Source organism: Coccinella septempunctata, chromosome 1 (assembly GCF_907165205.1).
Source record: "Coccinella septempunctata chromosome 1, icCocSept1.1, whole genome shotgun sequence".
NCBI classification, from domain to species: Eukaryota; Metazoa; Arthropoda; class Insecta; order Coleoptera; family Coccinellidae; genus Coccinella; species Coccinella septempunctata.
In genome coordinates this window covers 54,935,833-55,152,965 of record NC_058189.1, presented here as the reverse complement: position 1 = coordinate 55,152,965, position 217,133 = coordinate 54,935,833, and the positions used below count along the sequence as shown (strand labels likewise).

Below are 217,133 nucleotides of genomic sequence, written 5' to 3'. Positions count from 1 at the left end.
ATGTAAATGATACAAATATATGTTTTTCAACTGAAGCATGAATGTTTACCATTCATGAAATTTTTCAGAATTTTATTAGGTACCTGAGTATATAGGTTTCGAGGGTTAGTACTAGATTTCTGAAGGAATCATATTATGTGAAGGTTAGTCAAATTATAGTCCTCGTGAGCCTCCATGAAGCTCCGAACAAGTCTACAGAGTGAGTCATCGAGTCGTACAAACATAAACAGTAATTTCTCGAGCTCGAAAGAAACATTTTTTTTCCATACCATTTTTTTCGATTCGGCCCTGATAAAAAAATATAGCCATTTGAAATTTTCATAATGAGCTATGCCACCTTTGGAAAAACAAAATTCTCTTCAGAATAACAAGCTAAATCTATGACACTACACATCTGTGGATCTTTTGAACAGAGTTGTATTCAGCCAATTTTTGAAATTCCACAGATACACTTTGATTCTTGAACATCAAATTACTCGAAAACAGCGCATTATACGAGAAAAAATAAAGAATACTTTTTATTTTACAAAACGTTCAAATCAGATCAGATAGCATCCAACTTAGTTGGATGTGGGTGATACCGTGGGTGATACCTTGTGTTCGAAAACGAATCATCAAATGAATGAAGAACTTTATCCCGAAATTCATTCTATTCGATAAAACCATTTGTGAGATATAACCAAAACTAACACTTTTTTATGTTTTTTCAACAGCGTGTATCTTTTAAACCGAGCTGATTCGGAAAAAATGATTAAGGAAAAAAGTATTTCTTTTGACCTCAAGAACCAACAGTTAAAATATTTGTACGAGTCAAAGTCTCACTCTCTATATTTGGGTTCAGCTATATTTTAGATCACGCAAAATCCTATTCACATGTGAGAATATATAAACATCTAGTTTCCAGGATTGTATGAGTATGCAATAAAACACTTACCGATAGTAGCAAAATGATTTTTTTATAAACCCATAGATCACAGCAACAATAACTTAATGAATAAACTGTTTTACACTTTTGAATTCATTTCCAGTCATACCAAATAAATTATTCTGGTTTGGAAAAAAAAATCATTGTGAAACATTAAAATGGAAAATTGATAACTTGAATTGTTTTTCACTTTATACCAGAAAAAAAACATGGATGTTGCGCTACATCGATGCTTTCTGGGCGGAGTTTTAATACATCTATGTTTTTTTTTTATTAATCGATACAACGATATATTATTTCACGATGTTTGCATCTCTAGATCGATATGAGCTTTGAACACTCTCTAGTTTTTGGAATTCCCCTGTTGATATTCTTCTATTAAGAAGTCATTCATGAATTCTGTGCTTATTATACTTTCACTTGAAAAATGCAAGTCCGCAAGTGAATTGAAATGTATAAAATACATGTTAATTCAGAATGGAAGGCACATACTACGATTATGGTCAATTGTTCAACCTATCAAGTACGTTGTTATTTTTTCCAGTCATAGATTAAGAAGTTTCAAAACAAAAAGAAGACGTTGTTCACAGAGATCAACAGATTCCAAATATAACACGCAAAATATTTTGGATGTAGGTACATCATCAGTAATATCTGAATTCAAGAAACTCGATCTAATGACACGTAAAGATGGAAATTCGATCTGAAAAAAATTGGTTTAATGAATATAAGCCATCCATTTGGATAGATCCATAATACTAGCTCAGAAAAATGGAAATATTAGTGATTTTAGTTTCTTTAACGCAGATTTCGAAGTCTTTTTTCCACCAAAAAAAGGATATGTGAGAGATATCAGTCTTGTAGATACTTCAATATGAATGGGATGGAAACATCAGCAGAGTCGACTCAAACTTATGATTTTTTTGTTAAAATTTCAGGAAGTGTTATAGTTTCTTGCCACAGCCAGTATTTACAGTATAATTTCTAGGGTCTCCATCAATTTTTCAGTACTAGTTTTCAAAAGACAATTTTCTCGACCTATAACAATACTGATATCTCAACCTCGATAAAACAATGAGTTTGAGGATAGATTAATACGATACTAGCAAGGGAATTAGTTTTTTATCTACGCCACTAGATGCTCAATGCTCTATCAAAACCATATCTTGATATTATTCCTGATTCAGCAGTATGAATTTTAATAGTATAGGTACTTCCATATCTAACTAACAGAGAAAATGAGCAAGATCTGCAGCTTTCTGACGGGTAGAAAATCACAAGATTCCATTTCCGAAGACAATCTAGTGTAACAGAATATTCTTGCAATAGTTTTTCTAAAAGTCAAAGTCTTGGGATTTTACATGAATATTATAATTTTCAGTACGTACTATTTCATTCACCATGAATATTATTTCTGGAAATTACAGTTCTACCAGGAAAGATATAATATTGTTTAAAAAAAGGGTTCCTAATTTTTCAGATTTTCAGATTAACACTAGAAACTCATCTGCTAGGAAAAAATGGAAAAGAGAATCAGGAGCATTGCAGTTTGATTTTTCAAATGAAAACTAATGGAATAGTTCCACGACTTTCATTAATTTTTTCTGAGAATATTTATTCATTATTCTGTCAAAACTTTCACACCATTCAGTTCATGTATATAACCAATGAAGTATAAATTTGTTAAAGTGAAAAATCAATATACTACTCTGTACCTACTCGTAAATCTGCTCATCCACAATTTCCTTCTGTAGAAAGGTTATGATATTATATTCTGAAACAACACAAAGAGTGGAGGATTGAATGAGCTATACACAGAATGAGTAAAAAGTAGGAGGCATAAACATTTAGGGCTGCCATTAAAAAACTTCCCCTCTCGTAGAGGGTGCAGGACAACACCATTTTTCTACAAAGTAGTGAATTCCGAAGATATGAATTTTGTTCCTTACTTTTCACTCATTCTGTATTTACATTTTAGTGTGAAAATTATCAGCAATATATTTGGACAATCCACTATTCAGAATTTCCGAAATTTTTGGAGAAAGCTATAAGAGCGAATACATTATTGTATAAATAAAAATTAAGGAACATTATTATATTAGTGGGTCATTAATTCATTATAACAAGAGCCTGTTTGGGTTAAGCTAGATTTGATTTTAAGTGGGAAAATGAGCTGGGGCACTCCTCTGTTCCACTGAGATCAAAAGACCACGATCATGAGGTAATATTGTCGCACAAAATATAAAAAAAAATCTAGAGAGAGAATATGCAATGAGACTTATAGGTATTGGAGGCACATTTGAATTATTTCATGAGTTTAGCATCACGTATAAAGTACCTAATAGTAATAAATCTCGATTCAATTATTTAATACTCAATGGTTTCAGTGAATTCCATTCGAGAAATGTTTTGCTAAGAATAAACACAAATTTCATGCTATACTTCCAGTTTTCAAAAATTGATTTCATCAAACGTTTCTCGAGTTTCAATTTTTGCCACACTTATTATTATCGATGAAGCCAAGTTGAAAAAGCAGCTGAGAGCTGTATATTAAGAAACCTTCTGTACTGCATTCGAACAGTTTTATGATCCATTCTATGCAATATTCAAATGAACTTTTTGTTCCACATGGATTAACAGCATTCAAAAACGACAGTAACAATGAAGTTTTCAATTGATTAAATTAATTGGAAAACAGTGTGCTTTACCCAAGATAACGAAAAAAATATGCTTTGTTTTTGCTATCAAATGCGGGGGGCCATGCACTCCCTCCTTTGAGAAATTGGGAGAAATATTTTTTTGAATATCGAAAAATGTTTTTAATTCCCATTCCAAATAGAAACAAGTTTTAAAGAAGTTTGCTTCCAAACATAAGCTCGTATAACAATTATAAAGATATACCTATTTTTTTATATCAAAACCTTACAGAATTTCATAATAAAATTATGCCCACACTCCAAAATCCCTACTGGTACCGGTACTTCACCGAACTCGATGAAATTTCGAGATTTATTACCAAAAAAGTTGCTCTTAAGGAGAATATATCACATTTAGATCTACGATGATTTTTCTGAGATGTGGGTCAAAAGTTGACCTCTCCAAAAAGATGGGGTGAGTTAAGAATTCGTCAAGATCGAACGGTTATCACGAAATTTCAAGTTTTGTTGACTATAGAAGTATTGCTCTTTTGGAATATTTATCACATTCAAATTCACTATGATTTTTCTGGGAGATACAAGCCTTCGAAAAATCCCCAAAATATGGAGTCAGTTGAAAAATCGTCAAGAATGAACAGTTACACCGAGTTCGATTAAATTTCGAGATCTTTTACTAAAAGAGTGGCTCTTTTAGAATATGTAGATCTAGGATGATATCTCGGAAATCGAGATTAGTAGAGATAGAGAATTGGTATTTTGGGGTTGTAAACTGAAGCAATTAGTGTAGCTCTTTTTGATATTATATTACCCAATGAGTTTTTTTTTGTCGATCATGTGGCATCAAATTCAAAGTTATCAATGGGACAATATGTACCTATATTTTGGCAATCCTATGTTCCTTCCGAGAAAATGATTCAAACAAACTATCACAATTTTATGGTCTAATACGATTCATTTGGGAAGTATATAGGTGCTCTATATAAATGCTCTTCAGATTTTTTTACAAAATTTTTTCTGAATCCATCGATCTTGATTGTTGTCTTCCACGACATACATTTTTCAATCACATAATACAATTGAATATTTATGAGGAAGAACCAATTTGGCAATATATTTTTCTTAGATCAGATATAAATTGATATAATTTATAGACGAGTGACATCTATCCTGCTAACATTGTACCAGCGAATGGAAAACTGCCTCGAATGAGAAGTTCTATACGAATCATACCATTGTATAAAGACAACCTTGCCTTTATACAATGTCTATTTTATAGAATGCAATCGTTTCCTCAGTGAACATCTAGATGTCATGGAAATTTTCGTAATTTTTTTCTTCGAGTTAAGAAAACTGATGTATAAAACACAGTAGGTAAGTATATTTCAGACTTGTAAGAGTTATCCGAAATAAGGTCAAAAATAATTGGATATTTTCAAGATTTTCGTGAAACTAAGAAACATAGAACAGTGCGAATCGAGAATAATTTGAAATGATTATCATTGAAAATTAATCCTCTAATACTGGAAATTCATACGTATGAGAGTCTACAGAAAAAATTATTTCTTTGATTTCAGAAAACGAAGCAAGAAATTTTCTTAGACAGCTCTCTTTGACTACACCTCCTAAAACTTTACTTAGTTGCGTAGGCACAAGATGATGAAGTTAGCCAGGGAATTCCTAATGCAAGTATTTTCCCATGTGATCAAGAAGAAACGGCAAATACTGAAAATAGTTTCATTCTTTCGTAAGTCTTCTAAAAATCCAAAATTAGACAATTCTTAATGGAAATTGAAAGGAAAGTGTCATCGTAGGCTGAAAAAAACTTGCAGATTTGTCAATAATCTGTATTATAATATGTATAAATGAAAATCAGTTAATGACTAGACTCGTTATTATAACCCAGCTTTTTATTTTTATCATTTTGAGTGTTTTAGTGGATGTACTCATAAATACCTACTACAAAATATGATATTTTATATGTTTCATTCATGTGTCACCCTGTATTTTTCAATTTATCACAGATATGTAGAGTTTAATCTACCCCACATCTTTTATATAAAAAATTTTTTGATAACCTCTGTATACTTTGAAATACGAGTAGTCTACAGTTCTGGTAATTTTTTCTAACCTATGCAACAATCAACAATCTTCAACTCACTACAGAGATTTGAGGAAGGTATTGTATTGTGAGAACACGCATAAAGTTATATAAGAGGATATATTCAAAAATTCTTAGCCTACTATAGAACCATATAGAACAAAATTTCAATGTCAAAATATTTTATTATTTCAGACAGATTTTTGGACACGAAACGAGAACCAGAGTGACCCATTTTTGCTTTGTTTCTGGATCGTAGAAATGTACCCAAGTCTCATTCACAGTAACAATTCGATTTAAGAAGTCTACATCGTTTTCAAATCGAGCACAGATCGAACGCGATGCTTCTACCCTTGCACGCTTTTGGTCAACATTCAAACATTTGGGGATCCATTTCGCAGCAATTTTTCTCATGTCCAAATTGACGTGAACTATATGATGAAGGCGTTCGTATGAAATATTCAGTGCTTCAGATATCCGTTTTAGCCCAATTCGACGGTCTGATAAAATCATGTCATGAACCGCATCGATATTTTCGGGGACTGACACAAAAACTGGCCTTCCCGATCGGTCATCATCTTCAATGGAAAATTGGAAGAGAAACAAACACTTCTTGGTTGGATCATTCCAAAAAGTTCCTTCAAAACTTTTATATGCGATATCTAAGAACTATTCAGATCTTATCAAGAATATGCTATACCTCTTAACTTACAGGGCATTGCCACCTTAGAAAGCACCTCCAAGACGTTGAGTGCATATTCTATGGGAGCTGTAGACTAAGCAATGGTGAGAACAGCTATATTGGAGGGCACAATAGACCTCAAGGTCGCAGTGCAATGGAACCCACCTCAAATCTACAATCTCTGCATGCGATATAACGAAGAAAAATTTAAATTAAGCAAATTTTGCATATTTCAGGAAAGACACCATATTCATATCAACGTTCTTGACACAATTTTCATCATCCTTATGTATAAAAGCGTCTCAACCATCCGACCAGATAGAAATACTTTCTCCCATCTTTTCAACAGGAGAATTTTCATTAATGTATTTTCCCAAGTGAAACTCTTGAATTCCCTTCATGAAAAGGTTGGAAGTTGGACGGGAATTTTTATTGAGTAATTTGGAGAGACAGCAGAAGTTGAGGTTGAGTGCCCTCAGACACCTCCCCTCGATGGCGAATGAACTCAAAATACGTAGGTACTTCAACTTAATAAACTCCTGGAATTATTTTCTATTATCAACGGAGTTGCTTTATCTCTCTACGGTGTGTTCGCTCGATATTTCTTGGACGATGCCCCTGAAATATATCGCGAGTCTACGCCGAAATTAAATTTCTGCACGTTTCTGGTGAAACACCGAGACCTTATTGGAATTGTTCAAAAGATATTACGGAACATGCTGTGGGTGGAGGAATGATGTAACGATTGAAATTCCCTGGGTTATTTTCATTTTAATCTTGTTATATTAGCTGTGATGAATTGGGTCAGGAAATACTTCCTAAGTCTTCGCGAACGAGACACTCACGTCGATTGAAATAGATGGTTGTTCGTAGGAAGATAACTAATTTTTCCCATCGGAAATGTGGGGAGAATAGGGAAACAGTTCCGAGGAGGTTGAACGTTTTTTATGAAAAAGCATAGAGTGTATTTACTTTCATTCATCATAATTAAGTATGAAAACGTTCAAGAAGTATTTGATCATCGAGGAATCTCTTGAAATAGAAACTAATCATAATTTTTCACCCCTAACTTTCTATATTTGATAGGGAAGAAAAACCTTGAGACGTTAATGATAGTATGACTGTACTTATACAGGAATTTTTGTATTCTTCTATTCCTCCCAATATATTTGATTTTTTGCTTATAAATCATGGTTATATGAGCTTTTTTGAAATTTCAAAGTTGCAAGAATATTGAGGCTGAATTACACTGTTCAAAAATTGATCGAAAGTAAACTGCTTTTGACACTTGAACCAAATTTTCAGTATTGATGTACAAATCGTGTAGAGAGGGGTATATTTGAGTATAAGACACACACAAAATATGGTCTTCATGACACTTTATGGTTCAATTAGATGTATCCTTTTTTGTGGTCCATATCTGTGAAAATGGGCTATTGCAACTCATCTAGTTTAGTGTAGTATCAGTTGTTGGGGATCGTTACGAGTTTAACATGCGTTTAGAAGCCTTCCAAAATGAACAATTAGTGTGAACGAAAAACGAAATTCATTCTCAACCTGATAGTTTTTAGTCAAACGGAATTGCATAGCTTCAATTTGGGGGCAAGAAGATCCACCACGATTGAGTGGGTAGCAGTTAGCAGCGGATTGAAAGATAGAAGAACAAGCATAGATGGAAGTCTAGCTGTTCTCGGATAAGTCCAGATTTTGTCTGTATGAGTCTAAAGGGCGAATGCTGGTGTGGCAAGAACACGGTCAACGGTATAATGAATATGTTTCATGACGCCAACAAGTCTTTTTGGTGGTATTTGTTTTAATGAGCGCTCAGATCTTTTTATTCTCCTGAACGTAACCATGACATCTGTAAGGTATCGTGATCTGATTGTAGAACATTTTAATGTTTCCTTGCGACCGCATAGAAATGCAAGGCATTAAATGAATATATCTGGTCTGCAATGTCACAGTAGTTAGACCGCTTACCTGTCCCACCGTAGACAATCCAAAAGCTCGCCAATGATTTAACGCATATTTTGCAGAACATTACCCAAAGCTTCATTGATAACCCCACTGACATAATGTCGAATGGAGTTGACCACTACGAAGAGCCCTCGTAGGATAATGAATTGAGTTAAACCTCGTTTTCTGTCAGATGGCCCTAGTATGTAAGTATTCCTTCTCCGTACCGACCACTAAAATCCGTAAATTGGATCCATTTCCGTCGAGGTTGGAGTTGTGTTGCTGTAATGAGACCAAATCAGACCTAAACCATGGTCAGCATATAATATTTCAAGACGGTCGACGATCATTACATTTGTTGATTTTATATCAGCTGCTGTTTTGTATCTGAATTTATTTCGCCTCTAAAGTAATTTTATTGAATGGCCTCCTTCCTGTGTCTAACTACGTAGCGGTCTAACTCATGTTGAAGAGGTGGCAACACCTGTTTAAAACAAATTCCACACTGGCAACCCTAAGCCATATATTTCATAGAACAAAATTAGCTTTCAATAAAAATAATTTTGATAGGCAACCGGAAAAAAATATACAGGGTGAGTCTTTGACTTGTACGAATATTTTAAGAGTAGATTCTTCAGGTCAAAAAAAAACAATTTTTCCACTACCATTTTTTCCGAATCGTCTCGGTTTAATAGATACAGGTTGTTGAAAAACCATAAAGGATTTCTCGAATAGATTAACTTGAATCTTGAATGATAAAATTATAGAATATTCTAATGGAAAATAGGACCTGATTGTAACGATAAACAACAAATTTTTCAGTATGTGTTCTGTACTGAGAATAATTCTTGATTCATGTGTCATGCATATGCAGGGTGAGTCTTTGATCTCTGTTATTTTAACAGCAGATTCTTGAGGTAAAAAAACACTCACTTCCTTTACCATTTTTTCCGAATCGGCACGGTTTAAAAAATACAGTTTGTTGAAAAACCATAAAGGAAATTTTATTTTTAGTTCTATCTCATAAACGGTCTTATTGAAGGGAATGAATCTCGGAAAATAGTTTTTCATTTATTTGAGTAATCTTTTTCAAACACAAGATATCACCCACGTTTTTCTCATTATGACCATTACCTACAATAGAATACCAAAAATTCAGAGAATCCGTCGTTTAGAGTAATTTGATGTTCAGAAATGAAAAATATCTGTGATATCCGGAAAATTGGTTACTTTGGCTGAATGCTTGTTATTCTGAAGGGAATTTTGTTTCTCCAGGCGTGACATAGCTCGTTATGAAAACTTAAAATAGCTATACCTTTTTATCAGGGCCTAATCGGAAAAAATGGTATATGAAAAACTCCACTGTTGAAATATTTGTACGAGTCAAAGACTCACCCTGTATATTCTTTCATTCCTAATTAAATGCAAAACACTAGTTTCAATCGAGTAATAAGAGAATATCGTAGAAATTTTGCAGACGGATTTTAGACTACTGGGTATGAGCTTGTGTATGAAATCAACAGAAAATAGCAATTGCATATCATTAAAACTTATTATTACTTTTGGGGATGATTCTGTAGACACTCTATAAATCTTCTGTATTTTTCCAACCCCATTTCGGGTCAAGGTCGTTTTTCATCTTCTGTCTTAATCTGACGGAGAATAATAAATATTAATCTTCCATCTCAACTCTCGAAGAAAGTTAAATTGCTACGATTTTTACGACAGAAAAGATGCGGATGTTCTTGAGAAGAAGATTTTACGCATCAAGAAAGATTGTTGGTGACCGGTTGACTGATTCATATTCAGAACAGATAAACTCATATCGCATTCTTGGCAGAAAGAGCTTTTCTTTGAATATCTTTCTCAGCAATCCATTATGAAGGCTATTTGAATAGGAGGACAAGATTGGGATTGTACGCCATTTCAACTGCCATAATGATCATGTCATAGCTGATCCAAGTTGAAGCAAAGATTATGGAGTTATTGAGATAACTCTAATAATATTTGATGTTGGAGTAAATTAACAATGTAAACCTGCAACTCTCAAAATATCCTTTAAACAAATATAATTCTGATTGGGGTATCACGATGATTTCAAAAATGACTTCCCAGAAGTTTTTCAAATTGTTCCAGCTGAAAATATTGATTGGATTCCCAATATTTTTCGTCTGAGCCTCGAAGGTTCAGAGCTTTCCAACTTCATTGGGGCTGCTCTCAATGGGATAGGAGAGAAAATCTTCATCACGACCCTTCTTTGACCTACATCACGTGTACGGTCCCCACAACTGGCTCATCTTTCGTCTTCAGTTCCTGATAATCGACCTATTGCCTTCCTGTTATCTCCCATCTCATCTCAACAGGAACGGAACAGTGGGACGTTACAGGAAACAGAAAGAAAAACAGAACAATCGTCGATCTACTAGTGAACGATGAAAACAGAAGGCAAGGTATAATCGGAGCAGTGAAATGGAATGCTGCTGTCGTAGGAGGAGGCTGCTTGTGCGCGCGCGTTCCCAAAGGGAGTCGGCAGGATGTAGCTTGCTTTGTCGTGCGAATCGAGTAAAGGGGAACCTGGAGTCCAGGGGTGTCAGCAGGAGTTCTTCGATCCTGCTGGGAATGGCCGGATTCACCTAGGTGCATCATCAGAGAGTGATGTGAGAGGTCATTATCTTTCGGTCAGAAACTCGTACCTACATTTAATTTTCCTTCCATTCAAAAGGAAAGTTTATTGCTATTGATAGCAGCAATAAGAGACGAATGGCCTGCAGGGCTACTTTTGAGGAATTTTCGAAAATGTGTGGTTCTAATTCTTCTCTTAAAGTTATTGAATTGAATGAGCAGCGTGGGTGGTCAAAAGGTCACTTCCATAAGGAGCAGCACAGAGTTATTCAAGGCCAACTACAATAATTTATATGTATTGTATGACTTGTAATCAAGGATCAGATGCTCTTTTCCATTCTAGATAATGTTTCTGTGCATCTCCAAGTTTTAGTTTGGATTTTTCTAAGTTATTGCAAGTAGATCCTTCTGATTTAAAGTTGGTTCTTCCCATAATGTGTATTGTTAAAATTTATAATTGAAAATATGTATTTGATAGCGAACTCTAAATTATCTGGAAGTGGATAATCATTCCATATAGTTTTTCATGCGAAAACGTTTCACATTTTCATCTCTATTACCTATTTCGGTTGAACGTTTCAGCAATCATAAAGGACTATTTTTAATTCATAATTTCAAAGATGCAGACTGAGACATCATCTTGATCGAGCAATTTACTTTCCGACTCTTACTTTGATGAAGTTACCAGATCTCATTATGTGAGCAGTATCCATAATATTGTATCCCACTCGACTTGTTTCTGAATGTTTTTCATTTGTTTTTCCGGATTCAGAAGGAAGCCTTTACTGGTGAGCCATAAAACTGCTCTCCTTAAGGCTTCCTAGTTCATGTGCAATTCTTCTGGTATGGCATCTAACAATGACGATAATAATAATCCGAAATGGGTACGAGAATAGACATGACGATGTACAATTATACTTCAGGAACTCACAATAGATTTCCTACTACCAGTCGAATGAAGTTTTTATAATAACACTCCACCTTCTGTTTTAGGAAATTATGGCTACATGCTCTGTTTTTAAAGATCGAAGAATTACACACAATAGGCCTCAGACCGAGCTTGATCCTTGAGAATGTCTTCTTCAGATGAGTTTGAAAGCATCCAGGCTGGCTGAAATCCTTTTTTCAAAGTAGGGTACAAATGAAGTTCGATGGATATTCAAATAAACAATCAGCTGATTGAATCTCAACAAATAAGTTCAGTAAAATTCAGCAGCATCCGATAGTGAGTTCCACAAGGATCTCTTGAATAGAATAACTCGAATCTTGAATGATAAAATTATAGAATCTTATAATGAAAAGTAGGACCTGACTTGTGGCTTAACGCAACAACAAATATTTTAATATGTGTTCTGTACTGTGAATGAATTTTGACTCTTGTGTTATGCATAATATACAGGGTGAGTCTTTGAATAGTACAATTATTCTTACAGTAGATTCTTTGGGTCAGAAAAAATATTTTTCTCCTTCACCATTTTTTCGGAATCGCTTCGGTTTAAAAGACACAGGCTGTTGAAAGCCATAAAAAATTTATTTTTAGTTCTATTTCACAAACGGTTTAATCAAATGAAATGAATTTCGGAATGTAGTTTTTCATTTATTTGATTAATCTTCGTCGAACTCAAAATATCACTTACGTCTTCCAGTTTTCTCAATATGACCATTACGTAACATAAAAATTCCAAAAATTCAAAGAAATCAATTTTTGAAATTATGTTGGACGCTATCTGATGAATATTTGAACGTTTTGTAAAACAAAAGTATTCTTATATTTTCTCTTATAATGCTCCGTTATCGAGTAATTTGATGTTCAAAAATGAAATATTTATGTGAAATTCGAAAAATTGGGTACTTTGACCGAATGCAACTCTTTTTAAAAGATGGACAGTTGTGTAGTGTCACAGATTTATCTAGTTATTCTGAAGGTAATTTTGTTTTTCCAGGTGTGGCATAGCTCATTATGAAAACTTAAATCTGATCTGATCTTTTTATCAGGGCCGAATCGGAAAGAATATTTTAGAGAAAACGTGTTTCTCCCGACCTCAAGAATCTACTGTTAAAATATTTGTACGAATCGAAGACTTACCCTGTATATTCCGCTGGAACCAATAGCTATTCCTTATGCCGTGTCCGGACCAATGTTCGAATAGCAACTTTATAGAATGTGTTGGGATTCAGTTTTAAGTTGGATTAGCTTCAGAGATACTTTAGATACCAAGAAATGACGACTGGCATTCCAAACTGGTCGACACCAAAACAAACATCCCTTTGACGCATCGTGCTCGACAGAACTCACGCTAACGTTACCGAACCGTTGGAAATCGTTCACATGGATTTAGCAATGCCGTACAGATCTAATCCAACTTATCCGAATCTGTGTTCACATGTTCGTTCGTCGAAATTCGAACATCGAAGGGTAAGGATTCACACAGGAAGAGGAATGCTATATAGTACTACAACCTGCGAAGATTTTGAACAGTGATCTTCTTGTGACCCGAAGTTTCGAATAACTGCAACACCTGGAGTTGTATTCTTCCCATGCTTATATACCTTACTTAGCAAGATTTGGCTATTATTAATTTGAGTACTGAAGGCATTTCTAACGACGAGGGTGATCCTCCACCAAGATCAGCAGAAGATTTTTGACGCAGAGATGATATTCCTCCCAATGCAATTGAAAAACAAGTTATGTACCTATGATTATTTATTTTTTTTCTTCAGTCATCATCAAGTCTTGAAATAAGTTTGGATGAAGGCTTTATTATTCGCCTTTTTTCTCGTTTTCTGCTCTGTTTCTTTGTTTCAGATATTATTTCGAAATGGAAAGAGGATAAACAAATTTTTATGTCAATGGAAAGGAAGCCCTTCAGTATTTAAAGCTTATTCTGTAAACAAATTTGTCATCACTACACTTCTCACGGGGAGACAGGGTGTTTTTACTGAGGTTTTTCCCTAAGCTCTTGTATCATACTCTAAATTGTATGGTACCCCGTTACACTAACCTTTGCTAAAACTCACACATATGCTATATTGTTTGATAATTAAAAATGTATTGATGACATTCAAATGAATATATATATATATAACTTACTGTATGTGGGTCTCTAGAAAAACCATATGAGAGATGTTTTGAACATCAGTGAAATCTAAAGAAGAGCAACTGCCACCTTAATATCGGATGTGTGGAAATCCTGTGTGAAAATAATGAATAAAATAGGACTCTTCTCGTCTTGATGCACTGGGCTGGTCCTGCAGGTACAAAGAGTTTCAGAATACGATTTGACTTTCCTGTCTGCACTGAACTACGAGGATATATTGAAAAATTCTTACAGCGGGTTTCATAAAACTCTTACTGCCCGATCAACGATTTGACAGTCACTGGATTTCAAAAACGAAATCACTAAAACTTTTTCATTCCTACATATATTGAACAAGAAGCAATTTAGAATCATTGAATAGATGTATATAGATCATAATTTGATTCGAGAATTGAATTCCGATTTCTTATGGCTGAATTATTGATTGAAAACAAATTGACGTTTATCTGTCAATCAAGCGTTGATTCCCCAATCGAGCTTTATGAAACCGGGGGATAGCCTACTATAGAACCAAACAAAATTTTAATGTCAAAATATTTTATGATTCAACATTTTCTCCTCTTAATTGGATACATTTATTACAGCCAACCTGCAACGTCTCTAGACCTTTAAAAAAAATGTTTCTTCTTGCTCTGCAAACCAGACTTTCACAGCTTCTATAACCTCCTCTTTGGAAGAAAACTTACGACCTTTTAAACTTTTTTCAGTTGAGGAAAGAGATGATAGTCGGATGGAGCCAAATCTGGTGAATAAGGGGGGTGTTCTAGTAATTCAAAACCTATGTCACGAATTTTTCGCATGGCAACAAGAGATTTGTGTGCAGGGGCGTTGTCCTGCAAAAACTAAACACCTTTGGATAGCTTTCCACGTCTTTTCTCTTTAATTTTTTTCCGTAGAGTGGACAGTAATGTCGAATAGTAATCTCCGGTTATTGTTCTACCCTTATCCAAGAAATCACTCATGATTACTCCATGGCAATCCCAAAAACCTGAAGCAAGAACTTTTCCAGCAGATTTTTGGCCACGAAACTTCTTAGTTCTTAGAGAACCAGAGTGTCGCCATCCCATCGATTGTTGCTTTGTTTCTGGATCGTAGAAATGTAAGAAGTCTACATCGTTTTCAAATCGAGCATAGATCGAACACGATGCCTCTACCCTTGCACTCTTTTGGTCGACATTCAAACATTTGGGGATCCATCCATTTTGCAGCAATTTTTCTCATGTCCAAATTGACGTGAACTATATGATGAACGCATTCTTATGAAATATTCAGTGCTTCAGATATCCGTTTCAGCCCAATTCGACGGTCTGATAAAATCATGTCATGAACTGCATCGATATTTTCGAGGACTGACTCAGAAAGTGGCCTTCCCGATCGGTCATCATCTTCAATGGAGAATTTACCTCTTTTGAAGCTTGTAGTCCAATTTTTCACGGTCGCATACGAAGGACATTGATCACCAAGGGAATTGAGAATATCTTTGTAAATCTGCTTATCCTTAACCCTTTTAAATACAGATACTTGATGATGGCTCGATACTCCAATTTCCCGATTTTCACAATTTCGGTGGACATCTTCTTTCTTTTAATTTATTGCGTAACTCTGGTTTACTTTTTTGACCTCAAACTTCACACTGACACTTCTAATGAGTTATTGTTCGTTGCTATGTTAACGCAATATTTTTTTATGCATGGAACTGGTCTAGGCTAACTAGATATCAAAACATCCTCGTACTTTGCTAAATCAATCAGTTGACCATGAGGGGAAGTATTAGTAAATTGATGTTATATAGGCGCTCGGGCAATTCGTAGAGTGTGTGCCACCTTTCCAGCTCAGATGGTGCCGAACAGCGGAGCCGAACGCGAATCGACCCACAAACTGTTGCACCTAAAATACGGCCTTCAATACACAACCAGCTCATACCCATACCTGAATATTGACATTTGACCGTGCGGCCGGTCGTTGTTTCAGTGTTCTGTGGCGCTCCGGAGAGTTCGCATCGCGTTCGTTTGATGACGTCACCGATTTAAAGACCGCACGATTTCATTTCTGCTTTACTGAAATAACAGAAAAGCCAGGATGGCGGAGGAGGATAGTCAGATGGAGGACGTGGATACCAACTCGAAATTCGGGTTTAGGCTGAGGGGCAGAAAGGGTGCTCTGAAAAAGAAGAATGTGTACAATATCAAGGATCACAGGTTCATACCTAGGTTTTTCAAACAGCCTACCTTCTGTTCTCACTGTAAGGACTTTATATGGTGAGTATATAGCGTTCGTGATGCTTTTTCATTCAGAAATTTCCTGAGAACGCATGGGGAATAGACAAAAATCGAGCCGAAATCCTCGATGTTCTCACAGGATTCATCTTATCAAGAAACGAAACTTCCTGAATGAAACCATGACTATTCTTAAGCACATATCCTAGAAAAAACAAAATTCCACAGATTTCTTCGAGAATTTTGGTTATTGTGCACAATTCTGATCATCTTGAATAACATCAAATGAGAAAATCTGTTATCCTTACATTGCTGAAGGATAAATGGAATAGAAGTAATGAAAGTAGTCAAAATCTCTTCTATTTAGAAGAAAATGAAGTGAATGACAACTTCACGAAAACTGTTTCAACTTTCAACACCATTACTAGAACAATTAATTGAATAAGAAGAATGGAAAGCAAACTTTATGTTGTTGAACCAAATATACAAGGACTACTCTCCAGCTTGTTGGAGATCCCAATGCAATCATTTTAATTGATATCAATTAAAATAGATTGAAACAAGACTAATCGGAATGTTATCCAACGAACTTAAAACATTAAAAACACTTATGGTGGATCTGAAATGAATGGTGAATAATGATTGTATTCGTAATATATAATACATTCGATGATGTTGGCTTCATCATAATCGTGCCTCATTCAAAGTTTTGAGTAGAAAAATAAATTTGAAAAAAATCATCTGCACATGTGAATTCGAGAGATAGTTATTTTGCAAAGAAAACTCCTCGGAAAACTCAATTTTAGACAGAAAAATGGGGTCACATAATGATATTGACATATTTTTTCCTAATATATCCTAAACTATTTTTCATTTGGTTTCTTCATTCCTAAAATTTTCAACTTCTAGACTGAAATATCTTTCAGTTTTTCAGAAACATATAGGTAAACCATTTTTGCAATAGGGCAATGAGAAATTTTTCGTGAGAGAAAGCATAATTTTTGCTTCACGTAATTTTGGGAAAAAGTTCTTCATGTATGATAATGAGTTTAATCAATTAAAATATCACCCTTGTGAAGCTAGCAGCACAACTTCAGAATTTTGATTTTCTATGCGATCAGATTCTTTATAAACAATCATATTGCGGTTTGACTTTGCTGGCAGTATTTTTTTTAATATTTATGTAAAGAAGATCGGCAGTGCGATCAAATTAGCACTTAAAATTATGACGGGATTAAGATTCGTGATGAGCTTTTAATTTCTGCTAGTCGAACATTCAGCTATTCTCCAAGAATTAGAAGTAAAATATTTTTTTATAGATTAATAAATTAGAAAAAAGATTATTGCCAGAAAAGTAACTCAAATTTCAAGGCAGTTCTACGCTAGGCCACCTTCGACATGGATAACATTTCGAAGATACCTGCGTCGTCAGTCAATGTGACACCGAGTGTGACACACTGTATCTTATGTGATCTATGCATTCTCAAAGAACTTCAAATTGATCTGACATTCCAAAACCATGTTGCTTCGCATGGATTTGAATCAAACACACACGAAATCACAGCAAAGGATCAATCAAATCGAAAAGAAAAAAATAACAAATAATTGTAGAAGATTTTCCCGTATACATTGACCATGGTGACAATTGACACTAAGAGTGCCCTTTTCAAAAGTGTGAGGAATAAAACTGTAGAAAATAGATGATAACTTGACAATTAATGTTCTTCAAGCTAGATCCAGGGCTGATTAAAATCAAGTAATTAATCTTCCAGTAGATATTAGATATTTCAATATCTGCGTCATTCCTCAGATACAACGTACTTTCATATCACAAGAATCATTCAATCTGTCGAAGTACAAATGCCACGAAATGAATATTCACTGCCCAGTTCAGTATTTAAAAAAATTGAAACTTTTATCACATATCACTTTCTCGACCACTTGAATTAACGCAATTGTTAAGATCTGATTCAAGATCTAAGTATGACCTTGCATTGATTGAAAAAATCCAGTCCAATTACAAGATCAGCGTAGCAGTTAGGAAAAAGACCTCGGCTTGAGTTGAAGTGAGACCAATTTGACAAGAATGGAAAAGATAATTGAGGAATAACAAGTCGTCGAAGGTAGTGGTCAAATAGATGAACATATGTACATCGATCAATAGGAGATTGTGGAACTAAAGTATATTTTTCATATTATGTGATGCTGCACAACAGTCAAATCCTGTATCTTTGTCGTTACCGTTCGCCATTTATTTTATTGATATTCAATAGAATTGTTGATTTATTTGGATGACAATATCGTCACCTTACATCATTCTTGCCTCAGTTACATTAGAAAACATTCCAAGCTTACTCAGTTGAACAATATTGTTCTTTCTGTGTTTCCGATATTTCCATGGAGTTGAAATTAAAAAAAAAAAATAGTCACAAAGCCAATAGACGTTGGAGGTTGAAAATATAAATCAAAATCATAGCACACAGTAATGGTTGAAATCATTTTAATAATCTTTGGTACACGTTTTTCTTAGGGTGTAATAAGAAAATAAACTATCTTTGATCACACGTAATTCTGATGGAATGATCGACTTCTCCTTGCTGCTTCTTTATCCAAACACAATTGAGTCAATTTCGGATGCTAAGCAATATGCTCTGATTTTGAATATTTCTTGTTTTCTAGGTTATATTATATACCTATTCCAGTTCTGTGATAAAAACTACAGAAATTATCAAAGTTTTTTTGTGTCTAGATATTAAGCTCCGTCATGAATTTAAAGGACTAGTGGGACGTCAGTAACATCGACATACGAGTCGACATAAAAACATGGACTGAGCAATGCTAGCATGAAATTTTCTTTTTTCTTTCTATAAAATTATAGAAAGAGAGAAATGATGGTCGGGCCAATACCTGTCTCTTTTCTGTTGACATAGACGTGAGTGTGGACAATCAAAATTCTAGAAAAAGATAACTAGAAGGACCGATGTTCAGTTTCTCTCTGTCACTTTTTTGACCACACTTAGAAAGGGAAGGCACAGTCCATTTCTCTATGTCTATGGTCAATAATTCTTGAATAGACTATAGTCCATTCAAGGATGTTTGACATCCCAGTAGGCGTCCAGACCTCGGTCCAGACCGAGGTCCAGATGTAGCTTAATATCTGGTCACAAAAGATCCAATTTCTGTATTTTTAATCACTGAACTGAAATATATAAATATAATCTAGAAAAGTCTTTGAAAAGATTAAATACTCACATTCAGAGCATATTGATCAGGATTCAAAATAGATACAATTATGTTTGCAATTTCTACGATTAAATTAAGAACATAAAGAACAGTCCGAAATTCAAATTATCGTCGGTAAGTGCATAGATTCACATATTATAATAGGTCTATAGATCACTGTTTATTCACAATACCATCCTCAATTCCGCAACACAAAATATTAACTTATGAGTTATCACCAACTTAAATTCGATTTTCTATAGTCACTCGAGATGTCAGTCTTTCTTGAATGGACTGTATATGTGATAATTTCAGGAAAGTTAGAAAAAATAAAACTCAACAATCAAAAGTAAAAAACTATTATGTTCATATCCTACCATATAAAAGATGTCAATCGATAATGATCAAAACATTCCATTATTTATTGTTTTTATTTTACTATAACACTTATCTATCTTAGCTCAGCTGCTGAGTTCAACAAATTCAGCTCTTTATCCATACGGAGAAATAATCACCACCTAGATAAGTAGGATGTTTATCGCTATTGACTAATGGATTTCGTATGTCACTTCACCTCTGCTGAAAACATTGCCCTTCAGGTTCGCTTATTTCCGCCAGTGTCATTCGTATTGAAAGGTGAATTAACCCTGCGGCAGGGAGGATGCTTCCAGTGGTTTCACACTCGATAAGATTTTACAGATCTTATCATCTGACAGAGTCAGACTTCTTATATTTCTGTAAATCTCGTCAATCCAAGTTCACTTTATCAATGCCAAAATTATCGTTGGCGGATTTTAATTTTCGATTTCGGGGTATCATGAATATTTAGAATATGCACAGTAGAATGAAAGTAGATTAAATTGAAAGTCGCTGTTTCCACATTAATGAAGAAAAGTTTTTTGCAATTTACGCGAAGTAATTCATTTTCTGGAATAAAATCGTATTGATAATATGTATTACGAGTTTATACATAAATTCAATTCAAAAATTTTGGGCCTCAAAGACCAGCCAGTTTCTTTAAAAATATGTATGTCGGAGGTCTCAACGAGACATTTGTACACATGTAAAAAAAAATTGGAATCGATTCATGAAAAATTTTTTCCACAGAAATTCTTCAAAAATTGTGTTCATTCAGAAAATGAAATTCAATTCGGCAACTGAAAAAAAAAACACGAACATTGCAGGTTTTCCGCCATTACGTATGTTTTTTTTCGGAGTTCTTCACCTTTTCTGAATTGAGCACCCAAAAATACTGAGAAATGACCAGAAACTGTCGCTCTTATAGTTTATGACTGAGCACACTCATTAGAATATTGCGCAAAAATGATGTTGAGCACACTGTATCTCGCTTATGCTTCGAAAACGGGGTATATTTCTAAAGGCAAAAATGATTCTCGCAGTGTCATCTATATGACTATACAAGGTGAGTCTATTCTCTATCTATTTTAACAGTAGATTCTTGAGGTCAGTAGAAACACGTTTTTTTTTATATCTTTTTTCGATTCTGCCCGGATAAAAAGATATAGCCATTTTAAGTTTTCATAATGAACTGTGCCACCCCTGGAAAAAAATTACCTTCAGAATAACTAGCTAAATTTGTGCCACTACACATCTGTGGATCTTTCAAGAAGAAATGCATTCGGTCAAAGTACCCAATTTTTCGAATTTCACAGAATTTTTTTATTTTTGAACATCAAATTACTTGAAAAAGGCACATTATACGAGAAAATATAAAGAATACTTTTATTTCACGAACCGTTCAAATATTCATTAGATAGCGTCCAACTCAGTTTCAAGAGTTGGGTTCTTTGAATTTTTGGTATTTTTATGGAACGTAATGGTGATAATGAGAAAATTGGAAGACGTTGGTTATATTTTGTGTTCGAAAAAGATATGAATGAATGAAAAACTATATTCCGAAATTCATCTCATTCGATTATACTATTTCTAAGAACTAAAAATAACATTTTTTCATGGTTTTACAACAGCCTGTATCTTTTATACCGAGCCGATTCGGAGAAAATGGTAGGCGAAAAAAGTGTTTCTTTTGACCTCAAAAATCCACTGTTGAAATATTTGTACGAGTCAAAGACTCCCCCTGTTGTCCAGTTTATGAAGTGGACACTCAGGTGGACATTTTAGTGAAATATTTTTGATGAATTATTTAGGCTTATTCTCATAGTACATATATATATATAGTATAGAATATCTTCTTATATTCTTGCTGAATAAGGTAGGTACTTGATCTATACGAGAGAAAATATACATATACCGTTTCATCCAAACAAAAAAGATTCATAATTTCGGTAATTAACGATTCAACCATTTCAAATGATTGACGTGCGTATACGGAGAATCAAGCGACCATTTTTTCATATACCGTAAAAAGTTTTGCGAAAGGATTTCCTTCTCAAACGTAGGTATAATTAAAAAGAGATAACTTCCATATAAATCATAACAAGCTACGAATCCTTGGACGTATTAACAATGTTTAAAAATAGAAAATAGAAATGATAGTGGTTTCTGGTCAGTACACGGTTTACGATAAAACCGAGTGCGAAGCCGCTCTCAATTGGGTACGAAGTGTGAATTTGAATGATTCACTCATTTCCTCGGTTGCTCAAATTATACGCCGCCTTGAGAAGTTTACTGCTTAAAATTCAGTCATGCAATATTTCCTCTACCCGAAGTTCCGCTTCTGCTTATTTTACAATATAATATGTAAAAATATGGAGGCTAGGAGACAGATTGATTTTTCCTTGATGAAATTTCGTTTTATTGGATATTCAGGAAGAATTTTCTGAAAAGTTTCCGATAGAATTTTAATGAAAGAATGATTAAACCAAATTGTATAATTGCATTTTATTCACTAAAATTTTGAGCAGAATAGGGTAGGAATTGTATTTATTGACATATATTCTTCAGATTTATATGTAAATGTTTTGAAATATACTAACTGACAAAGAAACTCCAACACCCAGAAGAAGCTGATTAAATTTTAATTTTTTTTTGGTCAAACATAGATAGTATAGCAAGGAGTAAATGCGTCTTGTCATTGATGCAAGAAGATCGTCTTTTTCATCTTGAGGGATACTATCACAAGCTACCTGTACTTCATGTCTCAGAGCTGCCAAAGTCCGTGGGGCTGGGGTAAATTTCCAAGCCTTCTACCTATGATGTCCCAAACTTCAAAAAAGTTTAAACTAACTTTGTCAACTTGAGGTCGAGTATTATCTTGCTGAAAAATTGGATTCTCGCTTCATTTGTGCCCCTTCGAAGTCCGGTGCCTACTGTTCTTCGATTTTGGGCATTATCGAACCACGCTTGACAACATCTCATAACAGTAATTGGACTTCTGTTCGTACGGTTAGCGAAACGACAACCCCCCTTCCGTAGACCAATAATTCTACCCCTTTCAAATTCACTTAGCTGGCGATAAATTCCGCGTACATGGGCTCTAGGCATTTCAGCAACAATAAAACAATCTAAACATCGACTTTGGATCTCCTCGAACAGCTGGTTTGTTGTAAAATTTAAAAAATTTGCAAAAAACGACTACAATATTCAAGTAACAAAAAATGTTTATATGAAAAAACCTTCACGATATTTTTCTCCAAATTTTAATCATTCACTCCTTGCTATACTATATATGTTCTACCAAAAAAAATTAAAAATTTAAACAGCTTTTTCTGGGTGTTGCAGTTTTTTTTTCAGTTAGTATAATTTATTATTTCAATCCTTTTATCGAGAAATTCTCCTAAAAGTTGTAGAAATTTTACATCAAATTTTGATTATAAATCAAGATAACATGTTTGCTAATTCATTTTAATTTTGCAGGGGATTCGGCAAACAGGGTTTTCAATGTCAAGGTGAGTAAAAACTTCATTATGTGAAAATATTCTAATTCTACTTCTTCCTTCTTCATTCCGAACCAATTTATACTTCCATCATTTTATCTGGCGGGCTGCTCCATTGAAGTACTGCATTAGCAGATCTAAAAAAATACTCTTCGAATCACATATTTTGTCAGTTCATCAATTTCCAAATTCTACTTATTATGTCTTTGATTGACAAATATTAATCAATATTAAACAATATCTGTTGGGTATAGTTTGAGGATACCAAGATCAGCCATTTCCTTATGTTTCTTTGATTATTTGGACTCACTTAGGGTAGTTTTCAATGACCTGGGTTAAATTTTTCTTCTAATATTGTAAAAGAAAATTCTTATTAAAATTTATAATCTTTGGAGATTTTTCTTGAGAGAAAAGAAGTTCATTTGCCAAACACTTCATATTCCTATTCTCCAAATTCAGAAGAACTTATCGACAACTTGATGAAGTTGGTATCTTGAAAGACAAACCTATATTTCAACATGAAAAATTGGAAAACGATTAACTTTAGGAATAGGTATGTATCAAGCAAACTTTTTTTCAAGGGAATACTGTAGAGCGTACCATTTTGAGAAGTATTATCCAAAAAAACTGGTAACAAAAGAGTAGGTCCAGGAAAGGGTAACTAGCCCTTCAAGAATCACCCTAAGTGAGACTGAAGAACGTGTCTTGGTATAATTAAATAATGCCATTGAGTATTAATACTCAATGATGATACCCAATCTTTGAACGTATTATGGTACCTACTTATATCGGAAATAATGTAGAAAACACTTATTATCGTTAGGAACTTGCGAAGGGTGGTAGCAACTTTAATGAGAGATAGCGGACATAAGATACTCGTAATTTCCCTTTTTTGAGATGGTTGGCAACATACACAAAATTGGATCTTTAACACTGTTGAAATTCATTATGCTATTTTGAAAGTAGTTAATGAAATCATTGGTCTGGTTTGAGAGTTCGAAAAAGAAGAAGCAGGAATGTATTCTTCACACCTTTGCAACAGATTAATTCTACAAAGAATAATACAAATTCTACATATCATTGTATATACATATATGGTTATCTCCACTCGAAGTTATTGATAAAAATTGTCTGTTCTCACTAAATGCATCGAGCATTCAAACATTGTTCAAATATTCCTCATTAATGAATTAGTTCTATTAGATCGTTTTAGAACATTTTCGGATCAAAATTCGCAAATAACGGACATTAATATCTAAGTATCGTGCAAGCAAATTCCGAAAGAGATCTAATGTGTAGGTATAAATTTTTTGTGATCACTGCTGAAATGTGTTACGTGTTACCTAAATATTTATTCATCTGTGCTAATGCCTATAAATTTAAAGTTTATCTAGCAATTCCCGTAAAATCAGCCAACAAACAAATTATGTGTTCACAAGGAATAATTATATCATATGAATAAACATACGGAATGCCGCGAATCCAGTTACCAATGTAGCGCTAGTCGACTGCATTAATCGTTTGAATAGGTATCTAAACGAATTCAAATTTCCGCTTTCGATAAAAATAAAATGGAATTATTTATTTCAAATTCTTATCCAAACATATGCTCATCTCATCATCAAAACAAATCCTTCGCCAAACGATGTTGAAAAATCCAAGAAGTCTAGTACTTAACACAATTTTATTCCATCTAAAATGGAGAATTCAAAGAATTGTCGTTCCATTAATGCGAGCTATAGTTATGAATCAGCGCAGGAATTTCCAGAGAGGCTGTAATATTCAAGCACAAACTGTAGACCGGTTTCGGGATCAATGTCCCTCATCAGAACAGTGCAGTGTTACTCATGAGTGATGAGGGATATTTTTCAATCCTCATCAGCAAGACTGAACGAACCCTCACATACTCTGTAGAATCCTCGGTAGAATCCTACAAATACAAGCTTACGCCTATAACCATGACTACAGGCGCTCATTGACTCATTTCACCGATATACTGCATCAATCCCTAAAATCAGTTAATGCCTGGGAACAACTACCGTTAAACAGATCACAGTGGAGGGCTTTGGTCCACAGTTATAATGGAGACTCGAGAAGAATACAGCTGCGGCCAGATCTGTTTAGTGACTATCCATGCCCGGAGTTTAGAAGGATCTGTAGGTCACGGTTGGATCTCTTCAGTCACAGGAGGGCACACAGTCCCAAGTAGCCCTAAAAAATTATAAGTTTGATCGCACCGATAGTTTTGTTTTTGAGTTCTTTTGGAGATTTATTCTCGTTAACGGGATACAGCAATGATGATGACAATCCTACACCATTCCATGGCTCCCAGACATACCACTAACCAGTTATTCCACGCATCTTTGTTAGGACATCCACTCTGTAAACACCATTCACTTATCGAGCCTCCAATGATACCGTTTCGCGATAGAATCGTCCAAAAAGACGTTACTGCAGTCCATTAGTAGCGCAAATAGCCCAGGATATACGTTTAAGCACTCAGCAAATCCCGGATCCCAAATCCTGTTCAGCTCGCGGTCATGTCCCTCGGGATGACACCAAGATTAAGCGGAACTCATGAAGTTCGTTGGGAAGTATTGTTTGTTTTATCGATCAGGTAGTATAACTGGAATCAGCGCCATATTCAAGAAATTACCTCCAACAAATCCCTACTCTCCACCTGATGCTGGTTTTCCTGCCTGAATTTGTATTATCCCCTGGATGGAAATGCATAAAACGGGAATATAAAGCTGGAAACGCAGTACGCTTTTGTCGATTGTACATGGACTGAATACGTAATAGCGCATTTTGCATGCGCCAGTTTGCCAGTTTCCATTTTTCCTAGCCGAAAAAAGGAGGAAAATGAAAACTAGAATTTGATGTCGCATGTTGCTAGGATACAGAGAGATTCTTTCTTAACATCACCTTTTTACAGAGAACTACCAAAGATGAAATCCGAATATTATATGTGTTTATCCGCAATGCCGCAAATCTAAAGGTTTTGACCTCGGTTTTGACAAAATGCCCTATTGAATGGATGAAGATTAGATATGTACTTGAATCTCATTCTTGTTCATGGCGGATATGATCGAGTCATGAATACATCAATTAGACTCAGAGTGAATCATATGGAGGGTGTTTTTTTTTTATATCTGATTATCAAAACAGAGGCTCCGAAACGGTGTTAATTATACAGGGTGAGTCTTAGACTCGTACAAATAAATTAACAGTAGATTCTTGAGGTCAAAAGAAACACTTTTTTCTTTTCCATTATTTTCCGAATCGGCTCATCTTAAGAGATACCGGCTGTTAAAAAACCATAAAAAATTTCATTCTTAGTTCTATCTCACAAACGGTTTCATCGAATGAAATGAATTTCGGAATATAGTTTTTCATTTATTTGATGAATCTTTTTCGAACACAAGATATCACTCACGTCTTCCATTATGACCATTGCGTACCATATAAATACCAAAAATTCAAAGAACCCAACTTTTGAAAATAAGTGGGACGCTATCTATCTAATTAATATTTGATTGTTTTGTAAAATCATTCATCATATTTTCTCGTATAATGCGCCGTTTGCTAGTAATTTGATGTTCGAAAATTAAAACTACTGAGTTTTAAAACAGTTTAAAGAACCACAGATGTGTGGAGTGGACGGTTAAAGATTAAGCTAGTTATTCTGAAAGTGAATTTGTTTTTGCAGGGGTAGCACAGCTCATAATTAAAACTTGAAATGGCTATAAATTTTTATCAGAGCCGAATCGGAAAAAATGGTATACCTACCATTTTTCTTTTTCCATTTCTTCTTTTTCCATTTTCTTTTGACCTCAAGAATTTAGGGTTGAAATATTTGTACAAGTCAAAGGCTCGCCCTATATAAGTATTTTTTAGCACATTATTCATATCATAGCTTTAAATATTATTTTAGTCAGTCGATTATTTCGAGAATTATTGGGATTATTTTGTATCTTGATGAGAGGTATTTCGTTTTTCAGATAGCACTACACCATACAAAAAATTTGCGCCATTCGAAATGATTGTTGAATTCCCAACCATTTTTATATTATCTCCACGAAACTGAAAATTCACTTTTTTTTTCATGTAGAGAGTGATGTGTTGTTACCTGGACGTAAAAGAATAATCTGGATTCTTTTGAGTGTCTCCAAGAAGGTATGCAAAATATCAAATTATAGTGGTTTGAATATTTTATGATTTTCAAGTAACACCCCGTATCTCAGAATTAGTGGGCGTAAGAGACTCACATTTCTGACTCATCATAATGTCTTCTATAACCCTGTGCCTGATGGGTCATTTGTCAGAAATTATACTGCAAGTCAGTTATAATATCAAATTTATAAGCTGAGGTCATTATAGACCTTCGCTATAAATCGAGCAACAAATTACCTTCTGTTTAACCTGTATACCTATTGATGGTTTCAAGGTTTTGATAAAAAAAACTGACAATAATAGGGTCTTCAGTATGAGCAAATTAATTTGTATCCTTTTTGGTAAGACAAAGCACATTTGTTACATTCAACTTTCTGACTGCTACTTTTCATTCAGAAAATTACTCGTTGAGAATTTTCTACTCATTCGGCATGAAAAACTCTAATTAGAGTAACTTCAGTTTCGGTAAGCTCTCATAATTATTCTTAGCTTAGTGTTTGATGTCATGAGTGCTTCACTAGCTCACAATTAATTAGGGAAATTATTCATATCTTATAATGACCCTCATCCGGGTTCACGTTTGAAGCTTGGTAGAATTAAAGGGGGCTTCTATGTTCAGATAAAATATGCTGAAATATATTTATTCCACTTGTCTTTGCCGAATACTGGAAGGCACTCTCTGCATTATTTGAATTAGTTATGAGAACTTTCCTCTGCCGACCTTCAAATTTTCAACGTATATATATTTCTTGGACTTTTCCTCTTGAATCTTCCATTACCAAAGATGAACAATATGTCTCTTGAATTTTTTTTTTCATATCAATCTGTTCCATATTTATAGGTAATTCCGAAGATGAAAGCTAAAATTTTTTATTTGACTTTGGAATTGACACCTATTATACTGGGTGATTCACGACCAATCTGTCAAAGAGCAATAGAGGACCCATGAGTGGGCACTCTAAACATCTTTTGGACTAGGTGTTTCCTGAAAATAATATAAAATTCAAACCCCTGCTTTGATGATATTTTGCAAACTTTTTTCGTTCGAGGCACTCAAAAGAATTTAAAAGCGAAAATGAATAAAAAGCAGGGCCATACTAGATCAATAGTTTTCTACTTCCAAATACCAGAACATCATTATGTACAGGGTGGGCAAAATTGGTGATATCTGTACTACAACTTTTTAACCCAACCAGATAGAGGAAAATGAATGGCACATTACTGTCGTCTTTTTTTGAGAAACTTATAATGCCATCAACTGCATTCCACTATCTTCTTTTGTTTTCGAGTTATAGCCCATAATAGAAATTTGAGCGATTTCAACTTTGGTCATCTCCGTTTCTGTTTGTGCCAGGATGTTGAAATAAAAACATTATTGAGACACTTTTTTGATAGAAATCCAGTGGTGTAGGTACTATGATTTTTTCTAACAGGTTTGTTTGGTGAGCTATAACATGAAGTTGTGTTTTTTCGTATGAAAACAGTAGCTTAAAATGACTTAGAAAAAATCGTCATTTTTTTCCGTATTAGTTTATCGAAAAATGACGACCGTAATGTGCCATGCATTTTCCTCTATCTCGTTGCCCACCCTGTACATGAAAAAACTATTTTATTCCCAGCTTCTGAGGCATGTTATGAGTATTATTTTAGTATCCGGGCGTAAAAAATTGATGAAATATTAGGGCCCTGTCGATTTCTCTTGAGTGATCCAAAAATTAACTTGTAGAATATTATTAAAATCGATTAAACAGTTCAGAACTCGGTTCAGAAATTATAGGAGGTTTGAATATTTCTAGAAATATTCTATGAATGTGGCCGTTCCTGATTGCTTATATAGATCGCCTTAACCGATGGATCATTGATCAATGACATTGATCAAAAATCATCCTGTATATAGGAAAAGCCTGAAAGTTGTATAAGCGGACCTGAATTTTGCTTTTCGTTTCTTTTTTAGATTATGAAAAATTTTTTCTTTTTTGATTTTATTCGAATCAAGTCAAAGTCAGAGTAGGTCGGAAAAAGCAACGAAGAATGAAATCTGTCTATGCTGATTCGTTCTCTATTACACTCATTACGTAATTAACATGAAATTCAACTGTGTTGAATCTTCATAAATATGAATATGTGAAAGCGTTCAATGAAATAATAAAGCGTGTCTCACATTATCAGGTTATGATTTGCAAATAGCATTAAAGATTTCTAAGCATATGAGTATATGAAACCCGAATTGAATTCTTTTAAACTCAAAATTTTCTCTAAATATGTCAGTGCAATCTTTCATTTTCCTGAACTCGTTTTCAATGAATAGTCTGCGGCCTGAAAATTATTTGAATTATTTGTTTCGGCAGAAACATCCCACGAAAATTAAAATTTGTTTTCGTTAAAAATATGTTCCTCATAACTGAACGCGACCCGAATATTATTCTTAAATTATTTTCACGTGTTCTAATAAATATTCGGCTGATATTCATCGGGGAAATGCTCACCTATCATGATCGAGAAAACATGGACACTAAAATAGAACGCGGACTATTTATTGAACGATCAATTAAAATAAACAAAACAGCTGCTTATATAGTTTACGACTTTCTTTGTGTTTTTTCAAAAGTTAAATCGATTTTCTCTTTTGATCAACATTTTAATGTCACTTGAAATATATGTCAACAGCTGTTAAATTTTCAATGATGTCTTTACCATAAGGTAAACACAAATGCTCATAAAATTTCAATTCTCAATCTGCATATATACAGTGTGTTTCAGCCGAATGAAATAAATTCTATATTCCAATGATGGTGCATATTCATATAATCTTTTTTGGATATAAAGTTTCGTTATGGAGAATTTACAGGAAATAATGATGCTGACAGATCCTCAAATACACTGCGCAAAAAAATTAACGCACATTCTGAAAATCTCAATTTTAATGAAAGTTAACTCTACATTGACTTTATAACTTATTTTTTATGTACTCTCGGGAAGGTTTTGAACGAAACAAGACACATTAAATGGAAGAAAAATTTAGGATTTCACCGAATCTTATGTGAAAGAAGAGAAATGAACAATTTTCAAAATACTGAAATGCTGATAAGTGATCTAATACTTGGTATTTCCACCCCTTGCGTTAATTACAGCTCGGCAACGACGGTTCATACTCAAAATGAGTGATTCTGATCTAATCCTTCCCAGATTTCTCCGAGTTGGATTCCTAAGTCATTAAGAGTAGCTGGATGATTTTCTGAACTTTTCAGCCTTCTATTGAGGTTGTCCCAAACCTGCTCAATCGGATTGAGATCTGGACTTCTTGCTGGCCATTCCATTCGAGAGACTTCAACCTCTGTCTGGCATAATCGTCCATAAAAATGAAATTTTCACCAATGTATGGGACAAATGGCACTACATGCTCTTCAAGAATGTTCCTTATATACTTATCAGCATTTATAGCTCCATTATCAACGACCACTAGGTATGTGCGAGCAGTCAAAGATATTCCACCTCATACCATAATCGATCCTTCCCCGAAACCAGTAGTATTCAGGAAATTGCACTGAGCATATCTTTCATGTGGATGTCTGTATACAAGGGAACGTCGATCACAATGGTAGAGGCAGAATCTAGACTCATCTGTGAAGAGAACTCTTTTCCAATCGGCCTCTTCCCAATGGATAAGCTCTCTCGCAAAATCCAAACGCGCCCTTCGATGGGCCGGGGTAAGAGCTGGGTCTCTTGCCGCTACACGAGGCCTTAAATCATATTCTCTGAGGCGATTTCTTATTGTATGAGTGCTAATTTGCTCATGAGTTTGCTCAAGCTGAATTTGAAGGAGGCGAGCGGTTGCAAACCGTTGTCTCAACGAAGAAACTCTCAAGTAACGTTCTTGAATGGCAGTTGTTACCCGTGGTCTACCCTGTCCTGGTCTTCGGACATTAATACCTGTCTCCCCGAATCGCTGCAACATTCTGGACACACTTGTATGGGAAACTCCAAACCTTTCTGCAATTCTTGTGTATGTCCACCCTTCTTCTCGCAAAACTACCGCTTGGGCACATTCCTCTTGGGTCAAATTGCGTGTTTCGCATTGCATAGCGATCGAGTGTAGAAAATCAAACGAAAGAAAAACTATTGATCACTAGAACTGATCGAGAACAACTGATTTTAGAATGGAGCCAATACATTCAAAATCTGATAGTATCATCTTTTTTATTCCTGCTGGGAAAAAACATCTGTATTGAAGAAAACCGTTGAAAGTGGATAACATAGGCATGCATAATTGTGATAAAAATGATTATCATTGAGAACACTTTCAGTTGTAGAATAAATTTGAGATTTCCATAATGTGCGTTAATTTTTTTGCGCAGTGTATTTGGTTGAAATAGTTTTGATCGCTTTGTCCGAAGGTTTCTGACCAAAATATCCTAGACAGATTTGATAATGTTCTGAATGAAATCATTATTTTATGTAAATTCTAGGAATTTTGACCATGTTGAAAGCCATTTTATCATCACTTCACATAAGTGCACTCGGTTGATTTCCTCAAAATATTCTGCATGTTTTAGGCCACGCTTGACCTTGAAAAAAGTAACAGACCTTTTAAGCTCCTTGTTCTTTTGCACCTCTTATTGGTAAATGGATAAATTTGACGTCATTGAACTGATGAACCTGAAAATTTGAAAACTAGACTTTTAAGCAACCACATTTCAATGTCAGATAATACTTCTTGCGAATATATCATCGCCTAATAGATTGTCACTGCGGAAACTGAAAAGATTAAACATATCTGTCGTAGAATAAATACACTGCGCAAAAAAATTAACGCACATTATGGAAATCTCAAATTTATTCTACAACTGAAGGTTTTCTCAATGATAATTATTTTATCAGAATTATGCATGCATAAAAAAACTGTAAACAGTTATTATAAATAACTCACAGTTTTTTCTAGAGTTTAAACAATCATTGTAATATTTGAATAAACTCATTTCTATTCTATTCTATTCTATTCTATATGTTATCCACTTTCAAAGGTTTTCTTCAATACAGATGTTTTTCAGCAGGAATAAAAAAAGATGATTTTATCAGATTTTGAGTGTATTGGCTCCATTCTAAAATCAGTTGTTCTCGATCAATTCTGGTGATCAATAGTTTTTCTTTCGTTTGATTTTCTACACTCGATCGCTATGCAACGCGAAACACGCAATTTGACCCAAGAGGAATGTGCCCAAGCGGTAGTTTTGCGAGAAGAAGGGTGGACATACACAAGAATTGCAGAAAAGTTTGGAGTTTCCCATACAAGTGTGTCCAGAATGTTGCAGCGATTCAGGGAGACAGGTATGAATGTCCGAAGACCAGGACAGGGTAGACCACGGGTAACAACTGCCATTCAAGAACGTTACTTGAGAGTTTCTTCGTTGAGACAACGGTTTGCAACCGCTCGCCTCCTTCAAATTCAGCTTGAGCAAACTCATGAGGTGCAAATTAGCACTCAGACAATAAGAAATCGCCTCAGAGAATATGATTTAAGGCCTCGTGTCGCGGCAAGAGGCCCAGCTCTTACCCCAGCCCATCGAAAGGCGCGTTTGGATTTTGCGAGAGAGCATATCCATTGGGAAAGAGTTCTCTTCACAGATGAGTCTAGATTCTGCCTCTACCATTGTTATCGACGTTCCCTTGTATACAGACGTCCACATGAAAGATATCCTCAGTGCAATTTCCTGAATACTACTGGTTTTGGGGGAGAATCGATTATGGTATTGGGTGAAATATCTTTGACTGCTCGCACAGACCTAGTGGTCATTGATAATGGAGCTATGAATGCTGATGAGTATATAAGGAACATTCTTGAAGAGCATGTAGTGCCATTTGCCCCATACATTGGTGAAAATTTCATTTTTATGGACGATAATGCCAGACCCCATCGTGCGCTCATCGTTCAGGAGTACCTTGAAGAGGTTGAAGTCTCTCGAATGGAATGGCCAGCAAGAAGTCCAGATCTCAATCCGATTGAGCAGGTTTGGGACAGCCTCAATAGAAGGCTGAGAAGTTCAAAAAATCATCCAGCTACTCTTAATGACTTAGGAATCCAACTCGGAGAAATCTGGGAAGGATTAGATCAGAACATTTTAAGATCACTCATTTTGAGTATGAACCGTCGTTGCCGAGCAGTAATTAACGCAAGGGGTGGAAATACCAAGTATTAAATCACTTGTCAGCATTTCAGTATTTTAAAAATTGTTCATTTCTCTTCTTTCACATAAGATTCGGTGAAATCCTGAATTTTTCTTCCATTTAATGTGTCTTGTTTCGTTCAAAACCTTCCCGAGAGAACATAAAAAATAAATTATAAAGTCAATGTAGAGTTAACTTTCATTAAAATTGAGATTTTCAGAATGTGCGTTAATTTTTTTGCGCAGTGTATAAAAAATCCACCAAAATGCTTTTTTAATGTTCTGTCCAGTTTTTTAATCAGTTCCCCGAGCTCATACTGCCATTTTATAAGCATTAACAAGCGCGTGAATATGGAACTCACTTAATTCAGAACTTGTATATTGTCCTGCTCAACAACAAAAACAGACGTCAATGTCAACCAATTAAAACCTACGATACGACACCGAACACGATACGATACGTCTATTATTTTGTGATATAAATGAACCTAGAGCGTTCCATATAGAACAGTAATGCGATGCACAATTTCCATACAAAATATTCCTATTACTTCGCTTCAACCCAATTTTGGTGAAATGTCCCTGGTAATGCCATTAAGGCTTTTGTTCTGCTGATGGAATAGAGTGTCTTCCAGATACAGCGCCCCATTTATCAAATAAATTTACCACATAAGTTTCCGAGATTTTCTAGAAATCTTATTAGAAGCTATAATTGGGGTTATAACAGTGGCGCAGCCAAGATTTTGTTTTTGGGGGCGATAGTGTTATTTTGCGGTAGCTTCAATGTTTGTACTAGGAAAGGATTTGAATTTTTGGGAAAGATACCAACAATTCGAATTATTGGGGGGCTGCAGTCCCAAAGCCCCCCTCCTGGGTGCGCCAGTGGATTATAATCGTTTCAGAAATACAAATAATTCGGTAATTCATTTCTGGAATCGATTTTAAATTGAATAGTAGATATTACTTGGGGAAATTAGTGCACTAATCAAAAAACATCATCAACATTGCTCCCTTCAGACACCCATATTTTTGCTGTTCGACTGTAGGTCACCCAAATGTGAATTTTCCAATTCGTGACTTCGATAATAAATTGTACATCCTTTCAAACCAACTGAGTCGTATCTGATCAAGGATAATAATCGACTCCATTAAATCATAATCACAAATACATAAACCGATTCGAATCGATGATTTATCGCATCCTGTTCCGTGAAATTCCATAATTCTAATCGAAAATATACATCAATGAGCAGAATTCAAAAGCATAGGTAGGAAAATGGAGGAGAATTTCGAGGTAACCATCATTTGAATAGGTTATCATTTCAATATTAATTGGTGAATAATATCATTCCGAATTCGAATGCATCGAAATATTTCAGTTCAGGGATCAAAATTTGAAAGTCCAACAAGAACTTGTGAATAATATTATGCCGCAAATATCATAAAATACATTTATGTTTTCACATGAAAATCCCAAGAATAATTCTTCGAAACTGACTTCTTTCTTAGCTGTAGGCTTCATACCTTGAACAAAATTATGCCTGAAATTCTGGATATTTTTCGAAAATATATTTAATCTTCGTTTTCAAGATATATCATCCAATTATTTGTTTCAATCTTTTATTAACATCTTAGGTTACTGTGATTTATATTTGTTTCTATGTAAAGTAGAATAATCATATTTATAGGTGTAATGTCACAACTATAATCAGAGAAATAAGTAGATTAGAAGTTATAGTCCATTCAAGAATGATTGACATCTTGGGTGGCTATGGAAAATCGAATTTAAGTTTGTAACAGCTCATAAGTTGAGATTTTGTTTTGCGAAAACAGGTTGGTATTATGAATAAACAGTGATCTATAGTCCTATCCTGTGGGAATCTATGCACTGACCGACGATAATTTGAATTTTGTATTGCTATTTATGTTCTTAATTTACGGTGGTATTCTGCTTTCATCTGTAAGCCAATCTGTAACTTTTCATAAGCTTACTGGAAAATTATGCATTTCTGGACGTTCTTGGTGATCTGTAGCTTACAGGAATCCGTATCTATTCACGATAAGTAGTTCAAAACTAACACTGTGAAGAAGATAGTTACAGGAACATTTCCAGAATTGCATTATTTACGAATCTGTCAACAGGACACAGACAGATCGATCGTACGCTACAGATTTGTTTCAATTTTGAATGCTGAAGAATATGCTCTGAATTCGAATATTTCTTTTTTCCAAATAGGTACTTGTTATATTTGTATATTCCTGTTTTGTGAGTGAAACTACAGAAATTATTGGGGATATTTTGTGATTAGATATTAAGCTGCGTCTGGACTCTCAAGACCTACTGGGATATCAATCATTCTTGAATGGACTATAAGTTAGTCTAGACTAAAACAAATTTCATGGTTGATAAGAAAAAAATTTGCTTCTACTGTATGTGTTATAAAGTGTTCCCTTAAGATGCTGTAAAATCGCAGGAAATAATACTTTGTCCGGCGGCCAGATCTGGTTGGTGACTATCCATGCCCGGAGTGTGGTAGGATATGTAGGTCACGGTTGGGTCTCTACAGTCACAGGAGATCACACAGTCGTAATTAGTCCTGAAAAATTATAAGTCTGTTCGCACCTTTTTTTTCCTTTCTTTTTGTTTTTTCCCTTTTTTCGTCTTTTTGTAGATTTATTCCCGACAACGGGATACAGCAATACAGCAATGAATTGTCCAAAAACATTGTTATTACTTTAAAAAGCACGGGCTCAAATATAACAAAAATGTTTTAAAATGTATCATTGTTTTCTACTTTTTGAGACCGTTTTTCTTGAAAACGATTAGGTTTAGAACATCAGACAGTGCTTCGTTTTTGACAAGCACACAACGTTTCAGATAATGAGGCTTTCAGCTGCAAAGTTGCTCTTATCTGAAATTTTTGTTTTATCCATTCAAATTCTGTATTTTGCGTTTTTTTTCAAATAAATGAATAAAGAAAAGAGGTCTGTCTCTTGTGGATTATTGGGAAAATGTATCTTCTATAATCATGGATTATATTGATATGAAACAGATTTTATGAATTGTACTCTACGTACGACATAAATTCAGAAAATCCTAAATAACTCACGAATTATTCATTTTGAGAGCATTGACATATTAGAACACTATCATTATTTTTCTTCGCAGACACCCACGCAATCATCAAAATTAGGATTCTAATTTGAAAAACTAAAGTTATGGGTAAATCTTGATCCCAATTTTTGACACAACATTCGTAATACCATATGTCAAGTTTTTCACAATTCAGGAAATGTATAATATTAACACATTATTGCTTGCACATAATACTGAAAATGGATATCTCCCTATTATTGAATGAAAACAATGGTTTCAACAGAAATGTATTCAGCACCGAATACTCATTGATACCAGAAACGAAAAGATGTAAAAAAATGTTTTTTACTAATTTATTTTCACTCCTTGTAATACCGCTGCTCAGGCTCAAAAATATTTTAGCTCAGTTGAGAAATTCGAACAATATCATAATCCCAATTTTCATATTTCAAATAATATGTCCAGATCTCCAGAAACATCTAATAGGCACTCGAACTTGTGACTCCCTGTATTTTGTATGAAATATCTCCTACGAGCTATTCAATCCACCATATTACTATGCTATTTCACATAGACCCTATCCAAAACATCTTGTACATTATTAAGATCTACCCTGCAATCTCAAAGTTTGAAGTAACACGTTCCCACCAAGTTACCAGAAGTTTGATAGTTGCATAATTCCCATTTCACGCCAGTTCTGCCAAAGTAGACATACAACAATCCCGGGGATATTCGCCTAGTTCTTGGGGAAAAAAACGAAGAGGGGTGAATTTTGTCTAATAATCCCGAAAACTTCAGAACTCCCCGTTTTAAGAGCGCAGTTATCAAATTTCCATGCAAACGATTCCGTTGTGGTTGACCTGGAAATTGCTGGGAGTTTTGCGTTCATTTCTCGCATTACGTATGGGGAATGGGGTGTGAAAGAATGGCATGAGAGTTTGGACGATCTGCTAGGATTCTTATAGCAGGGACCTCTTCAGTTCTCAGCGGAATTATTCTCTGTAAAATCGATGGAATGTTTCCAGGGTCTCTTAATAGCAGGCTTGTGCTCTACTCTTTGTCGAAAGGGATCCGGAATGTTGCTGAGCATACAATTATGTGTTCTTCATTTAATTACACTTTAAAATTTGAAAGAATTGAATTTAGCAGATAGCTGATTCCTAGAGGCAAAAAAGCGTAAAGTTTCTATCAGTTTTTCAAAACATTGAATAAAAGATACCTTGGCAAATGATCAAAATGTTTTTTTCTCACCTTATATCTGAAGTACGTCAGTTTACTGCCTGATGAAAGAGCCTAATGTTAAATCCGGAATGTTACGATTCAAGTCATTCCAATATTAGTCAATAGTGTACAGGGTAGGCAAACTTCGTTTTTTTTTTAGCACTACAGCTTCTAAACCAGAGGAGCTCTGATACCCCTTTCTTGTTCTCGTTTTCTGAGAAACTAACAAGAGTAGTAGTCATTTTTGGCCACTTTCTATCGTTTTCGAATTATAAGCAAAAATTGGAAAAATGGCGATATCAAAACAGATTTATATCTCCGGTAATACTGATGATGGAGCTCCGAAATTTAAACATTATACAGGCACTATTTTACGTAGAATCCAGTGGCGTGCTCGCCTTTTCAGCAGGATTTTTAATCACGAATCTATGACCCACAGTTATGTTTTTTTAAATGGGAACACCAGATTTCTGTACAATTTTTTGAAAGCTTAATTTTTACTGATTTCAAAAATATATAAAATCATATGATTTGTATCGATATAAATATGTAATAGAAAATGGTCAAAAACCTTTTTTCTTGATATTTCTATGGTTTAAACTTTTGATGAGCATAGAAAAATATAGCATCGTATGATTTTACCACTGTCTCCTTCTATTAGTCCATTCATTTTTATAAAAATTTATGAAATTTATCAAGATTCAAATCTTGTGAAAATTTGTAAAAAGCATAGAAAGAATGACATTGCCGGAAGGAAACTGCTCTTGTTATAAGAAGCTCTATTTTTCTGCGCTCGTCAAAAGTTGAAGCCATAGAAATATTAAGAAAAACGGTTTCTGACCATTTTCTATTATTTATATTGATACGAACCATATGATGTTATATATTTTTGAAATCAGTAAAAATTAAGCTCTCAAAAAATTGCACAAAAATATAGCGTTTCCATTTAAAAAAACCACTTTGTGTCAGAGTTTCGTAATTAAAAATCCTTCTAAAAAGACGAGCACGCCACTGGATTCTACGTAAAAAAGTACCTGCATAATGTTTTAATTTCAGAGCTCCATCATCATTATTAGCGGAGATATAAATTTATTTCGATGTCGCCATTTTTCAAATTTTTGCTTATTACACGAAAACAAAAGAAGGTGGCCAAAAATTACGACTACTCTTGTTAGTTTCTCAGAAAAAGAGAACGAGAATGGGGTATGAGATTTTGTCTATCTTCTTTGGTTTAAAAGCTGTAGTGCTGTACAACTAGACACAAAAACATTGTATAAGGTCCTTGGCTTATACAATAGCAGAAGCATTTATTACCAACAATTCTTATTATTATTTCAGTTGTTTCAGATATTGGGTAAGAAAACCACAAAATGTTTCAGGAAACAAACATTTTCAACCTTGTACAATTCCACAAGGAAGTGTGTTTCCTATTGAGGAAATCGATTGTGATAGATTGATTCAAAAATGAACTTCTTTAGGGCTTGACTGTTACCCATCAAATCTTTGACCTTTTTACATTAATTTGAAGAGGGCATATTCCTTAGAAAAGTGAAATGAACTTATGAATTCGTAATGACACAGCTTCAGGCTAATAAATGTTTTCAATAAATAGTACGTCTCCTATGAATTCCTGTGAAGACTTCACTAGGAATACAATTATTATTTGTTTATTTGTAGAATTGTACAAAAAAAAAAACTCAAGAAATAAAAGAGGCACAACTGTCACGAAAATATAAAATAGGAATTGTGAAAAAACAGGTTGATTAAATTCTCAAGATTATTTTGTGAGGTGGTTTGTAATAATTGAATTAAATCAATACTCACCATAAAGTTTCCAATAGAAGAAGAGGTCGAAAAATACCTTAATCTGAATACCATTAAAAATTCCACATACTTAACCTCCCGTTTCATTATTTCTGGAGGAGTCAAGTTGATTCCATGAATAAAGAAACACTATCCTGACAATGGCATAACAGGAATATTCATGTTGCGGAGAACAAATATTTTTTTCTTGTTTTGAGCTTAAGGAATTTGGAATAATTCCATTTTATATTTTTAACAAATCGAGTGAAAGTAAACGTTTGCCAGAAACAAAGAAATTCCTGTCTCATCTCACTGTCGAAGTATCAAATTTCGTCTCTAAAAAGAGGTCTTTTTGAAGAGAAAATTCAACAACACAGATTGAATATATTCTGGCTGAACCTGCGGTATTGGTGTCAACACCAACGATTCAATGTGATGGCAGTACACACCTGTAATGGTCAGCAACGCGGTTAAAATATCATTAGGGTAGATTTGTTCATGGCATATGTAAAACATGCAGCGTTCCATAATATGTATTTCTCTGGAATGATTAATGTCGAAATATTCATCAAAATATGAATGGAATATCACAATAATCCGAAATATTCAAATTTTCGAATAATATGCTGGATTATATAATCTAGTTTGTCTGTACAAATTGATTCAGTAAAGGTGAAACTAATGACTGTTTCATTATTGTTCAAATGTAGTATCTGCACTAGGTAGCAGCTTCTCAATGTCAAAGTGCCTCTAGGTACAAATTGTTTCGGGAAGACCTATTCCACCATCTCATTCCTGAAAAAATATTTCATAGTTAGGGTCCTTTTAATCAATAATCCCATCGTTGAAGAAGAAATAATATCAGTTCTTTTATATCATAATATATCTTTTTATGGATTATGAACTAACTATTTTTACACATTCATATTTTTTTTCAGTGTGCAGTTTTGTTGTACATAAACGTTGCCATGAGTACGTTACCTTCAAGTGTCCAGGAGTGGACAAAGGGGCAGATTCCGATGTAAGTATTCAATTACTCCATTCTGTCTTTCTCGCAGATACGCCACTGAAATGATGAGTTATCTACATGTACACTCGAGTGTACACCTATCCATAAAATGATTGTTTATTATAGACAATTCTTTCACATATTTTTCATTGATTATGTTTCTTTACATCAGGTCTGTGAACAAATGCGAAGGACTCGATCTCCCTTCCTTTGGAAGGCGATGACGAGTTGACAGTTTTTAATTTTTTTTACGGGTTCTAAAAAACGCTGAGTCATAAAACTATACATAATATGAAGCACTAAGTAGATGTTACTCACATAATTTTTTAGATCTTATTACTTTATTATTTGGGGTTGAAAATAACCATTCCTTATGATTTTCCTTCAAAAATTATTTTTGTGGAATAGATTTTCGAAAAATTAAATTCTCTTATGATTTCCCTTTCAATTCTGGAGATGAAAAGTCGATATTTTTCTCGGAATAAATAAAAACTAACCAACAGTTCTGATCACTCTTCATTCCATTTCATCGTACAAGTGTTCCATAGAATGACTACCTCCCGCTAAAATAAATACATGCATCAACTCTCTGCCCCATAGACCTTCGTATAATGCTTGTAAGTTTTTATTTATTCCCAGAAAAGTATCGACTGTATCGAAATTTTGCAAGAGACTTTTTTTCTCCAGAATTGAATGGGAAACTATAAGAGTATGTTATTTTTCGAAAATCTATCCCACGAAATCAATTTTTAAAGAAAAATCATAAGGGGTTGTTATTTTCAACGCCTAATTATAAAGTTATGAGATCTATAAAAATTATGTGAGTAACATCTACTTAGTGCTTCATATTATGTATAGTTTTATGACGCAGTGTTTTTTAGAACCCGTACAAAAAAATTGAAAACTATCATCTCGTCATCGCCTTCCAAAGGCTGTATCTTGGAAGGGAGGTCGATTTCGAAAAAAATTATAGGAACTATCTCTGCTTATTTTCATCGAGGAATCATCTCCTAAAGTCCTTCGCATTTGTTCACAGACACTCTGTATATTTCTCAACCTATAGGATCTTATTTAACGATGCATCGAAAAAGTAAATGAATAATGAAAATAAATTGGAAATACGATAATGACCATAGATGATTTCCTGCGCATTGATTTTCAGAGTATCAGGACTGAGATGAAGATGGTTGAAGTTATAAAAGACTAATCGACTATAATCTTAATATAATTCAATCCGAATGCAGACAGTTGGTTCGTGATCAAAATTTTAGAGAAAGCCCAGAAGGTATATCCATCGTCATCATATTCACGTGTATGGAGATAAGAGTTACAATCTCAGCAAAATTAAATATGTATTTAGAGAATCGGAATCTATATCCGCAAGTTCGTAATGGAAAACTATCCCACTCTAATGAGGTCTTACCAGATCGAAACGCGTCTGTGAGTAATTCTCCGAACTAAATCGAACTTTATTCTTATAAAGGTGTCTGTGGTATGTGATTTAAAGGAACTTACTGCCTATTCACCATTTATGCGTAATAATTTTGAAATGAGGAGGCCATTCGTCAAAATTGTAATTGCAGTCTGGAATCTGGAATAAATTCTGATTACTCCCATAGTTCAGTAATCCAGAGGGAATAGATGAGCAATGAAGAGAGATAACAGTAACGTTATCGTTTTTGTAATAAAACAGGTTTCAAATAGCATGTGTTTATATGAACACATCGTAATAAGAATTTTGCTGGAAATTCTCGATATACTACTTAGTGAATAGGCAGAAGTTTTTCAAGTTATATTAGTCCGGGAGGTGGTGTCACTTTTTTATCAGTGATTTATCTGCAACTCAAATGTGATTAATTAGAGAGTTGCACTATTACTGTACTCGAAATCGGAAGTCAGTCAGCGCGACCGTGGTGGGCGTGGGCGTGGGAGGCGTTGAAACTCGCAGGAAAAATCTCAAAAAAAAGTGATCGATCTGCACGTGAAACTTTGTAATAAGGTAAATTATTCATGATTATGAGTGAAAATGGGCGTCAGTCAGTTTCCCGATGGTGGAAACATCGTCAGTCAGGCGGTTGAAGATGGTCGGAAAAATCTGAAAATTGACAAGTGACCGATCTTCACTTGAAATTTTGAAAAATGATTATTTTAATCAAATTGAACGTAAAAATGGCCGTCAGTACGTTAATAGTGGTGGATTCTGCGTCAGTCAGGCTTCCAAAGTCAAGGGCAGTGACCAGCTTCCTTTGGCGCGCTGCACCTTATGCAGTTCAACTGACGCATATTCCACCGGCATCGTGCTGGCTGACGATTATTCATCGAGTGTACATAACAATTACTTGTTTATACAGGGTGTTTCATCATAAACTGGACAAACATATATAGTGGGTAAATGACACCGGGAGAATCACTTTTGCCTTATGACATATACCCCGTTTTCGACACATAAGCGAGAAAAAAGGTGTTCAACGTCGTATTTGAGCAATATTCTATTGAGTGTGCTCAGTTATGTATAAACCTCAAAGTAACGGTTTCTGGTCACATCGGAGTATTTTTGAGTGCTCAATTCATTAAAGATGAAGAACTCCGAAAAAAAATTTCAAAATGGCGGAAAACCTTCGATGTCCGTGATTTTTTTTGTTTCCAAATTGAATTTCATTTTCTGAATGAACACAATTTTCGAACAATTTCCTTGTAGTTTCCTACAATCAGGAAACATTTCAACAATTTCGAGTTTTCATTTCTCCGAAAAGCGTCATAAGGCTTATATTCAAACTTCGGCAACGTGATTCATGTCGTCCGATTTTCAGTTAGTTTCGTATTCTTCCCTTCCCTTGTAAATTCATCCTTAATTGTCTTGTTCATATCCACCTGAACATCGGAAAATACAGGAAATGCTCTGATTTTCATGGGTACGAAACATGACAATGACACAATGATTCCATAGCCTTCCCCAGGCATCATACAGTTGAATATGACCTCCTCACCGAGTTATATAGGCATCAAATTATATAACCATTTGCCCAGTCGCTTGAAATCAATGAGTGGAAAATCTTTCAAGAAAGAAGTTAAGTTCCTTTTAACTAACAGGTGTTACTACAGTATGGAGGAGTTCCCTGAGGACTCCATTTGTTGAATTTGCTATTTTTTTTTCTCTTGTATTTGTTACAATATAAAACTTGTCCTATACATTTCTTAAGTGTCCAAAAGAATCAATGAAGTTTATTTATTTATATGATGAAACACCCTGTATAAACAAGTAATTGTTATGTACACTCGATAAATAATCGTCAGCCGGCACGATGCCGGTGGAATATGCGTTATTCGAACTGCAAAAGGTGCAGCGCGCCAAAGGAAGCTGGTCACTGCCCTTGACTTTGGAAGCCTGACTGACGCAGAATCCACCACTATAAACGTGACTGACGTCCATTTTTACGTTCAACTTGATTAAAATAATCATATTTCAAGTGAGGATCGGTCACTTGTCAATTTTCAGATTTTTCCGACCATCTTCAACCGCCTGACTGACGATCTTTCCACCAACGGGAAAGTGACTGACGCCCATTTTCACTCATAATCATAAATAATTTACCTTATTACAAAGTTTCACGTGCAGATCAATCACTTTTTTTTGAGATTTTTCCGGCGAGTTTCACCGCCTCCCACGCCCACGCCCACCGCTATTGGACTGACTGACGCGCGGACCTCATATGTACAAGTGAAGAACTACTCATCCTAAAAAATTCGTGTGAAGATCGATCACTAGTTCAAAAGTGACGCCACCTCCCGGACTATATTGTCTGAATATCGACGCCGATGTCAATTTCAGTATAGTGTTTTCACAAAGTATATTTAAATCTTTATTTGAGTATAACTATGGCATGTAAGTATATGTCTACTTACAACAAAAATGTCCAATGCCTTTTCAAGGGGTCAAAACGAGTACTCTAAGAACAGGATGAAGGGATCATAAGCGTTTCATTCATTGTTCATTATGCCAAAGTCTTCACCAATTCATTATAGGGTAGCGCTGATAATGATTGCTCCTCATTAGAATTATGTATATTTTTCCTGCATCAATATTAAAAGCTGCTGAATGAAAGTTTGAATAGGAAGTTCACTTAAAGAATTCCACGATACCCTTCAATTTCTATATCATATAAGTACGGACGAAAAAAACCGGACAAACGAAATGTTTACAGATTTTTTGTTTCCTCGAGAATAACTTTTCAAGATGTGCATCGATTCTGATCATTTTGTTGTCTATTTCATCTAGTTTATCATCTGATGTCGAATCTGCAAGAATTTCAATTGAATTTGATGGTATACAGGGTAGAACTGAAAGTTGCAATTTTCTCTGAATTCCTGACCACCCTGTGGAGGTAATTAGTGACGCAATGATGAAGTTTTAAATGGGTTTTTGAAGCCTGTCCTTCTCTTAACATTTTCCTGTTCAATTCACGTCAATAGCTCTTTTTTCAAAGGGAAATATATAATTTATAACATTAACGATAACACATTAAGAATATACAGATAAAATTATGAAAAATAAACACATTCTTATATTCTAATATTGATCATTCCTCCACGTGCTCTTATAACTGCTTCCATGTGGCGAGGTAAGCTTCCAATACAATTGGCCTGTTTAGTTGTGGAAAGTTTTCCGATTCTTCAAGAAGACCTGGAATGGTTTCCGGTTGACGATGGCACATGCTCAATTGGGTGTAGATCGGGGCTACGTGGAGGCCAGTCGAATCGATATATGTAAATGTATACTCCATTCACTTTTATTTTAGCACTCGGTTGGCCATGGGAATTTGACACATTTAACGCTGTATAGTACGAAAATGTGGCCTTAGGAGGCTTGTCAAAACAATTTTTGGTTTTGAATTAACGCTTTGTTGTCCGTTCTACGTAAAAGTATCTGTAATTACCTGCATATTTTATCACAATGTCGAATCACTTCGGAAATATGAATATGTGACGGACATAATTGACGTTTATATATACAAAATGATTGAAGGTATGCCTTCAAAATCTATACAGGGTGATTCATAACTATTGGGACATAGGCTAAGAGCAGATTGTTTGGACCAAAATATGGCGATAGGACCAAATATACCTCAATAAAATATTGATGTGGAAAAAGATGGAGAGCGTTAAAGTTGAATTTTTTATAAGGGGACAGAATAATATTTTCTTCAAAGTTCGAAAGTCCTTTATTAAAAGAGTTAGAAAAGGCATAGAAGTCGGAGAAGGCCACGTAGAACATTTAATTTAAGTTTATTCTTTTTAGGTTACATTGTTTTTAATTATGCTTTATCGTCGAAATACCTAAATAAAATAAATAAATCGTTATTTCAAATCCCCTTCCGATCCTCTGAACTGTTCAATTGTGTTTTTCTTAAAAACGGCAATATTTTATTGAGGTATATTTGGTCCTATCGCCATATTTTGCTCCAAACAATCTGCCCTTAGCCTGTCCCAATAGTTATGAATCACCCTGTATAGTTATTTGCATTGGAAAATACAAGAGATCAATTCTTAAATATATTTATTTTTGCTATGGAAGAAAATTGTTTTACTAACACATAATATGCAGAAACTTGAGGAAAGTTAATGTTGATTATCTTCTTTGGCTGAAAGTTGAGTGGGTTACATCAGTTGTTGAATCCAAAAAAGTCATCCCAAAGATGAAATGCATATGATGCAGTGGTTGGAAATGGGTATCTCTCGAAGAAATTAACGGATAATTACAAGAATGTTAAATTCTTCGACAAAAATCATCTCGCATCAATGAAAGTCAAAAGCATAAAAATAAGTTTATAGGCAAAAGGAACTTCATTACCTTTAAACAAAAATTTCACATGAATTAACAGTTAACAGAACAAGCGGCTCGTAATTATGGATGTTTATTCTTAATACTTTGATATAATAATAATTATATATTTATTGATCCTTTAAGACATTTATAGTGTATAGGACAAGTCAAATGAAAAATAGAAAAATTAATTTTCTGGAACTAATTCTACGATGGCATTCATCGTACCTAGTAACTTTTCGCATTCGTGCACCTTAAAATAAAATTCTCAAATGCACTTTTTTGGGTCTCCCAATAGAAGGAAATTCTTTGTCATCCTCTTCGTTCACGATCTTTCTGATTGTGGAAACATTCAGTTGAAATATAAGTCGTTTAGATTAAGATGAAACATATAAATTCACTACATTGAATACGTTTGCTACCGTCTGATATATATTGTATATATCAGAATATCAGGGTTACCTTCTATATGAATGAGCGGACCTTAATTCTAAATAGCACCTGAAAGCCTGTCTTCTCTCTTTTTCAATCACTTTCAGCATTTTTGTAATATTAATTGATATTAGTTGTGGCAACGGCGTTATGACATTAACGACATTTCATGAGTGCCAACCTTACTCCGTTCTAGTTACAAAAACTTGAGAAAATTATTTCATGACCAACCGAGTGCTAAAATAAAAGTGAATGGAGTATATTATGTACACATGAAACACAATAACTGATATACGATTTTGCCTTATGAACGCAGATATTACCAATCCCACAACCAATCTATCCGAGTTATGAACTCGAAAATCAATTACGGTTGGAAATTTCTAATAACTACGATTAACGCATTCGATTCGGCTCCCCATCGATACGGTGACCAAGGTAACGTTACCGATTGGATAATGTTTTTCCCAATAAAAAATATTTCAGGTCCGAATGAGATGGATTTGCAATAAAACGATATTTGTGAAATGAGGATTTAGAACAGATGTGTGCTCAACCCCTAAGCTACATATTAAAAAATGACAGGTACAAAAAGTATGATTAATCAAAAGAAACCTTATTAGATTTCATGATTTCATTAATAAATCGCTTGAACAGAAAGTGCAGTTGAAGCTGACTGAAAAAGATGAAGAAAATATTACTGCTCAAAAAAATTAGATTACTTCATAGACTAATAAAGTCTTCCTTTATTAGTATATGGATTACTTCCTCAATATTTTGAGTCAAGGTCATGGTTTTTGGATAACTAAAAGAAAATTGTGTTTTCGTGATTTACCATACAAAATCCCAATTGCTTCTCCCCCCTTGATTTTACGTAGTGTTTAATACCTGAATGAGGGAAATGTTTGTTGATAAGGTATTTTCGTACATTTTTTGTCAGTTTGACGGTTTCCAATGAAAAAACAGCTAATGAATCGAGAATTATCAAGCCTGCTGAAGTTGGAAGTCAGGATTAAATGTGGTGTGAAGCCCACAATTTTCTGAAAAGTGTAACTTCTTTGAACAAGCGGTAAAAAGAAACCATAGTCCCTGCCTGCGTGCCTTTGCCAAGTTTTCCTAATTTCATCAGGGAACATGAAAGACCTATTCCTGTGAATTCGTTCAGCAATTATAATTTCCATCACGATTTCCATTTACCCTCTGTCCGTGTTAGAAAATTAATATTCGGGATTCCTTGGAAGCCGTTTTATTTCACAGTTATTGCCCCAGACAACGCTCAAAGTTTGTCCGTTTCTTACCAACATCGATCATAATAGGAATTGGAAATTTCCAGCTTTCGATCGTTTGAATATCAACAGCATGAATTCTCTTTTCAACCGACTTTTTTATCCATTTCCCAGCGAGAAACGTCAGAAAAACTTTTTTTATCTGGAATGATGGAAATTGGTTTATGTAACCGTCAAATACAACATTTATTTGACTCAATGGAACAATAGAGCTGAATTCTTACTAGGGAGCATTTTGTGAGAACAACTTTGGGTCATTTTCAGTTCTGTTCAACTTCTACTTCCTTTTGGTTTTTTTAATACTAATTCTTATTCCTTCGATATTTTCACCCACTTTTAACCACAAATTCTGAGGGTGCCGTGTCTCATCCTAAATTTTTTGTCCTGAATCGAAAGCCGGGAATTCACAGACTGCGCAGATTATTGACAGGAGTAAATCAATCGCCGAATTAGAACAGCCCAGGCTTGTTGGTCGGTAAACATACAGGATTCATGCGACAAAATTCAGGAAAGTATGCTTTTTTGAATAGGCCTACAGCACACGTCTTGTCGCTGTGTCTGTCCTAGTAGGTATGAAGGAAATTTCATTATGTGGGTATACGATATTGAAGCCTTGCAGAATAAACCCTTTTCCTTATAGATATTTAGAGATCCTTTAGGATTCCTTACACCCTACTATGAATCTACTGCAATATAGTTCCATTATCTACTTCCATAAACAGAATAAGATTCCCTCAAATAGTTAAATATTGCAGTTGTAATGAATTAATCGATGATGATAAGATATTTTGATATAACACCTCCCGCATTCAAGATATGATTCAAAAATTGATCCTTTGAAACTCAAAACTATTAACATTATTATAATACGAAACTTGAATGAATATTTTTCCGTTTCTAAATCTGTTGCTTTTTATAATTAATTTTTCTGTTTTATTATATCGCATGAATCAAGTTTCAAATTTCAAACCTGTACCATAAATGTTTTTAAAGTTTCATAAAAATTTCCATGCTCTTTTACCTAGGGGGTTGGGGGATGAAAGTTTCCCAGAATTTTTCCTTTATTTGTGTACCGAAACTAGCTAACATACCAAGTTCAAGCTTTCTAGGACTTCAGTAAGTTTCATTTCATTGCTGTATCCCTTTACCGAGGATAAATCTACAAAAACACTCAAAAGCAGAACTATCAGTGCGATCAAACTTATAATTTCTTAGGGCTACTTGCGAGTGTGCCCTCCTGTGACTGAAGAGATCCAATCGTGACCTACTGATCCTTCCACACTCCGGGCATGGATAGTCACCAATCAGATCTGGCCGCCTCTGTATTCTTTTCGAGTCTCCATTATAACTATGGACCAAAAACCTCCACTGTGATCTGTCTTACGCTAATTGTTCCCAGTTATGAATGACATTTACTGATTTCAGGGATTGATGCAGTATATCCTTAAACCGCTTATACTGACCTCCTGGTTTCCGAGCTCCCTCTGTGAATTCGCCATACAGAGGGAGTCTCGTGTCTTGCATCCTCAGAATGTGGCTGCTCCAGCTGAATCGGGCCGTCGTTACTTGAGTCTCGATTGTTATACAACTCGCTCGCTGCAAGACTTCTGCATTTGAAACTTGTTGAACCATCTAATGTGCATTATTTGTCTTAGATGACGTTGTTGCGTTTGTTCAAGCTGTTTAATGTGTCGTTTGTAGGGCGTCTAACTTTCGCTGTTTTATGCTTGCATGGTCTTCAGGTTGAGGTTGTGATTTTCAAACACTCTGTCCTTTAGCTTCCAGAATGCCCGTGATGCCGAATTTATACGGTTGTGTATTTCATCTTTATGAAGCTTTCCAAGTATTTGAGCTGCTCGACCTGTTCTAGAGTTTCATCCTCTAGCCTGATATCTGTTTGAAGGCTTTCTGGCTGAGTTACCAGGATTTTGGTTTTGTCAATATTGAGTCTAAGGCCTAAAGCTTCGTATATATTTTTATAGGTGTCCAACATTATCTGTAGATCCTCTGAGCTGCTAGCGATAAGTACGCAGTCGTCTGCATATTGTTCAGTGATAAACTTTGTGCGTGTTTTTGCTCTGAGGCTCTTCAGGTTATACAGACCTCTATCAGATCTGAATGTTATTCCAACACCTCTTACATGCATACTCATGTCAGCAATTATCGAGACAGCTATGGCGAAAATATTGAACAGTAAAGGCGCTAACACGCAGCCTTGTTTCATTCCAGAGTTGGTTAAGAAATGGTCGGTTGTAGCCGTTATGCTGTAGTCTAGCGGTCTTGTTGGTATGGAGGCTTTTACACACTGCTAAGATATTTTCGGGTACTCCAAGTCGAACCATAATTTTTCATAGCGCTCTCCGATTCACTGAGTCAAAGGCCTTACTTCAATCGATATAGGCTGTAAAGATTCTTGATTGTTGTTCACAGGCCTCCTATTGCAGCTGTCGCAGTGTAAAAATTAGGTCCACCGTACCTCTCTTGGTTCGAAAGCTTCAGGAAGTACCTAAGAGTTGACATGTTTATGAGTCAGCCACGAAATCGGTTTTTTTAATGTCAATTAAATCTGATGACGGTTGCACAGCTATGCACCCAGACGTGGAGGTATAACGTAACGAGCAGGATAAACGAGTTCAGACTTTTAGCAGGAATTGAACCCTCATTCACCAAGTTACCTCATTTCGGAGATCCCATTGAGAATGCATCGAGATTGTACGTGAATGGCTCGTTCCAAGGAAATATCTAAACCGAATTGAAAGGGATACCTTTGAAGAAAGCCATCTAATAACACATCCACCAATTTCCATTCAGTAATTGGATCCTCGTTACTAACTAGATTTTCCGCTCGTTCTAATCCTCTTCGATTGCGTCATCCGAAAACAAGCTTAATTTATTTCCAGATCGAGACGATTTGCCCAGATTCGACACTCGAAAATTCGAGTATCCCCACTTCGGATTCCGAGGACGGGCCCCCGTTCTGAAGGTCCAAATTACATTATGAAAATACTGCGAAAATTAAGCGTTTCCCGGGAACCAAGCTCGCACAACAAACTCGGCAGGGTGACGGTAATTGAATCAGAAACGGGATGGGGAAATCGTGCAGAGGATCGAAACTTTATACTTTCGTTCCGGGAGATCGTATTTATCTCCGGAGTTTGGTGAGGAAACCGCCAACGTATCTATGGGAAAATATCCTGTCGGTTACCGATATCCGATAGGGAAGAAAGTGAGAACGGAAATAATATCCCTTTCTTTCATTTGAATGTTCATTTCGGAATTTTAACATCCAGGATATTCATACAGATTCAGATCCTTGGTCACTGGCGTCTCTCATGCAGGGTTCATTTTTTGTATTACTAATATTTTTCAAGATTCTTTCAGATGAGCAGGCTGATCCTTAAGGGGGTGACTCCTAAAGAGATCCTACGATGAAAGATTCATGTTCTGAAGGAAAAGGTTTTTAAGATTCTGAGAAAAAACGTGTTTCAGCAAAACTTCAGTACATTCCTAGATTCTTTTATGAAAGCTTGGAAATTAAAAAGTATTTTGACGTATGATCTGGTTAAAATTATGGGGAATCCGGGAGAGTTGAACCCCTTTTCACTCTGAAGCCACTCAAGTTGTATCTGTAAATGGTAGCAACTCATTTTTTTGCGTGAAAATATCATGCCCAAATAGGTAACGATAGATAATAGTAGAGAAATGGAGAGATGACATTTGTTTGTTTATCATAAAAAACATTGAAAGAAAACAATTCCCAATGACCAACGATTGTCTATATTAATGTTTTCATCATCAGATGTATCAGCGTATGAAATATATTGTTTTCATTTCAGAGTCATTCTCTCTTATTTCCGATATGTTTTTTACATTTTTGAACCTCTCTATATCTATATGTGTTATCCATTTTCAACGGTTTTCTTCAATACAGATGTTTTTTCCCAGCAGGAATAAAAAAGGATGATATTATCAGATTTTGAATGTATTGGCTCCATTCTAAAATCAGTTGTTTTCGATCAATTCTAGTGATCAATAGTTTTTCTTTCGTTTGATTTTCTACACTCGATCGCTATGCAACGCGAAACACGCAATTTGACCCAAGAGGAATGTGCCCAAGGGGTAGTTTTGGGAGAAGAAGGGTGGACATACACAAGAATTGCAGAAAGGTTTGGAGTTTCCCATACAAGTGTGTCCAGAATTCAGCGATTCAGGGAGACAGGTATGAATGTCCGAAGACCAGGACAGGGTAGACCACGGGTAACAACTGCCATTCAAGAACGTTACTTGAGAGTTTCTTCGTCGAGACAACGGTTTGCAACCGCTCGCCTCCTTCAAATTCAGCTTGAGCAAACTCATGAGGTGCAAATTAGCACTCAGACAATAAGAAATAGCCTCAGAGAATATGATTTAAGGCCTCGTGTCGAGGCAAGAGCCGCTCTTAGCCCAGCTCTTACCCCAGCCCATCGAAGGGCGCGTTTGGATTTTGCGAGATAGCATATCCATTAGGAGGAGGCCGATTGGGAAAGAGTTTTCTTCACAGATGAGTCAAGATTCTGCCTTTACCATCGACGTTCCCTTGTATACAGACGTCCACATGAAAGATATGCTCAGAGCAATTTCCTGAATACTACTGGTTTCGGGGGAAGATCGATTATTGTATGGGGTGGAATATCTTTGACTGCTCGCACAGACCTAGTGGTCGTTGATAATGGAGCTATAAATGCTGATAAGTATATAAGGAACATTCTTGAAGAGCATGTAGTGCCATTTGCCCCATACATTGGTGAAACTTTCATTTTTATGGACGATAATGCCAGACCCCATCGTGCGCGCATCGTTCAGGTGTACCTTGAAGAGGTTGAAGTCTCTCGAATGGAATGGCCAGCAAGAAGTCCAGATCTCAATCCGATTGAGCAGGTTTGGGACTACCTCAATAGAAGGCTGATGAGAAGTTCAGAAAATCATCCAGCTACTCTTAATGACTTAGGAATCCAACTCGGAGAAATCTGGGAAGGCTTAGGTCAGAACATTTTAAGATCACTCATTTTGAGTATGAACCGTCGTTGCCGAGCTGTAATTAACGCAAGGGGTGGAAATAACAAGTATTAAATCACTTATCAGCATTGCACAATTTTGAAAATTGTTCATTTCTCTTCTTTCACATAAGATGCGGTGAAATCCTGAATTTTTCTTCCATTTAATGTGTGTTGTTTCGTTCAAAACCTTCCCGAGAGAACATAAAAAATAAGTTATAAAGTCAATGTAGACTTAACTTTCATTAAAATTGAGATTTTCAGAATGAGCGTTAATTTTTTTGCGCAGTGTATTATCGAAGCTCAGTGTGGGAATCTTGGATGACTGATTATGCAAAGATATTACACATGTGTAATATCTTTGTGATTATGTCTCCCGACCATAGCAAGGGTCAACTCTCCAGCACTCGCTTTCAGTCTTTTCAACAGATGTTTTCTTGAAACTATTACAACTATTATTAAAAAGGCTCATCGTTTGTAAGACATTATCAATCAATGAAAGCAATAAAACTAAATAAGACCACGCAACTATTAAAATTAAACTTTTCAGACAGTGTAACAAACAAAAATTATTCAATTTCTTACCTCCTAACAACAAAATCACGTTCAACCCTCTCACTCCCGAACTGTTCTGATGGCGGCCAAAATGGAGCCGCCACTAGTTGTGCCTTGTTACGACTATGTCGCAAGCTATTTACCATACCGGTAGCGCGAAATTTGAATTGAAATATTTGAGGTGTGTATTTTAGCACTCGGTTGGCCATGAACATTTGACACATTCCACTCTGTATAGTACGAAAATGTGGAGTTATGACGCTTGTCAAAACATTTTTGGGTTTTAAGTCAGCGCTATGTTGTCCGCTCTGCGTAAAAGTCTCAGTAATTACGTATTTTATCACAATGTTGAATCACTTCGGAAAATATGAAGTCGAAAATATGTGACGAACATTATTGACGTTTATACGAACTGATTAAAGGCATACCAAATCTAGTTTCTTCATGGAAAATACAAGAGATCAGTTTTTAAATATATTTATTCTTACTATGGAAGAAAATTGAATTATTGGCACATAATATGCAGTAGCTTGAGGAGAGGTAATGTTGGATATCTTCTTTGGCTGAAGGTTGAAGGCGTTAAATCAGTTGAAGATTTAAAAAAAATCAATCCCATGATGAAATGCTTATGGTGCAGTGATTGGAAATGAGTATCTCTTGAAAGAATTAACGAATAATTATATTCTGTTATATCTTCAACAAAAATCATCTTAAATTAATGGAAGTCAAAATAATTAAATGAAGTTTCCAGGCAAGGAGAACTTTTAACAAAAAATTTGAATCAGGACAGGTCAATTAACAGGACGACTGGCTCGTATTTATGGCTGTTTATTCTCAATACTTTGATATAATAATAATAATTATATATTTATTGATCCCTCGATTGATCCCTTAACACATTTAAAATGTATAAGATAAGTCTAATGAAAAATAGAAAAATTTATTTTCTGGAACTTATTCTACGATGACATTGATCGAAAATCCTGTAGGTAGGTAACTTCGCATTCGTTCACCATAAAATAAAATTCTCAAATGCCACTTTTTTGGGCCTCCCAATAGAAGGAAATTCTTTGTCATCCTCTTCATTCACAAATTTTCTGATTGTAGAAACATTTAACTAAAATATAAATCGTTTAGATTCAGATGAAACATTATTTAAATTCACTTACATTCAATATGTTCGCTACCGTCTGATATATTGTAGATATTAAAATATATATAAAGATTTCTTTCGAAATTTGATGAATATCGATCATGCTGGAAAATATTTTTCTGGATTGAATGAATTTTGAGCAGAAAGATTCAATTTTCATTCTGGACTACCTTGACACCTATCTTGAAAACTAGTCATACGATTTTTTTGCCCATGGGGCAATGGGAGGCCAATATTTACAACATAGGTACTAATAATTGAAAAAAGTCATTTTCTCTAACAAATGGTGCATACTTGGTATTTTTTCGATAAAATAGTTCATTTAAATATTTGATGTTTTGATCGTATAATTTTTTTTAGGATACACGGACACGCCACAATTTCAAAGTACATACCTATGGCTCGCCGACCTTCTGCGATCATTGCGGATCGTTACTCTACGGGGTGCTCCACCAAGGAATGAAATGTACAGGTGAGCTCATCAAATGGTTAATGATCTTTCCTAACTATTCCAATGTGAGTAATTTTGTCAGGCCCAATAACTGCACTTGAACTATGTTGACTAATGTGCGATAATTGAAGATCGATCAATATCATCACAAAAGGGAAGATTAACAAATTTATGGATAACGTTGCTTTCAACAACATACACGAGGCATTAACCAATTAAATATAAGATAAGATAATAGGGGCTATAATGAAACCGCGAAAACTTCTCCTCTTTTCGAACTGTAGAAAACAGAACACCCATTATCAATGAATCCATTACTACAATTTATTTGTCTTAGGATTAGACAAGTAATCGATCAAAATTAAAAAAAAATTAATAATCTCTTGCGCCTCAGCTTATGGCTTCGGAAACACATTTATTTATTTATTCACAAGGGGATACAAACAGGTACAAAAACCCACTAATGTATCCTCAGATAAAACGAACAAAATTACAGAAATTATAAGAACATAGATCAATTCGATACAAGATTACGAACTTAACTAATGATCATGAGTACAAGTGACAAAAATCAACAAAAAAAAAAGAGAAAAAAAAAAGCGAGAAACTCAGAATGCCCTTCGGGGTATAAATTGAATAAATCCATAATCAACTCTTCATTTTTGAATCAATGAAGCAACGAAGCTACCAGACGTACCTCCATGAAAACTTTTCGTCTTATTTTAATTTTCTGAACCTATATCCAAAGTTATTCCCACTAATCCTGGGACACCCTGTATATTTCTGGAAGTTCTTTCCAATTTACTAGGTGTTCTGTTTTCTGTGTCTCAGTATATTTCCTGAACGCGACGAAGAATAATGACGATAGAAAACCTCCGAAATGGCCAAAACGTTCAAGAGACAAACAATGGACTTTTATCTATGGGACCATCTCCACGAACCCGATTAAATTTGGTTTCTACTAGGAAATTGGATTCATGCTCTGCTGCTGTACATCCTCTAGAACTATCAACCACTAATCGATTTACGCTGACACAATTTATTCGCCTCTTGGAACAATCATTGTTTATTCTGTAAAAAGAGGAATATTATACCGTTTTCAAAGTTCTTATTTTTGCTTCACTTTGGAATATTATTTGGAATTTGAATCTCAATGTAAAATCGTTCGAAATCTGAATGAAACTGAGTTTGATTCATTCTAATATTCGGGTTATAAAAGTAAATAGAGGTGTTTTAACCCATAGTTAATATAATTTTCTAAGAAACTTGATATGGTCCTGTCAAAGTCAGCTGTTTCGAAAAGTCCTATTGGGAATGGAAATTTGATGTTCTATGTCTAATCTGAAGGTAGTACTTATCTTGTGTTCTCTTTGCTTCCATTTTGAGAATTTGAGGCATGTCATCATTTTAATAATATCAATGCCCCAACCTCAATCTCAATATTCGTTTATTTATATAGGTTGTATCTGAATAACACCTAAAAAATGTAAGGAGTGATTTGTGAAAATTAAGGTGGGTATTCGCAATGAAATTTTTTGAAAAACCTCCCACCGGAAAAGTTACACCCTTTTGAAGATCAACGAAAAAATTTTTTTTTTTTATTTTTCCTGTATTTCAACCTAAAGAAACGAGAAACTTGGTGAATATTATGATTATAGTTTGATTGGTTGTTCAATAAGATACAGCAATTCTTTTTTTACGAACCGAAAATTGGCTCATGTCTCCCTAACCCATGGGAGAGTTGAATAAAGGGCGAGAATCACCTAAGTTTGTTTATCATGAAAAACATTGAAAGAAAACAATTTCCAATGACCAACGATTGTCTATGTCAAGGTTTTCATAATCAGATATATCAACGTATGAAATACTAAACATATTTTCTATTTCAGAGTCACTCTCACTTATTTGCGGGATGTTTTTCACTTTTTTGAACCTTTGTATATTTTTTTATATTTATTTATAATATTCAATTGTCTTTTTTTGAAGCAAACTATTATTTAAGCTGAGTACGGGAAACTTAGACTACTGATTATGTCTCCCGACCATAGCATGGGTCAAGTCTCCCGCACTCCTTTTTAGTCTATTCAACAGATATTTCCTTGAAACTTTTAGAACTATCATTAAAAAGGCTCATAGTTTGTAAAACAATATTAATCAATGAAAGCAAATCAGTTTTTACTATTCACCACGATGAAATAAACGTTTCGTCAATGTTTGAGGACATATGTATCACGTCCTTATAGCATGGTAAAGTTTTTGTACATTTCCAATTGGTTACGAAGAAAAGAAGGTGAATTAAGTAACCTGGATATATAACCTCAAAATAAAAGGATTTACACAAAAAACAAATCTGTTTCCCCCAGTGAGGACTTCTTCCACCTAGTAAGTTAATATACATATGAATTTGGATAACATTCACACAAAATTCATTTAGAAAATCATTTCTGATTTCCAGTTCCATTTGGACAAGTTTTCTTAGCATCAATTGCCATAATTCATTTCATGAAGAAGGCAAGATGACATAGAGGTGGCTCTCTCTATATTCAATTTCCGTCTATTATGATCGGGTAAAGGGCCAAGAAGTTAGGAAACACCAAATATTGCTCTCTTGTATCAGCTGATTTAGAACATAGTCGAAATTTTTTTCATAAATACTACATGACATTTATTGACCTAAAATTTATTATAATTAACACCTCTGAATCCAGTTTCTTCAAAATTGAGAAAAAACAACTATAAACTGGAAAAACAAGGTTTATTTGACGAAAATCCCAAAATCCGCTTCAAAAATGACAATGACTGCATTAACTTTTCAGTTCGAACTGTCATCACCATTTCGCTGCAATCTACATTTGAATTCCCAATCATAGAAGCTCAGTTCAAGCACAGAACATTAATCTTCCTAAGTCTAAATGATTTTTGAACTCTCGTATCCTATAAAATGTTCATTTTTAAAATCCATCTCGTTTGAGAGTCCTGTTTAGGACGTGATTTACGCAACGACAAGTTTCAGCCTTCGGCTATAAATGACAATGATTTCTACAACTCTCGCAACAGGTATAGGGAGAACATTCCAGGTAACGACGTAGTGAAATTATGAAGTCGTTCTGGAAAACGAGCGTTTTAATGGGAAAATACGATGAGGCTCACTAATGGAACACGTCGGCCTGGACGAGCAGCAACGAGTTCGGAAATTGAGAATCTGTTCGATCTCGCTCTTCATTTCACTGATTTCGACCGGGAATCCCATCGGGAATAGATTGCTTTTTCCTAGCGATAATCTAGTGCCCTAGTCATTAGTGAGATGCGGAAGTTTTCATCTGAAATAGACCTGAGTCAAGCTGTAAATTTTGCACAAAAGTTTCCAGGGTGCTTGAAACATTTGGACTGTTCCATGTCAAAATTGAAAGAAATAGATCCTCACCTAAGATGTTTTTAGACATCTTATCCTCACCTCGATCCTCACCATAGATATCCTGGATGTCACCAAGCCAACATTCTCTATTCTCAGAGACACTGGTGTGGCATAATGGCGTTTAGAGCAGGAGACAGACAGCAGGAAATCTTCTGAGCACCTTGTATTATCATTTTTTGGATAATATCCCTATTGGGAATTCAAATGTAGATTGCAGCGACATATTGATGACAGTTCGAAGTAAAAAGTTAATGCAGTCATTGTCATTTTTGAAGGGGATTTTGAGATTTTCTTCAAATAAATCCTTTTTTCTCAGTTTATAGTAGTTTTTTCTCAAATTTGAAGATTGGTTGTCTAAACTGGATTCAAATGTGTTAATTATTATCAATTTTAGGTCTATAAATATCATAAAGTACAAGTAGTTATGGAAAAAATTCCGACTATGTTCTGAATCAGCTGATAAAAGAGAGCAAGATTTTTTAATCTGAACTTCTTGGCTCTTTTCACGATCATAATAGAAGGAAATTGATTGGGAGAGCCATAACTATGATATCTTGCCTTCTCCATTATATACAGGGTGTTTCATGAGTCGTTAGCCATAGCCTAATGGTGAATGTAGGTCATCCAGGCCTTTCAGAAAACTTGCTTGTTTTGTATCCCCTAAGGCTATTAGTTCGGAGATATGGGGTGATTCATGAATATTGGCCGAAATTTGCGATAGCCATAACTCTGGACTGCAAGGTCCGATTTCTATCAAATTTTATGGGTTTGTTCACTTCAGAAAGCTCTTCCAAACGGTTCATGAAATATCAATATTTTCAGGACAGTACTCAGAATATTATGATTTTTCATTCAAGTCCCAAAATCTATATTTTTTACATGCCTTACAGAAATCTCGTTATTGCCATAAAAAACTACATAGCTTATTCTTAGGAATTCAATTTTCACTTTGCATGGCACACTTGTCACCAGGAAATAGGAACCGGACGAATTCATATTTTATGTCATTTTTCCGAAATGCGGTCATGTTTTTATTCCTTCGGTGATAATATTCATTGTCCTTTGCCGAGATTCTGAATTATTCTGAGTACTGCCCTGAAAATATTGATACTTCATGAACCGTTTGGAAGAGCTTTCTGAAGTGAACAAACCCATAAAATTTTATTGAAATCGGACCTTGCAGTCCAGAGTTATGGCTATCGCAAATTTAGGTCAATATTCATGAATCACCCCGTATCTCCGAAACTAATAGCCTTAGGATAAAAATAAGCAAGTTTTCTGAAAGGCCTGAATGAGCTGCATTCACCATTGGGCTATGGCCATCGACTCATGAAACACCCTGTACAAGGTTAAAATTGCAACATTGATGCTAAGAAAACTTGTCGAAGTTGAACTGGACATCAGAAATGATTTTCTGAATGAATTTTATGTTTTTCTGGGGAAAACAGTATAAGCTACTTGTGTAAATCCTTTAATTTTGAGGTTATACATCCAGGTTAGTCAATTCACCTTCTATTCTTCGTAACCAATTTGAAATGTACGAAAAATTTACCATGCTATAAGGAGGAAACATGTCCTTAAACATTGACTAAACGTTCATTTCATCGTGGAAAATAGTAAAACTGACATCTTTACAAGTAAATCGTAATAGAATATTTGCTCAAAGTATGCAAATTATGAAAACTTCACTAAGCTGTCCCCATTGTCACGAGATAGATTAAGATATTTTCAACAGATTAAGATATATTTTTATGAAAATTCTTATTGAAACACCAAAAAATTTTCTTTTCCTCGATGTAAACTAACAGAATAGCATTAACTTTTCATTTACAAAAATTGACACGAGGGGGCGTATCGCTTGTTTGTAATTTCCAATAATATCATATAATATAACAAGCATTCACCCTCAAACATAACCTCACCTCAAAAGGCATTTTAGGGTGTAATTATCGAATTTCACCACTAACTGCTTAATCTCTTCAACTCCTGCTGAAAAGATCTGCAGTACCTATATCCATGACTAATTACGTTACTGTGAATTGGATTAGGATAGCGTGTCTCAACTCATTTGGAAAGATTTCTAATTCCCTCTTCGGAAACGCTAATAATTTGAAATTAATGTGGCAAATAATGGAAACAAAATCGATAACCTATTTTCGCCAAGTTACAAATTCACAAAAAAAATAATTCTCATTGGACCATTTACAAATTTTTATTTTCGACAAAGACAAGTAATGTTTTATCCAAAGATTATTTTGTCATATCTAAATTTGTATATATTTTCTTGAATTTTCAAGTATACGTAAGAAATTATAGGGACCGGCGCATTCACCAATTTGCAACCTCTCTCTACCATCAACTAGCACATTATCTTATAATTTTTTTTGCAGCTTGTGATATGAATGTACATAAACGATGTGAAGAAAGTGTGCCAAATCTATGTGGTTGCGACCACACTGAACGCCGTGGTCGTATCCAGTTAAAAATCAACTGTTCAGGAAACAAACTCGTCGTAGAAGGTATGTATTTTTATATTGATAAATTTGAAAATACACTTTTTCATGCTCATTGAATTGAATTATTTTAATCAGGTCTTAAGAATATGTTGAGAATTAGGTGTATATGGTTTGAATTCTTCAGTTATAAATAGTCGTTTTTTTTCGGGAAATTCTTACACTCATTTGATGAAATATTTTTCGATTGATGAGATGAGATTTTTCGAGGTCCAAATTATTTCAGAATTCAAGGATGTAAATGACACTCGTGACACGTTCGAAAAGAAACTATAAAATTCATAAATACGTACATAAATCGATATTGATAAATAAGTACATTTCGGAGTATGAGAAACGATACTTTTTAACAAAATGCAACAATTTTCCCAACTCCTCTTTGTTAGATTTCAACTAGAAAGAATTCAACTGATTTACCGAGCTATGTTCATACGACGACATTTAGGTTTATTCGTTTCGTGACCTACTAATAATTGAGAGGACACTTTTGTTACATAATTTTCCCTCCCATAAATGTGGCAAAATGTCAAGCCATTCATCTAATGGATTTTTTTGCGAAAAACACAACATAATATGACGGATTGAGGAGGTCGTATTGAACAAATAGAAATGGAAGGTTGTATGGATCGATGTTCATCCAGGAAGAATTCTTGTATCTTGTAACTCGTTATATAAATTGAATCCGAATATCAGCCATGATTTTTTAGCCTATAATCAAGTTCTTAGGGAAAGAAAAATCGAGCCCTTTGTTCCTCTCATTAACTAAATTAGAGGTAAAACTGTGGAATATTTCCTTGTTATTCACGTAACAACGATAATTTTCTCTGCCCGTAACAATAAAGTCATTGAAATAAAATAATGAGAACCCTTGATACTCGTTATATAAATGGGATAGGTATTAGAAATCATCAAGATAATTTGCTACAGACAGATCATCTCCGCTAATTATATTCTCTCAAATTGTTTAGTTGCCGCTTCTCTATAGAAAGAGATTTATACCTCGTTTACATCTTCTAGAATCTAATTGGAGCGTATCTAATTCATTATGGAATCATAATAAACGAAATTTCATCAGTTGTTCAAAAAATTATTAGGATTATTTAGAATATCGGTCAATTAATTAATTGCCCTCATTTTCTGGGAATAAACTTGGGTGTTCGTCTTCAACCTTTTATAGTAGTTTTTCAATGGAAACCAGTAGTTTTTCAATGGAAACATATGCCATGTGTGTGCTCGTTGTAAAGCTTGAGGATAATAGAATTCTACCATAAAATCTTTATTTTTTGAAATTTTGTATTTATCAGAAGAAACAAGGAAGTATTCAGGAAAAGATTAAATTAATACACTCCTGGACAAAAAAAAAAACGGACAAAGAAAATATTCATCGAATTAATTTTAAAATAACTTTTTGAGGTGTGCATCGATTTTGATTATTTTGTGGTCTATTTGTAGCCTTTTTGCATTAGTTCATCAACAGGCATCAAAAACTCACGAAGAGACCCGTCATTACCTCCACAGGGTGTTCAGAATTTTAGAGGAAATTGCAACTTTCAGTTCTATCCTGTATACCATCAATTTCAATTGAAATTCCTGCAGAATCGACATCAGGTGATTAACTAGATGAAATAGGCTACAGATAGAAAACAAAATGATCAAATTCGATGCACACCTTGAAAATTTATTTCAAAATGAATTTGGTAAAAAAAATTTCTGTCCGATTTTTCTGCCCAGGAGTGTAGTTTCTCAAACAATAGTTTGAAATTAAGTCGCTGAAGCACGTTGATTGTGTTCCGATTTCTACTTTCCTTGAGCTTTTCAAGGAGCCCACACATGGTATATGTTACCATTTAAAAGACGATTGGATGGAGTTGCGGCTAGAAGGTTAAAAAAACACTCGATTTAATTGCCAGAAAATGAAGCTGAGTTTTCATATCGAGATATTGGTTGAAGAAATATCAATTTCATTTCATACTTATGCCCAGCCATGTAGAATAGAATCCATATAATCTTTTTTTCAAAAAATTGTAGCTTACTGAATTCTATCAATGGATGAGTACTCTCTGTTAAAAAAATATCTCCCTTTCACTCCAAAGACCCCACATCCTCTCGCAAAATCGAGAAAATGCTAACTTCAAACAACATTCCCTCTGTTTTCTATTTGTAGTCCAACGACAACGTAGCAAGCCTCGGAATTAACTGAAAACATCTGAATAAAGACTTTGTTCCCCGAAATTCAATTCCTTCGTAGCCCCTCAATACAGAATAAACACGGCCTGGCTAAAAAGCCGCCACTCTCTGGAAATAGAGCCTGGATACGAACGTATATTCGCCACAGCGCAGTTCATTTTGCCCTATTTTTTTCCATCCCAATGGCGTAACTGGGCAATACGTTCGAACTCGCTGTCCCATATTCGGAGATGAACCCATTTTACTGTTCGATCTTTCCATTCTAACCCAATAAAATCCGCGTTCAGTTCTGCTGTTGGGGAGTTGAAAAAGAAATAATTCGTTGAAATGTCTCCCATTCGATGGGAAATATATACTGAGCCGAGTCGCTACTGTGTACATCGTTTTCATGGGTGATGAATTGGATTGGATCTTTATGCCTAAAAGATTTCACAGCCTTTTTCAATTTGTATTCATGATGTTGGAGCTATCCAATCATTTGATGGAATACATAAAGAGTGAGTGTTACATGTCCCTCAGAAGGTAATCTCGCCGCTCTTTGACACTAAACGAGAAAATGTGTTTCCAGCAGTTTATGAGGATTGGAATCTTCACCTTTATGAGCCTTGTGCTTAAGGAAGCATGAAGAAGCTTCAGAAAAACATGTGCAGATAAAAAAATGATACGCCACTGGTTTTTCCGACAATAAAAATTACTATTCAAATCCTTATTTAATTTGGGGCAAATTCGGTCTCTTAACTTTTTGCTGTACGAGGCAAAGTTTCCGGTTAAAAAAATAAAACACATTCTCATGCATGAAGAAATCTCCAAAATTTGATATGGAAGGTACATAATAATAATAAGACTATTTTTGTGAACGAAGCGTGTAACTAAAAAAAATAAGCATTAACAACCACACTCTAAAAATAGCGGGTGTGTGTTGAATTTATCTAATCTTAGAAAATTGCTACAAAACCGTAGTAAGCCTTTTATTGCTATATCAAATTTTGGCGATTTCTTCATGCATGAGAATGTGTTTTATTTTTTTAACCGGAAACGGTGCCTCGTTCAGCAAAAAGTTAAGTGACCGAATTTGCTCCAAATTGAATAAGGATTTAAATAGTAATTTTTATTGTCGGAAAAACCAGTGGCGTATCATTTTTTATCTGATAATATTCAGTCTCGCTGCAGTACGGACGCCACTGGTAGAATAGAAAAGAAATGATATTATGCAAAAAGTGCTCCTTGACGCTCAAAACCTAGTTCTCAAATTTCATAAAAATATTTCAAGCAGTGTGAAAGTTATTAATAAAAAAATTTTTTTTTCTATAATGTTAACACTTCGTATCTCGGAGAGGAAACATTTCTCGACATATGTTTATATGACAAACTAGGGCTTATTTTTGATGTAGAATACGTGGTTAAATTTTCTTGGTTACGATCTGCACCACCCTGTATAGGGTCATTATATAGGGGTGATGTTACACGCAAACCTAATCTGATAAATTCTCTACACTATAGTAAAATTCCCATCGAAATCTGACATCTATTCCCATTTATAATATTAGTAAGGATGAGGATTTCATACCACCTCTTCATATTCAGAAGCCTCTTTCCTTTGATTGCCTTCAGCATGACCATAACCAAAAAACTCTCGCAAGTTGTCGTTTCAAGTTGAACAAAGAAAATGCTATTCAGTAATATTTCCACCCCAACCACGCCTTGAATCAAATATCATCAAAGAAATATAAACTGGGTCGCTATATACTTGTTATTTCACAGTTTCAATTAAAAAGCCAATTTCTTTCTGAGCAGCCTCCCTGATGCCTGAAGCCGATTCAGCCTCGCTTATTTTCCCGATAAAATAAACCCGCCGCTAATAATTTGGCCCCCTGTTTATATTTCCACCTTGCATAAATAATATTCTTTACTTTTTTGAACCTCTCGTTCCCTGTAATTATTCCGCCTAACTACAAACTCTCCATCATATTCAAATTCTCTGGGGAAAATTGGTTCAATGGCTTTCTGAGGGTGTTGTTCGAACGATGAAAAAACTCGATTCTGTTCATTTAGACTTTATGGAATTCCGGAATGAACATTTGAGCTGAAGCATCGACCGTAAAACGATATAAAAGAATGTGCTGATTTTTCTTGTGAGAATTTAATAACATTTTTTTCAGCAATCAATTTCGAAATATAACTCTCGTATAGGATTGAAATGTTGACCCTGTGTAGTGATCCGTCGCTTTCAACATACATATACTATTGCATGAGATTGTCTTAGTAGAAATTCTTAGAATTTGATGTAATCATTCTTATTATGTGAAAAAACTTCCGAGATTGGCTATGGAAAAAAAGTGTTTGTAACTAGAACGGAAGTTGGCACACATGAAATGTCGTTAAAGTCGAAACGACGTTGCTTCCAACTGCTAATCTTTACGCTGTAGAAGTGCGGAAAGTTTTTGCCAAAAAGCAAAGAAAAGCTATCAGGAATTGCTACTTTGAATTTGAAATCTGCTCATGGTAATCGTAAAAAGTTCTTTCTTGAGGAAATTTTTACACTATGAATGTTCGGATGAAAATATCGGATTTATTTTTCTAGATGAAACTTGAATTCACCAGAATTGATGTCGCAAATTCTTCAATTTTCAGTCCAAGAGGATATCCAATATCAAGTCATCTTATTTCTTTCCCTTTTCTCTTATCTCTCATTTATATTTTGGCAAACGCAAAATGAAAATTGGGTTTTTTGCGAGAAATTGGAATATGCAACCCTAGCAGTGAAATATGTAGCTCCTAGAAGGCGCTAGATGTAACCAATGTCTGTAATAATGAAGCGGAGGTCACCTTTTTATGTGAAAATTCAATTTTCAAATCTTGAAATACCAATTTTGACGAGATAACTTCGGTTTTTTTTCGAACAAGTAGGTTTATTCTATCAAAGGATAACATTCGCGTGTTTTTTATCAGTATATCGAACCTTACTGTCACACCCGGTACCTTGTGAACTAAAAACATTTGTTTGAGGCAAGGCTCAATCGTCATATAATTAGGTTAAGTTTTTATATTTCACTTTCGTTTTGAATCGCTCTATATATCTAATGCAGTATGGCAGTATGCCTTGAATTTTTGCCTTCACTTGAGTATCTCTTTCAATGGAATCAGGCTCATTCAAAACAAACTCAGCATATTCATTTTCCTACAATATTTCATATCAACATTATATTCTATTATACAGGCTGTATATAAAGGTGGGGCTTTTTTTTTCAACAGAAGGTAGAACTGGACAAAATGAAGCGTTTCACCAAAAATCGGCCATACAAAACTTTCAAAATGACAAAGTTGAAAAAAAAATTGAAAATGATTACTGAAATACAACCCTAGACCGTATTTTAGCTGAATTATCGCAAATCATTGTGAAAAACTTATCTCCTGATTCGACCATGTAGTTCCGTTTAGGACATTGGCTCGTTCGATATTTACGTGGTAATGAAAATGGAAACTTAGGATTGCCAAATAGTTCTCATTATTCTTTAGTAACTTACACGATTTTAAGAAATGGCTCGTTTTGATACCAACTCACAGAAGAGACTTAGGACACAAGTGTGGAAAATAGAGTATTACTTCAAAACCCCATCAATATAATTCGTCCAAATTATCCACGAAGTTTTTCACAATGGGCATCACAATCTTCTTGTTCGAACATTCCAACAATCGTCGTAAAAATTGGATGAAATGGTGATACATCATAGTACTTTTTCAACATATCTAACATGAGCACTGTCAAGAAACTTCCTCGATTTTCTACATTTTTTTTTCAGCCTAAATTGCACGATACAACAATTATGATTCTCTTAAAAGTATCCTAATGCATCTAATCCGCTGAACTTGGTACTGAACCATTCATTGTCCAGCCATATGTTTATGTTTTGTTTCGTTTTTGCGATGCCGGAGTCACCTTCCACAGTCCCGCACTTGAAATTGAATGAAATTGTGTCGAACTTCTAGGGGTTGTTTCTCAGCCATCTTGGATATTTTATATAGAGAAAAAAATTTAAGAACGACATTGTTCATTTTTCTCAACTAAGACCTTGTTTTAAGCTATTTTAGGTTGATTATCTGATTTCCCCTTTTCAAATCCTTCACTCATGGTATTGAATATAAACGTTGATAGTATCAGTATAAATAATGCCAAAACGAAGCCTATAGTCAACTCCCAATAAAAGGATCAATTTCAAAACACTTAAATTTCCGAATCATCGCAGCACTACATTCACCTATTCACTCCAACCTAAAAAAACAACTTCTACGAGCTAAAATTATCCTTTCCCGTATACAGATCAGTCTCAAGTTCTGCTGCTAATTGCAAAACCATTAGTTGGCTAATCGAAACGTTTTCCGAGTTTTCCGTCTTACCAACAAACCAATCTGATTTATTTATCGTTTCCATTCTGCCCTCAAGTCGGGTAGAATTTCCCGGAAAGCTAGTTTCATTTTCCTCCGTCAACCTCATTTCCCTCTTTATGGTCGGACGGCAGGGGTTGTATATGTTATGTCGAATCTTTTTTACGACAACACAATTCATATTTTGTGAAACTATTTCAGCTTTATATTGATGAAAGAGGTTGGATGAAAAATGAAAAAAGAAGATAAAAATAATTCTATCTGCCCTAATTCAATTCGAGTTATTTTTTAGGATCCTAATTATTTTCGAGGCAATATTTTTGAGAGCTATGAATTCAAGGTAGACAATATTTCATACAATATTCTATACCGCATTCACATTTATTTTAGCAGTCGGTTAGCCATGAAATAATTTTCTCAAGTTTTTGTAACTAGAACGGAGTAAGGCACTTATGAAATGTCGTTAATGTCATAACGCCGTTGCCACAACTAATATCAATTAATATTACGAAAATGTTGAAAGAAAAAAGAGACAGGGCTTTAGAAAGTGCTGCGTTTAGCATATTTATGGAGACAATATTTGAAAGAATGTGTTGATTTTTTTTGTAAGGATTCAATAACATTTATTTTTCAGCAATCAATTTCGAAACATAACTCTTGTATGGGATTGAATTTTTTACCCTGTGTAGTGAATAGTCTCTTTCAACACACGAATTTCATTGAGATTGTCTTAGTAGAAATTCTTGGAATTTGATGTCATCCTTCTTATTATGTGAAATTTATGAAAAAACTTTCGAGATTGGCCATGGAAAAAAACTAGAACGGAAATTGGCACACATGAATTGTCGTTAAAGTCGAAAAGACGTTGCTACAAACTCTAACCAACTGCTAATCTTTACGAAAATGCCGAAAGTAATTGAAAAAAGAAACAGGGCTTTAGAAAGTGCTGTTTAGAATTCAGGTACGCTCATTCAAACAGTTATACCCTGATATTATAAAATCCACAATACGTCAGACGCTAGCGAACATATTCAATGTAAGAGAATGAAGAATTTATATAATGTTTCATCTGAATCTAAACGACTTATATTTCAGCTGAATATTTCCACAGTGAGAAAGATTGTGAATGAAGAGGATGACAAAGAATTTCCTTCTATTGGGAGACCCAAAAAAGTGGTGGCATTTGAGAATTTTATGTTTGAGTGAATTAATGCGAAAAGTTTACTACAGGATTTTCGATGAATGTCATCGTAAAATAAGTTCCCGAAAATTGATTTTTCTATTTTTCATTTGACTTGTCCTATACGAGTACATTGTAAATGTTTTAAGGTACCAATAAATACCTAATTATTATTATTATCTCAATGCATTAAGATGAACAGCCACAAATATGCGCCAGTTGTCCTGCTAATTGTTTATTCATGTGAAATTTTGTTCAAAGGTGAAGTTCATCTTGATTGAAACTTCCTTTAATTCCTTTTACTTATATTGATGCAAGATGATTTTTGTTGAAGAATTTAACTTTCTTGTAATTATCTGTTAATTCCTTCGGGAGATACCCATTCCCAACCACTGCAACATATGCATTTTATCTTCGGGTTAATATTTTTGAAATCTACAACTGATGTAACGTATTCAAACTTTAGCCAAAGAAGAAAGCGAACATCAATTCTCCTCAAGCTAGTGCATATTATGATATTATACTGATCGCCTGTATTTTCCATGCAAATAACTGGTATTTGGTATGCCTTCAATCAGTTTGTATAAATTTCAATTATGTTCGTCACATATTTTCCGAAGAGATCAGACATTGTGATAAAATACGTAATAACAGAAACTTTTACGTAGAACGGGCAACATAGCGTTGATTTAAAACCCAAAAATGTTTTGACAAGCGTCATAACCCCACATTTTCGTACCTACTATAAAGAGTGAAATGTGTCAAATTTCCATGGCCAACCGAGTCCTGAAATAAAAGTGAATGGAGTATAGTTACTGTGTTTTTTGAAAAATGTTCGTTGGAGAAGTGACGTAAACCAAGCTTATTAAAAAGAAGTATATGTCCTTTCTAAAAAAGATACGAGTGATGGAAAATGGAATGAAAGAAACCGCCGAACTCATTGTTGGTAACTTCTTTTATAAGTTGATGTCATGGAGCATATTACGTTCAATAGCGTTTTCTATATCTCCTTCAATTCCGACATCTCATTTTGGGAATCGAACGTCGATATTGAATTTGTCTGGCCCAGTCGGTGAGCTTAACAAATCTCATTCGTTCAGAGGTTCAGATGAGCATGGCACGTAGCTTCAACTTGGGAAAATGACTTTTCGGTGAATAGCGTAGAAGCTATATGTTGGAAACTCGCTGAATAACGCGCTAGAAATTTATTTGGATACGAGTTCTCAACATTTTATTTCTCAATTGTTCATTTCATTTGTAATGGAATTGAATTTGTTTCGTAGACTAGGATTCGAATAAGAGATCGTTTCGGAAGTATCTTCAATGTGTGCATATTTTAACACTTATATCCGGAACAAAAATAAATTATTTCAACATAATTAATCATTTATAGGTTTCATTTCATACTTAACATACTTTGTCTGTTTGATTTCTCTATAAATATTATGAGTGAAAACTCACTCTTTCATCTTACTTTCTTTTTATATTTTATTTACCTAAAATATTTATTATTTACCAAAAATATCGAGTCATTCATGTGTCATATAATCATCAATATTGATTTAGGTGTAACTATTTTAGGATAAGTTCTTTGACACAAATTCTCGTCCAACTTTCTTCCATTTCATGTATATACTCCATTCACTTTTATAAAAGCACTTAGTTGGCCATGGAAATTCGATACCTTCCACACTGTGAGAAAATTTGAGATTATCACATTTGTCACAACATTGAAACTGATTGAAGGGATTCGAAATTTAGTTATTTGCTTGGAAAGGACAAGAATATATTCATTTTTGAATAGGAAGAAAATGAAATTATGGATACATAATATACAGTTGCTTGAGAAGAGGTAATGTTGGTTCTCTTCTTTGGCTAAAGGTTGAAAACGTTACCTCAGTTGTTGAAAAAAAAATCAACCCATAGATGAAATGCATATGATGAATTGCTTGGGAATGGAAAAAAATAAAGGAATTAATAGATTATTTCAAGAATATTGAATTCTTCGACAAAAATCATCTTGCAATCTTCCAATAGAAGGAAATTCTTTGTCAACCTATTCATCAATCTTTCTGATTGTGAAAACATTGAGCTAAAATATAAGTCGTTCAGATTAAGATGAAACATAATATGAAATTACTTATATTGAATATGTTCGATACCGTCTGATAATTGTACAGGAAGGCAAAATTGGTGATACCTGAGCTACAACTTTTTCAACCCAACGAGATATAGGAAAATGCATGGCACATTACTGTCGTCTTTTTTCGAGAAACTAATAATGGGATCAACTGCATTCCTCTATCTTCTTTTGTTTTCGAGTTATAGGTCAAAATTAAAATTTCAACTTTGGTCATTATCTCCGCTTCTGTTTGAGCTAGGATGTTGAAATGAAAACATTATTCAGATGCTCGTTTGATGGCAATCGGGTGGCGTACTATGATTTTTTCCAACAGGTAGATATATTTGCTGAGCTATAACAAGTTTTTTCTTATGAAAACAGTACCTAGTTTAAAATGACTTAGAACAGACTGAGGGCGATGTATGATATATTTCTAAAACGTTAAAAAAAATGGCGATTATTTCTAAGTCATTTGAAACTACTGTTTTCATAAGAAAAACTCAACTTAATGTTATAGCTCAGCAAATGACCCTTTTGGGAAAAATCATAGTATGCCACTGGATTGCTATCAAGAAAGTGTCTGTATAATGTCTTCATTTCAACATCCTAGAACAAACAGAAACGGAGATAATGACCAAAGTTGAAATCGCTCAAATTTTAATTTTGTCCTATTACTCAAAAACAGAAGAAATTAAATGATTTACTTATTTTGCCATCAGTCATTTTCAGCTTGAATATGCCAGGTATATTCGATTCTCGATTCGATTTGTTGTCATAAATTATCGAATTCATTATGGCTTTCGAAAGATATTTATTGGAAGCTTAAATATGCCAAACATAAACAAGAGATTAATTTAGTTCTCAAGTATTTTTCTCTTGGATATATCGAAATTCTTCCAAGGATTTTATCAGGGAAATTGAGATTCCTCTGTGGAAATATTCGAAAAAACAACAAATAATTGAGGAAAAGCTATTTTTGAGTATAATCTAAAATCCATTCACATTTATTTTAGCAGTCGGTTGGCCATGGAATAATTTTCTCAAGTTTTTGTAACTAGAACGGAGTAAGGCACTTATGAAATGTCGTTAATGTCATAACGCCGTTGCCACAACTAATATCAGTTTTTATTACGAAAATGCCGAAAAAAAAAATGAAAAAAGGGACAGGGTTTCAGGAAGTGCTATTTAGAATTCAGGTCCACTCATTCAAATAGTTATACCCTGATATTCTAAAATCCACAATACGTCAGACGGTAGCGAACATATTCAATGTAAGAGAATTTACATAATGTTTCATCTGAATCTGAACGACTTATATTTCAGCTGAATATTTCCACAATCAGAAAGATGGTGAATGAAGAGGATGACAAAGAATTTCCTTCTATTGGGAGACCCAAAAAAGTGGTGGCTTATGAGATTTTTATGTTCGAGTGAATTAATGCGAAAAGTTTACAGTTTACAGGATTTTCGATTAATGTCATCGTAGAATAAGTTCCCGGAAATTGATTTTTCTAGTTTTCATTTGACTTGTCCTATACATTGTAAATGTTTTAAGGTACCAATAAATACTTAATTATTATTATTATATCAATGTATTAAGATGAACAGCCACAAATACACACCAGTTGTCCTGCTAATTGTTTATACATGTGAAATTTTTGTTCAAAGGTGAAGTTCATCTTGACTTGAAACTTCCTTTAATTCCTTTTACTTACATTGATGCAAGATGATTTTTGTTGAAGAATTTACCATTCTTGTAATTATCTGTTAATTCTTTCGGGAGATACCCATTCCCAACCACTGCATCATATGCATTTCATCTTCGGGTTAATATGTTTGAAATCTACAAGAGATGTAACGTATTCAAACTTTAGCCAAAGAAGATAACGAACATTAACTCTCCTCAACCTAGTGCTTATTATGATATTATACTGATCTCTAGTATTTTCCATGCAAATAACTGGATTTGGTATGCCTTCAATCAGTTTGTATAAACTTCAATTATGTTCGTCACATATTTTCCGAAGAGACTCATACGTAATAACAGAAACTTTTACGTAGAACGTGCAACAAAGCGTTGATTTAAAACAAACCCAAAAATGTTTTGACACGCGTCATAACCCCACATTTTCGTACTATACAGAGTGAAATGTGTCAAATTTCCATGGCCAACCGATTGCTAAAATAAAAGTGAATGGAGTATAGATACTAGATTCTTCCCAGAACACCAATATTTCCTTCAATTCACTGATCCACATTTTTTTGAGTAAATTCTTTGACTCAAAGAAACAGTATATAATAGTAACTTTTGAAGCTTCTGATTCTTGCAGTATGGAATTGTTTTTACCTTGAATATCATTAGATATTCAAGGTTTGAATTATTTCCTTGGACCATGGTAGATTCCATCAAAGTGTTACTTCTTCTATCCTCCATTTGATCTCCAAAATAAACCGTTGCTTCCGCCATTTTGCAACTGTAATGACATTCATTTGATTTTGTTTATGGTCAATATTTTTCCGCAAAAAACTCAAAGTTCAGGTAACTACATCATTATTTTATTCTTTAACAAAATGAAAAATCAAGTTGAAATCCGATATTCAACACATGCCATAAACAAAAAATGTCTACGCTATTGCAAAATTTATATTGTCGTGATTCGAGGTCTCTTTTCAATGGACCCGGGACCCCCCTGAGAAGCATTTCATAAACTCTTTCCGCCGTATACTTTACCTTTTCGTGCAACATATCGGATACAGATCACGAATATGAAACGCGATGTTGGTGCTGCGAAGTGGAAAAATGATTTTTCGCGGTGAAATTGAAGTCACAACTGAGGTCGCAAAGGAAGTGTTGATTCACGAATTCCTCTTTCGCATGTCGAGCGTGCTTTGATGTTGGAAATTGAACTCCGTTTCAGATCGAAACTGTGAAGGAACCCTTTCGAATACTAAATAAATACAAATACTCGTCAGAACTTATATGGAATCTGCCAATATTTCACAGAAAGATTTTATGCATGATGAAACTGTCGTTAGATTTGGAAATATAGTTCATATCAACATGTAATATTCCATTGCAAGAACTGAAGAAATAATATGAAATCCCTAATAGTACTCTTCTTGTATGGGGTGTTTTAGAGTTAAATGTACAGGTTCTCCAAAGTTGCTTGATTTTGCCTGTTTCAGGTACTTCTATACCTTTTTAAGTTCAAATTGGCGCTAATCAAAATCAAAATTACATTTGTCAAAATCAAATTGGCAACATCAATTTCAAACTGGCATTAATCAGAATCAAATTGGCAATAATCAATTTTAATGTGGCATTAGTCGATTGCAAATTAACAATTAACAGAATCAAATTGGCAATTTGAATTCTCCATTTTAATAAAATGTATTTGATGAAAAAGATCGTAGTAAATAACGCAATAATCAATTAAATCCATTCGGGAATAACGAATTTTTTCAGAAAATTATATCTTGCATATCCCGTGCAGAAGGAATAAATCTTTGGATATGAACGATGAATTTGCAACAACCTTCCCAATATTGTTATGAACGATATTCTCTAATCTCTCTCATCTACAAAACATAGACTGAAGATAATCACAATTGAGCAATTTTTCAATGATCCATCAAAAGAAGAGACGATTTCAGACGCTCATTGTGTTTCAGAATCCACGTTAATTATTGTTCACTGATATTTGGATATTATTTATTTCATTTCGCAAACTATGCAAATATTCGAGAGACTCAGAATACACTTATATACATATAGTAATACGTTCGAAGTGTTCCAACTTGACCAACTCATAACTTTTCAAGGAAAAAGGCAGAAAAAAGGAGCTGGTTAGGTGTGTTGATCTGTGTAATCAATCTATTCAGTTCCATTCGAGCTTTGATGTTCGTATTTTGCAGCTGCAATTTTATTTTGTTTATTGTCAATTTGAAATTGATAAATGCCCGTTTGAAATTGATTATGGCCAATTTGCTTCTGATTAATGCCAATTTGAAATAGATGTTGCCAATTTGATTTTCACAATGTAATTTTGATTCTGATTAGCGCCAATTTGGACTTGGAAACGTATATACCTTTTCAAGTTCAAATTGGCGCTAATCAAAATCGAAATGACATTAGTCAAAATCCAATTGACAATATCAATTACAAATTGACAATAGGCAAAATCCAATTGGCAATTCTGAATTTGAATTCTTCATTGGAATAAAATGTATTAATGAAAAAATTTTATTGAATGATATACACAGTTAATAACGTCATAATTAATAAAAACTATTCGAGAATAACGAATTTTCTCAAAAAATTTATATATTGCATATCGAATGCAGAATGAATCTGTGGATATTGATAAGTTATCATAAAAAGAGACGATTTTAGACTCCCATTGTGTTTCAGAATCAACGTTTATTACTGTTCACTGTTCTTTGGATACCTATTAACTATTTCATTTCACAGAGTATGCAAAGATTTGAGAGACTCCGAATACATACTTAATAATACTTTTCGAGATGTTGCCATCAGAAAAACTCATAATTTTTGAAGGAAAAAGACAGAGAAAAAGAGCTGTGTTTATCTGTGTGATCAACTGATTCAGTTCCATTCGAACGTTGATGTTCGATTTTTACAATTGCAATTTCATGATGTTCAGTATCAATATTCAATACCAATTTGAACTTGATTAATGCCAATTTGCTTCTGATTAATGCCAGTTTGAAATTGATATTGTCAATTTGATTTTGACTAATGTCATTTTGATTTTGATTAGCGCCAATTTGAACTTAAAAAGGTGTAGCATAGATAGTTGAAAACGTTGAAAGGAGTCCTTGGCTCGACTTTCGTGAAAAGTCCATTTGATATGGTGTCGTATTCCCAGTGAAAAAATACCTGTAAAAAGTTTATATCGTTTTCAAACATTTTCGAAATCGACAAAATATCAAAATTTGGTTATATCTCCAAGACAAATGAAGATATACCGTGAAGCGGCTTCCATTAATGGAAAGGAGCCATGGGCTCCTTTCAACGTTTTCACATATCTAGTCTGGAAGTACCAGAAACAGCCAAAATCATGCAATTTGGGATACCATGTGGGCAAAGTGGATCAAATTGAATGGTAGCTCTGTAAAAGTTAGGAAAAAATAAATGGCATGACTTCGATTTTCGAAAGATGGCCAAAATCGCAGCTATATATCTTCTTTTGTTCTCAAGTTATAACTGAGAACTCATTTTTCTGCTCTCTGCATTTGTGCCCCTATTTCGTGAAGTTTCAGTGGCGTAGTCAAAGATATTTTCAGTCTTCCTTTTCAGTGATATACCTTATAGTAAATTTTATTCTTTTAAATAAAAACCCTATTTTTGGATAATGCATCTAGGACTATATACTTCTATGTTGTGTCAGGTTATGAGAGACTTTGAAAATCAATTTCCATCCGGCTTATAAAACATAATGCAATGCAATGTTAGATTATATTCCAACGATTTCGAAAAATTCGCTTTGCTCCAGTTTTATTGCAGTTATTCTTACTATTTACTCATCCAATGATTGAAATTATAACAATTATCAGTATTTTTCAAGCATTCTTTTCGGTAAAATCAACATTTATATGCAAGTGTTACAATTGAAAAAAATAAGCTATATATTATGTTGCAAATTAAATTCACTATAGAATCGAACAGTATGGATTGCGATAAATAACCCACTGTAATGGGAAGTATTCAAAACATTCATCACATAAAAGTTTGAAACAGAGTGCCCATAAAAATCTTCACAAAAAATTCCCGAACGATTGAATGTTTAGTGTGAAAGCTGCGGGAATAACAGAACTGAAACTTCGCACTTAAAACACTGATTTATCGCACAGCTTTATAATAAATCTGATTTATGTTTACATATTATGGTAAAAGATGGGAAATTCTCAACTGAACAGACATAACGCCGCTATAAACAGTTTTCTCAGATGGAACAACTTTTATCGGAAACTTGACCTTTCTTCCTTCTGTTCATTACTAGTGAAATCTTTTTGATTCTAGATGTACTGGATTGATTTCTTTGTGAAAACTTAGAAATCGGCGAAGCGATCAACTATTTACCATTTTAATATTGTTTTAGACATCGCACTCAATCGTAACTGAGTAAAAATTATGTACTACACCATAGTCAAATTCCGAAAACCAAAGTTACATTTAATTATTCTTTTCACTTTCTCGCAACATCTCATAATGTACGAGGATATATTGAAAAATTCTTAGCCTACTATAGAACCAAACAAAATTTCATATTCGACACGAATTTTTTGCATGGCAACATGAGATTTGTGTGCAGGGGCCTTGTCCTGCAAAAACAAAATACTTTTGGATAGCTTTCCGCTTCTTTTCTCTTTAATATTATCCCGCAGACTGATCAGTAATGTCGAATAGTAAACTCCAGTTACTGTTCTATCCTCATCCAAAAAATCAAACATGATTACTCCATGGCAATCCCAAAACACTGAAGCAAGAACTTTTCCAGCAGATTTTTGGACAGGAAACTTTATAGGTCTTGGAGAACCAGAGTGACGCCATTCCATCGTTTGTTGTTTGTTTCTGGATCGTAGAAATGTACCCAATGTCTCATACATAGTAACAATGCGATGCTTTCACCCTTGCCCGCTTTTGATCAACATTCAAACGTTTGGGGATCCATTTTGCAGCAATTTTCCTCATGTCCAAATTGACGTGAACTATATGATGAAAGCGTTCGTATGAAATAGTCAGTGTTTCAGATATCCGTTTTCGCCCAATTCGACGGTCTGATAAAATCATGTCATGCAATGCATATATATTTTCGGGGACTGACACAGAAGCTGGCCTTCCCGATCGGTCATCATCTTCAATGGAAAATTTACCTCTTTTGAAGGTTGCAGTCCAATTTTTCACGGTCGCATTCGAAGGACATTGATCACCAAGGGTATTAAGCTTATCTTCGAAAATATGCTTACCTCTTAACCCTTTTAAATACAGGTACTCGATGATGGCTCGATACTCCAATTTTTCGATTTTCACAATTTCGGTAGACATCTTTTTTCTTTCAATTTATTGCGTAACTCTGGTTTACTTTTTTGACCTCAAACCTCACACTGACACTTCTAATGAGTTATTGTTCGTTGCTATGGTAACGCAATATTTTTTTTATGCATGGAATTGGTCTAGGCTAACTAGACATCAATAGATCATCGTGCCTATCTGAATTATGAAACAATTCATTAAGAAAATACTTGTACTGTAAAATTGTAAATCCATAATTTCATGTTTCCTGGACACCAATATTCATATGAATGTTTTCAGTCTTGTTCTTCCGAAAACCTATTGCACCTATTGAAAATATTTTTTTTGCAGTGAAACAGGGTCGTAACTTAATTCCAATGGATCCAAACGGATTGAGCGATCCCTATGTAAAACTCAAGCTCATACCAGATTCGGATGGTGTTAAAAAGAAAACCAAAACGATCAAGGCATGCCTGAATCCAGAATGGAATGAGACCATCACATTGTAAGTACGAGGTTTAGAAACTATGATGAACCAAGAACCAACGAAATTTCTCGAAATACATTGCTCAACACTTGATAGGGATCACCAAACTTCCATCAATTTATTGAAGGAATATTTGCATCAAGATGTTTATTTGGATCAGATCCCAGAGTAGGTTTAGTTGATGTTTCTGTTTTCCTCAGAACAGAATAAGATAATGAATAATTTTATAGAAAAAAATTTGTAATTTAAAATTAAGAAAGTCTTAGTTTGAATAACAGAGAAAAAAATTCAATAAAAGGAAATCGACTGAAAGAATTCCCAGATGAATGAATATACTCCTTACATATGAATGGCATTCTTATTTGTTGATACCTTTTTGTGTTTAAACTTTTTTGTGAAGTTTGCTGAAAAAATTCCATTTTCCTTCTTTGGATTCTTTGGATTTCTTTTCCTCACTAAATGATAATATTGAAAAACAGTTTCATGCTTACCCTTCATCGTTACCTTGGCTAAAATTTTCTACTCTTTATTAGAACTTCTGTGGTAATATTTTAATTATTTTTTTCGTTATGCACATTTCATATGATAAGCATAAACGAGTTACCTTTGTACTCTCACGACAAAATGCAATTAATATCACATAGGTATCAAAATCATTTTCCACAGCCTATATTAATGTGACAACCTATGAATTTTGCTACCGTTCACATCACCTATTGAATGGCTTTCGTTATTGGCTCTATTAAAATTATTTCCACAAAAGGTTATACAATCTGCTAAAGGCCAGACCGTCGTTATGAGTTTTATAGGTGTATTTAATTAAGAGGGAATGCCGCCTCTCTTTGTCGGTTAAATTCCAAACCAATAAGGTTGCTCATTGATCGCAAAATTCAGTTAAGCGATTATCATTTCAGTGTTCAATTGATATTTAACTCGATTGATTCAGCCTTGAATTTGATGTATTTGGTTTGTTTTATGACGTTCGGTAATGAATGGGATTCAAGAGACTGTAGCTTGTAAGCAAGAAAAGTAAAAAACTGCACAATAGCGTACCCAGGAAGCTCATTAAGTCTTTTGGTTCTTTTGGATTATAAAGTTATAAAACCTCCGGTATCGAATATTATTTTTTCATGATGCGACTAGCAATTCAATATTTTTCACCGGATTTTACGAAGAAATTTTCTTGATTCTTTCTAAAAAATTTCTCCTCTAAAAAAATATTTTTCTTCTGGAATCTTCCCCGAATTGGAGGAATGAAGTTTTCATGAAATTAAAAACTAATTTTCCAGCAAATTTTTTTCCTTTTCCGAAAAATACTTTTTTCCTCATTCTAAAAGCATCGTCTTCAGATATCAGAGGAAATCTATTTTCCGAGTCCAGCAAAATATATTTCCTTGGTCTACCGATTTTTTTTCTCTGGGCTCGGAAAATATTATTTCGTGGTGAACTAATAAGTTCCCTTGAAATCTTATTTGTTTTTCTCGGGCCACGGAAGATCTTTTTTCTGGATACAAGAAATTCAAATTCAAAAATTCGAAAAATATCTTCTTTCAGGATCGAAATGATCCTTCCAAGTTAAATATTTTACTTAGGCTTCAAAAATATTTCTCTCGAAATTGAAAAAAATTAGAAAACATTTCATCGAGATGCCAAAAAACATTTTACGAAAATCTTGTTACTTCGTACTTGACATTTTTTTAGGCTTCGAAGACCTCCAATAAAGCTATACTTTTCCGGAACAGAAAAGGTTGATATCTGAGGACTCAAAAATAATTTTTTTTGGAATTGAGAAATTTTTCGTTGAGATATGAAAATACGTGAAAATCGAAAAATATTTTTTACTGGGCTCTAAAAATATTATTCACTTGAGTCAGAACATGGTTTTTGTGTTCGAAAATTATATTTCCTCCTGAATTAATTGAAATTTATAAGAAGAGGGTATGATAAAATAATCAAAACATATACATGGTGAATTTTGACTAGTACAAATATATCAACAGTAGATTTCCGAGGTCAAAAAAACACTTTTTTCCTTTATCACTTTTTCCGAATCGGTTCGGTTTGAAAGATACAGGATGTTGAAAAACCATTTATTTTTAGTTAGAACTAAAAATAACAAAAAAAAAACCGAATGAAATGAATTTCGGAATATAGTTTTTCATTTATTTGATAAATTTTTCCGAGTCACCTACGTTTTCCAGTTTTCTCATTATGAGCATCACGTACCATAAAAATACAAAAAAATTTAAGATCTCAAAACTTGAAACTAAGTTGGACGCTATCTTATGAATATTTGAACGTTCTGTAAAATAAAAGTATTCCCCATATTTTCTCGTATAATACGCCGTTTTCGAGTAATTTGATGTTCAGAAATGAAAAATTATCTGTTAAATTTGAAAATTTGGGTACTATGGCTACTATACAACTCTGTTTAAAAGATCCACAGATGTGTAGAGTCACAGATTAAGCTAGTTATTCTGAAGGTAATTTTGTTCCTCCAAGGGTGGCACAGCTCATTATGAAAACTCAAAATGGCTCTACCTTTTTATCAGGGCCGAATCAGAAAGAATGGTATAAGAAAAAAGTGTTCCTTTCGATCTCAAGAATCTACTTTTGAAATATTTGTACGAGTCAAAGACTCATCTTGTATGATGGTGAATATAGTTTTCATATAGGGTATAAATGAATAGTTGCCAAAAGATTTAAGAGGTGATTCCTTGTCAACAAATAGTAAGGTGCCTGAAAAACTAATTTTTAATTTGTTTCTTACAAACCAAAAAAATGACAAAAATGAAATTGATCAGACATCAAGGAGAGAGCTAGGAGGCAATCAAAAAAAATGTTGTTATTTTTCCCCTATACTTTCAGCATTCTAGATAAATTTAAGTCCCAAGATAATTCCTGCCTATACAACTCATGCTACGTATCTGTTGTTGGAATTTTTACACAAGGACTCATTTGCTCAAATGAACCAAGCTATCTAATATGTGTTTTTCAATGATATGATATGAATAAGGGAAAAAAAGATCTAGTATTTCAATATTTGTTACTTGTGATGGAAAAATAAAGTAGGTAATTTTCTTTATCTTTTGTATTTCCGTATTTTGAATAACTCCAATTATCATCAGAAAAGAACTTCTCGAGGATATGTTTTCAATTTCAGCGACCTGAAACCGGAGGACAAGGATCGTCGATTGCTCATTGAAATTTGGGACTGGGATCGTACGTCAAGGAATGATTTCATGGGCTCCCTGTCTTTCGGAATTTCAGAAATAATTAAATCTCCAGCTGACGGCTGGTTCAAGCTCCTCACCCAGGAAGAAGGTGAATTCTACAATGTTCCAGTGCCGGAAGAAAATGCTGATCTGGCACAGATCAAAACTCAAATGAGGGTGAGTTGAATATTATATCTTATGGAGAAAGCAACGAGACATCTATCCTGGAAATGCAAGAATGTGGTTTCCAATTATGTATATCTTGCATAAATAGCGGAAAGTCCAAATTTTTACATCTGCGGAAACGTCCTGATCAATTATTTCACACAATTTACTTTTGTTCAATTGAAAAAAGTGAATCACCTCCAGAAAAACATTGATTCTGAATTACTTTCTCATGAGTTTTCCACTTACAGCCTGATATTGTCTTTGTGGTAAGTTATAGTGGAGATCCCCTGTAAATAATTAGATTGTGATCATTTTTTGGCTCCTCTTACAACATTGAGAAGAAGTAATCATTTTTGTAAATAATTCCAGACATTTTTCATCCACCCACCTTTAAAATAAAATATATTTATATAATATTTTTATTTATCATCTTCTTTGCTCATCAAAATATTCACATTGACTCAGAATACTTGTAAATAATAATTTCCTCCATTTTAAAAGTTCTCTAAAAACTGAAATACTCAAGTAACAATTGATGTTCGAAGGATACTCGATCTTCCATCAGAAACTAATTATGGGTTTTTTATGCCACTACCTGAAATACAAGGCATATTAACACAATTTTTATTAGAAATGTAGTTATACATATACTATTTGTCAGGAGAAGTTTTTTCACATTAAGCCCACAAGTAACAGTGTACAGGGTGGTGCAAAATTGGTGATACCTGAACTGTAACTTTTTCAATCCAACGAGATAGAGGAAAATGCATGGCATATTACAGTGGTCATTTTTCGAGAAACTAATAATGCCTTCGACTGCATTCCTCTATCTTCTTTTGTTTTAGAGTTATACACTTGCTATATTTACCCTATTCCAACAAATATTTCATGAATCCTGCACGTGAATGGAAATTTAAATATTTATATTTTTTTTTATTCCAGAAAACATCAATATCGAAGAAACCATCCATAACAACAGAACATAAAGATGTTCCTCACAATATGGGTAAAAAAGATATTATAAGAGCCAGTGATTTCAACTTCATCATGGTTCTGGGTAAAGGCTCTTTCGGCAAGGTAAGTTGTCGATGATTAAAGTTTTCGAATTTTCTGTTTAAATTATCATAGTTTTAGATATCTTTTCATCTCTACCTTGGAATGATTTCTGTAAATCAAAGACGGTTTTTTTGTTGTGAATAATACGCTCAGACAGGCCGACGCTCGTTTTCTCGTAAGAAAAAAGTTATACAGTGTGCCTCAAATCTGAGATATAAATGACGTCATCGACAATTTTTCAAATAGAAATCCTAATTTTTTATGATTTTCCTAAAGGAAAAGGTTGATCATTTAAAGAAATTATTTGTGACGTCATATCTCAGATTTGAGACACGCTGTAGAACATTTGCTCATATCAGAAAGAGCTCATGCAATTTAAAATACTTATCGTCCCGTCCAATCATATTTACAATAAAAACACTACCTTTGATTTAATGAATTCGATCCAAGTTAGAGACTCGAAAACCATGGCAAGATTTTAGTGCCACTAAAAAATAATCATACTCTCTTTCCACTTTATAAATTGATAGTGGAACAGATCGGTTAGTAAAGTCATTTCTCTTCATGCGTCGGCTTGCTTACGAAGTTGATTCTTGACGCCAATTTATATTGTAAGGAATTTCGTGACATTTTGAGATAGAAATTTATAGGGATAGATGACTCTATACAACGTTATCGTTCACTGCTTGAGTCGAAGAAAAATTTGAGCTCGAGCGAAATGAGATGAGGGTCAATCCCATAAATCATCTTTTACTCATGAAGAACCTATAATTTTGTTCTTAATTCGACTCAATCCGAACCGTTTCTTCACGTAGACACTTAGATTAAATTTTGTGAACTAAATTCGTACATCTGTGCAAATTCCTGATAAGTGGTTTTATTTAAATTGTATACAGGGTGAGTCTGTGACTCGTGCAAATATTTTAACAGTAAATTCTTGAGGCCAAAGAAAAAAAATTTTTTCAATTTTTTCCGAATCGACTCCGTTTATAAGATACAGGCTGTTGAAATACCATAAAAAAATGTTTTTGAAGTTATCTAGGTACCTCCAATTGGCTTCATCGAAAATGAATTTCGGAATATAGTTTTCCATTTGTTTGATTAATCTTTTTCGAACATAAGCTATCAACCACGTCTTTCAGTTTTCTCATTTTGACCATTACGTACCAAAAAAATTCAAAGATCCCAGCTCTTGACACGAAGTTAAACGCTATCGACAGAAACACTTTTTGCCTATACCATTTCGAGTCGTTTATCTCTCAATAAAAGTAACCGTAGATGGAAATGTGCTACTTATTCTGAAAGAGCAACTCTTCTAGTAATAAATCTGAGAATTTCATCCATCTCAGCGTAACCGCTTAGTCTTGACTTGAACCCATATATTTCAGGATTTTTCGAATGTCAGCTTTCGAGTCGTTTATCTCTCAATAAAAGTAACTAAAAGTAATCTTAGATGAAAATGTGATACATATTCTGAAAGAGCAACTCTTCTAGTAATAAATCTGAGAATTTCATCCATTTCGGCGCAACCGTTCAGTCTTGACGAATTTTTAACTGAACCCATATTTTTCAGAATTTTTCGAATGTCAGTTTTCGAGTCGTTTATCTCTCGATGAAAGTAACCGTAGATAAAAATGTGATACATATTCTGAAAGGGCAACTCTTTTAGTAAAAAATCTGAGAATTTCATCTATCTCGGCGCAACCGTTCGGTCTTGACTAATTTTTAACCGAGCCCCTCATTTTCAGGAATTTTCGAAGGTCAGCTTTCGAGTCGTTTATCTCTCCATAAAAGTAACCGTAGATAGAAATGTGATAGATTTTCTGAAAGAGCAACTCTTTTAGTGATATATCTAAGAATTTCATCTATTTAAGTGCAACCGTTCGTTCTTGACGAATTTTCAACTGAACCCATCTTTTTCAGGATTCTTCGGAGGTCAGCTTTCGAATAGTTTATCTCTCAATAAAAGTAACCATAGATGGAAATGTGATCCATATTCTGAAAGAGCAATTCTTCTAGTAATAAATCTGGGAATTTTATCCATCTCGGCGCAACCGTTCGGTCTTGACGAATTTTTAACTGAATCCTTTTGGCTTTGACCAAAAACTAAGGTTTCATCCTTTCCTGTGATCTGAAGATCAAGAATAAACAGATCACTGTAAACCTGCTGACTTTATTCCAACTTTTGTGCATCACAAAACAATCCGATGTTGACCTTAGGAACTTGTACTAGTATGAACTTGAATGTCTCTCTTCAAGACTTTATAGAAGAAAGAAGCAATGTCATTAATGCAGGGTTCCTGCTATATAGGGTGATATGAATGAAGTCAAGCAAGATTCCAGGTGGTCTACCAAAACTACGTGGACTACTGACTACTATATAACGGTACTTATAAACATATGGCTGGACAATGAATATCAAGTTCATCGGCATAGATGCACCACAGAATCATATAATGAGAACAATTCGGCAATCCTAAGTTTCCATTTTCATTACCACGTAAATATCGAACGAGCCAATATCCTAAACGAAACCACATGGTCGAATCAGGAGATAAGTTTTTTCCACTGCTTTGCGATAATTCAGCTAATAAACGGTCTAGGGACGTATTAGGATCTATTTCAGTAATCATTTTAAATTTTTTGAAAGTTTTGTAGATATAGGTGATTTTTGGTGAAACGCTCCATTTTGTCCAGTTCTACCTTCTGTTGAAAAAAAGCCTCACCTTCAAATACACCCTGTACATATAAGATATTTCTTAGTTATGAAAGTGAATGGAAACGAAGGAGATAGCATGAACCACCACATTTCTGGGGTGGAAAATATCGAAGAGCAATTTTCCGAATTTTCCTCGATATGATATCCGATCATTCGGGTATGGAAACTTCGGGCTGTCGTGTCGTGCTCACACTTTACAGCCCCAAAGTTCTCATCCTGCAACAAAAGCCGTACAAACTTTCGACCCCTCATTAGAACTTGCGTTAAACTTCAGTCCGCCGAATTGAACGGCAAAACCTCCCGAATTGAATGAAACACTCCTGGTACTTGGTTCGGGGAGCCCCTACTCAAACACGTTCAACAATTTATGGTTAGTGGATCAATCCTCAAGTTCGAACGAAGACAAATATTTGAGCGCTTGAAGTAGTCGGCAAAGTAAGAAGGGAAGATCTAGGAAGTGTTCTTGATGTTTCCAAAACTTACCCAACTTTATAACATTTTTGTATGTAATCCCATCAACACACGAAGTTTCTCGAAATCGCCCCGAATGTGGGTTAACACTTAGTTTTTGCAGTGGCAGTGGGTCAGAGGAAGTAAAGGTGGCTTAATCCTCATGGATATCATATCGATAAGTATTCTGCTCCACAAATGTAAAGGAAGTTCAGATATTTTGGGACTGTTTCAAAAGTTTCAATTGTTTTTTATAAATTTTTGAAATATGAGAAAACTGAATGTTTATTCACTTATTTTATTTTTAGTATGGGTAGTACGAAATCAGTTCACTCATGCCCATAGAGAAAGATCCTTCCTTTGTCTATGCTCATGCCTGTTTGCACAGACATATTCAAGGCAGGCTTGAAGTTAAGGCGTATTCATTTCTCTGATTTATATAGCAATTATAGATTTATATACCACAGCAATTAAGATGTCTAAAACTCTGGTGTATTCACTGATTCGATTTTGTTTTTAATTTCGTGGAGATATGGGATCAATTTCGTTTTTCCCACTGTAGGTAGCGCTATTTAGAATTTGACAGATCATTGTCAATTGATATTCATAGACAAGTTGTCTATGTTGATATTTGAAAATAATTTGAATACTTTCGTACGACGTAAGAATATGTTGTATTTATAAGCGATTATTGGTGTGTGAAAATATATTAGTTTCGAGAAAGGGGTGTAGAACATTCATTTATTAAATATGTCGTTCAGTTTTCTGTATGGACAATCAAGAACTGCAGCTAAGAATTCGGTGTTGTTGGAATTTGAGGCAGAACCAAATCAGATGAACGAACATTCGGGGCCGATATAGCTGAGTTTTATGGAAACTTCAGCAATATTTCGAAGGTACTGCATTGGAAATACGTAATGTGAATTGTGAGCATGTATTGAAAATCAGAAATACATAAATCTATTCGAGTCTGTTACTTCAAATATTCTTCCTGAGTAAATATAGTGAAAATTCCCTTTCCGTCAACTGAATATATTGGATATTTGACCAATCAACTATGTTTTATTAAAATCATATTGAATTACTCCCCTCACGAATTCAAGTTGTCAAACGGAAATTATCTTGAAGAAGAACAGTAAATCCTCCTTCGAACCCTTATTCCATAGTGTTGAAATATTGACAGATTTGTTTTTACAACGAAAATTGAACTGTAAAGCACAACTGTTCCTTAACAGCTGACAAAATGGGCCAGTTCATATTCTGAACTCGTTGATCGACATTCGCAAAACGCAAAACACAATAAAACGAGAGAGTATCATTGGACTTCCTTTGGTAGAACAAGGATAGACCGAAGCAAATGACATGGTGGCGCCGCCACGAAACTGATCCCATATCCCCGATTTTTTGAAATGTTGATGCTTGCAAAAAGTGACAAGTGCACACACCAGTGTTTTAGACATCTTAACAGCAATCAATCGAACAAATAGTATGACGTAACGTTATATTTGGAGATCCCAAGAGGGAAGTTTCGGGATTTACTTGAGCGTATCAGAAGAATATGAAGGAAGATACCTTGGACCCTGTAGAGTACCTCTTACATAAATTAGATCTGTATATAGGGGGAATTGTCTAGGACAGCCCGTCAGACTAGTAAAAAAAAACGATCATTGTACATACTCGAACGTGTCAGATTAAGATATATGTGGTTTGTTAATTACATGTTGAAAAGTATACATTCTCTTAATCTGACAATTTGAGCGTGACGAAAATGTGTGGGAGGGCACCAAACTTGCAATAAAAACGTCACGTGTACATTCTCGAGCGCGGTGGCAAACAATATAATCTGACAGTTTCAGCAAACCGAAAAATTGCCCCAATTACTCTTTCTGAGTCATTTCAAACTTCTGTTTTCATAAGAAAAAATACATCTTTATAAAGGGTGGTCCATCTAGTGTTTGGAATTTGAACTACCGATTATTTGACTTTATAAACGTCAACTATTCTTTTTGACGTGACTAATATTTAGTTGAAAGTTTGAAGTTTACGAAATGGGACGCTATTCGCTTGAAGAAAGTTGGGAAATATTAAAAACTTATTTCCAAAGTGGTGAGTCTTCTACTCAAACTGTGAGAAATTTAAGAAAAAAATTCGACAAAAAAAATGGTTCTTTCAAAAAATTGAAGCTGACGACTTGGACGATGTTTGGTTTCAACAGGACGGTGCAACGAGCCATACAGCACACGCCACAATCGATGTTTTACGCCGCATTTTCGGAAATCGAATAATCAGCAGAAATGCTGATGTGAATTGGCCACCAAGAAGCTGCGATCTGACGCCATTGGATTATTATCTTTGGGGAGCGGTGAAAGATAAGTGTTACGTCAACAATCCAGAAACAATTCAAGACCTCAAGACTGAAATTCAAGCTGCTATTGGTGAAATAGAGCCCCAAACAATCGAAAATGTATTAAAAAATTGGGTGGAACGAATAGGCTACTGCCAAGTCAACCGTGGTGGTCATTTGGCCGAAATTATTTTTCATAAATAAATGTCATGAACCAACCTTTTAAATAAATGTTCAACCATTGAAAAATATTGAGCAGTTTTTTTTTATAGCAAAATTAAATTCCAATTTTTAAATGGGCCACCCTTTATTATAACTCAGCAAATATACCTGTTGGAAAAATCACAGTTCGCCACTGGATTGCTATAAAAAAAGTGTCTGTATAAAGTTTTCACTTCAACATCCTAGCTTGAACAGAAACGGAGATAATGACAAAAGTTACAGGTCAAAATTTTAATTTTGACCTGTAACTCGAAAACAAAAGAAGATAGTGTAATGCAGTTGATGGCATTATTAGTTTCTCGAAAAAAGACGACCGTAATGTGCCATGGATTTTCCTCTATCTCGTTGGGTTAAAAAAGTTGTAACTCACCAATTTTGCCCACTCTGTACAAGTAACGATTTTTTTTGCATTTTCAAAGGACCGCCGTGACCTTACGTTGCGTCCGAATTGTCAATCCCTTAAAAAGTAGCTCGGTCCAATTACCATATCCTCTAAAAATCTGACACGCTCAAAAAAAAATTTTCAACGGCCAACCCCACCTCGCAAACTGTCAGATTAACATGAATTTATTATCAGACACACGTAGGGCATATACACTTTATTAATCTGACACTCTCGAGTATGTACACCTGACGTAGTTGAAAACGTTAGAAGACCATCCTCGAAAAATAAAAAGGCAACATGATGAGATGCATTCTAACAGAGCCGGCCTATCCGAAAACTCCATCATACTCTGAATTGTCTCAAATTTCGAAATAATCCCATAAATACAGGCATGTCTAGATCAGAAACTTAATATGCCTATGATCTAGAGCGTCTAGAGCTCTAGCTTCTTAAGGGCTCAAATAATGAAATTGTATCCTGAGAAGTTAAAATTTCTAAGAAACGTGGTTTTTGGAATCTGCGATTTAAAAGAGCTCCTTATCATGCAACATTCACAAAAGCCACAGTTGTTGAAGGCAATTTGCTCGGAATATATTCCCCTTTGACGCGATAATGTTTGCTTGGGTTCGTCACAAGGAATAATGACCCTTTATAATGGAAATCGCAAAACTTCTGAAAAACAATTCAATAACCACGCAACTGAAAAACACGAGTTTTTACGTGGTTAACACAGCTTAATGGAATGCCGAGAACCATTTCATTTTTCCAATAAACGCAGCTCTACATTCATTCAGTTCAATACAACAAACAATCGAGTTCTCTTTTCGAAACACGAACAAATCCATCGCTTTCTTCTATCTGATCCTGGCTCAACATGCATTTGCATTCAATTCAGAGGCAGGATCGGAATCCCCGTCAAATATCACGAGCGACAGTTTATCGATTCGTGAACGAAATATGTACGCTCCTACTTGAAAACTCTTTTCTTTCCAGGTCATGTTGGCTGAAAGGAAAGGCACTGACGAGCTGTATGCAATCAAAATCCTTAAGAAGGATATTATAATCCAGGACGACGACGTTGAATGCACCATGGTCGAAAAGAGAGTCCTGGCTTTGTCCTCTAAACCGCCGTTCTTGGTTCAGCTGCATTCGTGTTTTCAAACAATGGTAGATCATTTTTTCTATTTTTAATTTCATCTAATCGAATAGGCATCTAATATTCAATTCGTAAATTGATAAATCTCATGATGGAAAACTGGGTATGTGGCAAATTTCAGCAATTTTTCTTCCCTACAGCGCCATTCAAGTTGACCATATTACAGAACGTGCGTATCTTTATTGAACACCTTGTATAATATCTTCCACATCCCTTTCACCCATGTTTTTTTTCCAGTTTTTGTAAACCATTTTGTAATATCAACGAAATTGGGTAGAATGAGTGGAACAAAATATTTGCCACATTTTTGATGACCTACAAATTAAAACAAACCAAAAATAATAAATAATAAATAATTATAAATAATAAACTTTTGAGCTTTCACCTTGATCTTAAACAGTCTATAAATTATTTAATTATAGTCCTCAATAGTTTGTAGTAATGTAAAAAAAGCTGAAAAATAACTTGGAAAATATGCATCTACTGGAGGAGTTCCATCGAGTATCTGCTCATTCTTGTGGATAGCTCCCTTTATAACTAATACAGACGGGTTTTTTAAATCGCCAAAACAATTTTTGAACCTTGACGATCATTCCCAAGTTGCTTTATTAGAAACATCCTCATTTACAGTTTTGTTATTTTTTATTCCGATTCTATCTCCACTGAAGATTGCACGCTTGTTCAAAGGTGTAACATGCTACCGTATTTGACGAAAAATCGATTTGGTCTTTGATTCGTCAATGTCATTTCAACAGTTGAGGTATTATACTAGACTGATGAAGTGGTTTTCAGGATCGGCTGTATTTCGTGATGGAGTACGTCAACGGGGGTGATCTCATGTTCCAAATTCAACAGTGCGGGAAATTCAAGGAGCCTGTGGCAGTGTAAGTACTATGGTTCGATTGTTTTAATATTTCAATTTTTTTCTCATCTACACAACATCAGATATTTTTCATAAGAAGGATCTAATGGTGCTTCGGTAAGTAGAATCATCTTGAAAAAGGCACCATGGCTACAAATGGTTCATTATACATCCATATAATGAGATTCTTAGCTAGAAATGCCTCTTCTAGTCTAGGTCAAGTCTCTCCTTAGAGGAACATCTCTAACTCTTCAAACAAGTTAGTGACGTAGAGGAATCAATGGTTATTGTAGAAGTATCTACTCACGGACTTAGTTAATTCATCTTCCCTGACAGAGAATCTTGAAAAAACAGTTTTTGCAGTAGTCATTCCTCCAATTAAAATGTTTCAAGTCTATTTTTTGTGGCAGCAAAGTTTTAAAAATGGCTTGAATTCTACAACAGTGGCATCAAAAAATAATTCGATATCTAATCGATCTATGATTAAACTGATCATCTTCAGTTCATTTGTGCATCGAAGATCTAGAGCACGCATGGTATCATTTACAAATTATTTACAGGTTCTACTCTGCAGAGATTGCTATCGGTCTATTTTTCCTACACAGCCGAGGAATCGTCTATCGAGATTTGAAACTTGACAACGTGTTGCTGGATCAAGACGGTCACATAAAAATAGCAGATTTCGGTATGTGTAAAGAAGGTATATTAGGTGATAAGACGACGAAAACCTTCTGTGGGACACCGGATTACATTGCTCCAGAGGTGAGTGATCCACCACAAATCTTTATTCCATCTCGCTTCTTTCTTTGATACTCATCCTTTTTATTGAATGGAAAAAATTTAAATAAAATTTGTAGGCCTCTTGGATTTTATAGATTCAAGAGATTTGAAAAAATAGAACTAAACACCCAAATAAAAGTAATTAAAAAAAGTGCCGTCAAACGGGGTGAAGTGGATATAGCGGGGTGAAGTGGATCAACCGTGTTTTCCCGCATATTTTATCGTGTAACTCATAGACAAGACCCTAAATTGCCGCGAAAAAAACTCTGTGTCTACTGTTACCTCCTAAGATTGCTAATTCGTGCCTTGGATACAATTCTGAATGGTTAGTTTTCTCACAAAAAAAAAAAGATTCATACTCTCTCGAATATAAACAGTTTTTCAATTGTTCAACTTCAATTATATATTTGGCAATAACTACGATAGTTATTCTCACCTAAACTTTTACAAGTCACGTATAAACTAGTTGGAATGATATTCCCCATTTTGAAATCAAATGTACCACCACAGTTCTTTAGGAAAAAATATTTGTTCCATCACTCAAAAGTGAAGGGTGAAGTCGATCACCAATGATTTAGTCATGTTTGACCGTGATGCGTAAAGGCCCATGTCGCAAAAATACCCTTTTAGTTTTTTTTTTTTTTTATAGCAGGGGGAATCTGCGACCGTGAAAACACGGGGCTCTATCTCTCGCCCAGAGGAACCCATTTCTAGGGAACACTGTGGGGTTACTCACTCTCCTGAGTTCGCGACCCACTAAACCTAACCTGCTTTTTGTTGGTTCCGGGCATTTGCCTATAAACCATTTATCCCTTAATCGGTTGATTTCTTCTTGCACATTGTCGTGCTAGGGTTTTCATGTTCGTCCATTTCGGATATCTCTTCTTAGTATAGTTTTAATAAGTTGTCGTACTCATTTTAATCTCTCCTCAATTGATCTCTCGGTCTAATTTTGTAAATTCTCATTCTTCTTCTGTCTTCCTCTGGATCGTAGTCCACTAGTCTCCTGAGTTCTTCGTTTGGATGTTCCTTCGCTGTTTCGAATAACTTTTCAGCTTTCCTCTTCATAAATTCGGTGATGGTTTCCCACTTCAAATCTCGATATATCTGTTTGTTCCTGACAAACCAAGGCGCATCTATGGCACATCGTAGTAGCTTGTTTTCTGTTGCCTGAATTCTTTGTATATGGCTCTTTGCCGCGAATCCCCAAGCACCTGATCCATAAGTCAGTTGCGGTCTAGCAACGGCTTTGATTATTTTCAATTTTGTCTCATTTGACATGTGGCTCTTTCTACCTATCAGCGGGTAGAGCATATTCATCGCTGCCTTGGTTTTGTCAACGGCTTGTTTGATATGGCTTCTCCATGTTAGACCTTTGTCTAGGGTGATACCTAAATATTTTGCTTCGTTTTTCCATTCGATTTCTTCTCCATCTACCTCTAGATTTGTTGTAGTTCTTAGTCTCCTCTTCTGCAGTAATATCGCTTGGCTCTTTTGTCCGTTAAGTTTTATTTTCCATTTAATACACCAGTCATTTATTTCATCTATAGCTTCTTGTAACATTCCTTCTATAATTTCTGGCTTGCGATGTCGCATTGCGATTCCTGTGTCGTCGGCATATAGTGTCAGCATAGTCCTTGGAGATTTTGGTATATCGTGAATAACATTCATAAACCTTCATTCAGTGGCGCAGCCAAGATTTTGTTTGGGGGGCGGGGGGCGAACGATCGTTCAATGTTTGTACTAGAAATAAATTTGAATTGTTGGAATCTTTGGGGGGGATTTGCCCACTTCCTGCGCCAGTGCCTTCATGACATGGCATGACTTTATTTTCGTTGTTTAATATATTTTGTTTTGAAACAAAACATGTTGTTTAGTTTTACACAGAAAAAATAAAGATAAAGAACACTAGTTCTGATTTCACAGCACCAGTTGGTCTTAGGACTCAAAATAGATTTTTTTTTTCATTTCATCTGATCCACTTCACCCCAAAGTACGAGGTGAAGTGGATGGCACTTCAACCAAAAAAATTTCAAAAACTGTGCAGCCAAAAATTTTGGTAAATAGGCCAATCGATAGCAAAAAGATCATAGAATCTATATTATAAAAGCCAGCCCGCTCGTACTGATAGTTTGAATCTTATTCCTAAAAAACCTCGATTTTTGATCCACTTCACACCGTTTGACGGTATCGTCTCTCAAAACTCAATGTGCGCCGAGAACTGAAAACATAAAGTACGTAAAGTAATCATCAGAACTTAACGAAGACTTGGCTTGAAAAAACACACAAAAATTGAAAAATTAACCCTGATCAAGGTTTCAAATAAAAAAATTGTAAACTCTGAGTGAGTAAAAAGCATAACACAAAGTACATACTTTGGATACTTTCTATGTTTTCTGTAAAAAAAAACTCAAAAGCATTCAATTGAAAAAAAAATTAGAAACGCATAAATGAAACATTTCACCACACCCGGTGTATTCTCCAGACATTGCCCTTGTGATTACTAGTTGCTTCGACAAATGCAGCACGATCTGGCAGGTCATTGGCTCACTTCTTTCGCAGAAATCGAAAATTGGCTCCTTGGCTCCTTGGCTCCTTGGCTCCTTGGCTCCTACCTTTCATCGCTTCAAAAGACGAGGCGTTTTTTCGAGATGGAATTCGAAAATTGCCTGAGTGGTGGAAAAAAGTAGTAGCCAGAGATTTATTACGTACTTAAAATAATCTGGTCATTCAATTCATTCGGAAATAATAAATGTATTTTCGACCAACATCTGAATCATCCTCAACAACAAAATACGTCTATCGATTTCTGACACATTAAAAAAACTCTACCCTCCATCCCACGTGGAGGATGAACTCCTCGATGATACCTAAAAAGTTGCATAATTAGAAATGAAAACCTGCTCTAGCGTTTTTCTAGAAAATAGTAAATACCGAAGATATAAACTTTGTGCGTTACTTTTTAGTCACTCTTAAGTAAGTAGAGTGGAATTGACCTCTTATAATTTCAAAGTGCCCTGTTAATTCATAAACCTAGGGTATATCATGAAACCCTCATTCCATTTCTGAGATTGAGAAACCAAACAAGTATTAATTGAATCAGGTATCTCAACTGAAATCGTCTTCATTATATGGGCACACACACAGCTATATAAGCAGAAATTCACTTTACACTCTCAGTTCCCTGCTCAAGTCCCCTCTATTCATGCAATTCAAATCGAATCTATTATCTAAACATTCTAATGAAACCTTTAATGAACGGCGAACATCTTGCAGGAGAATATTACCTACCCTTCATGTCATGTTTGGAGCTTGAGCGCCGAATCTGCGTCCATATTTCCTCATTTCTGTTTGAGTGTAATTTCCTTTCATAGTCAACCGACACGTTTGATGTTCCCGATTCTGCCCATACAACCGATTAGCTCCGATTATAAATTTATCGATTGGGGCAGAAAGCTTCTTTATCGGGGCTCATGTAAGGAACACAATTAGGTCATTAGCTCGTATTCGGTTGATTTTGTAGTGGTGAACGACGAACAACTTGATGGATAATTTATGGGCTTTGAGGTAAAAACATACGGCTGTTCCTTTTATCTTTATTCAAATAGACTTTTTTATCAGTTGAAGAGAAAAGCATTTTCAACTTGCTTCGTAATAAAGGGTAATCATCATTTCGGTTTAACTGCATTGTTTTCAATAGCTCTGGGTTATTTTAATGCAGGATACAAAAGACCTGGTGATTGATTAGAAACTCCACCCTCTCCTTCAACTTTTTTGTGCCACTGTGTAGAAAAAAATGAAGATTCGTGCAAAAAGTTTTATGAGCCAGTATGAATCTTCTTGATTATACCATAATTTTCATTCTCCTGAAAATTCTTGATCTCTTTTATCTGACATATTATTCTATACCTAAGCTTAACATATGAAAAGATATTGACATGAGTTATCAAGAATCATTACACCTACCTTGGCAAATTTCATATAATTTGTTTCTGCAAATACAAAATATTATAACAGGAACAGAATTAATGCTTTAATAAACGCAACTAATTCACCTGTTAATCAACAAATGTTAAGATCTAAATCAAACTAGCAAACCACCATCGCGCTCAGATCAACAGAAAATACCATTTCGTCGAGAAAAAGTAGATGATGTTCATGATTTCGGTCTTACTTGATCTCGTCAGACTATAAGAGCATAACACAACTCAAACTCGGACGAAAATGGAATAAATTTATCGATTCATAGCCACTTCATTCCATGTCAGTATCCGATATGGTACAGGAATACACCTAGCGACATCTGACAGGAAACGAGACTCATCTCAATTCACTTTCCTTACTCTCAGAGAGGAGGTGGTAGCATGTATCCACTTGCCCCAACAGTCAGATACTGTGTATTTCACCATGATCAATTAGGAAGAAGGGTGACATTATAATCCTAGAGGAAAAAATCTTTTTGAAAACACCCTTTGAAAGACAGGGTTGGAATCAATGAAGTCTATAGTTCAAAATTTGTAGAATATATAAATATGTCTAAGCCAGTTGTTTGAGACTATATTAAGCTGCTCAGAATTCGAAAAATGGCAGAATTTGGGCAATTGTGTACTTAGGAATAACCGCGAAAAAACAAAACTCAAATGTTAATATCGTAGAGGTGTGAAAAAATTTAAATTACTTCAGACTTCTGTTATTTTTCGTACAATGATAAATATTGTAGTTAAAGTAATAGGACTTATCTTGAAATTTTCAGATCATCTTGTACCAACCTTACGGCAAATCCGTCGACTGGTGGGCTTATGGAGTTCTGCTGTATGAAATGTTGGTGGGTCAGCCTCCCTTTGATGGAGAAGATGAAGAGGAACTATTTGCAGCCATTACAGACCATAACGTTAGCTATCCAAAAAGTTTATCCAAAGAAGCTAAAGACGTTTGCAAAGGAGTGAGTTTCTATTTTCTTCAATTAAAAATATCTTTCCATTATTTTTATGGAAGTTGGAGGTAATTATTATTATTCGACTTCATCAAGTGTATTTTATATGGGAAGGACACTCTATATTCTCTCCAACTTCTCTAGCTTAGACTTCATCCAAATCTTCTTTCTATATCTCCTCTAATACATCTTGAAAGATTTAGGAGCATGTCTTACTATACCTTTTGCATCCTCCTTTTGAATTATTAAGTATTCCTAAAATTTTAATTTCAGTTTCTCACGAAGAATCCCACTAAAAGACTAGGATGTGGAACCAGAGGAGAAGAAGATGTGAGGAGTCATGCATTCTTCAGGAGAATCGATTGGGAAAGGATAGAGAATAGGGAAGTTCAACCTCCATTCAAGCCAAAAATTGTAAGTTTCTCTGTTGCCAAACAAATTTTTTTTCATGGTATGATTCGTCAATGCGAAAGATTCTTTTCATTTTAATTCGGTGTGAAATCTGGATACTCAGCTCACCATGAAGTTAAATTGAATTTTCTGAGGAGTAAAATACAAGGTTTGGATTATCGTTCATCACATCCGAGGTATTCACTCCCAACCGATAGGAAGTTGATAAGAAGAAGTTTTTTTTTATTATAATACAGAACGTGTCACTACAATAATTGCATAATCCAATTTTTCTTCCAGAAACATCGCAAGGACGTTAGTAACTTCGATAAGCAATTCACTTCGGAAAAAACTGATCTCACGCCGACTGACAAACTCTTCATGATGAACCTCGATCAGACAGAATTCATGGGCTTCTCTTTCCTAAATCCCGAGTTTGTTCAGCACGTGTAAAGGCCGAAAAACGGGATCAAAGTCTCAATTTTCTGGACCCGGTCCGTTTCTGCAACCATAACACCTCTTCAGAGGTGAGGGAGAGGTGAGGAAGGGGGTAGGTTAGAGCGAGTTGTGATTCTGAAAAGTTGTGATAGTTGTGGAGGCAGGCTGACTCGCTTTCAGTCAGATGTTCGATCTAGTCTTATAGTTTTAAGATTGTTTGAGCTTTTCGATATTTGAACATGTATATTGATTGTAGATTCTTGCGAGGGAAGGTCGGATTCTATGCGTCCGCGGCAATATTCTCCAAGTTGCTAATCATCAGTTAAGATTTAGATTGTGAAGTTGTTTCGAACATAGATTAATAAAACAGGAGATAGAGCATCTCGACAAAAACGCGTTCACAAAATACTGCCATAAATATGAATTTGGATATCTTGGGTGGGGGAACTGGACAGGGGCGGATTCAGAACTAGTCACACTGTGAATATTTCAGGTAGTCAGCAATAATTTTATATCGAATGGAAATATGTTTCAATGCAAAGATTTCGAGTATTTTTCTTATGACAACTAATCAAAGGGATGTAGAACTAATATGTAATACCAAAACAACTTATGTAAAAAAGAATTTATTTTGAATACAATGTTACCATACACAAATAGTCAATATGACCCTAACCTACATACAGATTATTTGAAATTTTATTCACTAAGCATAAACTGAAAACCAAAAATTACTTTCATGAAAAAAATTCCCTTTAGAATGGTTAATTCTCAAATCAATAGAAGTGGAAGCAGCTGAAGTTTATGGAATTTGTATAATGAGAATCTAAAAGAGTTTTTTCATTGAAGAAATCCTGAAGTCTTCCGTACAGATTTTGCGGAATGAAACAGTAATGTAATACTGTAAACATGAACCAATGATTGTGAAATAGGAAATTATTTCTTATTGTATACAGTAACTCATAAAAGAATCCCTCAATTCTAGATGAAGCATCAATATTTTTTTTACGGGCAGTTTTAAATTGAATTATGTTATATTGCATATAAAATAAAGAGCAGTGTTTTTCAGCAACTCAAATACCTAATTCAACAACCTGCTTCCCGTTTCAAATTTTTATACCACCTCGAAAGTGCTTTTTGGTGTTGAAGTGCATAATAATCAAGAGTTATTTTACGAAACTGTAAACTCTATCTCAATAATAATGTAACTTTTAAGCAAAGCTTTCCAAGCTTTCATCTTGAATTTTTCTTTCCAATGAATTAGGAACTGCTTGTAGGGCAGCAACTTTTTTCTTGAAGTACTGACGACTCACTCGTAATCTTAAATCGGTTTTCTGACGTCAATTAGCTGTTTTTTTATTTCTGTTCTCCGCTTTTCTCCTGCAACAATTTTTCAACTGAAGTTTTACTTCGAAATATGAGGTATCCTGATAACAGACATTTTCATTTAATAAATCATAAAAATAATGGGAATATCCGAGCTCTAACTGAATGGTCATTATTGTAATCATAATTACAGTAGTAGCATAATTTTTACATTGAAATACATTTTAGAAATAAAGGAAACTTTTTTAATTTTCACAAAAAGTTCCAAACATGACCTCAGCTCATTTTTATGGATTTTCATTCCTAAGACGAGTTCTATTTGACATAGCAATTTATAAGGAATTTTGTATACCTCCCTGGGTAGTTATGTACCTCACTTGTTTTATCCTTGAACTACAAGAAGCTTTCATTTCTGCAAATCCTGAACTGGCATTCGTGTTTCTTGATATTGTTCCCATTTTCCTTCCATTTTCCTCAAAAACTCCAGTACTGATAACAGGTTTGGCACAGTATTGGCTATAATTACAACATTATTGAAGTAATTAAAATCTAGTTCTACTGTTCATCTCGAAACCAGGAAGAATGTTTATACTAAAAAGCATTATATAATAAGAAAAAATCTACAATAAATTTCAAGTTCAGAAGTAGTCAGAACTCACTTGCAAAATTCCAAAGAAAGTGATAATCAGACAATAAAGCGAGTTAAATAAGTATTAAACTACCTACCTTACCTCACTCGGGATGGCATCTTTTTTCAAATTTACGGTAAAAGTCGATTACTCTCATTATACTAAAGTCTGGAGTATAAATTACAAGAGAAGTGTAAATTGTTTTCAAGACCCAGTGCAACTCTCCACTGCTGTTGTCTGGTTTCATTTCTGGGAAATCTAAAATTGAAATCAATTATTTGATTGTATAAACTCAACATTTCAATCCCATCATTAGATGGGATTCAAACTTAATTCGACCCTGGCGTGCCCTAACTCCCTCCCCTGATTTCATAAAGTCGTGAACTCAAACAAGAATAAAATATCAAAAACTTACCAGAATAAATAAATCGCTTTCCTCTTTCGTGTATAAATTGCACTTTTATTTCAAACACACGTTTTTACGGCACATCGCTGCTTATTTTCCAAAATATTACGACGTGAATGATTGAAATAATATTTTGACAATTACAAATACACACGCCGTCTTAGAATTTTTAGAAGCGATCTGGAGGGGAAAACAAGCGAAAATTCATTTCATTGGTGGTTTTTGGAAGTGGGAATAATTTGAAAAATGAACAGTCTGGAAAATAGCTTATGATCCATCTATTTAATCTATGGTTTCGAATGGGCAGACGGTCTAATAGGCGTAGACTTGCTGTCATGTAACATTAAGTTGCTCTAGTCTATTCCTCCTTGAAATGAGGTAGGGAAACAAGCTCACTTGCTGTCACATTAAGTTAGGATATTTTCATATTTCAACGCTCTACGCTCTCAGCATTTATCGGCTTAAAAACACAATGCATCCAAGGGCGGCTCGTCATAGGAGGTAAGGGAGACTAAGCCTCCTCCTGCAGCTGAGCACCAAATCTCATAATGTACATTCAATTCTAACCTATCATGATTTTCATAAATAAATGAAAAATATACATGTTAGAACACCTGGATTAGATATTACGAGGAAAATCTGAATGATTGAATGTGATTTTTTGGCTTCTTCTGTAATACTGCCAAAATCGTACAAATCCATTTCAGATTTCATGTTTTGAGAAAGTTATCGTCAGATCGAAATTGGTGGACAAAAGAATAATTAATCGCTGGATTTTCAATCAGTTTTGAGAAGAATTTGGGTGATTTAGAGAATGAACAACAATGAAAGTTTTCCTCGTTGTTTTTCTGAATCAGTAGATGAAACTCTGTTGTCCTGCTAATAACTCCATAGGTGCGTGACTAAATAACTTGATAATATCGATATTGGTCAATAATATGTTTTCCTCGACTGACAGGAACTAATTCGAAAATGAAGTGATATGGATACCCGAAGCATATTAGCGTATATTATGTTATTTCTCAGATGGTGAGATGACATAATAGGTCAGTAAGGAGTAATTCATCATTGAAAAACCAATTACATTAATCCATTATCGAAATAAAATTCATAACCGCTTAGGGATTTGAGCTTCGTCAGAAAAAATACTAAAGTGTGCGTGCCAGAGTTATGTAAATCGATCATTCTAATAGATACTCATGACGAGAAGCTTAATCAGCAGAATATATTATGTTTCAACAAAATTATTCTACGCCTATTTTATGACGTTCACCAAGTATGGTTTCCAGGGCAGTAACAGCATAGTTGGAAAAGTGAAGTTATACAAGTTTTAACGAACGATCAAATGTCGTAATATAGTCCTGAACTTCGCCTTGACCTTTGGGACTAATGATAATCGAACTATAATATCAACTTCCCGAAAAATTATTCCAATTATACCTGAAAAACAATAATTCGGCAATAGTTTGTTGATGATCATTTTACACTTGGAATTCGACCTTTTCCACTTTTAGTTCTGCTTTTATTCATCAACATCCTCGAACATATCAACGTATACTCGACCAAATAAATACTATATATAGTAATTACATCGTTCGATAATCTCATGATATTAACTATGTACCTATGTATCAAATCCTTGTATATGTATGAAAAAGTATTCTCTCTTTACCTGAGTAGCTGAAGTATTTTTCTATTTATCCACTCTGAGTATAAATGTCATTTATCTCTATTTATTGTAATGGAACTTTTTCAGATTTAGATATAAGAAGATATAGATATATAAGATGCTAGAATCATTCCAATAATTATCGTATTCGAATTATTGTTGTAGCAATAAGCATTCCTCGACTATGGAGGACTGACTGAACAGCACCTTGATTTGTTTGTAAGAGCTTGGGAGGAACTTAATTAATATGTTCATCGACATCTAGATAACTTTCTTTCATTGTAAGTTTGTAATTTTACTCGATTTCAAATCGCTAAGAAGTGGATGTTTTATTTCCTTTCGGAAAAATGAGTACATATGTGACCCGAATCTGCCAAAAACTAAGCTAAGACATTATACATAAAAAGCCAAAAATGGGGGGTTTATGAATGTTGCACAAGAAAGGCTTCCTTCTCTGTACAATATGAAAATGTGTAAAGTATAACTCCTCTGTATTGACCTAATGATATTCCCAGTCAGTAGGTCGATACATATCATCCGAAATTTATCTTTCTCCATCTATATTTCAAATAAGTAGTCGAACTTTTTTCGAAGTATTCGTAATAATATAGCATTCGTTATCGGCTTGTATTATTGATAAGGATTTTTCCTCCATCCTCTAGTCTCTAGATAAAAGGGAAATGAACCATTCATCTTTGTGGTGGACAGCTCATCAAAGTCATGAATTCGTTAAAGAGTATTGAAAACTCTAGACCGATTTATGATAAGAAAACACTCTTTCAGCTCTTCCATAGATTAATGGTGTAAATCAAAAATCATCAATTATTCTTCATAATAATTTTGGAGTTTTTGACGTTTTTATAAGTATGCGGATTTGTTTGATCCTTATTCTGATTTGAGTTGAAGCAAATGCTGGAAAAATATAAACATATAGCATCAAAGATTCCATTCGGAACAGAGAAGTTTTCTGTGAAGATTAGAATTAATGAGTGTACAGTACACTAAGCAATCAGACAATCTTGAATGATTTCGATGCTTAACTCTTCTTTGCAAACGTAGACACATTGAAGATTTATAATGAAACTAAATATACCTTCAAAATGTTATTTAATACTTATAAAATTTTCCTCAAATCTTATGAAATTAGAATGCATAAAATGTTTAAAAATAATAATATTCCGAGCTTTACTAATTTGTGATAAATTGTATATTTCATTTCGATAAATTAATCGAAAATTGATAGAAATCTTTATAAACTATGGCATATACGATATGTATCGAATAATATTTCGTTTTGAGATCAATCAAAATCCATGACAGAAATGTTTATATTCTTTTCATTTTTACGGAAGATGTATTTATTGATATATCGGTGAAAAATATAGTCAATGCCGATTTATTGAGAGACATAAAGTAAAAGTTCTGATAGAGAACAAACATGAAAAGACAAAACTTAATCTGAATGATCTTTGTCCTTAGATTTATATATCAATTACCTATCTACTTTTGCCAAACTAAACAACCATATTCCAAAAACTTTTGTAGAGGCACAATCTTCTTTTTCGAATACCGTTAGTCTCGTACCTACTACTAATTTCGTATAGTAATGCTGGTGATTGTTGAGACCATTTCTTCAAGAACCTGTATATACAGTACAAAACTGGTCTTCTGCCAAAGCATATTAATCGTTCTAGTCATTTCATACATCGATCGGTTTGAAAACCAATCAACATTTTCCAGGTATAGGTGTCACCACTTATTATATCATCTTATTGTTTCTATTTTCCAGAATGTATGAAATTATTGTACTCTTTCTTTACTGATGAATAAATTTCGTCTATTTGACAGAAGGTTTTTTATTTTTTTCCCAGTAATTTACGAAGTATCAGTTTCCTGCAGCAAAGCATTATTATTTATTTTAGGTTATAAAGTAGATATTTTGGAACCAGGTATGGATTTGGTAAACGGACGACTTTTATGGCACAATATTTTGGGGTAAAATAAAACTCCGTTCTATAAAAATCAGATGTAATGAATATAAACATTCTTCTTATGTAGGTAACAACATTTTTCATTATGTGTTCTACACATTATTCACACATCATACATAATACGGAGGATCTACCTAATCTAAATACTACAGTTAAAAAAATATTATTATCATTGTTTCTGGACAAGGAAGTTGAAAAGGGAAAACCATTATAAAACTAAGGTTCGCTCAATCCTGCATCTATCATATCGAATATCCCGATAGAAAAAAAAATCCAATTCCGTTTTTTCCAAAACTGTAATATTGAGCTGAATAGGAAAAGGAAGAAAGGTGATCCAATTTTTTAACGAACTGAGGTCGTTTCCATTTCTAACCCCCTCGTTCCAAGCTTCTTACTTATACAGTATTCACAATTGTTTATCTCGAAACTCACGATATTTGTGTATCTGAATTAGGCACACGTTGTCTCAATTTTGGTCTCTGTTGGTCCGCGTTTTTTCTTCTCCTTCAGACTTTGTTGTTGGTTCGGATCTTGGTCCCAGGGTTGTCGTTCTCCTGAACCAAACATGACGTAGAATGTACAGCAGCCCATATACACGGCGGCCGCTGTGAGAAACACAATTCTCCATTTGGCTTGGCTTGGCTGAAAAAATTGGTTTCGGGCATGAAAAAAAATTGTGCAATCAGTTATTTTTGATTCAGGAGCTTTTGAGAGCTTGCAAGAGTTCATCATCTTCTTGAAATTCTCCGCGTTTACTTTTCAAATTGATCTAAGCAAAAGGAATAAAAAATTCGTCCTATACATATACATACTTTCCTCGGAAACTACTGAAGATAGCTCCATGAAATTCAGTGGTGAAATCAAGTACAATTTTGTAAAATAAACGTATTCTCCATATTTTCTCGTACAATGCGCCGTTTTCGAGAAATTTGATGTTCAAAAATTAAAAAGTATATGTGAAATTTGAAAAATTGGGTACTTTGTCTGTGTTTAAAAGATCCACACTATGTAGTGTCACAGATTTAGCTAATTATTTTGAAGGTATCTTTGTTTTTCCAGGGGTGGCACAGCTCATTATGAAAACTTAAAATGGCTTATCTTTTTATCAGGGCCAAATCGGAAAAAATGGTACATGAAAAAAGTGTTTCTCTTGGCCTCAAGAATCTACTGTTAAAATATTTGTACAAGTCAAATAATCACCCTGTATAAGTAATTGAATTAAATATTCTCAACTCACCGTTCCTATAACAACATGGCCAGCATAAATTGGCGCCAACAAACCAGCAAGATTCGCAAGGCAATTGGTGAGGGCCATAAGTATGCCGGCAAATTGTGGAGAAATGTCCAAATGGTTGACTTTGAAACCGGAATAAATTCCACCATTCAAGCCCACACCAACCGTCAGAATGGCTACTGTTAGCCATTTGTTACAGCCAGTAAAAGATGCACCGATAAGCGCTATGGCAGGACCAAATTGTCCTGAAAAAAATTGAATGAATGATATTCGAGTAAAATTCGAATGAAAAATGACATGGTAAATATCACTCAATTAGTCCCCGGTTTGACACATATATATAGCAACACTGTTGGCAGACCCACGTGATTTCTGGATAGTAGTCACAGTCACCTTCAAACAGCCGAATTTTTTTGGCATTTCTGACCATTAGTTTATAGGGACTATATAGGCCCCAGTTTTGTTTTTTTCAAGACAATGAATATAAAGCTCTTTCATGTGTTGATCCTACATTGTTTTTGATTGGGTAAAATACTCTTGAAGACAAGCATTGGCTTAATAAGCATTACGAGGACCCTGATGCGCTGAATTTGAACGCGGTCGTACAAGCACCAATGATGCTGAACCCTCTGCATGGTCGCCAAAAATCAGCCAGTTCTTCACTTCTTCCAGAAATAATAAAAATGTCCAAAGGATAGTTTTAAAAAACCAAAAAAGTAGGTTGCGTGAGATAGCTGACACCTTGTAAGATACAAGAAAGAAAGTCTTTTTTACATGAAAATTTAGGCTTGTGATTGAGAGCAAAGACTTCTTCTACTTCTCACAAAATGCATCGAAAAGTAAGAAGAGCGTTGGAGAGAAAGTATCACTCTTCAACAAGATAAGTTGATGTCAACTTATATTGATGAATATAGTGAAATTTCCCAATTTTCGAAGTTAGACCGGAGACTTATTTTGAGTGACCTTAATTATATCTCAATGAAGCAGTTTCAAAACTTACCGATAGAGTTAATCAGTTTTCTCACCACTGTGTGCGTGAAGTATGGCTTTGACAGCATCCAGTCTGCTACGTGACTTATAAATATCGAGAACAGCCACATAGCTAGGTAAGGCATAGAGGATAGGAACCCATTCTGTAAGAAATAAAATGGTTAATATTATAATATTTCTTCAATATCCTGATTCAAACCCATGACAGTCCCAAATTGGACACCACTTACGTCTTTAATACTGAATCGTAGAATCTGCTTCATATAAGTTGGCAACTCTGTCATGAGAGTTTCGTAACCGAAATTGTGACCCATGTGGGCTAACAATATCGCCCAAAAAGGCATGGACCTCGAAATTGCCCTCCATGGTATTTTAGGAGTCTGAAAAGTTATGGCTTTTAGGATATATTAATAATATATCTTAATAATTGAATAAATCATTGATGTATGGGTATGAACGAAGATTCTATGTATACTGAAAGCAGATCAGAATCCTGACTCATAAACATCATCGTACATTTTCACACAAAATTTTTTTTTTTATCTGAGACCATATTAGAGATTTTATCTAGTTATATCGGAAGCTTGAATTAAATGAAAATAATCTCGAATCGTGATCGATCGTTATTATTTTAAATACTCCTGATCCAGTGGTGGAAAAGATTTTGAAAACTCAAGATGCATTGAATAATCCTTACAGCTGCGCCATGTACAACTCCAAGTGTTTTCTGTATGTATTTTCGTTCGTCGTCATCTATTCTCGGGCTGGAGAATGGATCCTCGTGGACAAAAATCAAAAAGAAGATGCACCATATGGTGCCTATGGCTCCAAAAACGTAAAATACCGAAGGCCATCCCCACTCAGAAACTGACAGCAGACCACTCAAAGGCATAGAGATGACAGTCCCAAATTGGGCACCTAGAAATAAAATCGGTCATCACCATCTCGAAAACAACTAATTTTCATTATCAAAAACGATATGAAAATGAAAATTGACCATAAAATAATAAAGATTGAGAGTTTTTCCAATGATATATTGTATATTCTTATTTATATTCCGTATATAGTAATAAGAAAACGGTTCAGAAACACTTTATTAATTTGTTTGTTATTGCTTGAAACTGAAATAACGAGAAATGGTTTAATGCACCTGATTTTCTCAGTTATTTGGAGGAATCGCTATCACAAGCTTCGTTGAAAACTGACCCTATTTATTTCAAACACACAGGCAGACAAATTGCTATATGGGATGGGATTAAAACCTAGGCAGTCATTTTACCACACGTTTTTCTTCACTTGAATATTGATTTATATTATTTTTGACTCAAATATTCGAAGCTGTTCTCTCTGAGAATCATTTTTCAACCAAGAAATTATTAGAGTTATTTCCATGTTCTATGATTCATTCGGCTTAATTATGACAAATTTCAAATTCGAGAATAACGTCATTCGAAATGGTTCCAAAAATCTAAAAATATATCTTTTGATACTGTATAATGATCTTTATTCTTAATCGAACCTGTACTCCGACATTTAACAATAAGTAATGTATATAACCTTCAACAATAAATTATTGCAGTTCAATGATACTCAAGTTCATCTATATTTAAGCATCTGATATTGGCAATAAATCTCAATTTACTCCCCATTGAGTAATGGGTCTGGATCTATCGATCCACAAATAAAAGAGGAAAGCTCTTATGCTCTCCATTGAAGATTTTCGATATATTATATGGACATTATCATCTTGTGTATTTTGGTTCCTTTTCGGTAAACAAAGGGGACTTTCATCGGAATATTATAAATTTTGAAAATATAACGAAAGAAAAAAGTTGACTCGATCGAAAACTTTTTCAGCAATTGTCCAATTAATAAAATAATGAGATGATATTTCCTGTTTTTGAGATGACTGAACGTAAAAAACAAGTTTTATTCATGTAATTCTTGAAGTGATTGCCCTTTCAACCAGGGGAGAAAAATCCTGTCCTAGGTATGAAATTATAAAAAAAATCCTGTTGAATTCATGTTTATTAAGTCCGTAGCTCGCGGACTCTTGGAAATTGATTTTGAAGAATCAGACATCCTTTAAAGAATTACTGAATATTTGTTACAATTGTTAGGTGTTTACTTCGATAATTTTTGAGTACATATAAGATATAAAAAAATATTTCGTACTTTACGAGCTGAACTATTGTGAAAATATAAGAATCTATTTTTCAATAAAACTCAGGCTTTCAGTGCGAAACTCAGTTGGTGCTGAAAATTATCATCGTCACGACGTTCATATGATGAAACAATAAACAATGATCACGAAACCAGCAGTTTGAATTGACCAGTTATTCTACTATAGCCAAGCCATATTGAATTATGACTAGCACCCTCTAGAAGACAATAATTCTACGAATTGTTTCTATAGAATTTTCCCACATTTGAGATTTAGGTATGTCCTTCAAATTCGGGGTAATGGAAAAATAATGAACCCATAGGTGTTTTCAGGAAACTCAAAACAATAAAATCAAAGCTCTATATAAATACACATGTTATAATAGCATGCAATCAGGTAGAGGTATGCTCATTTTATCATGAACTGAAGATTTATTCTTATATTAGTCAAAACAAGGACGCGACATGTAGGAAACTGCCTGGAAACTATGGAAGCTACAATTTCATCCACAGGATGGAGCTTGCCGATAAATATGATCGGTAAGAGGACAAAACGAACTCATCACCAATAAGTGATCAAGACATGTCTAAAAACTAATATTACATCTACATACCGTATCACCCTAACGTTAAACTGTGACTGAAGATAAACAAAAAGGCAGAAATATTATACCTGCGTACACGAAAGCGCCCATTCTGCTTCTCTCATTTGGGGGGATCCATTTGGCCAGCAGAGCATGAGTGCATGGTACTATTGGTCCCTGGCCAGAAAGTACAATTGAAAACCTATACAAGGTACTAAAGTGAACGAAAAAGACATTTCTGTTTATGCTGCCGAGTTTCAAACAAAATACATGAGAGTTGAAGAAGAATTCCGGGATATGTTTTGAAAATTTGCAACAAAAATGTGATCATTCACTTTGTACGCCGTTAAAAATTGTCCTACTTACCTCGCCCAGTCCTTGGATAAATCTCACTGCGATTAACCACCAAATGCCATATTTGGCGGATACAGGAACCAGAAGACCAAACAGCGAATTTATCAGCATTCCGACTCCCAGGAAGTAGATGTTGCCGTATCTCTTGGACAAAATTCCGAAAGGTATCTGCGTTATCACGTAGCCGTAGAAGAAGGAGCTCAGCACATAGCCCTGAACGTCAGTTTCCCATTCAAACTCGCCATCTGCTTCCTTATGATTAGACGACTAAAAATAAAATAAAAGGTTGGTCAAAGATGAGGTATCGAACAACAAATTTTTCACAATCTGACTCTTCGTCTGATGGGTTAAGAATGAACTGTGCTGTTGAGATTTTTTTCTGCCATTTTTCTGACTTGGCAATAAAAATACTGTCAACTTTTAACACTGTCAAGTGTACCTACCTACACTTAACGCCGCATTAGGGACACTGTGTAGTAACTGTATATCGAATACTGTACAGTAACTGTATATCAAAAACTGAATTTTAAAATGCAGAATTATCAATACAGAAACTATACAGTTACTGTATTTCAAATATTGCATTCTTGAAATGTAGAATTATAAATACAAAAATGTGCAGTCACTGTATATCAAAAACTGCAAAATGCTGAATTATCAATACAGAAACTGTACAATGATTGTATATCAAATACTTCATTTTTTTAATGCAGAAGTATCAATACAGAAGCTGTGCAGTGTGCAGTCGCTGTATATCAAAAGCTGCATTTTTAAAATGCAGTATTATAAAGATAGAAACTGTGCGGTAAGTGTATATCCAATACTGCATTTGTAATGATTTGAAAGTCGAAGAACATAAACTTACCCCGTTAATGGTGAAATGTCCACATTCTGTGTCAACGCTCTCCAAATGATTGTGTCCTTGTGCCTTGCTGATTGCAGTATGGTTGACCATAGCCACGATGGCTACGGACATATTGGTCCTCATAATATAAGCATTGGCCATGCCCAAAAATAGCATGAAGGTCACGAAGTGTCTCGTACCAAACCATACTGTAAAAAAATGAAAAACTAAGTAATGAATTGTGAATATTCAATATTTCAACAATAAAACATCAATGAAGAAAGTTTCAGGAAAGGAAAACTAAACAGCAGAGACTTTTTCTATTTGAAGTTTGTATGAGTAAAGGTAAGGGGATATAGTTTTCCACTTTCATCCCACCTGTTTCAAGTTTCAAGATTACATAAACAGTAGTTTTACAATTTCCTGGTAGAAATGGTGCTTCATTCGGAAGGAGCTCTTATTCTTATCCAGATTTCTTCATGCAGTTTGGTGTATGTAGGTACAAATTTCATCATCTTTCAACTCCGAGCATGATATTCAATAGTGACAGCCGCAATATTTTCACAGTAAACATTTTGGAATAAGAGCTGATAGTGTAAATTCTCTGAATGAATTCGTTCTAATTTTCGATGAATCACCATGCATACCTTCATACGAGGCCGATGCCGCAATTGAAATATTGTTGAATGCTGTAATTAAATATGGCATTTAATTGTTTTGGACTTTAGACCGTCGCGGGCTAGATGGAAAAAAAGCTATCGTAAATCATCGCTTAGATAAATAGCTGACACTGCGATTTTACTTGGCTGGCGCAAATAGGCAACTAGGAAACTGAATAATTCACTTCAATTCTGATCTAAAAACGCTGATGATTTCACTCGAAGAAATATCAGAATTCAATTTTCAAATTGAAATTGGACGAGAAAATATATGACCCAAGACCCAAGCTACCTTTGAACCCTAGAGATTGTACTCGTAACTGTAACGTACCGTCTAAAAAATGCCCATTTCATAGATGTTTTCGAGAATATGATTTTTTATGCTTCACTTCTTAAGAGAAGTAGTACATATGATTCGGGATCCAGACGATCGACATTGGTTGCTTTTCAGATGCTACCCCAAATACGAAAATGTGTCACATCTTTGAGCAATAGCCTGAATTACGAACTGATACAGTTGAAAAAAGGAAATTACTACGCGAGAGGTAATATTAGGAATATTGAAAAAATTTCAGTTATTCCTGAATTTCAGCGTAATTTTTGTATATATCAGTATAAATTTTTTTTCAATATACAGGGTGTTTCCTAATTGAATGTCAATATTTATGGGGGTGATTTTTGGGCCCATTTTAAGAAAAAAACTTCATATGAACATATGTCCTAAACGTCTTGCCTTTTGAGTTACAGGGTGCTATTATTTAGACAGTCAGTGGCACGCCACTGACTGTATTCAACCATGAGCAAATTTGATCTCTTGAATTCTTTTAGTCCGACGCACAGGTTTCATAAAAAAAAATAGAATCTACGTATGTCTCTGTATGGTGATATTGTCATATGTATGTATTAAGGATATTGTTATGATCATGCAGAGAAACGTTTTTTATTTTTTTAAACGGAAACCGTGAATCGGATTGAAAAAAGTCAATTGATCAACGTTGGTAAGAAATGATTGGGAATTTCAAAAATAATTGTTATTTCAGTAAAAATCTGTGGCGTACCATCAATGTCTGCCAAAAAAGGTAGGTCAGATGACGTACGAACGTCACAGGTGGAAATTTAAAAAAAACTGATACATTAAAAAATGCCTCTTGATTCATAGTATACATGTATGACAAATTTCATTGAAATATTTGAAGTGGTATTGTAGGTATTGATAATAAATGATTTATTTTTGAAAACTTTACCACCCTGTATCTCAAAAGGTAAGACGTTTAGGACATATGTTCATATAAAGTTTCTTTCTTAAAATGGGCTCAAAAATCACCCCCAGAAATATTGACATTCAATTAGAAAAAACCCTGTATAAAGAATTGAATCGCCGATGTCACTACGACGCTATTTTTATCGAAATATGTTGAAAAACCGTCTAAAAATGATTGTGAAAACAAGTTTTATAGAGACTTAAGTTAAACTTTTTTTTTTCTCATAAAAAATCAACTAAATTGCAAAAAAAAAGGAGACGGAGTGACATCAAGACGTCCTTTAACATCAATTTAAAAAAATCAAGGCAATGAATGCCGTTTTTGAATGCAGGAGATTCTTGAGGTTTCACTTTCCTTTAATGTTCATTGTTCAACCTTCGAAATCAGTATTTCAGACAACAGAATACTAGATGTACTGTACAGGGTATCCCTAATTGCTTGATTTTGGCCGTTTCTAGTTTAGAAAATATCTGAAAACCATAATAACTTTCTACAGACACTTTTTAACTGGGAATACGACACTAATGGACGTTTCACGAAAATCAAGCCCAGGACTCCCTTCAACGTTTTCACCTATCTAGGTCTGGAGGTGCCAGAAACAGCAATTTGAGATGTGCCTGTGGTGAATACAATCGAGCTATATCAAGAAGAAATAATAAGGAAAAAAAAACATGATGAAAATGGTTTGTAGAAATTGCATCTGTATTGAAAGAAGCATTTTTCATGATTACCTATTCCTTGCATTTCAGATGTTAAGAAAGAACATCAGTGCCAAGTTTCAAGAAAAATTCAGGCAGCTCCCAAAACATTGTTCAATAAACATTTAAAAAATAATGAACCAAAATATAGTATAGCCACAAGAGAAGCGATTTGTTAGACTGTAGAATTGTTTAAAAAAAGAACTTTTCCAAGAAGGAATTAAGATGTAATTGTTTAGCAAATATACATACTAATTAGCAATTTCCAATTCGATATTCTGGTCTGAAGGTCATTGAGAAATAGGTTCTGCCAAACTTTTGGCAGCATTGATCTTACATATTTAGAGCCTCCAAAAAATTGAGTAGAAGCTATTTATAGACTACAATCAATAACTTAGCAGAAATGTATCTATACCCAAACATAAAATAAAGTCACTAGCCGTGTCTGCTTCTTCGTGCGTTAACTAAATTTGAGGTAATTTTCCCGAAAAGCCCCCTTGAAATTGTCTTTAGAACTTTTTCAACTATTGGCTCCAATGTATTCATTTTGAGGCTTGAACATGGAAATTAAGAGCCTCTTCAACATGGCCTCTAAAATACAATCAATTCACGATAGCTTTGACAAAATTTGGCTTGGAGTCTTTCATAAAATTATTTCAAATTTTTCAGTAAGGGATCCCTCTTGAAGTGTATGAACGTTAAATCCGAACCCACTGTATTTATTTGTCGCTTTTGATTTAGAATTTTGAATGTTTTGTTTATTTCTCATCCAAGGGAACTTTGTGTAAAATTTGCAGGAATTTTTTCGTGATATTCCTTAGTACATCTATCTAATAATACACGCATAGGTGAGGATTTCTATTTAATTCTAATGAAACATGTCGCGTTTCGCTACATTTCAGCTTCTTCGGATGTATTTGAACAACTAGTTAACTATTCGTTAGAACTGAAATGGATCTCGAGCAAAAGTATCGGTCTGGGAACAGAAATATTAGATTATAACCTTCTAGACCATGAAAAATGCTCTATCTCTTGAAAACATGGATGGTGAAAGGCTTGCAAGCATATATGGAGGGTTAAAACAAAATTATATCCCCAATTCCAAAAGTTTACTAAGGAAAATAATGAACAAGAAGTTTTCATATCAAAATTTTTGAATTAATAATTCGTAGGTAAGAGGAGGAGAAATCTAATATCTGCATTCGCCACAAATATAAAAGAACAATCAGTATAATTTTAGCACTTGTTTTGAATATTTGGATTGATGCAAATATCCCACTTCTTCATTACTCCGGTGTCCAAAGGTTCAAACGTTTAATAGTTGGAAAAATGGGTACAATACCCTGTTGGAATTTATATATAAACATTATTTGTTGATAAACAATTAACCATTGCATTCCTTGGCAATGCTGGCGTTTAATCTTTCACTTGCGCTTCGATAACAGATTCGGGAAAAACTATTACCTACTGCATATATACGTAAATAGAAAACATTGAGTGAATTTCTCGGTTTAGAAACCCGCAAAATTTCAACTCGCTTGAGTTTCAACACAAGTGAAGATTGAGAACTGAATTTTCCGAATATTTTTCGGGATGTCTGAACTACATTGAATTTTCTCAGAATCTATAAATCAAAAAGAAAGAAGAAGTGAAGAAACTACTTCACTTCTTTCTGCTGAAGAAATGATGAAATTCGTGCTCCAATTCGGAATTCCATTCCTTTCACAAGATCCACTTGTAATCAATATTTTCCACAATTTTCTCTCCCTTTTCTTCCCAAGAAACATACTAATGTCAATAAAGTAAAATTACGGTTGAAGGACTTGTCAAAAACGGTAAAAATTTATCATTTACATACCTATCCCTTCTAGAAATACTAATGTCTTATTGTGTAATAATATTGTGTTGTGTTTCACGAGTGTACTGTTTTGTGAATATGACCATGTGTTTTTCCCTTAGACTTGGAGTTATGTCTATGGTTTTTTCTCAGTTTTCAACAATCAGAATGAGTTCATTGAAAATGAAAGAGCCTTCGGTACTCAATTTACATAAAAAATTCCAGTACTATCTGAGAAAATACCTGGACTGGAAAGAAGCGAATCTTTTTATGTAAAATATACTGAGGCAAATTCCATCTATATGACAATGGTCGTCTGCCTGTAGTCTTGTAATTTTGGGTTAGACAGTATGAGATATTATCTGTCGAGTCATATTTTCTGGATATTATAAATGGAGCTGATCGCAAGAAGAGTGAGGAAATTAAATAATGTTTCAGTCCTATTTAAAAACGATACCTTACATCGTTTCTAAAGATAGAAGCGCATTCTAAAAATTGTGTGAGAGTGATTTCGCCTCAGTTCAAGATGTCTAGTTATTTTGTCGTTCGATTTCCGAAATACACTTTTGTGAAATTTAAAATTGGAAGAATATCCCCCGCTTTTTCTTCGTATGGTTCATAACACACAGCAATCACGTAAAGAAATCTGGCAGCAAGACCTTCATGCACTAAACCCTGATATTCCCAAAATTGTATTTCATTCTTCTTTATAAGATTGTAATTTATACTAATGGAAATATTTTTTTCGTTGGCATGGCTCCGCTGTTCAATGAACAAAGGTTGCTTTCTTTTTTTCTTGAACATTCGCTTTGTAAGGCCATCTGTTTTTAGAACTATTTTTCCAATTATTCAAAGGGTGATTCTTTTCAGACTCATCTGGCTGGTGAATCTATTGGCTTAATTTCATACCTACTTATAATAAGGGACAGGAAGAATATATGCAAAATGCTCAAAATTTTAAGCTGGTGTTTTCTTGTATAAATAACACAAGAAGGGGTGATGTTCTCAGTTCGATTTTCGTACAATGGACTAAAACACCAAGATCCGGTCCTGCCCAAAACTCCCCCCTGTTCAGAGCCCGTCTGTCTGGAGCCTTATCTGAACGACGATTCTTAGCAACTAAATATTTTACCCCTTTACTGACTATAATGAATCAATGAGGGTATGAAAAATATAATTATTAATCGATGTGGATAAATAGAATACAAGAAAATTAGAACCAATTTCCATGACTGTTCGGCATAATAACAAATAATTCACAAGAATTTGTCGATCACCTTTCACCAGGTGGTAGCAAAAGAAGCATGTGATTCATTATTGAAATTTATACGGTCAATACACAACCTCCTCTGTTCAGACGTTGATAGTTGTTAGCAGATTAACATGCATATATTCGATGGTCAAGGAATTCACGTGTTTAGAAGCAAGCGTGAATTCACATGCTCCTTCAATGTTCTGAATACAGCACTATTACAGCAATGGTGGAATCTGCAAAATTAATTACCATGTTTCGCTCGCAAACAAAAACTCAAAATAAAATAGGAAATTGCAAAATGAAGCACTAAACGAAAGAATATAAGAGATAAACTGACACATATTTAAGGAAGAAAGTTCCATATTCCATCGCTTAACCATTATTTTCGCTATGATCAAAGAACCACTTCTATCAAAGAACGGGAAGAAAAATTTCAAAATATTGTGAATAAATTCGAATCCAGTAGTATATAATCATGTTCTTTCAAATTCTGAAATATATTTCTGTAATATTTAAATAATTTCCAATGATATAGTCTATTTTCTCATCAATATTATTGATTTCAGTAACACGTAATCGTTATTTCAAATTATGAAATAAAAAATAATGTCAATAATTTCTCATTATATCAACAACATCGATATGCATCTGAATATCAAGACGAAAATGGTTGTATTTTCTGAATAACTCAAAAATGTGGATACGTTTTTCCTAGTTTCGAAATAAATGATTGTGTACATTTTTTATATCTAATGATAACTATTTATTCTTTCTCCTTAAACGAGATAAAGAAGTATTTTGAAATATAAAATACTCTCAACAAATTTTCGTCAAAACTCATAATATTCTAATGATAATATCTAATATTGCACTTTGAGGTATCGAAAATTGAAAATATTATTTATTCGTATATGTTGAGGATAAAGAAAATATTTCCAAATAAATGTTCGGTGACAGAATAACTCATTATGGTGATTAAAAATTTTGTTTAATCCATGACCCTTCCACCGGAAATTTTACTCTACAAGTGATGAAATATTTAAAATAAGTATTTTAATTGAATTCTTTTCCTTGGATTCACTTCATTTTCTTATCTATGTCGATGATAAGGCCAAGCGTGTGGTCGAACGAGAACTACAAATAATTTCTTAATAAGATGAGCTACATATAATACTTCTTCTGAAGATTTTTTGGAACCAGTAGAAAATGTGAAAGAAAATATAATACTGAAATACTGAATGTGCCATAAGGAGACAGTCTATGTGTGGAATTAAGAATGGAATGACGGAATAACAGCACTCACCTGGTTTCTTTTTTCCGATATCAATGTTATCATCTACAGTGACGACGGTGTATTTGGTTTTGTGGAAGTCCTTGCCGTTTTTCAAGTTGCTTGTCATTTTTGTTACTGTTAGTTCCTGTATCAGCGTTAATAAACTGTTCGTATTTATTTTAGGTCGATATCCGTAAAATGATTCAAGATCAAGAATAACTTTCCATTTTCAATATTTTCAAACTAACAAACAATATCATATAAACCTAATCAACAATAAATAATGTAGTATCACTTGTGTAATAAATAATTAAGGAACTTGGGAAAACTGGACGAAGATCTCTGGAGTCCGTTCACTTTAACCTCTTCCTTTTCCTCGATAATACCAATGTGAATAAATTATATAATAAAAATTTTAAATAAATTTTCATAATCGACAATTATCTCATCATACGTTGATTTGTGACTTTTTCGGAAATTTTGGATTCGCTCGAGATTATCTTAGATGCGGATAAAGCCGGTTTGTTCACCAATTATCGATTTTCACACTATACTGATGCCGGTATGAAATTCAGCACTATTCATTACTAGGTTTCAGAAAACCACGCGGCCAACTTTATGAATAGAACGAAAATCGCGTTCAGTCCCGCGCCGGTCAGTGACGTACAGTCACATGGTGCGAGGTTGCCAAGTTTATAAGAAATATCTCCCAAAAAAAAACTTTATCGAATTGGAAATGAAGGATTATCTCATTTTTGAGGGAAAAATAATTCTCCTCTGAAAATTCCAATCAAAAACTTGAATAGAATAATTTTCAGGTGAGGAAGAGGTGAAAAATAATCCTATACCACCCAGTGTCCAATTTGGGGTTTTTCGTAGAAAATTTTCATAGAAAAACATTTTTTTATCGAAACTACTTTCATTCACTATGAAAATTATCAGATGCCATTTTTAGGGGGATGAATCTGAGCAAGGGTGGCTCAAAAAAAACTTATACAGGGTGTCCCAAAACTAGAGAATCAAACGTCAAATCACGATAGAGTAGACCAAATATTATCGAATGACACCAACATTAGTTCAACGAAAATGTACCGTTTCCAAAATAATCAGAATTTTAGTAAAATACCTAAAGTTGCCGATTTTCGAACTATTTTTCTTAATTACAGGGCCAGTTTGTGATAAAGGATATCGATTTTGAATTATATTGAACTAAGGTTATTGTTTTATCTTCCCTAATTGAAATTATTTTAAGTAGTTAATCGATAACCTAAGTAAATGTAAATTGAAACAATTATTTTTTCTACATGATTTTTATTACCCAGAATAAACCCCCTCTATAGAGAGGGGTGATAATATGGGAGGAAAACGCTATCCTTAATCACAAATTGGCCTTGTGATTGAAAAAATAGTTCGAAAATCCGCAACTTTAGGTTTGGTTTTTACAGAAACGGTACATTTCCGCTCAATTAATGTTGGTGTCATTCGATAGTATTTGATCTACTCTATCGTGGTGTGACGTTTGATTCACTAGTTTTGGGACACCCTGTATATGAAAGACCCACACTATATTTCCCTTAAAGGAATTTATGTGAGTATCTCGATATATTCTACTGTCCAAAAATTAAAAATAGATTCAGAAAAAACCATATGAAATCAACGCATCATTTCCAAAGAGCAATTTATAAACATTTCTACATGAAAATCCATTCAGATTAAAGGAATGCTGATAAAAAATTCTCCATGCCTGAAAAACCATTGTTAACTATAAATGCGTTGGTACATAACCAAAAAAATAATTGGTTGGAGTGTTAGACAGATTATATGGAATCAGACGAGTATCATTTTTCTGACATTTCCAAATGGAGATGCGTTCGCTTAAACCACAACTGGATCCGATGCGTTATGGAGTAACATCCAAGTACCTAAATCAAAGAATATTCGGAGGAAGTGACAACGTCGCGGGGCACCAAATTTTATCAGACTGAATGATATACCGTTTTTGCCGCCACAAAATCACCTCCTACATTATCACTGGACATATCCTTCGACTTCCTCTACCTGAACTTCCAGAGAAATTACACAATTTCACTTGTTGCCTTGTATTTTCAGAATCCCGAGAATGTGGCTATTAATCATACGGTTCGTATAGGATTGTCACATGCCACAAGTACCTTAGTACCCTGTATCGCAAATTCAGGTGCAGAATTGACCATTGTTAAGTTCAACTCAACTCAACCCTCAAGGTGCAAGATGAAATCGGGTTCGAAAAGAAGCTCCCCTTTACCCTTCCCCCTTATTATGGTTTTCATTCCACTGGCTCCTTTATTTAGTTCTGAGTCCTTACAAGCATGAGCACTATTGATCTATATACGAGTGAGAGTCGAAAGAGGGTGCATTTCATTTCATTTGAAAATTTAAATTTCACGTACCAATATCTCAAATGAAACCATAAAAAAATTTCATTATATACTAAGTGACATAGAAAGCCGAACAGCTAGTATTAAAATGTGACACCTGAAAAATTGCCAAGTTTGACTAACTTCGAAATTACTTTGGTGATGCAAGTTTTTCAGCATTTATTTCAACCTTCTTATTGTACAGGGTGTGAATGTAAGGGCTAAATTTTTCATTTTTTGGCGATGAATTTGGAAATATTTGTGGGCTTTTGCCACTTTTTGAATACAATGCGTTGCTATAGAAATATCGCCATTTTATGAAATCAGCTCGTTTTCTTGAAATTCTAGCTATTACTCCGATATCTTTTCACCGATGTTGGATTTTTCGTCAGTGATGCAAAACACAATTCTTAGTCTTTACGTAACTGGCACAGAGTATGTATTTTTTCAAGCTCTCCTTGATGTACAGGATGTATGTGCAAATAACAAAACGAAAAATTTTGGTCTTTCGTCTAAGAATATTGAAATATTGTGGATCTTATAAAGTTTTTCTTTAAGTTAGGCGTATTCAAGTTGAAAGGTCCAACATATATTTCTGCATAATGAAAAAATAATTTTATACTATCTTCTGGATAATTATTTTCGCGAACTGTGGGCTATTTTTCGAGAAGAAAAATAGCTTCGGCTATAAAAATTTGTGGAAGAGGTCAATTTTATCTTTCCCAATAAAAACTCGGTCATATCATTTTCTACAGCAACTTCAACCAGTGAAGCATTTTGTCGAAATTATATTATCATGAAGATGATTGACACTGCGTACAGATACAGGTAAGTTTTAAATATTAGTATTGTTTTTGTAGACCTTTTTGCCCTCAATAAAAAAAGCTCTTCGGAAGATTCCGGTCAAAAATAGCGATAACGGGTACAAATGTCATATTTATCATTACTTTTGAACCACTCAACATAGTTTTTGCTATTTGCGATTATTTTTCATTGATCGCTATGTTTTTTTAACTTTTGGGGTATTAATCGTCTTTTTGCATGAGTTATATGACTAAAAATGTACCTTCTTAGTTGTTTTGCACATGTAATAATTTCGTTATTATGTATTTATTGTTTCACTATGTATTTATTGGCATATTTGAGACAAAATTTGATAACAGCGTTCATCGAATGCCACAACAATTATACAACTCTTTATAGTAGCGATCAAGTCTATCTGCTGTTTTTTTTTTTTGCTTTAGGAATATTAAAATACTGAAAGTAGAGGCATATTAAACAAATAATATAAAAATTGTATTTGTAAAACAGTTTCGTTGTCAGTCTAGTCATGCAACTCATTCGTGAAGACGATGAATAAAAAATCAAAAAACTTCAAGTGATCAATGAAAACACGCGCTTTCAGCTGCAAAGTAGCAAACAAACTGCAGAGTGAGTCTTAAAAATCGTAAAAATATTTTAAAATTTCTTGAGGTCAAAAGAAAGACTTTTTTCCTTTACTATTCACTCTATTTCATCCGGCTCGGTTACAGATACAGATCGTTGAAAAACTATAAAAAAATGTTATTTTTAGTTCTATTTCACAAAATGGTTTAATCGAATGAAATGAATTTCGGAATATAGGTAGTTTTCCATTTATTTGATTAATCTTTTTCGAACAAAAGTTATCAACCATGCTTATTCAAAGAACCCAACTGTTGAAAAGTTGGCCGCTATATATATAATGAATAATTGGACGTTTTGTAAAATAAAAGTATTCTTCATATTTTCTCGTATAATGCGCCGTTTGTTTTCGAGTAATATGATAAAATAAAAAATATTTGTGAAATTCGAAAAATTGGGTACTTTGACCGAATGCAACTCTTTTTAAAAGATCCAAAGATTTGTAGTGTCACAGATTCAGCTAGTTATTCTAAAGGTAATTTTGTTTCTCCAGAAGTAGCACAGATCATTATGAAAACTTGAAATGGCTATATCTTTTTATCAGGGCCGATAATAAAAATGGTTTATGAAGAAAGTGTTTCTTTTGACCTCAAGAATCTACTGTTAAAAAATGTGTACTAGTCAAAGACTCGAATTAACCTATAATTATGACAATATGAAATTTGTAACTTTGTAGCTTTAATTGTTGTCTTGTCTTCTTTGGAAGCTGGGAACCAGCATTGACTGGGGTCTTCCAAACAGCTTTTTTTTATTGAGGGCATAAAGATCTACACTAGAAAAAAACAACTAACAGGGGTTAGCGTCTCGTGATTCAATTTTGAGAAATAGTTATTTTCTACATCAGGTATGGTATTTTACATCTTTTTTGCAAGAAATAGTCTGCGATTTTGCTACACACTCGGGCATTTAGTCGTTGCCTCAATTGTCAAAATTATAGATAGATATAATTAAAAAATTAAGAACCTAAAATAATTTGCGTAAAATTTTCTCGTTTAAAAAAACCTTGGCTGTGAATATCAGCAGACAATATGCATTATCGCAGAATCTTTTTTTGCTCTGGCACATGATAATAGCACATGATTCCATTTTATCTATTTTTAATCCATTTTGAATACCAACATGACAATGTACTTCCTAATTAATTACTTTCCTACCCACTTCCTGCAATCACACCAACAACCTTGGTCGATTCGCTTCAAAAGAGGTCGGTTTTGTCGACCAGGAAAGGCTGCGGTCGACAGAACTCGATTTATTCGATTCACGCTTTCTGCAAATGATTCCATTCTATTGCTAGTAAGTATATTGACATGTGAGTCGATGACAGAAGGAATTCCGCCGAACAGGTTTGCCAAAACCAAATTCGCAAAAGTTTATTTTTAGGCAACGAGAACTCGCCTGATTTTTTCAACGTAATAACCTGACATACATTCATCGAATGATTTACTTCCCAAGATCACTTTCCTCTATTTTCATAACTCAACAATCGTTTGATGTACGATAGGTTTCTGTTCCAGGCAAGCTTCAAAGGAATCGCTGCAGGATTTGAAAAATATGTAAATTCATACATCGATATCTACCGTTTGCATAAGAGGTGAATTTGGAGAAGAGATAGGCACTTCTAAGAATTCAACCCATATTTATGTTTATCTCGTAAATTAATTAATCTATGCTCAATACTCCATGACATCAATCAACACCATCGAAATCACGCATCACAGAGATAAACCCTAAACCCTAAGATTCTCGAAGCCTTCCATTTGAGGCACGAAAGTTCTGAAAAACAGAGGAAGAACTGAAAGAAGGCGCCATCCGTCTTCTACGTCGAAGAAAGAAACTGTTGTCGTTGGAATCATTGAACACATAAAATGCATTACCCCAATAAAAATCTCATCAACATTTATTCATTACCAGAGTTTAACTTATCCATTTCGTGTAACCCAAAAATGCAAACCAATTCTCAATCGAATGGGATAATATTGTTGAAACTGTACAATATGTTCTAGATATCCACCACACTTTAGTCTTTTCCAATAATTCATGAAAGGTGATAATGGAAGAAAAAATATTTTAAATTTTATAGCGCCGCTCAAAAATAAACATTCTTCTATTATCGGAATCACATTATGTATTATACGTCGAAACCATTTTTTTTGGATTCATCGATCTTATCGTTGCGAAATATTAGGAAATAGCCTAATAACCCAATATTATAAAAATAAACTATGATTCGCAAGTACTTATTTATTCAAAGATTAATTTCGTACTCTATTCAAACACACGATATGATAAAAGAATTCTGTCTAGTTTTTGTTAATAAATAAAGGATTAAAAGACACTCCTATTTCCGATATTGTATTGATTGTTGCAAACGTTAATGTTTATCAATTAATGTAGAGGAATTTGGTGTTATTTTACTAGCGCAACCACCAAATCTTATAATTTATCATTGCGAAAATGAGATTCTTGAACCAAAAAAAAAGAGAATATTTTAATCTGCAACCCATAATGAGAAGAAATTCAATTACATATTGCGAAACGTTGCGAACAAAAAATTTCCTTTGAATTACTGAGATTGGAAAATAAAGCAACTTTATGAATAGCGCATCCGCCTTTTATAATGATTTCCTGGCGCTTAATGAATGAAAAAAAATTAATTTTCGAATTCTGAAGAAACAATAAAATAATTAATTTTAAAATTATCAAGACCAGCATCCCAACAAGCTTAAAAAAATATTTTTGTTGCACTCGTAAAGATATTCTACCTCCAAAAATTTAATTCTACGAATTTAATAATATCTTTCAATATAATATAACACCGATAGATACCTGAAAGTTTCGTAATGTGATATAATATTTTTCAAATATCGGTTGAAGAATTTGAAACCCTTGGTGTAGAGAGTGTGAAAATTGATATCAGTATCTTGCAATCGTTTGTATTCGTTATTTCCATGTAATTTTCTAAACACAAATAAATATAAAAATGTGGCCATTCCCCAAATGTCATTATGATGTTTCGAAGAAAAAAAAGGTAACTCAATAAAAATGTGATAATTATACAAAAATCGAGAGATACATTCGCCAAAGTTCCTCTCAGCTTTTAGCTCCGAGAAATAGTCACTGATTATATGATATTTAAAAAAATTAGTTTTTAAACCACTACACACGTGTTTCGCTATCACAATAGCATATTCAGGTCAGGAGTTAAGCTTTACCTAGCTGAAGATGCTGCAGTGATAGCGAAACACGTGTCGTGGTTAAAAAACTCATTTTTGTGAGAATCATGCATATAATCAATTATGGATTTTCATTAAGGGGAAGTAGTACATACGATTCGAGATCAAGACGATTGACATTGGTTGCTTTACGGATGCTACCCCAAATACGAAAATGTGTTACATTTTTGAGCAATAGCCTGAATTCAATGATATTGTGTGTAATATCTTTGCCTGAATTACGTACTGAGTCAGTTGAAAAGTAGGAATTACCACGTGAGAGGTAATATTAGAAATATTGAATAATAATTTTCAGTTGTTCCTGAATTTCAGCCTAATTTTTGCATATATCGCTATGAAAATCTTTGCAATATATAAAGAATAGAATCGCCGATGTCACCCCGTCGTTATCTATGGTCGTTATTTTTATCGAAATATGAAATATGTCAAAAAATCGTCGAAAAATTATTGTAAAAACAAGTTTTATTGACATAAAGTTCTAGTTTTTTTTTCTGATGAAAAAACAACTAAATTGGAAAAAAAGAGACGGGGTGACATCAAGATGTCTCTTAACTTAAATTTAAAAAAAATCAATGCTTCACGTAAGAAATTAAAGGCATAAATTAGGAACTAGTGAAAGCCGTTTTTGAATGGAGATTCTCGAGGTATTACCTACTATCTAAGACCCCGTAAGTATCAGTATCGGTCATATAAATTCAATAATTTCTTGGGGTAGAAATTTGAGGAATTAAACATAGAGAATGATATTTCCAAATATATTTCTTTGGTGATAGGTACTTTCTTCAATAATTTTTTGACACTTAATCAGTTTTTGAAAGATAATGAGGAATCCCTTGGGTCAATTGTTTCAAATTCGAAATTCATAGCGTTCTTGAAGAAGGACCAGAAGGATGAATGCATACGAATTTAGATTTCAAGAAAATTGTATATCCTATATAGGATATACAATTTTCTTCAAACTAGGTATGAATAAAGGAAGCCAAGAAGGGACATGCCTCAAAAAGTATAATGAAAATTCTTGCTTCTCATTAAAAATAATGAACCAATAACAGTTCAAAATCCAGCTCGGAAGCCAACCTAAGTATTATATATTCCGTTCAAGCACTGAGTGTTAACATTGAGTCAAGTCAATTATCTGGTATAGGTACCTAATTTGAATTTAGGGCAGAATTTATCGACAGTCTCGAATATTCTGTAAATTTCGATCTAACCAGTTTTCTTGAGGACCCATCAGTCGATAATCTGTCGTTTGGGAACGAAATCTTTTTTTTAACGAACATATGTTATGGAATATCAAAAATTCTTAAGAACACCTAAAATTAAGCATCCTGGAAACAGATTATGTCACCCCCATGTCTCTTGGTATTTAAAAACAATAATAAACCGCATTGAAATACGATAAATAATGGAAATACCGAATAAATTGCAACTTCAATGCAATGATTTTCTGTGAAAAAATTATATTGAATAATGGAACAGTATAGGGAAAAGAATTTGATTTTGCAACTTCGATTGATCAATTTCTATTATTTACTACAATTGCATCATGAACTCACTAACAGTTCATAAAGTTTTTGGTGTAATCAATAAAACCGGTAGGAATTTCAATCAATATTCCAAGAATTCCAAGAAGAACCAGAGCTATCAATCCATCCAGGTACTGAACTAGCTCAAGGCTGCACGGTTCCCAGAAATAACATAATTTTCCAGTATTACAAAAAAAAGTGTGAAAATTGGAATAACTGATTAACTTAATCGATAAAAATTCATATTATATTTTTCGGAAGTGAAAATCTACCTCCTATTAAAAAAAAAAACTGCAGTGTTCTTAGTTTTAATTGGAACTATCTGAATATGAACTGTTCCTCGAATATAAGAGCTAAGACATTATGAAATTCATCTTCCATTCAATCTCCAAGTGACCTTCTAGTATATCTTTGTGAATAATTCATAAAGAAATAGTTCGATGTTCGATACCCGTATTTCCGCAAACAATTAAACGACTTATTAAATTCGCAAAGTGAAATGTCTTTATAGTTATTTGTACATCATCCTATCCTATTTTGAAGCAAGAGTTTGATTTGATCTCACATTCGTTTACTTTTTATCTCAAGGCATGGAATATCTAGTTGAATAATTATCCGACAGGCTTTTTTATGATTTTTGGGAAAAATAAAGGATGAAGTAGGTATTAAATAAGGTCATATTTACATATGTACAGGGTTGGCAAAATTCGTTGCCTACTGAGGAGATCTCCAGATCTCGGGAACTATATAAGAGCTAGAAGAAAACAGATGACACATTTCGAGCTCTTTTTCTAAGAAACAAGGAATGGTGAAAACCTTAGCCTCCTACGATTCTTCGTTTTTGAGTTATTAAAAATTAAACAAAAATAACAAATTCAATAAAAGTTTGCATTTAAAGAAATTAAATGACTCGAAATGAAAAAAAAATTGAGCTCGTCAGTGGATTCTACGTAAAAAAGGGCCTGTAGAAGGTTCAAGTTCCAGATCTGTAACTTCAAAGACAAAAAAGTCATGAGAACTTTTCGAAATCGTCAAAATCTCATTTTTTGCTAACAACTCGAAAACGAAGAATCATAGGAGGCTACGGTTTTCACCATTCTTTGTTTCTCTGAAAAAGAGCTCGGAAATGTGTCATCCGTTTTCTTCTAGCTCTTTCAGTTCTAGAGATTCCCTCAGTAAACTACGAATTTTGCCCATTCTGTACTTGTGAAATGAGGAATACTAAGCTTATTTTTTCTGCAACGAATTAAAATAGACGATTTTTGTCCAAGCAATTTCTGAAAATTGCGAGTAATATGAAAATTTCAGATGGGGTTCAATTTTTTTTTCAATTTCTGAAGAATCGATCAGAAATATCCTGGATTGTTGCAGTACGAATTTTACGTGAGCGAAACTGCGGTCAACAACCATCAGTATCCTACAAAAACGAGCCATTAAATGTCGAATTCTTCTCTTTGATGAAAGATGCAGGTAATGCCATCTCAGAGAAAGTCCCGCCTATTTAAGTATATACCTCGTTTTGGTGCCCCCAACTCTGATGGCATAATGAAAAGTTCGTTCGTATCCTGTCATTAAACTCGTAAATTATTTTCAAAATACAGGTCGAGAGTTTGAGGCAGGCTTCTTGGAAGAAGTTTTATGGAAACGACTGTTATATAACTCTATAATCTTTGGTTCCGGTTTTATTTGCGTATTGTCAAATATAATAGAATCGATAGAGAGTCACTTATAATTTTGTTAGCTATAAGATTCAATGAAACATGAACTCTTTTTTTCATTTTTTTAACTATGAAAAGGAAACAAAAAAGAAATATCTACATGTAATTCTTCTTCATAGAATTTTATAAATTAAGATTAGGTATAAACAGTAACAGCACCTATGAATTCGATGTAGGTTTTACAGATCGCCTTTTTAGTTGGGGAGCTGACAATGCTAAATCGGGATTTACTGGAGCATCGTGGAGACCTAGTGGATTTTTAAGAATAAATGGAAGAAAAAAAAAAAGGTCCCATTTTCAGCCGTGGGGAAAGCGTCTGCAGGTTTCCAAAGATGTAAAAAAAAATCGTCTGGTGTACAGGGTGGGCAAAATTCGTTGTCTACTGAGGGGATCTCGAGAACTATAGCAGCTAAAAGAAAACGGATGACACATTCTCTAGCTCTTTTTTGATGAGTAATCCAAATCTGAAAACAGAATCGGCCTATCATTTTTAGATTTCGAGTTATAAACAAAAATTGAGATTTTGAGGATTCCGTAAACTTCTAATAACTTTTTTGTCTTCGAAGTTACAGATCTAAAACTTGAACCTTCTTAGGCAATTTCATACGTAGAATCTACTGACTGAAGATTTTTCTCCAATTCAAAAATAAAAAATTCAATAGAAGTTTGCATTCAAAAAATGGTTTACCTAATGATTCGAAATGAAAAAATATTTTGAGCTCATCAGAGGATTCTACGTAAAAAGTGTCTGTAAAAGGTTCAAGTTTCAGATTTGTAACTTCAAAGACAAAAAAGTTATGAGAACCTTACGAAATTGTCAAATTAAAAAATGGGGTATCTTAGAAGGCTGCGGTTTTCACCATTCTTTGGTTCTCCGAAAATGAGCTAAGAAATGTGTGATCCGTTTTCTTCTAGCTGCTTTAGTTCTCGAGATCCTCCCAGTAGACAACGAATTTTGCCCACCCTGTACATACTCGAGCTTGTCAGACTAAAATACTTTATATGCCCTATGGCTCTCTGATAATAATAGATTCATGAGCTATGTGAAGTTGGCACCCCCAAAAAAGTTCTTTTCCGATATCTCTAAAACGTTGCCCGAACAAATGAAAAAAAAAGGGTGGACAAACATGGACCTACGATGGACAAACGACCCTGAAATTTTTGTTTCAAAATTGGCATTTGGGGGTGCCAACTTCACATAGCTAGATTCATGTTAATCTGACAGTTTACGTGGTGGGGCTGGCCGTACAGAAGAGTTGAAAATTGTAAAAAGGAACTGACAATTCAGACGTGACGCAAGAAAAACCCTCCGCGCTCGAGAATGTACACGTGACGTTTGCTTTTTTGCAAGTTTGACGCCCTCCCACACATTTTCGTCAAGCTCAAATTGTCAGATTAAGAGAATGTATACTTTTGAACATGTAATTAACCACATATATCTTAATCTGACACGCTCGAGCGTGTAGAATGATCGTTTTTACTATTTTGACTGGCTGTCCTAGACAATTCCCCCGTATATACAGGTCTAATTTGTGGTACAGGTACTCTACATGGTCCAAGGTATCTCCCCTTGTATCAATCTGGCACGCTCGAGTAAATCCCGAATTTCCCTCTTGGGCTTCCCAACTATTTATCAAAACTTCCCAATATTACCAAAACCAGGGTTCAGTAATTCAATTTATTCGGAACATCTTGATTTCACTCGGAGATTGCAAAAAAAAATTTAAAAATACTGATCCTTGAACGACATATGAATATGAGGATATGTATATACTTCATTCACTTTTATTTTAGCAGTCGGTTGGCCATGGAAGTTTGACACATTTCACTCTGTATTGTACGAAAATGTGGGGTTATGAAGCTTGTCAAAACATTTTTGGGTTTTAAATCAACGCTATGTTGCCCGTTCTACGTAAAAGTTTCTGTTATTACGTATTTTATCACAATGTCGAATCTCTTCGGAAAATATGTGACGAACATAATTAAAGTTTATACAAACTGATTGAAGTCGTATCAAATCCAGTTATTTGCATGGAAAATACAAGAGATCAGTATATCATAATATGCACTAGCTTGAGGAGAGTTAATGTTCGTAATCTTCTTTGGCTTACATCATTTGCAGATTTCAAAAATATTAACTCGAAGATGAAATGCATATGATGCAGTGGTTGGGAATGGGTATCTCCCGAAGAAATTAACAGATAATTACAAAAATGTTAAATTCTTCAACAAAAATCATCTTGCATCAATATAAGTAAAATGAATTGAAGGAAGTTTCAAGTTCAGATGAACTTCACCTTTGAACAAAAATTTCACATGAATAAACAAGTAACAGGGCAACTTGCGCGTATTTGTGGCTATTCATCTTAATACATTGATGTAATAATAATAATTATAGGTATTTATTAGTACCTTAAGACATTTACATTGTATAGGACAAGTCAAATGAAAAATAGAAAAATCCATTTTAGGGAACTTATTCTCCGATGACATTTATCGAAAATCCTGTAGTAAACTTTTCGCATTAATTCACTCAAACAGAAAATTCTCAAATGACACCACTTTTTTGGGTCTCCCAATAGAAGGAAATTCTTTGTCATCCTCTTCATTCACAATCTTTCTGATTGTGGAAATATCCAGCTGAAATATATGTCGTTTAGATTCAGATGAAACATTATATAAATTCTCTTACATTGAATATGTTCGCTACCGTCTGACGTATTGTGGATTTTAGAATATCAGGGTATAACTATTTGAATGAGCGGACCTGAATTCTATATGTATAGCACTTTCTGAAACCCTGTCTCTTTTTTCAATCACTTTCGGCATTTTCGTCATAAAAATTGATATTAGTTGTGGCAACGGCGTTATGACATTAACGACATTTCATGAGTGCCAACCTAACTTCGTTCTAGTCTAGGAGATATATCTATATCTCTAAGAGATATATCTATATCTCCTTGGTTCTAGTTACAAAAACTTGAGAAAATTATTTCATGGCCAACCGACTGCTAAAATAAATTTGAATGAAGTATAGTATTCGATACTCTCAAATATCGTTAGCGCGCTATCCATATAATAGTATTCCACCCTTCATGTATATCCCACCCCATATTTATGGAGTGTACGTATCAGAGACAACCGTACGTATATTTATACATACAAGAGAAGCAATTAATATTCATCCGTCAGCTCTGGGGAAATCACATGAAAAAGGATAATCCTGTTTATTGTGATAATGATCGACACCACTAGAATCATTGGTGCTTGACACCATTCTAACCTTAATAGGTAGCCTACTTCCAGTGAAAGAATGATGGGTAGGTATTCCGTGTGTATTTGGTGTCTTTCAATGAATCATAAAAGCAGTCTGAATTATAAATCAGTCAGTTAATTGCGACGTTTCCGCTCGTAGTAAAACTACTCATACATTTTAATAATGCAACAATTGCTGTGATATCATTTAATTCTATTTCATATAGGTACCCATTAATCTTTATTTTCTCGACGTAGAAGTGTAAACACCTATGTATATAATTGGATGTTTTCGGTTCAATCTTCAGTCAAGAGAATCAAAAATATTTCAAATATATCTCAAAAAAGATTGGCGAAAACCATTGTCCTCACCTATTGTACATCAATCAATCTCTAATTCAATAAATCTTTAGATTCCTTGTTCATTTACCTTATGAGGCTCTATACATTGTATTCTCGAGTTATGATTATGATCACCGATTGTTTCACAAAATATGTTATACATATACCTATTTTTATTTATGGTTGGTATGAATACTATATTCATTATTCAATATACAACATCGTATTTTTTCATTATCATTAATTTTGTGTACCTTTCGCTTCCTATCATTTTGATGTTTTTTCTTTATTTTTTCCAAATTTTTTCGAAATGAATAATGATGATCCAAAATAAAAAGAAAGAATTCCGGAAATTGAGATTCTTTTTATATGAGAATTAAGCCAAACTTTCCCTTTATCTATACAAGTGATGCCAGACGCTAGTTCACGAGATACAGGATGTTGCAGTAAAATATTATATTGAAAACAGGCGAATACTATTAATTGACAAAACACTACTTGTTAAACAAAAATCAAAAGACATATTGACTTAGTATTTCAAGATGCATAAATTGCAATTCTAAGAAATACCGTTACAGTAAAACTGTATATCTTGTAATATCTTGAGAATGGTTGCGAATTGTACGTCCATGTCTCCAGCCCCCCCAAATTTGAATATTTCACTTTTTTTGACGCTAAAGTTTTGTACTAGTTTTGTACCGAAATGTACCGTTGAAAAAAAATTTTGTACCCCTAATTAAAGTGACGAAAATACGGTTTTCAGTTTGGGGGGGCCGTAGACATGTTCACCCCCCACTTTTGAAATTGCAATTTTTTTGTATTTCAAAGTTTTGTACTAGTTTTGTACCGAAATGTACCGTCAAGAAAAAGTTTTGTACCCCAAGATTAAGGGGTCTTAGGAGGGTTTGAAATTGGGGGGGCTGGAGACATGTTTTCGAAATAATGAGATTTCTGTTTTCGAAATAAGCTAAAACATGAGTACTAGTTTTGTACCGAAATGTACCTTTGAGAAAAAGTTTTGTACCCGAATTAAAATGAAAAAAATACGGTTTTCAGTTTGGAGGGGCCGTAGACATGCTCACCCCTCACTTTTGAAATTGCAATTTTTTTGTATTTCAAAGTTTTGTACTAGTTTTGTACCGAAATGTACCGTCAAGAAAAAGTTTTGTACCCCAAGATTAAGGGGTCTTAGGAGGGTTCGAAATTGGGGGGCTGGAGACATGTTTTCGAAATAATGGGATTTCTGTTTTCGAAACAAGCTAAAACATGAGTACTAGTTTTGTACCGAAATGTACAGTTGAGAAAAAGTTTTGTACCCTAATTAAAATGAAGAAAATACAGTTTTCTGTTTGGGGGTACTGTAGACATGCTCAACCCTCAGTTTTGAAAATGCAACTTTTTTTTATTTCAAAGTTTTGTACTAGTTTTGTACCGCAGTGTACCGTCAAGAAAAAGTTTCGTACCCTAAGATTAAGGGGACTTTGAAGGGTTGGAAATTGGGGGGGCTGGGGACATGTTTTCGTAATAATGAGATTTCAGTTTTCTAAACAAGCTAAAACATGTGTACTAGTTTCGAACCGAAATGTACCGTCACAAAAACGTCACTTTTCTTGCAATGGTAAATTTCGGTATGAAACTAGTGCACATGTTTCACCTGGTTTCGGAAACCGAAATCTCAATATTTCGAAAACATGTCTTTGGCCCTCCCAATTTCAAACACTCCTAAGAAGACTCCTCAATCTTAGGGTACAAAATTTTTTCTTCACAGTAGATTTCGGTACAAAACTGGTACAAAACTTTGAAATTAAAAAAAAATTGCATTTTCAAAAGTGAGGGTTGAGCATGTCTACAGTACCCCAAACAGAAAAATGTATTTTCTTCATTTAAATTAGGGTACAAAACTTTTTCTCAACAGTACATTTCGGTACAAAACTAGTACTCATGTTTCACCTTGTTTCGAAAACCGAAATCTCAATATTTCGAAAACATGTCATTGGCCCCCCAATTTCAAACCCTCCTAAGACTCCTCAATCTTAGGGTACAAAACTTTTTCTTGACGGAGTACATTTCGGTACAAAACTAGTACAAAAGTTTGAAATAAATAAAAATTGCATTTTCAAAAGTGAGGGTTGAGCATGTCTACAGTACCCCCAAACAGAAAACTATATTTTCTTCATTTTAATTAGGGTACAAAACTTTTTCTCAACGGTACATTTCGGTACAAAACTAGTACTCATGTTTTAGCTTGTTTCGAAAACAGAAATCTCATTATTTCGAAAACATGTCTCCAGCCCCCCCAATTTCAAACCCTCCTAAGACCCCTTAATCTTGGGGTACAAAACTTTTTCTTGATGGTACATTTCGGTACAAAACTAGTACAAAACTTTAAAATACAAAAAAATTGCTATTTCAAAAGTGGGGGGTGAGCATGTCTACGACCCCCCCAAACTGAAAACCGTATTTTCGTTACTTTAATTAAGGGTACAAAACTTTTTTTCAACGGTACATTTCGGTACAAAACTAGTACAAAACTTTAGCGTCAAAAAAAGTGAAATATTCAAATTTGGGGGGGCTGGAGACATAGACCTGCGAATTGTGTTACTTGGCAAAAATACATTTCCAAACAGAAAAGTTCTCCAATAAGCTTTGTTCCATTTCTATAGATGAAAAAAATACAACATGTTTTTTAATAAAATTGGTTAAACCTAGTGGTCCTCTATAAGCAACCTTGAAACGAGTTAAATATTCTTACAATTTTTGTAGAAAAAAAATCACATCATGTATCCCTTAGAACAGAAACCAGCAACATTTGTATAAAGCTTGTTTAGTTTAATCATCGAGTATTAAACCCTATGGTTCAATATAATTACTTGTAGCACATTCATTGAGAACTTGTGAAGTTCATTCTGCAAACATATAATAACATAACGATTTATGTATAGAAAAACTACAGCCGTCAATAGAGGATATATTTAGAAGGTTGTGAGAGAAACTATCGAAATGAATTAAGTTTAAGAAAAAGACATAACCATGATACCAAAATGGAACATGCCAAAAAAAAAATCTTCTCAAATGAGGAATTTAGATAAAATTTGTTGGGGAAACTGTCAACTAATCCACATTCTACATATGGAATAGTGTGGAACTATCAAGAAATTATGGAAAAGAACAATAAGTTTCGGTTCTATGATTTTTTACAAAGAGGAATAAAAATATTCATTAAATACTGAATATAATGAAGTAAGAATCTGTCCATTAGCATTTGTAATTTAGCATGTCACAATAAAACGTACGGAACCAATTTCGTACTTAGTTTAATCTGCTTATTCATACGTGAAACGTTTTTTCCATATAAAATCCACAACAATATACGTTCCAATAAAAATCAACGAAAAATTCAAGAATATTCATATTTGAAGCATAATATAGATTTAAATAATAAATTTTCATGAATCCAAGATTAAAATATAAATACATATGTACATACAGGGTCCGGCAAAAAAACCTCCCTGATTTCAATAGGCATTTGCAAAAAGAATAAGAAACATACAGAACAATTACTTATATTTGTGAATAGCCTATATGATGCCATTTTACATCACTTAGTACACTTTACTTGGTTTTAAAAATTATGTCTGATAAATGATGTCCCCCATTGTTAAGACATTCACGAAGTCTTTCCCTGAAGTTGTCCATAGTTCTTCGTGTAACTTCCTTTGGAATGGCTGCCACTTCCTGCCTAATGGCATCTTTTAGTTCTTGCAGAGTTCTGGGACGATGTTTGTACACTTCAGCCTTTAGGTACCCCCACAGAAAGAAATCACAAGGTGATAAGTCGGGTGACCTTGGGGGCCAGGAAATGTCTCCTCTTAAAGAAACAAGACGTCCAGGGAACAACTCTCTTAACATTTCCATGGACCGCCGAGCAGTGTGAGCTGTGGCTCCGTCCTGTTGGAACCAAACTTCAGGGAAAGACTTCGTAAATGTCTTAACAATGGGGGACATCATTTATCAGACGTAATTTTCAAAACCAAGTAAAGTGTACTAAGTGATGTAAAATGGCATCATATAGGCTATTCACTGATATAAGTAATTGTTCTGTATGTTTCTTATTCTGTTTGCAAATGCCTATTGAAATCAGGGAGGTTTTTTTGCCGGACCCTGTATAAGCTTTCGTAAATCCAAATATTTTCCATTCTGTTAGGAAGAAATGGATGATCCTGAGTTATTCATATGAAAACACTTGAAAGTTTAATCTTCTCTTTTACCTTTATTTTTTCTCGAAATTCTGGCTAATATTACTTTTACGATGATAGTTCATTAATGTCTGAAAATATAATATAATGAAAGTTTTAACGGCACGAATTCAATTCCTGTCTGCATGCCGTTAAAACCTCCATAATATTGTTTGTAGGACAATGAATTATTTTTCAGGTCTAATTGAAACCACAATAACGTGCGTTCAAAAATATTCGTGGTTGGAGCCAACTTATAAGTCGGCTATAGAATTTTCTATGTGGATATTCTGTGCTTGAACGTAATGCTTAGCCGTTACATCTTGTAGTTTATTTTTCAAATGTGATAAAACTATAAATTTATTGATTATTTCAGTTTATCATTTTTGAAGAAACTACTAGAAATTTCCCCAAGAAATTTTCATATCGAAAATTATGCTTATACTGTCATCGAAATGAGTACATATTCTCACATTGACAAAATGGAGGTGGTCCACTTCGTAATGATTAGAAATAAAAAAATTATTATTTATATCGAATAAACTGCTCACAGATTCAGACAAGAAGATAAAATGCTTTAGATTTTCAACATCCACGATGTTGTTTCAAGATCTTGATCTACCAACCATACAATCATTTGTCCATTATAAGCCATTAAACGTCACATCAACATTTATTGAAGTAGGTAGTTATATTCTCAAAATTCGAAAAAAACATTTACTGAATGTTCATAGTACAATTATTCAAGAAAAATAAGGAATAATAGAAAATATGTAATTAAAATAATGAATTAACATTAATCAGTACCGTCATTCGATTGTCTCATTTCCTACGAAGAAGTTGCTTAATGCTATGATTACCACGTTTGAACGAGCTATTCAACTAATTGAAAATCCCACACATGTAATTCAGCTAAATTTTCCACGAACTCAATCTGGCTATTCTCAAGAAAATTGATGAAACCGGAAAACAAGATTAAAAAAGATTGCTTAGAGATTTTTAATCTTATTTACTACTGCATATATAAAAAAAATATTTTACATTTTTGGTAATGCATACGCCTGCAAGTCCATTGAACTTCAGGGAAAAAAAATGTTAGACATTCATTTCAGATAAATAAAGATCAATTAACTGCTTCTATTAGACAATTTCTAATTTCTATCCAATTTATCGAAACTTTGTGTTCGCCACAGACTTATAATGTTATTAACTTGTTGTTGATTTGAATATTGGACTCAAAAGATGAAAAAAAGTGGAACAAACATCCTCAATTTGATTCAAGAATTCGCTCAATTTTCTTGAGTTATCCGAGCAGAGTACTTCCGCTTTAATATTATATCGCCTTGATTTGTAATTTGTTAGTGAAATTTAAAACATGTTCCTCTTATCTTGCATCTTCCTCGAGTCAATTTAAGAATGTGGGGCAAAGGAATTATGTACCTACGGCCAGATTTCGAATGGAGACCAGGAAAACTTACACTTGACATTATACCTTAATATATAGATAGCTTCACTATTGAATTTTTTTAATGTGAAGACGTCTATTTCACAATTGGTAATTTATGTGTGATAATAAATTTCTTGACAGATTCCATTCTGCTTTCTCGGTTTTTGTTATCTACATTGGGTAGGGAGAATATTTTGAATATACCACAAATCTGCTATTCAGAGTCATAGCAGATCAAATGGGAATATGATTAGGAAAATTGCTTTAAAATTTGAGCAAACTGGGTGAATGATAAAACATCAAAATAATTTTTATATGCTATTAAGTTAAGCTGTTATTCTTTCTTTGACTAAAACTGTCGGAGGTTTATTTTTCAGAATATAAAGGAAATTTTCTAAATATAGGGGATTCAACTTCGGCCCTCTTCTAATTCTAAAAAATTTTCGTTATCATGATTGTACAGCCAACATCTACCAAAAAAGATGTGTTAATATGACACACTCTTTCTGTTGATGTACCGGTAGATTCCGGTGACAGTCCTGTAACTTGGGACAATTACCACCCTTGCAGATTTCTTTGTTTCTTACCATTTATGAGTGAAGGGGCAAACTTATAAAATTGTGCAGCGTCTTTTCCGTTAGTTTAACAATTAATTCCTTGACCAGAGTCAGCCTTGACTAGAGTCAGCCTTGACCAGAGTCAGCCTTGACCAGAGTCAGCCTTGACCAGAGCGTTAAAATTGACAGGAAAAATTAACGAATTCAGGAGAGTAAAAGCACGTTTTTTTTATGGCTCTTATACTTTCTAGTGTCCTGTAGGTACATGTGTTTCACTTTGTCATGTGTAATTTTTTTTCTGGATACATGGGATATTGGGATATTAGATATGTCATGAAACAAGGTTGTTTACAAAACAAACGGCGACACGGATCTCATTCATTTATTATGTTATTTCATAGGGTGACTTGGGACAATGCCGAATAGTTACAAGCGGCGCATTGGCAGCAGGAAATATGCCGATTTTTCGCAGAATATAATTATTCACGTTATTTCCACAAAGAAATCACCAAAGAATGAAATAAATCGAAATCCCCTTAATTTGTGTAGAGTTTTTACATTTGAGTTGCAATATATTTACTTTCGCTGTAATAGGGGTTCATCATTTAATTTCCTTACCGAATTTCATCGGCAGGAAGACGATCGATGGACAAAGAAAATTGTACATTGGAGACCACAAGCACATAAACGAAGTATAGGAAGACCACCAAAACGCAGGTTAGATGACATCAAGGCAAAGGTTGGACGATGCTGGCACCAGTTGGCACAAGACCGAATGAATTAGAAGAAAGGGGAGGCCTATATCCAGGAGTGGATGCAGACGGGCTGTTGAAGAAGAAGAAGAAGAAGAAGAAGACCGAATTTCAACTATATAATCACAAATTCTAATTTTTCAAAAATATACACCGTCCCAAGTCACCTATTTCATTTGAGAGTTGAGAAATCAATGGATTTTAACTTGTGTCCCAAGCCTCCCAACTCGGTGGGTGACTTGGGATAAGTATATTTAATTTTTTTCAAAATTTATATACGAATACTAAAGCATGCTATATATCCTAATCAATAGTCTGGGTCATGAAGCATATTCGAACTTCTTTTTCAGATAAAAATAGGTCACCGTTTCGAAAATATGACAAGCTGAATTCAGCATTCGTCCCAAGTCACCCGAATATACGGTAGTAGGACTATTAGGAGGGCTTGATTTCCTGAAATGTACCATTGGGGATTGAGTAGTACCTTTTCAATGAATATTCCCAGATATATAATAGTTCATAAAATAAATTTTCGTTCATAAAAAAGTGAAATCGGCACTTTCCCATCTCTTATTTTTATGACCTGACATCCAAACATGAACTAAAAATTCGAAGTTTACCATGTGACGCGTTCAATACACTGAACACAATGAGTAAACATTCGAAAGATGTCACAGTCTTATTCAACATAACCTGCTCTAGAAGTCTTGGTAATATTTATTTTTCAAACAAATAATGAGTGTATCATATTTGCAATAGACGTCATATACAAGGTGTCTCAAACCTGGTGAATCAAACGTCAAACCACAATAGAGTAGATCAAATACTATCGAATGACACCAACATTGAGCGAATGTACCGTTTCCAAAAAATCCTAACCTGGAATTGCCGATTTTCGGTCTATTTTTCTAATCACAGCCACAGCCAATTTGTGATTAAGGACAGCGTTTTTCGCCCATATTATCAATTTATCACCGCTATAGAGAGGGTTTATTCTGAGTAATAAAAATTATGTAGAAAAAACAATTGTTTTAATTTATATTTACTTGGGTTTTCGATTAACTACTTGGAATAATTTCAATTAAGTGTGATAAAACAATAATCTAGGATTAATATGATTTGTAATCACTATCCTTTGTCACAAACTGGCCCTGAGATTGAAAAAAATAGTTCGAAAATCGGAAACTTTAGGTATTTTCATAAAATTCTGAATATTTTGGAAACGGTACATTTTCGCTGAACTAATATTGGTGTTTCAATAGTATCTGGTCTACTCTATCGTGGTGTGACACTGTGACGTTTGATTCACAAGTTTTGGGACACCCTGTATATTCACCACGTTCGTGGTTAAAAAGGCAAAAAATCATTGAAGCTTAATCGTGTACTTCAAACTGAGGTAGCTTCAGTGTAAAAAGGTAAAATTTACTAAAATGTGCTAAAATTTGATCATTTTTATCCATCTCTGTAGACCTTAAAATTAGCCAATAATAAACTCCTTCAGATCCTCAACTCCGGAATACAAATTGAACAAAATCGACAGTATTCATTCGAACGCTCTGTAGATATTTCTGAGGAATTCTCAGAAAAATTATCTTGTGGTTTCCTAATAACGGTTGCATAATAAAACTATGAAGTAATTTCGTAATAATATAATCAATGAGTACCAGGAGATTGAAACGTATACAGATAATTGATCATAAATAACGAAGAAATATATCCTTCGTTGAAAATAAAGTACCATTGTTATGCGGGGCAAGTCTGAGAAAATTCAGTGTTATTCTAATATCAATCACAGATAACCAGAAAAAAGCAATTTTCATTTCTATCGTGTTCTCATTCTACATCACAAGGCGGTCCGAACAAAAATTATTTATATTCAGTCCTCATACTACCGTCAAGAAAAAACGTACAATAATTATGGTAACTTCTTTGCCTGCAAGACATTCCAAATAACCCAATGACCGTGAAAAAATTCCCAATAATATAGGACAATACCTCACCTGAAACATGTTCCTCAGGTGGGCATAAATTCATCGAATTAGATATGTAGAAGACGTGTTCGGAGTATAAAGTCAAGTGTTTAATCATCAGGACATAAGAATATATTATAAACATGCATTCTATATCCTTATCTAGAATTCACCTTCTTCTGTCCATAGTCCCAATAATATTGATATGAAGGTGAAATGAAATATTCATTTATTGAATTAATTGAACAGATTATACAATTTTCAGTAAATGAGTTTTAAGTTCAGTTATTCATTTTTCTATTGAAAGTTAGCTGCCATAATGATTATACTTTATATGGTGTTAACTGAAGGACGTGATTTATCAGGGGGGCATCCACGGGGGGGGTCGGTTCTGGGTGTAATTACCCCCCTCGAAAAGAGTTTTCCCCTAACTATATCTAGGTGAACTAGAATCAATCACCCACTCATTATCCTATAGAATATAGATAGATATATATGTCAGTCCCCTAAAATTTGCCAGTACCCCCCAAACTCAGACTCTGGATGCGCCATTGTGATTTATTGCGCGAAAACATAGAATGTACCTACTACTACCAGCATAGTGCATAAGTATTACGAAAATGTTTAAAAATACGCCAGTGATTCCTATTCTTTCAGGCCATTTTTCTTGGAAGTGATTGAGAGAAGCAGTGGAGGAGTGGTAACCTCCAGAAACACCACTAAAACAAACAGTTCGCAGAAAACGGTAACTCAGATTTTTGGTTCATCGGTTAATTATTCTATCTTTCTATCTATTAATGAATAGTGAACCATCAGATTACAAAAGCGAAAAAAAATGAAATTGCCTAGTTGAATTTTAATTAAATACTCACTGGTGGGAAGTCTAAAAGTCTATTTATGAATTTTTCATTTCGATTTGAAAAATGAAAGTTGGAATATTTCGATAATTCTGGAAATAGGTGATGTATGTTTCATCAACTAGGTTTTATACCGTTTATTCGCAAAGAAATTGAAAGACAATTATATGCGATGGCTTCCTTCATAACTTGAATGCGCCGCAATTTGGAAGCTGATTCGATTAATAGATTATTTTTATTTCATTTTGAAAAGTGAGAGTTGGTAGGGAATAATTCAAGGACTTTGTATATAATATACCTCTGTACAAATTCAGTGATTATTCACTCGTGCGATAAATGAAAGATTGAATTTTCAATTTCAAACACAGAATACCCTACTGAACTTGACAATCACAAGATACTTCACTTATTTTTTCAATACTTCATCCTGGAAGGTATTAATTTTTATCAACAATAGGTAAAAGAATAATTCTCTCAAGCGTAACTCTTGAACGAGCCACCGACTTTGTTGAAATCATAACGAAATATGGAAGCACTGCACATGTTTAGATAGTTTCAAAAGCTTCATTATTCTTCTTAAATTTATATAATCAATTATTGCATATGCAGCGTTGATAAGAAAGAAGAATAATTGCTTATCAGACATTATTATCAAAACACCGAATATCCTGAAATATATAAAGGTAGCTAATTATGTACAAAAGAGTGTGTAAAATCAAAATCTTGTACGGTTTCGAAAAAAGCTATGAAGCTAAAGAGTTCTACAAAATCTAGATATTATCTGGAAAAACTAGTGAAGGACTGAAGGTAGTTCTATCTATTTCTAGCAATAATGAAAAAAAATGTCAACATTGTGCCTACAGCAATGAGCACCAAAATAATTTGAAAAAAAATATTTTAAGCTCATTAAAGTTTCTCTGAATTTGAAAAAAAAAGTCGGCGTTTTCAGTGCGATTAGATTTTGATCAAAATAGTTATTTCTCTATTTCTTTTGATAGCCTCACAAGATGTTATGATTGGGTTCAGCAAGTTGGAGTGAGAAATTAAGAAAGCTTGATAAGAAAAAAATTCGACTCACCTTTAGGCGCTTCTTCGTCAATTTTGCGTGGGATTTTCTTGGCTATCTCGATAGCAGTTTTTCCATTTAAATGTTTCATTTTCACTGGATCAAGGTGGTACAGCAACGAAGTCAACAGTAACAAATAAAAACTTTCAAATTAACCAAAAAATTTCGAGAGAAAAATCTCAAAATTTTCCCGCTAAGGCATTTTCGAGTCGTAAACCGGCCTGCAGTATTACCAACTGTCAGATGGTGACTGAGGTGAGATCCTGTTTAATTATATTCGGTAATGTCTGTTGGAACAAATGGATTGCTATCACGTTGCCCACTCCGCACATACATATCTTGTTGATTGTCGGCAAAGGATTAGCTCGCAGACCAGACTGTCGGACGGAACTTTCACACCTGAATAGGTTGACATTAATTGAACAGTTCCTTGTTATTAAATCGGAAATTTCTCCAGAGGTTGCCTGTGAAGTCTTTTCAAAACATAGGTACCATATACTGATGATAGTTGACCTGTACGACCCTCCTGGTGTTTAGGGGGTTGTTAAAGGACCAACCCCAATAAGAATAAATATTTTAGTGAGATAATGTACGCATGTTTATTTTTCGATAATCTGTGAAATCTTGTTTTCAACAGTCGTTCGTCAAAATATAAGCCAGAGAAGTAGCATACAGCTTCTTATATGTGAAAAACAGGCGCTATCAACAATTCGACCAGGGGAAAATTCTATCACCCTATCCGTTCGTCTAACGACACAAGGATAGGTATTTTTTGAAATATTGAAAAAAAAATTCGTGACTTCTTTACCTCCGAAACCATCCGGATTTTGCCATCAACGAATTCAACCGGCGCAGTGAGACCCTACAACATAGCTCTCTTCCTTCGGAAGTTCAAGATTGTTTTCGGACCAAAAAGCAAAGATTCGGAAACGACAGATTTTGGGGCAAAATTTTAAAGTTCTCGTCTTTAGAAACAACTGAGAGCTCAATAAGTCTGGAAACACCGGTAGATTCGGGTGACTTGAGACAGTCCTGTAACTTGGGACAATTACCACCCTTGAAGATTTCTTTGTTTCTTACCATTTATGAGTGAATGGACAAACTTATAAGATTGTGTAGCGTCTTTTTAGTTAGTTCAACAATTAATTCCTTGTTGTTGAGTTTGCCGTGACCAGAGCGATTGAATTGACAGGAAAAATTAACGAATTCGGGAGAGTAAAAGTGCGCTTTTTATGGCCCTTATACTTTATAGTGTCCTGTACATGTGTTTCACTTTGTGCATGTGTAATTTTTTTTCTGGATACGTGGGATATTGGGATATTAGATATGTCATATGAAACAAGGTTGTTTACAAATCAAACGGATCTCATTCATTTATTTTGTTGTTTCATAGGGTGACTTATTGGGACAATGCCGATTTTTCACAAAGAAATCACCAAAGACTGAAAGAAAAGCAAATCAAAATCCCTTGTTTTGTTCGGACTAAAGAACTATTTTTGTACATGAATGTTTCACACTTTCGAGTAGAATAGACACGAAATATAAAAATATGGGTTCCCATTTGAATTTATTAAATTTTCATAATTATTGTAATTTGTCGAAAATAAGACCAGAATAGAAAATAGTTGAGTAATCTGCTATCGGCCACAGTAATTCTAAGAAATATGAAACATACAGAAAGTAAGTAGTACACTGTTTTCCACTCTTCTATGAAAAGAAATCCTTGGTACGAATTTTCAGCTCAATATTGGTGTTATTTCTCCCAAAATTGTCAGAATGGACAATTATTTGAAAAAATGAAACAAAATAACGAATCTCCGAATAAAATTCAGTACAAACCTACATTCTTCGATCCTTCATAGTTTTTAATTTTTCTTTCTCATGGTGTAAATGATAAGGGAGAAACCAAGAAGTGAAATAAAAATGCCTGAAGATGATTCCTTTAGTACAAACTATGGAAATGTATTATTAATTTCGATGTGTCTGAACTTTTGTAATAACTCACGTAAGTAGCCATACGAATCATTCAACCTCTGCGTTTGCTTGTAGTGAGATTATGCATTGTTTATTCGTGAACATTATTCCTAACTGAAAACTAAATATTTATTCAGAAGCATGAAACGTCTGAATGATCCATGATTCTATATTTTTGCAGAATGGATCAATAAGTACTCTTCCTATAAGCAGCATCGACGGAGTTTTTTTTGTTCGGAATATAACTGCCAGCTTCATAATCAAGTTAGAGTTCCTTCATTTTTTTAGTAGGACTTCCCGATCTTTTGAAAAAGCTTTAAATTTTAAGGGGACCCTCAAATTGAAGAAATTTACTAAAGACATTTCGATCGAGGATATATCAATTCTCAAATTATCGATTTTTTTATATAGGATGCGGCTGATGGCTGATATTTGTTCGAAAAATCCCCATTCCTGACTAGCAAAAATTTCTAAAACAGAAAAATTTGTATAACTAAAAAACCGATATCCACCAAAATCATTTAGTTGGGGAGCCCAAGAAGGAAATTCGTGATTTACTCGAGCGTGTCACATTAATATAATGGGAGATACCTTGGGGAAGTGTAGAGTACCTCTATCAAAAATTAGATCTGTATATACAGGGTGAGTCTTTGACTCGCACAAATATTTCAATAGTAGATTCTTGAGGTCAAAAGAAACACTTTTTTCATTTACCATTTTTTCCGAATACACTCCGTTTAAGACACATTCTGTTGAGAAACCATAAAAAAATTTATTTTCAGTTCTCTCACAAACGGTTTTATCGAATGAAATGAATTTCGGAATATAGTTTTTCACACAAGATATCACCTACGTTTTCCAGTTTTCACATTATGACCATTACGTACCATAAAAATACCAAAAATTCAAAGAAGCCCAACTCTTGAAACTAAGTTGAACGATATCTAAAAAATATTTGAACGTTTTGTAAAATAAAAGTATCCTGTGAAATTTGAAAAATTGGGTACTGAATACAACTCTGTTTGAAAGATACACAGATGTGTAGTGACACAGATTCAGCTAGTTATTCTGAGGATAATTTTGTTTTTTCAGGGTTGGCACAGCTCATTATGAAAGCTAATTGATTTTGCCTTGGTAAAACCTTAAAAAACACCAACAGAACTAATTTCATCAAGCATGCAGACAGAAATTCTTTTACGGATTCTGAATGTAAGCCCTCTAAAGGATTTCGTGATAATTTTTTTCCAATTGTAAGCCTACAAGCTCCGCAGAAGCGGGCGCTCGTTGACAAGGTTAAGAAAACGATATTTTATACTAAATTATTAATATATTTACACCAACTCAGTTATGGATAATACACATAATAAAAATTTATTATATAAAATGCCTGAGCCACATTGTTAGTATGATTAAATTTGATCAATAAGAATAGTTCAAAAATCAACAAGAAACAATTATACATAAAACATAACCTTTGTAAACAAAATGCCGACTATGTAAGGTCAAGTTTGAAACAAATCATGATGACTACCCTGCTCGGCATCACATATAAAAATAAATTAACAATTCGAAAATACATTATCCGCATTGCAATTGTTCAAAAACAACTCTGTGATTGATTAACCTCTCCGAAATAAGGAATTATATTTAATCTCCATAATATCTAAATCTTCGATAGGTTTGACAGTAATTTCTCCAACTGTTTATATTATCACTATCAGCAAAGAGCACCCCTAAATAAAAAAGAGGAATATACTTACATATTTACAGAATTAAAATATTATTTGCATAAATTCTCTAGTGAAAATTGAATACATTGAAGTGATACACCATTAAGTTACAATAAAAGTGGAACAAAATTACTGTTTGAAGGAATGGAAGACACGAGTTCAAAATGATAAAATGAATATAGATTATTATAATTTATAGAATTAATATTGTTCCATAAACTTGTGAATAGATGTCTTAAGGAGTTTTATTTTTATTTTAAATTTCAAACATCTACACTGACTAGATTTATGATGAACAATGACTTTAGTGCTGTGAAGAAAAAACTCATACATAATTGTAAGCTCATCTAAAACCTTTCAATAAAAAAGATATGTGGAGCTAATACACTTTAACCTGAAACTATCATAACCTTCAAGAAGAAGTAATAAATATAAAAATATTTCAATACATATATATGGATTTCATAAATATTTATGATCTAATCTTTCACTAACCATGTCAATAGTTCCAGGAGAATGCTGCAAGACGAAATGAATAATATATGAAATAAATATTTCACTTAAGCCTAATTTCCTCAAATAGGAGAGAAGCAAATGAAATATAATATAAAAAAATTAGAATGAGAAGTCAATTGAAAAAAAAGTAAGATTACAAATAGTGGACAAGTAGCAATTCAAAACTGATTTTGGGTGAAGCGGATGAGATAGTGTTACACAGAATATTTCCTCTATCCGATGCGATAATAATGGGGTAAACTTTTTGCTCATTTGATAAAGATTTATTTACAGTCATCAGAACAGTCTAAGTTAGTTCTGAGCAAAAATTGGCCAAGTGAGAAAGATGAAAGGTATCTTCAATGAAACGGTATATTTCAATTCATCGCAATATTTAAACCCCTCGCATAGTAATTTTTTTAAGCAACTTCGAATTTGCTCATTCCAAATAAATGAATGTTCAATCAGAAAATTTGTTGTGTTGAACTTGATATTTGAACTTCAGCAATGTTTATTATTGAGCAATAAAAACTTCAATATAATCAATATCAAACTCATACCACAAAATAATATATTTAAAACACACATCGGTACCAAAAAAATAATTGAATATTCAATTTAAGTTCAGTAACTTAACTTCATAAAACGGAAAATGTTTAAAATTCCTGCAGTCTCATTGTATCCAAGAAATTATTGTTATTGTTATTATAATTATTATCACCCTATTAATACTGAAAAAGTTTTTAGTATAGTGTTAAATCAAATTTATCAACCACACTGATACTACACTTAGTACGTTTCAAAAAAATTAAGAACCGATTCATCGGATCTGATTTCATCGCATTCCTTCACCGATCCTTACACAGCCGTTCTGACTTTTTGTCATGAAAGAAGTCGCAAAACAGAGGTGAATCTAAGGAATTGAAAGAGTAAAAAATTCAAACTGCCAAAAGAGAACAGATAGATCAATAAATAGAATCATCTATTTCTATCTGTTCTTCTACGAATATCAGTGTTAATTTATGATCTTATTTCATACTAAAAAAATGGTCATATATTAACCAAAATTTGTTCATCTGACAAAACTTATTATGATAATAGATAAAGATCAAAATGAGAATTATAACTTTTAATAATAAATAAAAAAACTCGTTGCTGTACAGTTTTGCGACCTACAAAGAAACAGGTTAAGAATAAATGATAAATTAATTTCAAAGGTTTTTAGGGAAGTTGTAACTCACGTTTGAAATAAATTCCAGGATCGCTAAAGAGACAATTTGCTGCAAAATATCCCCATTAATTTGGAAAAACCACCAACTCGATATCAACATTCTGTAAAATTATTTGAAAAAGCTTTAGTGATAGTATCAGAGTTATGATGTAACAAATAAATGCAATTTCACATATCCACTAGTCCGAACTGAAGGCTGGGGTAAAAACTTGGGATTGATCGATCAAAATGCCATAATTTTTTATACCATTTCATCGAAAACGAGCCCATTTCAAAATTTCTCTTATCAACTCAGACACCAACCTATTTATCACCTACGCACATAGAGGGACATGTGAAAGACAACTTTCGAGGAGGGGGGTCAGGCTTTTTTTATTCATCTTTACAATAGGGGAAGATGAGTTCACAGCTTCGGGGCACACTGGTTCTGTCCTCTGATGCAGAGGAACTTTTTAAACGCACTCAATCACATCGGTGTGAGTGCCGGCACCTGTCCTATACAGAGATTTCATAGTTCATGTCGTAGACGCTAGTACGTTCCGGCGTAGACGGCCGTTGAGAGGGTAGGTGGGCGGAGCATTGGCCTCCGGATTGGGAGAGTTCAACGCCATCTGTCATCTCGAGGGCGCGGACGAATGATATGGGTCTACGACGGTTGTCTTGCTGCAATACGAACAAGATTAAAAGTAGATCTACCTTCGAAGTGGATCGGTAGATTTAATACACTGGGTTCGACCCAGAGGCACGGCGCTTCACGAGTTCATGAAAACTCTTACTGAAACACCAAGAATCACGATACTCTATGTAAACAAACAACCAAGAACTACCAGCTCTAGTCACAAAAATTGACACCAGCTGAAGCACCGTATACATATTTGTTATTTTTTAAATGAATAAAAGCATTTTATCTGACCACCTTTTAAAATGAAGAAATTTACTAAAGAAATACCGAGTTGTTAGTAGAATTTAAACTTAAAAATTACCGCTCTTATAGAGGATGTGGCTGCATCGCGTTTTTTTCCAAAACAACATCTTTCTTGGTCTGAAATGAAATTTCATCCGAAAATCTCTTTAATCGGATCCGAAATTCCGGTAATTACGAAAAACGTTGAATCGAGTCGGCCAAAATCAAAATATTTCGGTCAAGGGAAACCAACCTGCAAAAATCAAAATGGCAAACTGCAGCATGTCCACAACAGTTTTTTTGAATAACTCAAAGACCGTTCTCCGATTTTCACCAAAATCAATCTTAACCCCATGGATCCGCATAATCCTTCCAAAATTGCAACAAGTAGCTTGTCAACAAAAGATTAAACACAAACACACAGTTAGACTGAAACGGTTTTTGTGATTATATTATGGGTTATTTTTGTGAATCCGCGATTTAATAAAAACATGAGTGCCTGTGATAATAACTGTCATTTGCTGTAGTATACTCCATTCACTTTTATTTTAGCACTCGGTTGACCATGAAATGGTAGGTAACCCTGATATTCTAATATCTACAATATATCAGGAAATTGGCAACCACGGCGTCGTAGCCGAGGCCAGCAAACAGGTGAGTACTTACTCTCATAAAGGTATAAAGAGGACGACAAAAAAATGTAATATGCCACTGGGTAAAAAACTGTCGATTATCCCCCCGCCTGCTTGCTAGCCTCGGCTATCAATCTACAGGCTCGACTACAATAGACAGTTTTTCGTCCAGAAATAACTATTTCGTATTCGGTTTCGGAGAAAACATGTAATTTTATTAAAAAGTATAATTTAATTCTGGTATATTACTCAAATTTTCAATACCGCCAACACCTTCTAGGGGCTGCTTCTTTACAGGGTGGGTGCTGTCGAAAAAAATGTATACAAAAGAACCCTTTCTATTTCCATATACAACCTTCAGGAGATTGGGATGCAAGTCGTCAGCCATTTAAATACAACACTCCGTATATAAAATATCTCACCTGCTGCTGAACAGCGGAGGGGACATTCCCCATCTGTTGCATTTTTCGATGAATTTGCGGACTAGCTGGAGGATATACGGGTACTCCACCTCTTGATGCTGGATGATAAGCTCGGGTTGGAGCAGTTGTGTACACTTGTTGTGTTGGACTAGTAGGATTCGACCTGAAATTTCAACCGATGTGAAATCGAGAGCAAATTTTCCTTAACGTTCAATACACACTATTTTAATACACACTATACACATACATAAAGGACAAATGAACAGATTCCCGCACCTAACCAAATGGATCTTTTAATGAGCATAATGTATTATGATTGGGTGTAAATGACAAGCTTGTGCAAAATGTATGCATAATCGCAAGAAAAGACTCAAATTTATCCCTTACCTTTGAAATGGTCAATAATTGCTGAGAAGAAAAAAGGCCACATAAAAATATTCAGGAATTCAATCAGAGCAGTTTGCAATTAATACCTACTTCATTATCTTCTTCAATGATTTCAGAAAACCTCGAAACCACATAACCCATTCAAAGTTTGAATCATCAAATGATGATATATTTCAATCCACATATTACACACATATACACATAAGGGTTAAGGGCTATGATTGTAATTCATGCTTGTAGTCCAACGAATCATAATGAAGAATCACACAAATTTTTATGTCAATCTTCGGTTTTGACACTTCGCTAAAACTTTTTGAGAAAAATCCGGGAGATATTTTGGAAAATATTATTGCTAATATTCTAAAAATTTAAATGTTTGAGACAAAAAAGGTCCTTATATAGTTACATAAATATGACCCGTTTAGTGACCCTTGAGGCCCTGAGTATAAAAGTTTGATTTTTACGCAAGGAAAAGACCAGAAGTGTTTCAAATCTGATTTATATGTTACAAGATTCCAATCAATGCAAGAGTCTTTTCACATCTAAGATTGTAGATTTAGAAGGCAGTTGCGTTGTACTACGAGATCTATGATGATTAATGCTTGACACTTTCTCAAGTAGACTTGCGCAAGTGCAGAACCGGAATCCGAAAACCTGAGATGCGCAGGTGAATTGACGGTTGAAACTAGTGAGGATATACTTGCGTACATATGCCTGTGGCTGCCTTGAAACATGACATGTACAAACTCAAAGGAGAAAAAGCAAATTCAAATTTTTGCACTCACTATCTAGAGTGTACTATCAATCAATTTAGAAAAATAAACCCACTCGCTTCAAAACCAATCTTACAGCAAACTGAATCAGCAATCACTTATCTTTTGGCAGTAGGGAGTAGAATGCCAGATATAACCCAATCGTTCGCAAGTGCACACACCAAATCTACAACTTCAGATTACTACTTGACCCTACCTATAGAATTCAGTGTGTTGGGGGGGCGGATAACCCGGGGATGTATCTTTCCACATATACACTCCCCTCTGAGGGGAATTCGCCAATTCCCTGATGTTGTCCACCGTGTTGTTCGACCTGGGATAAGACAGCTGCGCCTCCTGTCTTACCAGTTCGCCCTCAGACATAAACCTACGCTGAGGGCTTCCGTAGTTCTGGCTTCCGGCCATAATTGGCCTGTGTGCGTGATGCGTGTTTTGGGACTGTTGATAGTCGTAGTATTGCGGCGGCTGGTGATGATTGGCCGCTATACCAATAAAATCTGGCCTTCTAGGCTGGGTGGGGGTGCTCGGATTCGACCTGTGGAAGCGAAGCGTTTTGACTGGCATAACTAGCGATACATACAGTGCGACACAAAATCAATATTCAAACGTCGTCGTCGACTTCATGCACTGAAATATAGATGTCAACTGAAACGTTTATATAGAGCGTGTCCCGACATTAAGTTGAAAACTTTATCTTGAAAGGCAAATATTTTTCGTCCGTATCCACTTTTGACAAATCCGACAGTGTCCTCAGGAGCCTTTGGTATTACCACGTGAGGATTCAGGACTGGCTTCCCCATATTTATGGTATGTTTGCCTGTTCGTTCATCTGTTTCTGTTTCCGATCTACAGAGCCTGCATTTATAATCTGCTGACTTTCACAGTGTACAAATAACAGTTCCACCATTACCCGAATCTCAGCTCTTGGCAACTTCAGGTGCTTTTTGGTACCAGTCGAAGAAGACACCACGAATCTCTTTGTCTGTGAATGTCCAGAAGCGTTGCTCCAGAGAATCGTTTCACTGTTTACCTCCCATTGTTGGACAACTGCGTAACATCGGTCTTTCCCAAGCCCACAAAAAGGTTCGGGTTCATCAGGTGTAAACCTCGTTACCCTTTCCGCATGGGAGAGTCAACATATTGCCTCTGACCAGTTGCTCAATGGCATTTCGGCATTCCCATGTCAGCAGCACATTGGCTGTGCGAATCCAGGGCCACAGTGTGACCTGACAGTACGTTATGATATAGATTTTACTTAAACTTCAATAACTATTTTGGACGGAGGATATACCCTTTGAATTTATCAACTTAATTTCGGGACATATATATAGACGCCGTTGAGATTCATTGAGTTTTTTGTTGTTTGATTAACAACTTCACAACCATATATCATATAATGTTCAAATCAGCAAGTAATACATAGTCAAATCACAACCAGTTAAACAAGAACGGGATAGTACTATAAAGCCGTAGCTAAAATAATCAGGATTAAATTCCTGATTCAATTTTTTCTACAGTTCATTTTCATTTTCCGAAGCAAATTCGATACCAAAGCAACTTCTTCTTCTTCATCTTTATAAACATTGTTTGTAATGCCGAGTCCAGACCAAGCAGACAAAAAGTTAACGCGAATAAGTGATAAAAACACGACAGAATTGCGACAAGAATGGAGTAGGTAAGAGAAGATAACATTGGGACAAACTGTCCATACCATGAGAAGACGTTCAGTTGTTGCTAATCAGATTTTCCACCATGTGGCGTTTTCACCAAGAAAACGATCAAAGTTTATTGCTAGCAGCTTGTGGATTTATCTTTTCTCCTCATAATCCAATGTTGCTAAAGCATAACTCGAACGTTTTGGGTGAGATCAAGTTTAAAAATTAAACATTGGTAATAAATTTGTGTGGCATATAGTCTTCAAAGCTTTCTTAATAATAGAAATTTCCCATAATATAGACTGAATAGGCCTGAAGATGGAGAAAAACACATCCAAAGCGTTGTCAAAATAAAAATTTTGCAGAAGAGTCCTGTGATTCCAAACTGTGCCAACAACTTGTAGCATACAAATATAAAACAGGATCAGGAGTCTAGACCTACTGGAGGTGGTACGAAAATGCAAAAGAATGTGACGGATTTGTTGAATCTATTTTGTCGTTGTTTTGCCTGCTTGGTTTGGACAATAGAGGGCAAAACGAACTTTGGTTGGGATGATATTGCTCACCTTCCTATCCCAACCTTCGCGATAATTGAAAGGGGTCACAAGCAGATGATTTTATTATTTTAAATTCACATTTTCGTGCTTTCCTAGTTTCTAATAATCATTTATTTGAATTTCAGGTACATATATAAGGATTTGATGGCAATTTTTTTTAGTATAAAGTCAATTACAGCAATTCAGTGAGGTTTATTCGTGGATGCCAAAATTCTAGTTCGAGCCTTGAATAATTCATTCTTCGCAAAAAGTTTAAAGTTCCAGAACTAACTACCATGGCATTTTATCCTGTAAGTTATTTTCGAACATTTTTTATAAACTCATCTAAATAACGTGTTGTATCGATCTTCTTTACTTAATAATCATTGATTTTGTGACGCAAATGAAAAGCAAAAGCTCCTCTTCAAGTCCACCTATAGGGCAGAGGAAATGAATGTCATGAAATAGTTCGATAAGAGGTGTGGATTAACAAAAAGCATCATGCTGTGCATTATCCAAGTGATATGTTAAAGTGAGTCATGTTAATTTATCACAATATTCAATAAATACCTGATATCACAAATATTTTGCATAATTGAAAATTATTTTTGTGATTTTGCTCATGGAAAGCATAATGAAAAGAGAATTTCAACGGATAATCTGTTAAAACTGATCATTATGGGTTTCTAAGGTTCGTTATGATAGATATTTAATAAAATCAATTAATATTCTGAAGATACAATGCAAGAATGAGGGGGCAGACAAGACACTTCGCAGATTCATGCAAAAGTTCAACTATATTTCCTGCAGCTTCATGAAATGAGTCCACCGTATAATTTCTGTACATCTTTATTAATAATTACTTTAAGGATTATGAAACAGTGTATTGAAGAAAATTCCTCCGATCAATTTTAGTATTAATTCGTGTGAAGTTGTTCCAGATAATTATAGCTATAGTTTGGTAAGGAGGTTACATTTCAGTACGGCCTTAAGGTCTATTGTGCCCCCATCAGAGCTGTTCTCACAATTGTCCCAGATGGATAATCATAAAACACCTCAAAGAAGAGGTACATGGTGCTTTGAATGAAATACGAAAAAAAAAATCACCTGAAACGATGCGTCGACGAATTAAACCAATGTTTGTTTATAGCCCTTTACCCAATCGAACACAAAGTACTGAACATCAATATACCCTCAATTTCCAATTGATCAAGCCACAAATCAGACACTTACCTTCTTACTGGACTAGACATTGCCAAAGGAGTAGGCACACCTTGAGCCTTTATCCTCTGCTGCAGCGTGGGCGAAGGTCTCTGCGGACCATCCGGAGTGGTTCCCCGAACTGAAGGATCAAGACCACGGGGCCTAGGGTGAGGGCTGCTCCTTGGGTAATGTATATTTGGTCTAGGATGACGAGGCGAATCACCACCTCCATCTTGCACAGCACCCTGAGGTAGGAAGAAATTGTTCTTGGAACCGTGACGTTGTAGGGGAGGCGTCGGTTCGCAATCTTGAGACTGCGACGCGGACGGTTCCATTTCGAGATCGCAACCATCTCTTCCGGGAGAAAGCTGCAAGAAAGTCTTTATGATGGAAGTTTAGAAGAAGAATCGATTCGAGAGTGAAAGCTCAAGGTCTTCTACAGCAACGGCAAGGCCAGCATTCGTAATACGACTAACTCTCAAATTCTACATTGCTATATTTCAAACAGCAGAAGCGATGAATATGCTACCCCTATAATTCGGAATAATACCAACAATACCAATACCAATCTAATGCATCCAGAACCAGAGCTGGGCAAAGTACTCGAGAGCATTTCAAGGAGTAGCATTAATCAGTAGTATTTTCACAAATTTTAGGTTTGTCCGTAGAGTGGTTCGCAACGGTTGTGAACTATACAGAGCAAGCGCAATTCCATTTTAGGGTAGCGAAAATCCATTTTCGCTTGCTCTGTACAGTTCACAACTGTTGTGAACCACTCTATGAAGAAGCCTATTATATAGAGAGTAGTGAGAAATGTCTACTTCAGATAATTAGACTATCGAACTATATCGGAGAAGTTGTTTAATAGATAGATTTTCTGTTACTGGCAATGCTGAGGTTTTTTTTTCAATCTTCCTTATATTATGCGGATGAGGTGGTTCAACTTTTTGAATTCGAATTTTTACTTTTTTTGTGTATTTTGAGGTCAACGACACACACTTTATGAGTGATTGATGGTTTTGAAGTGAACTCGAAATCATGCCTAAAAAATTAATCACTACCATCAATGACTAGAGACTAGATCATCCTAAGCAACAAAAGGTCTATCCATTTCTAGCACAAAAAGTTGCCATTTAAAAAACCTCCACCTCTCGTAGAGGATGCTTGACAGACCTTTCAATTACACATGAAAAGTTGCATAATTGAATAAATATTGACCTGATTTTTATACAAAATGTTAAAAACCGAAGGAACTCTGTGCTTCAATTTTTGCTCTGTTTGACCTTCAAAGGCAATTTCTTGTAATTTTTCAGGTACTAAAGTAATAATTTGTGTACAATTTACTCAAGTAATGCCCAGCTCTGCTAACAACGAACGATAATTGAGGACGAAACGGCAGGAACATAAGATTATTTAGGAGTAGATAATACTAACAAACATATCTAACAGTCTGCACCTATCTGAAACTATTCAATTCATATTTAAAACAAATTGAAGCGCATGACATTTCATCCTATTTTGCTCACTCATCGCCAAATTATCAGGCATCAAAATTTTGTAAAATTTTTTTTTAACCTACAGTTTCACTAAACTACAAACCATACAGCTTGTCCACTGTGTCATTATCCAATACAATTCGTGAAACACCAGAAGTAGGTAACCACATAAAAATTATTTACAATGAATTCAATAGGAAATAGTAGTGGTGAAAAAACTAAATAAAGATTGTGAAGAAACTACTGTAACATTCAACCATTCTAAATTACAAAATTATTAGGTGTTAGTGGTTCTAATTGTACAAATTAATTTTATTTTGACTAAGTTGTTCCCTTTTTAATATTCAAATCAATTGAAAGAAGATTAATGAAAAAGAGCGAACATTTTAACAAAACAAAAAATTCCGTTTCTGTTTCAAAATGATATACGGAACCGCAAAAGAAGAAAACACTTGAAAATCACTTGAAAATAAGGATATGGATGTGTTTGCAGAAAAAAGGATAATATACCCGACCTTTTCTCTTAAACTTGGGACAAATTAAGAATTATAGCGAACAAAATATGTTAATCACCTGAACAGAACAAACAAGCCGAATAGCCACTTTTACAGCTAGCTCAGTTAGAATACTTACTTTATTATAAGCATGTGAATTAAGGTTACGTACACCATTGCTGTTGTCCATGTATGTCTTCACTTGGCTATCGTTCGTTATCGTTGAAATTGGACCATGAGAGCAATGTTTGGGTTTGACAGTGTATTTTTTCGGATTTTTCAAGCTGAAAATCAAAGATTTTTTCTCAGGACAGGAAAAAAGCTTTTATCCACGAAAGTTATCATAATCTATCCGTTTCTTGAAGCATTAATAATGACCCATTATTCACTGATCTCTCAAACATTTATAAATCACTTGTGATTTGGAAGTCGTGATTATGATGAGCTTTAAAATCAGTAAATTAAAAAGGATGACAACAGACTTCCTCTAACATGAAGAGAGGAGAAGTGCCTGAAAGAGATTAAACAAGAGAATCCACCACCTGATGGAATTAAATATTGCCAAAAATACTTTATATACATGTGTATATTTATTTCTCTTCCATTCTTGTAACCTGACCTAATTACAATGTAATGAAAATAATTCTATCTATGGTCTAGTCTAGAGTAACTGCTGCGTTTTGATTCTGATGAAACACAGAAAATGAACTCACCTTGGGAATTGTGGTCCACATTGGGCATAGCAACAGTTGTCCCAACATCCTCTCGAGAAAGGATTATACCCAACTTTGAATTTTCCAGTTACTTGTTCGTTTGTTGTTCTACCTCTCGATACTAGCATCATGTGAAAACCAGTTAAACCGAAAATTGGAATGGCTAATATAGATATCAACGCCATCAAACCAATACTTTTCACTGTTAAGGAAACAATATCTCAGATATGTATACATATTCAGAATCAGAATCAACAACACATGTTGTTCAGAAACTCTAATAACAAACTGTTTCAAAGGATTACTGCCGACATGATATTCATCTACCAACTGAATCTTCGGGGGCATTGAACTCATTCCTATAGAATTTCTGAACACCCGAAAATACCAATGTAGAAAAGGATACGCCACAATTGGTTCCACATTCGAATAACTTTTTGTGTAATGTAAAATGTAGATCAGACTCAAGCTGAATATGCTTATCATATGCAAACTCAGTGACATCAAGAAGAAAAAGAAGAAACGGTAGTTCCTCCTTCCAATACAATTGTTTACCCATGGACAATGATGGTCAAATGTCTGAAAGAAGAGCGTATTATTTTCTATATTACAATAAAATGGTTGAGATATTTTGTTAAAGTTCATCGATATTTCAGATGATTACAATATGGTGTATGAACTGATTCTATTCTGTTTGGATTTTCAGGACCACACAACCTATTATTACACCACAACTTCGATATTCTTCGTGATCTTTTTCTATAATCGGTATTTAGTTCTCTGTGTTGTGAAGACCATTAATAAAGAACCACACAATAGTGTTGAGTTCTACGAGTCAAGCTTCAAGATTTGATAAAACATAATAAAAATTTGTCAAATTCCTTTCATCTCACACGCCCGTTGGTCCCCATTCAATATGTACTTTCTTACTTACAGTTAAATTTTTCAGATCATTAGGAAGTTAAAATATTTCTTTTTATAGTAATTAAAACTTCCTTGGTGAATGTTTACGTGAATCAATATATTTAAAAGCAGTTATTCCAAGAGAATTTTACAGCACATAATCTTTCGGAGCTAACATTTGTTTCAACTCCCAATATAGTTCGATTATATTGTCAAGAGCTGTGAGGATGGTTGCCGGATGTAAATTGATTTTTGTTACAAATTTCAAGGATCCAAAAGGAGCCTAGACGACGGAGTACGTACTGAAGATGCGGAATTCGTCACAAAATATTTTAGTGGGTTATATCTTTTACGTGCTCGATTCCAAAGGTTCATTTTCGGCAATTATAAAATTTGATTGGTTTTTGCTGAATTAATCAATTATTATATCAAATGATGAATACCAATCAGGCTGCGGATGTAATACAAAGCAAGAAAAGCTTTCAGTTGAACACCCAGTTAATAATTATGGATAACAATCATGATGCATATTGACAAGTTCATTCTGATAAACTTATACTAGGAATCTACTAAAGGAAATAGATAAGTATTAAACATTCGAATTCTCCTATTCTAATCATGTCTGCTGCATTATTGAATACAAATTAACAATCCATTATTATTAATTTTGTAGTACGGGAAGGAAGAATATTACACATAAATCATGAATTATTAAGCAAATATTTAGTGAATTTACACATAGATAAATATGTACGTATGCATAAGGAATTATTGATACTGTTTAATCTACAAACAGAACCCATTGAAATTTCTGGCGATTAGAATACTTCAGGAATTATAAATATGTGTTATTAGTGTATGAAAGCCATTCCCATATTTTATCATAATAAGAAATTTCCCAAGAGTCATCGGCGAAAGTAGAAAAAATTGAAGGAAAAGTATAACTTCCGCGCCAGGACTGATCTCTTTATCGTGTTCTTTTTCCTATGATTACTCATTTTCCATTAAGTACTTTTCGAATCCAGCCCAGAAACCAGGACAGGAAACTGTAATCGAGTATAAAAAAACAATTTATCTTATGAAAAATTTCGACCTCAAGGTGGAAAAATGGGAAAACTAATAATGTAAGAACCCACGATGTCTTACGCGGCGACCTTAAAGTGGGGTCATTCTTCTGTAGCTCTAGCTCTTTGTGTACTGCCTTCTTGATTCCATTCCCGACCACAACCCACTACCCTATTTACACTTCTGTGCATACTTGTGACTATTTCTCTATAGGCCAAACAGCCTCGCATAAGCCCACTATTCGCCCCCAAACTTCATAAGCTGTTCAAAATTTTCTTGTCTTCTCACTTTGGGCATGATCAATAAATTAAAGCAGCTCTTCACAATGTATTGTATGACAATCACATACGAAACACAATTATCGCGTTTTTTTTTTGTAAAAACATACAATAACAGAAAACAACAAATTAATATATTCCTAGAAAATCTTTGTAATAATTTCATTCAATTCACAATGTTATTGTTCCGCTCAATCAAAACTTATTGTTACAGTATAAATAAACCCCATAAAAGTGAGATAAATCAATTTCTCTTTGTCTGTGTAATAGACTAGATGCTACTAGCTAAAAATCCTCCTTGCATGCAGAATCTTGAAAATATAACATGCCTTGGTATGTTTGAATTTTACAAAAGAGACAATGATAAGATTTTGTAAACTCAAAGGTGTATGTGAAAAGTGCAAAAGGAAAATGAGGTACTATGCAATGCATAACCATTCTTTATAAATTAGTTGTTAAGAAACAATTCCTTTTTAGGAAGACAGGCTTTTTTGAATTTTACAAAAGGGACAATGATAAGATTTTGTAAACTCAAAGGTGTATGTGAAAAGTGCAAAAGGAAAATTAAGTACTATGCAATGCATAACCATTCTTTAGAAATTAGTTGTTAAGAAACAATTCCTTTTTAGGAAGACAGGCTTTATTCTTGTGCACAGAGAAACACATTGTGGCACTTCTTCTTCAACTCTGATCATTCATGTGCAATGTATTTGTGTAAATAAAGCAGGGAGAGATCTTAGAGTTTTAATCAAAATATGTGGATGAGTTCAGTGATTAATTAAAAGAATATTTCAAAAGCATAGACTTACCTCTATACAATGATCACAAACACTACAATGAGAACATCTTGGTGGTCGATAAAATTTACATGTCACACACCATTTCATCCGAACAGTGATTCCATGTATGTCTACACTTTTAAATAAAGGAGCTCTAAAATCATCCTCTCTATCTTCATCTGGCGGAGCTACAAAAGGAAAAAAAATTTAATTAATTTTACTCCCAACAATATTTGAATAAGGCAAGGATAGCAATGACTTTCAATTAGAAAAAAAAATGAATTCTAAAGAAAATTTTCAGAATAATTGTAGTGACATAATTTTCTTTTTTGTGATGAATTCCTGAAGAATTATTTTTAGTGAATTTGAGACATAAATACAGTGCATCCAATTCATTTTTCAAAATAGGTGAATGATTGTTGTTTACTTATTTATAAGGTTGATACAACAACAGAAGCAATAAGATTTTCACCTTTCGGTATAACTCCTGGATCCATAAATGTGGCTAAGGAAAGATTGGTAATAACGAAGAATGTAAGAACTCCTTGATATACAGGAACCCATGGGTAATCTGGTAGGTAATATCTTGCCCTAAAACAAATGTTCAAGGAGCATCTGAATTTGTGGTTCCCTGGGGAATACGTGACTGGATTTCACTTACGGATAGTAAAAGAATAAGCCAGTTGCTGATAAAAGTAAAGCCCAAGCAAAAGTAGCCGGTATATATCGGGTTTTCACATCGCACTTTGGCATAGTGCCCTTTTCCCTATTGTATTATGATGGCTCCAATTTCATTCCCAAATCGAAAATATTGTTGAACAGACAGGCATGGTGGCAGAAATCGAGAGGTGACCGGCACAAATGTTCAAGGTGGACTTGAAATTCGTGAGAAAATGTTGTGAAAACTGGAAATTGAAATATTGGGAATTGTCAAAAGAATCAAATCTCCGATTTCTCTCTCAATCACGGAGTAATCGAAACCACAGATTATTTATATGTCAGTTTTGAAATCATCTACTCGTTCGCACTACGCATCGATAGAACTATCTAAAAATTATCTTTTTATCTATATGGCCCAAGATTAACTTCCTCCCTGAGGGTAAACAAAAAAGTGGTAAAGCGCTCGTTTACACTGAACTAAAATTAAGTATTAAAAAGTTGTGTATATTATCTTCCTACATAAAGTTTCATGACACAATTAGCCTCCGTCAAGGAAAAATATTTCTTTCCCGGCAGTATGGAAGGTACCCTTCATTCCCGGCAGAAAAGGCTAGAGCTCTGAAATATGGTTCACCATCCGTATCCGTTTAATCAATCAAAAATGATAATCAGCATTTTACCCTGACCCACACTTCATTCATTTTTTTATACGTGCTGGCGATTCCACCATTTTGATAATCTTGCCTTCTAAATAGTCCAATTATTAATGATAATTATGTGGGTTAGTTTATGCCCCTTGTATAACTTTTTTCTCTTCACTGTAGTACCTAACGAGAAATGTTAGGAAACGAATAACGAAGAAGATATAGCAAGCTATATCTGTTGGGTTGAAACCAAATCTCTGAGAACTAAAATGATATGTAAACAAAAAAAATTATTTTTTTTTATGTATATTCGTGTTCTGTGCTGAAATGAACGCCGCCTCTTCGGCCAGAGGATTTTATCTCTGGCCTGGCCAAAGAATGAATCCAATGGAAATGAAAATCGATAGTTTCCTTCACAACCCCCAAAACGCACGTTATATTGAAGTTTCAAACAACTTTTATCTCGAATATTAGATGAAAAACAATGGAAAACCTAGTTGTGGTATGATAATTCTAAATATATTCTTCTGGAAATCAAGAATCCGAGAAGAGCGATGAGTACCTATTCGGTTTAAACATTTTCAAACAGAATTGCCCATGTCGCTTCTATTTTTCTCTCTTTATAACTAATCACTCATGCAAGACTTGGGAAATCAGAATTCCCAAAGATGATACCGATTTCAACCTGATTATGGTTAACCTCTTATCATTTTAGTACCAGCCCATTTGTTTATTAGTTGATAATGGTTTGTTACATTTGCCGCTTGCCAGCAACAGTGATCTAACCAATAAGAAATAGTGTAAAGTAGTGGGGGAAGTAAGAAGGGGGCTCTATCTTTTTACTGAGTTATTTGATTCAAGCACGTGCTTTTTTGAATTATTGTCCCCCGGGAGGTGAAAAGTTGGGGTAAAATTTGAAAATTCATCTAGCTTCAGTGATAATTACCGAAAATTCTGAATAAATTCAGTAAATTAACTTCAGTGGAGTGGTTACGATGGCTCAAGGTTCTTCCGAAAATAATGCGGCTAAGAAAAGTGTGAATATCAAAGAAAACGGAATTACATCTTCAGGTTGGACTTTTTTTGTGAAGTATATATAACCTCTAATTATAAATATTTTAACAGCTTCCTTTTGTTTCCGTAACATTTCAAATTATTTATCCTATAACCTAATATTACGTAAGAAGGAACTGTTATTTTTTTAATTACATAAATACACTTGTAAACGAATAGAGCAAGGATTGCTTTAAAAATTTATTGACTTTATCATTGTTGAGTCGTAAAATAGCAAATTTCATTTGATTATTTTTTATCGTCCCTTAGTGAGACGATCGATCAATATTTTTATGGAGCGGCCAATATTCGAATTCGAAATGCTATATATTTTTCGGAGAAGTAAACAATTAAAATTAATATTGCAAGTACGTCAACAGCATGTTATAGATTTTTTCGTCCTTCACAATGCTCGAAGGATTCAAAATCATGAAGACACTGATTGATTTTGAAAACAATAATGTATTATACCTTATGTGCGAGGATTTACATATCCATAATGATTGTTTTTATGAAAGAATTATTGGGTACTCGGAATTCTCATGATAATATTATACCTATTCCCATATAACAATTGAACAACCCTCAATAATTAAAAGTTTAAATAAGTATTTTGAGTTATACTTTACACTATTTGATTCAAAACGTTATTTTATTGAAGAAAACATTTAGATTTTTAAGTTTACATATTATTATCTACGTATATGAATTTGGTGAGATGGAATTTTGCACTGTATTTTAATTCCATTGATTATCAAAAAATATTTGAAACAATCATTTTTCATCATATAGTTGAATATTTACTGAAGATATAAGAATAAAAATTCGAAGCAAATGAATAATCGGTCGAAACCATTAGATAAGATGTATTATTCCCATGTATATGTGCTTGAATAGAACAGAATTTTATTAGGCTTTATAACAGCTAAGAAATAAGTAACTTATATATTCACAAGGAAAATCTCAAAAGAAATTATCTCAATTTTTCATACAACTCTCCTAAACTATATGGCGGATGTTCCTTCAGAAAAGTTTTCCTTTATTATTATTCAAGTTTTTAATCTGTGAAATCTATCCTCATTCATTAATTTTTCAATGTACATTTTTTGACAAATTCAAAATTGACAAGAATTGTTGTTTTCATTTTCATTGAATTATTTCTAATTTTCCAAATAATTTCATAAAATTGGGTATGTCTAAGAGGGAGGTACATTTTTCTTTTGTTACAGAAAAAGATGTTACAAATAATGTGGAGAACAACAACGAAGATAAATTGAATAATGATAAATCAGTAGAAAATGAACAAGGTGAGAAAAACAGATATTATGATGTATTTTTCGCAAAAGATTTGTGAACCCAAAATTTTCAGAAAATAAGTTAGCCAAAGATGTAGAGGAGAAAGAAAAAGATGAAAGTGAGGACAATAAGAACAAAGAAGATGTTTTCATCCAAGACATTGGCTTCACTGTGAAAATTGTAGCCCCAGGTGCTGAACCTTTCGACATTCAGGTACATACTTTCACCAAAAAAATATTTAATGAAATACCATTCTGAATACTTCCTCATTAAGGTATCAAGTATGGAGTTGGTGCAAGAAATTCATCAACTTCTTATGGATCGTGAAGACACCTGTCATCGTACATGTTTCTCACTCCAAGTAGATGGAAATACACTTGATAATTTTGCGGAACTGAAGAATATAGATGGTTTGAAAGAGAACTCTACAATTAAAGTAGTGGAAGAACCCTACACTATGCGTGAGGCTAGAATTCATGTCAGACACATTAGAGATTTGTTGAAAAGTCTTGGACCAGCCGATTCATACAATGGTGTGGAATGTTGCTCATTAAGCTTCTTGAATTCAGTCACACAAGGGGATATTCTAGGTAAATACCTGCAAGCTTTATTGTGAATATATCCCTATATCGTCAACCCATTTGTTTTTCTTCAATACAAATAAAATTACAGTTAGTCTTCAAACTTTCCAATCGTTTGAAATCTTCATTGCTCCGACACTGTTTTAATAGACTTCTTGATAGATTATTGTTTTTTTTTTCATTTGTGGTTTAATTGTGAAGGGGCTCATTCTAAGTCCTGTTAACATATTTTAGCAAGCATTTTGGTTGTTTCAGAAAAAAAAAGAGTTCGTCCAGAGAGTGTTGATTGTACTCCCCCAGATTACATCATGCCTGATAGCAAAGAAAGACCTCTAACTCCTCTGCAGCCCCATCTTAAAGATCAAAAATCTCCACAATGTGTGAAGGTATTTAGAAGAAAAGCATAGTATATAAGAAGAAAAGAATTCTTCTCACTTATGGAATTATTTCCCCTCAGTTTTTGATTGTTTGAATTATAATTCGATTCATTTCAGATTTTAACTACATCTGCCTGGAATCCTCCCCCAGGTAACAGAAAAATTCATGGAGATTTGATGTATCTCTATGTGGTTACCTTGGAGGATAAACACTACCACATATCTGCTTGTTCAAGAGGATTTTACATAAATCAGTGAGTATCGAACAATACAAAAAATTGATAATTGGATTAATCAATCATTTTTTCAGATCGACTGCTGAGGAGTTCAATCCTAAGCCTGCTTCCCCTAGTCATTTGTGCCATTCACTCATAGACCTTCTCAATCAAATATCTCCCCAATTTAAACGTAACTTTTCATTGCTCCAGAAGAAACGTAGTCAGAGGCATCCATTTGAGAGGGTTGCAACGCCGTATCAACTTTATGCGTGGACTGCACCTCTCATGGAGCACACTGTAGATGCAATCAGAGCTGAAGACAGTGAGTGCACCTACTCAATCTTAGAATTGTTTGGAATTTTTGAAATGTGGACTTCATATTCAAGAGCGACGTTTTTCCAAGAACTTCAAGTTTCGCCAAAATTTTTTTTTTAACTGCACTGCTGTCATGTCATTTAGAGTTGTAATAATTATCTTTCTCCTTGTACAGCTTTTTCATCCAAACTTGGATATGAAGAGCACATCCCCGGACAAACGCGCGATTGGAACGAAGAACTTCAAACCACCCGCGAACTTCCTCGTAAATCGCTCCCCGAACGTTTACTACGTGAGAGGGCCATCTTCAAGGTGCACAGTGATTTTGTGGCAGCAGCTACAAGAGGCGCAATGGCCGTAATAGACGGAAACGTCATGGCTATTAACCCTGGTGAAGAGGCCAAGATGCAAATGTTCATATGGAATAACATTTTCTTCTCTCTCGGGTTTGACGTCAGAGATCATTATAAGGATTTGGGAGGAGACGCGGCTGCTTTTGTTGCACCTGTAAGCATAATGCAATTTTCCTCTTTTCACATTGTAGTTTTCTTTTTGTGGGGGTTTTGTTGATGGATGAAACCGACGAATTTTATATGCTTTCATTGATTGATTCATCAGGGCCACCTAAAATTGTGGCCAGGGATAAAATCTCACTGTGTCCCTTCCTATACTTATTCAATAAAAAACACAAACTTTCAACCTGAAATTAAAAAAAAATAAAATCAGGTGATTTTCCTTAGTATGGAACATCCTGTTGAGGATTACATTCTGGAAAATGATTCGCCATCATTTTTTGAACAAAAGTACCTTTTCAATAATTTCTTTCATCATTCGCCCCCCTTGACCCCTACCCCCCTCTGTTCGTCCCTGTGATACATATCTGATATTAATTTTCAGCGAAATGATTTGCAAGGTGTTAGGGTGTACAGTGCTGTTGATTTACCAGGACTATACACACTTGGAACTGTTGTAATAGATTACAGGGGATATCGTGTAACTGCACAATCCATTATTCCGGGTATTTTAGAAAGAGAACAAGAGCAATCTGTGGTTTATGGATCCATCGATTTTGGTAAAACAGTCCTATCTCATCCCAAATATTTAGATTTGGTAAGTTGATAATTTTCTCACATGTAGTGGTGATGGAGTTTCTGCATAGTTCGATTGTAGTTTTCTGTATTTGAATATATGTAAACTTGTAGCTCAATAAAGCTGGTCAACAGTTGAAAATTCTTCCGCATCATGTCGTGAATGACAAGGGTGAAAATGTAGAGTTATGTTCAAGCGTTGAGTGCAAAGGTATCATTGGCAACGATGGACGACACTACATTTTAGATTTATTGAGGACTTTTCCGCCTGATGTCAATTTCCTCAAATGTTAGTATTGATTCGTAACCTTGCAGCATTCATTTCCTCATTCATTCTGAAAAATTGCTGACTTTTTTTTCTTCAGTGGAAAATGATGAACTTTCAAAAGAAGTTAAACTTCTTGGTTTCCCGATCGAACACAAGCACAAGCTATGTTGTCTTCGCCAGGAATTACTCGAAAGTTTCATCGATTCTCGCTACATGATGTTCATAAAATTCGCTGCCTATCATCTGCAACAGTTGAATCTCAGAAAGGCGGAAGAGAAGCAGGAAAAGGACAGAGCCATTGAATCGGCTGCGGAAGGAGATAACAAAGATGAAAGCGATGAAAATAAAAAAGATGATACCAAAGAAAAAAATACTAAAGCTTTAAAGAAAGGTCAGATAGAAGAGGAAGAGGCTAAAAAGATTGTTGAGAGTGTCACAGGAACTAGTAAGCTAGAGTGTGAGTAACTTACTTTTTTCAATAAGATTTTCTCATAATTGTACTTTTTACAATGTGAAACCTTCATTCAATTCTTTAACATGGATGATTTCTCCTAGGATAAGTTATTCAAACACTGCATGTGTTTCGATATAACACATCTCCAGATGGGTGAAGGTATAGTGGTTAAATAACTTATCCTAGTTAAAATTTTGTAATTCAGATTCTACTGTAAAATTTTCAATTAATCATTTGTGTTGCAGTGGAAGAAAGTACAAAGGATATCGTTAAGACAGCGGCTGTGGCTGTGGGTTCCCTGAAAGAAACAGAATTCGACATAAGATTCAATCCAGACATTTATTCCGCTGGTATCCGACATTCCGACAGTTTGGATCCTCCGATTTCCAAACAGCGGCAGTTGGTCAAAGATGCGGCAGAATATTTACTCACTGTACAAATTCCAACATTCGTAAGCAACCACTAATTTGTGAAGAAAATTGCGCCCTAATTGAAAATCGTTTTCAGATCAGGGATTGCCTAGATCATTCTTCAGCCCCCATGGACGGTGCTACGTTATCCGAATCGATGCATACTAGGGGGATAAATATTAGATATCTCGGTAAAGTTACCAACCTCTTGGGTAAAGTCAAACAGCTGGAATACTTGTACAGTATAGCTGTTGGAGAATTGATTCTCAGATCTGCTAAACACATCTTCACAGTATATTTACAGGTTAGCTCATTTTTTCCTTGAAGTTAAATATTTATCCCATCACTGTAGATATCTCCAATACACTACTCAAAAATGAATATTTTTCAGGGATGCGAGATGATGAACTTGTCTGTTGCTATAGCTCACTTCTTAAATTGTTTCCTATATTCTGGACTCGTATCCAACCCATTGCAAGGAGTTGATGAGGTAAAACAGAATTCTCATAAAAACATGGAACTTTAATGTGACATCTCCCACTTTTAGTTTCATGGTCGTAACAACAAGAAGCGTAACAAGCGTCGAGGTAAATCCAACCCCCTCTCCTGTAATGACAGCACCGAATGGGCAAATTTCACATCGAAAAGTCTGTGGAACCAAATTAAGCAGGAAGTGAAATCTTACTACGATTTCGACTTGACCTGTTCTGATATCGAAAGTGTTTTGGAACAGTATTCCTTGCAAAAGATCTCGTTATTGAGAGGTTTTTGCATCAAGACAGGTTTGCAGATACTGCTGAGGGATTATAACTTCGAGTCCAAAAATAAGCCCATTTTCTTCGAAGAGGATATACAGAATATATTCCCAATTGTTAAACACATAAATCCAAAAGCAACAGATGCCTATAATTTTTATACTACAGGTAATGATTTGGGTTGTTTGAAAAACTCAAAATTCAGTTACATCAGGGAAAAACAATTTCCAAATTTATTTTTCAATGCAGGTCAGAGTAAAATTCAACAAGGATACTTGAAAGATGGTTATGAACTGATAATGGAAGCCCTAAATTTACTCAACAACGTTTATGGAGCCATGCATCCAGAAATAGCTCAATGTTTGAGAATGATCGCAAGACTGAATTACATAATGGGTGAACATACGGAAGCGATGGCTTATCAGCAGAAAGCAGTTCTTATGTCTGAAAGGGTTAATGGTATTGACCATCCTTATACTATTACGGAATACGTAAGTTGTTTAGAAATCTCATAATTATTGAATTGAACTGATTTATTGGACTATTTGCATCATTTCAACATTAAACAGAAATCTTCAATGTTTCAACTGGCATTCACCACCTTCACAGAATCTGTTGTTAACAAGTACCACCTCTAGTGCTGCTTAAAGGCGCTTTTATACGCCCCCATAGATGAAAAAAAATATTTTTTGAGAAAAAAATTATCACGAATTCCGTCTCAAAGGACCAAAGAATCCATAAAAAAATTCTGTCTGACCGCCTGCGTGTGTGTGTGTGTAACTCTTTGTTGTGAACTCGTAAAGTCGCAATTTTGACGCTATCGAGTTCAATTTTCGACAGTATCACTTGTATCCACGGTGTTCCAGAGCCTATTGATTTTGTTGGAGGTTGGAGATCAGAAAAACGGCCAAACGAATTTGTGGGCATCCATCATCCAACGCTCGTCGAAGCCAATGTATTATAAGTAGATCCACTATGACAGTTAATCTACCTTAATCTTGTTATTAACCTATAGTTGTTTATATTCATTTGGAAAAAAAATGTCAAAATGATGAAAAAGCCAATAATTTCTATATACTACAAATTTTCATCATAAATTTCATGTGAACAATTGATGAACTTGTTATTTTTTACAGGCCCATCTTGCCTTGTACTGTTTCGCAAACAGTCAAATTTCTACTGCCCTAAAACTTTTATACAGAGCCAGATATCTGGCTATATTAGTATGTGGGGAAAATCATCCAGAAGTGGCCTTGTTAGATGTAAGCGAAATATTAAAAATTCTCAATTTTTCACTTGATTCACTCTAAATATTTTCAGAGCAATATAAGCTTGATACTTCATGCAGTAGGAGAATACGAACTATCTTTACGTTTCTTAGAAAAGGCCTTATTACTCAATATCAAATACTATGGAGCTAAGTCAATGAAAGTTGCAGTTAACTATCATTTAGTAGCCAGAACGCAAAGTTGCATGGGTAATTTCAGATCTGCTCTCAATAATGAGAAGGAAGCTTATACAATCTATAAACAACAAGTGAGTTATTTCATTTTGTCAATTAATCATTCAGCTATTAATTTAATCTACGGGAAAAACATCTAAAAAAAATATCTTTTAGTTGGGCGAGAATCATGAAAAAACTAAGGAATCTTCAGAGTGCTTGAAACATCTCACGCAGCAAGCAGTAGTGCTTCAGAAGAAAATGAACGAGATTTGTACGGGTAAAAATGGATCGTCCTTACCACCTATCCAAATCCAACCCCCTTCAATGGGATCAGTTTTGGATATGTTGAACGTGATCAATGGCATTTTATTCGTCCAAATAAGGTCGGTAACATTTCTAAATGATGAGATACGTTGAAGAGTAGGCAATAACTATGAAAATATTTTTCCAGCCATGAAGACATTGAGCATTTCAAGGCAGAAATAGAAAAAAGGCAATTGATTGAGGAAGAGTCTGAAAATCAACCGCAGTCAAAATTAGCAGCAGTTGAAAGCCGTTAGATGTGATAATTTTTGAATCATTATTCATGCTAGAACAGTTATTTAGTTTCATATAGTAGAATTCGCTCTCGGAATTTTTGGCAGCGTGCATCTATTGCGATAAATCTCCAAAGTAAGACATGATTTTTGTTATACTTAACATTGTTATCATTGTTGTTTTTAGGGTATATTTTTTTTGATAAACAACACTGAATTGTTGATAACTGTTTTCCATTTTCTTGTCTGACGAATTTTCATTTTTTCAGTGTAACTTTTATACACTACTGCTAATCTGTATATTGTGAATTAACTCAATTTGAAATCTTTGTGCCCATAAATTTTGGAGAAAACAAGGCATCACTTCGTTATTGTAGGTTGGAATGCACCAAATTCGTAATTTTCCTTTGAGGTATTTTAAGCAGAATTAATGAGTTATAGAGGACTAGATGAAAATTTTTTCATATCTACATATTTCGACAAATATTAATAGAAATAAATACTCCATTTTTCAACATATGCTCTCAAATTATAATTGAATAGAGTTGATTGAAAAACTGGAAATTGTTTCGAATAATAATTTACCTGTAATGGATATAGCTGATATCCATTTTTTTTCAAGTAATGATCTCTATTTTTCGTTTTTGCAAATTCTGCTAATGATAAAGGAGTCTAGTCTCTTTTCTTGTAGTGCAATGAAATATTGGATGAAACCATCTCGTATGAACTTCAATGCCAAAGATGTTCGTAGCATATTCAATGGAAATTTTTCAAGTATCGCAATGTTTTCAGTTCATTTGGTGTGCGTTGCTGAACTATTTAAAAATTTTCGAATGTCTTGATTATTGAATGTGACCATGTTTTCTATTATTTTGTAATCTGGATTTTGTTATTAAATAAAACTGATTACCTTCAACTTAGTTTTTGCTATTCCCCAATAAATTTTCTGATCAAATATTGACTTGATGAAAATAATTACATATTAAATCGGGTCAATAGGTGCGGCTCATAGTGGCTCAGTGGTTGTTCTGTATTCGAATCAGAAGGTACTGACTCGCAATAATAATGTTCAGAGTTACGAGATATTGAGATGCAGGGTACCATCCTAACTCTTAACAACAGTTTATTGATTTGAAGGTGGCTGGTATAGTGCAAAAAAACAATCGCAAAAATAGAAAAGGCTCATTTTTATTATTCCCATTGTTAGCTCACTTTAAAATTTTCCTCCTATGAATTAGGCTGTTTCTAACCACATTTTGATTGCACAATTATTTTCAGTCAATATTTTCTCAACAATATAAGGAGGATAATGCAATTTGCAAATACGTATTGCTTCTCTCATGAATCTCTGAGCTTTTGAAAGCATCTTCCTGCAAAAATTTTCCTTAATTGCATGGCCACAACACAGAATTTCATAAGTTACTTGTTTTCCACATGAGTTGTGCCCAGTTTAGAAAGCAAAACAGAACCAACTTCATAAAGAAGAACACCAAACAGTTGAACATCTTGTCCAACCTTAACTTTTTCAACTCTGAACCATTCTTCAAAACACTCCAACATACATTTGTAGTTACCTAATGAATCATAATTAAAAATTTATCTATAAACAGAATTTGAAAAGTGTTACCTCTCTTTTCATGCAGCTTATATAATTTAAAATAAATATTTTGCACATCTGCGTGATATCTGTTGAGAATTCTTTTTTTACTTTCTAAAAAGTTGACTAGTGACACAAGTTCATTTTCACCTGAAAAACAAAACTGATGAAAATATAAAAGTCAGGTAGGTGTTAATTCCTACCCCCTAGTTCAATGCTCTGATACATATGCATAAGAATTGAAAAATCCAATTTGCTGCCGCAATCCCTGCATAAAAATGGCAATTCATTACTATTTATGATAGGGATATTGCATTGAGGACATTTGAATGAATCAAAAGCATCCTAAAATAATATTAAGATTAGTATGCTTCCCATCTTTCGCATCGTATCAGCAAAATAGGAACTATATAATAAAAAGTTTGAAAAATACTATGTTAAATTAGAATTAATAAACACTACAAAATAATTCGAACAGTGATAAAAAAAAACAAGCAATCAGAAAAACTAACTCCTTATTTGTTCAAAAGAGCAAATGTAGGCATACAGGGTGCTCCTAAATAAGTGTCACAACGGAAAACTGTAGATTCCTCATGAAAATGAAATATTTTTTTGTCTTCAACTTTTCTCCCCAGGCTTTCATTTTTCGGAAAAAGTGTGTCAAAAAAAATCATTTTTTAATTTTTTGTTCAAAATTATATCTGTTGGTAGACTTGAGGGCAATGAACGAAATTTTATTAGCAACACAGAATTTGCAAATAATTTTTTTACACTCGGTATTTTAAAAACAAAAGCTTGGGAAAAAAAGTGGTAGACAAAAAATTTTTTTATGAGGAATTCAGTTTTCTGTTGCGACACTTATTTAGGAACAACCTGTATAGTAAAATTTAAATGATATGCACATACCATTTCTTTGGTGGGATCTGAACAAATCACACATCTGCATTGAAACTGATAAAGTTGGGAACAATTATTTTGCCGTTCGTTTCTATTCATATCCCTGTAGTAGATGCCATAGCAATTATATATTTCTTCATTTTCTTTGATAGTTTCCAGTGCTTTTACCACTATTGTATCACACACAAAACTGAAAGAATAATCGACTTATATTTTAAATTTTCATTGTTTAGAACTCAAGCTCTTTTATCAATTCATGTTCTTTGTAGAATCAAGACAAAAAAAGTTGTTTAAGAATCTACCGAATTCATTCATCCTCAAAAATACTTACTAGTTGGTGATATTAGGTTTGCATGAATGGTTCATTATGCTAACTGAGGGAAAAATACCACATGCTACTGGTTCTTTATCTAATGGTAACGTTTCCCCTTCTAGCCAGTGCTCTATTATTGAACTGTTATTTTGGAATTGCAGAATGTGCTTGACAAGTTGAGATTCAAAGGATGTCACAATATGATCAATATTCAACTTGGAATTTTTTTTTTGGGAAAGAAGCCAATCAAAATAATTTGTATATTCCCTAAGATATGTGGAAACGGTTAAACTCATCTGCAAAAGAAGTGAATGACTTCTAAACAATTAAAGGAGTCAGAGAGTTGGAGATGAAGGAATTATCCTTACTATAGAAACGTCTAGATGTTTGTTGTTTTTATTGAAGATCAAACTATTGAAGAAAGGATAATTGTCTTGTTTGTTTCCGAAACATTCTACATCATTCGTTTCGATTTCTTCAAAGCTTGAATTGAATCCCTTTAGTAATGCACGAAAAGCTGGAAATGCAATTCCTAAATGGCACCAAATGTTTCCTAGCATACCTTGGCATTCCCACCTATGTGATTCTTCCCAGGATTTATTCCTACATTCAGAATCACAGAAAATACATTTCGAACAATATCTGCACCTAAAATGATCAATTGCCTATTACGTCCTCGAAATATTTCTCATTCTCATTCATCCTTTTTTTCTAGCAGGATGATACCAAAGATGATAATTCATTTTTATATAGAATTGGAGCAAATTCAACATTTATACACTGGAATAGTATTTTATAATAGTTTTTTTCTCTACTTACGGAACTCCACTATATGTGTTTTTGAGACATTGATAACACTTAAACATATTCATCATTCTTGAATGCTCATCAAATATATTTGCAAAAGCAAATGCTTTTTCTATAAATATAATATCCCCTTTTGGTATAGTTTGCTCGGCCACCACATATCTTCCTTTTTGCTCATTATACCTGAGAGGCGAATAACTCTTTATCTGAATTTGATGATAGTTGATCTTTGGAGGGTGTGCCAAAATATTTACCTGATATCTATTCTAGAAGATGCATATGCAAACTTTGGATTTTCCCCTTCTTCAAATAAGGGTAGTTCATACATATTTTCATTTTGTTGCCTCTCATTCTTGGATACTTTTAAACTGTCACCCATAGAAGTAATATCTAAAAAATTAAATTTTTAATAGTGGAAAGTTTTTCAGGCTGTATGTATAGGTATTTTATTTTCATTGACTCAATGAATATCCAAGTAATAAACCAGCAATAATGAACATTTGAATTAATTCTTACTTGTGGGTGGAAGTTTTTCTTCTGAACATTTGTCGACCTTTTGGCACCTACCAAGTTTTTCCAAACATTTTCCTTTCCTGAGAAGCAATTTAGGTCTCAAATCTTTGGGATATATAGAAGAGCTCAAACATGTTTCAACATCCTTCAAACAATCCTATAGGAAAAAAAGAGAAATTTTATTTGGAGAACCCAAATATTTCAATGTCAATATTTGTATACCACCTTACTTCATATCTTCCCAAGTCCAATGTTGTTGCTGACCTATTAGCCATGGCTAAGAAATATTCCTCTGAAGAATCTTGTGCACAACATATACTGAAATTGTAGGACTCTAAGCATTTCTTTAAGGACTTTTCTTTATAGAATGCATTCCCTTTTCTGCGAATTATACTAGACTTATTATTATCCTTGCCATTTTTCAGGGTCAACTCATTTTTAAGCCATTCTTTGATGGGATTCCTGATTGAAAAGAATTTCATAAAGTGGTCCTATCATTTTCTATGTACTTACAAGTTCCGTTTAGAAAAATCAGATAGATTCGAAAATTGTGCTTTATCATAATAATATTGTATCACACTTTCGAAACTGGGGAACATTGTATTCTGAAATAAACTTAACAGAGCCTTTAAAAAATTTGAGGTTAGCACATTTGACACATAAACAACAAACAGCTGACCAGGACAAGACCCTTTCTCTATGCAGCTGACTTTGACGGCTTCCATGTAAGGAAGTTTTTCCGTGATTTGATTCAAATTTTGGGCTCAATGGCCTTGTTATAAAATATTCCCCTTCCTTTGCTTATAATTTTTGGCCTTTTTCTGTAATAAATGGTGAAACCTCTTGTCTTTGAATTTTATCAGCAAAAATTATTTGCATTACAATGTATCTAGGGTTGGAAATAAATGAGAATGAATACACAGAACAGACCCTTGACTTACTTTATGAATGAATATTCCCCCTTCTATATCTCTGAATATTCCCCCTTCTATATCTCTGAATATTCCGCATGAATCTGTGCTTTAAAACCCGAAGTCAAAGGCGTCGATATTTTTTTTTTCTTGAGGGTTCATTTTATTCGCTCAATAATTTTGTTGGTAAGATACAAATTACTAGGTACATACAAATATTAAACGCAAAAATGCAGCGCAGTGTTCTCCCAAAAAAAATTCACTGGACTAAAGATCCGAGCGAAGGCATAAGATTGATATCATCTTCCACAAAATCATTCCAAAATTACGCACTGGGCGGTTTTGAAGGATTCGAGATGAAACTTTATTTTCAGTATTTAAAAAAAAAACTTGTTCTGAGCAGGTTTTGACGAGAGAAGTGCTAGAGGAAGACAGCTTAAAAAAATCTATCATTCACTTTATTCACTGGGTGAACCATTCGAAGAGTTTTTCCTTAAAACAAATGATAAAAAGCGAAAATAATAGAGAAGGGAAGAAAATCTCACGAAAAATATAAGGTAAAATTGTATAAAAAAAATCTAAAAGAGTATTATCTCTCGATGGACTAGTGAATAAGTGCGACAAACCCCAGGGAGTTATTTTGCATGAAAAAAAAATTAAATAATACTTATACTGTTTACTTATAGCCCTGAAACCAGTCGATAAATGCAAATGAAATTTGTTCTGTTTCAAGAGGTAGGTATATATAATTATTGCCCTTTTTTGATTGAACAATTAATAATTTTATGTATGCTCCTGCGAGGTATTTTCAAACTGAAACCCATTTTTGAATTCCCCGTTGAATTTGTTGCAAAAAATATCCCATGCCTTTTTTTCGTATGGAGCGCCGTTTTTATGCAAAAAATAAAATATCTTATATTTACGTCTCAGGGAGCTCGTTTTGAACTTTCTTTGTAGCTGTTTATTTTTTTACAGGAAAACGGTGGCCCATACAAAAAAGGCAAAAATAGATTTTTGTCACAAATTGGAAATTTAAACCATTTGCAAACAAAAATTTTTCCGTATTGTCGTACTTTAATTACTCACACCCTGTATGAATGAAATATCAACCAGCTGTTGATGGTTCGAACTTCTTGCAAAGTTCATCAATAACAAAATTCTTTGTGCTGTGCTTTCCTTGTATTATGTCGAGAAAAACTTATTAGGTAGTCAGTTTTGTACGCTGAGAGCTGTTTGTTGCTGATCTTCTAAATCTCATATTTTTCGAATATGATATTTTGTTCAAACGCAGCCATAAGCTTTAAAAGAAATAGGTGGACCCAATAATCGTAGGTGGGGATTAGTTTTCACGGTGTATTGTCCACTTCCCATTCTTATCCTATGCTAAAGTTTCCTTTCATAATTGCCAATTTTCTATTGTTACCCGCATTTTCGCAAATCGTCGGAACTACTCTTTACCCATTCAAATTTCAGATACAGAAAACACAGATAAGATGCTATTCACTAAATTTCGTTGTTTACACGTATTTAAGTTGTTTCCTCTCATGTGAGAGCCGCCAGTATTAATCGAAGTGTAAGATTTTGTTGAAACATGTGCTCCCCTATGAATTATGTTTATGCTTTGAATATATTGTAAGCCGTAATGTAGATTTTACTAGTTACTAATATTATCAATAATGAATAAAATGACGTGAAGTCAGGACTTAAGCGCGGTCAGCCATCCAAGTATTCAACTCACACAACACTGCTTTTGGCTCCCAGAAAAAGTTAACAATGGTTCCAGAAATAAAAATGCCGTCGAGTTGAAAACTAGCACCTACTTTGCTTTATGCCTAAATTAACGTATTGAAGATTCTTGAAAAATTTAGGAGTCATGAATCAGGAGAATAACTCCAAAATGCAGATTTTTTTCGAGATTTTTTTTTAGTGATGCGATCCCTACAAAATTTTGCACATGTGTCAGTATTTTCCAATTAGTTTAAGTTTCAAACCGATTGGATTGTTATTTTTCCAAATGTAAAAAATATTCAGAAATGCCTTCTTTTATATTTCTTTCATCTTGAAATTATAACTTTAATTTTTCAATAATCGGGCTAAACTCACATCGTAGAATTTCATTATGTATCAGAATTCTAATAAATAATTCTATTAGAGCGCCTTCATACAAAAGGAAATCACTTACAGGTTGTAAAAAATTCAAGTGATTCCGTGTTGAAAAATAGAGTTGGTCTTTCATATAATTTTTTTTAGCGGCTATCGGTTTTGGATGCCGCTCCAAAGATAGATGACACGTGAAAGGCAATTCTTTTCTTAGAAACCAAAAAATGATGACAGAAATTAAATTAATAAATGACCTTTTATTTGAGCGTGAAGGCAATCGAAAAAAAATTGGGTAGTGTTTCCCTATAATTGAAAGGGAAGAAAAAGCCACTCCTAAAATTTGTTTCGCAAGAAACTTTTTCCTTTATTTTATATTATACCATTGAAAATTTTCCATAACTTGATTCAACCTGATCAAATAATAAGGTATCCTGAAATTTCTTGCTGAAAGTAACGGTTTTTGAAAAAAAAAATTATCAACAGGTGCGTATAGGTGTAGGCTGAAATTATATCTTGCCTAGTAGGCGGATACCATGCTGATATAAGTAGGATACACCACCGCAATTTTTTTGATTGCTTTTTCTTTCCTATCTAGTTTGACTGCTCAATTATTTCTTTGCTGTCAGTTTTCTGGTTTCTTAGAAAAAAATTTAAAATTGCTTTTTAGGCACCATCTCTAGGGTGCTACGGGGGATGCTGTATACAAGCAGAGGTGCTAAAAAAAATTTTTTACTAGCAATATCAGCCCTTAAAGTTACAACGCAACTGTCGATTTACACTTTGTTAGTTTTGCTGTATCTGACTTTATAGTTTAATCTACTCTTGTTCATCATGTATTTTTTTTGACTTATCCCTTACCCTAGGTAAATTGACCTATGATCTTTGAATGATTTTTAATTCCTTTTCAATATTTTACCCAAATGGAATAAAATTTTAAATTGAAATTCAATTAAAATCTATTTACTTGTCGAAATGCATTGTTATTGTAGGTATTTATTATTCACTGATGATTCTTCGAAGCCTACATATCCTGGTAAATAATTATATATGTATATGTTTACATTTTCAGGATGGAATGTTACAGTAGCATCGATAATATACCAAAAGCCAGCGACAGATTGGATCAATCAGGAATCCCGGACTTCAAACTGATTTTTCCGGGTAAAATTTATATGAAATTAACCAGTTGAAGCATATTTTATCAGAAAACAATTGTCTCTCTTATAATAATTATTTATCTATGTAAATATTGTTTGTACCAAAATACCTAATGATTCTTTTTTACCAATAATTGTTTCTTCGCATATGGTTTTTTCGACGCGTTTTTTTTATTGATTGGACTAATATTTTTCTTTAGGTACAAAATGGTGTGGAGATGGAGATATTGCACAGCATGATGATGATCTGGGAATTTATCGGGAAGCTGACAAATGCTGTAGAGCCCACGATAAGTGCTTTGATTTTATTCCCAGTGGTGAGTCGAAACATAATTTAACGAATGCAGATCAAGTGTCCAGGTAAGTTACACTCTCATAAGAATAAAATCTGTTCGAACAAGATTTGTTGGGTATTTTGTTTGGGTTTTTCTTGAAATTCATGCATATTTCACTTATCTGTGAGTAGTAGGGCAAATTATTAATTCTTTTTATTGTGTAGATACGATCATGTATTAATGGTCTTTGTGTACCTACTCAATCTTAGTGTAAATTTCACCTATTAATAATTAATCTTGAGAGAACTTGAATTGACTGTTTTTCAAAGTAATTCGGGGAGCTTCTATTGTGGACATTTTAGGCTCTTTCCCTACATAGTATACATGAAGCCTGTAACTGTGGAGATTTGAATTAGCAATTTATCATTTTTCAGGATGCATTGTGACTGCGATTTGGAATTTTACTATTGTTTGAAAAACGTTTCAAGTATGGAGTCCATCATGATCGGGAAAATTTATTTCAATGATGTAGGAAAGTGTTATAAGAGAGATTATCCAATCATTCGATGTTTGAGTTACAAGAATTTCTTGTGAGTATTAGCGTATATGTATACTCGCACCTACTCATGCGTCGGAGTTTTTTGATACATATACAGGGTGAGCCTTTGACTCGCACAAATATTTTAACAGTACAGATTCTTGAGATCAAAAGAAATACTTTTTTCCTTCACCATTTTTTCCGAATCGGCTCGGTTTAAAAGATACAGGCTGTTGAAAAACCATAAAAAATTTTTATTTTTAATTCTATTTTACAAACGGTTTCTTCGAATGATTTCGGAATATAGTTTTTCATTTATTTGATGAAGCTTTTTCGAACACAAGATATATCACCCACGTCTTCCAGTTTTCTTATTATGACCATTAGGTATACGTACCATAATACAAAATACAAAGAATTCAAAGAACCCAACTCTTGAAACTAATTTGGACGCCATCTAATGAATATTTGAACGTTCATTTGTAAAATGAAAGAATTCTCCATATTTTCTCGTATATAATGCGCCGTTTTCGAGTAATTTGACGTTCAAAAATTAAAAAGTATCTATGAAATTTGAAAAATTGGGTACTTTGGCTGAATGCAACTCTGTTGAAAATATCCACAGATGTGTAGTGTCACAGATTATTATGAAAACTTGAAATGTCTATATCTTTTTATCAGGGCCGAATCGGAAAAAAAGGTATAGGAAAAAAGTGTTTCTTTTGACCTCAAGAATCTACTTTTGAAATATTTGTACGAGTCAAAGACTCACCCTGTATATATTCAGTTACCATTTTTCATCACCTGCAGTCCTGCAGATATATATATATATAAATTTCATAATGCAATTAAATAAAACTAAACACTAGATCTATGATTTTATGAATAGTAAGAAAGCAGGTGATTTTATACAAGCAATAATCTCGATGGTATTTTTATTTTAAAAATGCGAAATTTGATTAATTTTCTTTTTTTAGATTCTTTCAGAAATGTTTGGTCTATGAGCTGGATGAGAGCAAGGAGAAAGTGTATCAATATTTCGATCTACCATATTTCATATGAAAAAATATATACCAAGAGATAAAGAAGAAATGTAATATTCCAATAAATTTTTTTTAGTTTTTTTCCCATTATTCCCATATTTGTTCATACGTTTTAAAATGAAACAAACTGTTTTCCTTAGAAATCTCGAACATAATTGACCAGTGACCTATTAATTTATAACTATCTCAAATTTTAGAATACATTTTATTTAATACTGGGTCAAATACATTCAAACTAAGCAGGGGGATTCTTGACGATGTGATTAATATGTATCCAAAATTATTTTATGTATGGTACTTGATGTAAAACTATCCACCTTATCCAACTGATAACGTCGGCAAAGTTTTTGAACTTATACAATTCATGAAAAAAAGATGAACTCCATTATTTATATAAAAGCAAAAAAAGTGATTTGAAATTCGACAGTCAACATGAAGTGGTTTATTCATTTTTTAACCATCCTGGAGATTTACCATATTGATTGTTACCAATTAATTGGAAATTTGCGGGATGTGAATAACAGTTTGGAAGTAATAAACCCTCGATCGTTCCTGATTTTTCCAGGTAAATTTATATATTTTTTTTCTTTTTATGTTTTTCTTGAAAGTTTTTTATTCATGTATAACATGTAAACGAATAGTTGCTGAAAAATTAATAAAGAGTTCCTAATTCCTTGTCAAATAATAGTGTTGGCCTTTCATATAATTTTTCAAGTCCCTGCTTGAAAACGCTCCCTACCCAGCGAGCACAAAAACATCTCAGAGATGTTAAAAGTAAGAGATTTCGAGACATTGAACATCCACTGCGATGTTCTGTTTATACATGAATAGAACTTTTATAGAACAGCCAATGTCCGCCGCAGGCGGCTATTATATGGATGTCCCTGGGATGTCACAAAAAGAACTACTCAGAAGTTTTTTTGATAGCCTTTTCATGTACACAATAGAACATTTCTAAAGCGCTTTGCGCACACGAAATCGCTGTTTGTAAGACTTTATATGAAATTCTTTTGTGAGGCCTTTTTTCTTTCATTTGAATGTTTGAGGATACCACATTCTATTTTAAATGAACTACAAAGTTTTTAAATGAAATACAGAATACTATATAAGAATAAAAATATTTTAATGATACTTCAACAGGTACAAAAGGAAAAGAAATCACATTTCACATAAAAAATTGAACAACAAAAAACAATTGATAAATATTATACTACAGAAAGGGAGAATAAACAAAAAAATATATCACATTCAATAAAACAAGCATTAATAACCAAAAAGGAATATCACATTTAACATAAAAAAAAACAGAAATAATAGAAAACAAACTGATTTTAATATTAGATGTACCGAAAGGGAAGAAAAATTTATGAAAAATTTATTTTCCCTTCATTTTATCGTCCCTCCTCCTCTGCCTAATATGCCTAAACCAATCTTTGGCATAGAGTTCGAATACTTTCCTAGTGATTTGGAATTTTAAGTACAGCAATTTTAAATTTTTTTCTTAGAAAACAGAAAACTGAAAGACATGACGAAACCGATCAGACATTCTTTAGTCTGCTGAAAAATGAGCATATAATTCTTTAGGAGGGAGAGGAAGAATTAAAAAAAATCAATGATGTTCCCTTAGAGGTATAATTGCTAGCTTTAGAAAAAGCCACCCCTAAAATATGTTTCTCAAGAAACTCATTGTTATTCATATTATACGATTGAAAAATAAATTTTCATTAGCTTGATTTATGTCGAACAAATAAAAAATATGAAACAACATTACCTATTCGAAAAAAGTTTCGGCGAATGTAACACACTGTAGGATACGGATATCTCATGATGTATGCATAAACTTTTTTTTTTTGAGGTACAAAATGGTGCGGTGAAGGTAATATTGCAGATAATGAAGATGATTTAGGAGTTTTCGCGGATACCGATAAATGTTGCAGAACTCATGACATGTGCCCTGAAACTATTGCTGGCTATGAAACCAAGCACAATCTCACAAATCCGAATTTTTTCACGAGGTCTGTATAAAAAAAAAAATGGAAAAAATTAATGGGAAAAAATATCTTGACCATAGATTATATACATAAATATAAAATATTATATATATTTTTGGTCTTGAAGCATTCAACACAAAGAATTGATCTTTGATTCAACATCATCTGAAACTTACAAATTGTAGATTGCCGTGTGATTGTGATCTGAAATTTCACGATTGTTTGAAAAATGCTGACAGCGAAGTATCTAAAAAAATTGGGATATTATATTTCGATATTATTGGGACCCAGTGCTATAAAGAAGATTATCCTATTATAAAATGCGCCAGTTACACCAATTTTCTGTGAGTTGTTTGCTTTTTGGATAATGATATGATTACCTTTCATGATGATAATCTTTTCATTTTTTGCAGACATTTGAAGTGTTCAAACTATACACTAGATGAAACAAAGGAGAAGGTGTATCAATTTTTTGATGTACCTGATTTCTGATATGATATTACAATACACAAAAGAAAGATTATTCTTTAGACAAAAATTTAAATCAATAAATCAATAAAAATGAAATCAAAATCAAAAACAAAATCAATAAAATACTAATAAAAATATAAATCATTTTCTAATGTTAAGAATAAATATTTAATATTCCAGACGCCTTTTTGACTGTACATGCATTTACCATTATGGATTAAAAAATTGAAATGAAAACACTCTAAATTTGCACATTATTTTTGAAGTTTCTTTAGTTTCTTCCAGAGATATAGGTTTCTTCATTCATCTCCTTTATTAGATTACAGACCAATACTAAAAAAAAACAATTCAAGAAAACTCGAACAGCTGTTTTGCTCTGTGACAGTTTGTTGATGCATTGAACTAAAGAAAGAAATGGAAGGGACCCGCAGTTCAGCAAATCGGCAGAAAGTGTGTCCAAAAGTGTGGGAGTGAGAAAGACTATTGGTGGGTATCCTTTCTCTCTCTTTTAGATGTTTTGTTTACATCAATCAGCTGACGGTTTTGTTGATTACTCAGTTTAAATTAGTTTTTGGGATGATTTCTGTTGTGTTCAAGTGGAAACGAGATCTAAAAGTGTTCAGAATGCTAAAACTCATGATTAATATTCGCTTGAAACTTGAAAAAACTCAAATAAATCGGTGAATCCCACTCGAAAACCTTTAAGTATCTGGATTTTCGGTTTCTGAGAAATATGGATCTAGTGAAGGGACAGATTACCTTTACCTGGCCACCCGAAGAAATTAAAAGGGTTGAAACTGTCTGAAAAGACCTCTTTCGATTTTAACTGTCCTCTGAGTAAGTAATCTTCAGAATTGAAGTTGTTTGTGAATTTGTGGTATAAAGTTTTAGAGAAAGTATTTTATAGGTTTTTGTGTTTCTCAAATCATTGTTGTCCCCATCAACATCAGTATTGTTTGCAGTCACGCAAAATTGGTAAAACTTAGAATCTTGTTACAACGATGGTTGTAACAAGTTGCTAAAGGATGCTCTAATGAGCAGAACAAAAATGAGACAAAGAGTTTCCACAGGTAGGTCTATTTTAAATATTTTCATTATGAGATCCCTTTTTGTGACATCAAAAGCATTATATATTACTTTATTTTAGGTTTCCTTTTAAACGCCCAGATATTTTGGAACTTTGGATTACTGCTGTAGGAAGGGAAAATTGGTATCCCTCAAAGTATAGTAGAATATGTGAAGATTACCTTCATAATCCAAGTTATACAAGAAATATATTGAAACTTGATGCTGTACCAAGTGTATTCAATAATATCCCAAGACATTCAAGGATCATGGAATACTTACAGTTCCATCACTCTTCATATAAAACTCACTGTGTTATGTGCATCAGAAGTGGAAGAACTTTCCGACCAATTCGATAAATCATGCATATGAAACAAGAAATAAAGACTCCTTGCAGATTCCAGTGCACCATCTGAAGCGCATAGACCAGGGCATGGACTTCTGGGGCCCCAAACTATATAATAAACTTCCTTCTGAGTTTCATGACAAGTCCTTGATGAACTTTAAGAGAGAAGTGAAAAGGTTGCTTTTAAATGAAACTATATATTCTATAGAAGAGTTCTTATGGAGAAAGAATATGTGATGAGGATTGTTTTTTATTTTTATTGTGTTTGTATGCATGTTGTTACCACTGTGATATTTTATATTTGTTTATTTCTGTCGACACCATTTGTAATATTAATTGCAAATGAAGATCCATCTAATCTAATCTAATCCGATGAGAAGCAGAGCGCATGTAAGTTTTCGAGTGAATTTAAATTATTTGAAATCAATAATTTTCTTTTTCATTGTAGACTATTACTGAAGATATATGTAAACTATTATATATATACATATATATATTGTATATAATAAAAATATAGAAAGAATTGACATTTGTTTTTTTTGGACAACGCTCCTTAATTAACTTAAAATTCAGTATAGTAGAAGAAAAATATGTATGTTCAACATGTAGATTAGAACCTTGATGAATTTCACATGATTATATTCTTTCACAATATACTAATCTAGTGAAAAATGAACAAATTTCTGTTCTTTTCATACAAAAAAAGACTTATTAAATTCCGTCAGCACTGCTCTGAAAAATATGATCAACATCGCAAAATTAACTCAGAAAACGTCTTGAATTGATGAAAAATATGATTCCAATCATCACAGTTCGAGAAAAGAGTCCAAAATTTCAGATATCCCCATCTCATTGTTGCAGGTATTTGGCAAAAAAATTATTAAATTCCTTCTACACTACTATGAAAAATATAATTCACATCGCATATAGGTTATCTATGATCGCATAATCAACTCAGAAAACGTCCTGATTTGATAAAAAATACGATTCAAATCAGAAAAACGAAACGTCAAAAACTTAAATTCAAACTTTAATAGGTTATCTCTCCTTGCGCAAGTACAGAGAGAGAAAGATATACATCCAATTGTCTATTTCAGTCGGCCTCACTTTTGCTGACCCGAGAGTCCCTTCCATTTCTTTCTTTAGTTCAATGTGTTGATGTCATAAATTATCAATGTGACAAATGTCAACGGTCTCATTCTTTGATTTGTGTTTTTATTCTTAGAACTTAGGAATTTGATAAAATACATTCTTGATATGAATTAGAGTTGAAGTGTTTTTTAGTTAGTGCTTAAATTTGTTACAAGAGAAGAATTGTTACATAGGAAGAACACTCAATTGATAGAAAGATGTCGCGTCATCGAGATATAAGAAATATGGATTATTCTGAAGGTAAAACAAATATTTTAAAATTAACAGGAATGATTTATAGATTTTATATTCAGATTACGATGGTTATGACGATGTATATGGACATTCTGTCGACGATGATATCTACATTTCACCAAGCCATAGACAGTTCATGTATAATAGAGAGAGTTCCGGACAGTCAAAAAGTGATTTTCCAATGGAGGAAGATATTCAGGAGGAAGATGAAACTGACGAGGTATTTTCATTAACTCATTCTTCATTTTCAAATATATGACTCCTGAACTGATGATGCTCGATTTTGTGCGATTGTTATTGACCCAATTTTCAGTTATCCGTGATTATAAAAAACTTATTTTATTCAAGGTGGTGAAATTATCTGAGGAAGATAGAGCAAAATTGGAATCATGTTTAGATCATGTTAGATCAGTTTTTGCTCCTATGAGAATGTCTAGACCAGAAATAGTGAAAGTTATAATCAGTCAAAAATTTGATTGTGAAAGAATCATTAACCATCTTTTGAAATCCCAATCATCACCACCAACAGAAAGGAGAGATAAAGGTGATTATTCCATCAGTGAAATCTTTTTTTCAATTTTAAATACACATATTTATTGTCTAAACATATGAGATAGTAACTCATGAGAATTATCAAGTTTTAGTTGTTCTTGCATCATAATAGCAAAAAACAATTTTAATTTTTTTTTTCTGAAAAAATTTTTTTTATTACATGTAACTCCTTGATTCTTCAATGGATGTTATGTAAGGTAAGATGAAACAATTCTGTTGTGCAATCCTTCACATCTGTTTTGCAACTCCATTGACATGAATAAACAAACAATTTCACAATCAGTTGAACCACAATCTCATACTAACCATGTGCTTTCATCAAAACTGAATACTTTGAAAAATTTTAAATCTCGATGTAAAAGCAATACACAATACCCGAAAACAAAATTATCTCTTGAGTGTCCTAGCCCAAGCACTTCCAATATATGCAACATTTCAAGTGGATCTGACAGAAGAAATGGGACAATAGAAGCGTCTGATCTTAAAAATACCTTTTTATCTAAAATGAAGCTCAAACAAAATTCAGATCAAAATTCAGATGGGTCTGGCTCTGAAACAGCTAAGGAACCGCCTCTTGTTTCTTCATTCCTATCTAAAGTTAATTTTAAAGCAAAAGATTCAATGGAGAAGAGCACACCAGAAATATCTTTTCTATCTAAAATATCAAAATGTGGAAACGATATGCAGGCATCAACCAAGAATAGTATTTCTAAGCCTGTCATTACAGACAATTCCGAAAGAAATTTTCTTGATCCAATAAAAAGAAATGGGGAGATCAAAACTGACCTAGAACCGAATATTTTGAATAATATTTCCAAAAATTTCATGTCTAAAGTTTCTTTAAATTCAAATGGAATGAAAAATCTAGATAATGACAAATTGAATATATTTTTGAGTAGAATTGAACCGAAGGGATCATCCAACAAGTTGGAACAAACCAAGAGTGACATATCATTATCTACTCTGAAACCCCAAAGTTCATCGAACAATTTTTCAAATTTGAAACTTGTCGAAGTCAAGAGTGTGCCTTTGCTCAGGAATAAAGAGAATGATATTTTCAATATAAACTTGACATCGGCTCTGCAAAAGAACAATTTAGAAAAATTGAAATTCAGGCCTCTTCCTGAGGGAGAGCAATTTGACATTCCTTTTGTAGGGAATGATGAAATGGAGGAAGAGGAAGAAATGTTGGAGTGCACAATGGATCTTAGCCACTTAGCTACAAAACGAGTTTTGTATTATCAAAAGAAACCCTCTGTTTTGGGACGAATGTTCTGCCTCAGATATAAAATTCCCAATGTTCATCCATATAGAAAAAAGAAAATTTCTTTGGATCCTAAATTAGTCAAGTTCAACTTCTCGGAACCTTCACCTGACGACCGAATCAAGAAACATATTAAACGGAATCTGTGACATGTGTTGAATGAAATAGTGACTTTAAATGTGTCTGTTTATAGTTTCATCTTTTTATGTTTATCAATACTCAAGGATGTTCTTGATTTTGGAGCAATACATTTATATATAACAAACTAGTGAATGATATAATTTTCTCAAAGTCTTGTCTAGAGAAGGAATTCATGGACTGGAATATCTGAGAGAAATTGAGGTTTATTTTGAAAAACAGTGTTCACATTTATTAGAAAAAAAGATTAGTTTTGCTGGAATGGTTTATAGAGTGATAGTAGTCCAGAAAGATGATTATATAAATAACATCATTTTAAGAAAGTGACCTCCTTGAAGCCATTCAAGAACTGCTGGGCGAGCTGTAGACAATGACAAGAACAGCTCTGATGGGGAGCACAATAGACTTTACGAACGCAGTGCGTTCGTAGGGTGTGAGAATAAAACCTCCTTAAAATCAACAATCTAATATCATTTTAGTTGTACAGTTAGAAGTTCAGATCGAAATTATTTTTTGAAATTTGAGGTTGGAGATTATTCTTTTCTTTTTAATTCATATTGATTGATGTTTCATCAGATGGGCTCAAAGGATTGTGATTCAACATGCATGTTCCTAATATCTATTAGAAAATTTTGCTTTTCATTCCATGCTTGCTTTTTTTAAATGTGTGTAGAATTTTTAATTGCATTCTTAATCTTTTTGCATTGTCCTAAAAGGTTTCCTTCCATCTTCAACTACAATACCAGCAAAAGTTATAGTTCCCACAAGTGTCAACATTATTAAAGGTTTTGAAATCGATCCATCAACTACAGCTTCAAGGTATGTAAACCAAGAATCCAAACTTAGCAGGGAGGAGAAAGCAGTAAAGGCTTTGTAGGGATATTTTTGAAATTGGCAGAAGCATACAGAAAGGGTTATGGTCCATTTGTATCTGGCCTTTATTCTTTATTGAATAACATGAATATCATGCAGAATATGTCATCTTCAGGTTTTAATGTCTCAATTTTTTTTTATTATCAAAACATTTTTAAAATTATTATTGCCTTGATATGGATTTAAATACTCATTTGAGGTAATGAATGGGGGCTTTCACAGATAGAGGAACCATTGAATTGATTCAGGGGATTAATAAAATATTGGTATGTTTCAATTGAATCTAGGTCTGAGTCACCATCATCTGGGAGGGGTACACCAGTTGTTAACCTGAATCAGGATACAGACGAGATAAAAACTGGCAAAAAAGATGTGAGGATGACTGAAGCTCAGTATAAGAAGGAACGCGGTGATATGAAAGAACACCTATATATGATTGTCATTGGACATGTAGATGCTGGGAAATCTACGCTGATGGGACATATACTTTATGCCATGGGACACGTGAGTCTGATAAAATTTCTGATCGAATTCCACTTATTTTGATTCTCAAGCACCTTTATATACTGTTAATTTGATGTTGAATTCTCAGGTGAATCAGAAGACAATGCACAAATATGAACAAGAGAGTAAAAAACTTGGCAAGCAAAGTTTTATGTATGCTTGGGTTTTGGATGAAACTGGAGAGGAAAGAACAAGAGGTATAACTATGGATGTTGGAAGATGCCAGTTTGAAACTAAGAGTAAAATGGTATGACAAAAGATTCCTACAAATTCATCCAGATAATTGGAAAGTTTGGCCTATGAAACACCGATTTTTTCATCAAAGAATTGAGCTTCAAAGGCGTTTTGAAGAAAATTTCACTAGGAATCTTATTCATTTTCAGTTAAGTTTTTAAGCAATAACCTTTTCAGGTGACTTTGTTGGATGCGCCAGGCCATAAAGATTTCATTCCTAACATGATATCAGGGGCGGCTCAAGCAGATGTGGCTCTGTTAGTGGTGGATGCTACGAGAGGGGAATTCGAAACAGGATTTGATTATGGCGGTCAGACTCGAGAACACGCACTTCTAGTGAGGTCCCTGGGAGTTACCCAACTCGCTGTTGCTGTAAATAAATTGGATACAGTTTCTTGGTCACAGGGTAGATTTGACGAGATCATTGACAAAATGAAATCGTTTCTGAAACAGGCGGGATTCAAAGAATCAGATGTAACATATGTGCCATGCAGTGGGCTCACTGGTCAGAATTTGGTACAGAGACCAACGGAGGATAATCTTTTGTCATGGTACAACGGTCCATGCTTATTGGAAGTGATAGGTATGCCTTAGTAGATGATCACCATTTTTGTTTTTGTAGTTTTTAAACTTTTATTTTTTTTACAATATTTAATTTTATAGATGGTTTTCGCCCACCAGTCAGGCCAGTATCAAAACCTTTCAGGTTATCTATTAATGATATATTCAAGGTAAGTAATGCTTCTTTGGATTTATCTAGCGCGAATTTTCTTTACTCAACTTACTTCATTTGTCTTCATCCAACATTATTATGCTTCACTTCACACTTCACTCTACTCTTCTCTGCTCTTCAATACTCTACTCCACCTCACTTTACTCTGCTCCACTCAAATCTACTGTACTACTCTACATTCTCTCAATCAGTCAACTCTTAGAATATGAGTTATGACAGGATGTATTTTGAGTTTCAAATAACTCATTATTTTCTTTTCAGGGGACCGGTTCTGCTTTTTGCATTTCAGGCAGGGTTGAAACAGGTGCTCTTAATGTCGGTGACAAGGTACTAATCTGTCCAAACAAAGAAATAGCTAGCGTTAAATCTTTGTCTATTGATGAATTATTACAAAATGTAGTATTTGCTGGTGATCAGGCTACTGTCACACTATCTGGAATCGACATGCAGAATGTGTCTGTAGGAAATATTCTTTGCGATCCTCAGAATCCTGTCCAGGTGGCTACTAAGTTCGAAGCTAGAATCGTAGTTTTCAATGTCACAGTGCCAATCACTAAAGGTTACAATGTAAGTAATAAATAAGCTAGTTGGTTCGGGAAATCTTTGTGGGAGTATACAAGTTTTTCACTTGATTCAACCCAGTTTTCTCCTTATTGTCCCTAAGGCTTGCTAAAAAAGTTAAATTAAAAAAAAATGTAAAATGAATCGAGAGGAAATTTTATTTTTTGTTTTAGACCTGTTTGCACCAAACACACTTAGTGTTAAGTGTCCCTTAAAATGAACCCTTAACGTTGCACCAACTGTTAGCTGACATTTAAATGGCTAAAGCTAACCTTAAATTTAATTTTAAATTTGCTCCTGTAATGATCGCTTGAATATTTGAGGGCGGGACTCTAACCTAAAATAATTTGTTGAACTGTCTGCAGAACTTCGAACTTCCCATTTTTAATGGATTTTGAAAATTGAATGAATTCATTACTGAATACCAAGCCTTTTCTTATGCCTTTATTGAATTGCCATCAGTCGTTTTATTTTCAATTTTGTGTCACAAATCATACTGTAGTTAGCAACAAACTCTTTTCTTCTGTTGAGAAGTTGAGTAGATTTCAATCACCTGCTTGGCAATCATTCACCGTATTCGTACTAACAAGGGCAATAAAGACATTTTCTTCACGTTCCTCTTCAACATTAGTAAAACAAATTCACACAAGACCTTACAAAGAAAGTGTTGTACTTATATAAACTTAGGTACCTTTTATTTGACAATCATTATCATTATCAATATTAATGCTAATTCAACAACAAAAAGTTGTTACTCTTTGATAATATTATAATAATATCCTTGAAACTGACTGACAGGATAATAAAGTTAGGTTAATGAAATGACAACGATCATCGGCAACCGGCCAACCAATGAAATGGCTTTATTGGACTAGCATGAAGTTGCACCAAAATAAAAAACTGAAATATCACTAGATATAAAAACTTACGGGCCCCTTACTTAAGATTCTGTTAAGCCACAGTCATGCAACTGGAAATAAAATTAAGCGTCCATTAACTTTGAACGAGGCTTAGTTAAGTACTCCTTTTAAGGGGGATTGGCGCAAACGGGCGTTCAAGATTATCAGACCATTTTAGAAGAAATATTGTAGTCCTTCGATTTCCTTCAGTTGAATCAAATGAAACAAAATACGGCTGGATGGCAGTTTTTTTTTAGTATTTTTTTATTCCTAGGTTGTATTGCATCATCAGTCTTTGGAGGAACCTGGTGTTATCTGCAAGTTGGTAGCTGAACTGAACAAAAGTACTGGAGAACAAATCAGGAAACACCCTCGATTTCTTGGAAACAATACAAGTGCCATAGTACAAGTTCAAATGTCCAGACCCATTGCTCTGGAGCTTTATAGCGAGTGCAAGGAGTTGGGGAGAATAATGTTGAGGCAGAGTGGAGTTACTATTGCCGCAGGGTTAATAACGAAAATTATACAGTGATGAGATACCTGATATGTGATATTGAAAAATAAATAAAATATTTATCAGAATAACTACTCAATTTATTATCATTGAATTTGTTTCAGAGATAAATATACATAATGTACGGACCACTCTTACAAACTATAAAAAAAATCTTACTCTTGCTCTGATGATTTAAAACGCAGGTATAAGGACAGTTACGACTGTAGGCGGCAGCTTTTTCGGAAGCCCCACATTGGGCGCCAAAAATTTAACGTTTCATAAAGTTGAATACCCAAAGGTCGAATTGAGCTATAAGATTATAGTGGTTTTCTCAGGGTATGTGGGATAACCCTGAAAGCAGAAACTTCTTCCCAGTTGTATATAATATATTAAAATCAAGAAAATAACAGGTGTTCCCAAATAAGTGTCGCAACAGAAAACTGTGGAAACACGTTCCAGTGGTGGAGATTCTTATATTATCTTCACTAATTTTGATGCCACTTGAAAAAATAATCCTTACGATCATCACCGTTATCCAATGTTTTTTATTAGGCCGCAAAAAAAATTTTTTTTTACATGTCACGATGTATCTCAAAAGCAAAATCCCAGAGAGAAAAATGGAAGACTAAAATATGCGTCTTCTTTCATGGGTTTTCCTTTGCGTCACTCATTTAGCAACATTCTGTATAGACTTGTTTCTACTTTAATTCTGTTCTCATGTTGGTACACTATACAGCAAATACGTTGGATTTATTATTCTAAGCAAGCACATTTCTACACACATATTTGCAAATAATATCATGTTTCACATTGAATTCAAGGTATGTATCAGTAACAATTTCAATGAAATTTTTACACCTTATATTAACTTAATGTTTTGGGTGAAAATATTCGGGAAATTTTCAAGCGATATCTATACTTATATCACATCATAAATAATAACCATGGACATGGTCCGAAGATGATAATTGGAGAAATCAATTAGATTTAGGATTCTTCAAAAGTAGAGGAAGAACAACTAGGGGCTCGTTGTATATCGGGTTATCCGAATAAAGGCTCCATGTCTTATTATTGCAGTCGAAAATACCTGAAAAAAGATTGAATATGTGAATGAATTAACTAAAATTTATCAGCGAGAACAGCGCGCATGGATTAAAATTTTGTTTTATGATTTTTATACCCAGATGAGGTGATCAAATTACAGAGCAGCTGATGTAGAACAGGATCCAGCGTGGGTTATTGATGTTTACGCAAATAAAAATAGAATGTAGGTTATTCTCAATAGTTTTAGAGGGTTCTATTATTCTGAAAAATCATGCTTTTCCAATTTTTTAGGCCTTTTTTGAGTATAGTCTTATTTGTACATTATCGCCTTATTATCCAGATGTCTTTCATATAATGTAAATTCCTAAGTAATAGAAGAAGCTATATCATTTTTTCTTCATCACTTCTTTGCATTAGTATTTTTTCCCTCAAATTAAAGATCCAAACTATAGAGAACTATTGTATAATTATATAGGATATATACTAGACAATTGATATTATTTCGGAAAAAACCAAGATCGAAGTATTAAAACCGAAATGAGAAGGATGATGTAAAGATCCTCCTAAAGCTATATTTCTGTATGTTAATTTACACCACTCTCCGAAACAAGCACTATACAAATTCCAATGTGAATACATATGGATATAATCTCAACAAATTGACGGTATATTCTCCTATTTCTGATTTAGAGTAAGAAGTTTAATTATTAATTTTGCAATATCAACTTACCCACGGCAATAGTTTTGACATAATCGTTGGGTTGGTCTCTAAATACTTTTTGTTCCGGATGAGATGTATCGCCTAACATCTTCACAACATCTTCGAATGAAGAAGGTGGATGGTAATTTTTCAGTGTTTCAGAGCGACATTTGCTACTGAGCAACATCATTTCATTAGCTTGGTCAAGAGGCAGTCTTTGGTATCTGAAAGGAGTATGAGATTATATATTAATTTTTTTCTATGAGAATTTTATTTTATTTCTTCCAAAATTTTATCAAAATAGTCCCAAAATATACATATACATCGATGAAATACGCCTTCAAATATAATAACGTTAAATTTGGCACCCATCTATAAGTATAACGAGCAGAGGGTGTTTTGATGAGTGCAGAAGACAGAACTGGTCAAAATATAACTCGAACAAAATTTTCGGAATTACAAAGTTGGAAAAATCTTCGATAAAATAGATCCCAATACGGCATCTTGATTCTGTGTTATATGCACTATTGGAAAGTTCACGAGAAACCCTTTATGTCGTGATGACCTAATGAATTATACCTAGGTCTCTACTACATATATGATTTCATTTAGAATATCGGCCCCTTCGGTTTTTGAATGGGAATAAAAATGGAAACTTTGCTTGCCTATTTCTCATTATTTTGTTTGTGATTTGGAGGTTTTTTCATGATTTTTTTTATTTAATACAAAAAAGAACTAAGACACCTATAGTTTGGTGTTTGCACAGTCTTACCCAGTAGGGTAAAAATACTGTAGCAATACTCAGTACAAAGATTATAGAGTTAGGAAGATAGAAGATAGGAAACCAAGCGTATACACTTGCGGTAGCGCCACCTGGTGGTTCAATTGTTGTACTAAGATGCCAAGAATGGTTAAAATATTTATTCGACGGCCATTTGGAGAAACATAATTTGACTTTTGTAAGATTTGAAGAAACATGGCCGTTTTGTTTTGATTCTCTTTCCGCTCGTCGTTTATTTAGTTCATTTTAGTCGTTTATTATTAGAGTTTTTTGTGTATTTCCTTAGTGAAAACTTCAAAATCAAAGAAAAATATCTTTGCTCAAAATGTCTTATGGAAACTATTGTATGGTGAGGAACTGTGGAAACTGTAGTACAAAAGATTCTCCGAAAATAAGTTTTTCGAATTCACCATAAATATCTGAACGTAAGTATTGAAACTCGTACAATGTGACTCTGATATTGATTGATTTTTATTTTCAGTACTCTGAAGTGAATAGGATTTTCAGTATGTCCAGACATTGACTTGGTGAACTGCAGTAAAAAAGTTTCTCCTGGAATACATAGAGTCATTATAGATTCTTTGAGGTTGCATCTCCTAAATACTGAGCAGAAAAAAGAAATTTGTTCTCTGATGTACGATGAAATTAGTCTATGTGAAAAGTTGCACTTTGGCGATCACCACGTTGTCTATGAGTAAGTGGTGAGACAAGCTGAGGATGGTATAAAAGAGTAAGTCCAAAACTTCAAGTGAAAACGATAGAGCAATACAAAGTACTAGAGAATCCAACTGGTCGAATTAGGAAATAATTTTTAACTTTAAATCTGATTTTCTCAAAACCAAATAAAATGCACTTGTACTCCAAGGCTCTTACACTACAATTTTATACATTAGAATAGATACACGTATTTCAATTTATCACTGAATTTTATCATTTATAGCTGGATATATGTATTATTATGTTGATATGCAATTCATGTTATTAGTGAAGTTATTTGCATTTCGGAGTTGACTTGTTATTCTTACATATCTTTACCGACATACAGGTTACACCTATGTAAATTTGTTTTTAATTGTGGTTCTGAAAATTCTGTAACTAATATGTAAAAGAATTCTTGAGAGATATGTTGTATCGAATATTTGTTCATATTAATTTCTGATAAAAATTTTACAAATTCAACTGATTCTATTAATTGGAAAAAAATGTATTGTGTAGAAATTACACCTTTGATATATAACATTCCATCATGTTCTGTTGTGTCTTATATTCAGAGCTCAATTATTTGTGTACAGGATGTTTTCAAAGGTGAATTATTTTCACCAATTGTACCTTCCGTTAAAAAAAAGCCTGACCTTTGAATACACCATGTACAATCTTCAATTTTGTCAAATTTTTCTATATATTTCAAATAAAAAGTATAGCAAATCTAACACAGTATTTCATTGATATTAATTGATTCACAACAATGTTTAGATGAAAAAAACATCTTGATCACAAAACAAAGGCCTATTTTTGTTTTGTCGCTCAGGATGTTTTTTCTGGTTTCGACCAAGTCTACTCGAATTCAATAAGAGGAATAGAATTCGAATTTCGCGCCCTTTTATTGAGGAACAGAATTCGAATTTCGCGCCCTTCAATTATGAAATAGAAAACTGTTATTCAACAGTTTGAGAGCACGACTTCAGCGCCACCTGATTGTCAATTGTGTGCAACACAGGCCAAAACGTATACGCTTTTTAGTACTAGCGATATGAGGCTGTTTCCTATCTTCCTAACTCTATAATCTTTGACTCAGTAAAATCATTGAGTATTAAACCCCCCTAGGGTCTAGGCCCTGCAGGAACAACGAGGTTCAGAGAAATGAAGCCAAAACAGAGACAAACTCTCTGGCCAAAATAAGTTAATAAGAGTTCCTTTTCCGGTTCGAAGGGGCGCAGCTGTGCCTCGGAGAACTACAGTGACTTTTTCACCCTAGCATCTGGAGGTGGGTAATTGAACTATTAGACTGGACATCAAGTTGATGATGCTCAGGTCCGGCGTGTGGAAATGTCCGTTGTTCAGTATTTCATTGCAATGGAAGATTTGCCAATTGCGAATAATCATGCAAAATAATAAATAATAATTGCATGAATATAGAACACCCTAAATGCGGGTTTGACACTCAATGGTAAAACGGATCTTGGATTTTTCAGTGGAGGCAAAATCTAAGAAATGCCACTTCCAACAAATGCACCATTCATCATTATCATTCCAGAATTTGCCGCCAAAGATGCCCATAGGCCGTCCCAAAAAAAGGCCAAAACGACCAGCCCTAATCATTCTCTATTTAGTCTATATTTTCCTCCGAAATATATGCATTCCACTTTCAAGATTTCTTGATCTGTTGTAGTAAACCTATATTATATGTATACAGGGTGTACCAAAACTAGTGAATCAAACGTCACACCACGATAGTGTAGACCAAATACTATTGAATGACACCAATATTAGTTCAGCGAAAATGTACTGTTTCCAAAATAATCAGAATTTTATGAAAATACCTAAAGTTGCCGATTTTCGAACAATTTTTTTCAATCACAGGGCCAGTTTGTGACAAAGGATAGCGATTTTAAATCATATTAATTTTAGATTATTGATTTATCACACCTAATTAAAATTATTCCAAGTAGTTAATCGAAAAACCAAGTAAATGTAAATTAAAACAATTGTTTTTCTACATAATTTGTATTACTCAGAATGAACCCCCTCTATAGGGGTGATAATATGGGCGAAAAACGCTGTCCTTAATCACAAATTGGCCCTGTGATTGGAAAAATAGACCGAAAATCAGCAATTGCAGGTTAGGTTATTTTGGAAACGGTACATTTTCGCTCAACTAATGTTGGTGTCATTCGATAGTATTTGATTTACTCTACCGAGGTGTGACGTTTGATTCGCTAGTTTTGAGACACCCTGTATATAGGTACCTGCTGAGTGGTGTATTTGTCTCCCACGCTTGAATTGGTCGACTCTCAAATTTGACGGTAAAAGTTTAGATTATAAGTGCCCACCTCCGTCAATTTTTTCTGAAATGAAGTATTGTATGAAAAATCGATTGGAACATGCCTCAACTTCGGGAGACTTGCAGTTTGGGAGATATGATTTTTTAAAGTTCTTCTGAAAATTGCAAATATTCGGTGTAAATCAGTCGAATTGTAATATTTTTTCTGTCCAGCGCTTGAATAACTAAATCCAATCATTTATTCTATTTATTAATATCTTAAAATGGTTTTTTCTTCATGTACAAATATGATTTTTCACTTTTCCAACCTAAACTAACCTAACCTAACTTCGAAACCATTATTTATATTCTCATCGAAAATTCAAAAATTCCCCACATTTTTCAGAATAAACTAACTGAAAACGTCAACTCATCGAGTTCTCTTAAGGCTAATATTAGCGCTAATTCTTTGAAATTGATGACGAAGACAAAAATCCAAAGTAAACAGGAGCCCTTTATAAATGCCGCCCGAGGCAAGTACCCTAGCCCTCCCCTAGATCCGGCCCTGGAAATTCTTCTACACTGTTTTGAACTCCCTTTCATTATACAAGTTCTTTAAACCATCCTCAAACTTCAAACAATTATTCACATAGTCTTGTCAGTAAACAATGACTGTTTTGCCGCTGCCGGCGTCATTTTCAAGCCCAGTACTTTATTTTAAAGCAAAGATTATAGAGTTACGTTAATAATAATCTTTGTTTTAATGGAAGGGTATTAGATTTGGGGGATGACAACTTCGCCATCTTGAATAATTTAATTAATGCGATTTTTGTTGAGTTCTACCTTCTGTCATGATGAAGATCTAGCTTTGAAAACATATCCATCACATCGCATTTCTTATAGGTTCTTATGGAGACTCAAAATCAAAATATGTGTTTTACAAATTTCGCAGTACCCTATTCATTTCATCGCAAAATGAAGAAGAAACTGCAACACCCAGAAGGAGCTGTTTAAATTTTAATTTTTGTAGTTGGTAAAACATATAGATAGTACAGCAAGGAGTAAATGATTAAAATTTTGAGAAAAGATACGAAGGGTTCACATTTTTTTTTAATGAAATTTGTTAATAATGTGTTTGTCCAGCGCGGTTATCCATACACTCCCCAACACGTCTTGGCATTGATGCAAGAAGATGGTCTATCTCCTCTTTAGGGATACTATCCCAAGCTACCTGTACTTCATGTCTCAGAGCCATCAAAGTCCATGGGGGCTGGGGTAAATTTCCAAGCCTTCTACCCATAATGTCCCAAACATGCTCTATTGGTGAAAGATCGGGGGATCTGGGCGGCCATGGCCAAAGATTCACATGGGTCGCTTCAAAAAAGTTTAAACTAACTCTGGCAACATGAGGTCGAGCATTATCTTGCTGAAATATTGGATTCTCGAGCCGGTTAAGGTTAGGAAGAACATATATGGCCCCACTATTTCTTGAAGGTAAAGCAGCGCTGTCATGTTACCTCGAATAAAGACTAAAGGTGACCTACTTCCATGTGCAATAGCACCCCATAACATAACACCTACTGTCCGGTGTACATGACGCTCAACATCAAAATGAGGTTCACGTCTTTCTCCCCGACGTCGTCTTACCCTTCTTCGGCCATCATGTGCACTCAAGGAGAATCGAGATTCATCAGAAAAGATGACCTGATGCCATTCTATATTCCAATGTTGTCGTTCTCTGCACCACTGTAATCGTTGCCGGTCGATAAAGCTGCAGTCCAAAAGACCTTATACGGCGGTAAACCGTTCGGACAGTTACAGGATGGCCTTGTTCTCATAACCTAACCACTCATCAGCCAAAGATCGAGTTGTCGCAAATCGGTCTCTAATGGCCATAAGTCTTAGACGCCGCCCGATCTTGAACTTCATTTGTGCCCCTTCGACGTCTGGTGCCTACTCATCTTCGTACGGTTAGCGATTTATCGAAATGACAACCCCGTCTCCCGTAGACCAATGATTCGACCTCTTTCAAATTCACTTAGCTGGCGATAAATTCCGCGTACATGTGCTCTAGGCATTTTAACAACAACTAAACATAGACTTTGGATCTCTTCAAGCAGCATTATTTCACATGAAAAAACTTTCACGATTTTTTTCTCCAAATTTTAATCATTTACTCCTTGCTATACTATCTATGTTTTACCAAAAAAAAGTTACAATTTAAACAGCTTCTTCTGGTTGTTATAGTTTCTTTGTGAGTTAGTATATATTCATCATATTGTACTCACTCGTTCGTGTGGATGAAATCCTCTCCAGGACTTATGGTCAAGGCGCTGAGTTGTGATTCACTTGAATTGACCGCTGGACCAACTTCTATGTTGTGAAATACTCTATCGCCGTCCTGCTGCAAAAACGTCAAGTTAACAGAACAAGCATCTGCCGCCCCTACTCCCGAATCTCTCAGAATCTGTTGGACCTGCAGAAAATTTTCCGCCCCCAGCATTGCTCTGGTCAAGAAATGACGTGCTTGAAGTGGAGAGAAGAGAAAATATCAGATTATACGACCAAAATTCAATTTTCTATAACTGACGTGATCTGGATCTGTATAGTTTAAACTCACGTGTCTTGCCAGGTTGAAGATTTGTGGCACTGATCGTGTTGATTGAAAATACTAAGCCGTGGTGATTGTAGTTCATCGTATATCCGGGCAAATGACCGGCATAGCATAAAGAGGTAAATTTTTCTTCCTTCACGTTCCACCTTCCCTGCGGCTTATCTGAGATTATATGAGCTGAGACGAAATAGAAATGGTTCAAGGTATCGCTCAATGCATCTTCCGTGTGACCTAGAATTGCCTGGAAGAATAAACATAGAATTAAACGTCTGTCTGTAGGTTATTATTGTAAAATTGTATTCTTTCAAGAAATCAAGGATGCGAAGTTTGGAATTCTCTGAATCCAAATGTATTATTTCTAGTTCTAGAATTCTTCTACGTTTATTGAAATTTGAGCATAATCATTATGCTTCCCTTCAGTGATATCGAGGTTGTCAAAAAATTCTCCCACGCGCGTGTGAAAAAGCTTTTTTGTTGATAAAATTGAAAAGGAAGAGATCCTTCGCTAAAACTACAGATATGTTAATAGTCTTTCATTATTATATACAAAAATATAAGGTCATCCACATACTACTTGTTTTAGTTGTGCTTTGGGATGCACGATGCTTATTTTCAGCTGAAAAGTTCATCTTTTGAAAATTTTGTTAATAAACATAAAATCTTCACCGATATAATATGAGTGTTTGTATGCGCCTATTTTCCGAAGTCTTATACATGAACATATTACATAATCAGCCAAGATATACACTGTGAGCCCCTCATTATAATGAATTCAGCGTTTTTGTTGTAAATCTGCTTGGACACTTGGACAGGTCGATCTGTATTTTGAATTGCGTTTTTTTCCATGTGAGAACATTTTATACAGCGTCTCCCACTTTTAAAATATGATGCCATCGATATTTTCTTTTAAATGGCAATCCTGATTTTTCAATGACTATTCTCGAAGGGTAGTAACACATGCGTACCAAATGTCAAATTCCTTTTCCGTTTCGTTAAAAACCTATTTAATAAACATCCATTAATTCCAAAAAAGATTCAAATCAATGAAATGATTCAGACACTTCAAAAATTGAATTTCAGGAGGTTTAAGAAATTTGGATTGTAATTTAAAAGAATTATCGATGACGTCACATCTCAAATTTGGGTTATGATGTATAACATTTTCTTACATCAAAAAGAGCGCAATTCCAGATACTAATCGATCTAGCCGTTCGAGTATACACTCCCTTTGATTTACTGAATTAATTCCAAGTTAAAGACTCGTACTGTATATGAGCACGTTACATTCAATTTCAGAAAGCTGAAAATTGATGGGAAATATTATCACCTATTTTGTTCCATTCTGCAAAATGACCTTTGGGAATAAAACTCATAAAATATTTATAGGGTCCCACTTTTGCAGCCAGGATGCTATCGATACTCTGGGAAATTCACGGATCAAATTGAAAATGGCAGAAAAATGAAGTGCTTTTATTGGGATATTGGAAGGCACATCAGCCAAGAAAACCTTACAGAGAGTATGCGTTTCGTCTGATCACTTATCAATTTTCTTCGAAGGAAATCATAGTTTCCCCTTAGCAATTTCTACACTACATTTGGATATGAAGATCCCAAAAACGTAGAAAGAAGTAGTTCTTTCGTAGTCTAGGTAGATTGATGTAATTTGGTGAAAAATTGAGTGTACCTGTATCATGGGGCAAGGATACTTCTAGCTCGAGGCTATGTGAGTAACATTTACTTAGTGCTTCATATATTATGTAGATATAGTTTTATGACTCAGTGTTTTTTAGAAACGTGAAAAAAATTAAAAACTGTCATTGCCTTCCAAAGGCTGTACCTAATCTTGGAAGGGAGGTCGATTTCGAAAAAAATTTATAGGAACTACCCCTGCTTATTTTCATCGAGGAATCATCTCCCTAAGTCCTTCGAATTTGTTTACAGACACCCTGCATAAGTGAACTTTCAAAAAACGTTCAACGTTGCGAGTACTTTTAGGGCACTGATGCACGTTTATCATACACTATTTTCAATCATACCTCCATCACAATTTCAATACCAATGCCTGAAGTGATTTTCAGATTTTTCTGCCTATCGGCACAAAAATTGCTTAAAATTATTATCAGCCCAAAAACCTCCAAATTAAAACTGTTCTAATTATATTCGGAACTTACATGATCCTTTAGATTCAGTGCTATGGAAGAACATCCAGTGGGTTGTTTCAGTCCTTCTTTGTTTTGAGGTTTGAGTATCACGTCATCTATATGTAGCAACAGTAGCTGCAAGAAGTTGTAATGAGTAACCATGCAAGTTTTTTAAGCTTTCCTGAATAGCTGAGCTATTCGCTTTCGAAGGAAAGAGATCATAGAACGCATAATTCTATAATTACACTATTAAACAATTTTTTTTTATAAAGTATACAATACCTTGAACTAATAATCATTTCACCTTTCACGAGAAACTGTCTTTTCTTATTCCTCCGGTATTAAGTATTCCCTAATAGAAAATGTTTATTTTTATGTAATCAACTCATGCATATTTAGTGGAAAGGAGTAGGTACTTCTTTTCTTGATTTACTTATATGCTCAAAAAACTCTGATCAATACAAAAATTGAACTCCACTCTCTACTCACCGCCATATCAATAAATTTGTTTGAGCATATTATTCCAGACAATTTGAAAGTGCAACATTTCGTCTAAGATACCTACTTCAAGGACAACCACCAAAAGATAGATGGTTAAATCTAGAAATCGCAAGATGAGTATGGTAATCCTGGGCAAACATATAGATAAGGTGATTGGTCATGACCAAAAACTTTTATTATATGGATAAACGTATAATGAGAGTTGAAAAAAAGATCTTTATGTAGTAAGCTGTGAAATTTGGCAGTTGACATTATTTTCTGATGAAAATTGAAATGTAAAACTTCAACTTCAATATTTTACATTTATCTTGACGGAGTTTCTGATAGACGCTTCCTATCAATAATTCACACTACCAACCTTATAAAAAGGAACTTTGGCACCATCAGCAATCCCTTCCAGTTCTTTTATATATTGGGGAAAATTCCGGATCAAATTGTTGAGAGTTGCCTCATAAGCCTCCTTTCCTTCTGTTGTGTTGTACGCGGGTAGGTATTCTTGATTCAGCGCTTCAGATGAGTTAACGAAACTTTGTATCAGCGACCCAAAAGTTCTTCCCTGAAAAAAGTTACATTAATTGCATCGAAAGAGTCGAACGAGAAATTAGTGTTGTTTGTCTCACAAAAAACGAGGGAATACTGTGAAACATTCATGTACTTAATAGGTATACCAACACTGAATGGAACATTGAATGGATCAAGGTTTTTTTACTCATTTATCGAATGGATAAATCCAGAAATATTTGGTTTATGAATTTTATAATATCCATGCACTGAGGTTTTTTGTGGAACGCCATTACAATCTGGATAATATAATATACGGTAGATGATATAGGGGTAGTAGGAACAGAAGTATAGTTGGTTCAGAAAAATTTAATCTACAGGATGGGCTTTTTAAAACGAAACAGACGAGACAACCACCTTAATTGTTGAAAAAAGTAATTACCAATAATAATTATTTCGTTGTCTAATATTGACAATTAACGGTTACCATGGTAACCACAGAATGAATTAGTCAAATAATTGATGATTTCACATAGCATGGTTAGCGAAATGACTGGTACTGTACGAAATTCAAAATTGAATATCTCGAAAATGAATGCAATAAATAAGAAAAAAATTAATATGCTGAATTCAGGATAAAAAGGCCTTTCAAATGAGGTATTACTCACCCTATCTTTCTCATTCAAAATTTAGGGGTTGTTGTTCTAACACTAAGGGTTGAAGCGATATAGTTGTGAATTTGACCGAAACAAAAATCGACGTGTCCGAGCATTTTTTCGAAATAAATTTATTCCGCCCGTTATCTCGTCTGTTTTGTTTTAAAAAGCCCACCCTGTATAATAATATTTAATTTGGTGGAAATACTAAAAATGATATCACGACACCCCATATGAGATGAGCGTATTATACATGTTGGATTTTTATATGAGGCATAAAAAGCATTTAAAAATTTAATAGTATACAGGGTGTTCCTAAAATTGGAGATACAAACGAAAACAGAAGATTCTTTGAGTAATCTTGAGAAAAAAAGTCCCATAAACATGGGATCGCAAACGATTCGTTTTCGACCTACAGGCTACAGAGTATTGAAGTTAAAAAAAATTTCAAGTTTTTGTCTTATAGTATCTACATTTCACAAGATATTCTGAAATTCTGAAATTTGGCAAAAATATTATAATAATTGATAGTTCACACTAACACCATTTGACATGCCACTTTCGATAGTAAATCTACAGGGTGATATTTTTTCTGGAACACTGTCCCCCGTTTTCCTCCAGAACCTTTTTTTGGTGAGCCAATGTTGACTTGAAAAATGTTAAAAGAAGATTTGTTGTTATAGTAAACCTTATGGTATCTTGTAGTTTTGTCGTATCTGCTACCAATTTCGAAAATTTCTTAGGATTTCTATCCCTTCCTCAGAAAAATCCAAATCATCATAAAAATTCAGTTAGTAAGCTGTGGTGAACAAATTACTTGACACATCAAATTAAACTCGCCATTTTTCTGATAATTAATGTGTTTTCAGAACTTGTTTTGATACCAACCCAAAAATTCGAACTTTAACACCCTGTATCTCGAAAACGAAACGTTTGCGATCCCATGTTTATTGGACTCTTCTTCTTAAAATCACTTGAGGAATCTCCCCTCTTCGTTTGTAGCTCCAATTCAGAAACAGCCTGTATATGTGGAACAATAATGCACGCTCCCGCCAAAAAATTGTTTTTGGTTATTGTCTTTATATGTCTTATTGTCTTTTATGATTGATATACATATTTCAATTTAATCAATTTTTATTATATTTTTCCTGAAATCATTGTTGATATTCGCTTCAAGCTTTTAAATGACGTATCACTAGTAGGTGGTTGTCTAACAGCCGATTTCATAATCAAACCTAAAGTCCCTTTAATTTTAAAGCTTCCTTTAACCCTACTAAAAATAACATTAAAGGAAGCTTTACGCTTAAAGTGACTTTAAATTTGATTATGAAACTGGACGTAAGTTGTCTTTTGAATTTCTTACTTGAACAGCTGAACTAAATTTGACTTGTCGTGAAGAAATATTTTTAAATCTTTCATTTAATCCTCTTCAAAACTTTGTTTGCAGTTTATATTCTCGACGAAACGATTAAATTCCAGAATCCTCCAATTAGTCCAATGATTTAACAGCTTATGATTTGTTTTCATCTTATAATTGTTTTCTTCATGATCGTTAATTAAATCAAAGTTGGAATTCATCCATGTCGAGTGTATATTTTTTCCATACAAAGTATTCAACCGGCTGCAATTATCTCATTGCACTGCATTTCTTCAATTAGACAACTTAACTTGCATAGCTATCGAAACTTTGTGACAATAATTTTCCAGGATATAATAGTATTTAGCATATTCCTTATCAAAGTCAGTCAAGGGCGTCAAGGCGATTTATATTTATCAATTGAAATGGCTATCATTGAATCAATAGTAATAGCAATAGCAATTTCCGTAAGATTTGATGTAAATTTTTCTTAATTTATATTTTGTATTAGTTGTGAAATGTATCTACCTATTTGACATAAAGGCTAATATTGTTTATTGCCTCGAAAATACTAACCGCTCAAGAATTCACCTGCATTTCGAATGTTTCTTTCGACTATGGACTCCATAATATTGGATATTGAATGACTTAATGAAAATCCATAATCGAACCGAAAATTCCTTTACCCGATTTTCAAAAGGATGAATGATTTCAACCACTACGATAGCATTTCAGGTAGGTGAAGCACTTGTAGTGGTTAAATAACTATTCCTAAGCTGCATGATTTCGACCAAAGAAATAACAAATCTCTTTCTTTGAATTAAGCAATTAATTATGCACGTCTGTATAAGGTTGAATATAATATTTGTCAGAGCATATTTTTATGTCTCCCGCTGGCAATGGGTTAACCGGTTACTTCACGCCTGAAATCTCAGATTTATAGCTATAAACTGGGAATTGCTGGGCATTCAAAGAAACGAAATTGATTTGACCATCAATATACTGTGAAGTAATCGATTTTGTTGAGGATCAAACTTCCGCTATGAGGAATGATAATTTTCGATGATTACCACTTAATTTTAGGTTCCTTCGAATCCTTCGTCTGAGAGTTTCAATTCTTATAGGTAGCTAGATATACAAGGTGTGTCTTTGACTCGTACAAATATTTTAACAGTAGATTCTTGGGGTCAAAAGAAACACTTTTTTCCCTTACCATTTTTTTCGAATCGGTTCGGTTTGAAATATACACAGGCTGTTGAAAAACCATACAAAAATGTTATTTTTGAATCTATCTCACAAACGGTTTTATCGAATGAAATGAATTTCGGAATATAATTTTTCATTTATTTGATGAATCTTTTTCGAACACCAGATATAGCCCACGTCTTCCAGTTTTCTTATTATGACCCTTACGTACCATAAAAATACCAAAAATTCAAAGAACCCAACTCTTGAAACTATGTTGGACGCTATCTAATGAGTATTTGAACGTTTTCTAAAATAAAAGTATTCTTTCTCGTATAATGCGTCGTTCTTAAGGTCCACATATGTGTGGTGACAAAGATTTAGCTATATAGTTTTTCTGAAGGTAATTTGGTTTTTCGAGGAGTGACACAGCTCATTATGAAAACTTTAAATTGCTATCTTTTTATCAGGGTCGAATCAGAAAAATGGTATAGGCAAGAAGTGTTTCTTTTGACCTCGAAAATCTACTGTTATATTATTTGTACGAGTCAAAGACTCACCCTGTATAGGTGAGCTTCTTACGGATCCTACAACCCTTAAGAATGTCCCAACGATAATTGGTTTTTTGTACTCAGAATTTCATATCTACTGATTGTTTTTTGTGGTATAATCTCTTTTAATAAAAAAGTAGCTAAGTGATCATTGTGTTTTCTAGATACAATTCTCATTTGATCGTCGTAAAATATGTTGTGATGAGCTGCTTCAATTTGTTTATCATGTCTAGAGTGATAATGTCATTTAGAGAGGTAGTCACGAGGATGCACAGAAGTGTAACGGCTGGGCAAAATTGATGATACCTGAACTACAACTTTTTAACCCAACAAAATAGGAAAATGAATGTGCCATGCAATTCATGTCGTCTTTTTTCGAGAAACTAACAATGCCATCAACTGCATTCCTCTATTTTCTTTTGTTTGTGGGTTATAGACCAAAATTTAAATTTGGCGATTTCAACTTTGGTCATTATCTCCGTTTCTGTTTGTGCTAAGATGTTGAAATGAAAAAACTTTTGAGACACTCTTTTTATAGCAATCCAGTGGCGTACTATGATTTTTTCCTACATGTTTATTTACTGAGCTATAACATAAACTTGTGTTTATGAAAATCGTAGGTTAAAATGGCTTAGAAAGAATCGCAATTTTTTTCAGAAATATATCTTACATCGCCCTCAGTGTCTAAGTCATTTTAAACTACTGTCTTCATGAGAAAAAACACATCTTTATGTTATAAGCTCAGCAAATAAACCCGTTGGAAAAAACCTCACTCTAGGCTCCCAACTGATCGACTGGCTGGTGCAGAGAATTGCTGAAATGAGAACCTCAATGAAAAAACATTAGGTTAAGTGATTCTTTAAGATTGTGTTCGGTCATGCATGATTGATGTGCAAGGGTTAAAAGGTGATGTGGTGTGGAGAAACACTTTTCTACGGAAAGGCCTGTGCACCAAACTGTCGGAATTATGGTATGAGGGGTTACTGCTTATATATGCTATGGAAGTAGGTCATCTTTGGTATTCTTCAGAGGAAACATGGTCGCCGCGTGATACATCTAGGAGGTGATTGAACCACATGTTCTGCCCTATATTTGGACGCTGTCCAATCCACTTTTCCAAAAAGTTAATGCACGTATACACGACCACATGTATCCAGAATTACCTGCTTAAGTATCAAAATGGTATTCTTCGCAGTTTTTATTGAAATAAGGATCCCTTGATCTGTCATCTAGGAATTCTGTCAAAATTAGAAAATTTACCGATCGAATTGAATTATAGCCCAGCAAGTAGTTGCAAAGTACGAAGATCTTCAAAACCGTTGATGGAAGTATTGTGGGAACAAGGAACAATACGTTTAAAGCATTATTTTAGAACCTTTTCAGGCTGTGAAATTCAAGAAGTAAAAAAGGTGTTGTTTCACGTTAGTGCTTTTTCGTCATTTGATTTGAAAAAACTTTACTGCAGTCATAACTACTTTAACTGGCTTATTCAAGGGCTATTTCATCAAGCGCGATTTAACTCCGCTTACTCAAACTGAGATTAAAATTCAGACAGTCTGTTTCTTTTCGATTCGCCACATATCCACAGACTTTGGTAACCTCTAGTGAATTGACTCGTGAACACATCTCTAAAATATCTTCTATACATAATTGTTCAGTTAATATTTATTTACATTGTCTCCTCATTGTCACGAACTCTGATACGTGTCATTACATATGAGGTGGCATTGGTAGATACCTTGTACCTTGGTACATTTTCGAGAAAAATTATCTTTATGTGATGAACGTATCAAGCGAATTCAATTTAACATAGATACGAAGGAAAGTGGAAAAACTTTGCTGATATACCTTGAGAATTAATAAGGAAAAAGGTGTCCCACCTGAGTGGGAATCGTTAAGGAAATCAAGTTGCAACATGTTATAATTTTACATATTACTGAGTGCGTATTGAGATAAAATTCAAATGAGGCAACGGAGGGAACTAAATGTGATTAAAACTCCTCATTCTAACGATCTAGGGAAAGGAGAGAAGGACGAATATATGAAGTCTTTCGATTTTTACTCCGATTTTGTCATTAAGGTTGCTGAACAAACCACCTGACACGAATTCTTGAGGATTGAAGCTTCTGAACGTTTTGGAATGTAATGAAACTCTGCAATGAAATGCCGTTTACCCAAATAAAGGACCTGCTCGGCGAATCATCGATTGTTCTCAGTTTGGGTTTTTTCAATAATAGATTTTAATCGATTCATCTCGTTCTTATTCGCGTTAATTGATTCCTTGACATGGTATGGCTAGATATGAGACGTTAATTGCTAATTAACTTTTTTCATTTTGGGTACATTCTGCGTCACATAAGGAAGCAGCAGAGGTAAGAGAAATAACTTTGGCATTGGGAGTTTAAGATGCGGCAAATGCAGGACTTGATTCCTTGTCTGAAAACATTAATATTTCGCGAAGGTGAAGTGCTTCTAAGATATCTGAAGGGGTGTCAAAAATGGGAAATTATCCAAAAAGAGATAGGGGACGATGGGGAAATTGCGGACGCGGGGTAAAAGCGGACACAGGGATATCTACTAGATCCTTCTCGATGCGCTCAGTTATCATGACCAAGTTATCTAGTTTCAATCATCTTTAGTTTGAAGAAAACAGTTATTACCAGTGATCGTTCATAGTTTTCACGATAAATCATTTCGAAAAATTGTGTAACTTGTGATCTAATTTTGAGGATTTTTATTTTGCTGGTGGTGTATATCGAAAGAGTGATGTCGAGTAGTAGGGGAGACTGGGGAGGGTTGATACGTTTTTTGGAATTTTTATTCTGGAAACTGAATTATATGAAGAAGCAGGACTTTTCTTATATTATATAATTCTTCAATTAATCGTTCAACAAAATAAATATAGAAGTCGCAAAACATAAACATCTTATTCTGTACAGAACGTTGAACACAAAAACATGCAAACTGTCTCAAGCCTCCCCACATATGGGAGGATTGATACGATGTACTGGGAGAGTAATCGAGAGGATTATTCAGCTCAGTAGGTAGGTCAGCAATGATACTGGCTTGCTTTGGTCCTATAGGTGTAGAAAAATCAGGAAATTGTCAGTTAGTCACTTCCACACAAGAAAAGTCGGCCTCGTTAAATACATGGGGATTGTACGGTTTTTAAAAATCCCTTTGATATGTTGGATGGTGAAGACGCCTTCATGTAGGCCTATCCAACTAGCTACGGAATATTTTTTTAAGATTATACATGTATCAGGCCTCCCCACGACAAATGTCTCAAACCTCCCTGAAAGCAATTTTTAAAGTGATTTATGTTTTCATCTTATACCCATATATTTTGAAAAGCGAATAAAACTGTAAATTGAGTAGTTTTATGCATATTTCCCAGTGAAATGTTTGTTTATGCCGGAGAATTAATGCATGATCATAAAACCCTTAGGTAACTTGAGTAAAAACTTACAATTTCTCACCTCGAAACACTCTTCGTTGATTATTTCACAAACAAACTACTGTTAGCCTTACATATTAACGTCACGCAATGCCCTCTGCCAAAGAATAGTGTTCACTAGTATAATACTTTTGAAAACGGCTACAGATCGCGGATATAAGCCTGTATCAAGCCTCCCCATGTATCAATGCTCCCTAGTCTCCCCTAAATGATTTCTATCGATTGTTTTGTTTCAATAGAGGTGATGCTCAAATAACATTCGACAAAATATTGTACTAGTCTCAAATATTTGTTGTATTATTTAAGAAATGCCATTTGGGGTAATTGCGAACAAGGCAATCACCCCAAGTATGATGAATAAAAAACAATAATAATTATTGTTTGTTTACAGATGTTCCGAAAATATATATGAAAGATGTACAAAAATGATTTTGCAACAGAAAAAATGGACTAATTCTGCCTTTTCTGCTGTCTACTATTTCCTAGACTAAAAATGCTTGTAAAAAGCGGTAACTGGGTACTGTTCAGGTGGAACATCGTCCTAAAAAGGATTTATCTGTGTTTTCTGCAATTAATATTTACCTCAATTGAGTAAATGCGTTAGTAACCTAGACTGTTTGCAACTAAATCAACACACGTCCGCTTTTACCCCAAACGATTCGGGTAAATACGGACAGAAAGGGTTTTGTATTTCTTGAAAAAAACAATTCTGTTCATTAATCCCGTGAAATTATGAATGACAATTCTATAGTTGATTAACTGGAGATTAATAAATTAATAAAATCAGACTGATAAGCCATTATCTACAAGTGTTATACTTCATTTCCCTTCAGCGTCCGCAATTATCCTATTCGTTGAAGTTTTCGATATAGGTATTTCTAGTCTTTCATAGATCTAAACAAAAAAATAAAGTTATCATCATTTATTGCATAAGTACTACACCACCTCTGGCAGAATATCTCAAAAAAGTTGAAAGATCAGTCAGTTTTCTTCTGTTTCATGCTGTTTTTCTGGGTAACAAGTTTTAGTTTAGATCATTAGATATGTATCATTTGACACGCACTGCATTGTAGCAGAGAATAAGGTGCATTCTTTAACATCAACGAAATGACATTTATCTCTCACGAGTAAGATGTATGCTGCAAGAAATTGATCAAAACTATACTCTTTTACTGAAAACATAATTAAATTTGTAATTTTCATTGATCATCATAAAATTTGGTTAGTTGAACCTGACTGAGAATTTGCATTAATTTTGTATTGTCCTCATCTGTCCCTCGGTGTAGGCGAGTCTTTGACTCGTACAAATATTCTAACAGTAAATTCTTGAGGTCAAAAGAAACTCTTTTTAACTTTACCATTTTTTCCGATTCGCTGTGATAAAAAGATATATCCATATTAAGTTTTCATAATGAGCTATGCCATCCCTGGAGAAACAAATTTATCTTCAGAATAACAAGCTCAATCTATGACACTACACATCCGTGGATATTTTAAACAGTGTTGTATTCAGCCAAAGTACCCAATTTTTCGAATTTCACAGATACGTTTTAACTTTTGAACATCAAATAACTCGAAAACGGCGCATTATACGAGAAAATATGAGAAATACTTTTATTTTACAAAACGTTCAAATATTCATTAGGTAGCGTCAAACTTAGTTTCAAGAGTTGGGTTCTTCGAATTTTTGTTATTTTTATGGTAGGTAATGGTCATAATGAGAGAACTGGAAGACGTGGGTGACATCTTGTGTTCGAAAAAGATTCATTAAATAACTGAAAAACTATATTCCGAAATTCATTTCACTCGATAAGATCGTTTCTGAGATAGAACGAAAAATACATTTTTTTTAAATGGTTTTCAACAGCCTTTATCTTCAAGAACCGTGCCGATTCGGAAAAAATGGTAAAAGAAAAAAGTGTTTATTTTGACCTCAAAAATCTACTGTTAAAATATTTTTACGAGTCAAAGACTCACCCTGTATTAAATTGAGACAGATGAGTAATTGGCTTTGACAATAAAATTGTTGTCGATGTTAAAAGCTATAATGACCAATGTGATATGACTTATTTTATTGAGTGACCATAAAAAAGTAATGATTCTATTAGCAAGAAATGTTTACCTCAAACTCTTACGATTGCATTAAGGGCGCAAGCGTGAAGAATATTTGTTGGAAATATAAGTATCTTTGCGTCCTATATAACGACACAATGCGGTAATGACAGCATTATGTATGTATGCTTTACAGTAATCAAATCGTACATTGTCACATCAAGTATCGGCATAGGAAAAATGATATTTTGGTTGACATACCACATCAAAGCCAACTTCATAGTGCGTCCCTTTTGTATACAGAATAGGGATACTTTGGCGTCTACCAATATCGCTCCCGGTCACCGGCATTTCGTTAAAACTGCGTTTATAAATAAATTAATTAGGATAAACCAACTTTGTTCCACAGCTAAAACTGACTGACCATAATCTCGCACTATGCTGATAACTTGAAGCCGATTTGAAACCTTTCAAACGTCAAATCCTGTTCGCGCAACTACTCCCCCTCTTTTTTATCGGTATCTGATAAACGACACAAAGAAGGTTTTATTTAATTAGTTCATAATTATTTGATACCATACGAACGACGGGAATGGATGTTCCTTGGAATGGCCCGAGGCATGCGTATAAAACCCGCTTCATAATTTGTTTACACCTCACGAAGTAAATATATAAAATATTCGGAAATATTTTTTCCCGTGATGTGAAGCAGAGTTATGTACAATATCTCGAAGAGGGTGGCCTTGACCTTTTCCTCAATCTCAATGGGAAGTAACGGATTAAAAAGTTTTTGTATTCCTTGATGATCAACCCAAAAATTTTCACTGAGACTTTGTCTTACTCGAGTGGAGCTCATGTAGATGCCATTGTTGAATGAAGAATTCCGCTATCGGTTTGTATTCGTATTTTATAGGACAACATAGCAATTCGAAAATTTCATTTGGATTTTCATAAAAATTTGCCTGAAGTAAACTCTAGGGAGACCCAGGTCTCCGAATTTCTGCACTGCACCCTTTTCAATATGATCGTTTTAATTTCAAACTTCTCCTTTTCATTATTTCGTTAATTGGCTTCCAAATTATTCTATTAAGCATTGTCACTAATTAAAATATGTAGAGTGTGGTTATCCGTATTTTCAATGCCAGTTGTATTATCATTCAAAGAATCGTTCAATGTATCAAAGATTTTTTGCACATGTTCATTGCTGTATCCCGTTACCGGAAATAAATCTACAAAAAGACAAAAAAAGGTGCGAACAGACTTGTAATTTCTTAGGGCTAATTGCGACTGTGTGCCCTCCTGTGACTGAAGAGACCCAACCGTGACCTACAGATCCTTCCACACTCCTTCTCGAGTCTCCATTATAACTGTGTACCAAAGAACTCCACTGTGACCTGTCTAACGCTAGTTGTTTCCAGTTATGATTGGCATTAACTGATTTTAGGGATTGATGTAGTATATCATTAAACCGCTTATACTGGCCTCCTGGTTTTCGGGCTCCCTCTGTGAATTCGCCATACAGAGCTATTTTGGGGAGTCTTGTGTCTTGCATCCTCAGAATGTGGCCGCTCCATCTGAGTCGGGCCATCGTTACTCGAATGTCAATTGTTGTACAACTCGCGCGCTGCAAGACTTCTGCATTCGAAACTTTGTGGAACCATCTGATGTGCATTATCTGTCTTAGTCTGATGTGCATTATCTGTCTTAGATGACGTTGTTGCGTTTGTTCAAGCTGTTTAATATGTTGCCTGTAGGGTGTCCAGCTTTCGCTGGACTGCTTTGTAAACAGCTGTCTTGGTCTTCAGATTGAGGTCGTGATTTTGAAACACTTTGACCTTTAAACATGTACTATAGTCGTTGTTGTAATTGTTTTCCTAATAAGTTTAAATTTGTTTCTATTGTTTTGAAGAATTCTTGAAAATTTTTATTGTATAGTCGGGTACTTATTCATATTGAGAAAAATTTTGGACCAGAAGATGGAGGCAAACACATGCTTACAACCCCCTAAACATTGTTTCATTCTATTTTCTATAATTCATGATCTGTTTTATTTCTCTGAGAAAAAAAACCTATATAACAAGAAATTCCAGACATTAAAAAAAAGGCTTGTGAACTACATTTCTGAGAATAAATTCTAGAATATCTTCTGAAGTGCTTGCAGAAATTGAAGTAAAATGTTTGTATCTGTAATACTGAATACTGTTTATATCGTTCATGGTGCACTGGAGCAATAATTAGGTAATATCCAAATAATTTCAAGTTACTCTCTATCACCTTACTCCTTTGTACAGAAAAAATGATCTCTCACTATTTAAATGGAAAATGGCTTCGGTTTAACTTTCGGAATTTCTGATATGTTGTAGATTTTGACATCCCGGCAAAAGTGACAATGGAATTTTAACAATGTCGGAAAGTGACAAAATACCTTTGCATTGTAGGAAGACGTTATAGAGAGACGTTTTATAAAACGTTCAAATATTCATTAGATAGCATTCAACTTAGTTTCAAGAGTTTGGTTTTTCGAATTTTTGGTATTTTTATGGTAATGGTCATAATGAGAAAACTGGAAGACGTGGGAGATATCAAGTGTTCGAAAAAGATTAATCAAATAAATTCAATTCATTTCATTCCATAAAACCGTTTATGAGAACTGAAAATAAAATTTTTTAAACAGCCCATATCTTTCAAACCGAGCTGATTCGGAAAAAGTGATAAAGGAAAAGTTTTGACCCCTAAAATATACTGTTAAAATATTTGTGTGAGTCAAAAACTCACCCTGTATACTAGTAAGAGGGCACTCTGGTTCTTCATGCTGGAATTCACCAACCACCTCATGTGAATGATATTTCTCCTTGAATACATTAGAATATCTAGATTAATAATGGACCGAACAAAAACGTTCAAGTGCCTGGGTTCATCATATCTCTTATAAAAAATCAGTTAATGCATCCCAATCACGTTCATACTCACATTAAAAAGAATGGAATCTTGGATGTTGAACTTGAATACTCAAAGATCTAAATATGGCAATCCTGCGAAGAATTGAGATAGTTGTGCATCAGATCATTATTTCGACTGAATTCATGTCTCAATGTTCTATTCTTGTAGAATTTGGTACTTATGAGGTTTGCCAGAAATAAAAGAAACAAAAGAGTTTTTTTTAATGATATATATATTTTTGACAAGTGAATATGTAATTTAAAATTCCAAATCCTATAGTATCTGTGAGCTTTGAAAAAAAACGATGAAGCCCTAAAAATGATGTTGAAATTTAATAAAAAAACCGATTGAGTAGCTAAATTCAATTATACAGGGTGTAAATTAAATGGTTGCAAGAAAATTCGGGGGTGATTCCTTGTCAAAAAAAAGGTGCCTCTTTTAATTTTTTTTGAGCTGAGCCTGCTCAGATACAGCTATATGAAGATGAAAGGCATTTATTTTTATCAAACCAGAAAAATGACAAAAATTGAGCGGAACTTATAACTTTATTTCGATAAAGGTACAAATTTGCTAACTGAAATCGCTACTTCGTTGATCGTTCAAAAAGATTAGTAAACTGATTTCCGATTTATTAAATCGACATAATGAAAATGTTTTCTGTCGACCATTAAGCAGAAAATGTCGGAATTCTGTAAAATTCTTTCCACATATCCAATTATATCACGAGAATTTTACAGCTGAATTTTTCTTCATGTAGACAGTGGCTTACATGTCACTTTCATGAATAATTCACCTTGATTTGATTGATATACTTGTTGAATAAATTGCATGACAGTTGAATGCTCAGGAGTGAAACGATAGAATATTGTATGAAAAATGACTTCTTTGCACATTTGAAGCTGATAAATTAGGCATAAACTCAAGAACTGGAAACAAGGCATTGATTGTAAGACATTATTAAGCTGTTCATGACTCTTTTCACTTCATTCCAATCTTATTGTCAACCAGTACCGGTTGACTGGTTAATGTTCATACTCGGTAATCTCACTGAAGAAATACTGGATGTTTCACGTAAACTGTCTATTAGACGCATCTAGGAAACCGAATGAGTTTTTCCTGAAAATTTGTAGATCGTAATTCGTAATGGATATATTCAGCTAAAATATTTTGTAATCGAAGGTACTTCCGGTAATACCGGAAATAAGGCCAAACTTTGTTTCATTATGGAGAATTGTAGAATGAAGAATGAAGGCCATCATACACAGAGTGTCCCGCGGTGGAAAATTTGCGTATTAGGTATTAGTGTTGTCGACTATGAACTTCCTCCTTAAAAAATTTTCTACGCAGCTTCTAGCTATACCCTATTGGGATTCCTATGAAAAATATGGTGAAAACAGGAGGTCACACTTTTTTGAATACATATTTCTGCTTGGGAAGTTTTTTCGAAGAGATCTTTACCATTTTCAATTCTGCCATCATGTAGAATTATAACACTTTTAATATTTCCGTTTTTTTTTTGTATTACCCAAGTAGCTTACAATACAAGAATGAAGTTCAAATACCTGTTATTATCATCATCATTAGCTTAGGCGCTCCACTATTGAACAAACGCCTGTATTTATAACTTTAAAAAAACGTATCATTGACTTCATATAAATTAACTAAGGAGCTCCAAACGAGGTCAAAAAGATCTGCACTGTTAAACTATACCATCGAGATCATTTCTGCGAGATGTGAACTCGAAAATATGCGTATATGAATACTTACATCACCCATTTAATTCGAGAGAAGAGAAAACCTTGATGCAAATCCTATCATAGCATGTTATTTCATCGTCACCGCATTATAATTTAGGGAAGCATTGAGTTTTTCAGTGTCATAATAGGTTTTTTCTAATGGGACCTAGAATCCGATATTCCTCTGCTGATGTTGAAAGTTATTCTGAGAGATCAATGAATATCTTAAAAAAGAGTCCATGACACAGTGTGATATCATGAATGAATTAATATATTCGTGAAGAAACACGTGATTTTGAATGGAGCTATAACCATTCACTTCTTTTGGACTCGGAAATGAAAACCAAGGAATCAATTTGGATATATACATCTTTTAAAAAAGAATAGTTGAAAATTATATCAAATCCTACAATATTCGAAGTGAAGTGTAGATATTTGAAATTTTCTTATCTATTTTCGAAAGAAAAAGTTTTATGTAACTTTGTTGAAATTTCATCGAAACTCGTCAGAGGACCAGTGAGAACACCTTATGAGGAGGTGGACGTTTTCAACCTGTTTTTCAAT

The 217,133-nt window shown here is 34.1% G+C and overlaps 9 protein-coding genes and 2 long non-coding RNA genes across 25 annotated transcripts; 6 read left to right on the top strand and 5 right to left on the bottom strand.

The window, feature by feature from the left end:
* Window positions 1-15,948: 15,948 nt before the first annotated feature.
* LOC123313277 (protein kinase C, brain isozyme-like) lies at window positions 15,949-98,313 on the top strand. The gene is made up of 14 exons (XM_044898099.1): window positions 15,949-16,296; window positions 23,314-23,345; window positions 40,727-40,809; window positions 55,438-55,549; window positions 61,334-61,462; window positions 78,716-78,869; window positions 82,015-82,243; window positions 83,177-83,311; window positions 90,404-90,577; window positions 91,359-91,450; window positions 91,989-92,190; window positions 96,962-97,150; window positions 97,415-97,555; window positions 97,832-98,313. Exons 1-14 carry the CDS (start codon window positions 16,118-16,120, stop codon window positions 97,982-97,984), a joined length of 2,004 nt encoding a protein of 667 aa, XP_044754034.1. The 5' UTR covers window positions 15,949-16,117; the 3' UTR covers window positions 97,985-98,313.
* Window positions 98,314-99,249: 936 nt separating this feature from the next.
* LOC123313287 lies at window positions 99,250-100,046 on the bottom strand. Its single transcript, XR_006537735.1, has 3 exons — window positions 100,027-100,046; window positions 99,668-99,811; window positions 99,250-99,289 (listed from the first exon to the last, which is right to left on the bottom strand). It is a non-coding gene; the product is annotated as an uncharacterized LOC123313287 (long non-coding RNA).
* A 3,967-nt stretch (window positions 100,047-104,013) lies between these two features.
* On the bottom strand, window positions 104,014-142,223 carry LOC123313504 (putative inorganic phosphate cotransporter). 2 transcript variants are annotated; one of them, XM_044898427.1, is made up of 9 exons: window positions 141,953-142,223; window positions 110,181-110,368; window positions 109,328-109,582; window positions 109,051-109,138; window positions 106,912-107,132; window positions 106,445-106,594; window positions 106,225-106,357; window positions 105,228-105,469; window positions 104,014-104,632 (listed from the first exon to the last, which is right to left on the bottom strand). In XM_044898427.1, the coding sequence occupies exons 1-9, from the start codon at window positions 142,029-142,031 to the stop codon at window positions 104,441-104,443; spliced, it is 1,548 nt and encodes a 515-aa protein (XP_044754362.1). In that variant the 5' UTR covers window positions 142,032-142,223; the 3' UTR covers window positions 104,014-104,440. The 2 variants fall into 2 exon arrangements, with proteins under 2 accessions (XP_044754362.1, XP_044754354.1); XM_044898419.1 differs by lacking the exon at window positions 141,953-142,223 and adding an exon at window positions 117,174-117,770.
* A 2,998-nt stretch (window positions 142,224-145,221) lies between these two features.
* On the bottom strand, window positions 145,222-160,604 carry LOC123322748 (palmitoyltransferase ZDHHC8B). Of its 9 annotated transcripts, none has more exons than XR_006539213.1 (11): window positions 160,272-160,604; window positions 160,083-160,201; window positions 159,641-159,798; window positions 156,992-157,164; window positions 156,586-156,780; window positions 156,012-156,156; window positions 153,913-154,262; window positions 150,685-151,023; window positions 149,329-149,491; window positions 147,381-147,471; window positions 145,222-147,311 (listed from the first exon to the last, which is right to left on the bottom strand). XR_006539213.1 is itself a non-coding variant. In XM_044910758.1 (10 exons), exons 1-10 carry the CDS (start codon window positions 160,361-160,363, stop codon window positions 147,436-147,438), a joined length of 1,770 nt encoding a protein of 589 aa, XP_044766693.1. In that variant the 5' UTR covers window positions 160,364-160,604; the 3' UTR covers window positions 145,222-147,435. The 9 variants fall into 9 exon arrangements, 6 of the variants coding, with proteins under 6 accessions (XP_044766693.1, XP_044766688.1, XP_044766690.1 ...); XR_006539214.1 differs by having other exon boundaries at window positions 145,222-146,163; XR_006539212.1 differs by having other exon boundaries at window positions 145,222-146,163; window positions 147,381-148,033; window positions 160,272-160,602.
* Window positions 160,605-161,675: 1,071 nt separating this feature from the next.
* LOC123322747 (clustered mitochondria protein homolog) lies at window positions 161,676-170,625 on the top strand. Its single transcript, XM_044910752.1, has 20 exons — window positions 161,676-161,985; window positions 163,197-163,274; window positions 163,337-163,476; window positions 163,538-163,853; window positions 164,100-164,230; window positions 164,339-164,475; window positions 164,532-164,761; window positions 164,930-165,261; window positions 165,652-165,864; window positions 165,957-166,131; window positions 166,208-166,567; window positions 166,810-167,015; window positions 167,072-167,278; window positions 167,366-167,464; window positions 167,522-167,897; window positions 167,979-168,220; window positions 168,866-168,991; window positions 169,050-169,265; window positions 169,348-169,556; window positions 169,625-170,625. The coding sequence occupies exons 1-20, from the start codon at window positions 161,910-161,912 to the stop codon at window positions 169,731-169,733; spliced, it is 3,978 nt and encodes a 1,325-aa protein (XP_044766687.1). The 5' UTR covers window positions 161,676-161,909; the 3' UTR covers window positions 169,734-170,625.
* A 252-nt stretch (window positions 170,626-170,877) lies between these two features.
* On the bottom strand, window positions 170,878-174,441 carry LOC123311969 (SET and MYND domain-containing protein 4-like). Of its 4 annotated transcripts, none has more exons than XM_044896116.1 (12): window positions 174,350-174,441; window positions 174,067-174,298; window positions 173,840-173,993; window positions 173,578-173,713; window positions 173,336-173,506; window positions 172,885-173,164; window positions 172,535-172,812; window positions 172,213-172,393; window positions 171,510-171,651; window positions 171,337-171,456; window positions 171,133-171,283; window positions 170,878-171,079 (listed from the first exon to the last, which is right to left on the bottom strand). In XM_044896116.1, exons 1-12 carry the CDS (start codon window positions 174,433-174,435, stop codon window positions 170,944-170,946), a joined length of 2,067 nt encoding a protein of 688 aa, XP_044752051.1. In that variant the 5' UTR covers window positions 174,436-174,441; the 3' UTR covers window positions 170,878-170,943. The 4 variants fall into 4 exon arrangements, with proteins under 4 accessions (XP_044752051.1, XP_044752058.1, XP_044752068.1 ...); XM_044896123.1 differs by having other exon boundaries at window positions 173,891-173,993; XM_044896133.1 differs by lacking the exon at window positions 171,510-171,651 and having other exon boundaries at window positions 171,337-171,469.
* A 1,700-nt stretch (window positions 174,442-176,141) lies between these two features.
* Window positions 176,142-179,940, top strand: LOC123318377 (phospholipase A2-like). Of its 2 annotated transcripts, none has more exons than XM_044904996.1 (5): window positions 176,142-176,320; window positions 177,917-178,008; window positions 178,205-178,364; window positions 178,714-178,869; window positions 179,795-179,940. In XM_044904996.1, exons 2-5 carry the CDS (start codon window positions 177,918-177,920, stop codon window positions 179,877-179,879), a joined length of 492 nt encoding a protein of 163 aa, XP_044760931.1. In that variant the 5' UTR covers window positions 176,142-176,320; window position 177,917; the 3' UTR covers window positions 179,880-179,940. The 2 variants fall into 2 exon arrangements, with proteins under 2 accessions (XP_044760931.1, XP_044760923.1); XM_044904988.1 differs by having other exon boundaries at window positions 176,143-176,379.
* Window positions 179,941-180,172: 232 nt separating this feature from the next.
* LOC123322576 (phospholipase A2-like) lies at window positions 180,173-182,401 on the top strand. The gene is made up of 4 exons (XM_044910519.1): window positions 180,173-180,425; window positions 181,716-181,875; window positions 182,037-182,195; window positions 182,265-182,401. The coding sequence occupies exons 1-4, from the start codon at window positions 180,293-180,295 to the stop codon at window positions 182,341-182,343; spliced, it is 531 nt and encodes a 176-aa protein (XP_044766454.1). The 5' UTR covers window positions 180,173-180,292; the 3' UTR covers window positions 182,344-182,401.
* Window positions 182,402-182,857: 456 nt separating this feature from the next.
* Window positions 182,858-184,219, top strand: LOC123316943. The gene is made up of 3 exons (XR_006538115.1): window positions 182,858-183,159; window positions 183,230-183,392; window positions 183,470-184,219. It is a non-coding gene; the product is annotated as an uncharacterized LOC123316943 (long non-coding RNA).
* A 673-nt stretch (window positions 184,220-184,892) lies between these two features.
* LOC123310070 (HBS1-like protein) lies at window positions 184,893-191,462 on the top strand. 2 transcript variants are annotated; one of them, XM_044893444.1, is made up of 10 exons: window positions 184,897-185,125; window positions 185,179-185,339; window positions 185,468-185,663; window positions 187,790-187,892; window positions 188,234-188,450; window positions 188,539-188,697; window positions 188,862-189,267; window positions 189,348-189,415; window positions 189,679-189,984; window positions 191,152-191,462. In XM_044893444.1, the coding sequence occupies exons 1-10, from the start codon at window positions 185,083-185,085 to the stop codon at window positions 191,407-191,409; spliced, it is 1,917 nt and encodes a 638-aa protein (XP_044749379.1). In that variant the 5' UTR covers window positions 184,897-185,082; the 3' UTR covers window positions 191,410-191,462. The 2 variants fall into 2 exon arrangements, with proteins under 2 accessions (XP_044749388.1, XP_044749379.1); XM_044893453.1 differs by lacking the exons at window positions 187,790-187,892; window positions 188,234-188,450; window positions 188,539-188,697; ... (2 more) ...; window positions 189,679-189,984; window positions 191,152-191,462 and adding an exon at window positions 185,874-187,203 and having other exon boundaries at window positions 184,893-185,125.
* Window positions 191,463-192,217: 755 nt separating this feature from the next.
* LOC123310085 lies at window positions 192,218-212,360 on the bottom strand. Its single transcript, XM_044893465.1, has 7 exons — window positions 212,155-212,360; window positions 202,493-202,690; window positions 201,664-201,768; window positions 199,499-199,733; window positions 199,167-199,404; window positions 193,148-193,341; window positions 192,218-192,460 (listed from the first exon to the last, which is right to left on the bottom strand). The coding sequence occupies exons 1-7, from the start codon at window positions 212,242-212,244 to the stop codon at window positions 192,351-192,353; spliced, it is 1,170 nt and encodes a 389-aa protein (XP_044749400.1). The 5' UTR covers window positions 212,245-212,360; the 3' UTR covers window positions 192,218-192,350.
* Window positions 212,361-217,133: the final 4,773 nt, after the last annotated feature.

Excerpts from the sequence above, each read along its gene's own strand:
- LOC123313277 (XM_044898099.1), top strand. The coding sequence starts at position 16,118 with ATGGCGGAGGAGGATAGTCAGATGGAGGACGTGGATACCAACTCGAAA. Across the intron at positions 55,550-61,333 it reads CCAAGGAATGAAATGTACAG|CTTGTGATATGAATGTACAT; the intron begins GTGAGCTCATCA and ends TTTTTTTTGCAG. Across the intron at positions 91,451-91,988 it reads TTCAAGGAGCCTGTGGCAGT|GTTCTACTCTGCAGAGATTG; the intron begins GTAAGTACTATG and ends AATTATTTACAG.
- LOC123322748 (XM_044910753.1), bottom strand. The coding sequence starts at position 160,363 with ATGCCAAAGTGCGATGTGAAAACCCGATATATACCGGCTACTTTTGCT. Across the intron at positions 159,799-160,082 it reads TCCAGGAGTTATACCGAAAG|CTCCGCCAGATGAAGATAGA; the intron begins GTGAAAATCTTA and ends TTCCTTTTGTAG. Across the intron at positions 149,492-150,684 it reads CAACACACTGAATTCTATAG|GTCGAATCCTACTAGTCCAA; the intron begins GTAGGGTCAAGT and ends TTGAAATTTCAG.
- LOC123313504 (XM_044898419.1), bottom strand. The coding sequence starts at position 117,270 with ATGACAAGCAACTTGAAAAACGGCAAGGACTTCCACAAAACCAAATAC. Across the intron at positions 110,369-117,173 it reads TATCGGAAAAAAGAAACCAG|TATGGTTTGGTACGAGACAC; the intron begins GTGAGTGCTGTT and ends ATTTTTTTACAG. Across the intron at positions 107,133-109,050 it reads GGGCGCTTTCGTGTACGCAG|GTGCCCAATTTGGGACTGTC; the intron begins GTATAATATTTC and ends TTTTATTTCTAG.
- LOC123311969 (XM_044896116.1), bottom strand. The coding sequence starts at position 174,435 with ATGTTCCCCAGTTTCGAAAGTGTGATACAATATTATTATGATAAAGCA. Across the intron at positions 172,813-172,884 it reads AACATCTAGACGTTTCTATA|ATGAGTTTAACCGTTTCCAC; the intron begins GTAAGGATAATT and ends CTTCTTTTGCAG. Across the intron at positions 172,394-172,534 it reads AAACCTAATATCACCAACTA|TTTTGTGTGTGATACAATAG; the intron begins GTAAGTATTTTT and ends TTATTCTTTCAG.
- LOC123310085 (XM_044893465.1), bottom strand. The coding sequence starts at position 212,244 with ATGCCGGTGACCGGGAGCGATATTGGTAGACGCCAAAGTATCCCTATT. Across the intron at positions 193,342-199,166 it reads GATTTCATCCACACGAACGA|ATACCAAAGACTGCCTCTTG; the intron begins GTGAGTACAATA and ends TACTCCTTTCAG. Across the intron at positions 192,461-193,147 it reads TGTCAAAACTATTGCCGTGG|GTATTTTCGACTGCAATAAT; the intron begins GTAAGTTGATAT and ends ATCTTTTTTCAG.
- LOC123322747 (XM_044910752.1), top strand. The coding sequence starts at position 161,910 with ATGGCTCAAGGTTCTTCCGAAAATAATGCGGCTAAGAAAAGTGTGAAT. Across the intron at positions 167,279-167,365 it reads TCTTCACAGTATATTTACAG|GGATGCGAGATGATGAACTT; the intron begins GTTAGCTCATTT and ends AATATTTTTCAG. Across the intron at positions 168,992-169,049 it reads CAGAAGTGGCCTTGTTAGAT|AGCAATATAAGCTTGATACT; the intron begins GTAAGCGAAATA and ends AAATATTTTCAG.
- LOC123318377 (XM_044904988.1), top strand. The coding sequence starts at position 176,339 with ATGTGCTCCCCTATGAATTATGTTTATGCTTTGAATATATT. Across the intron at positions 178,365-178,713 it reads AATGCAGATCAAGTGTCCAG|GATGCATTGTGACTGCGATT; the intron begins GTAAGTTACACT and ends ATCATTTTTCAG. Across the intron at positions 178,870-179,794 it reads TTGAGTTACAAGAATTTCTT|ATTCTTTCAGAAATGTTTGG; the intron begins GTGAGTATTAGC and ends TTCTTTTTTTAG.
- LOC123322576 (XM_044910519.1), top strand. The coding sequence starts at position 180,293 with ATGAAGTGGTTTATTCATTTTTTAACCATCCTGGAGATTTACCATATT. Across the intron at positions 180,426-181,715 it reads ATCGTTCCTGATTTTTCCAG|GTACAAAATGGTGCGGTGAA; the intron begins GTAAATTTATAT and ends TTTTTTTTTGAG. Across the intron at positions 181,876-182,036 it reads AATCCGAATTTTTTCACGAG|ATTGCCGTGTGATTGTGATC; the intron begins GTCTGTATAAAA and ends TACAAATTGTAG.
- LOC123310070 (XM_044893444.1), top strand. The coding sequence starts at position 185,083 with ATGTCGCGTCATCGAGATATAAGAAATATGGATTATTCTGAAG. Across the intron at positions 185,664-187,789 it reads AACAGAAAGGAGAGATAAAG|GTTTCCTTCCATCTTCAACT; the intron begins GTGATTATTCCA and ends TTGTCCTAAAAG. Across the intron at positions 189,416-189,678 it reads CTATTAATGATATATTCAAG|GGGACCGGTTCTGCTTTTTG; the intron begins GTAAGTAATGCT and ends TTTTCTTTTCAG.